The sequence below is a fragment of the Acinonyx jubatus genome, chromosome D1, assembly GCF_027475565.1.
Source record: "Acinonyx jubatus isolate Ajub_Pintada_27869175 chromosome D1, VMU_Ajub_asm_v1.0, whole genome shotgun sequence".
NCBI lineage: Eukaryota > Metazoa > Chordata > Mammalia > Carnivora > Felidae > Acinonyx > Acinonyx jubatus.
The window spans coordinates 30,275,615-30,559,715 of record NC_069390.1 but is presented as its reverse complement, the minus strand read 5'-3'; the positions used below and the strand labels follow the sequence as shown (position 1 = coordinate 30,559,715).

Sequence of the window (284,101 nt, the reverse complement as noted above, 5' to 3'; positions counted from 1 at the left end):
AAGAACAAAAGGGGACCTGGGACTTTTTAGTGGCAAGTAAGCAAGAAAGTCATCCCAGACTTTACTGGGAGTCCTGAGAGAGGACAGAAATGGGTCTTCTCTCAAGACACACCAGTGCAGGGTACAAAGTGGTCCTTAAAGGGTGGGAAGATTTCCAAACCATTCTTATTTTCCAGAACCGAAAGGGCTCAGATAAAGTTCAGCATTATCACATTGTCAGTTTTAGAAAATGTTTACTCATAAGGGGAAAAGTGTCAGCAATTATTGTTGGAGGGCACAGTACACTTGGCAGTGTAATTTACATATTCTGCATAGAGTCAAATACTGACTATCCTTTATTACCTGTAGGACATTGGGGAAATTACATAATTTCTCTGGTTTTTAATTTTCTTATCAGTTTATTGGGCATAGAAAGTAGTGGTCTCTTCGTAAAGCTGTTGCGAAGATCAATTATCACAAAGACGAAAAATTCAAAGACCAGGTTTTCACCACTTGCACTCACAAACAGTGGTTAACTATCATTGTCATCACCACTTAGAACTGAGTGAATGCCATAAAACAAGAGGTTACTTTTTTTTTTCCTAAAATCCACTTGGTGAAGTAAACATTTCTAAAGCATAAGGATTTACTTTTTTATTTTCCCAATTGGCTTGGTAATTTTAACAGAAACTTTGGTACTTCTTAATATAATATTTAAACATTATTGTCACTTCATTAAGATAGAGGGAAATTTTGAATTTATTTCTTTAAAAAATTCTGTTACTGTAGAGGAAGCAGGAGATAAGCTGTTCCCTAAATAATTAACTGAATCTTAACAAATTAAACCAAAATCAAAGTTGGAGAAAACTAAATGACGCTAATGATGTTGTGTTAAAATTCGTAATTCTGCTGTTCTCCAACTGAGCTGATGTAAACTAGAACTGATTGAATGTCGTTTGAGAAAGATAATGTTTAACTTCTTGTCATCTTCTTTTCCTTTTAATGAGTGAAATTAATGGTAAGGAAATTTTGCTAGATCACTGACTATGGAAGGACAAAGGTTTTCCTGTTGAAGAGTAGCAAATAAAAGCAGTCCTACAAATTCTTGAATGACCAGGCAATTCTCTTCCTCTACTTAGAGCTTGGAGAGCTTTGTCACAGGGTTCAGAGTCTGTATCTCTTTCAGTTCTCAGCCTCCTACTGATGCTATTAATGCTACCTAATTTAATGACCTTTACAATATCAAGAAGGAAAATAATTTATGCTGATTTCCTTGACTCCCTACCTGTGATGAGGACAGATTTAAAAGGGGGGGGGAGATGGTGAGATGAGGGAGCATTTTTTTTCTCATTCTGAGCTGAGTCTCTCAAGCACTTTACATCCACATTGCAAAGGACTTTAGAGGTAATACCTGTTTGCTAAGTGGACCAAACTTAGAGCTTTGAGCTAAAGAGCTCTTGAAATCATCCAGTACATTTAGTATATTTAAAAACAAGACAAAAATTTTATTCCAAGAACTGAGCATCATAACAGATGATTATAAGAAAGAAGAGTATGGCCATAAGAAGATTCAAATCTACCTAAATGCTTGAGAAGACAAAGCCAACCTTTACATGACATTGTACTAAATATATAACATAATATATAAGTTTTTCTGGTTTCTGAAGTCCTTTGGTTCAGATTCTGATTCTATCACTGATAGACAATAGACAGTTAACTGTAAACTTCCTTTTCTTCATCTGAAAAGCGAGAATAAAGGAAGTATACACATTGCAGAATTGCTTTGAGGATTAAAGAGAAAATTCAATTGATTAGCTCAGTTCTTGGCCCATGGTAAGTACTCTAAGAAATGTTAGCCACAGTAGTAGTAAAATAGTACATATATATATATATATATATATATATATATATAGAATAAAAAATTTATATATAGACCACATGCATAGTCTACAATTAGCAAATCTGAGAGTATATAATTAAATAATATGTATGGTGGCACACATATAAATGTAATAGCAAGTCAAAGGAAGGAAGAACAGTGGGGATATCCTTTGGAAAATTAATGTTTTTTCTACCATGCCTGGCAACTAGTAAGCTCTTGATAAATGTTAGGTGCTTTTATTATCACTGTTTTTGATTGTGGTAGGCTTTGTAGAGGAGGTTAAGACTGGAGTTGAACCTTAAAGAATGGGTAAGATAAGAGTAGCAAAAAGGACTCTCAAATGAAGATAATTTCAGGACTGAGGTATCTGATGTGGGAATTATCATGACACAGCCTATGAAGATAAGACACTGGTCTGAAGAGAACCAGTGGGGATATCCTCCAATTTATCAATAAGGTGTTTTCATTATTATCTTCATTAATAATCCTTATAGTGTTTGAGTGCCTGTTACTATATGTAGTAAGCTGAACCATAGCCCCTGGTCCTTTGTGTCTTAATCCCCAGATCTGTAAATAGTATCTTATTTGGAAACAAGGTCTTTGCAGATGTAATTAAGTCAAGGATCTCGAGATGAGGAGATCAACCAGATTACCCAGGTGAGCCCTAAATCCAGCAAATATCCCTATAAGAGAAACACAGGAGAGGCCCACAGAGAACAAGATAAGGCAATATAGCCATGAAGCAGAGACTGGAGTAATGCAGTCACAATCTCAGGACTACCAACAACCACCAGAAGCTAAGAGAAGCAAGGAACAAGAACTCCCCTTGAGACACATTGGGTTTGAACTTCTGACCCCCATAACTATGAAAGCATACCTTTCTATTTATTAGTTTGACAAACAAAGCTGTGGTATTAAAAAAAAAAAAAACAAACAAAACCCAGCCACACTGAAAATGAGTACACTAGGCCAAACATTTACTTTATTCAACCTAAGCCTTCTACAATCTTCTAAAATACAACATAAGTGTTATCATCACCAGTTACAGTTGCTATAGAAATATTTAATAGGCACTACAGAGGTATTTAACAGGCACATCTAACCTAGTCTAAAGGAAGGGTCAAGAAAAACTTCTCTTTCTTTAAAATGTTTCTTTATTTATTATGAGAGAGTGTGCATGCTCTGGGGAGAAAAGGGGCAGAGAGAGAGGAGAGAGAGAATCCCAAGCAGGCTCCCCAACACAGGGCTACATCCCACAAACTGTGAGATCATGACGTCAGCCAAAATCAAGAGTTTAATGCTTAACCAACTGAGCCACCTAGGTGCTCCAAGAAAAACTTCTTAAAGGAAGAAATGTCTAAAGTTCAATTAATTATATGGGTAGGAGTTAGCCTATACAAGAACTGAGAGGCATGACAAGCAGGTGGAGGGCCTAGACGAAAGGATGAAGGACTGAACAAAGTTTGGAGAGGTTGGGAAACAGGAGAAAGAGTATCTTGGATGGAGCACTAGGGTTTGACCAAAGGTGGAGGATCTGCCTGAGCCTGGGTGGGCTTCCCGGAAACAGAGGGAGGCAGGCTAGAGGAGAGGCAGAATCTAGGAGATTCTAATAACAAGGAGAGATCAGAATTTCTTTGTTTTATCAGCTAGCCTTTTGATAAATAATAGATAGGCCTGGATTATTTTAAAGCCATGCAGGTGTGGAAGGGGTAGGGGGAGAGAAAGGGGATAAAATACACATGGAAATCGGCATATGCTCTCCAGGGTTTTGCAGAAACCAGTTGGTAGCCCCCAAAGAAAATCAATAACCACTGCTTCTATTTGTGGCTCTGTTTCCACAGAAACGTGTTTGCGGGTGAATTTGGAAGGCAGATTTACAATGCCAAAACCACCAGTCCAAAAAGGAGAAAAATTCAGTTCAAATAAACTTTTCACTATAGTAACAAATGTTTGATTTTACTAACATTTTTCCATTTAATTAACTGAATTTGGAGAGGATTATCAAATAAACTCAGCCATGCTCCTGTAGGCACAATAATAATGAAATCTGGGAGCAATATTAGCTTCAGTATAAGCAGTGTATGCAAAAGCTGGTAGGAAAATGTTTGGCTGGCCTGTCAAGTTGAACCTATTTTCAAAAATAATGAATATAGTCAAACTTTAGGGCACTATGCTAGTGAGGTTAACACTGATTAAAAGAAAAAAAAATCTCACTTGTGCTTTTGTGTCTTCCTAAATTTTTTTTTAATGTTTATTTATTTTTGAGAGAGAGAGACAAAGACAGAGACAGAGACAGAGACAGAGCAGGGAAGGGGCAGATAGAGAGGGAGACACAATCTGAAGCAGGCTTCAGGCTCTGAGCTGTCAGCACAGAGTCCGACGCAGGGCTCAAATTCAGGAACTGCCAGATCATGACCTGAGCCAAAGTCGGACACTTAACTGACTGAGCCACCCAGGTGCCCCATGCCTTCCTAAATCTTTTTTTTCTTTTTATTTCTTTTTATTATTTTTTTAAACGTTTATTATTTTTGAGACAGAGAGAGACAGAGCATGAACGGGGGAGGGTCACAGAGAGAGGGAGACACAGAATCTGAAACAGGGTCCAGGCTCTGAGCTGTCAGCACAGAGCCCGACGCGGGGCTCGAACCCACGGACCGTGAGATCATGACCTGAGCCGAAGTCGGACGCTCAACCGACTGAGCCACCCAGGCGCCCCATGCCTTCCTAAATCTTAAATGCTGTACCATATATGTTATAGACGCATGGTAAAAATGTTCTTGAAATTATCTGCCAGGCGTAATTCATACATGACCTCTTACCTCAGACAAGATAAAGTTCGCCCTATTTGTCCTTTAGTAGAATGAGTACACTTCAGTATTTTTGTTAGTATCAAACCCAAGATATTAAAAGTGGTCATAACTTTTATCATTTAAAAATATACTTATGAAATTCTAGAACCCAGCAGGTTCCCTCATAACATCTCCTGTTCATAGAAGTGGAAATATATTTTCCTCAGCATATGTCTATGAGATTCATTCATGTTGTAAATGCAGTAGTTTTTTTCATTGCTGTGTATTGTTCCACTGTATAGTGATATCACTATTCATTCTACTTTGATGCATTTTTGGGTTATTTTAAGTTTTGGCCTTTAAAAAAAAAAGCGTGGAGCCCAACATGGGACTCAAACTCATGAATATGAGATCAAGACCTGAGCCAAGATAAAGAGTCAGATGCTTAACCAACTGAGCCACCCAGATGCCCCTAAATTTTGGGCTCCAATGGACAAAGCATCTATGAATATTCTTGTAAATATGGTTTATAAGTACTTATTTCTTTGGGGTGTGAACCTATAAATGGAACTGCTGAGTCATAGTGTATACATTTTCCTAAAGTAGTTCAACCAATTTACGCTCCCACTATTATATGAAAGTGTATACAGTTGCCCCACAATATCTTGGAATTTTTAGTACTTTTAATTTTAGTAATTATGGTGGAGTAATGGTGTCTCATTGTGACTTTGATCTGCATTTCCCTAATGATTAATGGTGGTTAATAAAGTTAAACTTCTGTAGTATGCTCAAAAAATGTATATAGTTATGATAGATTATTTTTAATACTTCATTTTTAGAGTAGTTTTAGGTTTGCCACAAAATTGAGAGGGAGGTACAGAGATTTCTCAGATACCTCTACCCCACACATGAATAGCCTCTCTCATCAACATTGCTCACTAGAATGGTACATTTTTTACCAAGGATAAACCTACATTGACACATCATAATCACCCAAAGTCCATAGTTTACCTTAGGGTTCACTCTTGGTGTTGTACATTCTATGGGTTTGGGCAAATGTACAATGACATACATATTATCTATTATTATAATATCATACCAAGGATTGTTGCTATCCTTTAAAACTTCTGTGCTTTGCTTATTAATCTCTCTCTCTCTTTCCACCCCTGGCAACCACTGATCTTTTTATTGTCTTCGTAGTTTTGCCTTTTCCAGAATGTCATATAGTTGGAAGTGTACAGTATGTAGCCTTTTCCAATTGGCTTCTTTTACTTAGAAATCTTCACTTAAGTTTCCTCCATTTCAAGTCCTGAGAGCTCATTTCTTGTTAGCACTAAAGAATATTCCATTTCCTGGATGACAGTTCATTTCTAAACATGGAATTTTCCCAGCTTTTAAAGGAAACATGAGCTTCATTTATTAAAAGTGTGCCTTAGCATTGAGTCTCAGATTGAGACCTCACTAAGTTCTCCTGACTTTCAGGCTGCCTACAAGAGAGGTAAGAGAGAGGATAGGAGGAGGAAGATAATGCCACTGGCCTTAGCTGTGACATCTGTGGGGGATTTGAAGGAAAATGAAATAGGGATCTAGGTAGATTGGGATATTTACAAGGAAATTTCCTTCTTATCATAATAGACAGTAATCTCCATAAATGATATGGAATGAACCAGTTTATTTACCTTCTCACTTCTTAAATCTGATTCTTCTCTTTCTCCCACCATCTCTTATCATAAGTGGACATTGTTAGTTACTTACTGACCATCCTTTAGCATCACAAATTGAAACGGCATTACAAATTGAGTGGCCTTGTACCTGGACACCACCATCCTTATTCTAAAAGCCTCCTCATGTGTCCCCCTGCTTCTACTCTTATTCCCCTAAGTTCTTTCTTCTCATAGCTCTTATCTTTTTAAACTTAAATCAGATCATTTCACTATTCTATTTAACTGACTTTACCAGGTATTGAGAATAATGTCCAAACTCCTTACAAGGACCCACAAGGTTCTAAGGACCAGGCAATGCCTCCATCTCCGACCTTACACCTGCTGCTCTCTTTTAATACATCAAGTCCTTTCCACCCCCAGGGGTTGTAGTAGTTCTGTCCCTTGTAGTTCCTTTTGCCTGGGAGACCTGACCTCAGTTCTATGGGTGATTGACTCCTTCTTATCATTTAGGTCATCAGCTAAACTTCATGGGCCCTTCTTGCCCACAGTCACCATCACAGCGTCTTGTTTTATGATCTCCATGCCATAGATCATTATCTGAAATACTTGTATTTACTTCTTGTTTAATTTTTTAGAATGAAATCTTTTTTAAATTTTATTTTGAGAAAGAGAGAGCACGTGAGCAGGGAGGAGGGGCAGAGAGAGAGAGAGAGAGAGAGAGAGAGAGAGAGAGAAAGAGAATCTTAAGCAGGCTCTATGCTCAGCACAGAGCTCAACGCAGGGCCCAATCCCAGGACTCTGGGATCGTGACCTGAGCCAAAATCAACGGTCTGACGCTCAACCAACTCAGCCCCCCAGGCACTCCAAATGAAAGCTTTATAATGCAGGAAGCTTTTCAGTGTTCTATCCCCAAAGCTTAGTAAGTGTGCAGTAAATGTTAAATAAAAGAAAAGAAGGAAGGAAGGAAAGAAGGAAGAAGCAGGGGAAGGAAGGAAAGGAGGGAAGAAAAGGATCGAATATAATTCTGATTGCACTCAATCTATAAGGAATCAAAATACATTTTTAGACTCACAAGGTACTAGCTGAGAAACATGAATCTAGGTTAGTACCCTAGAAATATGATGAAATAAACACCTGAAATAAATTTTTTAAGACACATGATTTAATAAACTCATGGATGACATAACCTATTTCTAATGGTTGCACTAGCTTCCTATAACATTGTACCTTAGTTGGATAGAATTGTTGGGGCGCCTGGGTGGTGCAGTCGGTTAAGCGTCCGACTTCAGCCAGGTCACGATCTCGCGGTCCGGGAGTTCGAGCCCCGCGTCGGGCTCTGGGCTGATGGCTCAGAGCCTGGAGCCTGTTTCTGATACTGTGTCTCCCTCTCTCTCTGCCCCTCCCCCATTCATGCTCTGTCTCTCTCTGTCCCAAAAATAAAAATAAAACGTTGAAAAAAAATTTAAAAAAATTGTCTATAAGTAATGGGAAACTTTAAAAAGTAGCATCAACTTTTTAGCAGAATGATTGGGCATAGTCTTTGGTGCCAACAGGCCTAGGTTTAAAAAGCAGCTCTGGTATTTACCAAATATAAACCTTGGGCAGTTTGCCTAACTTTTCTGGGCAGTTTTCTCATCTACAAGATGGGACTAATGCTAGCCTCTCCCTCATAGTGCTCTTGCCAGGACTAGACAAGTTTGCATGTCAGGTTGCTTAGCACAGCTCTTCCACAACCTGAGGATCTTTCAAATCTCCACAGTTATTAAAGTGTTTTATATTATACATGTTATCAACAGATTTTCTAAGTGGGCACTTGGCTTTCTGACGTACAGAAAGACCAAACGAATGAGTCACTCAGCATCGGGTCCACAGGCAATACTTGATACTCTATTCTCGGGGCCTTGGCAGTATATTCATTTCTCTTTAATAATGACAGTAACACTTTCTTCAGCTGCCAGCCAGGCATGCCTGCTAGGTCTTTCTTCCCTTTCTATAAAGCTCTATTTTATCACAGCTTCACATATGCATCTGATTTGCTCTCTGCTCTATGTTGCCGCCACTATGTAGAATCTGTTTGATCTTGATGAAACTACAGGGGAAGGGATGGAAATTTAACAGGATCCCACAGACATTCTTTTTCTCCCCTTCCAATTGGGTTGGGTATCTTGAAGATAAAAATAAAGAAGCATTATTTTCAGGCTGATACCTAAAGAAGGTTTCAAGTGAATTCAACAGCCAGTAAAAGGTATACAAAGGGCTACAAAACTTGGCGATTATAAATATGTGTTTAAAAAATGCTTATGAATAAAATGTAACAAAAAGCAGATGCTGACAGAGGCAGAGAATAAATTACCTAATCTCTCCTAAACTCTTAGAGCAAGCCACCCTTATGCACCCCACACTATGGAATTTCCATGGAGAAAAAATATAAAGGCTCCCCTTAAACCAAAGTTCTGAATTGGATTGAACCCTAGTTTTACAATTCCATATTTTCCTGATATTTTTGTGGTTTGTGTTATATGCTCATAACAGCCTATCATGAAATGAAGCATAAGCAAGGGAAAAAATGTTTCCCATGATACACTAAGGCCAAGGCAAGGGGAAAAAAAAGGAATAAGGAAATGAAATTTAGAGGAAAGTTAATTCTCTTGGAACATGAAAAGCATAATTTTTCATGTGATAAATAGCTCTTCCCCAATAAATGTGGTATAATTGTAAATCAGCTGTAGACAAAAGTTACAGATGAATCATGCCATCATAGGGTAGCTCATTTGGCAATTCAGACTTAGATTCAAGGAACATTTACTATATGCCAAGTGCTGTGCTAGACGCTGCCTCATGTTATCTCACTTATTTCTCACAATTACCCTACAGAGAAAGCATAATTGTCAGCTTTTGTTATATGAGGAAACTGATGCTCAGAGAAGTGAGTTCACTTGTGCTTAGTAGCACAGCTTAACATGCCAGCTCTGAGACGCACACCTGAGTCATTGGATTCCAAGTGATTTGACAGACATGCTCAGATCTATCTATGATGGGAGAGAAATGAACACTGGCGAGTTGGAGACCAGAGGGTGTTGAAGAAAAGAGGTTATAGATACAAGTGAGGCTGTGAGGTTTAAAACAAAATTCTCAGAGAAACAGAAGAGGGATTTCTCTGCTGCCTCAATTTATTATCCTCTCCCTAAATGTGGGTGATTCTCAAGGCTCCATCCTCAGTTCCTCTCAACTTCCTTCCTCAGGGACATCATCCACTTTGCATGCCACCTCCATGCAGACAATTCTTAGTTTAGTACTTCTAGTTTTGACCTCTTTCCAGAGCTCCAGACACATCTCTCTTATCACTTCTTATATGTATACCTTTACCTTTTACTATGTTTGGCTAATTTAAACTCTTTCCTGCTGCCTGGGAGAGATTCTTATTGTCTCCTGCTTGTCTAGATATTCAGAATACACTGTCTCTCTTATCCTACCCTTATCTCCAACCATTAAATCCTGCTTGAGACTCAGGATCCAGCTCATGTGCTGCCTCCTTCAGGAAGTCTTCCTAACTAGATTCCCAGTTAGATCTACATTTTTATTCAGTAATACTTATTGTCTGTCCACCTTCCAGCAGCATTTAACAACCCCTCAAGAGTAGGACTGTTCTTATTCATCTGTACACCTACCCTCTTATTTATCGTTCACACACTCAGCTTCCTAAAGCACCGTGTTTGAATGTGATTGGATCGAACTGTGTCTGTGTTCTTCCCTGCAAAATTGTTAGAGATAAGGGTTAAGGTCAGAACTTAAACTTTCTCTTAATCTCTATAAGTCCCTGATCCAAGTTCTTCTATGTAATGCACAATTGATAAATGAAAAAAATAAGCTACTTATAAAATCTTAGCTGAGAAAGGATCAGAGATTTGTTGAAGGGATTTTAAGCTCAGAATTCACAGAAGCAAGGAACTAATTGGTGTTTTCATGTAGTTACAGATGAACAACTTGAGCCTATACTGGATTTCTTCTCTGTATATAAATTGTATAATGGTAATTTTTCACATTCCAAAAGTAAAATGATTTCAATAAAGGTGCATATGAATATAGAAAGAAATAACAGGGCCAGACCACAATCTGAAACCTGAAATCTAAAGAGGAAAATTCCCTTTAAACCCTTAATTGTAAAGTGTAGATCACTAACAGTGGCACCCTTCTACAGGGGAACATCTTAAGTATTTTTTTAGTGAATTAAGACAACACAGACTTATTATCTCACAATTTCTGTGGGCCTAGAATTCAGTGAGCATAATTGAATGTTTTGGCTCTGGGTCTCCCACAGGCTGCAGTTAACTTAAGGCCCAATTAGGGGTGGATCTATTTCCAAGTTGACTCCAGTAGTTGTTGGCAGGATTCATTGTCTCACGCTGGTTTTGAACTGAGTGCCTCAGAAGTTTCTCAAAATCTACTCACTGTGGGCCTCCCTGGAATACTTGCCACATGGGCCTGTCCATACTGGTAGCTGGCTTTGTCAGAGCAAGCAAGAGAGAGGACAAGAAGGAAGATGGAAGTCATAGGAAGTGGTGTCCCACCATTTTTGCTGTATTCCATTCCTTCAAATAAGTCACTAGTTCCAGTCCATACACAAAAGAGTGAGATTACATAAGTGCACGAATACCACACTTCTCCACTGGCCACTTGGCTTCACTAGGACATCTGAGACCATGATTCTCCCACATGGGCTCTTGCAAGGTGCTCTAATGAGAAGGCAGGTGGAGTAGTAATCATAACTTGGAGGTATGTGAGGTAGGTTAGCCAAAGCAAATTCTTCTCAGGGTACCTACACTGGTAGAGTAATGAGAGGGGAAATTCACATCAAATGTAGCCCCAGTATCATTAGTGGAAATTGCTTTAGACAATGAATTGATTCATTTAAGCATTTATATCATCCATATATGGCACAAGGATGATGACGATGATGATATGTTATTATTATATGATAACGTTTACTCTATTATTATATTAAAATTATATTATTATAGTTATTATTACTATTACCAAGATAACATTCTAACCACATCAAAGGAAATATGCTAACCTTTCTACATTTATGCCTTAATGTGGCCACTTAAGTTTTCCGTATTCTTATCTATGTTTTGACCATATGTATACATTTTCTTATATATTATAGTGAAGATGTAATTTTTTGTTCTCCTTTCTTTCATTTAAAATTACATCATATTATAGGAAGTTCTGTGAGAGATGACTTAAATTAGATTTAAATTATATTTAAATTTAAGAGAAACTACCTTTAGCAAATTAAACAAAAACAAGCAAAAAAAGTTAAAATAGCAAAGATATGATAACATTGAAATATTTAGTAGAACAAAGCTCATGCCTCAAACTGAATAGTATCATCTATAACAGAAAAATTTGGACCAAGTTGAAATAAGAACAGGGAATTTATAATGATGAAGGATCCAAACCATGAGCTATAGCTACCATTTATCTATAGGCACCATTTATATATGGTAGACAACTAGTAAATTAGAACATTTCTAAAATTAACAAAATATATTGATAGTGTATTTTGTTTTTATCACATTCTCTCACTCTAGAAGACAATTCAGCAGATAAAAAATAAGTAAATAAATAAAGGAATAACTAATATAGTCAGGATGATCAGTAGGTCTTAAAATGAAGAAAAGCCACCCTTTGCTCAAGTGGCATAAAGAAAACAGTATATTTCCCCAAAGTAGAAATAATACAAATTAGATTTTCTAATCACAAACATTAAGACATTTGAAAGAAAGCAGAAAATTTTAATTATCTACTAACTAAATTCTGTCAAAAGTAAATCAAAAGTAAAAACAGAATAACAAGAAAATGTAACAATAATAGTATATTTTAGATTATGAACTACAGTCAAAGATGTACTCAGAGGACACTTCATAGCAAAAAAGGAAGGAAGGAAGGAAGGAAGGAAGGAAGGAAGGAAGGAAGGAAGGAAGAAAAAAGAAAGGGAAAGAAAAAGAAAGGTTGATTCCCTTTAATTAAAATTGATTTCATTTTGTTATGTTCATTTATTAATTGTGAAAGAGAGTGTGCATGTACATGTGAGCAGGGAGGGAGGGGCAGAGGGAGGAGAAAGAGAATCCCAAGCAGGCTCCAGTGCAGTTAGCCTGGAACCCGGCATGGGACTTGAACATAGGAACTGTGAGAACATGACCTGAGCCGAAATCAAGAGTTTGACACTCAACTGACTGAGCCAGCCAAGCATTCCTAAAACTGATTTTAAAACTAAATTTGAGAATTTAGAGAAAGAACAATATATTAATCCAAATAAATCAAGAGGAGTGAATGAGGATAAAAGCAGAAATAATTTAGAATAAATTAGAGAACAGAAAATTTATCAACAACTCTAAGAACAGGTTACTTGGCAAAAGTGGGTATATGAGGATCAGGCTGGGGAGGTACAGGAGATGAGAGGAGTAAGGGAACAATGAAATAGGTAAATAACTACTTGGCCTAGCTTTTTCTATTTTTTAATGTGGACACAACTAGTATACTAAATTAAGAATGATTAAAGGAAAAAGAACATAGTTTATTTTTAAAATAAGTTAAAATAATTAAAGAATAAGAGAATATTTGCACAATTCTATAAAAGACATGTTTTTTTAAATTTTTTATTAACGTTTATTTATTTTTGAGAGAGAGAAAGAGAGAGAGAAAATTCAAGTGGGGGAGAGGCAGAGAGAAAGGGAGACACAGAATCTGAAACAGGCTCCAGACTCTTGAGCTGTCAGCACAGAGGCCAATGTGGGGCTCAAACCCAGGAACCGTGAGATCATGACCTGAGCTGAAGTCCAATACTTATCCAACTGAGCCATCCAGGTACCCCAAAGACATAAGTACTATTTAAACAAAATTTTTTAAAAATTGACTCAGACAGGGGTGCCAGGGTGGCCTAGTGGGTTGAGCATCCAATTTTTGATTTAGACTCAGTTCATGATCCCAAGGTTGTGAGATCAAGCTCCACATCAGGCTCTGTGGTTAGTTAGCATGGAGCCTGCTTGAGATTCTCTCCCCCCTCTACCACTTGCACTCTCTTTCTCTCCCTAAAATAAAAATATAAATAAATAAATAACTCAAATAGACACACATATCCTAAATGGAACAAAAACAGAAAAGAAATTAGGAACTTTGTTTTTTAAAAAAAATTGCTCTTGGAAAAACTGAACAGCCACATGCAAAAGAATGAAACTTGATTCCTATCTTACACCACACAGAAAAATCAACTTAAAATAGATTGAAAACTTGAATGTAAGACCTGAAACCATAAAATTCCTGGAAGAAAACATAAAGAAAGAAAACATAGCTTAAGCTATTTGATAATCAGTTTTGTAATTATTTTTTTTAATTTGACACCAAAAGCAAAGGTTACAAAAGCAAAAAATAAACAGGTGGGACTACATCAAATTAAAAGTCTTCTGCATAGCAAAGGAAACTGTCAACACAATGAAAAGGCAATCTATGGAGTGGGAGAAATATTTGCAAATCATATATCTGATGTGAGGTTAATGTCCAAAATATCCAAAAAAAATGCAAAAACAAAACAAAACAAAACAAAACTCATACAACTAAATAGAAAAACAATATGATTAAGTTGGGCAGAGAATCTGAATAGCCAGTCTTCAAAGAATACATACAAAGGGTCAACAGGTACATGAAAGGTGCTCAACATCACTAATCATCAGAGAAATGCAAACAAAACCACAGTGAGATGTTATCTCACACCTGTCTGAATGGCTAGTATCAAAAAAGTATCAAAATAAAAAGCTTCTGCTCAGTGAAGGAAACAATCAGCAAAACTAAAAGGCAACTGACAGAATGGGAGAAGATATTTGCAAATGACATATCAGATAAAGGGTTAGTATCCAAAATCTATAAAGAACTTATCAAAGTTAACACCCAAAAAAACAAATAATCCAGTGAAGAAATGGGCAAAAGACATGAACAGACATTTCTCCAAAGAAGACATCAGATGGCCAACCGACACATGAAAAAATCCTCAACATCACTCATCAACATCACAAATCAAAACCACAATGAGGTACCACCTTACACCTGTCAGAATGGCTAAAATTAACAACTCAGGCAACAACAGATGTTAGCAAGGATGCAGAGAAAGAGGATCTCTTTTGCATTGTTGGTGGGAATGCAAGCTGGTGCAGCCACTCTGGAAAATAGTATGGAGGTTCCTCAAAAAACTAAAAAATAGAACTACCCTATGACCCAGCAATTGCACTACTAGGTATTTATCCAAGGGATACAGGTATGCTGTTTCGAAGGGACGCATATACCCCAATGTTTATAGCAGCACTATCAACAATAGCCAAAGTATGGAAAGAGCCCAAATGTCCATTGATGGATGAATGGATAAAGAAGATGTGGTCTATATCTATATCTATCTATCTATCTATCTATCTATCTATCTATCTATCTATAGATATATCCTCCCACACACACACACACACACACACACACACACACACACACACACAATGGAGTATTACTCGGCAATCAAAAAGAATGAAATCTTGCCATTTGCAACTACATGGATGGAACTGGAGGGTATTATGCTAAGCAAAATTAGTCAGTCCAAGAAAGACAAATATATGACTTCACTCATAGGAGGACTTTAAGACAAAGAACAGATGAACATAAGAGAAGGGAAGCAAAAATAATATAAAAACAGGGAGGGAGACAAAACATAAGAGACTCTTAAATATAGAGAACAGAGGGTTATTGGAGGGGTTGTGGGAGAGGGCGATGGGCTAAATGGGTAAGGGGCATTAAGGAATCTACTCCAGAAATCGCTGTTGAACTATATGCTAACTAACTTGAATGTAAATTTAAAAAAATAAAATTAAAAATATAAGAAATAACAAGTGCTGGCGAGGAAGTGGAGAAAAGGGAAACTTTTTGCACTGTCAGTGGGAATGTAAGTTGGTGCACATATGGAGTTTCCTCAAAAACTTAAAAATAGAACTACCATATGATTTTGGAATACCACTTCTGTTATCTGTCCAAAAGAAATGAAATCACTATCTCAAAGACATACCTGCTCCCCAAAATGTTCATTAAAGCATTATTTACAATACCTAAGATATGGAAACAACCTACGTGCCTAGTGATGGATGAACGGATAAAGCGTGAGATAGATATACCCATACAATTTTAAAAAAAGCTTTTAAGAAATGCACTTAGGCAAGATATTTCATGGATGACTTTTTAGAAACTTAATTTTTACACTTTTCCAGTGTTTCCCTAAATCTTATATATGCACACTGATATCAAGAATAAAATACTTAACAAAGGAAAATAAAACTATAATTTCACTCACTTGTGAATAGAACTGTCAATTTGCATATATAGTACCTTAAAAGAATAATACATTATTACCACGTGTGGTTCCTTCCAGAAAACCAAAGATGACCCTATATTAGAAGATTACGACAGAGATGAACAGCTGTCCATTAACAATTCTTGATCCCCTATCCATGTTGTATATTTGCAGGTGGAAATTAGCTGTTTAACTGGAACTATATTCCCCAGCTATCTTTGCAATTAAGTTTGGCTGTGTGATCAAGTTTTAGGCAATGAAATGGGAACAAACGTGGCATGTGCCACTTCAAGGTATCTTATGTGAGGTATTTCTCCATGCTCTTATTCCCAGTTAGACAGTGGGACTAGAAATGATTCTAGAACCTGAGAAGCTATATTTTGAAGATGGTAGAGCATCTGTCAATCTGGCTATCTGAATGATGATGTGGAAGAGGATTGCCTTAACTTATTAATTTCTCCAGTTCTGCCTCATAAAAATAAACTTGTATTTGAATTATTATACTCTGGATGTTCATTGCAGAAGCTAGCCTACTCTAACTAATAATATATCTATTAATGTAAATTGTATAGATAACAAAATAGACACAATTATTAATAAATTCTTATACAGTTTTTTGATAAAATTCAAATTTTCATCATTGATGTCAGCTATTTCTGACGTCCAACAGATTCTCTGACTTTGTTCCAGTTTGGCTGTCCATTCTGATGACCAAACCTCCTGATGACTTTCCACCCTTTTGCTTAAGTGGAATGACCTAGCTTCCATAACTTGATACCATGGCCCAGTTAATACAAAGCTAAAAAAACTAAATGTACTGTTTTCAGGAATAATTTTATTTTCTCCTAGGCAAGCAGAATACTTTCCTCCTTTAATCCAAAAAGAGTACAGAATAAATTCATTAGTATCCTAGCACTAGCAAGAATAAGAGCCTGTTAAGATTCTGCCTTCAAATATAATGTCACCTATTCTATTACCAAGCAGCAAGAAATGGGTTTTGGTGATCAATTGGCATATGTTGTTTTGATACAATCACTCATATAACAAGACCAGTAAATGAAGCAAATACCATCCCCCTCAGGAGAAAGAACCCAGAGCATTGTCAACATCCTTTTGGCAGGTAATAATAGCCCTTCGTTACTGAGGCTTGTGTACGATTACATAATGTTCTGTGACTTAATACACCCATAGCATTTTTAACAACCGTAAACTTCTCCTAGTTATAACCACAAATTGATACATAGCTAGTTTCTTCTATGAAAACCATTATGGGTCCACAGCAGCCTTCTTCATGGAAATAATTCCTACTTCAGAGATTACAAAACCTGCAGAAGAGCAGAGAAATTTCCATTGTGTTCTACAGAATTATCCCTACTGGAAGTCTTTGCAAGCAAAGAAGGTTAGACATGCTACTGAAAAACAGATTTAATGTTTATATTATTTAAAATATGCTATTACCAAAAGGACCAGCCCTTTTGCTACAAATGTTTTGAAATGCTTTCAAGGAATCTTGTTTTCCCTTATAGAATATTGGTTTGTGAGCATAATTCGTTCTGGAAACATGCTTGTAATTCATGTATCAAAGAGAATTTCAAGAGCCTTTGGCTCAGTTGTGATAATTGACATTCAGCATCCTGTACTACTCATATTGCAAGACATAGCTCATTTATCAAGTTAAAATTAATTAGAAATGTTTGCTCATCTTGGAGAACACTCACAGAACAAGTTACTTGCAACCCAAGGTTTTACTGTAGTAATTTCTGACTTGATGTGATTTCTATAATCAGGCACTTTTTAAAATATATATATATGTTTTAGAGAGAGACAGCACATGAGCAGGGGAGGGGCAGAGAGACAGAAAGACAGAGAATCCCAAGCAGACCCCACTCTGAACTCACGAACTGTGAGATTATGACCTGAGCTGAAATCAAGAGTTAGACATTTAACTGACTGAGCCACCCAGGCGCCACCCCCCACTTTTTAAAAATATTTATTTATTTATTTATTTATTTATTTATTTATTTATTTATCTATCTATCTATCTATCTATTTATCTATTTATTTATAAGAGAGAGAGAGTAAGGGAGGGACAGAGAGAGAGGGAAACAGAAGACAGAGTGTATGAATCAGCCACTGTTGAAAACAAGTGAGAGAAGTCCTCTCAAAAAAGTTCAAGAAAAAAATGGAGGGTATAATTTATATTGATAATGTAACTAAGAAGTCCAGCCTAAGCTAGGTTGGATCTAGAGACTCAAATGTTGTCTTTTTTTTAGATAAATTCTCCTCATGTGGTAGCAAAAATGACAACTGTCAATTAATTCTAGTTTTACATAATACTTAAAGCTACAGATCCAACTGTAAAATTCTTTTGAATTTTCCAATTGATGTCATCAGTTTTATAGCCATCCTTGAATCAATCACTATGGTGAGTGGATGCAATGTACTAATTAATTGGTTAGGTCTTATGATTAGCTCTGTGGCCAACCTTCTGCACCAAAATATGTGTAATGGATTCTCCATGAGAAAGAGCACTCTGTCAGCAGAAGGTGGGGGTGATGATGAAGCACAAAACTTTGAGCTGACTAAAACTTTAGCTATCACATTCCACAACAGTTAATTTTATTTTAATTAATATCAAGACTCCTAAGGGGGAAAAGCACCATTATTTCAACTAACATTAAGAAATTGTCATTTCTGAAACTTGATGCTGCTCTCTCTGTAGGGACATTTATTTGTTGCTGGCAAGACTTACACCTCTTTGAGTTATGGTTATTTGTCAAGTTGTCTTCTAAAATTCACTTTGACCAATCAATTCCTATGTGGGGAGTCTGTGAATCCAATAAAAGGACTGTCTGATGGTTGGTTAGTCCTTTTTTCCATTTAAAGCTTTCTGGGCAATAAATGAATAAAATGCGACCACGACTCATTTAACAACATACCCCAATCCACTGAGCTAATCAGTCCAGAAGGTCAGCAATAATTATGATTCAGATGGACTCCAGGAAGATTCCAAGAAAAAAGAAAAGAAGGAAAAAAGAAGGAAGGACAGGAAGGAAGGAGGGGTAAAATCAATGTACAGTTGATCCTGGAACAACACAAATTTGAACCGTCAAGGTCCATTTATATGTGAATTTATTTTTTATAAACACAGTACAGTACTGTAAATGTATTTTCTCTTCCTTACAATTTTCTTAATAATATTTTCTTTAGTTTCCTTTATTGAAAGAATACATTATATCATACACATAATATACAAAATACATGTTAACCAACTGTATATGTTATCAGTAAGGCTTCTAGTCAACAGTAGGCTATTAGTAGTTAGTAGGCTATTAGTAGTTAAGTTTTTGGAGGAGTCAACATTATATAAGAATTTTTGACTCTGTGACGGTCAGTACTCATAACTCCCATGTTGTTCAAGGCTCAACTGTATATCAAGTTATTTGTCAGATTCTCAGCCCATAATGTGAGGTCTGTAAGAAATACCTCATTAAAATGTGTTTTCAGTCAACCAAATATTGACTCTGGTCCCCACTTTAGTAAGCTGAAAGGTCATGTAACCTGGTTTGTTGTTAGATCATTCCCCATGCTCCAGAGTGTGCAAAACACCAGGATCAAAATGACACTAAGACTTCGGGAAGGCCCATCTGGTTTTCAGTCACCCATTCATACCAGTGGCCATACAGGCACCCATGAGGATCCCAATCCATGTAGGCAAGAGAGGTTGCCCTGCTGCTTCCCTGTGAGGCTTCAGTCATATGACTCTTAAGTAAGGCTGGGAGGCCTACAAGGTGGCAGCCATTGTCCTCTGAGATTTCACCATCATCCCCAAAGCAACTGAATCCTTGAGCGTAGGTGCCCTCTTTTCTGGGGAGGCATAAACTTTCCTGTCTTCCCAATTTCTCAGAAGCTCCCCTCCCTGCTCAGTTTATTTCTGACTTATATACCTACTCCTGACTCCCTCTCTAGCAGGACACTAACATCCTATTTATGGCTTTGAGATCATAAAAAATATAGTTTAACAGAACAGAAAAAGCATGATCCAGCTTCTGCTTTCTATAGAATATATTCCAAATGTACCAAAAACAAGAAATTACAAAGCATGGTTACTACCTTAAAATGAGGATGAAGGGGAAAATTAAAGGAAAAAAAAATCACCATTTCCCACTAGGTCATTTGCCCCATTTATTTGAAAGGAAACAGAAAAAGAAGAGAAAGAATGTGAAGTTTGGAAAATTTAAATAAATTGCCAAAACCCATCTGCCAGTAAGTGGTAAAATCTGGGTATTTTGTTTCCAGTACTTTTTTACTAACCTATCCTAAGATGATCCAAGTTGAGACATTTTAAAAATTAGAGTTGAACTCCACAATTAAAATCCTCAATTGATTTTATTACTCTTCGAATTGTTTAATTTTGTCAATTTTGTTGACAACTGCTTTAGAAATATCTTTGGATTTCTTAAAAAAAAGTCTTGGTTTTAAGAACTTAATCATCTATTAGAAAAGTCTTTTAGAACTAAAACTTTCATAAATTACAATGGTATAGCTTAGGATTCAAAATGGTGAGGGTACTAGAATTTTAGGGGGGAAAAACCATCAAAAAAATAAAATCCCTGAACTCCTATTTCTTATAATTCCCTGGTAGCAAAGTGGGATTTGAGAGTCTTCTTTTAGTTGCAGTTGTTCCTAGCTGCCTTACTCATAAGACATCAAATGCTGAAACTAAGTCACGTGGATAAATTTCCTACCATTAAATTTCTAACAGCAAAGAATAGATATGTGAATCCTCTGCTTTTACTATATATGTTCAAAGATCTGGGAAAGTTCCCAGAAAGTATGTGGGTTAGCTGAAGTCCAAATATGTGAGGGAAAACTGTGCTGTGAAGAATTGTTTAGCAACAAAGCTAAGACAAGAGTCATTAGTTCTTTACAATAATGAACCTATTTGATGATCACAGGCTCTGAATCCTAGAACCCTTAGGATTTCTCTGAAATTTAGAGCAGTGGAGATTCTGTTTAAGCAGAGAACAATCCTAGAAGAGAAATTAACGGAGTTCATAGACCACTAGACAATATATTCTCTGCAAAATAAATAATGGCCTTGGTTTTAAGCTGTATTACAGAAATTCAGTAGAGTTGCATGATGCGTGCATTTAATTTACTAGAATTTCATATATAAAACAATTATATTTTTTAAAGAAGCCAGATCCTCCTGGTGATTGATTATAGACAATTTTTCAAAGTCATTTTGACTTTACTCAGTTTTTGCCATAAGTTCTAAATTTTGAATCCGATCCCAACACAAGAGGATGTTGCTGCAGTGTTGTTGACTAAAACTAATGCTGGCTGCGTGACAGGATGCATTTCAAAGACTGCACTTAATCTCAACTTAAGTAAATCTTACTTACCTCATCTGCAAAGTCAGGGTACAATGTCCGTTTTCTTACCATCATAAGTAGCCCTTCTCTAAAAATCATATTACATAATAAATATGAGAGTATTTGATTAATTCTCAAAATACCATTTAAATATGAGCTACCAGTTATTGTTATTTACATGGTAGTTAGTGATATTTTTATTCTTATTATAATCAGGACCCTCCTTTGAAGATTCAACCAAATCTTGCAAGGGTTTGTAAAGTTTAAAACAATTTGCACCAACTGTAGTCTGTTCAAAGGGCCCTTTACAGTCTCTTGGATCTGCACCCTCAATCCAGTTCAGAGGATGAAGTTGCTATTAGTGTCTACTATTTGTTATTTTTGGTATTGCTACCTCTGTTTTCTTTCTTTTTTTTTTTTCTTAATCTTCATTTATTTTTGAGAGAGAGAGCGCAAGCAGGGAAGGGGAAGAGAGAGAGGGAGACAGAGGATCCAAAGCAGGCTCTGCACTGACAGCAGAAAGCCCAACGTGGGGCACGAAATATGAGAACAGTGTCTGGTACATTATAAATGTTCCCCCCAAATTGGGCTAATTAATTAATACATAGAGACCTCCTACTGGCCTCAAGCTTTATCTACTATAATATTTGTATCTCCCAACTTTCCATTTGATAGCACTGGTTTATGTGCTCTCTGTATTTTAAAAATAGAATTCTTTAGGGGCACCTGAGTGGTTTGGTTGGTTAAGCTTCCAACTCTTGATTTTGGCTCAGGTCTTCGTAAGGTTGAGCCCTGTGTGTGAGATCAAGTCCTGTGTCAGGCTCTGCACTGAGAGCATAGAGTCTGCTTGGGATTGTCTCTCTCCCTCTCTCTTTGCCCCTCCCCTCTCATGCTCTCTCTCTCAAAATAAATAAACATTTTTTGAATGTAACTCTTTAATGTATAGATTATCAAATCATAAAATTGATCTCATTAAATTATTGTTCTTCTTCAATTTCCTAATTCTTCTATTTTTTTTTTCTTAAACTTGATAGTTGGCCCCAAATACAGAAAACATGGTTTTATCAATTGACCTATATTGTAATGTATAAAACATGTAATTTCAGGGGCACCTGGGTGGTTCAGTCCGTTGAGCATCCAACTCTTGATTTCGGCTCAAGTCATGGTCTCATGGTTCGTCAGTTCAAGACCTGTATCAGGCTCTGTGCTGACAGCGTGGAGCCCGCATGGGATTCTCTCTGTCTCTGTCTCTCTCTCTCTGCCTCTTCGCTGATCGCACTCTCTCTTTCTCTCAAAATAAATATAAATGATTTTTTTTAAATTAAAACAAGCAATTGTTTGAATCAATCAATCTTAAGATGCATTCCAACATTTGGGCTCATATGATAGAACCCTCCCTTGCCAGGGAAAACACAGCAGACCTCATTTCTGGGAACTGTATTGTTTTCATTTCAGTTGTTGTCTTGGCAGTTGGCCATGGGGGTAACAAAAAAGGAAAATGCAAGCAAACATCAAAGGAGTTCAATGCTTTAGAAGTACCATTGCCATTGCCAATCTCCATCCCACCACTGGTATCTGTTCAGATTTTTAAATAAAGCCATGCTGTTTACTACAAGATGTATTTTAAACTTGAAAGGTGCAATCAATATATAAAACTGCTCTCAAACCATGAAAATGGGCAGTCAACTTCAGGCCTTGCCAAATTTTAATCAGGGCTTCCAAAACTAACTGGCCCTAGCAACTGTTTTTTCCAGACCTCTCTCAAAGTAAGGAGAGAAGCTAAGAGTAAGTGAAAGGGCTTTTGTACATGAGAATCTACAGTGTATTTTTTAAAATTTATTGAGAGAGAGAGAGCAAGAAAGAATGCACACACATGAGTGGGGGAAGGGCAGAAAAAGGGGGAGAGAGAGAATCCTAAGTAGGCTCCGTGCTGTAATCTTGAAGTCTGATGCAGGGCTCCATCTCACAAACTGTGAGATCATGACCTGGGCTAAAATCAAGAGTTAGTCACTTAACCGACTGAGCCACCCAGGTACCCAGAGAATCCACAGTGTATTAATTTCAAAATTCCCTTCTCTGGACCCTTTGGTTCTCCCCACATTGAGGTGAGCACTTCTCTTCCTTTTTCTTGTCCTTTGCGATGGAGTCTACTGCACCAAATCCAGAAGTACAAATGTAATTGTATTTGTGTCTTGTGCTTAAGAGGCAAAAACTTAATCTGCCCTGTTAAATAGAACTTAACTGAAACACTACCATTTGAAACTCATTTTCTTTTGGGTTGTCAAATTTAGTGTTCCTTCTCTCCCCTTTACTCTTACGGGATTATTTAAGATCCTAGGGAAATTACTTGTCATCCTAATATGAGGAAACCGTGGCTCTCCTTGTATCCATGGCTGCTTGGTATGTTGTCCATCCTAATGGACAGAGGCAAAAATTTCACTCAGGAAATTTTCAGTCTCCCCCCCTCATCCTTGCTAACTCGGGCCATGGCTCTGTTCTCATTCCCATTTCTAAGTTCTAAAACCCAACTGTACCCTTCACCCTGGCTATGGCTTGGACTTCTCCCTTTAAACTCTGCTGTGGGGTCTTCTTGACCCATGATATACACATGGCAGGTACCCTGGCTCAATACCTCTGGGTTTTACACCTCACCCAGGCATGTCAAGACTTTTCCTATTTGACCTTCGTTCACTAATAAACTGGATTAATTCTGAATTTATGCTGTTACAATGCTTCCCCAAATAACATTCTGCATTCTCCCCCAATATATACCCTAAAATGCACATATACCCTGTCCATTCTTTGGGATTCATCTGAGTCCAGGATAACTGCTCAGGAAATCTGGTTAAGTAAAGCACAAGTTCCAGTTGTATTTAACTGGTGAAAAAAGCAAGCATCTTTTTCTGTTTGATTTTTTTAAGTTTTTTTCTAGTGTTTTTTTTTTGAGAGAGAGAGAGAGAGAGAGAGAGTGTGTGTGTGTGTGTGTGTGTCTGTGTGTGTGTGTGAGCGGGGGAGGGACAGATAGAGAGGGAGACACAGAATCTGAAGCAGGCTCCAGGCTCTGAGCTGTCAAGCACAGAGCCCGATGTGGGGCTCGAACTCACAAACTACAGGATCATGACCTGAGCCGAAGTTGGATGCTTAACCAACTGAGCCACCCAGGCGCCCCAATTTCTGTCTGATTTTAAATTTTAGTTGTTAAGGGTGGAGGTTCTCTTTGGAGAGGATTTGAAGATGCTGTAAGTGAGCCTATGATATTCTGGTCCTCTAATTAAATGTCTTGCTAATGACAAGATTGTATGTCACCATCTTTTTTTAAACAGATATTTATGTGTTTATTTCATAAACTCACATTGTCTTTTCCCTTGAGCTGGTCTCTGTCAGTGCCATTAAGTAGGGGGTTTGGGCTCAGTTAGTCCTCAGTGTGACAGGGAAAAACTCCAATCCAAAACAAGCCTGTAAGCTTTGTTGTTTCCTCTGAGGAATCAAAAATAGAAATGTACTTGGTGGAAGGCTGACCTGATAGGTGCCTGGGATACCTTTGAGCTTCTGATAAAGCAGAGGGTAGTCATGGACATAATATGCAAAGAATAAATGGGTTTATTTTTCTTGAGAGGAGAGGCAGTTTAAAATAGATTCTTTCTTTACTTACTCTTTGTAACATATTGTATGTTTCTTATGAAAGGATTTCTTTTCCCACATGAAAACTGATATTCTCCTGCTCTGATATTGCAGTTACAGAAATTCTGATATAAGAAAAATATTCCACTTCATTCCAGAATTGAGTTTTCTAAATCATTTGAGTCATCCCACAGTAGCTTGCAATTCTGTGGATGCTAAAAAAAAAATACAACAACAACAAAAAAAACCCCAACTCTTTGTTGAATAATGCTTCTCCTGAAAAAGACCACATAGTAATTATCTTCTCCCTTTTAAAAGTGGAAAACAGTTACCCTTTGTAGATCCATAGCACCTACAGAGTTTAAAATATTCTTCAAGCAACTTGAAAATGTGTTACAATCCTAATCAGAAATAAAATTCAGTACTGTTCCCACTTCATAGGTATTAAAATGAGACATGGGGAAGAGAGTGCAGTCATTCAAATATAATAACTCATATTTATTGAGTCTTTAACATTTGCCAATCACTGTTCTGAATATGTACAAAGCTCACTTAACCCACATCACAATCCTATAAAGTTAGTACTATTATTATCCCCTTTTTACAGATGCACAAGCAGGTGTAAAGCAGTTGGGCAACTCACTTAAGGTCACGTAGACAATACGTGTAGGTTTGAGATTTGAATGTAGGCCTCCTGAGTCCATTGCTAACCTTCTTAATACTATTGTATGTTACCTTTTTTTCTCCATCTTTTTTGAAATATAATTGACAAAATTGTAACATATTTAAAGTGTACAACGTGATTATTTTATATATGTTCACATTGTGAAAGGATTTCCACAATCAAGTTAATTAACACATCCAATACTTCATATAGTTACCTTTTCTTTCTATTTTTTAAAAATTTATGTATGTATTTTGAGAGAGAGCGCCAGCTGCGGAGGGGCAGAGACAGAGGGATAGAAAGAATCCCAGGCAGGCTCCATGCTATCAGCACAGAGCCCGATGTGTGGCTGGATCCCATGAACTGTGAGATCATGACCTGAGCCACCATCTAGAGTCCAACATGTAACCAACTGAGCCACCCAGGTGCCCTCGTATAGTAACCTTTATTACAATGAGAATACGTAAGACCTATTCTCTAAGCCAATTTCAAGTACACAATACAGTATTATTAACTAAAGTCACGCAGCTGAATATTAGATTACCTTATAACTGGAAATGTATATCCTTTGACTTATATCTCACCATTTCCTTCATACCACTCCCTCCCACCCCCCTCCCCCACCCAAGTCCTTGGTTGCTACCATTCTACTCTTTGTTACTATGAGTTTAACGCTTTTTAGGGTTTGGGTGTTTTTGTTGTTTTTTTTTAGGTTCCACATATAAGTGATACCATACAATACTTGTCTTTCTTTCTCTGGTTTATTTCACTTAGCATAATGCCCTCCAATTTCATCCCACAAATGGCAGGATTTCCTTATTCCTTATTTTCTGTGGCTGAATAGTATCCCATTGTGTGTATGTGCACACGTGCACATAGGCACATGCTCACATGCACATGCATGCATGGGTATCATATTTTCTTTACTCATTTATCCATTGATGGACACTTAGGTTGTTTCCATATCTCAGTTATTATGAATAATGCTTAAATGAGCATGGGAATACAGATATTTCTTGGAGATAATGACTTCAGTTCCTTTGGATACATATCCAGAAGTGGGATTACTAGATCAGATGATAATTTTATTCTTAATTTTGTGAGGAACCCCAATACTGTTTTCTATAATGGCTATGACAATTCATAGCCAAGTGCACAAGTCCTTTTCTCCATATCCTTGCCAATATTTGTTATCTCTCACCTTTTTGATAATAGACATTCTAACAAGTGTGAGGAGATATCTCAGTGTGATGTTGACTTGCATGTCTCTGATAGGTAGTGATGTTAAGTATCTTTTCATATATTTGTTAGCTATTTATATGTCTTCTCCGGAAGAACGTCTATTCAGGTCTTTTGCCCATTTTTAAATCAGGTTATTTGTTTTTGTTTTTGTGGTTTTTTTTCTGTTTTTTTTTTTTGGTTTTGTTTTGCTATTGAGATGTAAGAGTTGCTTATATATTTTGGATATTAACGTCTTACTGGACATATAGTTTGAAGATATTTTCTTCCATTCCATAGGTTCCCTTTTCTTTTCTTTTTATTTTTTCATTTGTTTCTTTTGCTGTGCAGAAACTTTTATTTTGATGTAGTGCCACTTATTTTTGCTTTTGTTGCATGTGCTTTGATGACATATCAAACAACCATTGCATTGACCAATGTCAAGAAGCTTTTCTCCTACATTTTCTTTTAGGATTTAATGGTTTCAGGTCCCACCTTTGAGTCTTCAATCTCCATTGTGTTGATTTGTGTGTATGGTACAACAGTGTAATTTTTTAAATGTGGCTCTCCAGTTTTTTCAAGATAATTTTTCAATAAATTATATATTTTGGGCAACGTTGTTGAAAATTAGTTGGCCATATATGTGTGGGTTTTTGTTCTGGCTCTTTATTCTGTTCCACTGATCCGTGTTTGTTTCTATGTCAACACCATACTGTTTTTGATTATTATACTTGGTGATATAGTTTGAAATCAGGAAGTGTGCTACCTCCACCTTTGCTCTTCTTGCTCAAGATTGTTCTAGTTATTTGAGGTCTTTCATAATTCCACACAAATTTTAAGATTCTTTTTTTCTATTTCTGTAAAAAAAATGGCATTGGAGTTTTCATAGGGATTATATTCAATCTGTAAATTGCTTTTAGTATGGATGTTTTAACAGTGTTAATTCTTATAATTCATGAACATGGGATATTTTTTCAATAATTTGTGTCTTCATCAATTTCTTTCATCAATGTTTTATAGTTTTCAGTATACAGTTTCACTTCCTTGGTAAAATTTATTCCGAAGTATTTTATTTTATTTCTGTTGCTATTGTAAATGGAATTTTTTTTTAATTCCAATGCAGGGTTTGAACTCACAAACTGTGAGATTATGACCTGAGCCAAAGTTGGACACTCAACCAACTGAGCCACCAAGGTGCCCTAAAGCCAAACCAATTCTTGAAAAATTTAAACTGCAGGTGGGTCTAGATGTTCAGAAGACAAGTCTAGTGCTTGATGGTACCTGGTTTTAAATATATATATATATATATATATATATATATATATATATACATATATATTTGGTACCTGGTTTTATATATATATGTTTGTGTGTGTGTGTGTATATATATATATATATATATATATATATATATATATATATATGTTTGTGTGTATGTGTGTATATATATATATATATATATATATATATATATATATGTATATTTGAGGCATTAGCAAATGTAGCCAGGCTTGATACTTTCTGGAGATTATCCTCTATAAAAGAAACTCAAGGTTTTGAGTTTGAAATACCATTTATCCACTTTAAGGACCTTTGTCAAGGTAATTAGATGAAATATAAATAAATATAAGAACCTACATTAACTTAATGCTTTACAGTTTACTTAATGTCTTCCTGTAGGCATCATATTTAAGAAAGGGAAGAGATGTATGATTTTTCATTTTTTATAGTTGAGGAAGCAGAGGTCCAGATAGTTTAAAAAGTCTTGTTTAAGGTCTCACAGCTGTGAAGTTACATGATTGCAATACAAATAAATTTCGTTTCTCTTTCAACTATGTATCTGGAATGGTTTAGCACTTGCCATTTATGGAATATTTTCATATTTGCATATTTATTGTATTCTTGCAGTAGCCCCAGAAGGTTATGGTGTGCAGCATTTAAGAATATGGACTTCAACATCAGATTGACTTGGTTCAAATTCTGACTCTGCCCCTTACCATGTGACCGTAGACAAGGTACCTCACCTCTTTGGGTTTCAGTTTCCTTAGCTCTAAAACAGGATTATAATTATATCTATCTCACAGGGAAAAGGGAGGATGTGTTAGTATTAATAAATTAGATACTCTGAGAAAAACACTTGGAACAGTGCATGGTACAAAGTAATATATGTGAGTTTTTACACTCAGTGTATGCTAGTTCTTACATAGAGAAAGGATTATGTCCATTTTACAGATAAAAGGACTGTGGCTTCAAGTGAAATGACTTACCTATTGAGCTGGAATCCAAACTCAGTTCTACTGATTCACAGTCTGTTCCTTACTACACCAGCTTGTGCTATGAAGAAATCTAGGTTTTACTGAATTCTATTCAAGTTGTAGCATTATATATAGACAAGGGTTCTACATCAGGTGTCCATCTGTGAATTTCAGGGTTTCTGAAAACCCTCTAAAATGGTACAGAAAATGTACCTTAGTATATTTTTCTAGAAAAGAATTCATATCTTTCATCAGATTCCTGAGAAAGTCATAAAGGTTAGGGGCTACTGATTGTGCAGTAGTACGGCATAATATTTAGGACTCGGCTTTGGAACTGCTTGAATTCAAATTACAAATATAACACTATAAGCTCTGTGACCATGGACACTTTGGTTCATGGACAATTTCTCTCTAACTTTATTTTCTCATCTTCAAAAGAAGCATGATAATTTGTAAGGATTAAATTAATTAATATGTATACAAACACTTAAAACACTGCTTGGCAATAACAAGCTCCATAGAAAGATTGCTGTTATTATAATTGTTATGATCAGGGGATGTTTAAATCCACCTGTTTGGAACCGTAACCATTCTCTTAATAGCTTTGAAGATGATCCTCAATGACCCCAAACTCCTGACTTAACATCATTGTGTAATCCCCTACTCTTGAGTGGATTTACTGATCAGCTTCTAATGAATCAAATATGGCACAAGTCATGGGATGTCACTTCTGATGTTAGGCTGTAAAAAGACTGCATTTTCTGTTTTAAATGTTCTCTTTCTCTTTCTTTTGGACTGCTCACTTTAGGGAAAGCCACCTGCCATATTACCACGTAGCCCTGTGGAGAGGTCCATATGAAAAGAAACAGAGAGGCTTCTGGCCAACAGTCAGCAAGGAAATGAGGCTCTCAATCTAATAGTCCCAAGGAATAGAAGCCCACATGAGTTAGCTTGAAATCTTTTCTCCAGTCCAGTTTTCAGACAAGACTTCAGACCCAGCCAAAAACTTGGCTGCAATCTCATGAGAGAACTCAAGCCAGAGGCATCTAGCTAAATTTGGCCCAGATTCCTGACCCACAGAAACTGTCATATAATAAATATGTATTATTTTAAGCCACTAAATTTGGTGGTAACTTTTACACAGTTATATTACATATAATAGAAATGCAAAGTACTTTATAGACATTATCTCATTTAGAACTTACAACCAACCTACCATATAGGTATCACTGTACTGATTTATTGAGGAAGCCTGAAGAAATCAAATGACTAACCTGAACTGTTAGTGAATTTTGCCTGACTCCAAAGCCCAAGATCTTTCTTAGCTAGGTTATTAATTTCTTTTGTTGGCTCATTTTTGAGACTACTTCTTATTCTGCATAGGTTTTGTTTTTAATAATTAAAATAAGAACTACTGAAGTTATTCAGGAATGAACTTCAATATACTTTTGAAACTTATTTCTGGTCTTTATTTAACCAGATATCGGAAGCCTGAGTAACTGTCACATAGCATTAGGTTTTCCAACATTTATGTTATTGGAAATAGAATCTAAGATTTTTATAAACATGAAATTATAGACTCTAAGTCTGCACTCTTCACAATAGCCTCTACATTATTATTGTTATTTATTTTTGTGGAACATAGCCATTTTTTTAATGTTTATTTATTTTGAGAGAGAAAGAGTGTGCATGAGTGGGGAGGGGCAGAGATAGAGGGACAGAGAGGATCCTAGGCAGACTCCACATGCTCAGCACAGAGCTCGATGTGGGGCTTGAACTCACAAACTGTGAGATCATGACCTGAGCTAAAATTAAGAGACCGATGTTTAATGGACTGAGCCACCCAGGTGTCCCAAAACATAGCCCTTTAAAAAAGTAACTCATAGGGTGCCTGGGTGGCTCAGGTCATGATCTCATGGCTTGTGAGTTTAAGCCCCCATCTGTCTCTGTGCTGGAGCCTGTCTCAAAGCTTGGAGCCTGCTTCAGATTCTGTGTCTCTCTCTCCACCTCCCTTGCTTGTGCTCTGTTTCTCTCTCAAAAATAAATAAACATTAAAAAAATTCACTCATGTTTAATCAATGACCCTAAGTAAGATGGATAATTATCCATTGTCCATGGACTCCCATTCTCAAACAGAATTTCCCTCAATTAGTCAGTGGTCTCTTGACTCCAGGTCATTTGACTTTCAGTCCAGCAGGCTGTCAGTTCCATCCTTGATTTCCTAGTGCAGGAAATACTTAAAGTTCTGGGACAGTTAATGACCCATGACAATCCATTTTAAAAAGCAATAGAACCCTTTTAAAATTGCAGTCAAATTTGAAGAAGGACTCTAAAGAAGAGGTATTTATGACTTCAGAATATAGCTCAGGCTTCATAAACCAATTCTTGACAAAATCTCTTCTCTCTGCCTTTTTGAAATAATTAGTGACTTTAACTCAATAGAATATTAAAATTTGATCTCTGGTTACTGTAGCAAATTGAGAACAAAATGACAATCATTAATCCCAGAGACAAAGATGTCTTGGATACAGAGACATTCCAGTGGAATATGTTATCAAAATGATTAAGTATATTTTTGTTTCAGACACCAAATTTCCTTCTTTCTGTTCATCTATCTATCCAGCAACTGTGTTAGAATCAGTCGCTCAATATTTAAACTATCCCTAATTTCAAAATAGACATACTTGGAAATAAATGTTTTTTGGGTCACTAGTGCCCAAACTAGTGACATAACCATAGTTTTTTTAGAGGTTGAGTCATTTGAATGTGACATTGTTGAATCTGAACGATATGATGAATATATCATATAAAAAAGTTAGGAATGAAAATCTAGTTTTTGATACTGTATATATTATAAAAGTTTTTTTATTTACCTTTATCATTTTAATAATACCTTTAAGATCCACCCTGGTTGACTTTACTTATAGTTTGTGCTGAAGACTAAAACCAGTTTGTGTGTATGCAGAGAGCATACATCTCTGTTGGGTATGGTGAAATAAAAGATATGTTCATCATAAAAATTAGACTCATAGAAGATCTACCATTGATGCTAGTGAAATTATCAAGATTAACTGTCAATGCTCATTGCTTTTGCTGTGTTGAACTCCTTAATTTTTTTTGAATGTATTCAAACCAGGAATTGGCATAATCATTCATACAATCTCAACATTAAATCCTATGCTGTATGGGGTAGAACAGTAATGAAGAGCTTAGGATCAAGGGATAAGAGATTTAGGCCCTGTTGAGCCACTATGTGATTTATAATGCAACTTTGGGAAAGGTGTCTTTCCCAAAGGTGTGGGAGCAATACAGCTTCAAAGAGTGCACTTGCTTTTCTAGTAAAAAGCAGGATCAATCTTCTTTACCTATAAAAATCGATCTTTAAGATTCCTCCCAATATTAATGTTCCAGACTGAATAATTATGACCCAATCAAAAGTGCCTTAAAATGTTTAAATAACCCAACCTCTAAAAAAATATGGTTAGGTTACTCCTTTATAGCAACCTATAAACATTTACTTCTAAGTACAGTGGATCCTCACTGTTTATAGATTCTGTATTTGTGAATTTGCCTACTCACTAAAATTTATTTGTAATCCCCCAAATCCAATATTCACATTGCTTTTATGGGCATTCATGGATATGAACATTGAGGTAAAAAATTGGAGTCATACAATGTATATGTTTGCAGTTGAGACCAAATAAAGTTCAGGCAAATTTCTTCATTCTTGTTTCAGTTCTCACACTATAAATAAGTGCTTTTTGAAGTCTAGTTGGTGCCACGTTATTTGCATTTTTCTACTTTTTGCTGGTGATTTTGTTATTTAAAATGGCCTTCAGTGGTGTATACACACACACACACACACACATGCACGTGCACAGTGGAATATTATTCAGCCATAAAAAAGAATGAAATCTTGTCATTTGCAATGGTGTGGATGGAGCTACAGAATATATAGCTAAGCGAAATAAGTCAGTCAGAGAAAGTCAAATGCTATATGATTTCATTCACATATTAAATTTAAGAAACAAAACAAATGAACATGTAGGGTGGGGAAAGTGTAGGAAAACTAAGAAACAGACTCTTCACAATAGAGAACAAACTGATGGTTGCTGGAGGGGAGTTACTTGGGGTGTGGGGTGGATGGATAAAATAGGTGATGGGGATTAGAGAGGTCACTTGTGATGAGCACAAAGTTTAGTATGTAAGTATTGAATCACTAAACCCTATACCTGAAAGTAATATTACACTGTATGTTAGTTACTATTTAAATGAAAACTTGGAAGAAAAATAAAATAAAATACTCCTCAAAGTAGTGCTGAGGTTCCTAAGTCCAAGAAGGCATGCGACTCAGGCATGAGTTATAGTGCTGTTGGCCATGAGTTCGATGTTGATAAATCAAAAATATGTATTAAATAAGATGGCTTTAAACAGAAATGAACATAAAACAAGGGTATACGTTGACTGGTTGATGAAAAAGTTGTGACCAGGGAATCGTAGGAACCTAAAAACCAAGTATTTCCCCTAGGAGCTTACAAAAATATCTTTTTTCTAAGAATTATCTCTCTAAATAAATCCTTTAGTAAATGTATAATAGAATTTTATTTTTATACAATGTTTTGGGTGCTCACCACAGTATTCAATGTGACAACTATAATGTAACATATAGCTAAATATTTAGGATTTTGTCTTTTTTTGTCTGTTAATAATGCTCTTGCTATTTCTAAGTTTCATTTTCCAGATTAGTCCCACTTGAGTTGTACCTGAACGGTCCAAGGTTTCATTTGATATTGTAACTCCTCAAAAACATTATTTTACAGGGTCCCTCCCTTCCTATCACTCAGTAACACACTTACCTTCTTCGAGTTCACGTTCAGCCTCCTCAATATTCTATCTCTGGGAATGTAACAACATCATTTCAACAGAAGCATATCTGAACATCTTAATACACGGCAGAACATGCTTAATGAATGGGATACAGGTGTGGGAGCAATACAGCTTCAAAGAGTGCACTTGCTTTTCTAGTAAAAAAAAATTTCTTTTTGAAACCCTGTGATCTGAACCATCTGCAGATAATTTGATAAACAGAGGAAGGGTGAAAACAAAAGGTTGTGTTAACAACAGATTGCTGAATTACTAATTTTGAATTCTGCAAATACTGAAACTCATTTCACACCAATACAGGCAATGAGTTTTATAATAGTTTGAACTGCTAGTTAAATAGGAAGAAATAAGCTCTATTTAACATAGAGCCATCCCTGTGTGGTAGAACAATGTACTGAGATATTAATTTGCATTTTATTCTCACTGCTGTAAATAACTCACACCTCTTTGTTTAAAGAAGGTTGATTTTTTTTGGCTTTGCTTTTCCAAGAAATGGGGGAAAAAGAAAAACATGCCCCCCAAAAATCATTTCCAAACAGGACTTCTTTTTTCCAAAAGTCTAGGCTCATAAGAGAATATGGAACTAGGTTATCTGAGGAGAGATATTTCAGGGATGGGAAAGGTAATGGATTATGCTTGGAGTAGAAAGGTTTTCAGAGAGTTTTTCCAGAGAATGGGGAGTGGATATTTAAAGAGTCCAGAAGCATTGGAGAATGATTGCTGCTCCAGATTCTATAATTGGAGAGATGCAGGTCTCCGAAGAGAATGGCCGCAAGGTGTATCTGAGGATTCAGCAACTAGACACGGCAGTTCTCAATCTGGGCAAAGAACCAAGCACCTCTTTGTTGGAGGCAGAGAAAGTGCATGCACCAGTGATGACCAGTATGTACTGTAGACCAGGCCATTCTTCAAGTATCATGATTCTTGTATGACCCTAGGCTCCCCACAAAAACACGAATTTCGGTTTTTTAACCAGGTAGGCAAGAGTCATGGGCAAACTGATGTGGTTTTTTTTTAATATATAGAAAAATAAGATAATGTTTCTTGCACTGGGTTACAGTCAAAACTGTTACCCATAGATTACCTCATGTAATCTTCCTAACCTGCAGTATTGAAACCCATTTTACGGATGAGAAAAGTGATGTGTAGAAAAGTCAAGCCAGAGAACCAGGAGGTAACAGAGCTGGGATTTGAACCCAAGAAGCCTGGCCAAGAACTTTGTGCCCCTGAATACTCTGCTTTTCTGCTGATCCTGTCATGTGAGTGTCAGGCCACTTAACTCTTTTTAAAAGTGGTCTGCTATAAATAATTATCGAGCACATGTTTTATCTCCTCTCAGCTCCCTGAGGCCTGGCATGCTTCTTATGCTTTATGTTTCTTACAATGCCTTACACTGGCCCTGGAAAAAACATGACACCCTTACATGAATATGTAGAAATCAAACTTGCTCAAAAAACAGATATGAATGTACATGTGTACACACACATGTATATACATAGTCTTCAAAACATAGATGGTCAGGATTGATCAGATGCAGTGCAATAAACAGCTATGTAAAATGTCTCAAGCCATGTTAATCACATGAATTAAATGTATTAAAATACATGTCCACTAGAGAATGCATTGATATTTTTCATTATCTGTTTTACTTCATGACATCAGAGTATACAATAAAAATGGTAATTAGATGCATCTTTTAAAGCAGCTACTAAACTATATCTCTGAAATTTTTTTAATAATTTTTTTTAATGTTTATTCACTTTTGAGAGACAGAGAGAGACAGAGCATGAGCAAGGGAGGGTCAGAGAGAGAGGGAAACACAGAATCCGAAGCAGGCTCCAGGCTCCGAGCTGTCAGCACAGAGCCCAACACGGGGCTCAAACACACAAACCGTGAGATCATGACCTGAGCTGAAGTCACACACTTAACCGACTGAGCCACCCAGATGCCCCTGAAATTTATTTCGAATGGCATTTCAGAACTATTTTGAGTAAGAAATATATGATTTCTAAAGAGTGTGCTGTGGTTAATAGGATGGATTCTGTTTGCACACTCAACTCCCCCTTCAGACTTCAAGAACTTATGCCCCAGATGCTGCAGGCTGCCAGCTGCCAGTCCTCAAAGCTAAGCTCTCACCAGACATTCCCCTCAACTGGGGAGAGCTGCCTCAAGCAATGTTGTTCCTTCCTATATTTCCCAAGAGGGACCCTGCACCCTATCACTGGTCAATGTGGGAATATAATGGTAAGGCCCTCCTTGCAACAGCTTGGGACCACTTTGGCAGGCCATTACCATTCCAGAGCTCCCTGGAGGAGCCAGCTGTGGCCTTCTTTGAAACTCTATCAACTCAGCCAACTTCTACCCTCTGCCCAGTCCCACTTTCTTTCCTTTCCTTCTGCGGGTATGCATCCTGAGAGCCCTCCAAATAAACTTCCTCATGCTAATCTTTGTGTCAGTGTCCGCTTCTTATGGAAATCAAGCCGGGACACCTCATGCATCCAAACAGACGTTGCATGCTAAACTGACATCAGCCTTGTTCCTTTGGAGGCACGTTCAATACATTTTCTTCCAGCTAAGGATGTATGTAATCTAACCTAATGTAAGCAGATAAGCCATGACTCAAAAGAGTCAAGAAGCATATCTGGTCCAGCATGATGCCCAACATTGAAAGAAGAACCCCTTCTAAGCAATTATTAGATCCTCATATGAAGTGTTCATTGATTGCAACTGTGGCTGCTAACACTGAGTGCTTATTAGGTGGCAGGCACTGTGGTGACTGCTTTGCATGGGTTATTTCATTTAGGCCTTATAAACAACCCTCTAAGATAGACACTATTATCAACTCATTTTACTGTAAGGCTTACAGTAGTTAAACAACTTTCTCAAGGTTACATGGTGACATGGCTTTCTCTGCAACCTTAAGAGGCTACTAGATTCCCTCACCTAAATACATAATGACAAAGAGCTGTAAAGAATTCAGTAATGCATTTAAATTACTTTCTATTTTATTCACTGTAAAACAGCACCTGGACTCATTTGAAATATAGTAGTATATAAGCACTATTTTTATTCAGCCTGCAGAAAATTTTTGGAATACATATGCATTTGAAAACCTCTACAATAGCAAAACACAGGAAAAAAAGTGGGAGGGACATTCAAAACTGGCAAATGCTATCAACTTTGAGAAGCAGTAACCGAAGGGACAAAGTAGAAAATTTTAGTAAGACTTGGTGCCGATTTAACATTTACTATCATTATTGTTTCCTGAGAGCCATCTTGGGGAAAGAAGGTAAGCACTCCAGATCTCGAGATTTTCATTATTCTCTTCAGTTTTCAGAGAAGTGGACTAAAGGGATAAGTAGGAATGCAGGAAAAACAGTCAAGGCAAATTCTTAAGAATAAGTGCCACGCTGGATGATGACTGAGCAGGAGCAAGAAATGCCAGTAGGGACATGATTTTCCAAAGCTACATTCTGAATTGAGTGAATTAACTGAAGGCTTAGTATATTCTACCAGAAAAACAGGATACTCCTCCAACCAAGTGAAATAAACCATAGTAATGGATATTTGACAACATCTCAGAAGAGAGGGCAAATCCTAAGGGTTTTAATTTTTTTGTCAAAGCAAACTGCCATGTCAGGAGCTGATGAACTCTTCTCCTTCTCTTGCCTCTGCCCCTACTTTAAGGCAAAAAAAAAAAAAAAAGACATAAACAAAAGAAAAGAGAGAGAGAGAGAGAGAGAGAGACAAAAAGTGAGGAGAGGAAAAGAGAAAGAATCATAAAGCCCACAAAAGGCAGGCAGGCAAGTTTAGAACACTGCTTGGAATCTATAGATTTCAATAAACTTCAGATATTGATCTTTTCACAGAAAACAATGCAAATTTTATCAATTTTGACAAAACAAATATACTAATATAAATAACTATAAGAATATAATACATAAGAATGTGTGGAAAAATGGAAGCAGAAATGCAAATCTAAATCCTATTTTTCACAGCAGGAAGGCATTCAATACCATTTCATCTTGAACTCTAGAGTTCAAAACAGTGACTGGCACATTTTATTTCACAATATGTTTTTATCTACCGTTAGGACAATTTATTAGAAACTAGTATGCATTTGGGGAAGAAATAGTTATTGGATGCTCAGCTCATTTATATTTACTTTCATTTGTTATAATAATTTAATATATTTAATTTAAAATAGAATGCATTTCAGGATGCTGTTTTATGAAAATTGTTTCCATTCATCTATTTACCCACCTAATCTTCTATCTATCCATCTACTTATTTGTCTACTTATCTGCAGACCAAAGAAATATCAGCTATTATGTTCACTGAATGGAGATGGTGGTTATCTTGTTAATGAGATTATTTTTCTTTCCTGTATCACTTAAGCTTTTTAAAAATGATAATGTATCATTTTTTATAAAAATAGTAAAGCTTTTCTTGTATGGAAAATTTATTATTATTATTATTTTTAATATGAAATTTATTGTCAAATTGGTTACCATATAACACCCAGTGCTCATCCCAAAAGGTGCCCTCCTCAATACCCATCACCCACCCACCCCTCCCTCCCACCCCCCATCAACCCTCAGTTTGTTCTCAGTTTTTAAGAGTCTCTTATGCTTTGGCTGTCTCCCTCTCTAACCTCTTTTTTTTTCTTCCCCTCCCCATGGACTTCCGTTAAGTTTCTCAGGATCCACATAAGAGTGAAAACATATGGTATCTGTCTTTCTCTGTATGACTTATTTCACTTAGGATAACACTCTCCAGTTCATCCACGTTGCTACAAAAGGCCATATTTCATTCTTTCTCATTGTTGTATGGAAATTTTAAAACAAGACCACCCAAATGAGAAAAGCAATGTCTGCTTATTCAAACCTCTTGATATTAAGAGTGTTGGCCACCAATCACATGCATTTTGGCAGTTACTCAAAGGCAGGCAGAAGGACAGGAAAGCTTTGTAGTGAAAAGAAGGGAAGGCTTCTTTTCAGTCAGGTGTGCCCTGACTGGGGGCTGTTGGCTTGAGGAAGCTGGAGGTGGGTATTCTATGTGATTGGTTAGGGGTACACATTTGGCTTTCTCTGCTCAGTCCTAAGTTGGAAGCAGAGACGAAAATTAGGAAAGTTGTCAAATTATTAATCAAGTACTTAGCCATTTGGGAGCTGATTGTTCCATGAGTTATTGTTTGGCATCCCGGGCAGATTGCTAGGGATGGTGGTCTGACTTCCTACAAGTCTGCCTTGTGTAGAGTAGGCTGGCTTCTGGGGCTGATCACTATAGATAATGGTTCAGTTGCTGTATATTATGAATCAGAGTTATATATATATTTTACATATCTGGCCATTGTCCATTTGTATGTTTTTTCTCCCACTTAAAACAAACAGATAAATAACAACATTAAGTCAAATTATGTGAACAATTCTTAAACTGTTCTTTGGATTTTATTGAGGGACTTTGGAGAATGAAACAGTAATGGGAGTACCAACTAGTCCCAGCTCATGGTTTTCTTTTCCATTTTATCATTATGTCTCTTTCTAAGCCTTTGGGTTCTTCCTAAAACTTTGATTAAGGAAATATTCTTGGATTGCAAATTTGGATAACATTCGATTAGATGTCCTATTTATCTGAGCTATTCCCAGGAAATACTGACATAAGTTGTGACATAATATGCAACACAGCATAGTGAGAGTGAATTATTGTGTGACTTGGAGAATTGACTAAAGCCTGTTTTCCTCATCTCTCAAATGGGAAAGATTTATTTTTATAAATAATAAATAATGTCAAAAAATTGTATCTTAAATATACTAATGGGCTAATGTCAGGAGAAATTCAAGCTGTTTAACCTAAAAGACACTATGCAAGAAAATGCTTATGTTTTTAATTTAATGTATGTGATGTTGTTTTTCTATTTGTAATTGGAATGATTATGTTGCTATACAAAATATAAGTGATGTGATCTTGGTGCTCTGATTATGTCTATACTCAGTTTATTTTGCATTGGAATTAAAATGATGAGACTATTCCTATTTCTGATTAAAAAGCATGAATTAAAATAGCTTGGATTCTTAACAAAACTGGGTGCTGATCTTGTCAGTAGATAGTTTGTCTTCAGATTGACTGACTTTCCCTATTTTCTTTCACTGTGGTTATCAGTTAGAGCCCATACTACAATGCATCGTCAGTCTGAGAACATGGTTTCTTTCTTGGCTTAATGCTTCCAAACCTGGAAATAGATTCAAATAATTTTTTGTTTGTTTGTTTTAAATATTATCATGCCTGTGGCACCTGGGTGGCTCAGTTGGTTAAGCATCCAACTTTGGCTCAGGTCATGATCTCATGGTTCGAGAGTTTGAGCCTCGCATCGGGCTCTGTGATGACTGCTTAGAGCCTGGAGCCTGCTTTGGATTTTGTGTCTCCCTCAGAGCCTGGAGCCTGCTTTGGATTCTGTGTCTCCCTCTCTCTCTTCCCTTCCCCTCCTCACACTCTGTCTCTGTCTCTCTCTCTCTCAAAAATAATAAAATAAACATTAAAAATTTTTTTAAAATGACCATGGCTGATTATGAATGATTTTATTTTGTTACACAATTATTTATTCTAAATACTATGAAGTGTATATGAATTTTATGTAATGAAATAGCATCAAAGAAAAAAGGGAAAACATCACCACTTTGAGTTTTATGACACAGATATCTTGTATCTAGATGGCTACTCTATTCAAAGTAGACACTTATTATACATACAATGACAGTTCCCCTTTCTCCTGGGAAAGGAAAGTGGAAGAGAGCTGGGCTGAAGCAAATTGCCACAGAATAGTCTTGAGAAAACAGAGATGCAAACAAGCGCTCAGACCATGCAAAGTTATCCAGGAAGCAAAATACCACATCCAGAATCACTTGATTTTGTCTCTCAAAAGCTAATTCAAATATTCTGTCCTTTTTGCGCATTTTTTTTACTGTGGTCATTTTGTAATGAGTATATGACAAAATTATCTGATTGTTATCAATAAGGGAAAATTCATTCTCCATCTATGTGTTTTGCTTATTGAGAACCCCATTAGCCACAGATATTTGACTGGATAACAAAGTTTCATATATTGACAGCCTACTGGCTGCCTTCTTCTATTATTAGCCAATGCAGCACATCCCTTAACATGTAGGTGCTTCCTTTGTAAGTATATCCAGCTGCTGAGTGCACTGAAATGGGCTGAATTAATCAAGTGTGACTGATTGCCTTAATTGATGGGGGAGACGCAGTAACCTTTTTCTCGGAGCAACGACATCATGTAATTACAGAGGAAACAGTATAGCTTTTTCTAGTTGGACTAGACACCTCTAATGACTTTAGCCAAGCAAAGGGTATTATTATCTCCCATTTTAGAGGTTTAAAAAACTGAGACTAATATCAGTTAAGTAGGTAACAATCCTAAGGTCATAGAAAAAAAAATGAGCAAATTCAGAATTCAGGTCTGTTTAACCCTAACATCCATGTATTAAGCAGTACAACCAGAATCTCACAGATTGGGTTACAGCATATGTAAGTCCAAATAAGATATTTCTAGCTAGTCTCAACTCACATTTCTGGGGCTGCATACAAATGCTTCACTTGTCCTGGGTCTTTACTTTCTTGGGATTGTAATATTTGACTAGTACTTCTAGCTTTTCAGAAAACTTCCCTATGGGATGAGTTATAAAAGGATACCTCGGGGTGTTCAGTCGGTTGAGTGTCTGACTCTTGATTTCAGCTCAAGTCACGATCAGGTCATGATCCCTTGCCAGGCTGTCGTGGAGTCTGCTTAAGATTCTCTCTCTCCCTCTTCCTCTGCCCCTTCCCCACTTGTGCATGCAAGTTCTCTCTGTCTCTCTCAAAAACAAACAAACAAACAAAAAACACCTCACACAATTACCTTAAAAATCACCTCTTTTTCTTGACCAGGTGCCCAAGACAAAACTGGGAACTGTGCTTTCATTTTCTCTCAATTTGTGGCAGGTATCCTCCCAATCCAGGATAGCCTTCAGAAAGTTATAGGCTATCACTCTTCTTCATGAGTATTGATTTTCCTAAGAGGAAGCCTACTGGGGCTTTCACATAACTGGCACCCTCATTGACCTGCTTCCTCCCCCAAATACTTATTTCTTAGAGTTCTCAAAGGAACATGCAGAAGCAGCCCACATGGGAGACCCCAGCTACAGGTAAAAGGAAATTTTCATCTGTTTCATTTGGCAATTGTTTACTATCTAAATGTTTCACTTAAACTCCATTCCTCTCTTCCCCCAGTTAAGTCTCATGACTACCTAATGCTTGTCTTCACATGGACAATTCTGAGAGGTAGAAGCTTCCTTGCCTGAATCATTTCCTGCCTCTGGACCTTAGATTTCCCATCTGTAAAATTAGGAGGCTTGACCTTCTATTATCTATAGACTCCCTCTGTTTCATAATTCTAAGAATTTCTTCCTATGAAAGAGAACAATCGAGAAAAGTAATTCACATTCTCTACTTTTAAGGGACATAGAAAAAATATAAATCATGATTTTTAAATATAAAATTACATACACACACACTTTTACTTTTCAGGCTTTATCTTAAAATAGAAAGTTAGTTTTATTTCAGAGAGTAGTGGCACCGTGTGGATAAATGAGGAGGGAGTTTTGATCTTAAAGACTTGGTTTGATAACCAGATGTGATACTTACTCTCCCTGCAACACTGGCCATATTACTTCACCTCCCTTACTTTACATGTCTGTCAAATAGGACAAATGATACCAAGCTTATAGGATCTTATGAAGATTCACAAGATAATATATATAAAGCATCTAGTAGAGGACATGATTGATATTAACACAGATTCTAATGTTAAAATTAATATGACTATTACTTAGAGTTTATGAAAACTCTGAATACCATAATACTTTTTTTCTAAGACCACATAGCATACAGTTGGGCAAATGCTTGCATTGCATTATTAGCAAGATCATTTTAGGCTGCACAATGGATGGAGAGAGAAAGCTGTCCTCCCTAAAAAGCTTTTCCATATCTTTCCCTTCATGTCCATCCTTACATTCAGAAAAAGGAAATGAAAGTGTTGGAGTGTCAAAGAGAAAATAATATATTTTTCTCTTTGTGACTTTACATATGCAGCATTCTTTCACAATTAAAGAGTCAGCATTTCAATATATGTGTTTGATTTCTAATGATCTCATGGCAGAAATAGTGGTCTTTGTTCATGAAGAAAAATGTTTACTCTATAAAGATTATGCTCATCCCTCCAGATCACAGTTTTATATTAAATCTTTATAGCTTTAAATAAAATAAGATTATAATGACCAGGTCTACATTAAAAAATCTATTTCCTTGATGATTTTCATTAACTGGTTATGAACAAAATATTCACTGTTCTAAATATTTAACAGATTGTTATTTGCTTCATGGACAATGAAATTGTTAAAGGTTATTGATTAATTCCCTTGGGATGAACTGTTTTCATTGAAAAAGGAAATGACTCCAGGTCTCATAAACAGAAGGAATTAATTTCAGGAACTGATTACTAGGTAATGAAAGAATTTAAAAATCAATTAAAGGACAGTGAGGCAATCCTCAGGTTCACAACAAGAGGAAGCCACTACCACTGCTAGGGCTGGAGGGACACTGGGAGTAAGTGGACTGCAGGAAGCTGGCCCAACCTTGGAACCAGAACCACAGCAAGGATTGCTGTAAGCTGAAGCCCCAGAGGAGATTCAGTTGCTGCTAAAGATGCCACCATAAGCAGGGATGGCAAAAGCGAGAGTCTCCCCTCTTTTTCTCTCTCTCCAGCCTCCCCCTGGGGTCTTCTTGGCCAAACCAACCATCTTGAGGAAATGCAGCTCTATGAGAAACAGAGGAGGGGAGAGAAAAGGCTATGGATGGATCTGAGAACAAAAAGAGGTTTAGTTGATCAGCCCAAGAACCACATTTCGGTTAAAATTGTAAGCACCTGGAGGACCGGAACCACATCTGAGTCCCCAGTATATATATGACATTAATTCAGCACAGTGTACAACATGTTCAGTACGTATTGACAAAATGAACCCATATGTGTCAGACATCTCATAGGCTCTATTCTGATCCTCAGAGCCATTTGTGTCTGGAGTTCTTTGCTGCCTGTTTTACTCCAGCTCCCACAGCAACCGACCTTGGTGGGCATAACCCAACAATGTGTCTTGACTTCCATCTCCCAATCCAGAGGAGCCTGCTTAGTACCCACATATGCACAACCTAGAGGTTAATACTCCATTGGAGACTGTAACTGGCAGACACATTTGTCTCTCTTCTTCTTCCCACCAATGAACTATCCCGAAGTGCTGTTGTTTATAAAACCTTCTGAGAAAAATGCTCCCATGTTGCCAAGTGGTCAGTTGCCCTAGATACCAAAAGGAAGTGTCCTTGGAAATACACCCTCAAATCGTGCTCCCTCCTTTCATGCCTCCTTCTCTGTTTCTTCTGCTTCCTGAGGATAAAAGCACTCCCTCATGACATATTAGCACCTAAAATTTTGCCTCAGCTTTTGCTTCCTGTGGAACCCAGCTGAGGCACTGGTAAAACTGAGAAGTATCACAGAACTAGAAGTCAAGAGTTATGGGTTCAAGTGTGAGTTCCACATTGAGCTAGCTGCATAACTTTTAGTAAATCTTTTAGCCACTCAAGACCCAAATTTTATTTACTTTTTCATGAACATTTATTGAATAGGTACTCTGAGCAAAGCATGGTACTAAGTGCTAGGATAAAAATTTGAAAAGAACATGGTCTTGGCTCTCAAGGACTTTACATATTAAGAAATAATAGTATCCTCATCTGTGAGATAAGAATGTCCTTTATAGCTCAAGTCAGTGATTCAAAATTCAGACTTAGGACATTCTATAACTATCACAAATATATTGTTACCCTCAAATATCTGCTATTTCCATCCTAAGCCATACAGTGCCTTGTCATTATATAGATCACCTTGAATCCTGAATATCAATTTAATATTGAATTGTTTCTCCTATAGTATTTAAATATATTCTCCTATAGTATTTAAGAATGAGAATTGTAGGGGTGCCTGGGTGGCTCAGTCAGTTAAGCATGCAACTCTGGATTTCGGCTCTGGTCACGATCTTACTGTTCATGGGGTTGAGCCCCAAGTCAGGCTCCGTGCTGACAGAGTGGAGCTTCCTTCAGATTCTCCTTCTGCCCCTCCCCCGCTTGTGTGTGTACACACACCCTCTCTCAAAATAAATAAATAAACTTAAAAAAAATAAAATAAAAATGAGAAATCTTTATTATGTCTAAATTACACTTGGCAATTTATCCAAATGAAATAATCAGGGATGTATACAAAGATACATGGACATGGAATTTCATAACAGCACAGTTTATAAATAAAAGGCACTGGAAACAACATAAATAGCCAACCAATATAGGCTAAATAAATTACATAACATTTCTATGGTGGAATACTAATGACTCTCTAAAATGCATATAGATGTTTACTTATGGCATAGAAATAATGTTGAAGAGGTTCTTAAGTGGGGAAAGTTCATATTTTAAATCAGTAAAGTATCCTATTTCTATAAACAAATTATATATATTCACACACAACTAGAAGGAAACATAAGAAAATGTTAGCATTAGTTATCTTTGGATGCATTAGTTATCTGTATAATTTTTCTACTATAAAGCTATGTACGTTTTTAAAGTTTATTTATTTATTTTGAGAGAGACAGAGAATGCAAGCAGGGGAGGGGCAGAGAGAGAGTGGGAGAGAGAGAATCCTAAGCAGGCTCCACACTGCAAGCACAGAGCTCGATGCAGGGCCCAATCCCATGAACTGTGAGTTCATGAACTGAGCCGAAACCAAAAGTTGGATGCTTAACTGACTGAGCCACCCGAGTGCCCCAAGATATATTTTTAAATATATTAAATATATATATATTTAAATAACTTTAAATAAGGTTATAGGAGTAAGCTAAATCCATTTATTCACTCAAGCACCACTACAAGGGAAGTGACAACTCATTATTTCTTATATCATATCCTTTTTTTCTATTAATGTACTTTAAAATACCAGGGATATTAAACATTTTCTCCATGTTGAAAAAATTAATAAGAGAGAAATTCCCCTCTGTATCATTTTACATTAAACCTCCATTTTTATGAAGGATGTTTACAGCTTAACAATTTTGATGTCCCTTGGAGCTCATTAAATTGAGATTCTTTCTGAATAGTAAATTAACTTTTAGTGAATTATAACCTGGAATAGAGGAAGGGAGCAAACTGGTACAGTACTGAGAACACATTTTGAAATCAGTCTTTGAAACTAGGTTTCAAATCCTGGTTCCTCACCACCCAGCTGTGTGAACTTGCACCTTAGTTTCCTCACATGAAAAAAATGGGAATAATAAAATCTGACAAACAATTTGTGAAGTTGAAATGAGACAAAGTCTAGGAATGGCCCAGCACAAGGCTTGGTGCCAAGACACTCAATCAGCAAAAGCTTTAGTTCCATTCTTTCTTTTATGACCTCAAAGTCTATAAAGAAATAGAAATTAAAGGGAAGTAGAGATTATACATTTGAATGCATCCTACTTTCCTCCTCCTTGGACCTTTTTACTATTTTGAAATATGAGGGAAATAAAAAGAGGGATTTAAAATTTTTAGGGGTGCCTGGATGGCTCAGTCAGTTGAGAATCTGACTTTGGATTGGGTCATGATCTCGCAGTCCATGAGTTCAAGCCCCGTGTCAGGATCTATGCTGACAGCTCAGAGCCTGGAGCCTGCTTCAGATTCTGAGTCTCCTTCTCTTTCTGCCCTTCCTCCGCTAGCATTCTGTCCTTCTGTCTCTCTCTCAAACATAAATAAATATTAAAAAAAATTTTTTTAAGTTAAAATACCAGTGGAAGGCTGAAATGTCATCATACCCACAAATATTGCTATTATCCAAATTTATTTCTGAGTGGTCCCAATTTAAAACAAATACTTGTGTTTTTTTTTTACCTTTGTATAAATTGAAGCAGATTATTCATATATTCTTCATTTAGGGAGGGGAAAATGTTATCTTTTAGAAGAGCAATTTACTGTAATGTACTTTTTTGTGTCAGAAAATTCATTTTTAGAATTCATATTGCTGTTAAAGTATGCAGTTAAATGATTCTCAATATACTATAATGCATCAAATCCTACCAAAATGAATTTCTTCAGTATAAAAATTAAGTCTCTTTCCTGTCATGTTCATACCATCAAACTATGTAAAATATTTAAGAAAGAAGAAAGAAAGAAAGCAAGAAAGCAAGAGAAAGAAAAAAAGAAAGAAAGAAAGAAAGAAAGAAAGAAAGAAAGAAAGAAAGAGGAAGAAGGGAAGAAAGGGGAGGGAGGGAAGGAGAGGGAGGGAGGGAGGAAGGGAGGGAGGAAGGAAGCAAGAAAGAAAGAGAAGGGGAGAAAGGGAGAGAGAGAGAAGGAGGAAAGGAGAAGATAGGGAGGGAGGGAGAGAGGAGAGGGAAGGGAAGGGAAGGGAAGGGAAGGGAAGGGAAGGGAAGGGAAGGGAAGGGAAGGGAAGGGAAGGGAAAAGAATCCATCTTTTAAAAAAGAGAAGGGGAGAAAGGGAGAGAGGAGGGAGGGAGGGAGAAGAGAGGGAGGGAGAAAGAGAGGAGAGAGAAGGGAAGGGAAGAGAAGAGAAAAGAAAATCCATTAAAATTTTTTCAATGTTTATTTTTATTTTTGAGAGAGGGAGAGAGAGAGAGAGGGACAGAGTGTGAGCAGGGAGGGGCAGAGAGAGAGGGAGACACAGAGTCTGACGCAGCCTCCAGGCTCTGAGCTGTCAGCACAGAGTCAGGTGTGGGGCTCAAACCCATGAACTTCGAGATCATGAGCTGAGCCGAATTAGGATGCTAACCCAAGCCATCTAGGCACCCCAAAAGCCATTTTTCAATAAAAGTTCAGGAGTGCCTGGGTGGCTCAGTTGGTTAAGCATCTGACTTTGACTCAGGTCATGATCTCATAGCTCCTGAGTTCGGGCTCTGTGCTGACAGCTCAGAGTCTGGAGCTTGCTTCTGATTCTGTGTCTCCCTCTCTCTGCCCCTCCCCTGCTTGCACTCTCTTTTTCTTTCTAAAAACAAAATAAATAAACATTAAAAAATTAAATTTAAAACAAGTTCAAATTTTCCCAGAGAAATTAATTTGTGCTTATCATAACTTCTTATGTAAATGGACAATATATCCAGAGAAAAATAAGCAATTGGGTGAACCTCAGAAGACATACTGATATGAATAAAGCTATAGATATATCCTAAATTTGCTATCTCAGGAAGTCTTAAAGAATATTTTCCTCTTAAGATGGACAATCTGACTTTCCTCTGGATTTTTTTGTTTCACCCCCTCATCTTTAGAAGGAGCTTTGGTGCCTTCCTCAGAGCAACAAAACAGCTCTTCTTCTTGGCCTAGAACTGTACCCATGGGGAAATTTCACCCCCTGGTTAGAGAGGCAATGTATGAAGAGCTGGGAGTTAGGGGTGAGAGGTATCAACAATGATAAAAGCAAAACAGTGATTATGACAATCTTCAGCTCATCCACCCTATTTCTTTCCAGAAACATAAGACTGCTAATGAAAGAGCAACATGACGCATCATCTCTCTATGAAGTCCGAGTAGACTAAATCCGGGCTATGAAACAGCAAATACAGTGAATGGGGCCCGGTACCAGTCTTGTAAGTCCTTCATGTCCCAGGGTCCCTGCAGAGACACTTCCCAGGGGAAATGTATTATTAGGTCGAGACAAAGAGAATTGGGTATGGTATTGGGTCATGGTCCCTTGGGGTACAGCCTACATATCTCTTTCTTAGCATTTAGGAGAAGCACACATTTAAAAAACATTTTTTTAATGTTTTTATTTCTTTTTTTGAGAGACAGACTGCAAGCAGGGAAGGCGCAGAGAGGGAGACACAGAACCCAAAGCAGCTCCAGGCTCTGAGCTGTGAGCACAGAGCCTGATGTGGGGCTCGAACTGGGAGATCGTGACCTGAGCGGAAGCTGGACGTTTAACTGACTGAGCCATCCAGGTGCCCCTAGAGAAGTACTCATTTTAAAAGTCAATTTCATATTTCCTCATTTTTCTTGTGAGGATTATTTTGGAATGACCAAGCCCCTAATTCATTAATTCTACCTCCATTCTCAATTAGAAGTTTCAAAGCATCTTAAGAAGTAAATTCAATTAGGTCACCTGGGTGGCTCAGTCAGTTGGGCGGCCGGCTTTGGCTCAGGTCATGATCTCGCAGTCCATGAGTTCGAGCCCCGAGTCGGGCTCTGTGCTGACAGTTCAGAGCCTGGAGTCTATTTCAGATTCTGTGTCTCCCTCTCTCTGACCCTCCCCTGTTCATGTTCTGTCTCTCCCTGTCTCAAAAATTAATAAAACGTTTAAAAATTTTTTTTAAAAAAGAAGTAAATTCAATTAGTTAGACTTCTGTCAAATCACAAGGTGACGGAAGGAGAGCTGTATAAGAGTTAAAGCTCTCCAACTTCTCCAGCAGCCTAGCATCTTTATGCTTCTTTTTGGTTTAACTTATTTTTTTAAATTCAAGTCAGTTAATATACAGTGTAGTATTGGTTTCAGGAATAGAACCCAGTGATGTCATCACTTACATATAACACCCAGTGCTCATCCCAACAAGTGTCCTCTTTAATGCCCATCACCCACTTAGCACATCACACCCCTCCCCACCTCCCCTCCATCAACCTTCAGTTTGTTCTCTGTATTTAAGAGTCTCCTATGGTTTGCCTCCTTTTCTGTTTTTATCTTATTTTTCCTTCCCCTCCCCTATGTTCATCTGCTGTGTTTCTAGAATTCCACATGAGTGAAATCACATGATATTTGTCTTTCTCTGACTTATTTCACTTAGCATAATACATTCTAGTTCCATCCACATTGTTGCAAATGGAAAGATTTCATTCTTTTGGATTGCCAAGTAATATTCCACTCTATGTATATATATCACATCTTCTTTATCCATTCATCAGTCAATGGATATTTGGGTTCTTTCCATACTTTGGCAATTGTCCATAGTGCTATAAACATTGGTGCATGTGCCCCTTTGAATCAGCATTTACTTTATCCTTTAGATAAATACCTAGTAGTGCAATTGCTGGGTCATAGAGTAGTTCTATTTTTAATTTTTTGAGGAAGCTCTATACTGTTTTCCATTTTTATGTTTTCTGACTTGGAGAAAACCAAAAACAAGTTCAAGGGAGTAGAAAAGAGAGTGACAGTATTGGCTCCCAGGCACAATTACCCATCACACAAAGCAAGCTGTATGAGAAGGAGGACTAAGGGGTTAAAGAGCAGAGTGAGAAGGAACACGGGTGAGAATACTGAGGAAACAACACTGATGATTTCATCTAGAGAGTGCTGTGGCAAAGCCAGTTTAGCTCCAAAGAAACAGAAAATGAGTACGTTTTCATAGAAGGTGAGTAAGGGCTCAACAGTGACAATACGTGGGCTTAATAAACACTAGGAATACCAGACCCCATTGAGTCACTCAGAGATATCTATATGAAAACAAGGCCAGGCTGGGCAGGTGTGGGGGCCTGGAATTCACATGGGCAGAATGAAAACAAGAAAACAATTGCCATTCATTGGTTGGAGGCACAGGGCAGGGCACCCTATGTTAACTAATGTTTAGAGCAGGGCACCTTCCATTACCTGCAGTAGAAGACAAGGCACCCCTTGGTCACCTGCAGCAGAAGGCAGAGCTCTTCTGGGCTGGCTGAGGAAGGGATAGGGTTTCACCCCAGGTTCCAGTGTCCTGAGGCAAATCAAAGAAGCTCAAGGGATACCAAATGAAGGGAACACAAGAGCCTCTCTCTTTATGAAAAGTCAGCTGTAGTCTTGCTTAGGTATCTCTGAAATTCATTCCACTGAATACCTTACCTTTCCTCCTTTTCTGTAGAAAAGCTACTCTCAAAAAAGAAAAACAAAAGCTACTCTTTCTCTTGCACAGTACCTTAAAATTTCTGCTTTACCCCTTTGGCTCCTGATTCCTATCCCTGGAGCTCTCTGCTTTCTGACAACTCTGTCCCCACCTAGCACTGCCTGTCAAGTGTGGTTTTACCTGTCCAGCCCTGTCTAGCATCCCCCAGTCTCAGGACCTCAGGATTGACTCAGTCCTCCTTGTTCATACATGACACTCTACAAGTCCCAACTATAAGTAGGATTGGCCAGTAGGCAGTCTATGACATCTTTAAAGTGTTTGCATTTTAAACCTTTGAATGAAACAGCCAAGATTAATTTCCAATTAATTTTCCAGTACCCTCCAGCCATCTCATAAATCTGTTCTCCATTCCCCCACCTCATTCTGTAGTTTAAGACCTATAATATTAGTCCAAACAACCACCCCAACTCTTCCTTTCTACAGCTTTTTACAGCACCTGCACAAATGTGTTTTACATAATATGGTGAGATAGTTTTCCTGAAATACAACCTGACCACATCATTGCTCTGTCAAAGATTCATCAGTGACCTCCCTTGCTCTCAGGATAAAGTCCAGATACTTTAACAATGCTTACCCATCCCTTCAGACAGGGATCCGGGCTGTCTATTTCTTTAGCATCTTCTTTCTCTGCTCTTCCTCACCCCAACACTGAGAGCTCCAGCTATTGCAACCCACTGCCAGTGTTCTGGACACACCCAATAGTCTTGCATCTGTACCATTACATATGCTAGACTTTTCTTCCTTGCCCCTTCCCTCTTATTCTCCTACCTTCAGTTGACTAACTTCTGTTTATCCTTCAGTCTTTAGCTCCCTCCAGAGAGCCTTCTCTGCTCCCACAGAGTTAGGTCCAGTGGCCCTTTGTGCCCTGTCACGGCATTTTATTCTTAGATCTCTTATGATACTTAACTACATGATGTATGAATCAGCCACTTATTTTCATAGATCCCCATTAAAGTCAAAGCTCCATGAGGGCTAGACCACCTCTGTCTAGCATAGTGCCAGGTGTATTTTTTTGTGTGTAAAAACAAACAAAACAAAACAAAAAACAAAGAGGAAAGGGGATAGACTTGTCTGGCTGTGTTGATTAAAATCCTGGAAGGGCCTGGGTTCCTTATAAATCACTTGCTTCTCACTATGAAGAACAGGGTTGGGACAGCTGCAGGTCAAGACTGATACAGAGAAGATATGTATCCAGGTCACAGTGGGCAAAATCTTCACAATATCAAATTAGAAAAACCCTGTCATATGTCTGCCTTCACCTAGAGGGATGGCACACAGTGAACTAGGTGTCCCCTAAATGTTACTGCCCCAACTGATATATTTGAGGAAAAAGATGAGGTGGAAGGTATCTGTCAGGTGGGGTGTGTGTTCACCTATTTCCCAGGATTTATCTGACACATGATGAATTGTGACACATGTAACACAACATTAGGAATATGCTTCTGAACACAAACTTTAGATATGTCATTTGGAGATTTCAGTTTCCCCCACAAGAGGATGACTCAGGGAGATGCATAAACAAGAACAGGCAAGAATGCAGGTGCTCAGGTGAATCCCTCAGTCTACTTTCAAACTACAATGGCAGAATCCAGAAAAGGATATCCAGCTCACTGACTTCCATGTGATGAGCTCTGAAAAGTACCTTGGGAAACTGGAGGGGGAAAAAATCCTATCTGTACTTTCCTGCCATGTCACACTCACAGAGTGAATGTCATTTGAACAAAAGCATTATATACTCAGTGATGGTGCCTAGAAACTTTGTATTCTAAGTTGGAAATATTAGCAAGGTTCATTTATTCAACATACAGCAGATTTTTATTGAGTACCAGCCATATGATGGGTATTGTTCTGTGTACTGAAGATACGGCAGTGTGAAGTACATAGCAATGCTTGTCCTCATCCTCATGGAACTCAAATCCTGTACAGTAGCTAGTATTTTAGATGGAGAGAAGTGATATATATCAAGAAAAACAAAGCAGAAAGGAGGATATGAAATATTGGGAGAAATGGAGGTTTTAATTTTTCAAAGGTGGTCTGAGAAGGGCTCCCTGAGAAGGAAATGACTATCTTTTATCATATTGGGGAAAATTTCAGTCACTATTTCTTCAGTATTTTTTTCTGTCCCACTATCTGTCTCCTCCCTTTCTGGGACTCCAATTATACATATGTTACATATGTGAGATATTTTAAAAATTGTTTTCTCTGTTCTTTGGATGAGACAATCTCCATTAATCTTTCTCCTTCTGTTTTTGCCATTCTGCCGTGAAGTACAGCCACTTTTTTAAAAATTTCAGATACTGTACTTCTGCACTCCAGAATTTTGTTTCTTCTTCACAATTTCTATTCCTCTGCAGAAAACAATTTTATTTCTAAACAGAAATTTATCATTTGTTTTCTGTCTTTCCAGCATACATGTGGTTTCCCTTCCAACCTTGAACATATTTATAATAGTCAATTTCAAACCCTTGTCTACCAATTGCAACATCTGGGTCATCTTGGTGTCAGTGTTCTTTGATTTCCTTTTCATTTCAAAATAAGCCACATTTTCCTGAATCTTCATATGTTCAGTAATTCTGGGATATAACCCGGACATTAGGAATGACATGCTGTAGAGATTCTGAAATATTCCTGCATACAGTATTGATTTAAGCAAGGGGTTCACTTGCACAGGGTTGTGTGCAAATGGCAAAGTTCTGTCTCTGCTACAGCTCAAATGTCATTTCAGTTCTTTTAGAGTTAACAGGGCTTCTTGGACTCTGCCTATGTGTACATCTCAGAGGCCAGAGATTTTGACAAAGTTTTTTCACAGAATTTTGAGCTCTCCTTCTCCAGTACAATAGTTTTTGTTCTGTTTTGTTTTTGTTTTTAAGTTTATTTATTTATTTATTTTGACAGAGAGGGAGAGAGAGAGATTCCCAAGGAGGCTCCACACTGTCAGCACAGAGCCTACCTGATGTGGGGCTCAAACCCATGAACCATGAGATCATGACCCAAGCCAAAATCAAGAGTCGGATGCTTAACCTACCGAGCCACCTGGGCAGCCCAGTCTGGCACCATTGTTGATGTTGTTTTTCCTGGGATGTTCCAGAATGATTGTGGTTGCCTCAAACCAGTAAGACTATGGGCTTTATTTCAGAGTTTTAATTACCCTACACAAGGCAGACTGAGGCCTTCTTTGAGATGAAAACTACTAAAAATTAGAAAGTCAATGTTTTCTTCTTTCAAGCATTGTCTCTTTTCAGCATCTACTTGCTTTTGATCACTTTCCTGTTCCTAAAATGTACTAAGTCTTATTTGTTGCCTCCAGTAGGATTTGCCATAAGGAACTACTTCATCATGGATAGAAGCTGAACTTCTGAAAAAGCAATTCTGAACAAATAACTAAAAGATGAGTGGGAGCTAGCCATGTAGATACCTGTGTGAAGAACATTCCAGAAAGAGGGGACTGCATGGGGAAAAGCCCTGATGGAAAGTTTGCCTGATGTGACTGGGGAATGATAAGGAAGTCAGCATGGTTAGAGAAAAGGAAGTGAGGGAGAGAACTAGATGGGGTCAGAGAGATCAGAGAATCCAGCTGTATTGGGCCATGTTGCCACTGTAAGGGTTTCAGCTTATACTTTGAGATGGAAAGCTTGTGAGTGTCTAAATTTTGAAAATCATTGGATATAGGGTTGAAACAGTAAGATCATATGAGAATATGGAGAACACCTGGCACCTATTTACATGCATAAAATGCCCAGAACCATGTAGGCTTGCCATTAATGTTAGGTCCAATTCCCCACCTCTTTAACTTGCTTATTGTGTACCGTCCACCTGCAGTAGGGGGGCCCTCACAAGTAGTGACTAACACTATAGACACTACAGTCACAACATCTGGGTTCATATCCTGGCTCTATTGCTCAATTTGTGACTTTGAACACATGATTTAACAGTATTGGGCCTCAGTTTCCTAACCTTTAAGGCTGGATATAATAATAACAATGCTTGGGCCATCTAGGTGGCTCAGTTGGTTGAGCATCAGGCTCTTGATTTCAGCTCAGATCATGATCCTAGGGTGCTGGTATCTAGCCCTGCATCCAGCTCCACACTGAGTGTGGAGCCTGCTTAAGATTTTCTCTCTTCAACCCACCCCTGCTCTCTCTCTCTCTCTCTCTCTAATAAATAAAAATTTAAATAATAACAATAACTATGTTATAAAGTGTCTTTAATTGAGGTAGAGTTTATCACAGTTTATAAAATATTAAATGGGATAATACATGAGAAGCAATTAGGCAAGATTCTGGTTGAGAGTAAACACTCATTATTTCCTACTAATGTCACTACTCCTAATACCACAGTTACCAAAGGAATATATAAAAAATTCACTCAGAGCAGTCACATGAATCAGTCAAAACATTTGCACAGAATTCACTGACCCTCAAAAACTTAGGGTAGCAATGACTGAACAGGGTATGTCTTAATAAAAATTTTGTGTTATTGCCTTTTTTTTAATTTGTTTTCTCAGCTTCTTCAGAAAATGAGGCTCACTTTACATTTCTTGTGTGTCACTTCAAGAAGTACTGTGCTCTGACTTCAAAGATGTCATTCTATTTCATGATGTGATACATTTTGCTGAACTAAAGCAATCTTGGGTGAGTCACTGCAAATAAAAAAAAAACAAAAAACAGTGCATCATCCAGGCAATTTTATCTTTTTAAGAAAGAGACAGCAGGGCAAAGTGTTTCTTTCTGAGCTCCTCAAGTTGGGCTGAGAATAAAGGCAACTTAAAAACAAAAAACAAAAACACATGCTTCTCTCCGTATCAATTCTTCTCACCCCAGCACAGCTGGAATACCAGGAATGTAGGCTCTGCTATCACACAGACGTGTGTTTAGATCCTGGCCCTGGCCCTTGCTAATTAATCAGTTAATCTACTGAACCACTTTGTGGTGGGACTGGCTGATGCCGCTCTTTCCTTCTCTTCCATATGGCAGAAGTGTGTTGAGAAGCAGTTGCACAGCCAGCAACTTCATTTTCATCCTTTATTAAATGTGGAAAGGGTCATGTGAATGAGTTCTGGTCAAGAGAGCATACTTTCTGTACTGGCCTGTAAACCGCCTCCCCAAGCTGTCTCCTTCCCTATCACTGTTGGCATATCAATGTGCAGGTGACCACAGTATCCAGGTGTTGAGGAGAGTGAAACCTCTATTAGCTTAGATCTCTGAATGACTGTGATGTGCCCCCACCCCTGACCACCACCACCACCACCACCACCACCACCACCACCACCACCACCTTCTTTCTCTGATTTTGAACTTTGTATGAATGACAAATATAATCCTATTGGAAGAAAACATTGAGATTTCAGGGTTTAGCTGTTACAGCATTACCTTATCTAATTCAGACTTTAAGCCTCTAATTCTTCTATAAAGAGGGAATAATAATAATAATAGCTACTCGGAGTTTTTGTGATAAATAAGGCCTGTAAAGCACTTAGCCGAGTGCCTAGAAAAATGTGCTCAAAATATATTAGCCATTATATCCACTAAGATATTTTTCCTTTTACTGCTCCTGAAGTTGGTATATACATCTCCTTTGCCACCAGCCATCACTAGAATAAGCTGTTCTTCAAATGATAGTAAATCTCACCATCAACAGTTTCTGAGCATTGGAAAAAATATACTATTATTGCTATTGCTATCATTATTAATTATCCAAATTTTTACTAAGATCATCATACAAATCATCTCTCTTCTCTTTCTTCCACTATGTCCCTCTGGTACTAATCTGTCTTTGTATATCAATGTTAGCCAATGTCATCTAATCCTTAAGAGGAACTTCTTGTTTGTGAGCCAAGGAAGTGATAAGATACACAAGCCTACTGCTGGCAATATCTCAGACTAGCATACAAGCTTCATCAAGTCCTTCGAGTTATTTAAAACACAATGCCACACAGGAGATGCTACTTGAGATACTGTTCCTCATGACTTATTAAATGACAGCATGTTACAGGGGCTGCCTTACAGCAGGAGAGGGGGTAGGCTAATCGTTCAATTCCTGTCTGCTCAAGGCCTGACTGTGGGTGCTGAAGCCCTACTACAAGCGACCCATGCCTGTCTGTTTCTGAACTGATGAGACTTAGACCTAGTATTATCATAGGAGAGGCTTTACTATGCATGATATAGGGAAATGTAAGGGGAGACTCAATCTGTTGCCCTGAGCTGGGTGTGCAGAGGTTACAATTTGAACACTGGGCTGTCTTTCAGGCTGACCTCCATCCTAAACCCCTCCATGGATGCCCAAATAGAACAGCTGGGTTTATTCATACCCTACTCCAGTGCTATCTCACTTCTATTCCCAGTTTGCACCATGCTTTTCACTAAGAATGGTACACAGCTCTGAATCATAATGATCAACAACATTATCATTATCGTCATCACCTGGTAATAATAACAGCTAGCTTACTGAGCATCTTGTGTGTATCAGGAACTGATTGCTTCATATATATTCATCTCTTTTCAAAATATTCATGACATATCTTCAACATAGACATTCTTATGCCTGTTTTCAAGATATGGAAATTGAGGCTCAAAGTAATTAAATAGCTTACTAATCAAGAGTGGAGCCAGAATCCAAATCCAGCTCTAATTTTAAAATATGTGAGTTTTGTCTTTTAGCTGGTCACCTCTTAGCAGGCTGTGTTCCTGAATCCCTACCTACTTCCTACCTATAAGGGTAGATTTTGTCCCTTTACACAGCCAGTTGGCTTGGTCTTTGCACAAACCCAAATCGGCTGCCTTACCTCCTTGTAATGCAACTTCCCAACAGCTCCAACCTCCTTGATTAGAATCTGTAGATGCTGACCAAAGTCTAAGGACAGCACAGTCAAGCTCCCTTTGAATAAGGAGATTTGGGCACAACTGACCTCTTCTGGAAGAGAAAAGTAAACAACCTAACTGCCATGTTGGTTCCATGAGCCCTGGCCTTATAGGTCCCAACTCTCTTATTGCTCTTTTGCTTCTACCCTATGTTCTCTGCCTCACAAACACTCTTACAAGTGTTACTAAAACCCAATAAACAGAACAGATCCGGGGCCATTATTCCATATTCAAAAGCAATTAATCAGATCCTTCTAAAAATAGAATCCTTTAGGTGTCATTTAAGTGAACCTATTGCAGATCACTAACTCTTAAACCCAGAGGTAGTTTATAGAAGCAGTCTCCTCTTGCTTCTGTCACCTGCTAGCCATGTAACCTTGGGCAGGTTACTTATCCTCCCTCACTACACCTTAGTTTCCTGGACCATAAACTGAGGATCATAATTGTACCTACCTGAAGGAATTATGAGGAATATTGCTTATGACAGAAATTAGCCCACAATAAGCATTCAATAACTGTCAGCTACTATAATAGTCTTCTCTCCCCATATTCTGTTTTGAAACTCACATGATTTCTCCCGGTTTTTGCCTGCTCCACTGCCCATTTATGAGCCTCTAGAGTACCTGTCTCAGTTCTCCACTTCATTTCCCAATTTATTGCCTACGTTTTCTCTCTTTGCTTGACATTTTCTGCTTGTTAACACGTTAAAGGTGATTTGCATCACCTTGGGATTCCTTCTCCTTACCCTCTCTAAATATCGATGGTCTTAACTGTGCACAGCCATACCTGGGGCCTTGTCCAGACAGTAATAGTGATTTCCCCCCAATTCTTTCATATTCCTTACACTTCTAAAGAAGCTCTTTATTTTTTTGCCCTGTGGTTTTCTGTGTCAGGCCATTTTCATTGTTTTATATCTCTTTCTTACTTGCAGTAGGTGATCTAATCAATATTCTCTAACATTTTGTTCTCGAGTACTCCTCTCTTTGCTTATTACTCCCAGAAATCTGGTCTGGTGTTTAAGAGCATCCACTACCAGACCAGTAATGGATGGTTACAGGAGACACTGATCTTTTACTCCATCCACCAGATGAAGTATTTCTATTGGATGATTTCTCTGTAGAAAACTTGCCTCTACTTGTGAACACTTAGGTCTCTTCTATTTTCTGGCCCACGTGAATCCCCATTGTTGGCATCTCACACCTCTCACATCCTGTAACCATGAAATCCACCTAAATGAACATAACTCCCTATTTAAATTTTTGAAGCTGATATGAGACTTAAAACTTCTCAGGCATGGAGTAACAAAATGTGGTGCTATACTGTGTCATCTTGTCTCTACCTAACAACATAACGACTACGCTATTGACTTGCAAAAAAGTCTGCCCTCATTCTCAAGCAGAAAATTGTCTCTGGATTTCCCATATAAAAGATGCTTTGTGTAATTAGAAGAAGGGATGAGAGTGAATAGAAATTCAAAATGCATTCTCTTCTTCTACATATCTTATTTTGTTCAGAGTATAATTAAGGGAAGGACTTGGCACTTATCTTTGAAAGAGGGTATGGAACTCGTCAATGAATTTTGAATATTCATCCATCAAGGTTTCTGTGTCTGAATGAAGAGCCTAGTTGAGATTTTGTTCATGCACACTGAATACAGCCTTAGAAAAAGTCCGATTCACACTTATCACAGTTTATACCCAGTTTATATCTTCCCCTTTCACCCTATGATAGAATGCAAAGACCTTGCCACACCACCCCCAAAAGAAGGAATCCAAAGTATTTGAAGAGAAAAAGGTTGTACTTTTAATTGTTTTAAAATATGAAGTGTTGGGTACAACTGATTTTTTAATGTATTTTTTTTTCCTGGTAAAGCAGTCTGAGAGTGACAAGCTTAGTCTCTGGAATTTCCACTTGATCTTGGACAGAGAGTGTTTAGGACTAAATTAGAAGAGAGGTGCCAGGGTGGCTCAGTTGGTTAAGCGACTGACTTCGGCTGAGGATATTATCTCGCCGTCTGTGAGTGTGAGCCCCACCTCAGACTCTGGGCTGACACCTCAGAGCCTGGAGCCTGCTTCGGATTCTGTGTGTCTCTCCCTCTCTGCCCCTCCCCTACTCACACTCTGTCTCTGTCTCTGTCTCTGTCTTTCTCTCTCTCAAAAATACATAAACATAAAAAAAAATTAAAATAAATTAGAAGAAATGTAGAATCATCTGGCATAGTCTCTGGCACTGAGAAAGCATTCAGTAACTGTTGGATCAGAACCTGAAATTCTCCTTCTAAGTAGTAGAAGATAAGGTTATCCTTCTTTCCATAGTATCCTCCTCACTAATTCAGGAAGACCTAATCAGCAGAGCCCTCAGGACTATCCCATTGGATATCCCATTGGGGCGGGTGAGAGCCCCAGAAATGGTCTGGAAGGGAGTGCCTGGGTGGCTCAGTCAATTAGCATCTGACTTCGGTTCAGGTCACGATATCATGGTTCATGAGTTCGAGCCCTGAATCAGGCTCTTTGCTATCAGTGCAGAGCCCGCTTTGGATCCTCTGTCCCCTCCTCTCTCTCTGCTCCTCCCCCATTTGCTCTCTCTTTCACTCTCTCTCAAAAATAAACATTTTAAAATAAGAAAAGGAGAGGAAAGGAAAGGGAAGGGAAGGGAAGGGAAGGGAAGGGAAGGGAAGGGAAGGGAAGGGAAGGGAAGGGAAGGGAAGAGAAGAGAAGAGAAGAGAAGAGAAGAGAAGAGAAGAGAAGAGAAGAGAAGAGAAGAGAAGAGGAGAAGAAAAGAAAAGGACTGAAACAGTGGTACATGCAGATTCAAAGGGAGAGACAGCTGAGTCTGGAACCAGAATTGAGAGCCCAACCACAGGCATGCTGTCTACCTGGAAGAAACAGGTACTTGAGTGGCAGTTTGTTACCCAAACAGGGTAACAAACAGGACATGATTCTATGACCTTCTGACATTCTTTCCAATTCTGAGATCCTATTAATCCCTTGATCCTGATTTCACAAAGGGGGATAAGACCTTAAACTGTCTGGTGAATTTTAATTTCCCACATCCCTACATTGGCAGATCCTTCAATTATACACAAAGCAAAACCACAGCTGCAATGTCCCCAAATCAACAGGTTCCTCTTATCTGTAGTATCCTGAGAACTTCACAGTCTGTTACTCCAACTATTTAACTTTCTAGCATCTCTTAATTGCTGAGATGCCAAAACCTATCTTGAGACAGAGAAGGGAAAACTGGAGTTCATGAATTTATAAAGCAGATACATGGAATCCTGCCCAGACAATGTCATAGAAAATCCTCTGTCACTGACTCACATTCTGTAGTTGAAACAACCTCCTTCTCCTAAACCAAGTGCTCTATAAATACAAATAGCTTGTACATGGTAGGTGCTCAATAAACATTAATAACTGATTCCCATTTCTTCCTTTTTTTTCTTTTTTATGTATATATATATATTTTTTAATTCAAGTACAATTAACATACAGTGTTATATTACTTTCAGGTGTGCAATGATTCACCAATTCTATACATTTCTCAGTGCTCCTCAAGGTAAGTGTGCTCTAAATCCCCTTTGTCTATTTCACCCATCCACCCACCCACCTCCCCTCTGGCAACTACCAGTTTGATCTCTATATTTAAGCATATGCTTCTTTGTTTCTTTTTTTCTTTGTTCATTTGTTTTGATTCTTAAGTTACATATATGAATAAAATCATGGTATTTGTCTCTCCCTGACTTATTTAATTTAGCAATATAGCTTTTAGGTTCATCCATGTTTTTGCAAATGGCAAGATTTCATTCTTTTTTTATGGCTGAGTAATATTCCATTGTGTGTATACCACATTTTCTTTATCAGATGGCCAAGGGACACATGAAAAGATGCTCAACATCACTTGTCATCAGGGAAATGCAAATTAAAGCCACAGTGCAATATCACTTTACACCTGTGATAATGGCTAAAATAAAAAAACAAGAAATAATAATAATAAATACAGAGAAAAAGGAAAAAGGTATGTTATTGGTAGGGATACAAATTGGTGCAGCCATCATGAGAAACAGTATGAAGATCTCTTAAAAATTTAAAAATAGGGCTGCCTGGGGGACTCGGTCGGTTGAGCGACCGACTTCAGCTCAGGTCATTATCTCACGGTTTGTGAGTTCAAGCCCCATGTCAGGCTCTGTGCTGACAGCTCAGAGCCTGGAGCCTGCTTCTGATTCTGTGTCTCCCTCTCTCTGCCCCTCCCCCACTCATGCTCTCTCTCTGTCTCAGAAATAAACAAACATTAAAAAAAATTTTTAATTAAAAATAGAATTACCATATGATCTAGTAATTCCACTACTAGATACTTACCCAAAGAAAACAAAAACATTAATTTGAAGAGACATATGCACCCCGATGTGTATTGAACCATTTTTTACAATAGCCAAGATATGGAAGCAATCCCTTATGTTCTTCATTAAAGATCTATTGTCTTTATTTTATCTTTACTTTGTCTTGTAGATTGCAACTGGCTACAAATTATTTTCTTCTCTGTATTCATGTCCCTTTGCAGTTGATTTTGCCATTCCTCCCATAAAGAAGTTGGAATTTATTTCTCTACTCCTTAAAAACTAAGAATGGCTATGAAATTTGCTGTGGCTGAAGAGACATTAGCAAATGTGACATAGACAGAGACAAGAAAACTGCTTGTTCAAAGTCACTTATCCTCTCTTACTTCCCTGAGACATCCTCTAAAGAAGCCCAAGCTAGTTTGCTGGAGGATAAGAGATCAAGTATAGGCAAGTCACCAAGCTGAGGCCTACTAGACCAACCAGCCTGACGATTACCAGTCACATGAGGGAGGTCATGGACCATAAGGTCTTAACTGATCCACCATGTCACTGCAAGAAGGTTTGGCTAATACAAGAAATGGCTATTTCTTTTTTACATGGTTCTAAATTTAAGCCACTACGTGTTGCAATGGTTTGTTACACAGCAATAGATAACTAATACACCTTGATTGACAGCCTGGTCTACCATTTCCTTTAAGTTTTACAAGATTTCTTTCTTTTTTATTGTAGTAAACAGTATGAGATCTAATCATTTACTATATTTGTTATTTATTTATTTATTTATTTATTTATTTATTTATTTATTTATTGCCGGCCTCATCTCATAAAGAATTTAACGAAGCTAATAACGAAAATTCAAAAATACAGTAACTATACAATAGAGATAGTTGGATGCAGGTAAACAGTAAAAATAAGAGGAGAAATGTTAAGACAAAGTAGGAACACAAGTATATTGGCCATAAAGGACTTATGCAATAGATAGAATTGCACTTTAACTTTGTCTCTTTCACAGCCAAATGGAAAGCAAAAGTAAGTGTGTATTTTTTCAACATTAGGAAAATGTAAGCATACCTCTTCCTTAGAAGAAACAAAGTATGTCTTGTGTTGGATTTTGAAAGACTTTTTTTTATGTGGATTCCTCTTATAGGAGACAGGAAGTAACATGGCAGATAGCATTTTCCCAAGCCAGTCTAAGAGCTAGCTTTAGTATGTAGCATCCTACAAAAACCAAGAGTATAACATAAAAACACAAGTTCATGAACACAATCCTTTAAGGGGTTACTGAAGTTAACATTTCAGATTTTTCAAGACTCACACACTTTCCCTGGTATAAGGCATGAACAGATTTTGGAATTAGTAATCAAAAGGATCTTGGATTATTCAGTAAAGACTTAAGTTTTCTCTTGTCAGGAATAGTTCAATTTCAGTATTTTTATCAGCACAAACTGTGAGTATTTTGATAATGTGCCCAGTTTGAAAATAGCAAAATTAGGATCTGAACTCAGATCATATTTCTGATTCCAAAGCCTATGGCTTTTTTAAAAAAAAATTTTTTAGCCAATTTCTTACTTGACACATCCCCAAAGGCAAGGGAATTAAAAACAAAAATGAACTACTGGGACCTCATGAAGATAAAAAGCTTCTGCACAGCAAAGGAAACAACCAACAAAACTAAAAGGCAACCAACGGAATGGGAAAAGATACTTGCAAATGACATATCGGACAAAGTGCTAGTATCCAAAATCTATAAAGAGCTCACCAAACTCCACACCCGAAAAACAAATAATCCAGTGAAGAAATGGGCAGGAAACATGAAAAGACACTTCTCTAAAGAAGACATCCGGAAGGCCAACAGGCACATGAAAAGATGCTCAATGTTGCTCCTCATCAGGGAAATACAAATCAAAACCACACTCAGATAGCACCTCACACCAGTCAGAGTGGCCAAAATGAACAAATCAGGAGACTATAGATGCTGGAGAGGCTGTGGAGAAATGGGAACCCTCTTGCACTGTTGGTGGGAATGCAAATTGGTGCAGCCACTCTGGAAAACAGTGTGGAGGTTCCTCAGAAAATTAAAAATAGACCTACCCTATGACCCAGCAGTAGCACTGTTAGGAATTTACCCAAGGGATACAGCAGTGCTGATGCACAGGGGCACTTGTACCCCAATGTTTATAGCAGCACTCTCAACAATAGCCAAATTATGGAAAGAGACTAAATGTCCATCAACTGATGAATGGACAAAAAAAATTGTGCTTTATATACACAATGGAGTACTACATGGCAATGAGAAAGAATGAAATATGGCCCTTTGTAGCAATGTGGATGGAACTGGAGAGTGTTATGCTAAGTGAAATAAGCCATATAGAGAAAGACAGATACCATATGTTTTCATTCTTATGTGGATCCTGAGAAACTTAACAGAAACCCATGCGGGAGGGGAAGGAAAAAAAAAAAGAGGTTAGAGTGGGTGAGAGCCAAAGCATAAGAGACTCTTAAAAACTGAGAACAAACTGAGGGTTGATGGGGGGTGGGAGGGAGGGGAGGGTGGGTGATGGGTATTGAGGAGGGCACCTTTTGGGATGAGCACTGGGTGTTGTATGGAAACCAATTTGACAATAAATTTCAAAACAAAAATTTTTTTTTACATTTATTTATTTTTGAGAGACAAAGACAGAGCACAAGTTGGGGAGGGGCAGAGAGAGAATGAGACACAGAATCTAAGCAGGCTCCAGGCTCTGAGCTGTCAGCACAGAGCCCCACGCAGGGCTCGAACTCACAAACCGCAAAATCATGACCTGAGCCGAACTCAGACACCCAACCGACTGAGCCACCCAGGCACCCCAAAGCCTATGCCTTTAAAAAAAAAAACTAAATTGTGTTATCTGCGATTGGATAATTAATTGGTGATTTTAAAAATACCAGCTTCTTTAAGAAAATATATCTGTATTTCAGTAGGAGATTTCAAAGGTTTGAAGCCAAGGTGTACATAAAGGTAGGAATTTCTTGTGCTTGAGCCAAACTGAGAAGAGTATAGAAGGGAAAGGGAAGAGAACAGGTTGAGGTTTTTACCAAGTTCTTCTGCTAGCCCTCAAATCATAGCATTTGGGTCTATTCAACCAGCATTCAGGGTCTGTTTTACCCAACCCCACTTAACCAGTGAGGCAGGCCCACTCCTTTAAAACAATTGTATGTGTTAGCAAATGCTATGCACCATAAATTGTTAGAATAATGGAGCTTAACATTTGGCCCTCCTTGGATTGCAGATCCTCAAATGTTTAACTTACAAAAAATGAATGGAATGTAAATATTTTGATTTCACTGAAAATATGTTTGTGCAACCTTGTCAAAGAAAACATTCACACTGAAAACATTCTGTTTTGTGCCTTTAGGTAAGAGTAATGTGAATTTACAAAGCCTCTGAGCTCTCTACCTCCGATCTGATTATTTAAGGGCTAATAAATAATTACAAAGTGAGAGCTGAGATTGCAAAGCAGTTGAGGCTTCAGAATCCACCAGCTATTATTCACAGGCAGGCTTCTTCCCATTTAGCCTTTCAGAATGGGCTGCTTGCTCTAAATTTTGTTAATGACTGTGGAAACTAGAGCCCACACATACATTAGGGAAGAGACTTTGATATCTCTCTTCATGTACATTCCACAATGGAGACAAACAAGATGTGGTGCTAATTCTATTTGGAATGTGTTCATCAGTGTTCAGCCATCCATGGAAATATGTCCTGTTGAAAGAAATGTCATTTGAACCAATAATTGACCATTTCAAATATCAGCATGAAAACTGCATATGACACAGTTCAAGCTGGTGACCCTATAAATATCCATCAAGAGGTGGACCATTAATGAATTGTACCTACATTAACTGCCACAGTCCTAATTGGATTGTTTGTTTTTATAACAGATAGCTTCTGTCACCAATGGGGAATTAGCTGACTGTAATATTGGCCTTCCTGCAATGCAATGAAAAGAAAAATAACCATGGGCTATTATTAACTATGGGCTTATTACACGCAAAACACAGTATTAAGTATTTCATATCTTGTAACTCATTTATCAAATATTTATGAAATAAGTGCCCAGCATTTTTCGATGCTCTAAAATAAGGTCATGAACACAATCTTTATCCTTAACGGGTGGAATTTATAGCTACAAATAAAAACAAAGAAATAATTCTTAGCTCGTTTGGTGTTCACAACAAAAAATGCCCATTATCCTAATGTTCACTGAAGAAAGTAATGCTTAGAGAAATTAAATACCTTTTTCAAGGTCAGTGTTGTTAAATGGTCAGGATTTGAACCTACAATCTTCAGACTCTAATGATTCTGCTCTTAACTACATCATTAAATTGTTACCCTTTCTTTACATATTTGTATTATTGACTGGATACCTTATTACTCTGATCCTGTTATAAATTTTCTAACCCCCTTTCCTTTGTTTTCTTAGCACATTCATTTAACCAGCCAACATCAAATATGTGTTGGATACTATTCTACATGCTGGGGATACTAGATCCATTAAAACTATAGTCTATGGTAGACATTGAGCTAGGATTTCTCCTACTTCCTCTGTTGATCTGCCTCTATCTCCAGGACTTGTTTTGCTCCTCCTCTTACATTAAGTGGAATAAAATCTTTCTGTGTCTAAATAATATCCATTTTAGCTTGTATCAACATACCACAATTAACAGATGCTTGTGAATGAACGCTAATGCCATTTAGCAGATGCTTCTAAAAAAGAGTGCTCCCTTGGGGCGCCTGGGTGGCTCAGTCAGTTAAGCAACCCACTTCGGCTCAGGTCATGATCTCTCGAGTTCGTGGGTTTGAGCCCTGTGTCAGGCTCTGTGCTGACAGCTCAGAGCCTGAAGCCTGCTTTGGATTCTGTGTCTCCCTCTCTCTCTGCCCCTCCCCCACCCACACTCTGTCTTTCTCTCTTCCTCAAAACTAAATAGACATTAAAAAAAAAAAAAGAGTGCTCCAAATTTGGTTTTCACCATTGGACAACAGTTCTTAACATGAGAATCTCTCTCTTTAATATAATTTATTGATAAATTGGTTTCCATACAACAGCGAGTGCTTATCCCAACAAGTGTCCTCCTCAATGCCTACATGAGAATCTCTTCTAATCAATACCTGCTTTGAGTCCAGAGTCACTTCAAGTGCCAATGGAGAGGACAAATACTTTAAGATTCTTGGCGATCATCTATTTTATCAGTTCCTGCCTTTTTAGTGTTGACTCAGAGGCAGTTACTTGTTGAGTGAGCTCTCATAGAATTAAAGAGTTAGGTTTCTTAGAGATCATCCATCCTAGAGGTTTCAAAATTCGGCTGTGCATTAGGATCAATTATGAAGCTTATTAAAAAACACTCCCTTGGTTAAAGACCAATGGAACAGAATAGAGAGCCAAGAAGTCCCACACATGTATGGTCTCTTGATTTCCAAAGTAATTGGATAGGGAAAAGGTGGTCTTTGCAACAAATGGTGCTAGAACAACTGAATATCCACTTGAAACAGAAAATAAACTCCACCTTTACCTCACACCATATGCAAAAATTAATTCTCAATAGATTATGAAACTAAAAGGTGGAAGCTAAAACTAAAAGTTTTAGAAAATAACACAAGAGAAAATCTTTACAAATTTGAGGTTTAAAAAGATTCCACAGGTAGAGCACAACAAACACAAACCATATAAAAAGAAAGAAATAAACTGGACTTCATCAAAATTGAAAACATTTATTCTTTGAAAGATATTATGTTAGTTTGCTATGACTGCCATAACAAAATACCACAGACCGGGTGGCTTAAAAAACAGAAGTTTATTTCCCACAGTTCTCGAGGCTAGAAGGCCAAGATCAAGGTGTCAGTAGTTTTGATTTCTTCCGAGACCTCTCTCCTTGGCTTGCAGATGGCTGCCTTCTTGCTGTGTCCTCACATGGTCTTCCCTCTGTATCTGTGCCTTCTAGGTGTCTCCACGTATGTCCAAATTTCCTCTTTTTGTACAGACACCAGTCAAATTGGAATAGGATCTACCCTAATTGTTGCATTTTAATTTAATCACTTCTTTAAAGAGCCTATCTCTAAATATTGTCACATTCTGAGGCACTTGGAGTACACTTCAACATATAAATTTTGGGTGTATTTGATTCAGCCTATAATAAACACTATTAAGAAAATTTTAAAGGGAAGACAGTGACAGGGATAAAATTTTCTAATACTTACATCTGACAAAGGATTTGTACCCAGAATATACGAAGGACTTTTAAAACTTAACAAGAAGACAATTCAATAAATAATGGGCAAAAGATTGAAAGACACATCAGAAAAATGGATATGCAAATGGCTAACAGGCACACAAAAGGATGTTCAACATAATTAGTCATAAGAAAAACAAAAATTAAAACCACAATAAGATTCTACTACATACTTAATTAAATAGATAAAATTAGAAAGAATGACAAGGCCATGTATTGGCAAGAATGTAGAGCAACTGGAAATGCCACATATTATTGGCAGGAATTGTAACTGATACAACTACTTTGGGAAAAAATCTTATAGTTTTTTAAAGCTATATAGATTTTACTATACAATGTAATAATCCTACTCCCAGGTTTTTCACCAAGTGAAATGAAAAGGTCCACACAAAGACATGCATAGAAACGTTAATGGCAATATTATTCATCACAGGCAAAAATTCAAAACAACACATAAACCTATCAATGAATTAATGCATAAATAAATTGTGGAATATCTATGTAATAGAATATTACACAGCAAAAAAAAGAACTACTGATACACCTGGAAATATGAATGAACCTCAAAAACATTGTGCTAAAGGAAAGACGCCAGACACATAAGAGTTCATACTATAGAGGCACTTGGGTAGCTCAGTCGGTTGAGCATCTGACTTCAGCTCAAGGCATGATCTCTCGTGGGTTCGAGCCCTGTGTCAGGCTCTGTGCTGACAGCTCAGAGCCTGGAGCCTGCTTCAGATTCTGTGACTCCCTCTCTCTCTCTCTCTGCCCCTGCCCCACTTGCACTCTGTCTCTCCCTCTTTCTTTTGAAAAAATAAACATTAAAAAAAAAAAAAAAAACAGTTCATCCTATAGATGCCATATATCAAATCTAGACCAGGCAAACTCATTTGTAGTGACAAAAAGCAGATCACTGGAGGCCTGGAACTGGGAAGGGGACAACTGACCACAAAGAATCTAAGGGAAATTTTGGGAGTTATGTAAATGTTCTGTCTTGATTATGATAGGTATGTGCATGCATGTATGTTAAAACTTATCAACCTTTGCACTTTAATGGGTGCATTTTTTGTATGTTAATTAAAACTCAAAGATGTTTAGATACAATTCAAATGTATTAAATCAAAGTTTCTGGGGCATCTGGGTGGCTCAGTTGGTTAAGCGTTGGACTTCAGCTCAGGTCATGATCTCAGGGTTGGTGAGATAGAGCGCTGACCGCACAGAGCCTGCTTGGGATTCTCCCTCCCTCCCTCTCTCTTTGTCCCTCCCTGACTCACACTTTCTCTCTCTCTCAAAATAATAAGAAAAAAATATTTTTTTTCTTCAAAAAAAATCAAAATCTCTAAGTAGAGGGCCTAGGAATGAGGTTTTTTTTAGAAAATCTTATCCACAGTTAATTCTGCTTCAGCCAAGGGTGGGGATGGTGATACAGTCCAGCTCTGACTCTGTGCAGGCATCCCTCTATTGCACTGTCCTCAATGCAACTCATGGTCATGCAGCTTCTGCTTGATGCCACCCTGCCTCCACCTCCACCTCCCTTCTACCCTGCCCACAGCTCACTCTCTTGTATGAGAGCCAGTTCTATTTTAGAATAGCTCTTTTTCTCACTATGGCATGCATCTCTCTCGTTTTGATGGTTGAAGTGACAAAACCCTGTGGTCCTTTGCTTTCCTCTATTGCCTCTGCTCTTGCCATTCAGGATTGCCCTAGGAATATCTAAGAAACAAGGGGTCCAACCAAAGTGAACACATAATTCTCTGATGTTTAAATTAATGTACTGATTTAGCATATACTATTGATTCACCATTTCTTGGTACTGGGCTAGATGCTAGGGTTAGAATAAAGAATATTTATAATGATGGTCCCCATTCAGGTCCTGGCTGGACACTAGACATCTATATTTGAATGTGTGGTGTTAGAGGAAAACAAGTAGATGAAGGTGTGTGGTAGGGTTCCCTTTCTGTCCATGCCCAAAATTAGGGATCCAAGCTCTTTTCATTGATGCCTCAAAAATCTTCACATGCTTTCATTGGCCTATTCCAAAGGCAACACCAACACATTCTGGAATGTAACCAATTATATAGTCTTATTAGTTCTAGTACCTATTTTTTCCCCTCTCTTCTACTATCTCCTGGATGTCCTCAATGGTCCTTGTGGGCCCTGACATGTAGCAGAGTCCAACTTATACCTGCTCCCTCCTCTTGAACCACAGTCTGCATCAGAGTCCTAGGCCCACCAGCTGGTAAGGCAAGACTAATCTAACAACTAGATTGTGAAAGAGTCAAAGTGCTTTTTATGGAGGCAGGAAAAAGTGTTCCAAGAGCATAGCCAGAGTATTTTCATTTACAAAATATTTTTCACATATATTATCTCATTTGAACTGACCTACAACTGAAAATAATAACAGCCACCATTCATGAAGTTCCTACCATGTATAGATACTGTGCTAAGTGTCCTGTACTTTTTAAACCTCATTTGAGTCTTGAAACAATTGTAACAATGTACATACCACGTCACTCTCACTTTACAGATGTGGAAACAGAGGCTGAAATAAAGCAAGTAATCTTTCCAAGGTCACACAAATAGTAACTGACAAAATTCAGATTTGAATCCAGTTATGTGTGACTTCAAAGACCACACTCCTAACTACTATTGTCATTAATTATCTTAGCTTAATAATGCCCTGTTCTAAAAAAAAAATGTTTATACTTTTCTATCTGTATTGATCTTTAAATGTTTTTAGACGTACCTCTATCAAAATTAGTCTCCTGGTCCTGGCTTCTCTCTGCCCACTGCCCACTCTTCTCCTGGAAAGAGTGACTTTTCAGTTTGGAATTGCATCCTATGTGGCTTAGCCTCTTCTAGGATCTTCTTGGTATTGTCTGTCTAGAAAAAACACATATAGTTGACCCTTGAACAACATGAGTTTGAACAGCAAAGTGCACTTACACACAAATTCTTTTCAATAAATACAGTACACTACTGTAAATGTATTTTATCTTCCTTATGATTTTCTTAACATTTTCTTTTACCTAGCTTATTTTATTGTAAGATATTAGAATATCTTACAATATCTTATGTTTATTGTACATATAACATACAAAATATGTGTTAGCTGTTTATGTTATTGGTAAAACTTCCAGTCAACATTAGGCTATGTAAGTTTTTGAAGAGTCAAAAGTTACATGTGGATTTTCTACTGTGTGGAGGGTTGGGTCCCCTAACCCCCAAACTGATCAAAAGTCAACTGTATTTTGATCTGCACTCTGGGCCATGAATAGATGTATTGGGGTATGTCTTGCTCCTATGAACCAGGCCTATAGTCTTCCAGCTCTGTCCATGACTAAGTAGATAAAGTGACTTTTCAGTTGCAATATTAATGAGACCATTTTTGCCATATGCATAAACCATATGTTCCAATCCAGGATATCTGCACCTTATGTAATTTGAAAAAGGTCAGCATCCTCTATGAAGATCAGCTACTACTTTAACTGGTAAATCTTGAAATCAAGGTAGAATCACAGAAAAGCAGTTAATTTCTTGCTCATGTAAACTCTTGTCTGTGCTTGGGAAGGTTTCCTTTAACTCAGTCATTCAGGCTGTGGAAGGCTCTGCTATCTTCAATACTTGGCTTCTAAGATCTACCTGGTCATCAGTGCCTAACTGGAAGACAGAGGAAGACAAAGAATAGCAGATCACAAGGAAGGCTTTTCTGGGACAGGCTTGACAACTGATATGCCTTGCTTCTTCCTACATTCTATTCATCACAAGTCAGGCACAACCTCATCTAACTGAGAAGGAGGATGGGAATAGCTGTATGCCCATATAGCTGTAGCTGTATGCCCATTGTGGAAGAAAAATAGATTTGACCAACAGCTCATTTTTTTCTGCCACATATTAAGAATGAACAAAGAAGTCCTAAAAATAAGTAAGAAAAAATTTTAAAACATCTAAACATGGGCCAAAGATAAAAATGGGCATTTCACATGAAACACAAATAATGGGCAACAGATGTATCCAGAGGGGTCAGTTTCATTAGTAATCAGAGAAATGAGAATAAAACCACCATAAGATATTGTTTTATAGCCAGCGGATTGGCAAGACATTAAAACTCAGATAATGCCAAGTGCTTGCCCGGATGCTTAGTGCAACAGACAATATCAGTGGCTGTCCATCTCCTTTGGCTTCCTCCAGAATCTAGCTGTGGTAGTGAAAGCAGTCCTGTAAGTGCTGGCATGAGACCAAGTATGGGAGTGGCATAATTTTATGTTTTAGAAATACAGATCCTGAGTCAAATAGATTTAGGCTTGAATCCAGCTTAGCTCCTTGATAATTTCTTCTCATTGGATGAATTCTTAGCTTCTCTGAGCTTCACTTTCCTAATCTGTAAAATGCACGAACAATAGCACAATATGGAGACTAACAAACTGATGAGCACAAGTACTTAGCATAGGCCTATATGTTGTACACTCAATAAATGACCATTGTTAAGGAACAGGCTGAGACAATGATGAGGGAGCATTGTCAGAGGGATGAAGAAAGGCCTCAACAATATACACTCAAAGAAACAGTGACTGCTCAAGGCCAAAGGGAATAAAATTGGCTCAACTTTCTGATAATTGGATTTTGGAGTTGCTGAGATTATCGATTTGTTTGAGGGAAATAATTCCTAAGATGCGAAGGTTTTATAAGCCTATAGTTTCTATGACCTCATAAGCAGTCATTGATAATCATTAAAAATTTAGTTTCTAGACTATGTTGTCCTTTGCATGTTAACAATACTACCTTGTGGGTGGTATTTAATTTTTTGTTTTCACTGTTTTTTATTTTTCATTTTCCATTTATTTTTCTCTTTCTACACTGGGTGATTGTTTTTTTCCTTAAAGTTCTCATAATCACTCAATCCTTCATATCACCTGCATCAACCATTTACTATCTACCTGGGTCACAGTAGCTCAGCACCCAAGCTAAATTATGCCCTTTTGTAATCAACTAAGTCAGCCAGTCATTTCAACTGTTCCACACGAAATCAAGTTCCATATACCACAAGTTTCCATTCCCTTCTTTAACTCAGTCAATAATGTGTATTACAAAATAGATGTGAAAATACTTCACTTAAACCCTCTCAAGGGTAAATGTTGAGAGTGTTTGTAGAGTAACATATCAAGCCACATATACCTTGTGGATTCTACAGCCCCACAGAATAAATCTTCATGTATTTTAGAGTCATTGTTACCACTCACTCCTGTTTTTCTTCATGCTAAGAAAGCCTAAGTTTTTCATCCCTCTTTATAGGTCTGGTATCCATTGTTTGAAAAAAACAAAATTCAATCCAATAAATTTGAAGATCTAATTGGCTTTATTAAGCAATCATGATCAGGTAGCATCCCATTCAGCAAAAATAATGAATGAGCTTACAGAGGTGTTTTGAGGAGTTGTACAAAATGGAAAGTTTTTATAGGCAGGACAGCGGGGCAAGGAAGCTATTAATTAGCAAGAGAAAAGAAAAGGGTTGTTCAGGCCAGGACATCTCCTTTTGGAGGGGAAGGACGTGACAGAGGTTTTTGTTTGTTGGTTGATTTGTTTATTTATCACACAGATGACCTCACTATCACAGATCAGGAAATTTCAGAGTGACTTTTAAAAGACCACATACTGGGGTAGGTTGAAATTGTAATTAAATCTTGGCTTGCTGTCTTGAGAGGCAAATGACTCCATCTTGAGCTGGTTTTTTTTTTGTTTGTTTTCTTTCTTTCTTTCTTTCTTTCTTTCTTTCTTTCTTTTTTTCTTTCATTCTTTCTTTCTTTTTTAACACCATCCTCCACTCCAAAGCTTTTTCAAGTTCTTACATCCCATAGCCATATACCCATGCCCAAACCTATACCTACTGTTCTTGGAGGTTCTTGTTTGGTACATTTAGTCATGTGGATTCATCACAACTAACACTACTGTTACTGGAATTAACTTGTTCATACTGGCCACAGTGTTCTCATTCTACATATTGTACTCAGCAAATGCCAGACCTGAACTGGTGAAGAAAATGAATTAAATTCTGATTCTGTCCCCCACACATACCCATACATTTTATCCTCTGTCATTTGATGTCCATTTTCCAAAGTTCTGGTTATCTCTTCTGCTCCTATCTCCTTTGGATACCTACTTCCATCCCGGTTGAAGATGCTTCAAACTAAATTAGCATGTTTCTTCCTTTCTATAATTACATCTTGAGGGCCAACACAAAGGTGGACATGCCACAATTTCTGCCGTATGAGAGTTTACCCTCTGGTAATGTAGACAAGATAACACACAATCAGGACCCTATGCCATAGCATTATATCGCAGAGTTTTGTGGAATAACAATAGGGGAGCAGGGAGGACTTCTCCATGATTATGATGCCCCAAATGTTTCTTGAGTGACAAATGAGCTTACAAAGAGAAGACAGGTCAGTGAGAAAAGCTATGACAGCCCTTCCCTCCTCTACAATGTACCAAGTATGCACTCTCTGGGTGTTACCCTAATTCAGTGCACACTCATACTCAGGGTTTTGTCAACTAGAAACTCAGTTTCTAGGGTGTTGATAAGCTACTAAAAACAGTGAAACACATGCTAAATGTTTTTTTTAAGCTTTACAAAACATTCCAGATGAATTTCTGGTAATCCTGATAGTGATTGCCAATCAGTCCATGAATCATAAACTATTACTTGCTTCTCCTTGGCAGTGAGGATATTGCTGGGCCGGGGTTGAATCAATCTCCTCAGCCCATTTTTATAATGATGGAGGTGAGGGACTTCTGGGGTTCACTAAAATCCCATGAGCATTATGTAAGCTGTTGAAGCTTGAGGATGTCCAAAAAATAGGCCCCTGTGAGTTCAGATGTAATTGAAAGTTAGGAATAGGGGTACAGATGGTAACTAAAATGTTAGCTTCATTGCTATTTAATTTTGGATAGGAACACATGGCTTATGTGTGGCAAAAATGGTCTTATTAATACTGTACCTAAAAAGTCACCTTATGCAGCTAGTCACAGACAGAGATGGGAAATGACATGCCTAGTTCTCAGGGGCAGGATCTATCCCACTAAACCTGGCCCAGACAGCATACCAGAATGCATGCTCTTTCCAGGCAGACAGACACCAAGAAGATCCCAGGGACTCAGCCACACACAAGCAATTCCAGACCAAAAAGTCACCCATCCTCCCAGGGTAAGAATGGGCAGGGAGCAGAGAGAAGCCAGGACCAGGAGGCTAACTCATAAAGTTTAGTTTGTTTCCACATATTTATTTCCTTGTGATAAACATACAGCTCTTAGATAAAGGCACTATGTCTTAACCACCGTTTTATCTCCAGTGCTCTGCTCTATGCCTGATACGTAGTAGACACAAAATACTTGATTGATCAATTAATTAATTTTATAACCTAAATTGTCTAATTCTAGAAATGGCAATATTCTACTACTTACCCAATTACTTTGCCTTGACTCTGCTCTTTTATTTTACTCCCCTTTTCCTCTCCTCTCTCTACCCAGGATTCTGAATCTATCCTTATTAGATCATTTCCCCTTTCACTCTCATATAATTTATAAACTTATTATATGCACTTTAACATTAGAACAACATGAGCCTTAGAAAGTAGTGTTAATGGAAGTCCAACAGGAAAAAATGAAATCAATTGTTGAGATGTCTTGTAGTTTGTATGTATCTCTTTGCTTCTCTCTAAAAAGAAAAGGGAGGGAGGGAGGAAAGGAGGAGAGGGAAGAGGGGCGAAGAAAAGAAAAGGAGACAGAGGAGGAGAGGGAGAAAGAGGAGAGGAATGGAGGGAGAGAGAGAGAGTTATTAAAGTTGGCTCCTTGATGTGTGTGAGGGGATAGGTCCCTTGGAGAGATCAGAATACTATTGCACTAATAAGAGAAATAGCACAGAGTAGTGTTTACATGTGGGACCATACTGCCTGGGTTTAAATTCTGAGTCTGCCGCATACCAATTATGACCTCGACAATTTTCTTAAACTTTCTGTGCCTCAGTTTCCTAACCTTTAAAACAGAGGTGATAAAATACTTCACAGGGTTGTAGTGAAGCGTAAATGTATGTAAAATGTTTACATCATAATAATACATAATAAGCACTATATAGGTGGTAGCTGTCACGATTACTCTGGGAGGTTCCTACTAAGTTTACAGAACTGAATGAAAAATCTGGATATGAAACTAGATGTAGCATGTACTAGAGATCATTTCAAAGAGGGACAAGATGTTCTAGGATGGTGAATACTTGACATCTAAGCTAACACTACCCTTGACCTGTGCTTATGACAGGAATTTCATATCAACCATGAATTCATTTGCTCTGAGCCTGGATGTAGTTTCAGAATTTTTCTCCGAATACCATACCACACAGTCACTCCTAGTCAATTACAGCCAGAAAATAAGGTGAAGCCTATTTGCTAGCCCTATTAGAGGCCCAGTATAAAGTTAGTCACCAGGAAGGTGGCCATGATATAAGTTTGGGCTGCGTCTCTTGGAGGACCGGTACAGACAAAATGAGCCACCTGGTGGAGGGGCCTTTCTGTCTATAACCTAACCCCACTGAAGTTCCTTCTACTGATGAGAAGTCAAATCATATTTCAGAGCAAATAACAAAAGAAACTTCCATAATGACAACATGACAGTGAGACCAAGACCCAAGTGCCTATTCACATGTATGTGAAAAGAAGAAACAGAGTAAGTGTCTCATAGGCTAAGTCACTTGCTTACTTTGTTCATTTTGATATGCTTGGGCCATACCCTCAGTGTTTTCCTTTCAACAATTTTACTTCTCCTCACTAAGCTCATATTTGGTCCTCTCAGAAGTGTGTATTTGGAAAGAAACGGACCCAGAATGGTGACTGAGACTGGCATTAGTCAGAGAATGATACTGATGTTCATTGTAATTACTTGAGCAGACTAAGCTGGGAGCACTGGTAACTGAACCTCTTTTTTCAGGAATGAAGGAATCAAGATTCTTTTTTCCAAGTTGGACAGTTTTATGTATTAAAGTGTTTGTGTGCATATGTCTCCTACATCTAGACCATCATGACAGAAAAAACACATACTGTAACTAAGCCCTAGACCCAAAGGCAAAATTCCATCTTCCTGAAGACTTAATGAAACTCTTTTCCAAAACCTTCACTTAATTCCTATGTCTGGGGTAAATTTTGTATATGGAGGCACTGACACTGGAGGGGGAACCAGACCTTAGAATTGGACAGGGAATGAGCAGTATTTTTTCCTTACATGTTGAAATGGGCATATCAGTCTTGCTTACTTTCAGCCCTACATCTGCTATATCTCCTGCTAACTCATTTGAATCCATGCCCATCAGATACCACTATGGGATTCCCCAAAGTTGTTGGAGATGAGGATTCTGCCTTTAGTAGCATCAATTCTGGTAGCTTCCAATCCCCAGCTCACCTGGTAGATCAACATTTGCAAGTGGACACCTCTAGAGGGAGCTAACTTTACTGGCTTCATTTATAATATAATGGGCAAGGAATTGTAAATATGGGATTTTTTCAGTGTCTCCAGAATTTGAAGACTTTCAGGGGACCCTATAATTATGCCAGAGGGCAGTCATGTGGTAAGGCATAGAATCCATGAAGGAGAAGGAGAAAGAGAAGGAGGAGGAAAAGGAGGAGGAGGAAGAGAAGGCTACTTGCAAAGAAGAGAGATTTATAAGTTCCTAAAAGGCATTTCAAAGGGATACTGTTTTCCTCCCCAAATTTCTATGATTCTTACTTTAATATATCTGATTCCACCTCGATAAAACATTAGCAGTCAATGGTGGCAGAAAAGGGAGACTGTATGAAGAGCAACGAAGAGATGTAGTCTGACTGGAACTTCATACTTTACCAAATGTATAAGATATTTTCAACCTAACGTTCATGTTTCCGATGAGATGCAGGCACTTGGGCTTGTGGGCTCTAACCAATGTGAAGCTGGGAAACAGCTGTGTGGAATCGGCAACTCCTACATATGTTAAGACTTGGCTGATTCCCCACAACATCTCAAAGTTTCCGCATAATACTCAGCTAAACCGAACAGCAAATAATGAGCACTGATACAACCAGACAGAAAAAGTATAGCTTCAGGCTGCCAGCGGACAGACAACCTGCCATTCTCTGCAGGTAAATGGGGCTTCTGAATTAGAGTCTGGAAAGGAGAGAAATAGGAGGGGATTCTGCTAGCCTGCTGCAGCCCTGCGCTCCCAGAGGCATCCAGTTGATACTATACAGCAATGCCAGGAAGAGTGGTTGGGGATGGCAGAGAGGATGCCCAGGACCCAGACCCCCAGTGAAAGGAACCGAGCTCTGTTATACAATTTCCAAGGCAACATAGACACTGGGGCTCAGTCATAATAGAAAATAACTTCCTTTGGTAGTCCCCAAACACTTCCACCTCCAACTACAAAGGGCTTATCAGGCTGAGGATGAGGGGCTCAGCCTATGCTAAAAAGGAGTCTCTTGTGTTCTAATTAGTGACCTGAACAGGCTTAAAGGATGAGTGGGATCAAGGAATTAAAAAAAAAAAAAAAAAAAGAGTGGCTAAGAGACTGTATTTCACTTGCGGTCACCCTAAGGCCAGAGAACATATTAGAAAAAAAAAATTGGAACCAAAGTAGATCCAAAATGGTATGTCTCAGAGAAATATTATCCTTGTGAAAACTGCAGTGACCTCTAAAGAGAAAGTGAAAACTGTGTAAAGTAATAAAACGCTTAGCTGAGACCTTTATGGAGTCATACCTGGATCACAGCCACAGCCTCCCCACCTAGCGTTCTTGCATCTAGTCACTCTTTCCCAGTCCATCTTGCATAATGGCATGAGACATTCATCTTCCCAGAACTTTCCTTCCATCATGTTATCATCCCCTGCTCAGAAAAAGGTCAAGGCATCTTAGCTGCAACTCCCAGAAAGTCAGCTTCATGTATCTAACTGTCCTCACTCGTAACCATAGAAGTCGGCATATTCACTTACTCTTGGACCAACAAGCCATGAGGAAGCCCAGCAAGAGAAGAAAGGACATGTGCTTCAGTGCCCAACAGACTCGCTTTTGATGTCAGTTCCTGTGCTTGACCAGTGGCAGAACTCATTCATGTTATTTGATTTTCTCAGCCCCATCTGTAACACAAGGATAATACCAAACCTCATAGCAGTTGTCATGACAAAATGGCAAACTGTGTCTAAAGTACTCAGTATTACAGAGCCTGCAACCCACTGCAAATTCATAGGTAATACTTTTTGCTTATTAATCATTTCCTGTTTTACAAATTTTCTGTGATATTATCTTAATATTTAAAAATATATAATAAAGAAAGAAGTATAGTATATCACCTTATCAAAACTAGGGAACAATATCTTAGATATTGAGGGAGAACAGAACCTGGAGAAATTTTGAGGGAGGGTAGCAGCTATATTTGCTGCTTGGTCTGCTTCTGTTTGCAAATTCACAAGTTCCTCCTAAGTGTCATCTGCATTTTCCTTGACATCCTAAGCTGTTCTGTGACTTCAAATGACAACAGTAATAGTAGCTCTATAGAAGAGCTCAAATAGAAGACACAAGCATCAACAGACACAGAAACCCTCCCTACAGAAAGTTCCAGCATTTAAATGTCACTGTGTTAGATCCATAGTCCTTGCTTATACAGTTCATGTTTTCTTCAACCTGTTCTACAATGAGAAAAGGCTGACAGTACACAGCTGGTTTTGTACCTTCTAAGTTGTTCATCAGAAGACATATTTTACATGACCACAGCTAAGAGCCGTTTTGTGAAGATAGCAGGTGAGCTGTGCACAAGGCTATTTTGGGAACATACACATGCCAAGTGTGCTACTCTGTGTTCTTACATTCTTTTTCCCCTAGGAGCTGAACTCCCATTTGGCTGTTCTAGTTCCTCCAAGGAACTAAGGTAAGTTTCCATCTTCAAAAAAGTAATTAAAAAAGGAAATGAAGTTGAAAAGAAGATTATATGGTGGTCATCATCTTGCTGCCCAAATTCAAATATTCACTAACCTTCAGGGCATAAAAGACAGGGAAAAAATCTTCAAGGCATAATAAACACAGAAATGATAACATCTAAGGAACAGACAATAAAGAGAGCAAATTTAGGATCAGAACAAGAAATTATATTAAGAAAACAGAAGGTGGCTTATAAGTGGAAATGGTAGATTTGTTCTACTAAAAAAAAAAAAACTAGTATATTTTCGAAGCAATAGGAGAACAAAAAAATTTTAAAAATAAGTTTTTGTTAATATACTTTTTCAGAAGCAGAGCACCAAATCCAAAAAGAACTCTACCCTTTTTTAATTTATTTTTTTAATTGAAGTATAATTAACATACAATGTGATGTTAGTTTCAGGTGTACAACATTTGATTTGACAATTCTATATATTACTCAATGCTTACCATGATAAGTGTAGTTACCATCTGTCACCACACAGCCTTATTACAATATTTTTGACTATACTCCCTATGCCATACTTATCATCTATGTGATTTAGTCATTTTATTATGGGAATTTTGTACCTATTCCCTTTATTTCACCCATCCCCTCACCTACCTCCCTTCAGGCAACCACCAGTTTGTTCTCTGTATTTGTCTGCTTTTTTCATATTAGTTTGGAAGAACTCTACTTTTAATCTCTTATATGACACAGAAAAACGAACAGTTACCACAAAGAAATCAAGAATACAATAATTCACTAAAGTGAACATTTCAGGAGGGAAAAGAGGAAACTTGCACCATTAGGAAACCCAATGTCTGCTTACACGGCTGAAAAGGGGTATCCAAATGGCAAGGGGGAAATGAAAAACAACCTCATTCGACTTTGTACTTACCTTTTTTTGTATGTCACAAACTGATCCAATCAGGAAAAAAAGACTATGGGTGTTTCTGAGGTCAGTTTCCACTGCATTATACACACAGGGTTGTTTTAAACCAACGCTGTGTGGAGCTATTGCCTTAACAGAGTTTGGTGGCCAAGGCCAGAAACCCTGGTGTGACAAAGACTGGGGAGGAAAAAGAGATTCAGAACATAGACAGAGAATTAAAGACAGACTCTGAGAGGTTCAAAATTTTAAAAAGAAATAGCTTCAGTAATCTGAATCATTAGTTTCCTGAAGCCTAAGAGAAGAGGCTTTTAGTAAGTTTCCAAATAAACTTTATAGACCCAAATTAAATAGGCTGTTATTGGAGCCTTGGGAAAGATTCAGAATATCCTAACCTCTCACCGTAGTTCTGCCAACACTTTTTATTTACCTCTTGCTGCTTCTTCAATGCCTCAGGTTTCTCATATCCCCATACTAAGCACTCCTGACCCTCTTCTCTCAGACAAGAAGTGCATCCATTCTTCTAAATACTCATTTTATGTTATGGTTGTTGCATATTGTTTCCTCTCCAATAAATTTTTGCTTTTTCCAAGTCACAAAGGCAGGCTCCTTGTTTGCTTCGAGACGCTTTATAATTTTAGCTTTTACATTTCATGATCCATCTTGAATTAATTTGTGTGTAGAGTGAGAGGTAGGGGTTGATGTTACTTTTTTCCATGTGTTTAGCCCAGTTGTTCAAGCACCACTTGTTGAAAAGATTTTCCTCTCCCCATTGTATTGCCTTGGCACATTTGTTGAAAATCAGTTGACCGTATATGTGCGGTTTAATTTCTGGATTCTATTTTGTTCTGATGTATTTTTCAGTTTTTAAGCCAGCACCACCCTGCTTTGATTATCATAAAATTTATAGTAATCAACTTTCACATTTCATAGATATCATGATGCAGAAGCCTAGGACTTAAGTCCTAAGGCTGACTTTGGCATTATCTAGCTGTGAAATTTTGTACAAGTCATCTGATTTCTCCATGACTTAATTTATTCATCTATAAAATAAGAGGTCATAGATCAGAGCTGCAAATTAAAATAGTTGGCAGATAATTTCAATTAATTAATCTGGAAGTTTCAACACAAATAAGGAGTGGTGGGCAATGTGCCAAAGTTCATGTCCAATCTAAAGAGGAAAGTTACCACACAATTCTAGGTTGCAGGAATGTAAGTTTGCTGTTGCCAAATCTTCTGATTTTTCCAGAGAAGTCAGAAACCTGTATTTTTATGTGAAATCTTCTGACTTTTAAAGCACCATGCAGGCCAAATAAAACACAGATGCTCAGCCCGTGAGCTGCCAGTTTGAGACCCATGAACCAACAAATCTCTCAGAATGTTAATTCTTCTTTTATAGGGTTATTGTGAAGAATAAATGAGGTAACATATGAAAATGCCTAGTACTATGCCCAGTACATAATAAGTATTTAGTAAAAATTCTGTATTTTCTTCCTGATTAAACATTCCATAAGTTGTACCCCAAATTTCTATCACTAAGCCTGTTCTTTTTTTTTAAGTTTATTTATTTATTTTGAGAGACACAAAGACAGTGCAAGTTGGGGAGGGCAGAGAGAGGAAGACAGAGAATCCTAAGAAGGCTCTGCACTCTCAGTGTGGAGCCTGATGTGGGACTCAAACTCATGAAACCATGAGATCATGACCTAGGTTGAAACCAAGAGTCGGATGATTAACCAACTGAGCCATCCAGGCACCCCACTAAGCCTACTCTTCTTATTAGCTGAGAGGTATTTCCAACTATTAGCGCCTTCATCATTTAGTTCACAATCTATCCTACATTAGAAACTTCTGGTTCCCCCTCTGGAACCTTCCTCCATGTTTTACTGTGCCCACATAGGCTGACCTATGTGAACTTCATGAACAGGCATTTTATGGTCAGTGGCCAATGGAGACATCAACAAAAGATTCAAGGGTTGGAGGAGAGTGAGGTTGGAGTGCATAATCCCCCAGCGCCCTACCTATTGAATCATCAGGGATGACTATGGCCTGAAGCCATAGTTCTCTTCAGCCTGCTCTCTCCATACTGCCCACCACCATTCTTGCAATCTACTATTTTCTCCTGCTGACCTTTCAAGACAAGAAGTGGTTAATAGATCTCATGTTCTTTAAACTCTGTCCACTCAAAGTCATTCAATTTGAGTGTACTATATCATCTTATTCATAGATGTTGTCTAATATGCCAACCTCCCACTCCAAACAGAATTCCCTCCTTTGTCCCCTTTCTCAATCAACATTGCCACTATCTTGCCAATTAACCAGCCTTAAGATGATGCTCCTCTCATGGCACCCCTATACCTTATTTATCCCTATGGATGAGCCAGGAAAAAAGGCAAGAAATGACACTCAACAAAAACTAGTGGAATTGGTTACATTCAAGGATGAGTTGGCCACATTTTCTAGGACTGGAGTTTCTAATGAAATAACATTAACTGCTTTTGAGGCTGCAGTTTCTTTTCTTTATTTAACCAGGCCAAAAGGGTGAAGGCTCAGAGCTGTTCTGTGTAACCCTTTTTTCTCTCCTTTGTGAATATTTTTTCATTCATGCCTAGAGCCACCAGCACTTTTTCCCTGGCACTGGGTATGCTCTGAATTGGTCTTTCCATACCATCGGTATAAGACGTCCTATTCATGCTGAACTTAATACACATAGAAACTGTTTGGTCTGCTTTGGATCTAAGCTATACATAGACTGCTTCTGTGCCTTACAAAGTTTTCATGTGGTTCCTCCTAGCTTATTTTGCACTGGAATTCCAAGCTGAAGTCTCTGCTAAGGGCAGTATTACTCTGCTTGTTCTTACTTGCTTTTCTCGTATCTTATTTAGTGGCCTCAGAAGCAGGAGACTTGGATGGATTAAGGCAGAATTTATGGGCTTCTTATTATACTAGCATAAAATTCCAACCCAACCTATAATCAATACAAAATACTTGACATCGATTTTTACTCATGCCGATTCTTCATCACCAGTGTTCACTCTATCACATGCCCTTTGTTTCAAAATGCCATTTGTATCTGCATTCCATTCTGCATTCTTGCCTCCATCCCATTTGTCTTCATCCCTAACCCATCATGTCAATCCAATTATAAGAACCTCTGCCCTTTCATGTCCATTTTGCCCACCTCTGCCAGATTGACCTTTCCTGTAGAATATTTTCACCATGACTCTTTATTACATATTACTTAAAATATAAATTCTATGGCACAGGCTTTAATGTTGCCCATAATATTCACAGCCAATTTCAACTGTCCTGAAGATAAGGGTGAGAGAGAGCAATCTTCTCAGTGATTCTTCTACTTACCATGCTTATTTCTACCTCCAAGCTGTTCCCTTGCCTGATATGCCATATCATCTTCCTTCTTCCTATAACCAAGCCCTGTTACGTCATATCCTACTTTTCCAATTAATCCTTTCCTTCTAAATTTAATCAATAGTTAATTCTTCCTATGAACTCACATGAGAAGTTTAGCCTTTTCTATACAACATAGCCATTAAACACACATTATCTCATGTCATTTTCTAACTGCTTTAAGTATATTTGCATTAAATATATTGCTTAGTGTTAATGTTGGGGTTTTAAAAGATATCATGATTAGGGGACATAGGAGATATTCCCATTTTACTCTTGGTCCAGACATTTGTTCCTCTTCCTCAGGACTCTAAAAGATATATTGCTAACAAGGATGATAACAAATAGATACACATCTTATTTATAGCTGGGCTTGGTTCCTTATACCAAATGTAAACCCATCTAGTAATTGGGCCTTGGCTTGAAACTCAAACCTAAGAGGAAGGCTTCTGAAGAGGAAGCTCTTCTAAAACCAAATTTACTAATAGCTTTCCAAGACTGAGTCAATGAGAGTTTCACATGCATATAAAAGAAGGGAGAGAGAGAGAAAACCAAGCATCCTATCACACAGACTTAACTTTAACTTCTGCTACATATAAATCAAGAGAATGAGAGAGTCACACTTACAAGTTCATGGATTTTTAACCTATACTGAGGCAGTGACAGCACCCATTATTAAATAAAGCCCAATCAGAATCTTAAATTCTGATCGAATCAGATTAGTATTTAAAATAATAGTTAAAAGCCTTGGATTTAGAGTCAGACTGTATGGGTTTGACCCCAGCTAACCACTCTGACCTAAAGCAAGATATTTTAACTTCATTGTGCTACAGTTTTCTCATCTGCAAAATCACAACAGCAACTGTACCTTCCTTACAGGATAATTTTGAGAAAAGATCTGCAGTGAGATTTGAACAGTGTTTACCACTGTTATGGAGGACAGAAGAGGAGAAGAAGGAAAGAAATGTACACATGCCCCCCCGCCACACACACACACACCAAGGGTCACATTGCAATAGTTCTAAGCAATGTGCAACATGTTGCCAAATTCAGAGTCAGCTCTGAATGTATGCTTGGTTATTGAGATGTTTGACAGTACCAGATATCCTGCTATTCCTTTAATTGACAAGGAGACCAGATCTGGAAAGGATGTGGAGAAAAACCCAAATAACTTGATAACTCAACTAAAAGATTCAAGAAATGAGGAGCAGTACCTATTAACTGTTTCAGGGTCCCCTCTCTAGTTTCTGGAGGGCACAGGACTTACTCTGATTAATATGTCTGAAATACCATTTTACATCCTTGTTTATCCCCTTGAGATATCAACTTATTTCTGTAAAATAATTTCTCTCCCAGAGTCACTGGGAGAAAATAAATAAATATCATATTAGATTCTTCAATAGCTACAGCCTGCAAATTGAAGTCAATAGGAATCAAGAGGTTGGTTACCTTCTTTTTTTTAATGTTTATTTATTATAGAGAGACAGAGAGACACAAAGTGTGATCAGGGGAGGGGTAGAGAGAGGGGGAGACACAGAATCTGAAGCAGGCTCCAGGCTCTGAGCTGTCAGCACAGAGCCCGACGCAGGGCTCGAACTCACAAACTGTGCGATCATGACCTGAGCTGAAGTCGGTCACCCAACCAACTGAGCCACCCAGGTGCCCTAAGAGGTTGGTTACCTTCTGATCAAGACCAGCCTCATAGGTAAGCAGATTGGTGCTCCCTAATACTGATTTAAAACTATCTGAGAATATCCAACTTGTCCCAGCTTCCATCTCACTACCTTCCTAGTTTCTACTTAAAATCTCAGTTGTGCCTTCCTACTAATTTTACTCATAAATTCAATTTTTCATTCATTCACTTATTCATTTTAAACACTGAGTACCAACTAAAACACACGCGTACAGGCACACACACAAACACAAACACACACACATGTACAAAATAACTATGACTCCTGTACAAGGCTTAAAGAAGTTTAGAGATGAAAAAAAAAAGATGCCCCTGCCCTTAAGAAGCAAAGATACTAGAAATATTACTGGAAAGATAATAAGTGTTTCTGCCTTATAGGATATTGTGATGATTAAATGAGATAATGAATATAAAGTCATTTCACAATTCCTGGCACATAATCAATAAATATTTCTTGTAATTACTGTCATCAGTATTAATAGAGCTGTAAGGGTTTAGAGAACTTTGAGCCCAAGTGGTTCTCAAACTTTTGCATGCATCAGAATTACTGGAGGGCTGGAAAAAACCTCAAATGCTGGGCCCCACCTCCAGAGTTTCTGATTCAGTAGATCTGTGGTGAGTCTTGAGAATTTGCATTTCTAACAAATTCTCAGATGATGTTAATACTGCTGATCTGGGGTCACACTTTGAGAACCCAGCTGTATTCCAGCCTCCTCATTTTACAAACGAGGAATGAAGCATTAAAAGAGTTAACTGATTAGACCAAACACTCATCAATAATTAGCTCTTCTGACCCCACCTGTCATAACTCTGTTGCCCCTCTCTGATAACTGCATACGTACATTATCAGAGGTTTTCATTTTATTAGCCTTAAAGAAAGCAGTATTATAGGTTCTACAGGTGTCATATATGTTTGTGCATGAATGGGTGAGAGGAGGGGAGATAACTGTGGACAGGGAGCTATACAGGTAAGTTTGAATACCACTTGTATTAGTTACCTGTTGCTGGGTAACAAGTTCTACTCCCTGCACACATTTTTTTTTAATTTTTAAGTCATACTCCCCCAAAAGGAAGAAGGCCTGGGCTGTGGGATGTAGAAGTCTTGAACCTATGAGCTCAAACACTAAACATTTATTATCTCAGTTTCTGTGCATCAGGAATTCGGGCATGGCTTACTTAGATAGTTTTCTTCAATGTCTCTCATAATCCTACAGTGGTCCCATCTGAGGTGGTGCATAAGGCTGAGGTCTCATCTGAAGACTTGCCTAGGCAAGGATCTGATTTCAAGGATCTGGTTACATGGTTTTCAGTAAGATTTATTTACCCGGGGTTTGGGAGTAAGGGCTTCAGTTCCTCACTACCTCTTGGCCAGAGACCTTCTTCAGTTTTTTGCCATGTGGGCCTCTCAAATAGTTTAGCTTGCTTCATCAAAGCCAGGGAGGTAGAGGTAGACAGAGTGTGTTGATCAGACAGAAGTCATAATCGTTGCAGAAGTGATTATGAAGGTGACATCCCATCACTTTTGCCCTATTCTATTGGTTATAAGCAACTCTGTGTATTCAGCCCACTTTCAAGGCAAGAGAATTACACAAGGGTATGAATACCAGCAGTGGAGATAATTAAGGGTCATATCCAAAGCTACCTGCCACACCACTCAGGTAAACCAAATTCCTCATTTCACAGATGATGCTCAGACACTACAGGTGGCTTAAAAAAGATCATGTGAAACAAGGGCCCTGAATGATACATTGGATCAGATGGACTTGACAGATATATTTAGAACTCTGCATCCCAAAGCAACGGAATATACTTTCTTCTCGAGGGCACATGGAACATTCTCCAAGATAGATCACATACTGGGTCACAAAACAGCCCTTAATAAGTATAAAAGAATTGAAATCATACCATGTACACTTTCAGATCACAATGCTATGAAACTTGAAATCAACCACAGGAAAAATTCTAGAAAACCTCCAAAAGCATGGAGGTTAAAGAACATCCTTTAAAAGAATGAATGGGTCAACCAGGCAATTAGAGAAGAAATTTAAAAATATATGGAAACAAATGAAAATGAAAATACAACAATCCAAAAGCTTTGGGATGCAGTGAAGGCAGTCCTGAGAGGAAAATACATTGCAATCAGGCCTATCTCAAGAAACAAGAAAAATCCCAAATACAAAATCTAATAGCGCACCTAAAGAAAATAGAAGCAGAAGAGCAAAGACACCCCAAACCCAGCAGAAGAAAAGAAATAATAAAGACCAAAGCAGAAATAAACAATATAGAATCTAAACAGAACAAAACAAAACAGTAGAGCAGATCAATGAAACCAACAGTTGGTTTTTTGAAAAAATAAACAAAATTGATAAACCTCTAGCCAGGCTTCTCAAAAAGAAAAGGGAGTTGACCCAAATAGATAAAATCATGAATTAAAATGGAATTATTATAACCAATCCCTCAGAAAGACAAGCAATTATCAAGGAATACTATGAAAAATTATATGACAACAAACTGGACAACCTGGAAGAAATGGACAAATTCCTAAACACCCACACACTTCCAAAACTCAAACAGGAAGAAATAGAAAATTTGAACAGATCCATAACCAGCAAAGAAATTGAATCAGTTATCAAAAATCTCTCAACAAATTAGAGTCCAGGACCAGATGGCTTCCCTGGGGAATTCTACATTTAAAGCAGAGATAATACCTATCCTTATGCTGTTCCAAAAAATAGAAAGGGAAGGAAAACTTCCAGACACATTCTATGAAGCCAGAATTACTTTGATTTCCAAACCAGATAGATACCCAGCAAAAAAAGAGAACTACAGGCCAATATCCCTGATGAATATGGATACAAAAATTCTCAACAAGATACTAGCATATCAAATTCAACAGCATATAAAAAGAATTATTCACCATGATCAAGTAGGATTCATTCCTGGGTTGCAGGGCTGGTTCAATATTCACAAATCAATCAATGTGATACATCACATTAATAAAAGAAAAGATAAGAACCATATGATCCTGTCAATTGATGCAGAAAAAGCATTTGACAAAATTCAGCATCTTTTCTTAATAAAAACACTCGAGAAAGTTGGGATAGAAGGAACATACTTAAACATAATAAAAGCCATTTATGAAAAGCCCACAGCTAATATCATCCTCAATGGGGAAAAACTGAGAGCTTTCCCCCTGAGATCAGGAACACCACAGGGATGTCCACTCTCACCGCTGTTGTTTAGCATAGTGTTGGAAGTGCTACCATCAGCAATCAGACAACAAAAGGAAATCAAAGGCATCAAAATTGGCAAACATAAGTCAAGCTTTCACTTTTTGTAGATGACATGACACTGTACATGGAACACCCAATAGACTCCACCAAAAGTCTGCTAGAACTGATACATGAATTCAGCAAAATCGCAGGATACAAAATTAATGAACAAAAATCAGTTGCATTTTTATACACCAAAAAATGATGCGACAGAAAGACAAATAAAGAAACTGATCCCATTCACAATTGCAACAAGAATTATAAAATACCTAGGAATAAACCTAACCAAAGATGTAAAAGATCTGTGTGCTGAAAACTATAGAAAGCTTATGAAGGAAACTGAAGAAGATACAAAGAAATGGAAAAACATTCCGGGCTCATGGATTGGAAGAATATTGTTAAAATGTCAATACTACCCAAAGCAATCTACACATTCCATGCAATCCCAATTAAAATTGCAACAGCATTCGTCTTGAAGCTAGAACAAGCAATCCTAAAATTAGTACGGACCCACAAAAGACCCCGAATAGCCAAAGTAATATTGAACATGAAGACCAAAGCAAGAGGCATCACAATCCCAGACTTTAGCCTCTACTACAAAGCTGTAATCATCAAGACAGTACAGTATTGGCACAAAAACAGACACATAGACCAATGGAATAGAATAAAAGCCCAGAACTAGACCCACAAAAGTATGGCCAACTAATCTTTGACAAAGCAGGAAAGAATATCCAATGGAAAATAGACAGTCTCTTTAACAAATGGTACTGGGAGAACTGGACAGCAACATGCAGAAGGATGAAACTAGACCACTTTCTTACACCATTCACAAAAACAAACTCAAAATAGATAAAGGACCTGAATGTGAGACAGGAAACCATCAAAACCCTAGAGGAGAAAGCAGGAAAAAAACTCTCTGACCTCAGCTGCAGCAATTTATTACTTGACACATCTCCAAAGGCAAGGGAATTAAAATCAAAAGTGAACTTTTGGGACCTCATCAAGATAAAAATCTTCTGCACTGCAAAGGAAACAATCAACAAAACTAAAAGGCAAGTGACAGAATAGGAAAAGATATTTGCAAATGACATATCGGATAAAGGGCTAGTATCCAAAATGTATAAAGAACTCACCAAACTCCACATCCAAAAAACAAATTATCCAGTGAAGAAATGGGCAGAAAACATGAATAGACACTTCTCTAAAGAAGACATCCAGATGGCCAACAGACACATGAAAAGATGCTCAATGTCACTCCTCATCAGGGAAATACAAATCAAAATCACACTCAGATACCACCTCACGCCAGTGAGAGCAGCTAAAATGAACAAATCAGGAGACTATAGATGCTGAAGAGGATGTGGAGAAATGGGAACCCTCTTGCACTGTTCATGGGAATGCAAATTGGTGCAGCCTCTCTGGAAAACAGTGTGGAGGTTCCTCAAAAAATTAAAAATAGATCTACCCTATGACCCAGCAATAGCTCTGCTAGGAATTTACCCAAGGGATACAGGAGTGCTGATGCATAGGGGCACTTGTACCCCAATGTTTATAGCAGCACTCTCAACAATAGCCAAATTATGGAAAGAGCCTAAATGTCCATCAACTGACGAATGGATAAAGAAGATGGGTTTATATATACAATGGAATACTAGTTGGCAATGAGAAAGAATGAAATATGGCCATTTGTAGCAACGTGGATGAACTGGAGAGTATTATGCTAAGTGAAATAAGTTAGGCAGAGAAAGACAGATACCATATGTTTTCACTCATAGGTGGATCTTGAGAAACTTAACAGAAGACCATGGGGGAGGGGAAGGAGGAAAAAAGTTACAGAGAGGGAAGGAGGTAAACCATAAGAGACTCTTAAATACTGAGAACAAAGTGAGGGTTGATGGGGGGTGGGGGAGAGGGGAAAGTAGGTGACGGGCATTGAGGAGGGCACCTGTTGGAATGAGCATAGGGTGTTGTATGGAAACCAATTAGACAATAAATTATAATAATAATAATAAAAAAGATCATGTAGCCAGTCTACATCCCCAAGTAGAACCCTAGTGCTTTTTCTTTTATACACTATGAAATTCTCTCCATTACCCCTATTGCAGACATCACAAACAATACATCAATTAAAAGCAAAAGAACAAAAAGTAGTGGTAGAATAAGGACTTATGAGTTTATCAGACCACAACTATAAATCAAATAGAATTTGGAAGTCATGTCTATAATCAAGAACCCAAGAGATAAAATATAATATAATAGTTCCAACAAGCATTTATTTGATGCTTTCTTCAAATAACACAAAGATTAGCATTTCCTTTTGGATCTCATCCATACAGTCCAGGAGGCAATTCCCCTATGCTATCAGCAAGAGAATGTATGTCTCCTCTTAACCCTGTGACGCTCTCATATCCTTCAAAACTAAATGTACCTTATAAATCTATATTATAGACTTCATCAAGGGATACTTATTCTCCAGGCAGCTGACTAGGAAGAGCTAAAATACACATTCATTTCAGTTTCAGTAAGCATTTATTTATCACCAACTATATGTAAGACAAAAAGATTATGGCACTAATAGTCCTTCAAATCTACTAAGTAAAACAGACATGTTTTAAACATACAGAGAGCTAATTAGTTCCTAGCAGTGCTATTGCTGGGTCATAGGTAGGTCTATTTTTAATTTTTTGAGGAACCTCCACACTGTTTTCCAGAGTGGCTGCACCAATTTGCATTCCCACCAACAGTGTAAGAGGGTTCCTGTTTCAGAGAGCTAATTAGTGTGCAAAATGCTTTGAAGGTAGAATACAGTGTTGTCGAAGAATATAACATTGGTTTCTAACCTAACACAACAGTATAGAAACAAGTGATAATTAGGCTGAGATCTGAACAGGGCACAGAAATTTGCATATTCTGTTCCCTCATTTAGGCAATAGAAAAACAAGAGCATTCCAGGTCTCCAAGGTGAGACAGCTGATTTTATTGGTAAGATCAAATCACAGAATATAGAAAATAAACAAACAATATAAACCATCTTTATACATGATTGGGAACTAGCAAAACAGTTATCATTGATTATATGCATTTGTGGCAACAGTTTTAACTGATGCCTGGGTCTGTCAGACTTGGCAATTTGGTTCCAGAGTTAACCTGACTCCTTGACAAAGGGCATATCTTTGGAGAGTCAAGCCCATGAATCACCCTTTCTTACTAAAAGCAGAGTGGATATCCAGTTACTGTCTTGGGGACAATTTCCCAAATTTCCAAAATGAATCTAGGTCAGGGGGATTCCCCATTGATTAAGAAGGGTTATTCAGGACAGATGGCTACTTTTCATGGGGGATAAACTCCACGAAGGAAGCAAACCTCCCAAGAAGGAGAGATTTTAAAGATTAATCATTGGTAATTTTCATTAATGATGAGTCATTAGTAATAACTCATTCATGATCCCCTTCCCAATAATGATGGTTAAAGGGATGCATCAGAACAAAGAGCTCTGAGTAAAAGGTGGGATGCCAGCCACTCAGGAGAATTGGGCCCCAGGATTCCCTGGTGGGTAACACATTTTCTCAATAGGAAATGCAGCTCTCCCAGAGGAAGCCAAGGCACTTCTCAAAGCATTTTTTACAGTGTCATCTAGTGGAGATTAGAATTACTGCACAACAGTTCCAACTACTGGGTTCTAGTCCTCGCTCTAACACTAGCTCAAGCCAACAAGCTGATTCTATCTCTAAAGTTCCAGAACACTTGTGTTCAGTGACACCAAACATTATTTTTTTTTTTGCCATTACAGTGACCAGTAAGTCTCCTCTATCTATAACATGAAGAGAAACAACAGCTACCTCTCAGGGATGTTATGTAGAAAACAGTATTTTTAAATGCTGGCGTTGGAGTAGATGGTTAATGGAGAATAAAGGCAGAAAAGGAGAGAGATTCTTGAGATGGTAAAAAATAAAGATGGTAAATGGGAAAGATGTGCTGGCAATGAGCTTCCTAAGTTTGCCCCAGTGTAACTGAGAGATGGACTGGTATAGAAGAGAAACCCCAGGCTCCAGAATAAAGGTGGGTCAGAAGCTGGCTCCACTAGTTCATAGTGGTGTGGCAACAGGAAAGAGGCTTACCCTCTCTGAATCTTTTTCCTAATCTATAAAAAGGTGATAGCCATGCCAACCTCACATTGATATTATTAAGATTAAATGGGAAAACAAAGGCAATACTTGCAAATAGAAAATGTGCTTGCATGTCAGTTCTCTTCCCATCTTTTCCATCAAACCCTCGGGTGGTTTTAGGGCTCAAACAGTTAATTCTTTTTTCCTGGATCACTTGAAGGAGGGTTTTAGATCTTCAAAGTCCTCTTAATCCCTTCCCCCTAACTTCCTTTTCTGATATTTCTCCCCAAGGAAGCAAGAACTGGTTCCTTTATTCATCACAAGTCAGATATCTCTGGCTAGTCTTTTCCCACAAGTTGCCGGAAGATTGTTCATGCTTCTATCTGGTCCTTACAGAAAATCTATAGTTATTGTTCCTCCCACGGGTCACCCAACATGGAGAAGAAAGCTACAGCATGCTATAGTGACTCTCTACTCAAGATAATCTGCTCAACTCATACTTTTTCTGCACATTTCTCTCCTATGGTCTCACCTTCAAGGTTTTTTGTTTTTATTCATCAGGATATTAGTCTGTTATCCTCACAGTTTGAAATAGTTTTCTGCTGCTCTATCCTGTATATCTAAGTGAGTACTGCCCTGGAGCTGGGAGAACAATAAAAGATGACACGGTTTGTTTGTTTGTTTGTTTGTTTGTTTGTTTGTTTGTTTTTAAATATTTATTTATTTTTGAGAGACAAAAAGAGACAGAGCATGAGCAGGGGAAGGGTAAAGAGAAAGAGAGACACAGAATCCAAAGCAGGCTCCAGGCTCCAAGATGTCAGCACAGAGCCTGACATGGGGCTCAAACTCACAAACCAAGAGATCATGACCTGAGCCAAAGTTGGACGCTTAACTGACTGAGCCACCCAGGTGCCCTAAGCATGACATGGTTTTAATCCAATGCTGAAAAAGATAAGTATGTGTCCCCTGTTTCTCTATAAAGGCTCATTCTTACTTGGAGGGATGTATCACCACTTTAAAAAGTCCTCCCTCCTCTGATGCTGGTTTGTTCCTCTCAGAAGCAAAAACAACATTTTCCTCAGTAAAGGTGATTTTCCACCCATGAAGCCTGTAGGAAATGGAATTGATTTTTCAGGACAAAACAAAACAATTTTAGAGTCTATTTATCTTCTCAGGATGATCACCTTCACCAAATCATTTTGTCATCTCTTTGCTATGGACTTCTTTAAAAGAGAATATTGTAGGCCTTCATACTTAAAAATAAATGAAAAATAAATTCTATCTGCTGTCTTTGCTGAAAGCATCCCTCACCCATGCCGTTGAAACACAAAACTCTAGATACGGAATATACGATGGCATCCATGTAAAAGTAGGAATTAAGTACTTTATCATTTTTTTAACTGTCTAGTTTTCTCCAGTAGCTCTACAATAACAATTTTATAGGTAAAATTTAGTAAAAATGAGAGGGGTACACTATAAAAAAAAGCTATATTGAAGACTCCATTTTTTCACATTTATGTTTCTTCCCATTAGAATACTGAGAAAGAGGCGTGAATTTTACCTTTTCATTGTAAAATCAATGTATATACAGTTAAAAAAGAAACATAAAAGTATAGAAAAATTTAAGATGAAAGTAAGCCTTCCCCTACCTTTATTCTCAGACACAGTCTATGTAGTTTTAGGTGTATAACTATTTTAAAATATAAACATAAATAAAACCCTTGTTTCTTCCATATAATATACTTTGGAGATCTTTTTATACCAACACTTACAAATATGCCTCACTTTTAAGTGGCCACATATCATGAATATTATGGACAGATCAAAATTTATGTACCCAGACCTTGATTGACTTTTTTTTCCAGAAATGGCAGCAAACAGCAATTACAAACCATGCTTCAAAAAACATCCTTTATGATAAATATCATATGATTTCACTCATATGTGGAATTTAAGAAACAAAACAGATGAACATGGAGGAAGTAAAGGAAAAATAAAATAGACAGGAAGGCAAACCATAAGAGACTCTTAAAGACAGAAAACAAACTGAGGGCTGCTGGAGGGGTACTGGGTGGGGGGATGGGCTAAATGGGTGATGGGCATTAAGGAGGGCATTTGCCGGGGTGAGCATTGGGTGTTATATATAAGTGATGGATCACTAAATTCTACTCCTGAAACCATTACACTATATATTAACTAACTTGGATTTAAATAAAATTTTAAAAAATAGAAAAAAGATATATCTTTGTATTTTTGGATGAGTGAAACTACATGATGTATTTGAGCAATGCAATTGTTAGGTCAAAGGTGTGAGAGAAGCAGGAAAGAGGGTACAGAGCTTTCCAGTTCATATGTCTGCAAGTCAAACTGACAAGTAGATACTGAGTCCTTAATATATCTAGCCTGATCCTTGTAGGAGACTGATGAAAATAAAAGTCAGTACAGGGTAGCATATAATCACATGATGTTGCCATTTTTAAATTCTTTTCCACTTAAAAAAAAAAAACCTCTTTGGGTTTTGTTTTGTTTTGTTTTGTTTTGTTTTGTTTTGAGCTCTGGACATTCTTCACTGACACCTGATAAGGTGTGACTAGCCTATACCAAGTCTTCAGCATTGTGCAGATCCACAGCTGATAAACATGAATTTTACCATTGCCTCCGGTCATGAATTCCCTATACTCTTACAGCCTTCTTTTCTTAACCCCAAATGTATTCAGACCATCTATCCTCTAAAGCAATCCCATACCTCTTGATTAGGCACAAAGTATTTTCTGCATTTCCCAAGTGCCACGCCCAGGCGAGGGACAACTGGGAACATCATCTCAGGCTCATATTTCAACACCATCCTCCTCTAAGGCTGCCTTACAGTTCTGGTACTATTCTGCATATGGCTGGGATGCAGAGCACCAACCTGCATAAGCATAGATCCTCCCTCCACCTGTCTTTGGTTTCCTTAGGGCAAAGATAGGCAGAGTAAGTAGCCATAGAAATTCTATTACCATTCTCAGAGTCTCAGGTTGTATAGGAACTTAATCTAATCTCCTCTGATTTTTTTTTTTTTTCTATTCCTGTCTTCTTTTATTTTATTTCCTTTTCACAGTCAGGAAAGCTGTTGTCATCATACTGCACCTCTACATTATGGCTTTTTGGAAAATTCTGTGCTCTGATCTCCAGCTTAGTTCTTGATATGTAAAGGGAAGCTTTTGGAATTTTGTAAATTCATTATTCTCTTAATAACACCAGTCTTTCAAGACCATTGACTTGCTATGAACTAAACAAAGCCTAATTTGTAGCTCAATAGTTCTTATATTTTAAAGTCCATCTGCCCTATACCAGAAGCAAGGTATATTACTGATTCAGTCACTATTACGACTTGTTGGGAATGAAAATATACAGGGGAAACTTCCACTTCTGATTCAGTTAATAAAGCTCCTATCAGACTGGTCTTCCTGTAGGCAATGACTATAAACTTTCAACAAAGTAACAACAACAAAAGAGAATAAAGGATCGGTAGAATGTATTCTGTAGAGGAGATTATATAGACGAGTCAAAACCCTCACTGCACCTGACTTGAAGAACAAGAAGAGGAAGTTTGGAGAGGCACAAATGCTGGAAACAAAAGGTAAAGAAAAAATATTTACAGCAGTAAGACAAAAAAGATCACATCATATTCAGGGGAACTATTAAAGTTCAATTTACGATTCAAGTTCTAATTTAAAAACAAACAAACAAACATTAAGGCCTGAAGAGAGTGGAGTAAACCTTTAAAGCGTCAAAAAAAAAAAAAAAAAAAAAACAACCAGACCTACCATCTTCAAACAATTAATAACTAATAGAATTAGCGGTATAAGGAATGTTAAAAAAAGTTCTTCAGGTGAAAAGGAAATGATACCAGTTGGAATCTCAGATTTTTAAGAAGGAATGAAGACAGAAGACAGACTTCCTAGGTAGCTGGCAGAGTAGGAGGATCCTGGGCTCATCTCATCCCACAGACACAACTAGATAACACCCACATCAGTATAAATAACCCAGAAAACAACCCAGAGCCTAGCAGAACACTCTCCACAGCTAAATGTAGAGAAGAGGCCACATTGAGGGGGTTAGGAAGGACAGAGGCAAGCTGGGGAGCCAAACAGATCTGCAATACTATCTAGAGGAGGAAGGGATGTCTCAGGTGCAGACAGAGGAGAGGAGCAGATCCCACACTCCAGGCCTGGGAGACCCACACCAGGAAGATGAATCCCCTAACATTTGGCTTCAAAACCCAGAGGAGCCTGGCTTCGTGAGCTCTTACAGTCAGTGGGGCTTAGCACCTGGAACCTTAAAAATCAGCAGGCTCAGCTCTGGAAGAGCTGGAAGGCAATAGGAAACTGAGTCCTGACCCTTAAAGAGACAACACAACAAACAACCCTATTGAGATACAGCACAAAAGCAGCAGTTTGAAAAACACTTGGGGTATATGGAAAGGAGATTTATTTGTTAATCTCATAGTGTGTGCTTGAGGGGAGGGATCTTTGGGAGAATTCTCTGAAAGCAAAAGTGCTAGCAGGCACCATTTCCCTACCCTGTTCCTCAGCCTAAATACACAGACACCTGTGGGAACCAGCATAGCACCAACACTCTCCACCTAGTTTGCCAACAGTGTACCCTGCCCCTGCAAGCTTCTCTGTTTCCACCACCTCCAACCCAGCAGGCCTCAACAGGAGTTTTCCCAGGTAGCTGCAGGTCCTTTCTTGCAGTGAACCTGCATAGACATTGCTGCCATCATGCATCCCACCCCTGATTTCTTCTGTAGCCCCCTGACCTCCAACATACCCTTAGCAGGTGTCCATCCAGACTGGTGCCACAAGCCTGGCAATGTGTAAGCAGCTCTGACAGGGGCCATTGCTGCTCCAAAGTGACTCACTCCCTGGGGAGAGGGAAGGTAACCACACACACCAATTCAATTGCAGCCCCAGCAGTGGGCTGGGGGCAGACATCTGGTCTGACTGCACACCCTGCCCAACAATGAAAGATTCTCAGAGGACAACACAGGGACAGTGCCCTGCAGTTTGGTGCTAGTGCATCTCTGGCAAATGCAGCTCCAGCCTGGCCTGCCAACAACTCAGGGACCCAACCCTGCTCACAGCAGGCAAAGTGAACCATTGCAGACAACTGGACAGAGAGCAAAAGCAGCTCAGCCACAACAATAGGGCACAAGAGGAGACACCCCTGAAGCACCAGGTTCTAGTGAACGGGAGACAGGGCGCTGCAGGGTACTACAGGACCTCTTCTTCATACAGCCACTACTTTCAAGAGCAAGAGATACAGCTGACTTTTCTAACACATGGAAACAGATACAGAGAGTCAGATAAGATGAGGAGACAAAGGAATATATCCCAAATGAAAGAACAGTACAATATCACAGCAAGAGAGCTAAATTAAAAGGAGATAAGTAGTATGACTGATAGACAATTTAAAGTAATGGTCATAAAGATACTCACTGGACTTGAAAAAAGAGGGACAGACTTCAGTGAGACCCTTAACAAAGAGGTGGACAACATTAATTAAAAACCTATCAGAGATGAAGAACTCAATAATTGAAATAAAAATAAATTAAATGGAATAAATAGTAGACTACAGGAAGCAGAAGAATATATCAGTGACCTGAAGGATAGAGTAATGGAAACTTACCAAGCTGAACAGGAGAGAGAAAAAAGAATAATAAAAAATAAAAATAGATTAAGGGAACTCAGCAACACCATCAAGTGTAATACATTCACATTATAGGGATCCCAGAAGAAGAAGTGAAAGAAAAGGGAGTAGAACATTTATTTGAAGAAATAATAGCTAAAAACTTCCCAAATCTGGGGAAGGAAACAGAAATCCAGATCCAGGAGGCACAGAAAGCCCCCATAAAATCAACCCCAGGAGGTCTACATCAAGACACATAATAATTAATGTGGCAAAAAGTAGTCATAGGGCATCTAGGTGGCTCAGTTGGTTGAGCTTCCAGCTTGTGATTTGGGTGTAGGATATGATCTCACAGTTTTTGAGTTTGAGTCCTGCATTGGGCTCTGTGCTGACAGTGCAGAGGTTGCTTGGAATTCTCTCTTTCCCTCTCTCTCTACCCCATCCCTGCTCATGTGCTCTCTCTCTCTCTCTCTCTCTTAAAATAAATAAATCAACTTAAAAAAGTAGTCATAGAGGGGTACCTGGGGTGGCTCAGTCAGTTGAGCATCCGACTTGAGCTCAGGTCATGACATCACAGTTTGTAAGTTCAAGCCCCGTGTCAGTCTCTGTGCTGACAGCTCAGAGCCTGGAGCCTGCTTCAGATCCTGTGTCTTCCTCTCTCTCTGCTTCTCTGCCCCTCCCGTGCTCGTGCTTTGTCTCTCTCTCTCTCTCTCTCTGGCTCAAAAATAAAATTAAAGCAATTTTTTAAAAAAGTAATTATACAGAATTTTTTAAACAGCAAAAGAAAACAGTTACAGACAAGTTAAACTCCATAAGGCTATCAGTTGATATTTTAGCAGAAACTTTGAAGGCCAGAAGGGAGTGGCATGATATATTCAAAATGCTGAAAGAAAAAAACCTGCAACAAAGAATACTCTATCTAGCAAAGCTATCATCCAGAATAGAAGGAGAGATAAAAGTTTTCCAGACAAACAAAAGTTAAAGGAATTCATCAACACTAAACCAGCCTTACAAATGTTAAAGGGGACTCTGAATGGAATGGAGAGACCAAAGTAACAGTAGGAAAAGTAGCAAGGATAAAAACAGTAAAAATTAAGTATGTCTACAAAAACCAGTGAAGGAATTCACACACAAAAAAGCATGTGAAATATGATACTATCTAAAATGTAGGGCCGGGTGGTGAGTTAAAATTTAGTGCTTTTAGAATGGGTTCAAACTTAAGTAGTTATCAACTTAACATAGACTGCTATATGCATAATACGTTATATACAAACCTAATGGTAACCGGACATCAAAAACTAGTAATACATATGCAAAAAATAAAGGGAAAGAAATCCAAGTATATCACTAAAGAAAGCTAGCAAATCATGAGGGAAGAAAGCAAGAGAAGAAAGGAACATAGAAAAACTATAAAAACAATCATAAAACAAGTAACAAAATGGCAGTAAGTACATATCTATCAAGTTACTTTGAATGCAAATGGACTAAATGCTCAATCAAAAGATATAGCATGATATAGAATGGATAAAAAAGCAAGACCCATCTATGTATTGCCTACAGGAGACTCAATTCAGACCTAAGGCACATGCAGATTGAAATTGAAGGGATGAAAAAGCACTTATTATGCAAATAAAAGTAAGTAGAAAGTGGAGGAAGCAAAAGTTGTATCACACAAAATAGACGTTTAGACAAAGACTGTAACGAAAGACAAAGGTCACTACATAATCATAAAGGGAACAATCTAACAACAATATATAACAATTGTAAATATGTACTTAATACAGAAGCACTCATATACAGAGAGCAGCTAATAACAAACATGAAGTAACTGATAGTAAGACAATAATAGTAGGAGACTTTAACACCCTACTTACATCAGTGGATAGATCATCAAAACAGAAAAACAATAAGGAAAGAGTGGCTTTGAATGACACTTTGGACCAGATGTATCTAACATATATTCAGAACATTCCATCCTGAAACAGCAGAATACACATTCTTTTCAAGTGCATATGAAAGATTCTATAGAATAGATCACATGTCAGGCCACAAAACAAGTCTTAGCAAATTCAAGCAGAATGAAGTCATACTATGCATCTTTTCTAACCATAACACTATGAAACTAGAAATCGACTACAAGACAAAGTCTGGAAAGAACACAAATACATGGAGGCTAAATAAAAGGCAACTGAAGAATGAATGGGTCAACCAATAAATCAAAGAGGAAATAAAAAAAAAATACAGCAGTCCAAAATCCTTGGGTTATAGCAAAAGCTGTTCTAAGAGGGAAGTTTATGGCAATATAGGCCTACATCAAAAAGTAAGAAAAAGGGGCGCCTGGGTGGCTCAGTCGGTTGGGCATCCAACTTCGGCTCAGGTCATGATCTCGTGGTCCGTGAGTTTGAGCCCCGCATCAGGCTCTGTGCTGACAGCTCAGAGCCTGGAGCCTGTTTCAGATTCTGTGTCTCCCTCTCTCTCTGACCCTCCCCCGTTCATGCTGTCTCTCCCTGTCTCAAAAATAAATAAATGGTAAAAAAAAATTTTTTTTAAAGTAAGAAAAATTTCAAATACCCAACCTAAACTCACACCAAGGAACTAGAAAAAGAACAAGCAAAACTCCAAACAAGTAAAAGGAAGGAAATAATAGAAATAATAAATATTACAGCAGAAGTAAATGAAATAGAAACTAAACCATAGAACAGATCAATGAAACCAGTAACTGATTCTTTGAAATGATCAACAAAATTGATAAACCCTTAGCCAGATTCAGAGAGAGAGACAGAGAGAGAGAGAGATGACTCAAATAAACAAAATCAGAAAATAATGAGGAGAAACAACAACTGACACCACAGAAATACAAAGGATTGTAAGAGAATATTATGAGAAATTATATGCCAACAACTTGGAAAACCTGAAGAAATGAATAAATTCCTAGAAACATGTAACCTACCAAAACTGAATCAGGAAAAAAAGAGAAAATTTGAACAGACCAATTACCAGCAATGATAATAGTGATAAAGATAGTGATAAAGACACTACCAAAAAAATGTACAGTCCATTATCTCTAATGAATATAGATGCAAAAACCCTAAATATTAGCAAACTAAATCTAACAATATGTTTTAAAAAATCACTTACCATCATCAAGTGGGATTTATTCCTTGAATGCAAAGGTGGTTCAATAGTCACGATTCAATGGATATAATGCATCACACCAACAAAAGAAAGGGTGAAAACCATATCATCATTTCAATAGATGCAGAAAAAGCATTTGACAAAGTACGTCAATGCATGATAAAAAAAAAAAAAAAACCTCAACAAAGTACCTCAACATAATCAAGGCCTTATAAGAAAAACCTACAGCTAACCTTATACTTAATGGTGAAATCCTGAGAGCTTTTCCCTTAAGATCAGGAACAAGACAAGGATGTCCACTCTCGCTGCTTTTATTCAACATAATACTGGAAGTCTTAGCCATAGCAATCAGACAAAAAAATAAAAATAAAAGGCACCCAAATTGGGAAGAAAAGAGTAAAACTTTCAATATTTGAAGATAACATGATACTGTATATAGAAAACTCTAAAGCCTCTGCCAAAAAACTACTAGAACTGATAAATGAATTCAGTAAGGTTGAAGATAAAAAGTCAATACACAGAAATTTATTGCATTCCTCTACCCTAATAATAAGGTAGCAGAATGAGAAATTAAGAGAAACTGCATTTATAAAAATAAACTGCAACTATAAAAATAATAAAATACCTTGGAATAAATTAACCAAGGAGATGAAGGACTTGTACTCTGAAAACTGTAAAACACACCTTAAAATAAACTGAAGATGATGCAACCAAATGAAAATGCATTCCATACCCATGCATTGGGAGAACAAATATTATTAAAATGCCAACACTGCCGAAAGCAATCTACAGATTTAATTCAATCCCTGTAAAAATACCAACAGCATTTTTCACATACTAAAACAAATAATCCAATAATTTGTATGGAACCACAAAAGACCCTGAATATGCAAAGAAATCTTGAAAAAGAATAAAAGAACTGGAGGCATCACAATTCCAGATTTCAAGGTATACTACAAAGCTGTAGTAATCAAAATAGTATGGTGTACTGGAACAAAAACAGACATATATATCAATAGAACCAAATAGAGAACCCAGATATAAACCCACAAGTGTATGTTCCATTTATCTTAAACAAAGGAGGCAAGAATATGCAATGGGAAAAACAGTCTCTCCAACAAATGGTGTTAGGAAAATTGGACAGCTATACACAAAAGAATGAAACTGGATCACTTTTTCATACATAAAAATAAACTCAAAATGGATTAAACACCTAAATGTGAAAATAGAAACCATAAAAAAAAAAAAAAACCTAGAAGAGAGCACAGGAAATGATTTCTCTGATCAGATGCAGCAACATTTTTCTAGATATGTCTCTTCAGGCAAGGAAAACAAAAGCAAAAATAAACTGGGACTGTATCAAATTAAAAGTCTTTGCACAGCAAAGGAAAAAATAAACAACACTAAAGCCAACTTACTGAATGGGAGAAGATATCTGCAAATGACACATGCAATAAAGAGCTAGTATCCAAAATATATAAAGAACTTACACAACTCAACACCAAAATAATAATAATAATAATAATCCAATTAAAAATGGGCAGAAACCATGAACAGACATTTTTCCAATGAAGACATACAGATGGCCAACAGACACATGAAAAGATGCTCAACATCACCAATCATCAGGGAAATGCAAATGAAAACTGTAGTGAGGTATCACCTTAGACCTCTCAGAATGGCAAAAATCAAAAACAGAAGGAATAACAGGTGTTGGTAAGGATGTGGAGAAAAAGAAGCCATCGTGCACTGTTGGCGGGATGCAACCTGGTGAGGCCACTGTGGATAACAGTATGGGGGTTACTCAAAAAATTAAAAATAGAATTACCATGGGGCACCTGGGTAGCTCAGTCGGTTGGGTGTCCGACTTCAGCTCAGGCCATGATCTCGCAGTTCATGAGTTCAAGCCCCACATCAGGCTCTGTGCTGACAGCTCAGAGCCTGGAGCCTGTTTCAGATTCTGTCTGTCTGTCTGTCTGTCTGTCTCTCTCTCTGCCCCTCCCTGGCACACACTGTCTCTCTCTCAAAAATAAATAAACATTAAAAATAAATAAAAAATAGAATTACCATATGATCCAGTAAAAAATGAAAATGAAAACACTAACTGAAAAGATATATGCACCCCTACCTTTATTTCAGCATTATTTGCAGTAGTCACAATATGGAAGCAACCTAAATGCCCATCGATAGATGAATGGATACAGATATAGTACTTATACATACAATGGAATATTACTCAGCCATAAAAAGAATAAAATCTTGCCATTTTCAACAACATGGTTGGACCTAGGGGGTATTATGCTATGTGAAATATGTTGGAGAAAGACAAATACCACATGATTTCACTTAAATGTGAAATCTAAAAAACAAAGGAAACAAATAAAACAAAACAGAAACAGACTCACAGAGACAGGGAACAATCAGGTGGTTGCCAGAAGGAACGGAATAGAATAACTAAGACATGGCAATGCAATGTACAGCACAGGGAATACAGTTAGTAACATTGTACCGATTTTGTATGGTGACAGACGGTAGGAAGATTTATTGTGGTGATCACTTTGTAACACATATAATGTTGAATCACTATGTGCTGTACACCTGAAACAAATGTAGTATTGGATATCAACTATATTTCAAAAACAAAAAAACAAAAACTCAATTACCTTGAATATGGATTAAAAAAAAAAAGGACTCCCATTTCAAATATGAGGTAAACAGTGCTAAGAGAGGTTGTATATCAAAAGCTAGTAAATGAAGAATTTAAAATTCAAATCTGGCCTAGGGGCACCTGGGTGGCTCAGTCAGTTAAGCCTGTGACTCTCGCCTCAGGTCACGATCTCAAAGTTTGTGGCATCTCTAGCACCAGGTGAGGCTCTACACTGACAGTGTGGAGCCTCCTTGGGATTCTCTCTCCCCTTCTCTCTCTGCCCCCCCCCCCTTGCTTGTGCTCTCTGTCTCTCTCAAAATAAATAAATAAACATTAATAAAAATAAAATGAAATTCAAATCTGGCCTAATTCTAGGGCCGAGTTTTCATATTCTACACTTAGAGGACAGAAAATTATTATTATAATTTTGTTATTGTTAATGTTATTAAGGTGGTTCTGTGATTATTGTTGAGATCTTTACTCTTACATCTTCTATCAGCAAGGCAGTCTAAGTTGTCACACATAGAATGAATACTGCTTGTCAAGGAACTGTAGGTTCCAACACCCAGAAAGGACCACAAAGGCAGCCAGATTCCCCAGTCAGTGGGCTCTTTAATGAAGCATCCACAGTTTTGCTTCCCAAAAGGTCCACTACAAACACCTGTTTTATCAATTATCAGGAAGCACATACTCTGGAATATGAAGCAAGACAGGTAGTTATGCAGGGGTCTGAGATATAATCAAATGTCTGTGTTAATAGGAGACTATCATGCGTGCCTCTGGCTTTCCTACCAACACATTTTTTCTTAGTCAAACAGCATGAATGGAACAGTATTTTATGTTGATACTTCTTTTAATTTATAGGCTCCCTTAAGTTCAAGGTGGTTTACAGAGAGGCTTGTTGTAGTTGTATTCTTTAGCCACAGCCAGGCACATGGGGCTGAGAATTGATTACCACTACCACCACCCCATTCTAGAGAAAAAGTAGGCATAGTCCATGGGCCAATCTAGGTCCCTGAATACATATTTCAATAAATTTGAGTTTAAACATTTTTGTATGATAACTCATAATTGCCCAGAAGTGACAGTTACATGGGTAGATGTTAGATAGCCAGGGAAGGGACCAAAAGAAGTCTTTAACAACATCTTTTATTATTTGCATATTATGTTATTATTAAAAACTCTAAGCCTTGTGAAAATAACAGGAGTTCAGAAGGGGTCACAAATGCTAATAAGAATGCAAAAGAACACAAAAAAACCCAAAATGAACCACAACTGCACCTGACTTTCAGAACACTCCTCATTCTGACCTCCCCTGACTCTACTCCCATATCAGCTAATAATATTTTCTCAACAGCAAAAACAGTTCTTTTGCCAGGCTATCTTCATATTATTGTAGCAAGTGAATTGACATCAGGAAATCTCTATCTCAGTAGCTATATGAAAGAGAAAAAAATCACCATGAACTCAAGAATAGAGAACACAAATTTATGTATATTTGAATATGCAGCCCAGATTATACCCTAACACACAGTTCCTGTTTTCTTTCTCTGCCCTTCCCTTCTTCCCATTCCTTTCCTCGCTTCTTTCTCTTTTCCTTCTTTCCTCTCCTTTTCTCTTTCTGTCTCTCATTATCCTGTTCCTTCATTCTATCCTTGTGTTGTCCTTCTTTTTTCCTTCTTTTTATCTTTCCCTTCTTTTGTCATTCAACAAACATCTGAGTGTCTACTATATGGCAGGCACTATGCTTAACACTAGCTATAAGAGAAAACAAGAGGGTAACAGCCCTGCCCTTTCCAAGCTTGTAATCTAGCAGGTGGGGCTCACTGCATATTGATGAATTAAATAAACATTTCCTTCACTTTATGTCTCTTTGTATTCCTAAACAGAATAGATAGAAAAAGGATCAGTGCTAAATGGCTCTAAAGAAGAATACTTCTTGTGCAGTGGCCATCAATTATAAAGTGCTACAGGGCCAGGCAGGTTAAAAAACAAAATTTGAGTTAAGTAGCTCATTCCCCAAAACAAAACAGGGAGGGAATATGGAAAACTGGAAGCATACAGCCCATCTAAATTGGGCAAGTGCTATTCAGCTCTCACCGATTGTTTTCATGCAGCAATGTAGCCCTGTACTACTAAATCTCTTACATTTTCAAGAGAAAGTATAAATCTCAATTGTAGTATAATTGCTTCATTTTAAAAACACCATGTGGCCCAAGCAGGAAATATCTGAAAACTACATGTAGCCAGTGAACTGCCAGTTTGTGGTCATTCTTCAAATTTTTTACTCCTCTCAGCTTGTCTTGGCAGGGAAGTTTTCCTATCAGATACACAGCAAAAGCCACCCTAATAACCCAAATATTAATCATGGCCTTTTAGAGCCCAAGACTGTGGCTTGTATTGGTCTATATAACTTGTAGATGTTTACAGCAAAAACATTGCCCCCCTCCCAAAATTATATAAAACTATATTCTTTTAAGTTTTCTCTTAGGTCTAGTGGGGAAGGTCAAGTGTTGAGAAGTAAATGCCAGGGGTAGTCAGCAGGACTGACTTCTATGGTTAACATTGGAGTCATCATTGAAAGGCTTAGAATTCTTTCCAACCAGTCTAATCCACATTGTATCACGACCATCTGGATCTCCTTTTCAGCCTTTTCATTTGCTTGAGGGTAGTGAATACCTTGGTGATGACTTCATTTGCCAAATTAAATGGAAGCTTGACCAAGCTTCTCGGTCACATCTTAAGAACATACAGTATCTTTAATAGTTTATACCTGTGGTTATCAAACCATTCTTCCAGGTCCATATTTCAGCTAAATATGTGGGTCACAAAAATGTTCCAGCTATTCTCTGGAGCAGCATTTTCTGAAACACATTTTATGGAATTCTAACCCAAAATGCTCTTTGGAAAAAAAGAAAGGGGAGGGCAATCCATATTCATATATTTTTAGGAAATACAGCAAGATGTACTACACACACACACACACACACACACAATTTTTTTGGAAATTTCTCAATAAAATTGGCATATTCAAAGGTCTAAGATACATCAGAATAGAAACTTGGTGAATTTCAATTCAATATTTTCCAAGTTTATACAACCAAAGAATACTTTCTTCTGTAATCTCAATTCACATATCTAAACAAAATGCTTTAGATATTGTTGACTAAAACTAACAATATAGTTTCCCCCCATAACCCCCAAATCAAGTCATATTAATGAAAATAATATACATTTTATGTCAAAATATACTTTGAACAGCTTTTTGTTTCTGTATTTTCTCTATTGAACTTTCTCCATCTTAAGACATAGTCTAGTGTAGGACCTGAGCAATTTATCATCAAACCAACTTATACAGCACTTCACATATTACATAGTATTTTCACAAATATTTCTTCATTTAACCCTTGTGACAAACCTTCCAGGCAAATATTTCCCTGTGCTTTGTTTGCTAATCTCAAAAAGGGTAAAGACAAATGACTCGCCCAAAGTCATCAACTGATGTGAGATTGCAATTCTATTGGCTCCTGAGACACAGATTCTTGAAAACTCTCCTTCAACTCTGTCATTCCTGATGGCTCAGTGTTTCTATAAGAAATAACAAACAAGCAAGAGTATTTCTCTTCCAAAATTGTGGATGACCTTGTGGTCATAAGCAGTCTATGTTGATAGTGACGATAATTAAAGGGATGAGTTAGAAAAGAGGCCCATCAGAAATTTGTGGTAAGTGCAAATTAGAAATACAAAAGCAACATAGGTCACTGTAGAACTCCGTGACTCATTTGTGAAGAGCCAAGCCACCTATCAGTTCAAATATTTGTACATGGAAGTTACTGTGATGGGCAGGTTACGAAGAAGAATGATATATTCCCGATTTTCAAATAATTATAAGAAAAGCAACCAAAAGCTTTAAGACTAGGTACATGATCAACTTCCAAAAGAAGAATTCAAAGGATAGAAAAACCAAGGCACCTCAAGCAAGGAAGCTGAGAACAGAGAAAAAGTCCCTGCATTTCAAACCTGGAGATGATCTTACTAGTGATTCTTGGAGAGAGCAGATCGCTGTGGATGTAGATCACAAAGCATTAATATATAAGTGGTTATACCTGAAAACATGCACCTCCAGTCAAACCTAAGTTTAGAATTTGTTCCCAGAGATCACAGAGCTCTCAATGAACTTCATGAGCAAAACACTGCCTTGTGCTGAAAATTGCTTTCATACATTATTCTTTTCAACCCTGTAGAGAACAGCTAAATGCTATATTTTACCACACGCATGTATGAGTTTATCTCTGCCTCTTTCAAGAAGGAAATGAAGGATGCTCTCCAATGCTTCATCTTTACCCTAAGGCTTCCTGTAGCTGATCATAAAGAGCATTTGCACAGCCTGGCTCTGTATGTTAACCAGGCCAGCCTGAAGGGAAGTCCCACAGATCCTTAGCACCGATATTCTCTATCTGGCCTGACAGCTGGAACAGTGTACAGCTCTGATGCACTGGGACCAGGAAGCTCCAAGGGCAGCCTTGAGGGATCCAGGGAAGGCTGTGAATCTAGTACTCTCTACACTTGTTCTGTCTTTGATCCAGTACTCTGCACTGCTGGCCTTAGATGTCCTCACCAAGGGAAATAGCAAAAATAGCAGCAACAGACTGTGTTTTCCATACACTAGACATGGCTTAAATGTCTTACTATTACATCTGGGTATATGACTATTCACCCAACCCCCATAAACTATTCATGGGCTCCCTGAAATTCTCTATCTCCTAGTCCCTTCCTACTCACCCCTTGAGGTCCTCGTCCTCCTCCTCATCTTCCTCCTCCTCAACCTCCTCGTCCTCGTCCTCCTCCTCCTTCTAAAATTAAATTAGTCCTTTTGTTTTGGGAAGTTTTCTTGACAATTGCATCCCACAAACTTTCTCAGTTTCACAGTACCATGACTATTTTCCAAATATTTCATGATCTTTGCCTTCCCATTAAAACCCAAGCTCCCTGAAAAAAATGGGATAGCCACATACTCAATGGCTTATATGACAAGCACTATACCAAGTTCTTATAACTACTTTATGTAACTGAAATTATTCTGTTTTGTAGGTGAAGAAACTAATGCTCAGAGGTTCCCTAAGTTACACATCAAGAAAATTATAAGGCCAGAACTTGATGCTAACTGTGTCTGGCCATGAATCCCTTGCTTTACCACAATGCCCCTCGGTCTTTCACATTGGATGTTACAGACCATATTATATGCTAAGGCTTTTTGTTTCTCAGGCATAGATATAGTATCCCATTCTGCAAAGGTTAGAGAGTAAAAATACTTTGTCAACCAGGAAAATAAAGTATCATCTGTTGAACCATGAAGGAGAAACTGCAGCAAATAAAAAATTTTTGGAGAATAAAGCCATCTAACAAAAATGTCTGATCAAGAAGGGCAAGGGTTGTACATGCTAATGAAATTAAGGACTATATAAAAAGTGAGCTCTTCTTTGTTCTATGCCACCTCCTCAGCATCAGAGAGTATCAAAGTGACATAGCGCATTTCAGGTGCATCAAACTTAAAACTCATGGCTTGCTAAAACATCTCTACTATTCCTAGACCTTGGAGCCATCTTGACACTTCATTTCTACTTTCTCTGACTTTGTATTGTCTACTACATTCCAGATACTGTCAAGCAAAGGGGATGCTGTGTAGTCCTTGTCCTTAAAGTGTACACTAACAGGGGAGATATTTTAGGAACATTTGCATTAGAATAGGGCTAGTATATCAGATATATAATAAAGAACACTGATGACACAAAGGAGGGAGTATTCAACTCTGCTTAAGTGAGTCAAAAAAGGCATTTGATAGAGTTACTTGAGTTGAGCTTTAAAGAATCAAAGGACCACCAGAAGTTTCTAAGAATATTCAAGACAAGAACAATATTACAAAGATATCATAGCATGAAAAATCAGGGCATTTCTTTCATCTATAAGAGACATGAAGTAGGATGCTAGGGAATGTGACAAAGACGTTAAAAGAGTGATGCTGGCTTCCATAAGGCTCCTAGGAAACACTTAACCTTACTTGAAAAAATTAATTGAAGAACTAAAAAGAGGTTTGCTTGCTACTATAACATACTTTTCAGGAAGACTATATATTGAAAAGGTTCATGTAGAAACACAGATTACTCAATTAGATGTGCTTAAGAGAGAGGCCAGCCTCAGATGTTCTTGAAACACAGGAGTAAGTATATATTTGGGCAAGAGAATATGAAGAATAGAAGGAACTAAAGATGCTACCACCCTGTGATATGAACATGACTCTACAGGGTTAGGAACAGAAACTGAACCTTGAGTTTGCAATTGCTGGCTACAGGTCCAACCAAGCAGCTGAACATCTCACATTCTTTCATTAATTCAATAAATATTCATTGAGCTCCCACCATGAGCCAGGCCCTGTTTAAATGCTGGGAATAAAGTGAACAGAACGATCTCCTTGCTTCATAGAGCACTCATTCTAGTGGAAAGAGACAAAACAATATTCAGAGAAGCAAGTATATCAGAAGATGACAAGTGCTATGAAGAAAATAAAGCAGGTTAAGGAGGAGAGGACATGTGGGAGTGGGAGGAAGAGGGAACACCATTTTATATTGAATGCTCAGAAAAGGCACGTCTAATAAGGTGATGTTTGCAAGAATACCTGATGGAAGAAAGGGAATGAACTGTGAGGCTGTATGGAAGAAAAGCATCATATTGGTGTTAAGGAATCAGTTAGGAGGCTCCTTGCGACCCAAGGGGATGGGTGGAGATGGAGAAAATGATAAAGGTAAGATCGAAAGGTAACAGGAAAGCACAGGTAGGATCACAAAAGCAGGGTGACTAGATACCTGGAAGTTTACATTCATGGCTGTTGTCTGGACAGAATTACTAATAGCACCTTCTTTTGCCCCCAAATAGTTCCACTTTGGATAATAAATTATAGTATCACCCTACTTAATAGACTTTAAGAGCTTCGGATTTGACTCTTATTAAAATGGGAAGACCATAAAAGACTTTAAGCAGAGGTATAACGTGACCTAATGTACCTTTAATAGAATCGCACGAGGATAGATACAAGAGTAAAGCAAGGAGACCGGGTGGGGGTGGGGAGCTATTGAAATACCCTGGAAAGAGAGGAGATGGCTTGAAGCAGGGTGTTAGTGGTAAAGACAGTAAGGAATAGCACATTCTGGTTATATTTTATTTTGCCAAGTGAACTGATAGGATTTGCTGATGGACTACATGTAGGATATGAAATAATGAGAGAAACTCAACTATGTTCTGAGTGTCTCTATGTTTTTGGTGCTTATGTCTGGCCTCTTTGCCTCAGGAAACAGATTTGTTCGATTTTTGGTATTTAAGTATTTTCAAATTTATAGAAAAATTGCAAGGTTAGTACAAAGAGCATCTATAAATCCTTCACCCTTTTTTCCCCGAGAATGGCTCCAAGGTTTGGGGCCTGAGTACTTGGAAGTAAGAAATCTATTTCTCTTGCTGAAGTGGATAGTCCTTAATACCTAGAGGAAAAGTCTTCCCAAGTTTTAAAGTTCACATAAAAAAAGCAAGCAATACTTTTTGATTCCCTTGTTCCACACCTAAGAATTTATCTTAAACACAGAATGGTTTAATACAAGTGAAACATAGATTTGTGAGAATACCAACAGCATTATCTATAAGAGGAGAAAATGTAAATGATGGAAATGTTAACCCTTGGAAAGAGTTTATAAATCAGGGCATAGTGGGGCGCCTGGGTTGCGCAGTCGGTTAAGCGTCCGACTTCAGCCAGGTCACGATCTCGCGGTCCGTGAGTTCGAGCCCCGCTTCAGGCTCTGGGCTGATGGCTCAGAGCCTGGAGCCTGTTTCCGATTCTGTGTCTCCCTCTCTCTCTGCCCCTCCTCCGTTCATGCTCTGTCTCTCTCTGTCCCCCCCCCCAAAAAAAATAAATAAATAAACGTTGAAAAAAAAATTAAAAAAAAAAATCAGGGCATAGTAACAAAAAAAAGAAAGCAGGGCTTCAAAACTAAAATTATATAGAAATATGGACAATTATATATGTGTGTGTGTATGCATGTGTATATACACATATATTTGATAGGTTAAAATAGCATATTACAGAGTAAAATATATATTAATTTCAGTCTTATAAAAACATCTATGCATGATAACTAATATAAAAAAGCAAAATATTCACTGTGTTAATATGGTAGATTGGTGTGTTACCTAATTTTTAGAAAAAAAATGCTGCCAATTCTTGTTTTATTCTTTTCAATAACAACAGAAAGAGGAAGTGTTTGACTCAAGAACCACTGATTCTTTCTTTAAAATGTCTCTTGGGGCACCTGGGTGGCTCAGTTGGTTAAGCCTGCAACTTCAGCTCAGGTCATGATCTCATGGCTTGCGGGTTCAAGCCCCACAACAGGCTCTGTGCTGACAATTCAATGCCCGAAGCCTGCTTCGGATTCTGTGTCTCCTTCTCTCTCTGCTCCTCCCCAACTCACACTCTGTGTCTCTCTCAAAAATGAATAAACAGTTTAAAAATAAATAAAAACTAAACTAAACTAAAATACAATAAGATAAAATAAAAGTAAAATAAAATATCTCTTACACATTCAACCAGGCACACATTCGTTCCCATTCCATTCTGCCAGCCCCTGGACTATGATAAAGCCACCTACTAAGTCTGTTGCTTCTACTTGTGTGACTACCTGCCCACAATCTTTTCACAGCACACCAACCAAACTAATTTTTTAAAATGTATGTCCGATTCTGTCTCCACTCTTGTCTTAACTCCTCCTACTCCTTAGCAGGTCAAGAACAGCAGTTCTCTGGCTGCCCCGGACACCATTTCAGGTGAATTCATGAGGTCAAAACTATTTTCATAATAGCAGTAAGATGTTATTTGCCTTTTTCACACTTGTTTTCTCATGAATATACCAACTGAATGCATAGGACAGAAGAATCCAGCCGCCTTCTATGAAGCCTGGCATTAAAGAGACTTGCAATTCTACACCCGCCTGTAATAGTTCCCTATTTCCTATCACAACAAATTCAGAATGTTGGGCACAATCTGACTCACTCTTCTTGTCCAACTACATTTCCTCCTACTCCTCACACATACCTGTTCCTCTATTCAGGTCAGCACCTTCAATCTCCCTGAAACAGCTATTCTCATTGCTGTGTATACACTTTAGTTCCTAACATACTCTTCCCCAAGGTTACCCTCCTCTTACCCAAAATGTACTCATCCTTTAAAACCCGGCTCATGGCATCTCTTACGTTGGGCCACACAGGGTATCCCAAGCATTACTAATGTCCCTTCACTCTGTGCCATACACCTTGGCACGAGGATTGGAACTCAGTTTCATCTCATGCACTAACTCCAATCATTTGTTAGGGTTTAGCTGAAAAGTGGTGTTGAGAAAGATTCTGAGCCTCAGAGGGGAAAAGAGTGCCATGATTGAGTACCTGCCAGTAGACCCAGGAAGTAGAAGTTACGTAGAACTTACTAATGGGTTTCTGGCCATCGGTTCCATATAACCCCTGTGTGTGGCTCATATATGCCATTTCTATCACTCACTCCTGTCTTAGTAAAGAAATATGGAGTAACTTGAAGATAGAAAAAGCTCTGATTAGCTCCTTCAGCCCCCCTCCTAACTTCAAGTCAGATCCCAGCAGAACCTTCTGACCTGGCTTTATCCAGCTGCTTTTCAGCTCTCTACCCCCTGACGAAGAGAGAAACAGATCTAGGTACCAGGTGCTGGTTGTCTCATTTTTCTTTATCGTCAAGGCTGTACTGTAGAAATCCTGCTTCCAACTCTCTTAGCAATTTTAATTGCCCTTTTTATCTTACCCATTAAAAATGTCCACTTTTTAATTTATTTTTTAATTTTTTTAGTTTATTTATTTTGAGAGAGAGCTAGTGAGCATGGGGGAGGGGCAGAGAGAGAGAGAGGGAAAGAGAGACTTTCAAGCAGGCTCTACACTGTTAGTGCAGAGCCTGACACAGGGCTCGAACTCACAAACTGTGAAATCATGACCTGAGCCAAAACCAAGAGTCAGATGTTCAACCGACTGAGCCACCCAGATGCCCCACAAATGTTCATTTTTGTCTACTCATTACCAAAATTATCTAAATGGTACATTTCCTAAGACTAGAGTGCATCTCTAAGCTCTGCCTCCAACACTTTGTACCCAGTATGGAACTGAGGTCAAAGCAGGAGCTTAGTCTGGGTTGAAAGAAAAAGAGGGGAAGCATGCTACTATCTTATGATTTTGAAGCTTATGGAGCATGTTGGCATGACACAAAGGAGAGCACAGTGATGCTAGGATATTCCATGATCCACAGTTAGTTCCACTTGCCATGTTTACAAACACTCTCCTCTCCTCACTTTTAATGAGATGCCATCCAGATTTCTAATAGCAACAATCACTTTAGTATGAAGATTTCATTAGAGGTAAAAGCAAGAAAAATAAATATTTGTCAAGGGACAAAATATCAGGAAAAGTTCTATATACTATCAGTGGACAGTGCAGTTAAAGCTGAAGCTCAGTATCAACCTACTTGTTCTTTGCTTTTATCAAGAACAATGGAATATTTTGGTTTAACTACTATAACTTAGTTTTGTGATGCTAGGCACTCACTTATCCTTTTTGGATTCCAGTTCCCTCATCTGTAAATGCAAGGAGTGGAGGGAATGATGCATTTACTATTTTTTCCAGCTTTAAAGACTATGATCCATCATCAAATTGATATTTTAAGTATTGAATCTGCAAAATGAAATTAATTTGATCAATATTTAATACAGAGAGTGTTCTGTGATAAAGGACCTGCTTGGATTTTAAACATTGGAGGAAGCATTTGGCTCTTTCAGAGTATGTACTTTAATCAGCCTACCTACACTTTTGGAAAACAGTTTATAATTGGAGAAGTGGGGAGATTAGATTTGATCACATTCCCAACTGCCACTCAGTATATTCTTTGCCAGTGCAGAGTGGCTTTCTTACAATTTTACTGTATCCTCGTTCCAAATGCAATTTCAAAACCAGCAAAGTCAGAGCTGCCACTGCAGTTGGAGATTTTCTTTATCAAATTACTTAACCTTAAATGTCCCTCTGAGTCCTTCATTTGCTTGTGTCATTACCCTTACTTTCGGCCTCTGCCTCCTTCAACTGCTTGTAATCAAACCAGCCTGTGTGACTGCCCCATTTTCTGTCTTAATATTTCTCCATGTGATAGCTTTTCCTAAGCACTCAGGACTCATGACCTCTCCCTACTGCAACAGGCTACCTCCCTTAATGAAATAAAACTGGGAGGCTCCAGCTTTCACTTTGGAAAGATAAGCCATTCTTATTACACTCTTGAATGCATCCCATCTTCGTCCTCTGGCAGTTTCTTCTGCCTGAAACAACTGTTCCCCCAACTTTTGGCATAGCTAAATTATTCTCATCCTTCACATTTCAACCCACATATTACTATCTTCACAAGGCCTTTGCTGATCTCCACCCCTCCAACAACTGCCATCTTCCAGTATCTCCTTGGATGCTTCCAAAATAGCTTTAATAATTATATCAAGCTTGAAATTACTTTCTTCAATCTCTATAATCTACCCTAGTATATAGCTGTAGGAGGTCAGGGACTGTGTTCATCTTGTTCACCAGCTCATCAGCACCCTGAGAATCTAGAACTATGCCAGGAATGGTCTAGAATGAGTGGAAGGCAGGAAGGAGAGAAAGAGCGTAGAAGAGATAGAAAATGAGTGGGCCTGGCTCTGTCTTAGGCTATTACCCTCCCCTCGAGTTCTCTGGCTTTGATCCCTACTGTTTCCACCACTATGGTGCTCTTAGCAATGGGAGACAGAATGGTATTCTGTGGCAAGACCTAGGTTTACATTCAAGTTCAGCTATTTAATAACTCAAGGATTTGAGCAAGCTACCTAGCCTGGCTGACCATGATTACTTAGAATATACTCTGCAAGGTTACTGTGAGGATAAAATGAGATCATACCTAAAAAAGTACATGATGGTTGCTCAACAAATATTAATTACTTTCCATCTCCACTCTCTCACAGCCCCCACCCCAAGTGTGCCACTGTTCCTTTAACACTTTGGCTCAAGTGTGGACAAAAAACATCTTCTCTTGGTTCTGCTTAGCACATCTGAGACAGACTGGCACTTTACTAATTGCTAAGGAAAAACAAACAAAAAAAATAATAATTAAATCTAGAGAGAAGCAACAATAAGGCAGTTTGACTTCTCCAGAATATATAGTTACTTGTTTTTCAGACTCAAAGTCCCCACTGTATTCTGAGTGGGATCTTAAGGAGAATCCTATGGAACAAACTCTTTTCTTTTATTCATCCACTCATCCATTCATTCATTCACTCAGTAAATATTGCTTGTGTCCTAATTAGCAGGAAACTGGTGTTGACCACCTAGCCTGCAGTCTACACAGCATTACAGACAAAGGGAAAAGACCTTGTCCCAGACAGAGAAAAAGAATAGCATGCACTAATAGGAATACAAAGAAATGAAGGTAAAATTGTTGTCCTCAGGGTAGGAAGGTAGAGTTGCTAGATTTTAAGGGGGAGGGGTGCAATCAGGATATCTAGTGTGATTTGAAAAATAGCCCATCGTATTTCTGCAATTTTTTTGAAAAAAGTTGAGATCAGGTACTTAGAATGTTCTGACAAAGTCATCATGGAATGCAAGTTACAATCATTAAATACAGAATATGTGCTATCTATACAGGATGCCTGGCAAGCCAATCCTAAGGGAAGGGGCCCATGATTAAAAGCCAAGTTCTATTAATAAGGCCAAGACAATTAACATGAGTCTTGAGAGAAGCTTGGATCAAGGGAGGAGATTTCAACCATTGGCAGATAAGCCATATGTGGCGGTCACCAGGAGCAGGCTGGACAAAGGACTGGAGGATGGTGACTACAGAGAGTGGTACCAGGTTTCAGACGTGGAGGTGGCAGGGTAAAAACAGAACACTGGCAGGCTGGGAAAGAAGGAAAATCTGTAAGACCAAAAAGGAGTTCAGGGAGCAGCTTGGTTGCTCCCTGCAAAGGGGTGGTGCTCAAAATATTTAGGAGCTGGCAAGCAAACATGGGAGCAAGCAAAATGGGGATAGTCCTGGAGGCCCTTTGCCAAGCCAGGCATTAACTCTTCAGCTGCTGGGCCATGGGAGGTCCAGGAGGTCCTAGAGAGGGTCCACGGTGGCCAGGGTACCTGTGGGTGAGGGGGTTATTCAGGGAGCTAAGGGCAGAAGTATCTGCCCTGGAGAAAAAGTGTTTCAGTATTTTAAGACCTAGTATGGCTGTTTCACTGTGAACCAGAGAAGATCAGGCCTCCCTCAGTCAGTTCTCAGAAGGAACAATGTGCCCACAAGGGTCAGGAATAGGCTCTGGCACTTATTCTAACCCTTGCTGGTTGCAGCCTGGTCCTCCTAACTATTAAACATCTGTGGAAGATGGCTGAGCTAACTTTGTGACAAGCATCTAGTATCTGCTGGAGCTAGGGGTGGAGCTAGGGGCCAGACCAAGCCACACATCACACCTGTATCACTTCTCTCACACCTCCATTTGGTGAGGACGAAATCAATGTCTCCTAGACTGGAAGCTCCAGGAAGAAAGAGATTGAGATAAGTAAACACAACTGTAATATATAGGTAAATATGGGAAATAACATCAGAACAGAAGGGTTCAAACAGTACTGAAGGTCATTTGTTTATTCCACATACACTCCCTTTCAGCACTTACTATGTTACAGGCAATGTGCTTTGCCCTGGGTTAATAATAATTAAAAATATCTTACTTAAAAAATAGTTATAAAATAGACACAGACATTTTTAATCATATTCAAAATGTTGATTATAAAAATATGTTTTAGTATATATATATAAACACACACACATACACACACACACACACACACACACACATATATATAATGTATATAAAACCAAATACTTTATAAGATTCCAAAGTGAACCATATTCATTTTCTTTGGGAAGTACTTTATATTGCCTTGCTTGGCAATAAAAAGAGGAGACATGATAGTCATCTATCTGCAGTTATGTAAGTATAATCTTTCCTAGGAGCAGGAAGACAGACAAAATTAATTCCCTTTGATTACTGTGATGTTGAATCTGACTTGTTCTCTGTATAAGAATGAGAATTCCATGGCATAGTACTTAAATGAGTAAAGCGTTGCTACCTGTTTTTTATACTTAGCTTGCCACACTCTAGATTTGTACATAGGTACAATTTTCTGGGTATGGAAGGTATTTACTGGGAGTCTGGCCACCAAAACAAGCCACCATATAAGTCTTCACCTCAAATTAGGAATAAAACATGTATGGACAAAAATTCAGTCAGCCAAATAAATTAACTTCAAGGAGATCATTTATCTGAGTAGGTATTAAAATGTTTATTTATTGTCTGTACATTTAGACATATGCTTTTCTTGGACAGTAACAATGTCTATTTCTTTTATTTTTTAATGTTTCTTTATTATTTGAGAAAGAGAGAGACAGAGCACAAGCAGAGGAAAGGCAGAGAGAGAGGGAGACACAGAATCTAAAGGAGGCTCCAGGCTCTGAGCTGTCAGCACAGAGCCCAAGGCAGGCTCCAACTCATGAATCACTAGATCATGACCTGAGCTGAAGCCAGATGCTTAACTGACTGAGCCACCCAGGTGCCCCATGATGTCTATTTCTTTAACAGATTATGTCAAAAAGGGAAACCACATAACTTGCGATTCAACTGAGGACAGTCTGGAGAGTGAAAGGGAAACTTTTATTAATTATGCCAGGATGACAACAACAAGAACAATAAAGTAAATGAGAGCTTGCATTCACGGAGTGCTTCTTTTCTACAATTCAATGCTGTGCATTTGACACATGGGTCTTTACTTAATATTCAAAAATTCTCTGTGAAGGATATTATTATACCCATTTTACAGACTAGCTAGCTGAGATTTTAGACAGTTTAACTAACTTGCACCCAAAATGCACTGCTGATAAGTGGCAGAATCAGGACTTGAATCCATCTGACTCTAAAAACCTTACCTTAAAGGAACCTACTTTTGGGGCTCCTGGGTGGCTCAGTTGGTTAAGCTTCTGACTTCAGCTCAGGTCATGATCTCGTGGTTCATGAGTTCGAGCCCTGTGTTAGGCTCTGTGCTGACAGCTCAGAGTCTGAAGCCTGCTTCACATTCTCTCTCTCTCTGCCCCTTGTCCAGTCACTCTCTCTCCCTCTCTCTCTCTCTGTCTCTCAAAGATAAATAAACATTTAAAAAAAAGGAACTCACTCTCTAACAAAGAGGAAAAACTCATAAACAGTAACAGTGCAAAGCAATAAGGGCTCTGATAGAGGGAAATGCAAGGTACATAGGAACCCAAAGGTGAGCCCTGGTCCAGTCTGGGGATATCAAGAACAGCTTCTCAATACATCCAAAGAAAGTGGCATTTATGCTGGGACTTACTTCGAAATGATTCTCAAATCATTCCAAAATAACAATCAGCAACTACATACACACACCAATTTCCTTAAATATACGAAAGGCAAAGCACCTAAGGAATGGTTATATCACTGGAGAATTTCAACAAATTGCCAACAAGACAGGGTAACAGGAAAAATGAAAATCTCAGTGAACAACTTAAAAGTGTAATGGGGTGCATGGTAAGTGTCCCAATTATTATTATATATCCTGTCACAGTGATCGATGCTACAGAATATTATTCTGCTGGAATACTATCTGTCTTGTCAAAAAGACAAGTTGTAGCTGCCATAAGGTAGCAGCAGTGTGCTACCTGACCTGGCATCCTAAAAAAAGGGAGTATATGCTAATTCTTTGCAACAATACAAATGTTATAAGCTACTGAGAAATAAAGTTACTAAGTGAAGGGCTCACCTTATAGTGCTATTCTTGGATTCAGACTTTTTCCTATCCACTGCCAGAGGACAGCCTTAAAAACAGTGTAAGTGGTGAAAGTGGTTGATTGCTGTCTATAAGTGCCTGGTAAGGAGACAACAGGACGGAGCAGAGTGAGCACCAGCAGAAGTCTCCCTTCTCAGAGACCTCACTTCTCTTCCTAGCTCTCCTGTTTCAAAGCAGTGTGATCTTGGGCAAGTTCCATAACCTCTGGATCTGTTCCTCCTCTGTAAAAAAGAATTCAGTACCAGGATTTCATCAACTTTGACATTCTTTCCATCACCAAACCATGAGCGACTCACCAGGTCAAATTCAGCATTAGTATTAGAACAGCCATTCACCTAAGAAAGAAACTAGAAAAAAAACTCTCGGTTCTGTGCCTGAGATGGTCCACTCAAGGTTATCATACTCTTTATGAGACTATGTTTAATGAAAAAGGATTAGCTTTCCATACTTTTCTCACAAGCCATAAAAGACTTGCCAAGGCAAAGTGACATCTTTTCTGATTTTTCACTAGGCTCCACATCCTTTTCTATATTAAATGAAATTATGTGACTAACATGCACACCACAGGGATCAGGGATTTAATAAATGGCTAAACATAAATATTACTTCTTCCTGCTTTCTCTAAGGATCTTGGGTGTCTAATATTCAATTTTTTTGTTGGACTTATTCTAAATAGAAATTCTCTAATCCCTGATTGAAATTATAACTGGAGATACACGGAAATTCTTCCAGATCAGATGATCTCAATTCAGTTAAAGAGAATTTCCTTAAATATACCAAAGGCAGAACACCTAAGGAATGATTACACCATTGGAGAATTTCAGCAAACTGCTCACAAGACAACTCTGTTGATGAGTCTCAGAGGCTGGCCAACTTTATCTCCTACAAGACCCAAATAAATAGTGCTCTACATCCCTGCCTGAGCCCTCAAAATGTTGAGAAATAGAACCAAGAGTATATCAGAAGGAATCCCACATATCCCCCTTATTCCTGATAGAAATTAAACTGGACATAGAGTGTTGTGAAAAGCAATGTTGGCCTACTAACTCCACCCCAAAATAAGATGAACACCTACTGAGACAGAGGCTGACCTTCTTCTAGAAAAGAAAAGGAAGATGTGAGACATGTTCTCTGTAGGTAAGTCTGTCTCAGAGAAAGAAAGGCAGAGAAAGGCCAAGCAAACCCTCATTTGTTTCCACGTTTACAATCAGGTAAAACCCTCCATCACTGTAAGGGTGGAGCAGTAAAGACTTTGACATATGCTAGGATGGCTTCTAAGGACTATCCCTCCATCCAAAAACCAGGAATGAAAAGGCAGGGGGGAGTGGCATTCTTCACATTCATGAAAGACAGTCTATCCAGAAAATCGTGGAAAAAATAAATGAACAAATGAAAAACCAGTTTCAGTTACACTAATGAGAAGCAGGTCCAGGCGACTGAAGCTCTAACCTGACCACACAGAAGTAGTCAAGATAATCAGATCTCTCTTTCAAACCCTCTGAATTTCTAAATGTATCCCCTTTACATCCTAAGAGAAGAGACGCTCAGGTTAAAGTCTGACCATTTTCAGAAGCCAAGATGGGACTAATTTGCTATGGCCAGTGAAATGGAGGGAGTTGTATTAAGGGAAATGATGTCCTCTGGGATGATCACTCAGCTGAAAAATTACTTGACCAAATGCAAGCAGGGTGATAGTTCCACTGCCCAGAAGGGTACCAGCTGCTAATTACAATGGCTCTCTGGAGAAGTGCTTCCAACAGTATTTCTGAGTTATTAGTTGATTAGTTTTCAGTCAAATCGATAAAGCCTTCAAGGTTAACTATCTACATGATATTTCTCTACAATTATAATGCACAAAAAGTGTTTATTATCAACTTTCTCTTGCTTTGGCTTAATTACTTAAGCACTTGGAATTCAGTAGTTATCTTCCTGCCCCTCTAGAAAACAACCTGAGAGGGAAACTGGAAAAAATTTCACAGAGGCCAGATCTATTTCTAATGGACAAGAGAATCAAATGAAAAATAAACCCATTTCTCAATTATATTCAGGAGCACAACATATTCAATCAATCAATAAACAGCATAAAACAGTAAGACACACCATGTATTAAGTGCTTACTACATGTCAAGTTCGAGCTAAGTGCATTGCCAACGCTTTATCATTTAATCTTTACAATTTCCCTGCAAGTAAATCACCATTATCCCCATTTTCACATGTGAAAACATGTTACATCAGTAAGAGAAAAAGACAGAATTCAAATTCAGGTCTATAAGTGCTGTGGGTTGAATTGTGTCCCCCCAAAATTCATATATTGAAGTCTGACCCCTTGTGCATCAAAATGTGACCTTATTTGGTAATGGAGTCATTGGAGATATAATTAGTGAAGTTAAGATGACAGCATAGTGGAGTAGGGGGCATCCCTAATCAGATATGACTAATATCCTTATAAAAAGGAGGATTTGGACACAGACATGCACACAGGAAGAATGCTACATGACGGTGAAAGCAGGGATCATGGTGATAGTCTACAAACCAAGGAACTCCAAAGATTGCCAGAAAACTGCCAGAAACTATGGGGGAAAGCATGGGATAGATTCTTGCTCGTAGTTCTCAGAAGGAACCAACTCATTGACACCTTAATTTTGGACTTCTAGCCTCCAGAACTGTCAGACAATACATTTCTGTTGTTTAAGTTGTTCAGTTTGTGGTATTTTGTTATGGCAGCCCTAGCAAACTAATATAGTTGAGTTCCAAAAATCTGTGCCTTTCTGTTGGGTCATGCAGCCCAGGTGGGCAGTTTCTTGCTGCTCTTATGCCACACATCTAGTTAGACATCTTTACTGGAGTTTGGACTGAGATACAGAGATATCTCTGAACATATGTCTAGTGGCTTGTTTCCCTGAAATCTCACCTTCCTCTGGCATGACTACCTCCCCATCCATTTTAGTGTTTCTGAGAAATTCATATTGTCTCACTCTTTGAGTGAAAAGCCATGTGTTATTCATTCATTCACTAAACAAAAACAACCAAAATGTACTGAGTGTCTTCTTTGTTCCTACTGGCTTCTCATGGAGTTCACAGTATAGTAGAGGAGCATGACATTAAGAAAATTATTACATCTAGAATTATGGCAATATATTACAAATGCTCATCTTAGACCCTATTAAAATGGAGATTGATCTCTGTTCTAAGCCTTACTTTGATTCTTTTTAAAATAAATAATAACATATTTTAGAACACCAAGAGACAGAAGCCAAAGAATAATTGAATTGTTTACTTTGTACTCAAGGCAATGATAAGTAATATTTGGAATTATCTGTACATTTTTCTCAAATTTAATGAAAACTATAAACTTGTACATCCAAGAAACTCACGTGGAAATCAGTGATAAAAATAAAATCTTAAAAGCAGTCAGAGTACACAAAACACATTACAGAGAGGGGGAAGAATTCTCATCAGAAACAATGCAAACAAAGAATACGAAGTGCTAAAACAAAACAGCCAACCAACAAACTTACATAGGATTCTATAACCAGCAAAGATATCCTTCAAACATTAAACTGGATTAGGATATTTTTAGTAAAGTTAAGATTGGTAGAATGTACTGTCAGAAAATGTGCATGACAAAGAATTTTAAAGGATGTTCATTAGACAGAAGGAAAATATATGAGATCTGTTGAAGAGGTAATATGGGTAAGTATAAAAGACTTTTTCTCATTTTCTAAGTTTTTAAAAAATATAATTGACTATTTAAGAACACATTGAGGGATTAGGAAGATGTCAAAGGAAAATAAAGGACAATTGCACAAAGGATGATGGTGGAAAAAATTGAAGTGTAATGTTATAAGATACTTTCATTATGTGTGAAGTGGAATAATATTATTTGAGGTAAAGATATGCATTTTAAACTTGAGAGTGAGTAAATAAGTAAATAAATAAAGCTGATAAGCCAATAGTGGAGATAAAATAAATACTAAAAATTAATTCAAAAGAAGACAAGAAAAATAGGAAAATGAAGAATAGATGAGACAAATAACAATATGATTAAAATAAACCCAAGAGTATACAAATTATGTTAAATGTTAAGATTACGAGCACCACAATGAAAAGGCAAAGATCACCTGATCAGATTATTTTTTAAAAAGGAAGAGTCAACTATATGCTACCCAAATGAAATGCCCTTTCAATATTAAGGCACAGGATGGAAAATGATATATCTTGCAAACACTAATAACATAGTTGGAGTGACCATATTAATACCACAGGAAGTAGAGCTCAGGAGAAGGAACACTACCAGGCATAAAGAGGAACTTTTCATAAAATAAAATGGTCAATTCATAAAAAATATGGAAAAATCTGGGGCACCTGGGTGGCTCAGTCAATTAAGAGTCTGACTTCAGCTCAGGTCATGAGCTGGTGAGTTCAAGTCCCACACTGGGCTCTATGCTGACAGCTCAGAGCCTGGAGTCTGCTTTGGATTCTGTGTCTCCCTCTTTCTCTGTCCCTTCCCTGTTCATGTGCTGTCTTTCTCTGTCTCAAAAATAAATAAATATTTAAAAAAAAAGGAAAAATCTAAAATGTGCCATGCACTTAATAACAGAGTTTCAAAATACAGGAACAAAAACTGATCAATTTAAAAGCTAAATAGATAAAACTATAGTAGGAAATCTCAACATTCCTCTCAATAATCAATAGAACAAGTGGACAGAAAATAAGAACATATATGAAGAGTCAAACAACACTATCAAGTCAATAAACATCTGTAGAACGCTCCACCCCAAAACTGCAGCATGCACATTCTTTACAAATACATACAAATGTTTTCAAAATAATTCATAGGCTGGGCTATAAAATATATCTCAAAAATTTTTAAATAATAGAAATTATATAAAGTATGCTTTCTAAACACAATGAATTAATCAATAAATAATCAGAAAAAAATCTTAAAAAATCACCTAAATTTAGAAATTCAGCAACATGATTTTAAATGACCCATGGATCAAAGGATAAAACAAGAGAGGAGAATTATAAAATACTTTTAACTGAATGATAACGACAACTCAACATGAATTAAGATTTGGAGATGAATCTAAAGCAACACTTAAAGGGAATTTTGTAGTTTTAAATGCTTATGTTATCAAAGTAAGTAGGTGTAAAAGAAATTATCTAAGCTTCCACCTTAAGAACCTGGAAAAAAGAAGAGTAAATTAAACCCAGTATAATTGAATTTTAAAAAGGTATAAAATTATACTAGTGTATTTAGTAATATATGTCCATATATGTCCACTTCTAGTGGTATATTAAATACTTGCAGTTTAACTTTCATTTAACTAACATTGATCATGTGTTAAATGATATGCACAGCCTTTGCCAAAGGCTAAGAAAATATGCATGAATAAGTATCAACCCTTGCCTTTAAATACATTATTTGAAGACACACACACACTCCACAGAGACAGACAAGGAAACAATTCACAACAGGAGTATGGCTAGATGCCAAGGCAGTCAGAGAAGAGGATGATAAAAGTTCTAATTTACCTCATTCCTTTGCTTCAGTTAGAGTTACAGGTAGAACAGCACCTGATATGGGTCATAAAGAATGAAGAATCTGTGCACACTGTTCCTTCTCATTAGATTTGGCACCAGGGGCGCCTGGGTGGCTCAGCTGGTTAAGCATCCGACTTTGGCTCAGGTCATTATCTCACAGTCTGTGAGTTCGAGCCCTGCGTCAGGCTCTGTGCCAACAGTTCAGAGCCTGGAGCCTGATTCAGAGCCTGTGTCTCCCTCTCTCTCTGCCCCTCCCCCACTCGCACCTGTCTCTCTCTCAAAAATAAAATAAAAACATAAAAAAATTTAAAAAAAAAAGAAGATTTGGGTCCATAGTAGATTTGAGGAGAAAAGGATCAACAGCGCATTTTGGGAATTAAAAATAGAATAGTGATGTTGCTAAATTGGTGAGTGGGATTTGGGGATTAGGCAGACCACTGGGGACAAGAGTCTAAGGAAGGAGTTAAAAGGCCAGTGATGGAGGTCATATAATTTCAATATACTTTTCAGAAATGTATTATTTATTTCTCTGACCCACCATTCTCATCATAGCCAAAACCAAAACTTGGAGATTCTGAATTCATGAAATTAAAGATGCCAAAGAAAAATCTATAGTCATGTATAAACCAACAAAATAAAGGAGTAGATATGCTATTATATTGAACTTAGTTCTGAAAAAGTAATCTATTTTAGCATTCTTTTCCCTAAAATATTGTTTGGACAGTTTTAACAATATTTGATCATTCTATCTATTGAAATACTTCTTCAATTTAAGCGCTAGTCAAGCCCTGAAACATTTTAATACCCAAGAAATTGACCACGTTAGTAGGTACACATGCTATTGTATAAATGGTAGACTTGAGATTTGCCTCTGTCTATGGCATTCCTCATCCAAGACAACAGACTACAGGTTTCTGCTCCTGTAGTTATCAATTGGGGATAGTTATTTTTTAAATTATTGATTCTCAGGATCTAAAAAACAAATTGAGACTCAGGAAAGAACTTTTTATTACTGTCTTGTAGGAAGTCCAGACATGCCAGTTTAATTTCTCAAAATTTATGTATCTATTACAAACAGGGATAGCAACTAACTAATTTTATAGACCTATTAACTTGACCTTTGAAATATTTTCCTACTAATCAAATGTGAACAAAATTATATGCCTTTATTTAGTTAATTCAAAAATCAAAAAATGAATTCTCAGGCACAAAATTTTCTTTATTAAAATCAAAATGGTCATTAAAACTGAGACTGAAAGGGCCATTTAACAATGACAATTGCCTGGTTCCAGGCAATCATTTTCATTTTAAGATAATCCCCTGAAGCATTTTAATCCCTAAAAAAAAAAAATACACCTCCACTTAAAGAATTTTATGAGGAGTTCTCATCTGTAACATGTTTCTCTTTTGTCAAAATATGCTTGTTAAAGCTGAATGTGACTGTGGAGTTTGGGGAGCAGGTTTATTTCCATTCAGTCTGACTGGGTCAAAGTTCATGATGGTGAAAATACCTTGAGTTTCTAATTGTTTGCTTCCTAGTCCAGGATGAAGTCAGTCCAGTTTTGCTTTCTCTTCTATTGCTGGAGAGCAATCTGCTGCATGAGCTATGAGCTGACGAACATCACCATCACAGAGGAGAAAGGAATACCCCTTCTGCATAAGCACCAATGCCACTTGGTGTGTGGGCTACTGCTACACCTGGGCAGGAACTCACTCCTGCTGGAAGTGAGGGTACTGAGGATCTGTACAAGGCAGGCTTCATTAATTCCCAATTTATCAATATTTTGTCTCTCCTCAACAATAGCCATGAATCGCTTAGCCAACTTCTCTACATTGTGATTAAGGTTAATTACCATGATATCATTTCAATGTCTAGGTTTGGATTTAATTTAGGTAAAACAAATTTGGGACAGCTCATATTGATGTAAATGAATGCTTCAGTAATGCGCCAATTCTGCATTTTAAAAGAGTATTTTTCTGCTAGCTTTACCTATTGAGAGATAAACATGGGCATGAATACATATCTATATTTGATCATGGAATATGATCAATACTCTCAAACAGCCAAACGCAATAATAAAAGGCATACCTTTGTAACAGGTATAGTACCAAAATGCCTTTAAAGCCAAATAAAAACACAAGCAGCCAATTAGAAGATTCATTTTATTGGTCTACCTTTAACACAAATGCCAGCAAGCAGCCTGAAAACAATCAATCCCTGTAGATTAGAACCAAAAGGAATCAGCAAACCTACTCCCTTTATGCTGGTGAGGAAATCAAGGCATAAGGGCATTAGACCATTTGTCTACATTCTCTACAGCTTCTTCACAATTGGCCAGTTTTCAGTGAACGTGTTTCTTCTTTGCCATTTTTCTGTTGCATCTGGCTGTGCAGGGGTTCAATAAACTGAAATTTAAGGTGGCTGCATTTTAATGAATATACTTTATGTATAGTAAAAATCTGATCAATGAAATTTAACTCACTGCACTTTAGGTGGGATAGAGACCTTATGGCCAGCCTGGGAAAGGAATTAACCAGCAACCTCTTCTCTCCCTTAAAGCCAATTATTTTCTCATTGGGCAAGTAGAAGAGTGAAACATACTTGGCTTGAGTTAAATGTATTGATATTGAAACTATGTCATTTACTTTTGGATTAAGAACCATGCAAATACAAAGAATTTAAGGCAGTGGCAAGGAAAAGCTTAAAAAGTAATAGAAGGTCCAATATGAGACTTCACTCATATTTCAGGCAAGCATGAATAATTCAGCATATGACTCTTATTCCTCTTTTAAATATACATAGAAAAGAGTGATGGAAATGTCTTTATAAGCAATTAAACTGAAGTGTTATATGTTTTTATCTGTCATTAACATAGCTTCAGATTACTAAGTACAAAAAGAAAAAAATCTTTATATTCCAAGGTCATATTTCTTTATTCCTTTATCTCTATATGCTTTTATGCCATACAAATTTAAAGTTTTATAGAACTTTACAAATATTAAACATGCGGGTATTATCATGGAAGGGAGGAAGGAAACAGTCATATTTTCTATAACATTTCCAGGACAGTTTAGAAAAGTGGTATAACATGCATTTTTTAAAATAAGGTCATGTTTCCTGTGCTTAAGGATCCTACAACCTGGTCTTCAGAGGACAAATATTAGAATAAGCAGTATTAAATCCCTCTTTTTGAGAGAGAGAGAGAGAGAGGGAGAGAGAGAGAGAGAGAGAGAGGGAGAGAGAACCCCAAGCAGGCTCCACACTCAGTGTGGAGGCAGATGCAGGGCTTAGTCCCATGACCCTGGGATCATGACCTGAGCCAAAATCAAGAGTTAAATGCTCAACTGACTGAGTTACCTAGGCACCCCAAAATCCTGTCTCATTTTGACTAAGCCAAAAGGAAACTTCCAGAATTATAATCTAACTCTCTCCTTCCTAAACTCCTCAGGCTCTAGTGTACAAGAACCCAGGCAGGCCCAACATTCAGAAAGTATGTACCTCCAAGGAGCTGATGTATGACATGGTTAGAGTGCCTAGCTGTGCTCGCCATGTAGACGCCCTGTGTATGTACCCAGTAGCCACTGCATATCACTGTGGCAAGTGAGACACCAACACTGACTATACCGTGTGAAACCTGGGGCCCAACTACTGCTCCTTCAGTGAAATGAAAGAATAAAGAGCAGTAGACATTTGGGACAGCCTACCCTTGTCCTAAAGGACCAAGATATCCCAAACTCTGTGTATGTCCATGTGCCCAGGCTAAAAAACCACTGCAGGCCAAGGGATCATCAGGCCCCTGATCCCTGTTGTCCAGGCAGAGGAGGAGCTCCAGGATTGGAGAGTGCCTGGCACCACTCATCCCTGTATTCTTAGGTGTGGGCTCAGTCAGTTTCATTCCACTTGAATTCTGGGGCGTTAAGTTGTTTCCCATATTCAACGGATTTAGAGGTCCCTAGAGAAACTCTATGATTTTATAAATGAGAAAACCTAGACTTGGAAGAAAGAGCTCTCAAGATGACTGGGTAGGAAAACTAAATCTCGTATGAGATGTACGGCGTGCAAGGGCAGGGCCAGTATTGTTTTAGTGTCCTAAAGCCAGTACCTAACCATTTAAATATTAAGGGGAGAGTCAGGAAGACAGGGAGACTGAGCCAAGACTGCCCACTTCATCGCTGGTCCTTGGAGGTGGTAACATCAGTTCCACTTTGCTTGCGTTTTTCTGGCAAAGAAGTTTTTGCTGATCTGTGAGGGTAGGAGAAGAGTAGAGGGAGGTAGTGCTGGGAAACAGGCCACGCATTCAGAATGTGAAGCCTAAAAAACCACATCTTAACAATTTTTTTAAGTTTATTTATTTATTTTGAGAGACACAAAGACAGAGCAAAGTGGGGAGGGCAGAGAGAGGAGGGAGAATCAAAAGCAGGCTCTGCACTGTCAGCACAGAGCCCGACGCAGGGCTCAAACCCATGAACCATGGGATTATGACTTGAGCCTAAACCAACAGTCGGACACTTAACTGAGCCACCCAGGCACCCCAAAAATCTTTATTTCCAATTTGAATTACTAACCCAGACCAAGAACTATTAGTTTGGGTCTGTAGAAATTCAATTACAAAACCAATGAATATATTTTCCTGAGTTGATCCCCTAAACGTGTTTTACCACTTAAAAAAAAATTTGATTGAGAACTTCCAGCCTCCTGCAAAACTGCCTCTCAGGCAATAAGACGCATACCTGTTGCTTGTTGCTGTGTCATCTGGATCAGAATCCTCCTCCTTGGTGGGATGGGAACCCTGAAGTACATGTGATAGCACTTTAGGCAACTTGACAGTTTTTGTTTCAAATTTTTATTTAAATTCCAGTTAGCTAACATATAGTGTAACATTAGTTTCAGGAGTAGAAATTAGTGATTCATCACTTACATACAATACCCAGTGCTCATCCCAACAAGTGCCCTCCTTAATACCCATCATCCATTTAGCCCATCCCCCACCCACCTCCCTCTATCAAACCTCAGTTTGTTCTCTACCATTAAGAGTCTGTTTCATGGTTTGCCTCTCTCTTTTTTCTCCACTATGTTCATCTATTTTATTTATTAAATTCCACATTTGAGTGAAATATGCATTTGTCTTTCTCTGACTTATTTCACTTAGCACAATACACTCTAGTTCTATACATGTCATTGCAAATGGCAAGATTTCATTCTTTTTGGTGACTAATATTCCATTGTGTGTGTGTGTGTGTGTGTGTGTGTATACACATATATACATATGTATATATACATACATATATACATATATATACATATGTATGTATATATGTGTATGTATGTATACACGCCACTTCTTTTTCCATTTATCGGTAGATGGACATTTGTGCTCTTTCCATAATTTGGGTATTAATGATAATGAAGCTATAAACAACAGGGTACATATGCCCCTTTGAATCAGTATTTTTATAACCTTTGGGTAAATACCTAGAAGTGCAAATGCTGTATCATAGGATAGTTCTATTTTTAACTTTTTGAGGAACCTCCATACTGTCTTCCAGAGTGGCTGCACTAGTTTGCATTTCCACCAAGAGTGTAAAAGGGTTCTCCTTTCTCCACATCTTTGCCAACATCTGCTGTTTCCTGTGTTGTTAATTTTAGCCATTCTGACAGGTGTGAGGTGGTATCTCGTTGTGCTTTTGATTTGTATTTCCTTGGTGATGAGTGATGTTGAGCATCTTTTCATGTATCTGTTGGCCATCTGGATGTCTTCTTTGGAAAATGTCTATTCATGTCTTCTGCCCATTTCTTAACTGGATTATTTGTTTTTTAGGTGGTGAGTTTGTTAAGTTCTTTATAAATTTTGGATACTAACCCTTTATCAGATACAGCATTTGCAAATATCTTCTCCCATCCCAAAAGGTTACCATTTGGTTTTGTTGATTATTTCCTTTGCTGTGCAGAAGGTTTTTATTTTGATGAAGTCCCAATAGTTCATTTTAGCTTTTGTTTCCCTTGCCTCCAGAGACATGTCTAGTAAGAAGTTGCTATGGTCAAGGTCAAAGAGATTGCTGACAGGCTAGTAACTTATTTGCCAATTATCTGTTCAGAGAAATAGTTCCCTTCAAAAGAGTTGGGAGTCCACAGAGATTAGCTATATTTTCTGGGCTCTCTACATTTGCTTTATCACTTGACTACCTGTTCTCCCAAATCTATGATCTTTCAAAAGGGTACACGCTGAAAATGCTTCATGACTTAAATTACTTTAAAAAATATTAACTTTTATTAGCTGAATGTTAAAACATACAGAAAAAATTTTAAAATGTTATCTACCAAAGGTACAACTTTAGATTTTTTGACATTCTTGAGCCACTTATTCATGACACATTCATGTAGAGTTTCATAATACTAGTGGGAATATTATTAGGAATCAAATGTGTCTATAAATATAACCTGAACTCATTGCTCCCTTGGAAATATCAATAACAATTTTGCTGGATTTTTGTGGTCTTTTTTCCCTAAAATATATCTACCAAAATTGCTTCAATGAAACTTTTTTAAGAAATAAGTCATCATTTTCTTAAAATATCTCTGTTGCTTCTCACCCCCTGTCTACATTAAAACGGACTTATTCTCAGAAAGCCCTTAACTTATTTTTATTCAGCTCAGGCTCAGTGGAAGTCTTCCTTATAACCTTTGGAATCTAGTTAAGTACTAGTACTCATAACCTGGAACTAATATAACACTGTGTATCAACTATACTTCAATTTAAAATAATAATAATAATAATAATAATAATAATAATAAAGTACTAGAGCTAATATATTTTTCAGCACATGGATATCAAGGATTATTTTTCACAGTAGATGCAGAAAAAACATTGACAAAACTCAACAACCTTTCATGATAAAAACTCTCAATGAATTGGTATAGAAGGAATTTACATTAACATAATAAGGGTCATATGACAAGTCCACAGTTTACATCATATTCAGTGAGAAAGACTTAAAGCTCTTTTTCTAATATCAGGAACAAGGCAAGGATGCATACTTTCATGATTTCCATTAAACATAGTACTAGAAGCACTGGCCAGAAAAATCAGGCAAGAAAAAAAATTTTAAATCATCCAAATCAAATGCTAATTACACTGGTATCTAAAATTTAAAAAAAAAAACACATATAAATCAGAATAAAGAAGTAAAACTGTCTCTCTTTGCAGATGTCATGATCTTTTATATAGAAATTCCTAAAGACTCCATCCTAAAACTGTTAGAATAAACAAATTTAGTAAAATTTCATAATATAAAATCAATATACAAAAATCAATTGCATTTCTATATACTAAAAACAAACTATCTGAAAAAGAAACAAAGAAAACAATCTCATTCACAATAGCATCAAAAATGATAAAATACTTATGAATAAATTTAACCAAGGAAATGAAACACCTGTACAATGAAAACTATAAGATATTGATGAAAGAAATTAACGACACAAATAAATGGAAAGATACCCAATGTTCATGGATCAGAAAAATTAATGTTAAAATGTCCATGCTATTCAAAGTCATATACAGATTCAATGTAACTCCTATCAAAATTCAATGGCATTTTTTTATAAAAATAAGGAAAAAACTCTGAAATTCATATGGAACCACAAAAGATCCCAAACAGCCAAAGAAATCTAGGGAAAGAAAATTAAAGCTAGACACATCATACTTCCTGATTTCAACTATACCACAAAAGCTATAGTAATTAAAATAGTATGATACTAGCATAAAAACAGATAGAGAATCAAGAGCCCAGAAATAAACCTATGCATATATAGTCAAGGACAAGGGAGACAAGAATATTAATGGGGATATTCGCATGCAGAAGAATGAAAATGGACTTGTATTTTGAACCATTCATAAGAATTAACACAAAATGAATTAAAGGCTTAAATGTAAGACCTGAATCCTAAAATTCCTAGAAGAAAAAATATGGGGTCTGGTCCTTGACACTGGTCTTGACAATTATTTTTTTAATATAACACCTAAAGTACAAGCAACAAAATTAAAAAAAATAAATAAATAAGTAGGGCTACACCAAGCAAAAAAGCTGCACAGCAAAAGAATGATCAACAGAATACAGAGGTAACCTATGGGAGAAGAGAAGATATTTGCCAACCAATATCTGATAAGGGCTTAATATCCAAAATATACTCATAACAACTCAACAGCAAAACCAAAAAAAAAAAACCAAAAAACAAAAAACAAACCCTCACAAATTATCTGATTGAAAATGGGCAAAGGACCTACATAGACATTTTTCTAAACAAGACATACAAATGTCTAACTGGCATAAAATGATGAAACTCACTAATCATCAGAGAAATGCAAATCAAAACTACAGTGAGATATCTCCTCACACCTTTTAGAATGGCTAGTATCAAAAAGATAACAGGTAAGTGCCAGCAAGGATGTATGGAAAAGGGAACCCTTGTGTTCTGCTGGTAGGAAGACAAACTAGTGCAACCACTACAGAAAATAGTATAAAAATTCCTCAAGAATATAAAATTGAACTACCATGTGATCTAGCAATCTCATTTCTGAGTATATATGGGAAGGAAATAAAATCAACATCTTGAAGATGTGTTTATGTTCATGATGTGTTCAATGTTCATTGTAGCATTACTTACAATAGCCAAGATACAGAAACAATGTGTCTGTCAATGGACTAATGGATAAAGAAAATGTGGTATATTTATACAATGAAATATTCAGCCATTTAAAATAAAGGAAATCCTGCCATTTATGACAACAAAGATCAATCTTGATCAACCAAAATGAGTCAGACAGTGAAAGGCAAATACTGTATGATCCTATTTGTGGAATCTAAAAATAACAAACAAACTTAAAAACAAAAATGAACTCATAGAAACAGAGAACAGTTTGGCTGTTACCAAAGGTCAGGGGTGAGGGGGGGAAATGAGTGAAGCTGGTCAAAGGGTACAAACTTTCAGTTACAAGATGAATAAGTTCTGGGATCTAATGTACATCATGGTTACTACAGCTAACAATACTGTATCACATACTTGAAAGTTGCTAAGAGAAATCTTAAGAGTTGTCACCACAAAAAAATAAATAAAAAGGTAACTATGTGAAGTAGTGGACATGCTGACTAACCTTATTGCAATAACCATTTCATAATATACATATATATCAAATAATCACATTTTACACCTTAAAAATGCTGTATGTCAATTATACCTTTAATAAAGCTAGAAAACATTAAAATTAAATTCCTAAAGAAAAAAATGAATGATTTTTTCCAAACGACTTTTTTCTTCCAGTTCGAAATTCTCATACGGAATACATATTAAATCTGTGGGCCTCTCATAATAATTATCTGCCTAGTTCGAGAATAGATGTGATAATATTTTTTGACTGTACAAAGATATAAGGACAAAATGAAAGTTGAATAGAATTATGGAATGGACAGAGGATTGAAGGCCATCTAGTTCAATGTTGCCATTTACTGGATGTTAACACTGAGGCCTGAGACCACATAGGCCATGATAGGATCAGAATTAGAACCCCAATTCCTTATTTTTAGTGTCTCTTTGGAGTATCTCCACTATGCCATGAAAACACTTTGCCAACCAAAATAGCTAATTCAAATATGGCTATCTGTAAAGTGTAGACCACCACATACTTCAATATTTTCTACCATATTTTTAATGCCCAAAGTAGACTGAAACTCTGGTGACCAAAATAACAATAATTTAGTGACTCTGCTGATGCAGGGATTCTGCCTGCCTCACTCACTTCTGAGTAAACCCTTAGCGCTTAGTAGGTACCATTAGTGGTTTAATTGGATTGATTCAAACTGAACTGAGAATTTCTTTTTCTGCAATTTCCATCTAGTTTTGTCTTCTGGAACCATCCAAAACAAGATTAATCTATTTTCTGCTTGAACACATTCAAGTAAGGAGAATAATTAGGTTCTCACTTCCAGCCTGAAGATGATCAGTTCATTTAGCTATTCTTTGAATAATCCAGAGCTCAAACATGCCTTCCCACAATCCTGATCAATATTCCTCTGTGTGTTAAGGGCTCATAGAAAGTACGGAGATTCAAAAAGGGCAGAATGGACCCAGACTGAGGGCTTTAAATAACTGCAGACATCAGATTCACACAAAAGGTCTTTGACGACAATGAATGCATTATAATTATGTTCAGAGCACCCAGCCTAGTGCCTTACACACACCAGGCTCTAGTGGCAATGTCTAAATGACTTGATCAGAGCACTGTCTTCCTGCTCTCTAAGCACCACTGACCTATGTGTTAAGCCTGTGGTCAAATCCCATTTCTTTTCAATTTCAATTATTTTTACTTAGTGAAGTCTGAAACCATTAAGACAAAGCTTTTTCCCACTTCAAAGATAAGTATTCTTTTTTACACTCAGTGTTACTACTACAAATGTCATTCAGTCCACTTACTGAGTTTGGATTTTACATCATTTATTCTTTCTATTTCTTTTCACAAAGAAAAACAGGAAAAATATTCAAGGCAAGAACTTGAAAGGAATTCGTGTAAGATCTAAGATCTATACAAATACTGACATTTTATCAACATGAACACCACAACTTTGTTTACATGCCAAAGGCTGCCCAGAGAAGTGGCTAAGGAATACTGGTGTGAAAAAAACCTATTTGCTAAAAGGTAATATAATAGATGATTGAGAGAAAAGATGTGAGTCCAAACCCCAGCTAGCCTCCTTTCTGTGTGCTGCTGGTTAAGCTATGTAATCTCACTGAGCTTGTGTCCTCAATTTCAAAATAAGGGTAATATTTATAACCATGTCACAATAAGAGCTAACATTTATATGGCAGCTACTATGAGCCAGGTACTATTTATTAACTCATCTAATCCTCATATAGTCCTTTGAGGTGGGAACTATTACTAGCAGCATTTTAGAGAAGAAGGAACAGGTTCAGAAAGATTAAAAATTTTAAACAAGTCACACAACTATTAGGTGGTGGACTTGGAATTTAAACCCAGGCAATCAGCTTCAGAGTGTCTGCTTACAGCCATTGTACCATACTGCCTATAGTATCATAAGTATGAACTCCAGAATATTCTCTTCCTATGGCCATCATTTCCCTTAGCAGTGTGAAAGAAAAGAACATTAGGCTAGATGTCAGGAGGCCTGGGTTTTACAAACAGCTCCTCCCTGAGTAGTTCTGTGACCCTGTGCAAGTCTCTCTCTCTCTCTCTCTCTCTCTCTCTCTCTCTCTCTCTCTCTCTCTCGGCCTCAGAATCCTCATTGGTAATATAAAAATGTCAGGAGTCATGAATTCATGCTTAGAGATGCCCAAAGAGTAACTCGGTGAATGATACTTTTCCCTAGAGGGACACTTTGCTTGCATATATAAATTACATGAGCACACAGAAAGCACTCAATACTACTGCAGATATCATTATCATTTACTCTCCCTTTCTGCTTCTGTCCTCACACCTCCAGAGTCTTTAACCTTAGTTAAAGGGTAGGAAAGCTACATGTCTCAGTTACCCCAACCACTTCAGATCCCAGAGAAAGTTACTAGCATGGAAATAGCCTTGCAGAGATAAGGCCCCAGGAAGGCCAGGGACTTTCCCATTTCCAAGCCTGTTTAGTCTTCAAGTAGCTGACCTTGACCTTCTGGCTAGCTCTGAATCAGTCACACCAAAGGCTCTTTAGAACCAAGGTTGTGAACACATGGTGCTCTAGCAGTAGTCATAACTTCCCAAATCCACTTAATCCCTTAATCCCCACCTCCTAACAGAGCTGGACCCCACACAGAATGCCTGTCTCAGCCTCTACCCAACAACATCAGCAAAGACCTGAGCTCACTCTGCTCTGATCAAGAGGCCTCTGCTCCGACCTTCTCAAACCCTGAGTTTCCTTCTTTCAGAGGAAACATTCTCATGCATAGCTGGCGTTTGCTAATACGTAAGTGATGAAATCCAAAGTACATTTGGTATTTGGACAAATGTCAAATGTTTTCCCTATGCACCACATATAAAATATAAATGAGGGAAGTTAAAAAAAAAGGCAAGAGACAAGCAAGTAGGCTGTTCTGAGTATGAGGCTGCTTCTTTGCTCCAACAGAGGATTCTAGATAGGTAAGTGAGATTCCCACTGTATGCTAGAGTGTTAATGTTACTCCCCACAATAGTAGGTAAAAAAAAAAACAAAAAAAAAAACGAGAACACTGGACTAGAAGATAGTCAGGAGGCCTGAGTTCCAACCACAGCTCCTCCTAGACTAGCTCTGTGACCCTGGGCAAGTTACTTTATTTCTCTGGGCCTCAGATTCTAATCTATAAAATGGAAATGTCTGCATATCACAAATGCAAGCTCAGAAAGGCCCCGAGCATAAGGCAATGATGAAACAGATGAAGGATTCATCTCACAACAGAGAAACTCTTCACCTGTATGTGTAATGCATAATATTCTCCACTTTTCTAAAGAAATATGCCAATTCCATTTAGGAAACTTTTAATTTTAGAATTGTTTAAGATTTATAGAAAAATTTATAGACAGTAGAGTCCCGATATATTCCATACTCAGTTTCCCTTTTTGTTAGCATCTCATATTAGTATCATACATTTATCACAACTACTTTTTCTAAACACACAGCCCTCTCAGCCTATCTACAGAAATGAGTACATAGAGATATTTCTCTACTAAAGAAGAACAAAATGCAATCTTATCTTGATAATTCTGCCTCAGTAAGAGATACAGTAGGGATGGAGGAGACTAGAGTTAACATGTACAAATCCCAGGCAGGAGCTGCAGGGCAGATTCAGGGGGACAGCTGCTATACAGGGATACAGAACCTGTATTTCTAAACCTCTGGGTTTTGTTTTTGTTTTTGTCTTTGCATTTCAGATAAACTAGAAATCCAGATTTTTACATAAAACACACCAATTTTTAAATACTGCCTTGTTTCTTTTCCTTTCTTAAAATATTACTCTGGCCAAATAAAACAGATATCCTAACTGGAGTTGGCCTGTGTCTTTCAGTTTGGGATCCTTAGTTATATTAGTTCCACCGGGCAAAGTCAAGGTGTCGGCAGGCCTGGTTCCCTCTGGAGGCCCTGAGAAGAGAGTGCATTTCCTCTCCCCTTTCAGTGTCCAGTGGCCACTTGCTTTCCTTGGCCTGTGGACCCTTGTTCCAGCTCCAAACTGCACCTCTCCAACTCTGCTTCTGTCACCACATGGCCTTCTCTTCTGCCTCTGACTGCTCCTGTATTTCTCCCTCTTATAAGAACTATTATGATTACCTCAGCCCCACACAGCTAATCCAGGATAATCTATCTCAAGACCCTTAACTTAATCACATCTGAAAATTCCCTTTTGCCATACAAAGGTAACACTCACAGTGCCACAAGATTAAGATGTGGACCTATGTGGGATCAATAACCAGCCTGCTACATTAGTTTAGAAATGAATTTCTGTTCCAGCTTTTGTATTTAAGGATTCTCTCTCTGATCACTTTCATATGATTCCATCACCTTGGCCTCCTATCAGAGAAGCCACTTTAGCAGATATTTGTGGGGCAGCTATCATGTACCCAGCCATGTGCTAGGAACAGAGGGGAGGAATAAATATACAAGAACAAATATTCTCTTCTGTATCAAAGATTTATGATATATTTGGCAAAAGACAAGAATTTATAGAAGGTGTAATACTCTGAGAACTCATTTCATTAGAAAGATTTTCATTAGATCTAGGGGAAAATTGAAAACACAGGCCTAGGATGAAGAATATGAAGAAGGACACATTTCTGAGATGAAATTCTTGGAGGTGACATGGCCAGGACCACTTTATTCTCCTAAACCAAGCTTTATACTCAAATACTATTTGCCCATAAACTATTAGGCAGGAAGGGCATCCTTTCATTGGAACCCTGAAGTAGACATCTTTTGGAGTGTCTGTCTTACACATTAAGTCAATGACCCTACTCCCTTTCTCTGAGAAATGAGTCCCCTTCTAACTCACTGAAGTGCCTTCTTGGAGTATCTTCATAATCGTTGACTTCATTTAACTGAGCCAGTAGGCATTTGATAGCTAAAGTTCCATCCTGGACATTTGGAATTAAAATAATTAAAAATTGTAGTTAGTTGAGGCCTCTAATGTAGAAATTTGGAAAATAAAGCATGACCATCTTTCTCTTTCTTACATCTGGAGATGTAGAAAAAATCACACTACACAAAGAGAGAACAGGCAAGGCATGAAACAGTGACACACAGACCAAAGTGACATCCAGAGAAGCCTCATGGCTTTTACACTTCTGCTTCTAGTCACTTCCTGAGGTTTGGCTGCATTTTTGCCTTTGAGTTCCAAGAGAAAACCCTGTTTCTTTAAAATAAATTCCCTGTCTTTCCTTAGGTGCAACCAAGTTGGTTTCTGTTACTTGAAACTGAAAAAGCATTATAGTCCCCTGAGATCTCTCAAAGAGCTACCCCTGAAGGCTCCCACCCACTGCTGTCTCTACTAAAAATGTTTTCTACTATTACTGTGTTTGGATTCCTGTCTTTTAGGAACCATTTCAGAAGAATTTGGCACCTGGCATCTACAAGACTTGGGAACAGAGGACACCTTAGGCAACACAATTCACACATCAGTTTTGCAAAAGTGAAATGTTTGGCCTAATTTCTCAAAATAAAGTCATTTTTATGGATGGTTAAATTTCTCATGTCCCAGTTGCGGAATGGTTTCATGTAAACCTGTAAGTCTATAGGGATTTAATCCTCATCTCAGGGGCTGCCCAAATTTTATGCAACGAAGTGTGGCTTGAGAGACAACTGTTTGGTGCTTTCACTTTTTAAATAAGTATTGAAAGCACGTAAAGACATGTTACTCAATATTTTGCCAATGACAGAACGTTTTCATTCACAGTGCCTCATTCAATCCTCACAATTGTGTGGTGGGAAAAGACAGGGTAGGATCCTGCATTCCATTTTATGGATTTCAAAGGTGTTGAATAATTTGACTTAGGTTAGGAAAATGGCTCAGGATTTTGGGCCCCTGAAGGGTAAGTGGTAAGCACTAAGTCTAATCATAATATGCTTATCACCTTGCACAGTAACTGACACACGGTGTTTCAGGAGTGACAAATCATTTCATCTCACACAGCAATTCTAATCCACTGACAGTGGCTACCTGCAACGCTGTGTTTAGAAGGATTCAAGAGTATATCTGAACTCTGTACGAAGAAATGTTGTGATTGAATAGTGTTGCCTGCTGACTGATAGGTAAGAGAGAGGAGAGTGGCAGTGCAATTCTCAGTATTTCTATGCCTACAACAAATGCTCTGTAATGTTCACTGAGTTAACTAAAACTGGCAGAGCCAGGACCGAAAACCAAGTCACTTGGCTCTGTTTGCTCATGTACTTTCCATTACACCAGAAAGCATCTCCCATCACACCTCTAATATCCTAAAACCAGGAGTCAGAAAACTATAGCCCAAAGACCAAATCTGGCCTGCTGTCTGTCTTTGTAAATAAAGTCTTACTGGAATACAGTTATGCTCACTTGTTTATGTATGGTCTACACATGCTTCTGTGCAAAAATGACAGAAGAAAATACTTGCAACAGAGACCAGGTTGTCCACAAAGACGAAAATATTTACTATCTGTTCCTTTATAGAATTCTGGCCAAACCCATTCCTAAACCAAACCAAAGAAGTTCAGAGTAGCTCCAAAAAGATAACTGCAATCCCATCTTTTCTTCTCCATAGAATAAAGTTTCCCAACTTTGTGCTTTGCTGACCAGATTAAAATGCACCTTGCCATCACTCAAGATTATAAGATAAAGCAGGCAGGTGTATACTTATTCTGATATTCATAGATTGGCATTTAGAAAAGAAGAAGTTCTAATATGAATTAAAGACTCAAAGTATGTGTACCTGAGGTAATGAATTCACTGAAGGGTAAAAGAAAAATATAATAAATATGTAAATAAAATATAATAAATATAGTAAATATAAGATAGGAATGCAATAAATATACAATAAAAATAAAATGGCAATAATAGAATAAAAAAATACTGTAAACTCCCATTCACCCAGTATCCAACCAACCAGAAAGTCATAACTTATTTTATTTTCCTTTTTGTGGAGAAATACTTTACAAAGATTAAATAAATTGATGAGTGAATCAGTTTTCAAAATATCCTTCTGAATTAAAAGTAACTGATTTTCATGGTTATAACACTAGAGCCTTATGAGTCATATAAAGAAGCTTTAGCAATCTTTGTGAGACTAACAGGGCAATAATAAGTCAGCCAGCCTTAATGAGCCAAGCTGCCCAAGTTCTGAACTTACAGGAGAATAGTATGTTGGTTTATCTTTAAACTTTTGTCTTTTATACAGTATTATAGGAGTTAAGCCAAGGAATAGAAAGAAAAAAAAAAGGAAACTACATTGAGTTTTTCACCAACAGACTGCGGATTGTCATACTACACAATTAAATGCTCACATGGGTGATCATTAAAACTTGTGAGTGATAAGGCGATTTATATGTGGCTACCAGATGCAGTGGAAGATGTCAAGAAAGCATTAAACACATAAACATGCAACATAATATCAGATATTATGGGGGGAAAAGCCTTGATAAAAAGACTATACTGGGTTGATTGAAAATGTAGTGGCTAATAATCCCTCACATCCAAGTATATGCATATTGCTCCCCTGAACAAGAAGTGAATCTATTTTCTTCTCCCTTGAATCTGGACAGGACTTAACTTTGGCCAAGAGAATGCAGCAGACATGGCATTCTAAGATTTTCCAGCCAGGTCTTAACAGAATCATGTCTCTCTCTTGGAATCCAGCTGCCAGGCTGTTAAGAAACTCAGACCAAATTCCAGAGTGAGAGATGCCACATGGAGGGAGGCCCTGCTAAACAAGAGGTCATCTGAGACATCCATGCTCCGAGCAGTTCTCACTGAATGAAGAGAAGCACCACTCAGCTGAGTCCAGTAACACATATAATAAAGTGTTGTTTTAGACTATTACATTTTAGTGTGAGTGGTTATACAGAAGTAGATGGCTAAAACAGAGACAGATTTTGTGGGAGAGATCATTTAAACTGATGTTCAGGGAAAGTCTTAGGAGAAGGTGTTTGCAATGAGTGAAAAGACAGAACTAGCCATGGGACTCTGGCGGCAGAGCATTCCAGGCAGAAGAAATAGCAACTGCAAATCCCTGAGACAGGAATAAGCTTGGTGGGCTTGAGAAACCATGAGAAGCCTGATATGGCTACAATGTAATGAGATAAAATGAGTCAGAGAGGAAGAGAGAAGCTAGATCCTGGAGGGATTCCTAAACCATGTAAGGAGTTTAGACTGACTCTTAAATCAATGACAAACCACTAGAGTTTTTTAAGCAAAGGACTGATACAAACCAATCTATATTAAAAAAAAAAAAATACCATTCTGGTTGCTGTGTATGCTGTGTAAAGGACAGACCGGAGCAGTGCAAGAGTACAACTGGGTAAACGAATCCTAGCACATTCTGGACAGGGAACACCAAAATACCATTAAAAACAAAAATAAGGGGCGCCTGGGTGGCGCAGTCGGTTAAGCGTCCGACTTCAGCCAGGTCACGATCTCGCAGTCCGTGAGTTCGAGCCCCGCGTCGGGCTCTGTGCTGATGGCTCGGAGCCTGGAGCCTGTTTCCGATTCTGTGTCTCCCTCTCTCTCTGCCCCTCCCCCGTTCATGCTCTGTCTCTCTCTGTCCCAAAAATAAATAAAAAACGTTGAAAAAAAAATTTTAAAAAAAATAAATAAAAACATTATTGAGGATACCATAAAACCCACCCATTTTAGATGAACAGTTGAGTGATTTCTGTTTGGTAAGTTTATGTAGTCACACAACCCATACCACAATAGAATTGTAGCATACTCATATCACTCCATAAAGTTCATTATCTAATTCCCGTTTTCAGTCAAACTCCACTTCCACTCCCAGCCCAAAGCAATCACTGTAACTCTTGTTTCCATGAAAGTTCATGTAACTATAGCTTTGCCTTTCCTAGCAATTTCACATAAAAGCAGTCATACACAGTGCAGTCTTTTGTCTGGCTTCCTTCACTTAAGCATGATGTTTTTGAGATTCATGCAAACTATTGTGTGTACCACTAGTTTATTCCTTTGATACCTAGATAGTGTTCCATTATATGTGTAGTCCCATTTTGTTTATCCATTGACCAGCTGATGGGCATTTGGAGTGTTTCCAGCTTGGTGCTAATCCTGGTAATCCTGCAACAAATATCTGCATACAAGCCATTGTGTGGATATATATTTTGATTTCTCCTTGGTAAATATCCACATGAGCATATACTTATGTTTGTGTATGCTTTTAACCTTTTTTTAAAAAGTTTATTTGTTTTTGAAAGAGAGAAAGAGAGCAAGTGTGGGAGGGGCAGAGAGAGGGAGAGAGAGAAAGAATCCCAAGCATGCTCCACACTGCCAGTATAGCACCTGATGCAGGGCTCAAACCCAAGAACCATGAGATCATGACCAGAGCCGAACTCAAGAGTCAGACGCTCAAATGACTGAGCCACCCAAGGGCCTCTGTTTTTAACTTTTTAAGAAACTATCAGACTGTTTCCCAAAGTGACTATACATTTTTACATTCTTAGCAGCAGTAAATGAGAGCTCCAGCTTCTCTACATTCTCACCAACACTTAGTATTGTCTGTTTTTTCATTTTAGCCATTCCAAGTAGGCATGCAGTGGTATTTCATTGTGGCTATAAATTGCATTTCCTATTTACTAATGATGTAGATCCTAATTTGCTTTAATGTGCTTCTTGGAAGAAGCAGTTATTCAAATCTTTTGCCCATTTTTTATTATTATGAAGTTATAAGAATTCAATTTGTTCATTATCAAATAATGTTTTGAAAATATTTTCTCCCAGTCTGTGGCTTGCCTTTTTTTTTTTTAATTTTCTTAAGGGAATCCTTTGAAGAACAAACTTTTTTTAAAGTGTTTATTTATTAACAAGAGAGAGAGAAAGAGAGAGAATGTGCACAGTAGCAGGGGAGGGGCAGAGAGAGAATCCCAAACAGGCTCCTCGCCATTAGTGCAGAGCCCAGTGTGGGGCTCGAACCCATGAGCCATGAGATCGTGTCCTGAGCTGAAACCAAGAACCAGATGCTTAACTGACTGAGCCACCCAGGCACCCACAACATATTTAATTTTGATGAAATCTAATTTCCTAATCTTTTTTAAACTGGCTTGCTTCTGTGCCCTATCTTTGCTTAACTCAAGGTCACAAAAGTTTTCCTCTATACTTTCTTCTAGAAATTTCATAGTTATAGCTATTATATTTGGGTCTCTTATCCATTTCTTTGGCAGAGTTTTATGTACTGCCAGATCACATTTTGGGGTTATCTCTTATTTAAAAAAAATTTTTTAATGTGTATTTATTTTTTAGAGAGAGAGACAGAAAGACAGAGAGACAGAGTGAAAGCAGGGGAGAGGCAAAGAGAGGGGGAGACACAGAATCCGAAGCAGGCTCCAGACTCTGAGCTGTCAGCACAGAGTCCGATGTGGGGCTCGAACCCACGAACTGTGAGATCATGACCTGAGCTGAAGTCAGATGCTTAACCGACTGAACTGAGCCACTCAGGCTCCCCTATCTCTGCTTATTTTAAGGAGCAGGTTAAAATATATAATTCAAACAAATAATAGATAATCTTTGGGAAAGAAGGGAATCTACTAATTTTTCAGTAATTGTATTTGGCTAAAACTGTGTTGTTCCTTGGTCATGGCCTCATTTTGTGAAATACATCTTGAAACTTTCTCACACCCTCCACCCTAAATCTTCTTGATATTTCCTTTTTTTTGGTGGGGGGGGGACAGAATGTTCTTCCCACTCCTGATATTTCTGTGCATTTCCACTAGTTTAACATCTCTGAACTCCTTTTGCCCCATCACTTGTCCCCCAGAGAAGAAGAGAGAGGTATCTATTTGTACATTTGTATTGTTGCCCCTTGTCTCTTCCTTTACTTGGGAGGTGGCCCATATGCAGAGAACGTGTGTTCCCTACTGCCCTTAGCCCTACAGTGACCAGGGTTGTAACGTCCCCACCCCTGAGGGATTCCTCATCCCCATGCTGCTATTTTAGAGTTAGAAAACTCATTAGCACACCTAAGTTCCTGAGAAGTCTTACAATAGAGAAACATGTTGACTTTAACCAAACATTTTTCAAAATTATTTGATACAGGCATTTTTCGCTGAATAGTCCTTCCTGTAGAACAGACTTTGGGCAATGCTGCGCTCCTATCAGAACAGTCGTTAAAGACACTCATTTCACATCAGTTTGTGAAATGAGCCATTACCTGCACTTTTCCTCAGAAGCATCTATTAAGCCTCATCCCCTCACCCCTGTCTTGTGCTTGTATTGATTTGTTGAAACTTTTGGCAGAACTTTACATTTTTTCTAATCAGTTTTATCTTATCTTGTTAACTTAGTCTTTTATTCTAGCTTAACAAGATCTGGAGAGGATATTATGATCGAGTATGCATTCCAAGGTTGTTTCCCAGAAAATTTATTAGCTTGATTTTATTGTCTTTCACTAAGTATTTGGCAAAAATATCAAGGAAAATAGGTTCAGGCATAGGACAAGTTTTATATGAATTGTTTTCTATTTGTTAGTGATATCTATCAATGCTGAAAATAATTCTCACTAATGTGTTGGTGGAAACAAATATTAAAATAAAATATTCTTCCAAGTATTTTGATAGAAGCCTGTGAAGACATTACCTTTGATGGGATGGAAAACTGGTTTTATTGTAAGTACATAATGATCTATTAGTAGCTGCAAGGGGCATACTTTAAGAAAGATTTGGAGCCGCCTCTGAGATCCAAATGGTATCTGCCATGGAATAGGAAGGGAAGAGTTGTAATTATGTCACATACTTGCCAATCCAACCTCATCCCAAACCAGAGACAAATTCTTTTCCACCTGATCCAGAGGCAAACCTTGCAGACATTTGGAGCCAAAAATAATTTTGTAATCTCTTAGGTTTGCTGCCACCTAATCAACTCATCCATAGCATTAGCCCTGTGGTATTTCATTGGTCAGTTAGGATAGAAATTTCTTTAACAAAGCACAAATTATGTTAACAAAGAAAAGGCAATAGTTTAATAAATTTGTTTTAAAACCAAAGCAATGTAATGAAAGTCGTCAGAACCTAGAATCAAAATAAATAATCACAACAAGAAATACAGGTGTTTTGTTTTGCTTTGCTTTTGCAGAGGACAATAGGGTTCTATTAAAATAAGTTAAGGTTCACGTTCAAGTCTATTAAGGTTAAGATTATGCCAAGGTACCTTCTAAATAATATTATCATATTTTAAGAGCTATATTAAAAGTATGTTTTAAAAAGAATATTGAGAAAATAAAGTGCCTTTGCAGTACATGAGGAATTGGTGGGGGGGGGGGGGCGCAGGGGGCAGTTAGACAAGTGTCTTAAAACATTTAATTAATTAGATATGCTTCATTACAACTCTTCTGGCATTCAATAATCATCACCAATCCTTAATCAAGCCAAGACCTTGCTCCTGTGTTCCAGACTCATATTCCCAACAAACTATTAAAACTTATCTCTGCAGAATTACAGAAACACCTAAAAATTCACATGTCCAAAACTAGACTCATTATTGATCTCCTCAAACTGACTTCTCCTTTGTTTGCCTATGCTGAGAAATGGCTCCAACTGTTCCTGGTTAGCAAATCAGGAGTGTAGTGGTGTCATCTTAGACACTTTCTTTTCCTCATCCCTACAATTGGTGCCTCAGAAAATCCAGTTCTTACAAAAACACTAATAATAGCAGCTTGTGCTTTTTGAGTGCTTCTATGTACTAGCCCTCGCCGTGAGTGCTTTATATACATTAAATTATACATGGTCTTAAATATTATTTAAATTCTTTCCTTCCACTCCATTGTTACTGCCAGATTCCTAATGAAGGGGCTCATTTCTCCTCTGGATCACCGCTCCCTCCTCATCAAGAGTCTCTCGCTCTGGCCACCCAAGGCTTCTGGTCCATCCTCCACATAAAGGACCTTTCTAATACAGAAACCTGATCTTGTCACTTCTCTGTTCAAAATATTTGCATGGTTTTCTGTGGGCTAAGGATAAAATTCAAATTCCTTAGTGGGATAATGGATGAGCACACTTCAGTTATTCCTTTTACTCTGTGCCTCAGACTTTCTTTATATATAAATCACTTCGATTTTCTGAAATACAGCACGCCGATTCCCTCTCTGCCCCCTGCCTTCACACAGTCTCTGCAGACTGGAATGCCTTTTCCTGCTCCTGCTGCCTCTTGAACTACTTTTATTTTTCAAATCCCAGTTCATACTTCACAATGTCTTTGAAATCTTCTTTGCCCAACTACAAAGTATTATCTCTGTACCTGTATTTATTTTCTTTACAAATCTGCTTTCCCTGATAGACTGTGAGCTCCTTAAAAACAAGTTTAAAACTTTATATATTTTGATATCCTCAGGTCCTTATTGCACAGCCTCCTTTCAAAAATTAAAGTTCTACCCCATGGAGAGTGGGACTATATAACCTCCCTTCTAGTTCTAATATTCTTTAAGATAATATCCTTCAAGAAATAACTACATATAGAGAATGTTTGATATTATGGAGATATGAATCCCAGTCATCAATGGCTTTCTGAAGATAAAGTGTTCTGTGTCTGGCCATATATTCCAAAAGTTTCACAACATTATCTCCTATCCCCCACAGTCTTCTTGCAGTGAGACATTGACTCTTTGTCCACTGGAAGTGAGACATGTTCCTTCCTCTTGAATATGGGTGGGCTTGTGACTTTGAAGAAAGTGCCACTATATGATTTCCAAAACAAGACCATAGAAGGTGATACAACTTCTTCCTGGGACTTTTGGGATGCTCAGTCGTGGAACATGGCCACCATGCTGTGAGGAAACCCAGCAACCACAGGGAGCCATGTACAAGTGTTCCTGCCAGTAGCTGTAGCAGAAGTCCCAGTCCCTCGAGACATGTTAAAAGAGGCTGCAAATGATTCCAGCCTTCAAGTTACCCTGAGCATTGTGGTCTTCCCAGCTGAGCATTCAGACATCCCTTCCTATCCCTACTGTGCCTTTTACAAATTCCTGATCCACAGAATCTTGAGTGTAATATAATTAATTGTTCTTTATTCCATTAAGTTTGGGTGGTTTCATTATGTAGCAATAAAAGAATGATACAGTAAGCAACAGCTGGGCAAATATTTCTCATACCACTCTAACAGAGATCCTAATACCTTGGAGGTATCACTAAGTTTTCTGAGAAAAAAATTAAGGTGGGAGAGGAAATGGTAGTTCTGTGGTCACTCATACTATATCTCTTCTTAAAGATTCCCATTGCATACAAGAAAACAAATGATTTTAATAAGTCCAGAAACAACAACACAAACCACCTACTATTGTCAATAGAACATTCCTCAGATATATTTGACATTGGGCTCCTTTTGTCATTACACCCAAAACATCCTCCCCCCTCCAACTACTATTTGTAGAAGAGTCTGAAACACGGGGTTACATTAATTTAAACTCACCAAATTAAGCAATCCCAAATACTGGCCAATTGGAAGAGAGTCTTATTTTGTTAAAGTTTTATATTCAGGAGGTGTGGCCTTAGGCAAGAAATAGAAATAGTCCGGTTGCGGTTGGAAGGTTCAGCTAGCACACTGTACCTTCCCTTGGAGTTTCTATAGGAAATTAGTTCCAGAGAGAGGGGAGGGGAAGGCATTTGACAAGACTCCATACATGTGTAGTCTGCATAGAGCATGCAGGCCCTTGCTTCTGCTGTATTAACATGAACACAGCTGTCCCTGGCAAAGAATGACAGGTCTGAATGCATTCAAAGATGGGAAAAGAGGGAGACACCTGCTCAAAGGTAGACTATGTTCCCAAATGGCAAAAAAAAAACCCTTGTTTTTCTGCATGGCTTCTTTCTATTCCAAAATAAAAAATATTCACAAGCCAGAGTGGAAAACTGACCCTCAGATAGCCCAGAACAGTTAATCTTAGTTGTTCATATGTGGTAAGAGCCTTGTAATCAGTGAGTCTGTCTCATACCTGGGGCTTGAGGCTTAAGGTGGCATTTTCAGTTCTCGGGTTTTCCATCCATTTATGTTATTAATGTTCTGCATCAAAATACCAGAGCCTTGCTCTTTCGGTGTGATTTGATGCTGATGAGAGAAAGGCAAGGTGGACCACAAGGTTATCCATCACCTCCAACCAAGTGGCTGGCTCTCAGCACGATTACTTGAGCTGTGGGTGTGCGCCACTGCCACCTAGTGGCTACCCACCTAAAGCACACTCTCCTTCCTCAACATTTTAGTGGAGTCCAGATAGCTGTAACTATTAATGAAATTCTCTAGGTCAAGAAAGACAAAGTAAAATATCTTATCTTCATCTTTATTTCAAAGATATCCATCAGTTAGCACATTGAGATTATCTCCCATTTGGAAATCAAGAAGAAACAACCATATAGCAGAAATCTCCTGGACTTTATCTAAACAGAACTAGATCAGCAGTTTAAAGGTAAGTGATTATGAGTAAATCACCGTATCTCTCAGAGGCTCTATTTATTCATTTAAAATTTAGGAGATATTATTTACTATAGGGATATTATAAATATTGGTAATATATATTATGTATATATATAAACATATATGTGTAAAATATATATGTGAAACACACATACATTTTATTGTCACTTTCACAGCCAATAAATAAATGGAGATTTGCAGCATATCTATAATGTATCAAGGACAAGGGGGGAAAAAACCACCTTTTTTTTAAATATGTGCTTTTCAGTCTACTGTGTGGACCATGGGTAATGAAGAACTGGGCTAAGTATTAATTCACCACCTTCTTTAGTTCCTGCTATAGATCTATGACTTAGATAATATTTCTCCCCATTTTAGGGACAAAGGAATCAGAGCTCACTGATTCTTGTGCACGATTTATAGTCAGTAAATGATGGATGATTCTAAATTTGTTTGGATTCAAAAGTTGGCTCCTGAAAACACAACCTTCAAAAGAGGATGCCATATAAACTTCATTGTAGTATCCTGGGCAGTAAAAGAAGGTCAAAACTGGTGAGAATTCAAAACCCTACTAGCACAGGATTTGCAGTATGGGTTCCATAAAGGAGATTCACTTGTTCTTGTCATCTTACTGCTGTCATTGTCTGTATCAATTATTTACTACCACAATAATGCTGAGTAACAAATAATCACAAAGCACTACTAGAATACGAAGTAAGCATTTGTTGATCACGTGTCTCAAATAAACTGGCTTTTCGCTAGGAAGTCTACTGATCTTGGCTGGGCTCAGTCACATGTTTGAAAAAGGTATGACTGCCATCTAGGATGACCAGGCAACTGCATTCTACTCCATGTTCCCTTATTCTCCAGCAGGCTAGCTCGGGCACATGTTTAAGCAAGAAAAGCAGCACAAATGCAAAGGCAAAGTCCAATTACACACAAGTACTTTTTCCAAGCCTCTGCTTGCATCACATCTGCCAACATTTGGTTGGCCTAAGCAAATCATATGGCTCAGTCCAGTGTCAGAGTAGGAGAGCACTGCAAAGTTTCATGGTTGTATTAGATTCCTAGGGTTGCTGTAACAAGTACCATAAACTGAATAGCTTAAAACAACACAAATTTATTCTATCACAGTTCTGGAGACTATGCCTTGATATTAAGGTATCAGCAAGGTTGGTTCTTTCTGGGTACTCTGAAGGAGAACCTGTTCCATGTCTCTCTCCTAGCTTACGGTGGTTTCTGCAATCCTTGATGTTCCTCAGCTTGTGGAGATACTACTCCAATTCCTGTCTCCATTGCCACATGGTATTCTCCCTGTGTGTGTCTATTCTGTTTTCTCTTCTTGTAAGGATACCAGTCATTGGTTTAGGGTCCACTCTAATCCATTATGACCTCATTTTAACTAACTACATTGGCAAAGATGCTATTTCCAAATAAGGTTACCTACAGAGCTTCAGGTAGACATGAATTTTGGGGGGACACTATTCAACCCAGTGCAATGGGAAAGAATGTGGATACAGGGAAGGATGAGGAATCGAGCCCTTTTTGCATAAATTGTACTATCACTGAAGTCATGAAAATTTGTATTTTTTATTTTATTTAAAAGGAAGTTGCTACTAAAAAATAGAGATAAAAAATTGCTGGTCTAGGACAATTTTTTTTCCTTTAAGAGATGAAGAAAGTGAAACCCAGAAAGCAGGTGGCTCAGGCTAGTGGTGCAAGCAGGAACAGGACTCAACTCAGCCATCTCTTCTTCCACTACCCTGCAACACCACAGAAGGCAGCAGGTGCATTGTTGTTGCTGCTGCTGCTGCTGTCATTGTTGAAAAACAGAGTACCATGTCGGACACTGTGGCCGGCAGAATAATACTCCTCTCCCCCAAAGATTTTCACATTTTAATCTCTGAAAACTGAATAAGTTATGTTCTACATCAAAGGGGAATTAAGGTTGCAGTTGGAATTAGAATTGCAAATCAATTGACCATGAGGTGGAGGATTATCCTAGATTATCCAAGTGAGTCAAATGTAATCACAGAATCATTAAAAGTAGAAGAGAGTCAGTCATAGGAAGATGTCACCACAAAAGAAAGGCACAGAGAGATGAAATGTTGCTGACTTATTGAAGATGGAGGAAGGGCACCACTAGTCAAGGGATGTGAGTGGCTTCTGGAAGCAAGAGAAAACAAGGAAGTATTTTTCCCTAGATCCAGAAAGGAACACAACCCTGCCAACACGTTGTTTTTAGTCCAGAGACTGACTTCCACAACAGTAAGATAATACGTTTGTGTTGCATAAGCCTCTAAGATTTTGTTATAGCAACAATAGAAAACTGATATGGGCACTGTGGGGAATAATCTCTACTCTAAACCTTTATTTCGGGTAAGAATACTTTTAGCTACAAATTAAAAGAATGGATTCAATAAATAAGGGCTTGTAGTTCTCAATAACAATAAGTTTGGAGTTAGCAGGGCCAGGGTAGTTCATTTGCTCCGTGAGATCATGAAGGAATCAGTTTCCCTCTCATCAGAGGCACCCCTCTATCAACCAGTCTTTACTGTATGTATGTCTTATCAGCCTAAACTGGATTACATAACTATACCTAGTTGCTAGGAAAAGTGTAAAATCTAGTATCTGGAAAAGAATAAGAGCATTGTCAGACTAGATCAACCAAGTCGTGATTCAATGCTTGGGGCTGGGCATATTGCTGTCCTGAAACAAGCTGGCCAGGATGCAGGAATTGTAAAAGCTTACAATTCACAGGGTGTTGGGACAACTACTGATTTCTATAAGCCCTAAGAACCCAAATAAGGCACTTATAACCAGATACACCTAATCGAGGCATACAACGTGCAAAGGGAAGACACGAGAGTACACAAATTATGCATAAGAATTAATACTCTCAAGGGGGCACACAGGGTGAAAGTCATTCTTCTCACTTAAGAGTAAGGAAACTATCTCTTGGGCTAAAAGAGGTTAAGTGGTGTGCCTAAACTCACTTGGTGAACAAAGGTCCCAGTTCAGATTCTCATTCTGCTTTTCCCTGATTAAAAGAGTAAAAGAGGAGTGACTGGTGTTAGTTAGATGCTGGTCATTAGGAACTTCCCAGATCTATCTAGAGGGGCATCTGAAGAAGGATAGCCAAGCTATTGTTACTATGAGGTCACCTGATAAGGCCAGTTTTGAGGAACAAGGAAGGAACACATGGAAACAGGCATAGGGGTTTTTGCTTACTCACTTCTGAAACTCTATTATTTCTTCTGCTACAAGAAATTAAATTTCACATAATTTCGAACTCTTCAGAAATTGAGGGCTACTTATAAGTCTTACTTACTAAAAAAGAAAAAGCATTCCCTTGACCTGTCACCAAAGACTAATTTCATAATAGTGGTTACCTCTGAAAAGGAAAGGGAAAGGGATTAAAAGAGGTATACACTCTTACAGACACTATAAGCAAGACCCACAAAGTCACTGCCCTCAGGGAGGTGAAATTCTAGACAAGGTAGACAATAATCAGACAAGGCCATTTCAGAGAGTGTTAAGTGTACCGAAGGAATAAAACGGAGGAATGTGATAAACAGTGGCCCAGAAGATGTTGTTTCTCATTCGGGTAGACAGGAAGAGGAACATCAGTGAGGAGGTGACTTTCAGTCTGAGAAATGAATTATAAAAAGTCAATGAAAGAATAAGGAGAAGAGTGCTCCACAAAGAGCAATCAGAAAATGCAAAACACCCCTCATTTCCCCCACCCCGCCCAAAGCAAAGGCTCTGAAGCCTTACAACACTCTGAAAACCAAGAGCAGCCCAGTGTTGTTAAGGCACAGCAAGCCACGCTGTGAGAGATGTGGTCAAAATGGTGGGCATGAGGGCACTACAGTCATGGCAAGAAGTATACATTTTATTAAAGTGCAATGGGCAGCCAATGGATGGAAGGTTGAGGGAGAGGGTTGAGGGAAGGAAGCAAGATAATCTAGTACATTATTATATTATTATCATTTAAAAATAGTACTCTGCTAAATGGGCAATGATGCAAGAAAGCAAGAAAAAAATAGAAAATTTTGCTAATAGCCTACAGAAATAATTCAAGCAAGAATACTGGCTTGGAGATAAATCCTATATATCAAAAAAAATTTAAGTAAAAAAATATTTAAAAACAACATGATAACAACATATCCCAGTTTACCCAAAAAATGCATATTATTCACAGGCAGAAAGTTGGGGAACATTTATATGAATATGGTGGGATTTTATGTGGTGACTATTTTTTCTAGTTGCTTATCTATATATTCTCACTTTTCTTTCATTGCCCAGACATTAATCCTGACTTCCAATCCAGTACTATTTCCAGGGAATCATAAATGCCCTTCCTATATCTGGCTGTCCCAGTAAATGTGTTAGGAAGAGTTCCACTGGCTCTCAGACTAACTTTGGATTTCATCCCCTGTAAGTGTCTGGTTTTCAATGCCTGGGAGGGAAAGAATGGTAAGGGTTTGTTTGTTTGTTTATTTTCATTTTTTTAAATGTTTATTCATTTTTGAGAGAGAGAGAGAGAGAGAGAGAGAGAGAGAGAGAGCGAGCATGAGAGGGTAGAGGCAGAGAGGGAGACATGGAATCCACAGCAGGCTCCAGGCTCTGAGCTGTCAGCCCAGAGCCTGATGCAGGGCTCAAACTCATGAACCAAGAGATCATGACCTGAGTCAAGCTGAAGTTGGACATTTAACCAACTGACCCACTCAGGCACCCCAGGTAAGTTCTCATTTTAAATATGTCAAGTGTGAGATATCTGTATTAGTTAGGACAGCCATAGCAAAGTACCACAGACTGAGTGGCTTAAGCAACAAAAATTAATTTTCTCACAATTTTGGAGGCTAAAAGCCCAAAATCAAGATGTCAGCAGGGTTAGATCCTTCTAGGCCTCGCTTCTTGGCTTGTAAATCACCATCTTCTCTTGTATCTTCACAAGGTATTCCCTCTGTTGTCAATACTCTACCCTAATCTCTTCTTACAAAAACACCAGACATCTTGAATTAAGACCACCTTAGTAAACCCATTTTAACTTAATTACCTCTTTAAAGACTGTGTCTCCAAATATATAGTCACATTCAGAGGTACTGGAGGTTATGACTCCAACATCTGAATTTGGGGGGATATTGAGGAAGTGACACAATTCAGCCCATTATATATCCATCCAGGGGAAGATTTTCAGAGGATGCTAGAAACATGGCTCTGTAGCTGAGCATAGCACACTGGCCTGGAGGTAAAGACTTGGGAATCTTTCACGTATAACTATAAATGAGCTCACCCTAGGAGAACCAGTAACATGAGGAGTCAACGACAGAGGGAGGCAGAAAGAAGGCATGACCCAAGAAGTAGGACAATTAGAAGAGAATGAGGATATGTGAGTGGTCAACAATGTCCCTTTCGTGCTCTTCAAAACCCTTCAGAATTAGCAGCACAGAACTGTTCTTACATGCTTGCCCAAAGTTCTGTGACTGGATCTGTCCCTTGGTACATGTTACCTCCTTACACAGGAATGCCCTTTCCATTCACTGTCCTTATTCTGAACCTACCATCTTTCGAGGGCAATGCCGTCCTTAACAATTTCTCTGTATGAAGTTGATTTCTATGTCTGTTTGTTGAACTGGGCTGTGGACTCCTTAGGGAAAATCTCTATTTTTTATGTCTGGCACCCTTTGAAGCCTGCCATGGTGCCTAGTATATAGCAGGTACTCTAAAAATGGCTTTTTGAATAAATGAACTAATGTTGTTTTGTACCAAGAAGATTAAAATAAGAATTTAGCAGCTGGCATTTGAAAATGTCGATGCTACTGTCTCACCTGTTTGGGGGAAGGGATGAGTTTTAACAACAGTGACTTTCACATCTGTCCGATATGCCTTATCCTTCTTTAATGTGGTCACTTTTTACAAGGAGAGACAGTTACTCAGGATTCAGGTATTTTCATACAGTCGGATTATTATGTCTGGAATTTAATATTGCTCTGTCCTTTGATATTTATTTCAGGGTCAGTAGAAACATAACCATCCTCTCTATTTGTGTTCAATCTAACCACTTAGCAGGAGGGTTACACTGAGCACACACTGGTTTTTGAAGCTTCAGGAATGAATTTAAAAAATTTTGCTGCTATAAATACTTTCCAAGTGTATTAATATGTGATAATTATTACTTAGTACTTGAATCTTAACATGCTATTAGCCTCTGAGTATAATATAGATAATATATGTTAGGTTATAGGTGTGTACAGTATACAAAAATTTTTCTACAGTGTTTTATTGTAAATAAATGTACAGATAATGTAGGGTACTGCTTCCTTCAAGACCTTCACCAAAGTCAAATTGGAATTTTACTGTGAAGTAAGGATGTAAAAGCATTCATTACTGTAATATAGTAATGTAACATATGATGCTTTTCAAAACTTTTCCATATGTATAAACTCATGTAACAGAGCTTTAGGATAGTTTAGCTAATGTTATTATGACCATTTTATGCATTAAAAGACTCAGACACAAAGAGATTATTTAAGAAGATATATAACAAGTTGTCAGATCTGCAACAGGAACAGGTCTTCTTTCCCTAATGTGGCGAACTTGCAAAGACCTTAACTAAATAAATCTCATTCCACAAATAATTAGTGACTGGATTAAATGACCTTTAATATGTCTTCTAATTCTGAGAGCTAGGAGTCCACAGGCAATTATATTCTTTACAATAGACCTTCTATATCAACCTCTATTTTTTTATTAGCTGTAGCGCTTAATGGTTAAGAAGCTGTGATCTGAAGTGAATCAGAATCACAGTATTCTAAGTAGGTCAATTATAATATAGCTTTAGGCAAGTTATATAATTTTACTGAATTTCAGTTTTTTCATCTGTAATTTGGGGATAATAATAGTAATAGTAATAAATACGTATATATAAAGTTCTTACCAAAATACCTAGGGCATATTAAGCACTCAATAAAAATTAGACGCTATAATTAATGTTGCTGTGCTACTGTTATCATTGTTATTACATTCTAGGATATATTTGTACTTTTAGAACTATGTTCTATGAGTATTAAAAATAAACTAGTTAAATGTCTTCCCTATATGAATTTTATATAAACCAGGATCATGAAATATAGTTAGCCAATTGACCATTCATGCTGTAGCAGACAGAGCATTTATATGCTCTGGAATAGGAATTCAAACATGAATTAAAATATCTAGTCTGCTCACTGTAATAAAGACAAAATCTCTAGTGGAAATGGTTTACCAAGGATTTATTAAAACTTTCTTGCACGAGAAAAATATTCAGTGGATTTCAGTATATTTTAAGAGGGAAATATGCAGAATCAGAACTTAAACCTCAAGGCTTTGATCTTTCTTTATAAAATTCAATACAAGTCCTTTCAAAAAATATAATCCATTTAAATATTTACCAAACCTTATGCTAAGGTGAAACTGCTGTCAAATCTCAAATTAGAAAGTCTCCTTTTTAGTTAACCCCCATTATATTTGGTTGCAGCATTTTCTGTTATTTGCATTGTAAGGAGAAGAGCATTTGCACAAAAGCTTCAATATCATTGATGGAAACTGGCAACCCAATGGAAATGAAAACACAACAGCCAAAGACAGAATGGATTTCTTGTGTGCTCTGTAAAAGGGAAAACCACTTCTTTGGTTATTAAGAATGCAATTAAAGAAAAGTTTTAAGGTAATATTTTCTATCAAAGATTAAATAGATGAATATTAAATCCCTATTATGAGGCAAGTATATAAGTATATCCTATCAATTACTCTTTCTACAACTTTATAACAAAAAAGTATTATTCTTTATCAACCTAAAATGGTGCAGAGACTCTTAAAGGGGGTTGAATTTCAAAGATGCACCAATGACACCATACAGATTTATAAGCATGCAAACTATGAGCACATCATCGTTTAACTTCACTAGCAGGGCCCCAGTGATCCAATCCCTAAGCATACATCCAGAGTTGATCTCTAGGGATGTTCCTGAATCTTAACCAGTCCTTCCTGAGTTCCTAATCTAGTATGAACTTTCAGCCTGAGGATGAGAAGAATAATGAGAAAGAAGGTAGATGACTCCACACAACATATTGAAGCACAAAATCAACTTCCCTTCAGAAATACTTGTTAGCTTTCAAAAAAGAAAAGAGAGGGGCACCTGGGTAGCTCAGTCCGTTAAACGTCCAACTTCAGCTCAGGTTATGATCTCATGGTTTGTGAGTTTAAGCCCCACATCGAGCTCTGTGCTGACAGCTCGGATCCTGGAGACTGCTTCCGATTCTGTTTCCATCTTTCTCTGCCCCTTCCCCACTCATGCTCTCTCTCTCTCTCTCTCAAATATAAATAAAATGTTAAAAAATTAAAAAAAAAAGAGAAAGAAATACTTTTTACCTTTCAATATCTCAATTAAAATTTAAAGGACACTGTTCTGTTTTGGTTAAAGGAAAGTACAGATTCACATGATAAGGGCAAGTATTTCAGAGTTAACTGCTTTATGCTCTCTCCCACATTAGCACACCAGCCACACTAATGGGGGCTAAAGCTATGTTGAAACTAGAGTGAGCTCAAAATTATAAAAGCTCACACATAGTTTTCACAACCCACAAATTCTCTCCTTCCATGACACAGCCTTTCCATACACTGCCGTTATCTCCTCCCCATAGTAATCACTATCTTTTGTGCCATGTTCCTTTACCTAACCGGGATGTTAGGATGTTCAGTTCCCCCTTTGTTCACTCATCATCAAAACTTCACTGTGATTCTTTTATGTGTCAGGCAACATACTATGGGCTGGAAATATCAGAATGAAGGGACCCGTCTCCTCCCACATACATACCAACTAACAGTCTACCACCTGAGCAAATCTTCCTGCTTACATGGTGGTAGTAAAAGATGGCTAAAGTGCTTCCACTAGCCCAGGACTGTCAAATATGGAGAACAAGGAGAACAATTAGGTGCACTAGTGTCAGCCTGTTGATACTCAAATCCTCGAGATGGCCTGGTTATTTGACCTTGGGCAAGTAATTTATGTCTTCGGTGCCACAGTTTCTCCATCTTAAAAATAAAGATAATAATAGCTTCTAGCACATAAGATGATGTGAAGATTTAAAAAGAGAGGATGTGAATGTTTAAAAAGAGAGTACATATTGATTATCTAGAACAATTCCTGACACATGATACGTGCTCAATAAGTGTTAGTGTGTGTCTTTTCTTGCAAAGCTGGCTAGTAGTTATGCTGGCTGGGATTATTTGGATGCAGATGTGATACAGGGATGCAAAAGGTTTATTAAGAAGTAATATCTGTGAAAGGAAATAGAGAAGTAGGATTGAACAAAAGGAGCTATCTCTGCCAGCTAGCCATGGTAGCTATAGCTGCCATCTAACAGTTCTGGAACACAGACTGACCCTTAAAGTCGTCTCAGATTGGGCAGAAATGGCCAGGCCCTTATGCCCACAACTCTGCTCAGGGCTTGAAAAGCAGCCACCCAGAGAAGAGTACAATCTAAGCTCAAAAGCAGAGAGACCCCGAAGTATCATACTCTTGGCAGCTGGGCAGCAATTCTTTTCCTAATAGGAAATGTGAGGAGCACGTAGGTGGCTCAGTCAGTTAAGCATCAGACTTTTGATTTCAGCTCAGGTCATGATCCCACAGTTCGTGGGTTAGAGCCCCGCATTGGGCTCTGTGCTGAACCTGCTTGGGATTCTCTCTCTTCCTCTCTCTCTCTGCCCTCCCCTGCTCGCTCTCTCTCTCTCTCTCTCTCTCAAAATAAACTTTTTAAAAATATTTAAAAATAATAGACTTGAGCAGACATCTCCATGTTGGTCATAACAGCCTGTATGAGGTTCTGGCTCAGAAGGATTATGAGGAAGTGCTGGAACTCAATGAGCAAAGGCAAGTGGAGACATCAAGATTAAAATGCAAGCCATGGTTCTTGAACAAAGAGAGTCCCCACCTGCCAAAAATATGCCCTACCCAAGTAGACTGTTTCAAAAGGCTCCTCCACCTCTGAAAAACTCAGTTCTTTACTCCTTCTGCAGTAGTTTCTCTGAGACCCCAAGACTGGCAGGAAATAATGCCAGAACACCGCTGCCCCCCAAATACTGCAGTATATACCATGCTCTTCTAAGAAAGGGGTAAGCTGCCAACTGTCCAGAACTCCAGATTTATAGAATCATTGATCATTGCTCAAGGCCTGACCACCAGCTTTGGTACTGTGAGTCCTTCTTAGAACCTCATCTAAGGCCCAGAGTTTTTCAGTTGCATTCAGACTGTCAGGCCAGCTCTGGAAGAATGACAGCTTGAGTTAGAGCACCACTAATTATTTACACCCAACCTTATTTCAAAATATAAGTATTCAAAACAGTATAACTTCAAAAACAGTATAACTAGGCTAGTTCATCTTACAAAGACTTTTATCTAAATTAATGATGTGCTAGTGCAAGAAACTAACAAAATATAGACAGAGTACAACTGCAGGGAAAGTTTCTGCAGAAGAGAGACTTTGGATAAGAGGAAAATGCTATCAGGGAACAAAATCAGAGTTATCAGCTCAAACAGGTAATGGATCATTTAGCACTTAAGTATTTTCTTGTTGTTTTGCAACTGTGCTTTCAGCAGGAGGGATCTGTGATTTAGTGATAGGGCTCATTTTTGCTGTCCACCGTATTTCATTTATAGGTAAGCACAGTGAGAATCCGGGCTATGGTGGGTGTGTGTTCAGCTGCACCTGCCAGAGAGCAGGAAGGCTGAACAGCTGATGGCAAAATCTAGTTCCAGGTCTCACCTGGTGGCAACCACCTGCAGTGAGGTAAATCTCCTAGGAAGAAACTAGAAGTCTCAATTGCAATTTTAAAGTCTTAAACCTCCAAACTCCAACTGTACAAAGGAACTAAAACAACCCCTAATGTTAATACCTGAATTTAAAGTTCCAAATATGTTTAAATTTTTAAAAGATATGTCTTTATGAAGCATTTTGGTGGTCATGAACAGTGCTAGAATGGAGCTGGCTTCTCAGTTTCATAACTGCTTGCTGACTCTGCAAGAAATAACAAGATAAAGTTGTCCTCTATCCTTGAAGTTCATGAAGCAGATTTACTAAGTTTAAAACCAACACCTCTTGGGATGCCTGGGTGGCTCAGTTGGTTGAGTGTCCAACTTCGACTCAGGTCATGATCTCACAGTCTGTGAGTTCGAGCCCCGCATCGGGCTCTGGTGCTGATGGCTCAGAGCGTGGAGCCTGCTTCCGATTCTGTGTCTCCCTCTCTCTCTGCCCCTTCCCTGCTCATGCTCTGTCTTTCTCTGTCTCAAAAATAAATAAAAACATTAAGAAAAAAAATAAAAAAAAAAACAACACCTCTCATCCACTACCTGTTGACCCTAACGTCTTCTCTAGGGTTCCAAATCATGGAATCATCACTCTTCTCCCACTTACTCCCCCACCCTCAATTCCCTACATGTCATCAACGTCTTGTTGCTTCTTGAGCCCTTTAGGACACTTGCCCCTGACCTTTGCTCCCAACACCCTATAAAAACAGCTGAGCTCAACAAGGACACCCATCAAAATCCCTGGTTTGAGCTTCCCAAGGCTTACCTCAGAAATTTAGACTGCAACTCATTCTTAAGGTCGAGAATGTAAAGGATCAAGAGGTGAACCTTGGGAGAGCTCCAACTAGACTTCTAATGGGATTCTTCCAAAATGCCACAGCCATAGCTTGGGCACCTTTCCCACTTCCAGGCAAAAAGCACCAGGGAATACTCTGTGACTCATCCTCAGCAGCTGGTTTGAGGGCACCTGAGCTCCACAGGCTGAACAGGTGGGGGTTGTCTTCTCTCATTTATTTGACAGAGTTTTCTAAATAGGCAAGTACTAGGAGAAATGAAAACTGCAGTCACGGCTCTTAACCTTCTAAAGATACACAAGGTTAGCTTTGGGCAAATTTTGATCTTGGGACATTGGGCTTTTAAGGCTTTCCAACTTCATTTTTTGACATCCTTTTTACTCTATGATGCTTCTGAGTATTGCTCCAACTCTCCCCGACATACACTCCCATATCAGAAAATATCTATGAACATCTGAGAAGGTTTCTCTGACCCCAATGGGGACTAGTTGTTCCCCTCTATGTAATGTTATTGGAACATACTGTAGCCCAACTTATATTGCATTATTGCTGGTTATCCATATATTTGTCCACCTTGATAGACTGTAAGATCCCTAAACGCAGGGACCAAGTACTACCCATCTTAACACAGCACATAGTAAACTAGCTGAAATGTAACTGATTTGCACTGAAGCGTTAGAAGGAAATTATGAAGGAAAATATTGGTATGTTTGGCTATACTAAATTTAAAGATTTATAAAAATAAAGATATCCTTTTACTCATTTAACAAATGAGTAAATTAGATGAAACCAACAATTCACCAAATGCAAATAAACAAATAAAAATATTCAACCTTACCAGTAGTTAAGAAAATAGTTATAATTTTTTGAGTTACTGCCAAACACACGCACGCACACATGTACGCATACCCTTTTTTAAGAATTTCAATGTACTGCCAGCAGTTTAAGGAGAGTAAGGAGAGGCCTTGTTACCATAGTGTGTGTGTGTGTGTGTGTGTGTGTGTGTGTGTGTGTGTATTTTGCCCATGTGTGAGAATATTGGCCCTTTAATTTTCATTTAAAATCAGTTTCTTTAAATATTTTGGTTACAAGGTCTCAATAGGGAAGTCATAGTAGATGCTGCAGGCACTCAGTATTGGTGTCCATTCCTTCCCCCTGATACACCCCCAGACCTTGCCGCTTCACTTAAGATACAGATGAGCACTCTGCACTAAATAAATGGCCTCTAAGTCAAGTGTCAGCAGCCTCAGGCCTGGATGAAAGTTGGATACAAAGATAGGAAGCCCAACAGTTTTTATGACAAGATGGATGCATTTAACCATGCTCCAAGGAATCCCAATAATTAATCACAGACATAATTGGCAGTACCACAGAGGTGACATCAGCCATTTCCCCACTGTACTAATAACATGGGGCTGGTTTCCACTATAGCTCATCTGCACCCAAACCTGTGTTCTGCAGAAGAAGAGTCAAGGCCTCACTCCCTAAGGAGTGATAATGCAGGCCCTCCCTAAGGGCCATAATGCAGGAAAGAACAGAACTGTCTCTTCAAGCCATGTGCTTACAGCAATGGAATTTAGAATTTCAAGTCAATCTGAGCCAGTCCACAGAAAGCCTCCCTCACCACAACTCCAACACACACACACACACACACACACACACACACACACACACACACACGTAGAGAGAAAGAGAGAAAGGGAGAGAGACAGAGAGCATGAGAGAGACAGAGAGGTAGAGATACAGTAATAATCCTGCATCTAAGAATCTGATCTAAGGAAAAATCAGACATTCAGAATTACAAATAATATGCTTGCAATGTTCTTTGCAATAGTTGGGGGGGGGTGTTGAAAACAGCTTGTCTAACCATTGGGAAGTGGTTAGATTAACCAACGTTCATTCAACAACTGAAAATGAGTTTTATAAGAATATTTAGTGACATGAATGAAAGCTCATGATAAAAATGTTAAGTGGAAAAATACCAATATTTTTTTAAAGAGGAAAATAGTAAAAATGTTATACAAACCTCATGTAAGACAAAGTTTAAAAAGGGAATAGCGTATCAATTTGGCAGTTTAGGAAGTCAAACTTACCCTCACAAAAGTATTTTTTCTTGAGTGGGGGAGTGGGAGCAGAGGAGAACCCTAGGCTCACTCATCCCACAAATACAACTAGATAACTATTAAATGTCCTAAATACCCCAGAAATCAACCTGAAGTCTGGCAGCACAAACTCAACAACTAATGGTATAGAAGAGGCCACATTGAAGAAGGTAGGTAGTTCAAAGATGTGCTTTGGGAGAGAAATGAATGGTGGCCATTGTGGTGGGAAGGGAGCCATGGTCATGGAGAAGGGTAAGAGATAGACACATAGGGAGTGCATGGGGAAAACAAGTCCCCATAGCAATTGGCTTGGAAAGCAAGAGGGACCAAATTTCATGAGTTCTTGCAATCAATGGGGCTTAAAGCCTGGTGTTCTAAAGATCAGCAGGCTTGGCTCAGGGAGAGCCCAAAGGCATTAGGGCTGCTCTTGGCAAGAAGGAAGGACAAATGGCAATCTAAAGAGCACCTGGGACACACAGAAGGGAGGTTATTCATGCATCCCAGAGAGACAGCATTCTTGGAGAGACCCCTCTGGGAACAAAAGAACTGGAAGATACCATTTCCCTCACCTGTCCCTCAGCATAAACACAGGACCACCTGTGGGAACCAGCAGAGGACTGACAAATGCTCCCTAATTTGTTACACCGCCCCTACAACCTTGTGCTCCAGTGGAATCACCCTTCCTAGTCATGCTTGCCTCAGTCCCAGCGCAGAGGGCCCTATACCCCAGAAGAATAGCTTAAATCCCTGTCAACACCACATCTACTGACTCAGGAGTCTGTGGAGCCTTGGTTCCAGCAGCAGAGGCAACAGGCCTTATTTCACAAGCACATCAAAGAACACCTAGTCAAAACATGTCACATTCAAGCCAGGGACCAAACACTGCCACAACAGGCAGAAAGAGCGTCTGTAGACGACTGACCTGAAGGATAAAGTGGCCAGGACACAACACCAGAGCACATGAAGAACACAATGGAGACATTCTCGGAAGCACCAGGCCCTGGGAACAGGGGACACTACACTGCAGGGCACTACAGAACCTCTTCTTCATAAGGCCATTACCCTCAAGAACAGAAGATGTAGCTGATTTTCCTAACACAGAGAAACAGGCAAAACACTTAGACAAAGTGAGAAGACAGAGAAATTTTTCCCAAATGAAGAGGCTGGAAAAGTAACAGCCAGAGATCTAAGCAAAATAGACATAAGTAATATGCCTGATGTAGTATTTAAAACAGTGATCATACAGATACTCACTGGACTTGAGAAAAGAGTGAAAGACATTAGTGACACAGACATAGAGCACAGACATAAAAAAGAACCAATCACAGATAAAGAATACAATAAACGATATTAAAAACATGCCTGATGCTATGAAGCAGAGGAATGAATTAATGACCTAGAAGACAGAGTAATGGAAAGTAATCAAGAAGAACAAAAGAGAGAAAAGAGAATTATGTAAAATGATAATAGACTTAGGGAACTCAGTGACTCCACTAAATTTAAGAACATTCCCATTATAGGAGTCCCAGAAGAGGAGAGATAAAAGGGGGCAGAGAATCTATTTGAAGAGAAAATAACTGAAACCTTCCCTAATCTAGGGAAGGAAACAGATATCCAGATTCTGGAGGCACAGAGAACCCCCAATAAAATCAACAAAAGCAGTTCCACACCAAGACATACTATAATGAAAATGGCAAACTATAGTGATAAAGAAAAGAATTTTAAGCACCAAGACAAAGGAAGACAAAGAAGATAGTTACATACAAGAGGAAATCCCATAAAGTTATCAGGGGATTTTTCAACAGAAATTTTCTAAGCCAGAAGACAGTGGAATGATATATTCAAAGTACTAAATAGGAAAAATTTGCAGCCAAGAATATTCTATCCAGCAAAGCTATCATTCAGAATAGGAGAAAGTTTCCCAAACCCAGCAAGGCTATCATTCAGAATAGAAGGAGACAGAGTTTCCCAAACAAACAAAAACTAGAGGAGTTCATGACCACTAAAGCAGATCTGCAAGAAATATTATAGGGGCCTCTTTGAATGGGAAGGAAAGACCAAAGTTACAGTATGAATGTAGGAAATATAAAAGCAATAAAAATGAATATTTTTGTAAAATATCAGTCAGGGAACTCACAAAATAAAAAGGATGTAAAATATGATACTATACCTAAAACATGGAGAGGAAAGGAGTAAGTGATGGGTTAAAATATAAACAACCATCAAATTAAAATAGACTGCTATGTGCAGAAGATGTTATATACAAACCTAATGGTAACCACAAATAAAAAACCACTAATAAATACGTAAAGAATAAAGAAATCCAAATATATCACCAAAAAACCCCAGCAAATTATGAAACAGAGAAAGGCAAGAAAAAAATCAGAGAAAATCTTCAGAAACAGCCACAAAACTAGTAAAATGGCAATAAATATATATCAATAATCACTTTGAATGTAAATGGACTAAATAGTCCAATCAAAAGGCAAAGGAAGACAGAATGGATTAAACAACAAAAACAACAACAACAACTAGACCTAGCTAATTGCTGCTACAAGAGGTTCATTTTAGACCTAAAGACACCTGCAGATTGAAAGTGAGGGGATGGAAAATATTTATCAGGCAAATGAATGTCCAAAGTTGAAGCAGCAAAATTTATATCAGACAAAATAGACTTTAAAACAAAGACTGTAACAAGAGACAAAGAAGGAAACAACATAATAAGAAAGGAGACAATCCAACAAGAAGATATAGCAATTGTAAATATTTATGCACCCAACCAACATGGGAGTACCCAAATACATAAAACAGTTAATAATAAATATAAAGGAACTGTCCACAATAATACAATAATGGTAGAGGACCTTAACACCTCACTTACATCAATAGACAGATCTAACCAGGAAATCAACAGGAAACAATGGTTTTGAACCATACATTGGACCAGATGGATTTAACAATATATTCAGAACATTCCATTCTAAAACAGCAAAATACACATTCTTTTCAAGTGCACATGGAACATTCTCCAGAATAGATCACATATTAGGCCATAAAACAAGGCTTAGCCAATTAAAAAAGATTGTATTCATGCCATGTATCTTTTCTCACCACAACACTATAAAACTAGAAGTCAACCACAAGAAAAAAATCTGGAAAGACCACAAATACATGGAGGTTAAATTACATGCTAAACAATGAATGGGTCAACAGCAAATCAAAGACAAAATAAAAAAGTACATGGAAACAAATGAAAATGAAAACACAAGAGTCCAAAACCTCTGGGATGCATCAAAAGTGGTTCTGAGAGGGAAGTTTATAGTAATAGAGGCCTACCTCAAGAAGGAAAGAAAAAATCTCAAATAAATGACTTAACCTTACACCTAACAGAGCTAAAAAACAAACAAACAACAACAACAACAACAAAACAATAAATGAAGCCTAAAACCAGAAAAATAAAGGAATTAATAAGATTAGAGCATAAATAAATGATATAGAAACTCATGAAATAATAAAACATATCAATGAAAACAGGAACTCAATCTATTTTTGTTAAGGTTTATTTATTTTTGAGAGAGAGAGTGTGAGTAGGGGAGGGGTGGAGAGGGAGGGAGACAGATGATCCCAAGTAGGCTGGCTCTACGCTGACAGTGGCAAGGCCAATGTGGGGCTAGAACTCACAAACTGGGAGAGCACAACCTGAGCCAAAGTCTGACACTCAACCAACTGAGCCACCCAGGTGCCCCAAGGAGCTCATTCTTTGAAAAAGAAATCAATAAAACTGATAAACCTCTAACCAGACATATATAAAAAAAGAGGAAGGAATAAAATAAATAAAATCACAAATGACAGAGGATAAATAACAGCCAACACCATAGAAATACAATTTTAAGAGAATATTATGAAAAACTATATGCCAAAAAACTGGACAACCTAGAAGAAATGGATAAATTCCTAGAAACATAAACTACCAAAACTAAATCAGGAAAAAAGAGAACACTTGAACAGACTGATAACCAGCAAAGAAATTGAATGAGTAATTAAAAACTTCCCAACACACAAAAGTCCAGGACTAGATGTCTTCACAGGCAAATTCTACAAAACATTTAAAGAAGAATCAATACCTATTCTTCTCAAACTATTCCAAAAAACAAAAACAAAAAACAAAACAGAAAAGGAAGGAAAACTTCTAAATTCATTCTATGAGGCCAGCATTACCCTGATACCAAAACCAGATAAAGACATCACACAAAAAAGAGAACTACAGGCTAGTGTCCCTGATGAACATAGATGCAAAAATCCTCAACAAAGTACTAGCAAACCAAATCCAACAATAAATTTTTTAAAACTCATTCACTACTATCACAGGAGATTTATTTCTAAGTTGCAAGGGTAGGTCAATATTCTCTAATCAATCAGCATGATATATCACATCAGTAAGAGAAAGGATAAGAACTATATGATCATTTCAATAGATACAGAAAAAGTATTGGACAAAGTATAACATCCATTCATGAGAAAAACCCGCAACAAAGTAGGTTTAGAAGGAAAACACCTCAACATAATAAAGGCCACTTATGAAAAAACACAGCTAACATCATACATAATGGAGAAAAACTGAGAAATTTTCCCTTAAGGTCAGGAACAGGACAAGGATGTCCACTCTCACCACTTTTATTCAACATAGTACTGAAAGTCCTAGCCACAGCAATCAGACAACAAAAAGAAATAGAAGGCATCCAAATTATAAGGAAGAAGTAAAAATCACTATTTGCAGAGGACATGATACTTTATATATGAAACCTTAAAGACTCCACCAAAAAATTGTTAGAACTGATAAATGAACTTAGTAAATTTGCAGGATACAAAATCAATGTACAGAAATCTGTTGCATTTCTATACACCAATAATGAAGCAGCAAAAAGAGAAATTAAGAAAACAATCCAACTTACGATGGCACCAAAAAAAAATAACTGGGAATAAACCTAACCAAAGAGGTCCATACTACCCAAAGAAATCTACAGATTCAATATAATCCCTATCAAAATACCAAAAGCATTTTTCACAAAGCTAGAACAAGAATCCTAAAATTTGTATGGAACAACAAAATATTCTGAATAGCCAAAGCAATCTTCAAAAAGAAAAGCAAAGCTTGGGGGCCGCCTGGATGGTGCAGTCGGTTAAGTGTTGGACTTCAGCTCAGGTAATGATCTCACAGTTTGTGGGTTTGAGCCCCACGTCAGGCTCTGTGCTGACAGCTCAGAGCCTGGAGCCTGCTTCAGATTCTGTGTCTCCCTCTCTGTCTGCCCCTCCCCCTCTTGTGTGCTCACACACGCGCGCTCTCTCTCTCTCTCGCTCTCTCTCAAAATTAAACATTAAAAAAATTTTTTAAACAGAAAAGAAAAGCTGGAGGCATCACAATTCCAGACTTCAAGTTATATTACAAAGCTGAAGTAATCAAAACAGGATGGCACTGGCACAAAAACAGACACACAGATCAATGAAACAGAATAGAAAATCCAGAATAAACCCTTAATTATATGTTCAATTAATCTTCAACAGAGCAGGAAAGAATATGCAATGGGAAAAAGTCTCTTCAACAAATGGTATTGGGAAAACTGGTCAGCAACATGGAAGGAAAGAGAGAGAGAGAGAGGGAGGAAGGAAGAAAAGAAGGAAGGAAAAAAAGGGAGGAAGGGAGCAGGGAAGGAGGAAACTGGACACTTCCTTATACCATACACAAAATTAAACTCAAAATGGATTAAAGACCTAAATGTGAAATCTGAAAACATAAAAATCCTAGAAAAGAGCACAGGCAGTAATTTCTCTGACATTGGCCACAGCAACTTTTTCTAGATACATCCCCTGATGCAAGGGAAACAAAAGCAAAAATAAACTACTGGGACTACATCAAAATAAAACCTGCACAGTGAGGGAAACAATAAAAATAAACTTGAAAGGCAATCTATGGAATGAGAGAAGATATTTGCAAATGACATATCTGATAAAGGATTAGTATCCAAAATAAATAAAGAACTTTTAAAACTCAACGCCCAAAACCAAATAGTCCAATTAAAAAATGGGCAAAAGACATGAACAGATATTTCTCCAAAGACATACACATGGTCAACAGACACATGAAAAGATGCTCATTATCACTCATCTTCAGGGAAATACAATGTGATATCATCTCAAACCTGTAAGAATGGCTAAAATCAACAACCTAATTAATAACAAATGTTGGTGAAGATGCAGAGAAAAAGTAACCCTCTTGCATTGTTGGTGGGAATGCAAACTGGTGCAGCCACTGTGGAAAACAGTATGGAGTTTCCTTAAAAAGTCAAAAATAGAATTACCTTATGATCCAGCGATCAGACTACTGGGTATTCACCCAAAGAATACAAAAAAAACCCCACTAATTCAAAGGGATACTTGCACCCCTGTTTATAGCAGCATCATTTAGAATGGCCAAGATATGGAAGCAGCTCAGTGTCCATAGATCAATGAATCGATAAAGAGGAAGTGATACACACATACACACTGGAATATTATTCAGCCATTAAAAAGAATGAAATCTTTCCATTTACAAAAACATGGATGCTTAGCATTATGGATGTTAAGCAAAATAAGTCAGGGAAAGACAGATACCATATGATTTCACTAAATGTGGAATTTAAGAAACAAAACAAAGGAGCAAAGGGGGAAAAGAGAGAGAGAGAGAGAAACCAAAAACAGACTCTTAATTATAGACAACAAACTGATGGTTACCAGAAGAGTGGTGGGTGGGGGGATGGGTTAAATAGGTGATGGGAATTAAGGAATGTACTTGTTGTGATGAGCACCAGGTGGTGTACAAAAGTGTTGAATCACTATATTGTACACCTAAAACTAATAAACACTGTATGTTAACTAACTGGAATTTAAATAAAAACTAAAAAATTAAAAATCAATAAAATAGATATTATCCAGTTATTCTCTTAAAAAAAAAAAGGAAGCCTATCCTGTCACATGCTACAACATGAACGTTGAAGACATTATGCAAAATGAAATAAGTCAGTCACAAAAAGACAAATACCTTATGATACTTCTTATAGGAAGTATCTAAAATAATAAAATTCACAGAGAGAAAATAGAATGGTGGTTTTTGGGGGGCTGAAGGGAGGAGACATGGGGAGTTAATGGGTATTTGGTACAAAGTTTCAGTTTTACAAGATGAAAAAGTTCTGGAGACCTGTTGCACACTACTGAACTGTAAGCCTAAAAATGGATAAGATGGTAAATTTTATGTTATGAGTTTTTTCCCACAGCAAAAATAAAGTGTTAAAAAACAATAAAAATGGGGGCGCCTGAGTGGCGCAGTCGGTTAAGCGTCCGACTTCAGCCAGGTCACGATCTCGCAGTCCGTAAGTTTGAGCCCCGCGTCAGGCTCTGGGCTGATGGCTCAGAACCTGGAGCCTGTTTCCAATTCTGTGTCTCCCTCTCTCTCTGTCCCTCCCCCGTTCATGCTCTGTCTCTCTCTGTCCCAAAAACAAATAAACGTTGAAAAAAAAAATTTAAAAAAAAAAACAAGAAAAATGCAGTTTTTCTTTGCCTATACCTTCAAAAACAGCCATTTGCTTTTCTGAGTGTTTAACCAACTTCTGGGTTCTCTGAGAGCTAGATGCAGAGGAAAGTACTCCAGTAGGGTATGGGTTTAAGTCTTACTTCCAAAACACATTACCTATGAGACTTTGGAGATATTACTTCAGCTTTGAGCCTCATTTTTCTCACTATAAAATTAGCATAATAGTTGTAAAGAGTCTAATACAGTAACTAGTAAATACAAATGATATTTTTTTCCTTTTCTTGCATATACGATTAAATATATTTATAATTACCTGTCCCACTCTCAGCTCCTGCTAATTAGACATTAACTAAATCAATCTAATCCTTGAACATAGTTGATGGGACCAGGTCAACTGACCTTAAAGGAGGTGCATCCATAAACTGATTTAATTCAATTCAAACATTTATTACCTGAAAATCTAAATAATAAGAGGGCAAAATTCCAGTAAAAGAAAGAAGGTGGAGCTAAAAGATCAGCATATAGAGTTAAACTGATAGCTACACAGTCATAGATAGAATAAATAACAAAAGCCCATTAAAAGAGAAGAGGAAAAAGATTGAAAAGAAAGGAATCAGTAGACTAATTGTATCTGTTTGTTGTAGCTGCTGTAACAAATTACCACAAGCTTCTCAGGTGCATCAACCCAGGACCAGGCTAGAGGCTTCTGTAGAGCTATCCTCCCCTGTGGGCCCACTGGCCCCTCAAGCCTGTAGAACCCCCACCCTGGGGTACTGCTTGCCAATCTCTCCCAGGAAGACTCAACCCTTTCTTTTGTCCTGGGGATGCTGGCTAGGCCATCCTTGCTGACACAGGCATCCCAATCAGGTGCCACCCCACTCTCCTTCTCCATTCAGCCGCTGGCCTTGGTAACTTCTGCCCCTGCATCCACTCTCTAACTCAGCTTTGCATTATCCACCAATCCAGGCAGACAGTGGGTAGAGACAATAGCCTCTGGCTGCCCTGGCTCTGTGAAGGCAGAACTCCAACTTGACCATAAGTACGGTCTCTGTGGCACTTGCCACCAATAAAGGCAAATTCAACCTTATCAAAAAAAGTATTGTAAGTTCAGTGACTTAAAGCAACACAGATTGATTTATCTTACAATACTATTTAGTATTTTATCATTCTAGAGGTCAGAAGTCCAAAATGGGTCTCACTGTGTTGAAATCATGGTGTTGGTAGAGCTGCATTCCTTCTGGAAGCTGGAAGCTTCCTTTTCCAGATTCTTTGAGGCCACCTGCATTCCTTGGCTTGTGGCCCCCTTCCAGGTATAGGATCACTCCAACCTCTGCTTCCATCACCATAATTTCTCTTCTTCTGTTGTCACATGGTCTCCCCTATTATGTCCCTATTATGACCCTCATGCATCTCCCTTTTGTAAGGACCCAGATGATTACATTGGACCTATCCAGATCATACAGGATAGTCTTCCCATCTCAAGATCCTCAATCAAATGTCCAGAGTCCTTTCTCATGTAAGGGAATGTAGCTGACTAAGAGAATTAAGATGTGGACAATTGGGGTGGGTGGGGTGGCCTGTTAGCCTACCATGGTAACCATTCAGCCTTAAAGATCATTTCCAACCCTGACTTCATACTGCTGCTTACTGCAGTTTCATGGGACAAAAATAATGCCTCTTCCTGGGCACATAGTTTCTCAATCTCTTTGCAGTTGGGTTGGGGTCAAGAGAAGGACTCAGACTAACAGGATGTATTTAGAAGGGAAGTAAGCACTATTTTCTCAACGTGTGGTCTGCAAGACAGCAGCAGCAGCATCACACTGAAGCTTGTTAGAAATGCAGAACTCCAGGCTCCACCTGCAACCTCCTGAGTCAGAATCCTCCTTTTAGCAAGATCCTGGATGATTCTACTGCACATTAAAGTTCAGGAAGAACTCATCAGACCACACCCAATCCTCCAGCTGTCTCTTCCTCTACTGCAGTTACCTCAGGGACCAAGAACTCCAGGTAGCAAAGCCACAACACAGAGGCCACCCAACCCACAAGAGACTGTGACACAAGCAAAAAATACATTTCTGAGTCAAGGCACCAAGACTTTGGAAATTGCTTGTTGTAGCAGCTACTGTTAATTACTCTGGTTTTCAGTAAGACATTTATCTGAGTTAGCTTGTGCAGATTCCCGTTTCTCTTGATCAAAAAAGCTTTGCCCACGATGGCGATTCTCAAGCAAGTGTGTATCAGGATCACCTGGAGGACTTCTGAAAATACATACTGCTTGGCCTCATCTCCTACAGGTCCTGATTTAGTAGCTCAAGGGTGAGGCACAACAATTTGTCTTTCTAACAAGTTCCCAGATGAGACTGATGCTGCTGGCCCTGAGACCACATTTTGAAAACTGTTGGTTTAGAATTTCACTGTTAGTTGCTCTCTATCACTATACAACTCAACTCAGAAAACACAGACCAGGAGTCTGCACACTATAGGCAACAAGCCAAATCTGACCCACTGCTGGTTTTCACACATAAAGTTTTATTGGAAATTGGGAACCTAACTACACCTATTTATTTATGTACCATCTGTGGCTGTTTCCTCACTACAAAGGCAGAGTTGAATCACTGCAGAAGATATGCCCTAGTGCTATGGACTGAATGTTTGTGGATTAGTTTACGGCTTACCCACTGGTGAGCTGGCACATATTAGTCCCTATATAAATTCATTTGGTGAAACCTAAACCCCAAAATGATGATATTAGGAGGCAGAGCATTTGCTTAGTGCTCAGATCATGAGGGTGGGATTATGAATGTTATTAGCGCTTTTACAAAAGGGACCCCAAAGAGCTCCCTTACCTTGTCTGCCATGTGAAGATGCAACGAGAAGATGGCCATCCATGAACCAAGAAGCAAGTTCTCAACAGAAACTGAAGCTATAAAGTTAATTTATTTATTGTGTGTGTGTGTGAGAGAGAGAGAGAGAGAGAGAGAAAGAGAGAGGGAGGGAGGGATCAAGCAGGGGGAGGAGCAGAGAACAAGAATCCCAAGCAGGCTCTGCACTGTCAGCACAGAGCCTGACGCGAGGCTCCCACTCACAAACTGTGAGATCATGACCTGAGCAGAAGCTAAGAGCCAGTTGCTTAACTGACTGAGTCTCCCAGGCATCCCAACAACGACTCAATCTTCCAAAGCCTTGGTCGTAGGCTTCTAGCCTGCGGAACTTTGAGAAATAAATTTCTGTTGTTTATAAGCTAGTCTGTCATAGTTTGTTACAGCAGCACAAATGTACTAAGATATACACGAAACCGAAAGTATTTACTATCTGGCTATTTACAAAAAAATGTGCCAACCCTGATAGAGACTACAATAAAGTTTTCCTTATAATACCCTACAAAACACTGAATAGAGAATACAGAATACTGACCTGCTTGAGGATATTCATTGATTATTCTCTATTTCCACTATGCCCTTTTCCACTTTGGCAACAGCACAAGAAAATTCTTTGAGAACTGGTATTTACTATTACTATTATGTCCCTAGTAAGAGCCACTTGTTATCAAGCACAAATCTCTCCAGTATGGAACTGGAAATATTCTGGGGAAGCAATAAAGATTTTCAAAGAACTTCATGTGTGAAAGCTGGGGTTGTGTTAGCATACCTGATTACAAAGGCAGAAGGGAACAAAAAGCAGGCAGTTTCCAATGCTATGAACACACTCTTAATGACCTTATGACCTTTCTGCTTATGTTACAAATCCAAATGGGCTTTTATGACTTTCATCATGCTAGGGTCAACTTATTTTATTAAAATTAAGCTGCCTGTCATCTTCCAGAATGGTACACAAGACTATAATATATGCTCTCCATCCACTTCAAAAGCCCTATGACCCATTTTTTTTTATCCTTAAATATGCCAACCCACACAAAAGCACTGTCTTTTTTTTTAAACTACTCTTTCAGGTTGTGCCTTTTAAAACAGTAGTGTCTGCAGAAATGTCACATCAAAAGAAATTGCTCAGAGGAAGAAGTACTTAACTGAAACTGCTTTTATTAGTATATTGGAGGAAATTTGCTGGTCTGAGAAAGGAAAGAAGGACTGATACTGAATAAAAACACAGTGTTCCCAAAAAGGGAGATTTTTTTCTATAAAAAACTCACCTTATATTTTAAAATCTAAATAAGAATATTCTCTATGGACCGTAGCTAGTTTTTTTTTTAATAATAACCCTTTCCTAGTCTCCCCAGAATTCTGATGCATAAACAAAGCTTAGGGCTAATCCATTAGGCTGGTAGGCTGGCACATCCACTGGTCTCCATAGGAAGTCACAGTCTCTGCTGCACAGTTGTCAACTATGTCAAGCCTCCACATGACCTGGTGGAGCTACTCACACCAGAGCTCTTAGTAGGCACCGAGCTCTCAATTTTCTCTGGGCTTTGCACACTCATCCTTTTGAAAAATGTTAAGTCCTCTGTTTTGATGAATCCTCATTCAACCACTTATGATTCACCATATGCTCAGATTTTGATGGCCATTACCCCCTTCCCCTTCCAACCATCTCAAGGAGAACCCTAACTCCCACAAGTGCCCCTAATTCTTTAGGAGGTTTGCAAGAAGATGCTTCCGTGCCCATAAACCAGTTATCCAACCCCATTCTTTACCCAGGGTCTGCCCTGTTTCCTCTCATGCTGTGGCTTTCCCTGTCTAGGATTTGAGAGTAGTCCCCACTGCAGATGAATGCCAGTCATGATGCCAAAGTTCATGCCATGGATGTTGCTGAAAGTGCTAAAATGGGGAAGAGGGATACTGGCTTTTCTGTTGAGGTAGGAGAATGTTCTTCTTCTCTAACCCTATGCCATACTTTGTCACTTGGGCTCCAAAGAAAACATTTCTTTCATCTTCCCAGAGCAAGTCCCCAAAGAAGAATCCATACATCTTTCTCTGACAACATGCAACAGTTCTCCCTCAGGTTAATCTAAATCTAGTCAATTGAAAATATATTTCCCCCAAGTTCACATTTAACCAACAGGGCATTTTCCTTCCAATCAGTGCCCCAGTAATGCCTCCACAAACATGTCCATCTTATTAGAGATGTTTAGATTTATATAACCCCTTCTCCTATCACCTACAGCACTGGGCAGACATAAAGGTGAGTAAATATATTAGAAAACATCTCGGGGCGCCTGGGTGGCTCAGTCGGTTGAGCGTCCGACTTCAGCTCAGGTCACGATCTCGTGGTCCGTGAGTTCGAGCCCCGCATCGGGCTCTGGGCTGATGGCTCAGAGCCTGGAGCCTGCTTCCGATTCTGTGTCTCCCTCTCTCTCTGCCCCTCCCCCGTTCATGCTCTGTCTCTCTCTGTCTCAAAAATAAATAAATGTTAAAAAAAATTAAAAAAAAGAAAACATCTTATTAGTCTCTTAGGAATACCCACAGAGAGACACCTAAGTATCTCTCCACTTTTCCTGATCACTTTCATCCATACTGAATCAGCCTCAGATGGACACCTGGGCATCTTCTCTCTCCTGATTTCCCTCTAGTTTCTCTTTTCTACCCTCTTGCTCCTGGCCAGCTGGTGTCCATGTTCTCTCCTAGATCAAGGCCATGCACACCTTTATTTCTCACTCCTCTATAGTTGTAGCTTGGTTTTTCAAATATTTCACAGCTGACCATCTGTAGTCAAAAATCCCTTCCTCATCTCTAGTAACATCACGTCAATGCACTGTATCAAAATATCCCCCTTACTACCAGTGCAGAAAATGAAAAAAACAGAGTAAAGGAAACACAAATCCGTCACATCACATGCATTTTTGTCTAACTAAAAGTTTCCCCACCAAAGATGATTAAAATCTTCATATTTTAGAAGACAAAAACAAGCAGTTTTTTAAATGGCAATTTCCCCATTTTGATGTTCCAAGGTATTAGAGCCAAGAATCATTCTTGGGGTCATCTCAAGGTATCATAGGCTTTCCCTACTCTCCAGACTCTATAAAACCTAGTTATCCTATGTATTTGACCTAAGAATTGGAGCTCTACCCTGAGATAATGGCTGTGAGACTATACATATTAGTTCAATTCATTCAGCTTCAAGTAATAGAGACCCAAAATAAGAGTGACCTAAACAACATAGAAATTGTTTTCCTCTTCACGCAAAATTCTAAAATTATGCAGATTGAGTCTGGACTGGAAGTTCTACTCTGAAAAGTCCTCCGCACCTCATGTGCTCCCCAGGTCACTGTACCACCAGCTCTACAGTGTAGCCTTCACCCTCCTAGCCCAAAATGACATATCCATGTTACAAGGAACAGGATGAAGGAAGAATGAAAAAGAAGAAAAAGGGGCATAAAGTTGCTTGCTACCTGTCTCCTGAAGTTCCTGAAAGCTGTCACACAACATTTTAATCACATCTTTTCAAACATAACCATTCCTGGCTGCAAGGGAGGTGGGTACATTTTACTCTTTCTTCCAGGCAACCATATGCCCACCTGAAAAATCTACTGCTATGGGAGAATGGAGAAAGAATGGATATCAGGAAACAACTAGCAATGTCTGTCACTCGGGCTCCTCAACTCACTATCTTTTTCTGGGCTAAAAATAAATTCTGGAGTCACCTAAAATAGAATGCTTTAAATTCCATATTCTTATAAAAAGTTGAAGTAGAAGTCAAAATTCTGGCATTTGATGTAACTGTCGGGAAGTCACTCAGTGGTTTAACTCTCTGCCTTACTCGATTTGGAATACACTGAGATGATAAAGGTGAAAGAAATTTTTGAAATATGACATAAATAACTCTTGAAGCAAAATAGAATTAGAGCAATAAATTCTCTTTTTCTCCTTTAAACATATGTCTCTCATTCAAATTATCTCCATTATCCTTTTAGGTCTCTTAATAAAATGTGGCAGATTTATTTGCATACAGCAAAAGACCAGAAACAAAGTTATGTGGTCTGATACTAGGTGATTCGGATAGGGTCACTGGTCTATCAGAGAAAGAAAAGGAAATTCTCTAGAAATTGCCAAGATTTATGAAGTATCACACTATCAACATGGTCTCTCCAACCTACTTCCTATATTTAATTATTATTAGATATAGGATTAGATCTTCATAACAGAAGTTATTGTTTTTCAAGCAAAATTCTAATAATTACAGTTCTAGCAACTGTGTTTTGCAGAGAAAGCTATCCTGGCCATTTAGGGCAAGCAGAACAGCTAAAAAACCAGCTTTTATAACTTTCTGGAGTGTTTAGTTTTGCTACCACTATTATTGCTTCTTCTGTGGTTTGTTGAAAAGCACTAGAAAGATGGAATGATTGGAAATCACCTAGTGATTCTAAACTGCTTTAAGGGAGGGAATGAATCAAAGGGAGTCTTGGTAAAAGTAACTTGTATTGATGCTATGTTTTGCCATGCTCTGCTGGAGGAAGAAAGAGAACACAGAGTGAGCAAAAGGTGTGGTGAGGATTGAAAGCTTTGGAAACACAGAGGGTGATTCTGAAAATCATATTAGAACAGATTCCAGGCTTTGAATGTATTTTTCTTCCTCTCCTTATGGTTTGGAATCCTATAGTGTCAAGCAGACTACTAACATGCCCTCCAGGGAACCTGGTAGAGGCCTCTTAGTCAGAATAGGCTGGGTAATGGTGCAGTAACAAAAGAACCTCAAATTCGCAATGACTTAACACAATAAAGGTTAACTGCTTTCCTATACTACATATCTAACATGAGTCACAGGCGACTGTGCTCTACACATTCACCCAAGGACACAGGCTGTCAGAGTCTCTCCTAACTTACAGCTGCACCACCTGGAAGATGAAGACTCTGCAGTACCCACAGAAAGAAGAGAGCATCAGAAGTCATGCAAGAGATTTCTACTGGCTCAGCCCAAAAGAATAGCAGGGACTCTGGAGTCTTCTTGCATGGTCTGGAGTTGAAGCTCTGCCACTTACTTACTGTGACATTGGGCATCCTAATGCACTGCTCTGACCCTCATTTCTTTATTTGCAGATATTAGTAATATGTACTTCAGAAGGCTTTTGGGAACATTCAATGGTTCCATGCATGTAAGTATTTACCACAGTGACTAGTACAGAGTAAGTGTTCAGTAAATGTTTGTATTCTGTAAGATGAGGACCATAATACTACTCTCAAAAGATACACATGAACTTAAGGAAGCTGTGAAAGCACCGTAAATGGTTATGTCAGCATTGTCTACATGTGTATGTGTGTGCATACATATATATGAGATGCTCCCTCCGAAAACAAAAGATGTACAAACAACTGGAATCTGCATTTCATGATGGGGTAACTGCCACTCCAACATTTGATTATTATCTTTTCACATTATTTTCAGTATAGGCCACATCAAGAATCAATATATTGTTAGCGCTTAGATGTCCATTCTATTCTTAGTGCTTCATTCTTTAGTTTCTAGAAATTTGCCAACTAGCATCAAAACAAAAATCAAATCCATAAGTATTTACTGAATGCTTACTCTATGCAAAATACAATTGCTATAAAGCTTAGGAAATATTTTTAGCTTCATGCATTATCAGTTGACTGATACCAAATGTACTGCCTTCTTACTGGAACACTATCATGGAATATTCTGAGTGCCATTACTGCTTTTAAAAGAGTTTCTATCAGGAGAGCTCTATGCTACTATATTCCATCTTGCTCTGAGGAAAAGAAAATGCAATAAAGATGAGCATTAGATTTCATTTCGTTGTTCACAGTATGCTACTGTCTCAAAGAATGAAATAAATTAAAGTTCCATCTGACTGCCCCAGTGGATAAGAACAAGAAGTTTACCTGCTAACATGAAGACTGACCCTCCTGACCCCATCACTGAAAAATATAAAGTGCATTATTGTATCTTCATATTAATAAACATCTCAACCAATAGACTTTTCACTTCATTATTTTTTAGTTCTATCAGTTGACCTAGACTGGCAATGTGTAATACACAGAGCCAGACATTAGACCAGTAAACAGGTCTTATAACTTCTGAAAATTTACTCATTAGCCAACATGTTCTATACTTGTGCTGTCCAATAAAAATATAGCATGAGCCACTTATGTGATTTAAAATATTCTAGTAACCACATTTTAAAGTAATTTTAGAGTAAAAGGAATAAGTGAGATTGACTTAGTAGTATTTTATTTAGCCTAATATATCCAAAATAATGTCATTTCAATGTAACCAATAGAAAAATCATTGAGATAATTTATATGCTTTCTTTGAAACCCAGTGGGTATTTTATACTTACAGTACATCTTAGTTTGGACTAGCTGCGTTTCAAGTGTTTAATAGCCACAAGTGGGTGGTGCCTACCATACTGGACAGTACAACAGCTCCATACTATTGTTGGGTAATTCGGTAGGGTAAAATATAAAAATTTAGTACTTAATATGGAAATATCCCATAATATGTATTATATATTACTGTGTAATTTAAATAAAGGAAATATTTTTTTTTATTTTGTTAACATTTTTTTTGAGACAAAGAGAGAGACAGAGGGTGAAAGCAGGGGAGGGGCAGAGAGAGAGGGAGAAAGAGAATCTGAAGCAGACTCCAGTCTCTGAACTGTTAGCATGGAGCCTGACATGGAGCGTGAACCCACGAACCATGAGATCATGACCTGAGCCAAAGTCGGATACTTAACTGACTGAGCCACCCAGGCGCCCCTAAAGGAAATAAATTTAAATAACTAAGACTAATTTGAGTAACTAAAAATGACACGTTTGAATTAGAAATTATTTAAAATACATTAAGCATTTTTAAAAATCTACATAATGAAACATAATTCACATAGGCAAAGAAAAGGAGAAAAAGGATACCATAGAAGGAAAAAGTAGTTTATAAAAATACAAGCATGAGTACTTAATTTCCTATTTTTTAAACTCAAACATTTAAAAATGACTTTACAAGTTCTTTTTTTATAATTAAAAAAAATTTATTTTTGAGAGAGAGAGAGAGAGAGAGTGCAAGTGGGGGAGGAGTAGAGAGACAGGGAGACACAGAATCCAAAGCAGGCTCCAGTCTCTGAGCTGTCAGCACATAGCCTAATGAGGGGCTTAAACCCATGAACTATAAGATCATGACCTGAGCTGAAGTCAGACACTTAAGCAACTGAGCCACCCAGGTACCTCTAAAAAGTCTTTATAAATTAAAGAAGAATGTGAGTCATTGAGCATATGTACAGGTAGAAATTCTAGGAATATTACACAGTTGAGGTCATTGGTTCACCAGAATTCACAAGATAAGTCTGTTTCACATTTAAATTATAATGTGATAAGGGGTGGCTCAGTCATTGAGTGTCCAACTCTTGATTTTGGCTCAGATCACGATCCTAGGGTTGTGGAATCAAGTCCTGTATTGGGCTCTGCGCTAGTCTCCCCCACTCGTACGCTCTCTCTAAAATATATATATATATATACACACACATATATATTTTTTATTATGTAAATATACATATTTATTTTAAATATATATCTAAAATATATATATTTAAAATAACTATATATACACACACATACATACATACACACAAATAAACACATACACATAGAATATGATGAGTGTTAACATTGAGATAAGTCCTGGGAACTAATGAAACAAAACAGAAAGCACTGGACTGAGAATAATGACTACTGTGTAAGGTGGAGTGAATGCACACTAAAGAAGCTACATCTAAATGAAGTCTTATAGTAGTGCTTGTAGGAGTAGCTTAGGTGAAAAGGAGATCTAGCCTAAGGAACAGAACCTTTTGTCCTTCAAGGAAGAGGGAAAAAATACATGGTATATTGGGAAGTGGGGAGGTGCTTCAATAAAGTAAGAATTTGACATAGGGTCTCCCTGAATAATGTTCAATATTTCATCAAATATGGAATTAATAAAAACAATACAGAGCTAGAAATAAAGGCGGGTGTTATCAGCTTCCAACCAGGAAAAGAGCAATGACCCCTAATACAAAAAACAGAAATTTTAAACAGGAATTTAATCCAGAGAGTTGACTACCAAGTGTTAGACTTGCTAAGAACCCAGACAGGGAAAATGAGGCAACCCAAAAATCAGCACAGCACAGGAAGTCCGCTTACCCTCAGGACTGGAAGACACAAGTGGGGTTTCCATAGCCAAAATGTAAAACCACCCAGCAGAAGCTCAAGCCATAAGAGGAGTTTCCTCACAGAAGCCGGAAACACTGAGGGAGGAGCTGTCTGATATGACCTGGACCCAGAGAGAAAATGCAGCTACTGCCAAGAAAAGAAGAATGTAAAGGAGAGAAATACTCTGACTTCTTTCTTTTCACTCTCCAGTCTCCCTCCACAGAGGTGAATCCTGCTGACAATGGAGCTTGGAAAGACAGCCTGCGGAGGTCTTCCCCAAATATTTTCCTCTCTCTACAAAACCCTCAGCAATTCCTCTACCATCCTTATTCTCAGATGATGATCTTACTTCATACTTTACTAAGAAAATGAATTAATCACAGGAGACCTTGCACAGAGCCGTTCGCCACACCTACCACTCCCCATCTTCTGCATCCACCACATCTCTGCACCCACCAGCACCTGCCCTCACAAGCTCTGCCTCCTGCCTGATACTGGAACAATCTCTCCATCCTCCTGTCTAAAGCCAGTCCCTCCACTTAGGCTTTAAAGTCAGTTTCTCCTTACCTACTCAAGAACACTCCAGAAATTCTCCTCTCTTCTTCCAACATAGTCATTTCTCTCTTTCTACTCAATCATTTGTATCATGATGCAAACACACAGTCATTCCTTCCATCTTTAAACAAAGATATCAAAAGAAAATTATCTTTACGCTATTTCCACTTTACCAAATCACCTACTTCTTTGGTCATCATTGTATCAAAACTCCTGGAAAAAGTTGTCTATATTCAACTTTTTTTTTCTCTTGTCAATAACTAAAATACACATCAATCAGGGTTTTATCCCCCTCACTCCAGAGAAAGTTATCTAGCCAAGGACACTAGTGACCTTAACATTGCCACATGTACTGTACAATTCACAGTCCTCATCTTAACCTGACAACAGCATTTATCACAGCTGTCACTCATTCCTTGATACACTTCCTTAGCTTCTGGGACACCACATTCTCTCCATTCCTGTCTTTCCTCAACAGGCCTTCTCAGTTTCCTTTAGAAAAAAAAGCAGCAAAGGGGCACCTGGGCGGCTCAGTCGGCTAAGCGTCTAACTTCAGCTAAGGTCATGATCTCACGGTCCATGAGTTCAAGCCCCATGTCAGGCTCTGGGCTGATGGCTCAGAGCCTGGAGCCTCCTTTGGATTCTGTGTCTCCCTCTCTCTCTGTACCTTCCCCACTAGCTGTCTCTCTCTCTCTCTCTCTCAAAATGAAATAAACATTAAAAAAAAAAAAAAGAAAAAGGCAGCAAAAAACACCTTCATCTTATCCCTGACCTCTTAACGTTGGAGTATACCAGGCTCAACTATTGGTCTTTCTTTTTTCTCTATTGTACCCACTCCCTTGGTAATCTTTTTCTAGGCTCACTTCGACAACTCCCAAATGTATACCTTCAGCCAATATATGCCTCCCAAAATCTAGATTCAGCATTCTATTTAGATGTTTTCAAGACATCTCAAGCTTAACATGTCCATATGGAACTCTATACCTTTGCTAAAAACTTACTACATTGACAGCCTTCCCATTTCAGTTGATAGCAAGTTTATCCTTAAAGTTGATCAGGCCAGAATCTCTAGTCATCCTTGACTCTTTTCTTTCTCTCACACTCAACATTCATCTGTCAGAAAATTCTGTTGGTTCTACTTTCAACATATATCCAGAATCAGATTATGTCTCATTACCTTCATTGCCACCACACTACTGTGAACAAATATTTCTCACCTGGGTTGCTGCAATAGCGTCTAATAGGCCTTCCTGTTTCTACCTTTCTTCCCCTACCTTAGCAAGGGATCCTTTTAGAACAAAATCAGAACATGTCACTCCTCTACTCAAAATCCTACAATTGATCCCCTCTCACAGACGGTAAAAACCAAGGTTCTACATGATTTGACTTCTGTTATATCTTTGAAATCATACCCTAATATTTCTACCATTGTTCTTTTGTTCCAGCCACACTGTTTAAATAATAGATATTTGTTAAACAAATCAATCCCAGTCTCCAAGGAGCTCATATTCTACTGGGAGAAACAGAGAGATATTAATGATTCCAAAACAGAAGGTGGTGATTAAAGTTCTCCTCCATTTCCCATCCTAAATTCTGGCAGGTGAGTGTGGAAGGTTGAGAAATTTACCAGGGATGGGAATGATGTTGGAGAACACAGGTAGGAAGCAAAGACATTTCAGGCAGGACAAACACGGCACATGTAAAGATCTGGAGAAATGAATCAGCACAACATTTAGAGAATTATAAGTAAAGCATAAATTAAAGAATAACATTTGAGATTAGAGGATCTGGACGTGGGAGGTAAGACAAATACAATTTATACTTTAGATAGGAGTCAGATCATGAAAGACTTTCCATTTGTTTGTTTCTTCCCTTACAGCTTTCAAGCTGCTCTCAGAGTAATTTATTAATCATATCTTTTTGATGCACCCTCTCAACAGGGCTAAAACAATACTTGGAAAGGATTCTGATTTCCCTGAGTTAAAGATACAAAAGAAAAACCTAGAGTCACATTTAATTTGACAAGGTAAAGGAGTGGGTGTGCTACTGTATCAAATTTAATTTGTACAAAATCATAATCTCTGGTAACATTATTTTTCCTGATCTACTGCGTTTAGACTACTTTAGTAAGGCTTGATCTCCCTGTCTACCTAAACACTGATTCACTTACAGCAAGCTTCAGGGTAACATTGGTCTTATTAATACCCAACAAATCCGCAAGGTGTTAGTTGCACATGATTTTGTATAAAAGGTGAACTCAGATGACTCAGTCTACAGCTTTCACCAGACTAGGCAGCCAACCAAAGGTGAGTCTTGACATCTATAGTTATCAAGTGGTGATGGTTACTTTTAAAATTATAGGTTTTCCAGGATCTGGAGAACAAATCAAGACCTTTTCAACTACTGTTGTGTAGACAATTTGTGCTTGTCAACTTGATTTTTAAATATGGTTAATATGCTGTAGTCACTCTTAGCAAGCAATTGAACTTTACATAGACCAATTCACCTGGCTTCTTAAAATAGTCTTATTTTAAACAAAGGTGAGCAAAAGCAAATGATGATATTTATGAGATGCTAAAAATGATGAGCTAATTTTATAGTATAGAATTTCTTTTTTCTTTTTAAACAAAAATAGTCTTTAAAATGGTAATGAATGGATAAATATGACAATCACAAATTACCATCCTCAGAATAATCACTTAAATACTCTAATCTTTATATTATTGCTCTGCTTAAATCATTATATTGGAGTTTTCACCTGCAATATGGGTTTACTTTGGCAAAAAAAAAGAAAAAAAAACAAGAAGGAGTATAAGAGGAAATGTTTGTTCAAGAAACAAAGAAGGAAAGAAAAAGGAAGGAAAAAAAATTGCTGAAGCAAAATGTGACTGGGAAGGATGGGAAGATCAATTATTTTTGGTTTGGCCAACTTACATAATGATTATAATTATTTGTTTTTTTGTTTCTCATAGTCTTAATCGTTTGCTTTACAGGCCAGGATGAAGTCAGTCCAGTTTTGCTTCCTTTTCTGTTGCTGGAGAGTAATCTGCTGCAAGAGCTGTGAGCTGACAAACATTACCATCACAGTGGAGAAAGAGGAATGTCGCTTCTGCATAAGCATCAATGCCACTTGGTGTGCAGGCTACTGCTACACCCGGGTAGGAACTTTGCTTTGCTGGAAGTGAGGGTGGTAAGGGTCTATACAAGGCTGGCTTCATTAATTCTCACTTTATGAATATTTTAGCTTTTCAAAATAATAGCCATGAGTCCTTTAGCCAATACTGCCTGTGTTATGATTGCGGTTAATTGCCATGATATCAGTTAGATGTTTGGGATTGGATTTGATTAGGATAAATCTAGGGAAGCCTCAGATTTGATCTGACCAACTTGGAAATATGCCAATTCTTCATTTCCAAAAAAAAAAAAGTAGTGCTATGGTAGATTTTACATATAGAGAGATAAACACGTAAACATACGTATATTTAATAACAGATCTAAAATATTCCCCAAAAGCCATTTTCTGTAATTGAAGCCATATCTTTGCAACAGAGATAGTATCAAAATATGTTTCTATACCACATAAAAAACATAAACAGCCATATTTTTTACAGTTATTTATTTATTTGAGAAAGAGAGAGAGAGATACAGCATGACTGGGGGAGGGACAGACAAGAGGGAGAGAGAATGTCAAGCAGGCTCTGCACTGTCAGCATGGAGCCCAACACGGGGCTTGAACTGGTGAACCATGAGAACATGACCTGATCAAGAACTGACTGAGGCACCCAGGTGCCCCACAAACAGCCATATTATAAAAACTGCCTTATTGGTCTACCTGATTAGAAATGGCAACAAGTTGCCTGAGAACACAGTCAATGCATACAGACTATTAGAACCAAAATGAATCAGCAGTCCTACTCACTTCTTCATGTCTTTGAGAAAAACAAAGCACAGAAGCATTAAAGCACTAGTTTGTATTCACTCAGCTTCTTTGCATTAACTCAAGTAAAGAGTTTCTACTTTGTTTACTTTGTTCTCCTATAATACCTGGTTATCTATGCAAAATTCCATTCTATAGACTGAAACTGAAAATAACTTTTTAATGAAATATATTTATTGGGCAGTAAATGAGTTTGATCAATAGACCTGGTAGCATGATATTGAAACAAATTAAGCAGCACTGCAAATTTCCTCTCGTGATGCGAACAATTTTTCTAAAAACTATTAGAACAAACCTATTCTGCCTGGATTAAAAGTTCTCATATGCAGGGGCAACTGGGTGGTTCAGTCGGCTGAGCATCTGACTCATGATCTTGGTTCAGGTCATGATCTCACTTTAGGATCAAGCCCCACCTTGGGCTGGGCTCTGTGCTGACAGGGCGAAACCTGCTTGGGATTCTCTCTCTACCTCTCCCCCATTTCATAGTCTGTTTCTCTCTCTCTCAAATTAATAAACTTTAAAAAATGTTTTCATATGCAAACTGTGTATGTTTTGAAACTGAAAGCCCTGAAAAATATACAACATTTAAGGGAGGGAAATGTCTACAAAACAGTAAAATATTTAAAATTTTCCATGAGCTTTCATAGTCATGTTAAGCTAAGCATTAACATTTCCTATTATGTCTTTTTGGCCTTTTGTAAACACCAAGGGACAATGTATTTGGAAACATTTTCTGAGAAATTAAACTTCAGTATTTTATGGCTCAAGTTGTCATTAATACAGCTTTTGACTAAGTACAAAAATCAACTTAAAATTTCTGTTATATTTCACTTTTCATCTTTTTCTATATTGAAATTTAAAATTTCTCTACAGTTTGAGAAATATTTAAGATTTGATATTGACATAAGGAGTAGGAAAAGGAATGACTTATCTTTTCTGTACGATTTCCAGAACCAGGAAATAGGATATTTATAAGATCATATTTCCTTGGTTAGGAATTCCTTAAGTGAGCTTTAATGGGTAAATGTTAGAACAAGCAATATTAAGTTTCCATCTCATTTTGATTATGCTACATAGAAACTTCCAGCATATTTTAATCTAATCCTCTCCTTTCTAAACTCCTCAGGATCTAGTGTACAAGGACCCAGCCAGGCCCAACAACCAGAAAACATGTACCTTCAAAGAGCTGGTGTACGAGACAGTGAAAGTGCCCGGCTGTGCTCACCAGGCAGATTCCCTGTATACATATCCAGTAGCCACTGAATGTCACTGTGGCAAGTGTGACAGTGACAGTACTGACTGCACCGTACAAGGCCTGGGGCCCAGCTACTGCTCCTTCAGTGAAATGAAAGAATAAAGAGCAATGGACATTTCAGGTGACCTATCCTTGTCCTAAAGGACCAAAATATCCAAGAAGTCTGTGTGTGTCCATATGCCCAGGCTGCAAACCACTGTGGACCAGGGGATCATTAGACCCCTGATCCCTGTTCTCCAGGCAGAGGAGGTCCAGGAATTAAGAATGCTGGGGCCAGGAGCCTGTCACCACTCAACCCTGTATACCTGGTTCCATAAATTTTATTCAGTCTTACTTAACTTATAGACATGTGGGTGCTTTCCTATTTAATAGCCTTAGAAATCCTCTCAGGCAACCCCTTTCCTTAAAAGGAAGGGATTTTAGGCCCAAAGGGCAGAAATAAGATGGGAATGGATCAGACTACTAAAGGCGGCCTTCTAGACATTTGAGCCCTCAAAAGCAGGGCCAGCATCTTCATGATTATAGTCTCAATGCCTAGCACCATGCCTGAAATTTACTAAGAAATTCAACAATGGCTTCCTTAAGGAAAGTAAGATCTGAAAGGTAGGGATAGGAAACACTAAAAGAGCATGTTTGACTCTGGCTGATGAGATTGCCTTCAGCAATGCCAATCAGTCCATGAAAGTGGGGGCATTAACCCCACCTCACCGCTCCTTCTCTGTCACATGAAGTACTGAGATATGATGCATCTTGCATGAATTGCTTAGTGTATATGGGGGTTACCAGAGCTCAGGATTTCTAACTATTACTACCAAACCCTTCAGTTAAAGGGCAAAAGCAAGAAATGTTAATGAGGGCCTGGGAAAATTAGCCCGTATCTATTTCATCATTTAAACAAATTGAACAAATATTGTCAGGCTCCTGCAAAATTCCCTTTGAGAAGTAGAAAAAAAACTACATCACCCTGCTCTCCAGGCTAGGATCCACTCCTTTGAAGAGAGGTGGATTTGAAAGTAGATTGGAAAGCAATTTTGTCAACTTAGTAAGTACATTTATCCTATCTACAAACACATTTGTGTAAAAAAATATCTTTTTTTAGAAAGAGTTAGCTAGAGGAAAAAGAAAAACTACCTGTTTTCTAGAATCCTCTGTATGTCAATCTTTTCTTTTGTCTATCCATGTTCTCCCATATCTGTTTCTTTCAAGAGGATAAATATTAAAACTATTTCATGAGTTGATTTCTTTTCAAGGTGTTACCTCTCTTACTCATGGAGTTATTTCATACTTATATTGTTTAATTTATTTAAATCTTATTTTTTTAATAAAGATGCTAGCCACAGAGTCTTAGATTTAGATTTTTTCATGTATAAGCAAATGACTAAAATATGTCTTATCTTTATAATATTAGTAGAAAGAATATTAAAAAATAATTCCTAGTTCTTCTGTAATATTTAATTGTCCTCACCTTTGAAAACATTAAAATTAATTTTGTTGCATTTCTAGAAGTGTTTACTTAAATTTCCTATCATTTTTTGAACTCAGTTTCTGATGGAGTGGGGGGGGGCGGGCAGTGGGAGACAAAGAATCACAGAGTGGGTGGGGACATTAGAGATTTTCTAGTTCATTTTTGAATTTTTGAAATGGAAAAACTAAAGTCTAAGGATATTAATTGACCCACCCCAGATCACAAAGACAGTTCATGGCAGAACCAGGATTAGAACTCTGGCATCTTAGGGGCCTGGGTGGCTCTGCTGGTTGAATATCCAATTCTTGATTTTGGCTCATGTCATGATCTCAGGGTTGCAGGATCAAGCTCCACATCAGGCTCGACACTGAGCATGGATCCTGCCTGAGATTCTCTCTGATTCTCCCTCTCTCTCTCTCTCTCTCTCTCTCTCTCTCCCTCTCTCTCTCTCTCTCCCCCCCCACACACACACCTCCCCACCTTGCACATGCACACTGTCTCTATGTCTCTAAAACAAAAATTAAAAAGAAAAAAAAAGGAACCCTGGCCTCCTAGCTCTTAGCCAGCTCTCCTATGACTACTCCACCATATTAAGAAGTCAGTTTGACAAAGATTGAAGCAAAATTGTATGTATTGATAATCAAGCTATGCCCATTCAAATCTGGTACTGATCATGGCTTATTTATATTCTCTACAATATTGTGACACACTGAAATTAGGGCTTATTAAGCAAAGTTGAATAAGAGCTTTAAATTATAACAACGTTTTCCTTCTCGCTATACTTTTAGAAATCAAAATAATTGCCTTCCTGTTAGAGACAGTACAGGGCAATGGCTCCAGAGTTAACTTGTCTTAATCACCTTGTCCAGATGTAGCATCTTAAACAAGTTACTTAAATTCTCTGGATCTCTTTTTCCTCAGCTGTAAAATGAGGATAATAATATTTACCTCAGAGGGTTATACAGATGATTAAATGGGAAAACACATGTAAAGGGCTTAGAACAGTGCCTGGCACACAGCATTGCTCAATAAATACCAGATGTTATGCTTTAAAAGAGATGATGTGTCAAGATGGTAAGTCAGACCTAAGTAAAGCAACATAGCTTAGGTTCTTTCTAGTAATATTAGGCAAGCTATTTAACTACTCCGGGCATCACTTTCCTCACTTTTAAAATGGAGTAAAGATGGTAACTATGCCACAGGGTTGCTGTAAAGATTAAAAAAGATAATGAATGTGAGGTGCTTTAGGAGTCCAGCAGAAGGACTATAATCTTGATGTAGAGAGATCTCTACAACTTAGCTTAGAACATCAAGGTCAAAATGCTAGGAAGGAGCAACATTTTCCACCTGAGACACCCCCATGCCAAACTGAAATACAATCCTTTATGAAGCAGCAAGAAAGAACATTTGTGAGCTCTCCAAGTGCTTGAGAGCCTAACCCCATGGACCACTATTTTAGTTGAAGCCATATTATCTCTCCTTAGCATTATAGCAAGGGTCTTTCTACCTCTGAGAAGTCCTCATGGCTCAACTCCTCACAAATCACAACTTTGATCATGTCTAATAATGAATGGGATTCCTCTTTCTTTTCAAAATAAAATCTTAATATTTAGCTGACACATGAGGCTCATCATGGTCTGACCTATGACTATCTCTCAACTTCCTATCTCCCCATTCCCTCATTCCCAAGAAGCTGCTATACCTGAGACCATCTACGAGGGTTGAGGGATGATTTTGTATCTTCCACCGTGGAATGCTTTAACCAGAATAACATGCCTTTCCTCCCATGAGAGATTTTGCCAACTATCGTAGAATTCAGTAGTGCTGACTTACTGACCAGTTTAAGTGATTAAAAATGTGGTATCAGTATACAAGATTAATAAATACTAAGTTCACAATAGCGAGGAAGGATAAAGATGAATGAAACTGGAGGAAAGTACTTAAGGAACCTCAAACTAGATTTACAATGTTTATATCTTAACATAAATCAAAGTCACAAATATGGTATAATGTTAACATATATATAATCTGGGGAAGAGCTATCCAGGTACTCATTATATTCTTTCATACATACAAAGTGTTTGCTAGTTAACAAGTGACAAAGCATCTTTATATGCTTTATACATTTAATCCTGAATTTATGCCCATTATAAGAAAGTTGAGATGGGCCCTGAGCCTAAAGTCACACAGCTAGTGTGCAAGGCTCAGTCATTAATATTCATTTAGGAATTGAGGCAGAATTTAGGATGTTCACCAAGATTTGTGCTTACTTCTTCCTGGCTATAAAGCTGAACTCCATTTCCTAGCCTTCCTTGCAATCAAGTTATATCCGTGTTCCAGTCAATAGAATGTGAGTGGAAGTACTAGGAGATATTCCATATCTGTCCCCTGAAATCCTCTCATAAGCAATCATCCATTCTCTTCCTATATCAGCTAGATGTCAACACCCAGGATGACCTTGAAAGCTTTGTGTTGATGATAACAGAGCCACTGTCATCCTGGATTCCTGAATGCTTGTATGGAGTAGTATGCCCCAACATCAACAATCCTTACAGCAGACTGGATGGACTTTAGATCAATGAAGAAATTTTCTATTGGGTTAAACTACTGGCATTTGTGGGTTTATCAATTAAGAAAAATTGCATTATTTTAAGTAATATATAAATTGGCACTGGAAGTAGAGTGCTGCATTAACAAAAAAATTAGCAGATGTGGCATTAGCTTAGTGGTTGTACAATAGGATAAAAAAAAAAGTGATAATCAGAGTAAAACTTTCCGCTGTAAAAACGTGAAGGCCAATCACATGTTTACTGAGCCTTTAGCAAATTTATCGCCTATGGCCCAAATCTGGCCCATCAACTTTTTTAAAAAATAAAGTTTATTGGTACATAGCCAGTTATCTATGGCTGTTTTTGCACTACAACAGAATTCAATAGTTGTGACAAAAACTGTTTATGGTCCACAAAGTCTAAAATAATTTACAATTTAGACCTTTACAGAAAAAGTTTGCCAAAAGGTTTACAAAGAGTTCAAATGTTAACAGAATTGGCTTTTACCCTCTAGTTATTAAAGCTATGGTTTGTTTTCAAATAGACATAAAAGGGAACGGAAAAAGTCTAGGATTTGAAGACTTGAGGTTTATAATAAAAGGTTATTGCTTCTAGACCCCAAATAGTAAGAGATAAAATGGATTTGAGGAACAAAGATCTATTAGGATTCAGTCCTGAGGTAGACAGATTTAAGGTGTGGCCTTATCACCTAGGTCTTTTATCTCAGATAGTATCCACAATAGAACCACTAAGCTGTAAGGAAGCAAAAAAAAAAAAAAAAAAAAAAATCAGGATTTAGGATTATGTTTAGGAAAAGAACTTTAGATATTTTTGTAGGGGCCAGGAACAAAATGCAAGTATTTAAGAGAGTTGTCAACAAAACCAAAAGATTAGACTAAAAATGCCTTTGATTATTCAAACAACCTTTGAGTCCTAAAAGTTGGTGAGCAGAAAGTACTCTACTAAACTTGTACAACTCCAAGAGGGCCACTTTCCATACCTACTTCAAATGTGATGATAGAGCCAGAAGCTATGGAGAACAAGGACATGGAAAAAAAAAAAGTTCCTCTAGAGAGAAGAATCAGCATCTAATTAAGGAATTTCGCCAACTGCCAAGGCAGAAGGATTTCATAAAGCTTGTCCAGTAGGATTTGATCCTTGATTCCATGAGCTGTGTCTCCTAGTCTTCCCTTTTATGAATGGGAATGTTATTGTGATTACTATTATGGTGTAGAAGTGCCACTACTTCATCACTGAATACTAGGTGGAGAGGGAAAAGGAAGATAACTTGTCTTTTTAGTTCATGGGTTGCTAGCACATAAGAAGCCACTTGTGGAATGATGGTGAGAACTTTATCATCTGGAAAGTAGTGACCTGGAACTGGACTCAAGTATGGATGAGCTCTTTGGAGAGGCAAGGAGGTAGTTTGACATGAGGGAGAAGGATGAAACTTGTATTGTTCTTAGATATTTGGACTGTGACAGAGATTGTTATATGCTCACCAGAACCCTTTTTCTTTTCTTCTTGGGACCATAACTAGTCTACCTTTCTCAGTCTTACCTGTAGAAAGGTCTGATAATGTGACTGAGTTCTACCAATGGAAGGTTATCATAAATGATGTGTGCTAATTCTAGGTCTGGCTCATAAATCCTTCCCATAAATGAATAATACTTCCTCTCTTTTCTGGCTGAGTTTTATGCTTAAATCAATCTTGGAAGTCATGTATAGAAGATGGCAGAACATCCATCAGCCTGTCTCTGAATGACCAGAGGATCCATATAACCCTACACACCTGTTCCCTCTGAGAGGACTTAGTGTCAAGAATAAACTTCTCTTGTGTTAAGTCACTGAAACTTGAGGGTTTACAACAGGTAATGCTACCTTAACTAATCTAGGGATCCACAGTTCTCAAGAAACTTAATGTTTCATACCAATCCACATGTACCAAATACAAAGTCAGTTATCTAATATTGTTCACATATATGCCCATAGATTACTAGCTTCTAATGAAAAACTTGTCAATTAGTATTTTAACTTTGAGCCTGGATGTGTGTGTGTGTGTGTGTGTGTGTGTGCGCGCGTGCGCGTGTACACATGCGTGCACAATTTCCCTAAATGAAACTTCCTTCGTCTTTCAGTCTGAAAGTAGATTCAGGGAATGACACTGAAGAGCCCTGATGACCAGTAAAAAGACCTCCCCAAAAAAGGCAAGCTAGTGCCTCCTTCCTGTTTCCCTGGTAAAGTCTCTTTCCTAAGGCATTACGATCATAGAGATATTAAGTGGGGAATCCAAGAGTCAGGAAGTTCCCATGATTTCCATGCCTGTGTGTACACAGTAATGCTCCACTGTTTCTCCACAGGCTTCATTGTGAGGGTAATTTGAGGGTCCACTTAGAGGTAGACCACCTGGCAACATTTGAGTAGGCCTTAAAATTCAACCTCAGGTCACTGATAAATTTTAATGAAGCCAGGAATTCATATCACACTAAGATATGATGCTGTCTATTGAATATAATTATTTCAAAACCTCACCTCACCTGGGAAAAGAGAGGGTGACCCTGAGGGAGAGGTAATAATGATTACACCAAATGCTAGAGATTAAGTCCAGTGAGAGTGATAAAGTACAGAGGAACTAGGCAAAGAATTTCAGTTATTAAGCAATAAGTCCTCAAAGGCTCCCATATGTGGAATACATTTATTTCCATCTAGAGCAAGATAGTCTATTCCTTTAGCATTTTTTTCTCAAGCTCCAATACAGATCCTGAAAAGATCACCAAATAACATCAATAATAACAAAACAATCTGAGCCACTTTGAAGCAATATACATAATGATCATATTAAAAGTCCATACATAGAATATGGTCTGTTGGCCCATGTGATGACATGGATATACAGACAATCAGCTCACACTAAACAATGAAAATAATAAATATCCACTCAGAACCAACTGAAATAATAGATGTTACATTCAGGAAGTCAGCTGTCCTTAAAATAAGCAGGAAAACAAAAGTCCATCATATAGCAGCTCAGACAGGTGAGCCCTGAAGATGTGGCTATGTTAATTGTGCAATGAAATTGGTGCCAGTTTACCACATTCCTCCAGACAGGGCCTTTTTTGGTGTCAAAGGACAGACACCCATCACGTTTCTTTATAGTAAAGAATGATTTTACTTTAAGAATGCTCATGGAATTGGAATTAAAACTAAAACACTTAAAAGGATCAAGACAGCATCCTTGTTCAGGGGTTCCCAAGGCTCATTTCTAACATGTCTCTCTCCCTGCACAATAGCTCCAATTATCTTCAGTATGGATGTGGCTGTTAATTAGAGACCCCTTTCAGCACAGCACCCAAAATCCATCACAACTTCTCTTTAAGTCTCTTAGCTTAAATCCCCAAGAGAGAAGATTTGATTGACTCAAATGGTATCATCTCTACTTGGGCAGAGTTCTTCACACAGGCCATGATGAAGGTCACTAGATGCCCCAACAGTGGGCTTCTGAGTTACCTAAAAGCAGGCTGCCTTTGAAGGCAAAATATAACCTTTGTCCCTTCAGTAACTTCCCATAAGCAAAGAGCAGCCTGATGTTGTTTTCTTGAGCAAGGCAGAGGTAAAAAGCCAGTTTAATCTCAAAAGGGAAGTTGAACATGGCAGGCAGATTGACTGCCAGATCTCAAATAGATATTGCTGAAATCATACCCAACAATTTTAATGGACTTGAAAAGCCTAAGTAATTGTTCTGCACTTGAAAAAAGAGGTGATCAATCGAGTTCAAGATAGGCATATTGATCTGATTTCAGGCTACTTTCTATACATTGGCCCCAACATATAAATATTATATGCTATTGTCATCAGTACACTGAAAAAGTAGGATTCGTGGAGTGTGATCCTAAAAGCAATTTTATTTGTTCTCCCACTGTCCCTTTGAATTTGTTCAGAGGCAGCTGTCCCTTCCCTGCCACTGCATAAAAATTTATCAGGTTACATGGCATCACAGGTCACTCTTGGGTAATAAAAAATCTTCATTATCATTTCACAAACACAATAGCAACCCCAAAACTCCAGTCCCGGCTAACAACAAAAACTTCAAACAGGAGCTGTTATTAAACTTTTTCCATCCTTGCTGGAGTGGGTAGTTGATCCTTAACTCTCCCTCTCCATATAGATTTCCTGCAGGTTGCTGGCACCCCTGGATGGGAATACAGAGTAGGGAAAAGAAGGACAAAAAAGATAATTGCATGCTTTTAGGACCTGGCAACTGTTTGAAGTCGACTCTCTCCGAGCATATGTCTGTGTTCTCCAGAGGCGACACTGCTGGGACTCTCCAACTGCAATTCCCTGACATCGGTAGTGCATCACCATAGGCATGCCTGTCCTGAGCCCCTTACCGTCTTTATCCAACACTGTATCTCCAGCCTCTGACACAACCTCTTGAGCAGTATCCTTTATTAGACAGAGATTCCTCAAGTGGCCTTCCCATACAGACCCAGAATTTTTGAGTCACTAGTCCGATATCGGAGAGGAGAGAAGTTACTTTCCAGATCCTGACCTTCTACTCTGAAGTCACAGGAAGCTTTAGCCAGTTTCTTAATGTTTAGTTTTCTCAGGCATGACTCAGGTGTCAGTCACACAGTATATGCATCAACTCTAGAGAATGTATATTAAGCTGTCTAAGGGGTCACATTGAAGCCTCCCATCCTTGAAGTAGAAATGAGGAGAGAGTACCTTTGTACTTTGCAACAGGGAATACAGTGGGAATTTCATACAAGCTCCTCCAAAGCACTCATCTTCATAAGACCCTCTCATTTCCAACCATCAACATTTAGTTAATTCCTTAATGAGAGTGATGCTCTCTAAAATTTTTTTGGATGTCTGCTCTGAAATTCCTAGAGGATGGTCAGTTCATTTTAATATCTGAAACCTATTATATCTCAATGTCTTGAAACCTTCATTTTAACATCCTGTTATACTGCCTAATACATTGTGAGAAATCAATTGATCAAAAAGAAACATTATGCTCATGGTTTTTATTTTTCCCTATCTTCAGTCTGATGCAGGAACCCAGCCTTAGCTATGCACTTACCTTCAAATCATTCTTAAGTAATTTATTCTTGATGATACCAAAAGAAATGCAGTAGGGAGTGCTAGTACTGATACATGGAGGAAACGGAAATGGAAATGATCTCTAGATAGACACAGGCACTGTGAGATAACTACATCTCCACTCAAATGCAATTTTACCATCTCCTAAATTCCATTTTCCCCTCGAGTTCAGTTAATATGCACCTGCAGAATGCTGTCTCAAAATTTAATTTTCTTCTGGGTAAAATTCTCATCCAGCCTTGAACATGTTTTATGTCCTTCTGTACTTTCTTAAATAAAAGTTGTAACAAAGACAAATGGGCAGAAGTTGGAAGGGGACACATGGGCCAATGAAAGAAAAAGAAAGAGGGGAAAAAGCAGTCTCAGGAATTGTCTTAGTCAGTTCAGGCTGCCATAACAAAATACCACAGACTGGATGACTTAAATGACAGAAATTCTGGAGGTTAGAAATCCTATATCAAGGTGCCAGCCAATTCAGTTCCTAGTAAGAGCATTCTTTCTGGCTTATGGAAGGTCACCTTCTCACTGCATCCTCACGTGGTGGAGGAAAAGGGGAGGAAAGGGAACAAGTGAAGAAAGAAGGAAAGTGAGGAAAGGAGGAAAAAGAAGTGGGCAAGGGGGAAGAGAGAGGAGGAGAGGAGGGGAAGAGAGGGGGAGAGAGGGAGGAGGGGAGGAGACAGGCAAGAGGAAGAGAGCATTTTTTGTGTCTGTTCTTCTGTTTTTTAAGTTATTTGAGTATGGCTGCCACATAATCTTACATTAGTTTCAGGTGTGCAACATAGTGATTTCATAATGAGTCTATATGTTATGTTCACAACTGTAGCTATCATCTGCCACCATAAATCTCTATTACAATATCAATGACTATTCTTATGCTGTGCCTTTTATTCCGATGGTTTATTCGTTTCATAACTGGAGGTGTGTATCTCTCACCCCCCATCACCCATTTTTCTCATTCTCCCACTCCCCTCCCTTCTGGCAACCACAAGTTTATTCTCTGTAATGGCCAGCCTGATTTGCTTTTTTAAAATTTACTCATTTGTTTATTTTTTAGATTCACATATGAATAAAATCATATGGTATTTATCTTTCTTGGTCTTACTTCCTTTAGCATAATACCCTCTAGGTCCATCCATGTTGTCTCAAATAGCAAGATATACTTTTTATGGCTGCATAGTATTCGTGTGTGTGTGTGTGTGTGTGTGTGTGTGTGTGTGTGTGTGTGTGTACACCACATATTTCTTATCCATTTGTCTACTGAGGGACACTTAGGTTGCTTCCATATCTTGGCTATTATAAATAATGCTGCAATACATATAGGGGTTCATATATCATTTCAAATTCATGTTTTCATTTTTGGGGGGTAAAATGCCCAATAGTGAAGTTACTGATTCATATGGTATTGCTATTTTTAATATTTTTAGGAACCTCCATAATGTTTTTTCTACAGTAACTGCACCAATTTACATTTCCACCAACAAGTTCCATTTCCCCCATATCTTTACTAACACTTGTTATTTCTTGTCTTTTTGATTATAGCCATTCTGAGAGGTCTAAGATGGTATCTCCTTGTGGTTTGGATTTGCATTTCCCTGATGATTAGTGACGTCGAGCATCTTTTCATGTGTCTTTTGGTCATCTTATGTCTTCTTTGGAAAAATGGCTATTTAGTTCCTTTCCCATTTTTTAATCATATTGTTGTTTGTTTTTCAGTGTTGAGTTGTAGAAGTTCTTTATATATTTTGGATAGGTAACCCCTTATTGGATATATCATTTGTAAATATCTTCTCCCATTTACTAGTTTATCTTTTTGTTTTGTTGATGGTTTCCTTTGCCATGAGAAAGTTTTTTCTTTTGATGCAGTCCCAATAATTTATTTTTGCTTTTGTTTCCTTTGCCTGAGGAGACATGTCTAGAAAAATGTTTCTGTGGCCAAAGTCAGAAAAATTACTGCTTATTTTCTCTTCTTGGATGTTCATGTTTCAGGTCTCACATTAGGTCTTGATTCCATTTTGAGCTTTTTTTTGTATATGGTGTTAGAAAGTGGTCCAGTTTCACTCTTTTTTACATGTTGCTGTCCAGTTTTCCCAATACCATTTATTGAAGAGATTACCTTTTCCCCATTATGTATTTTTGCCTCCTTTGTCATAGATTAAATAACCATATAAGTGTGGGTTTATTTCTGGGCTCTCTATTCTGTTCTATTGATCTATGTTTCTATTTTTGTGCCAGTACCATACTGTTTTGGTTACTACAACTTTCTATATAACTTGAAATCTGGAATTGTGATAACTCCAGGTTTGTTTTTCTTTCTCAAGCTTGCTTTGGCAATCTTTGGCAATTCAGGGTCTTTTGTGATTTCATACAAATTTTAGTATTATTTGTTCCAGTTATGTGAAAAATGCTATTGGTATTTTGACAGGGATTGCTATGAATCTGTAAGTTGCTTTGGGTAATATGTACACTTTAATAATATTAATTCTTCTAACCCATGAGCAAGGAGTATCCTTCCATTTATTTATGTCATCAACAACTTCTTTCATTAATGTTTCATAGGTTTCAGATTACAAGTCTTACACCTCTTTGGTTAAGTTTATTCCTATGTATCTTCTTCACTTTAGAGCAGTTGTAAATGGAGTTGTTTCCTTAATTTTTCTTTCTGATACTTCATTATTATTGTGTAGGAATACTAATGATTTCTATGTATTAATTTTGTATCCTGCAACTTTAGTGAAACAACTTATTACTTCCACTAGTTTTCTAATGGAGTCTTTAAGACGTTCTATGTATGTCATATGCAAATAGTGAAAAGTTTAACTTTCTTTACCAATATAGATGTCTCCTATTTCTTTTTTATTTAATGTTTATTTTTGAGAGACAGGGAACAACCAGGGGAGGGTAGAGAGAGAGGGAGACACAGGATCCAAAACAGGCTCCAGGCTCTGAGCTGTCAGCACAGAGCCCAATGAGAACTGCGAACCCACAAACTGTGAGATCATGACCAGAGCTCAACCAACTGAGCCACCCAGGCACCTTGCCTCTTATTTCTTTTTCCTGTCTGACTTCTACGGCTAGGACTTCCAGTACTATACTGAATACAAGTGGTGAGAGTGCACGTCCTTGTCTTATTTCTGACCTTAGAGGAAAAACTTTCACTTTCAGTTTTTTACCATTGAGTATGATGTCAGTTGTGGGCTTTTCATATAAGGCTAAGCCCACTTTGATGAGAGTTTTTAACATGACTGGATATTGTACTTTGTCAAATGCTTTTTCTGCATCTATTGAGGTGATAATATGATTTTTAACTTTCATTTTGTTGATGTGGTATATCAATTTGATTGATTTACAACTATTGAGCCATCTTTGCATCACGAGAATAAATCCCCAATCATGGTGAATGATCTTTTAATGTACTATTGTATGCTATTTGCTATTATTTTGTTGAGAATTTTTGCACCGATGTTAATAAGGATATTGGTCTGTAGATTTCTGGGGGTCTCTTTGGTTACGGTATCAGGCCTCATAAGATGTATCTGTAAGCTTTCCTTCCTCTTCTGTTTTTTGGAATAGTTTGAGGAGAATAGTATTAACTCTTCTTTAAATGTTTGGTAGAATTCACCTGTGAATCCATCTGGTAGTTTTACTTTTTGGTACTTTTTGATTACCAATTCAATTTTTGTTAGTTATAATAATTCTGTTCAATCTTCTAGTTCTTCCTGGTTCACATTTGGAAGACTGTATGTTTCTAGATATTTACCCATTTCTTCTGGATTGTCCAATTTGTTGACATATAATTTTTCACAGTATTTTCTTATAATCCTTTGTATTTTTTTTTAGTTTATTTTTATTTATTTTTGAGAGAGAAAGAGAGAGCACGCAAGCCAGGGAGCAGCAGAGAGAGAGGAAAAGAGAAAATCCCAAGCAGGCTTTGCATTAACAGCTCAGAGCATGACACGGGATTTGATCTCATGAACCACGAGATCATGACCTGAACCAAGATCAAGAGCTGAATGATTAACAAACTGAGCCATCCAGGTACCCCTAATCCTTTGTATTTCTATGGTTCCAGTTGTTAGTTCTCCCTTGTTTCTGATTTTATTTGGGTACTTTCTCTTTTTTTCTTGATGAATCTACAACCAGGTCTCGGTTTAATTTATATATATTTGTGTGTGTGTGTGTGTGTGTGTGTGTGCGTGTGATCTCTGTGTCATGTACTTATGCTCTGATCTTTATTATTTCCTTCCTTCGACTCACCGTGGGCTTTCTTCTTTTTCTAGTTCCTTAAGTGTAAGGTTAGATTGTTTATTTGAGCTTTCCCTTGTTTCCTGATGTGGCCTATATTGCTGTATATTTCTCTTGTAGAACTGCTTTTGCTAAATCCCAATGATTTTAGTCCATTGTGTTTTTATTTTCACTTGTCTTCACGTATTTTTTTTATTTCTTCTGTGACTACTTCATTCACCCATTGGTTATTTAGTATCATGCTGTTTAGCCTCCACATGGTTGTGTTTTTTCCAGCTGTTTTCTTGTCATTTATTCCTAGTTTCATAACACTGTGGTCAGAAAAGATACATAGTACAATTTCAGTCATCTTAAATTCATCAAGGCTTTTCTTGTGGCCTAATATATAATCTATTCTGGATAATGTTTCACATGTACTTGAAAAGAATGTGTATTCTGTTGGTTTGGGATGGACTGCTCTATATATATCTGTTATATCCATCTGGTCCAATGTGTCATTCATAGATACTATTTCCTCATTGATGTAAGTAGGGGATTAAAGTCCCCTATTATTGTATTGCCATCAATTTCTCTCTTTGCTTTATATATTTGCTTTATGTATTTAGGTGCTTAACAATGGGTGCATATATATTTACAATTGTTATATCCTCATGCTGAATTGTTCCCTTTATCATTATATAATATCCTTATTTGTCTCTTGTTACAGTCTTTGTTTTAAAGTCCATTTTGTCTGGGGCTCCTGTGTGGCTCAGTCAGTTAGGTGTCCAACTCTTGATCTCAGCTCAGGTTATGATCTCAACCTCAGGGTTGTGAGTTCAAGCCCCATATTGGGCATCATGCTGGGCATGAAGCCTAAATAAATAAATAAATAAATAAATAAATAAAGTCTATTTTCCCTGATATAAGTATTACTATCCTGACTTTTTTTTCTTCCATTTGCATAGTAAATGTTATTCCATCCCTTCACTTCAGTCTGCATATATCTTTAGGTCTGAGGTGAGCCTCTTATAGGCAGCATATTGATGGGTCTTAATTTTTTTATCCATTCTGCCACTTTATGTTTTGATTGGAGCATTTAGGCCATTTAAATTCCAAGAATTATTGATAGATATGTACTTATTGCATTTTGTTATTTGTTTTCTGATTATTTCTATAGTTCTCTATTCTTTTCTTCTCCTCTTTGGTTTTTTTGTTTGTTTGTTTTTTGTTTTTTTTTTAAACGTTTATTTATTTTTGAGACAGAGAGAGACAGAGCATGAGCAGGGGAGGGGCAGAGAGAGAGGGAGACACAGAACCTGAAGCAGGCTCCAGGCTCCGAGCAGTCGGCACAGAGCCCGATGCGGGGCTCGAACTCACAGACCGTGAGATCATGACCTGAGCTGAAGTTGGACGCTTAACCGACTGAGCCACCCAGGCGCCCCTCTCTTGTTCTCTTTGTGATTGACAAATCACTGTAGTGTTATGTTTGGCTTTCTTTCTCTTTATTATTTGTGTATCTGTTATAGGTTTGAAGTTTGTAGTTACCATGAAGTTGATACATTCATAATATATACAAGTAATTAGGAGTCTATATTAATTTGGTAGACATTTAAGTTCAAACACATTCTACTAAAAATGGAGAGGGAAACTTTCTTTTATTTTTTTCCTTTCTCTTCTTTCTTTTCTTCTTTCTTCCCTTCCTCCCATTTTCGCTCCCTCCCTTTCTTTTCTTTCTCACTCCTCTGTTTTATGTATGTCCTGGATGTTCTTATACAAACACTAATCCTATCACTATTACATCAGGGCTCAGACCTTATGATTTCATTTAATCTTAATTACATGCATAAAGGCCCTATCTCCAAATATAGTCACACCGTGGTTTGAGGTTCAATATATGGATTTTGGGAAGACAAGTCTATAATATTATTCCATATCTGGCAGACCAAAATTCATGCCCTTCTTATATGCAAAACACATTCATTCCACCCAATAGCCCTCAAAGTGTTAACTCATTCTAGCATCAACTCTAAAGACCAAAATCTCATCCAAATATCATCTAAGTCAGATATGGGTGAGACTCAAGGTATGATTCATCTTGAGTCAAAATTCCTCTCCAGCTGTGATCCTGTAAAACTAGTTATGTGCTTCCAAAATAAGACAGTAAGGCAGGCAGAGGATAAACATTCCCATCCAAAAGGGAGAAATAGGAAAGAAAAAAGTAGTGATGAGACGCAGACAAGTCCCAAACCTAGCAAGATAAATTCCAGTAGGTCTTAAGGCTTGAAACTACTCTCCTTTGCCTCTATATCCTGTCTTCCAAGTCACTGGGGTGGCAGCATCACCCCCCACAGCTCTGTAGTGACCTTCTCCCCCTCCCCATTAAGCTCCTTGCCCCTTTAGCCCTTGCTCACATGGCTGTCTGCAGAGGCTCTGCACTCTGAAACCAGGGAGGAGAAAATAGCCTGGCTACCTGGGCCCCTGGTGAAAGTGGCAGCCCTGATGATCTCTGAATAGCCTCTGGGTCATTGTTCCCCTTCCCTGAAGAATAGCACATGTTCACAGGCAAACAGCTCTGTGCTCTGGTCCTACAGAATCCAACAAGTCAGACAGCCTTAATTCATTCCACCCACTTTCTCTGCCAGTTTATTTCTTTTTTTTTAATTTTTTCTTTTTTTTTTATAATTTATTGTCAAATTGGTTTCCATACAACACCCAGTGCTCATCCCAACAAGTGCCCTCCTCAACGCCCATCACCCACTTTCCCTCTCTACTAAAAATCAACCCTCAGTTTGTTCTCAGTATTTGAGAGTCTCTTATGGTTTGCCTCCTTCCCTCTCTGTAACTTTTGCCCCCTTTCCCTCCCCCATGGTCTTCTGTTAAGTTTCTCAGGATCAACATATGAGTGAAAACATATGGTATCTGTCTTTCTCTGCCTAACTTATTTCACTTAGCATAATACTATCCAGTTCCATCCATAGCATAATACTCTCCAGTTCCATCCACATTGCTACAAATGGCCAGATTTAATTCTTCCTCATTGCCAAGTAGTATTTCATTGTATATATAAACCACATCTTCTTTATCCAGTTGTCAGTTGATGGACATTTAGGCTCTTTCCTTAATTTGGCTATTGTTGAAAGTGCTGCTATAAACATTGGGGTACAAGTGCCCCTATGCATCAGCACTCCTGTATCCCATGGGTAAATTTCTAGCAGTGCTATTGCTGGGTCATAGGGTAGATCTATTTTTAATTCTTTGAGGAACCTCCACACTGTGTTCCAGAGCGGCTGCACCAGTATGCATTCCCACCAACAGTGCAAGAGGGTTCCCGTTTCTCCACATCCTCACCAGCATCTATAGTCTCCTGATTTATCCATTTTAGCCACTCTGACCGGCATGAGGTGGTATCTCAGTGTGGTTTTGATTTGTATTTCCCTGATTAGGAGTGACGTTGAGCATCTTTTCATGTGTCTGTTGGCCATCTGGATGTCTTCTTTAGAAAATTGTCTATTCACCTTTTAGTTTTGTTGATTGTTTCCTTTGCAGTGCAGAAGCTTTTTATCTTGATGAGGTCCCAATAGTTCATTTTTGTTTTTCATTCCCTTGCCTTTGGAGATGTGTCAAGTAAGAAACTGCTGCAGCTGGGGACAGAGAGGTTTTTTTCCTGCTTTCTCCTCTAGGGTTTTGATGGTTTCCTGTCTCACATTCAAGTCTTTCATCCATTTTGAGTTTATTTTTGTGAATGGTATAAGAAGGTGGTCTAGTTTCATTCTTCTGCATGTTGCTTTCCCAGCAGCATTTGTTACAGACTGTCTTTTTTTGGATATCATTGGATATTCTTTCCTGCTTTGTCAAAGATTAGTTGGTCATAGATTTGTGGGTCCAATTCTGGAGTCTCTATTCTATTCCATTGGTCTATGTGTCTGTTTTTGTGCCAATACCATAAAGTGTACTAGAACTGATACATGAATTCATGAACGTCGCAGGATACAAATTAATGTACAGAAATCAGTGGCATTTTTATACACCAATAATGAAGCAACATAAAGAGAAATAATGAAACTTATCCCATTCACAATTGTACCAAGAACCATAAAATACCTAGGAATAAATCTAACCAAAGATGTAAATGATCTGTCTGCTGAAAACTATAGAAAGCTTATGAAGGAAATTGAAGAAGATACAAAGAAATGGAAAAACATTCCATGCTCATGGATTGGAAGAATAAATATTGTTAAAACATCAACACTGCCCAAAGCAGTCTACACATTCAGTGCAATACCAATCAAAATTGCACCAGCATTCTTCTCAAAGCTAGAACAAGCAATTCTAAAATTTGTATGGAACCACAAAAGACCTCAAATAGCCAAAGTAATATTGAAGAAGAAAACCAAAGCAGGAGGCATCACAATCCCAGACTTTAGCCTCTACTACAAAGTAATCATCTGCCAGTTTATTTCAAACTGGCAGTGCCTTTGATGGTATTATCTCATCTTTATTCCTGTTTTCTGCTGAGAGGGTTGATTAAATCTATGAATTGTATCCATAATCTCTTTATCAAATGTTCGTTCAGCCACACATTTAATATTCTCTTAAGAACAAGCCTTCTCATTTTTGCATTATGAATAGGCTGAGAATTGTCCAAATCTTCAAGTTCCAGTTCCTTTTTGCTTCACAATTCTTTCTTCAATTCATCTCTTTCCTCTAGCATTTTACTATAAGCAGTAAAGAGGACCCAATCTGTACCTTCAATACTTTGCTTATAAATCTCCTCTGCTAAATATTCAGTTACACAGTTTGCAGATTATTTCTACCAACATTCTGCTGATGATTATTCACATATTCTCTAATAAAATGGAAGCTTTCTCTCCAGCACTCCTTTCTTTCTGAGCTCTCACCAGAATCACCTTTAACATCCATAATCCTACCAACAAGTCACTTCACGACAACTTGACTTTTTCTAGCATGTACCTCAAAACTCCTTCAGCCTCTACATATCACTCAGTTCCAAAGTTATTTCCACATTTTTAGTTATTTATTAAAGCAGAACTCCACTTCTTGGTACCAAAATCTGTCTTAGTCACTCAGGCTACCATAACACAAAACCACAGAGTGGGTAGCTTAAACAACAGAAGTTTATTTTCTCCCAGTTCTGAAGGCCAGAAATCCCAGATCAAGGTACCAGCCAATTCAGTTCCTGGCAAGGACTCTCTTCCTGGCTCTTTTCTTTTCTTTTCTTTTCTTTTCTTTTCTTTTCTTTTCTTTTCTTTCTTTCTTTCTCTTTCTTTCTTTCTTTCTTTCTCTTTCTTTCTTTCTTTCTTTCTTTCTTTCTTTCTTTCTTTCTTTCTTTCTTGAGAGAAAGAGAGAGAGAGCAAGAGAGAGAGTACAGGAGGGGCAGAGAGAGGGAGAGAGAATCCCAAGAAGGTTCTGCACTATCAGTAGTGCAGAGCTTGTTATGGGGCTCCAACTCAAGAACAATGAGATCATGATATGAGCCAAGATCGAGAATCAGATGCTTAACCAGTTAAGCCACCCAGTTTCCCTTTCCTGGCTTGTTAATGGCTATCTTCTTGCTGTATCCTCATGTAGAATACAGAGAGGGGTGGAGAGAGAGAACATGCAAGTTCTCATATCTCTTCTCAAAAGGACACTAATCCTATTGATCAGGACCCCACCCTTGTGGCCTAATTTAATTACCCATTTCCAAATACAGGCACATTGAGGGTTGGGACTTCAACATATGAATGTGGCAGAAACACAAATATTCAGTCCAAAACAAAAATGATTATATCTTCAGCCAATTTAACATTATTTTGCCCCATGCTGTAAAGAGACCAGCAACCTCTACAGTTGGAATGGCTAAATATGAAGGCTACAAGGTGATGAATTTCTTTTAGTGAATCACAGGCCACATTAGAATGCTCTAAGCTTATAAAACCTACTGTGGTAGGCCAAATGTCCATGTGCCTTAAATATTTGAACCTGCAAATATTATGTTACACAGGAAAAGGGACTTTACACATGTGATTAAGAAACTTGAGATGGAGTGATTACCCTGGATTATCCAAGTGACTTCAATGTCATTACAAGGGTTCTTAAAAATGGAAGAGGAAGGCAGAAGAGGAAAGTCATGGAGAAACGTGACTATGGAAGGTCAGAATGATGCAATGCAAGGACTTGACCTGCCATGGCTGGCTTTGGAGGTGGAAGAAGGAGACCATAAACTAAGGAATGTGGGATGGCCTCAAGAAGCTGGAAAAGGCAAGGAAATAGATTCTCCTTTAAAGCTTCAAGAAAAGCACAGTCTAGCTGACACCTTGAGTTTAGCCCAGTGAGACCTATGTTGGACCTATAATCTACACAACTATAAAGTAATAAATTTGTGTTATTTTAAGCCATCAAGTTCGTGATTATTTGTTATGGCAGCAATAGAAAACTAATATAGCTGTAAAAAGCTCTCATCCACCTCCCAAAAAAGTGAGTCAAGCTCTTCCAGTCAAGATCCATAGCCGAAATCTGTTACAGGTGCAATGTGCCTCCAGCTACACTCTGGGTGGATTGGCTAGACACATGGGGCCTCAACCGGAACAGTTTATCAGATGTCTACACAATTTCATAATAGCTTATAAAGCAAACAGGCTGGTGGAGGTAAAGACTAAAGTCAGGATCCTTTGAGGAGATAACTTAATGTCTATTTCTGATGCTAAATCCTCTAGATTATAAGCACTCCTTGAGGGTAGGAACTACCTCTTCCTCTCAATTCAGTCTTCAGAACCTAGAACCTCAGTGTTTGACATATGATAGGCACTGAATAATTATTTGTTGACTATTAAAGTAACCATCACAGACTCTGATTGAAATTTTAGGAGGAAGGTGAAGCCTGAAGATACTTTATGAAGTGCCTGATGGCTCAGTCGATTGAGCATCTGGCTCTTGATTTTGGCTCAGATCATGATCTCATGGTCATGGGATTGAGCCCCACGTTGGGCTCAGCGCTGGCAGCATGGAAGCTGCTTGGGATTTTCTATCTCCATCTCTCTACCCCTCCCCCCATCTCTTGCTCTTGCTCTTGCTCTCTCTCTCTCTCTCAAATAAACATTAAAAAAAAGATACTTATGGGGCGCCTGGGTGGCGCAGTCGGTTAAGCGTCCGACTTCAGCCAGGTCACGATCTTGCAGTCCGTGAGTTCAAGCCCCGCGTCAGGCTCTGGCCTGATGGCTCAGAGCCTGGAGCCTGTTTCCAATTCTGTGTCTCCCTCTCTCTCTGCCCCTCCCCCGTTCATGCTCTGTCTCTCTCTGTCCCAAAAATAAATAAACGTTGAAAATTTAAAAAAAAAAAAAAGATACTTTATGATTTTTCATTCTCAATTTTATTGTAAATAAATCTATTATATTTGTCAGGGATTTTTTTTCCCTTAGTGTATAAGAACTAGAAACCCAAGCAAATGAGGGAGTTTGTAATAATATGATTAAGAATAGCCACCATAGTTCCAGTTTCATGTAGTGCTAAGTCCAGGGTAGTTCTCACACTAAGTCCTCAGGATCCTCTCTGTTGTTTGAAAACTTATTCCATTACTAAAATTGAAAATTAAAAATATAGATCATTAAACTAAATAGCCCGATGATTCCTTTCTTTTCTGACAGCTTATTGTTTCATAAGAGAATGTCACTTGCTTACCCAGGAAAAAACAGGATTAAAATGTATTTGCAGTTATATATCTGAAATAGCTCTCAAATAAACATGAACAAAACAGATTTTATCATATCCACTTTTAGAGATATTCATTTCCCACACCTAAAGTCAGCAGATATGACCATTATTTTTTAAGATAAATCATTATAATATGGATTTAAATATTTTATGAGTGAAATTATCTCTCTTCTTCTCTCTCCCCTAGGTTTTAGTTTTAGCAACAATTGAACCTGTGATAAATATAATCTGATATTCTGTCCTCTAATATATTATAATCTAACCAGGGACTAAACTAGCACTATAGATAAGATGAATTTATTTTCTGAACCAAAAATTGGTCTGAAACACATCCCTCTAGCCATTGCCTTCAATATCAATATGACTATCTATTGCTAGCTCTGGAATTAGAGCAGAAATCACATATCCTTGCAAATATTAAGAGAGTTCATCTTGCCAAAGAATTACGGTATTACTTCAATTATGAGACCTAGTTTGTTGGCTCTGATTTATACATTGTAGTCATAGAATTGTGGCTAATGTTGATGGTTTATCCCATTTTGTAAAGATTTTGAGATCATGGCCTGAGCCAAGGTAAAAGACTTTAAACTAAGACTGGTCACAAAGTCTTAAATAGAAGATCATCTAATCAAAAGAAAAAGTTGAAAGGACCCAGGAGAAAGCAGATAAATTATGAGACTTCATTCTGATCCATAAGCAGCTTATATATAGTGGAAAAGTAAAATAATGTAAACCAGAGGAAAAAACAAACACTAGAAAACAAAATACAGTCAAAGTGCTAGGATACATAATACAGAAGATGAAAGTTACAAAAGAAAAGAGAAATAGCTATCCACTTCAGATATTTTGCATTCACTTCTTGAATTTCAAGTGATTGTATGTATTTTCTCTCTTCACAGTCACTTATCTCAGCTTAGTAACTGGGATTTTTATTAAGCAAAAACCTAGCCCCTAGTCCCCTTTCCAAATGACAGCCCATGAGAATAAACCTTTTATCCTACTCACTTGGAACAGAGCCAGCCTCTCAATGACTTCAGCAGATCAAAAAATTAAACCTTTTAGAGGAAATATATTTGTGAAAGAAATGTGCTAACTGGAATATATAGCCACTGATCATGTATTATATAATAGCTACCAGGATGGCATTGTGGAAGAGAATTTTGGCCCACTTAAAAAATAAATTGAAGGCTCAAAGTTCTCTGAAACATGACAGACAAATAAACAACTGAAATTGTTATGGGAAAGATAATTATATGTAACACTATATAATGTGTACGGTAAGACCAGAAAAACAAACCAGTATATCTCAACTCTAGCAGAGATCAAGTCAAGTGAATTCAACAATGTTAAAGCAAGCCACATGGCTAATCTACTTTTAGTTGAAAACAGTGTTTTTAAAAACCAATCTCTCATGTTCTACTTACAAAATCTCTAGATCTTTCCCTCTATCTTCTTGCAGCTGACTTTTAAATAAATATTTTGTCTATTTCAGAATGTAAAATTTAGTTTATCAGGGTCCCTTTCTCATATTAATAGTTTACTTTTATGATCTTTAATTTTTACAGATTCTGGGTTACAAGATCTGTAAGTAACCTAAAAAATCCTTTCAAGTTGAAGGTCCTACAACCAACATAGAGAAATCTTGAAAGAAGCGCAGGACAAGCAATGTTGCAATGATGGTGGCAACCACTTCAAACTTTGCCAAAATGATGTAAAAGTATCCATTTAATAACAAGATTACTATTCAATCTGAAAACAATTATAAATGGGCATTTAAATCCATAGTTATTTGGTCTAGAAATAGCTAAAAGTTCATAATTGTAAACATTCCCACTAAAAATTGCAAATATTTATTGAAAAGATATAATATACTAGAAACTGTAGTAGGGACTATGAAAGACACCAAGTATAAGGCAGATCTTTCATTCAGTAACTCTATATAATCTAGTAAGGTAACATACGAAATATAATGACTTTTGGTGGGGACGAGATGGTGTAGACCTATTTCTCCCTGCTCTTCCTTCCTGCTAAGCATAACTATGAATCCTGGAAATAACATAAAACACAAACAAAGGAGAATTCTGAAAGGTGTTCAGAAGAAAGTGAACTTATGTAGGATCCCATTTAGAGGGACAACTGCAGCAGGGCATCTTATATCCTTCCAACTAAGAGAAGAAGGCAACCCAGATCTATTTACTAACCCCCAACCTCATTCCTCTCCATGATCCAGCTAGGGCCCCTTAGACAACAACAGGCAAACCCAACCCAACCACCGGGTTGACCAGAAGGTCTGACAACAAAAAGGGGCCAGAAAAGCACTTATCTCTACTTTCTACCAACCCCTCACACCCTCTTCAAGAATGTGTTTAAAAAGACCCAACTACATCCTACTCACAAGAAACTCATTTTAAATTCAACATAGGTAGTTTTAAAGTATAAGGATGCTAAATAGTATGCCATGGAAACGTCAATTAATTTTTTAAAGCAGGAGTGTCTATGTTAATATGTAATAAAATAGATTCAGAGCAAAGAAAATTACTTAGAGACAAAGAGGACGGTGGCATAATGACAAATCCACAATTAGAGCTGAATACTTCAATAACTCGTCTCAGCATCTGACAGAAGTACTAGAGAGAAAAGCATCAAGGATTTAAGAAGTCTGAACAACACAATCATTCCATCACCAATAACAGAATACACCTTTTTTCTCAAATGCTTGTGGAACATTCACCAAGAAAGACCATATCCTGAGCCATAAAGAAAACCTCAGCAAATTTAAAATAATTGAAATCACACAGACTGTGTTCTCTAAACATAAAGGAATAAAACCAGAAATCATTTTTTTTAAAAATACAAGAAAATCTCTTATATGAAACTTAAACAGAAAACTTCCAAATAATCAATGGATCAAAGGAGAAGTCCCAAGAAAAATTAAAAATTCATTGGACTGAATGAAAATGAAAAAGTAGAACATATCAAAACTTGTGGAATACAACTAAGGCAGTGCTATTTTTATCACTAATGCTTACATTAGAAATGGCAAAATTCTTAAATCACTAATCTAAATTTTTTATCTCAAAAGAGGATAGCAAATAATCTGAAATTAAAGACAACAAAGGAAATAATAAATATCAGAGTAAAAATCAATACATTAAAAATAGGAAAATAGAGAAAATCAATGAAACAAAAAACTAGTTCTTAAGAAATTTTCAGTAAATTAACTTCTACCAAGTCTAAAAAAAAAGACACAAATAACCAATATTAGGAATTAAACAGAGGTTATCACTATACATTCAGCAGAGATTAAAAAGATAAGGTAATACAACAGCTTTATGCTCAGACATTCAACAAATTAAAAGATACTGACCAATTCCTTGAAAGCCACAAACTACCAAAACTCAACCAAGATGGAATATGCATCATGAATACCTCATAACCATAAACAACTGAATTTGTAATTTAAAAGCTCCCAAGAAAACAAATCTCCAGGCCCAGATGATTTCACTGGATAATTCTAGCAAAAATTTAAAGGATTAACACCAATTTTACACAATATATTCCAGAAACGGAGGAAGAGAGAATATTTACCAAACCTCTGGCTGAGAATACCTAAACCTATGCATTTAATAAAACTGCAGAGAATTAAATACACATTCACAAATACATGAGTTCAAGTGAAAATGGGAAATCTGAATAAAATAGGCAAATTGTATCAATGTCAGTATCCTGGTTGTGATATTATACCATAGTTTTGTAAAATGTTAGCATTCAGGGAATCTGGGTAAAGTGCACCCAAGAGCGCTCTGTATTATTTCTTACACCTGCATGTGATTCTACAATTATCTCAATAAGAATTCCCCCAAAGATATTATCAGTCATTGCTGCAAAGCACAAGTTTGTTCTCCAGGCAAGTGTTTGTCATTTGTCATAACCATTCTCAATGCACTTTAGAAAACTAAACTCCCAGAAATTACAGGGCCTTTATAGATTGCATTCAGTTTTACCAATATCTAATTTCCCTTCTTGAAGTCACATCTGGCCTTAGCCCTAGATTTGATCTAGGAGCACCTGAGTGGCTCAGTCAGGTAAGCATCTGATTCTTGATCTCAGCTCAGGTCACTGTTCATAAGTGTGAGCCCCGTGTTGGGCTCTGCGCTGACAGTGTGGAACCTGCTGGATCCTCTCCCTATTTCTCTGCCCCTCCCCTGCTCCTGCTCTCTTTCTCTCTCTCTCAAAATAAATAAACTTAAAAAAAAAAAAAAGCTAGATTTAGTCAACATAATATGTAAAAAAGTGACACGTGTCACTTGTGGGCAGAAGTTTTAAGAGCCAATACATGCCCAAATTTGCCATGTTTTTTTTCCCTCTGTCATGGCCATACCAGTGTTTCAGGCAGTGGCTGCTCTGTCAGCCTGAGCCCCCAAGTGAGAATGATAATGACTTGGGAGCAGAGATCCCAGTCAACTCATGATGGTTATATATAGTGGGAGCAAGATATAAATTCTGATTGTTTCAAGCCCTGTGATGTGGGTGCTCTTTATTACTGTGGCATAACTTAGCATACCTTGCCTGATACACAGTCCAACATGTCTCATGTTACAGCTAATAAAACTAAGAGCCAAGGGGCTAGAGCCCAGGTACCTAGGAAGTTAGTGATAGAGATAATACTATCACCTGGATAGCGACAGTCCCAGACTGGTGCCCTTTCCAATACAAATTTTATCAGTAAGCCTCAGGTTATTTTGTTCATAAAAATAAAATTAAAATACAAATAAAAGCTCGGCACCAAATTGAATAATCAAATTAGTTGCAGTTAATAAGCCCAAAGTGAAAGAACATATTTTTAAAAGTAGACTGAATGAAATGCTAGCATTTCAAATTTTATCATGTATTTATGAATCAGTAGCCCGTCATTCAGAGGGAGAGAAAAAAGAACTTGACTCAAATGAGTCACGTCAGAGAAATCCTTGATATTTTGAAAATTCAAATGTCAACAAGCCACATAATATGAAACATGGGAGTCATTGGCTCCAACCTTTTGAGCAATATCTACAAAATGAATCAAAATCAAATATCAAGACTAGAGGTTTATTAACCTACACAAAGATGTCTGGGTAATTCTGCAAAGAGATGCTTCCATAGTGGTCATGACCATTTGTAAAATTAAAAGAGAATATGTGAGGGGCACCTGGGTGGCTCAATTGGTTGAGCGTCCAACTTTGGCTCAGGTCATGATCTCATGGTTCATGAGTTCAAGCCCCGTGTCAGGTTCTGTGCTGACAACTCAGAGCCTGGAACCTTCTTTGGATTCTGTGCCTCCCTCTCTCTCTGCCCCTCTCCTGCTTGTGTTCTGTCTCTCTCTCTGTCTCTCTCTCTCAAAAATAAACAAACATTAAAAAAAGAGAGAGAGAGAATTTGTGAAAGTATGGAGCATGTTTTCTTCTAAGGAAGGGAATGTTTTATTCAGCCATTTTTTGTGAATCTGCTTAAGACCCAAGAGACTTCTTGTGGTATGCATTAACATTTGAAATTTGATTAAAAAAATCTTAAGAGATAAATCTATTCCAGAATCATTTAAGAAAATATTTACTCCATCCTCATTTGCTGCATATCACATAGGAAAAAAAATTACTTCTCTATACAAAAGAACCTCCTAAAAATTGCCAGTCACCAAGTCAGTCAGGCATTAAGGCTTTATTGCAAATATTCTACTATAAAACAGCAAGCAGTTCATGAAGAGAAAAAGATGTAGCTGAAATGTTCTTTAGGGAAAAAAAAACACTTCACCTTGTCTTTATTTAGCTATTCTATTTATAGATCACTTCTTAAAACCAAGAATTTTTTCTCTTCAATTTTAATTCTGATGATAAACATAACAGGGTCATTAAAGAAAATTTGGGAAGGGCGCCTGGGTGGCTCAGTCAGTTGAGTGTCCAACTTCGGCTCAGGTCATGATCTCACAGTTTGTGAGTTCAAGCCCCATGTCGGGCTCTGTGCTGAGAGCTCAGAGCCTGGAGCCTCATTCGGATTCTGTATCTCCCTCTCTCTGCCCCTTCCCCACTCATTCTCTGTCTCTTAAAAATGAATAAACAAATTTTTTTAAATAAAGGAAATTTGGGAAGTTTAAACAAGATAAAATGAAAAAAAAGGTTTCCTACAATCGTTCCACCTCGAGCAAATAGTAGCATAATTTTAGAAAATTTCCTTTGACCTTTTTTCTGTATACTTTTCAAATATAGTTGAGTTGACAGTTTATAATTCTGAATATTTCTGTGTTCCAGTCATCACTATGTCAAAAATATTCTCTCATATTAAAAACTCATGAGTAAGCTCATGTCATTAGATGCACAAAATTCTATTGTCATTATACACTGTTACTTATTTATTCAGTCCTGAAACACAGGACATCTGAGTAATTTCTTCTCTTTCATCATCATAAAGTATCTGAGTTAATTCAACTTTATTTCACTTTTATTCAGTATTGTTTTTATTTATCCTGAGTTTTAAAAAAATTATATAATATAGACCTTTCATTTCCATGCTGCCCTGCTTCCTTCCCCCTTAAGCTGCTGCTTCTGTAGATTGTCCTAAGAATCTTGAACAATCTTCTCTCCACAGATATAGTTAAACCTTGCATTGCAGCAAGGTTGAAAAAAAAGCATTTGATTTTTGGTGTTCTCACTAGTACTGAGAGAGAGAGAGGAGAATACCTCACATTTGAAAAATAAATAAATCCATCAGTAATTGCCTAAATAAAATAATCCTTTATGTCTGTTCCTTTTTGGAGGTAAATATAATGTGATGAAAATGGAAAAGCATTGGATTAAAGTCAGATTCTTTTTTTATTGAAGTACAGTTGATACACAATGTTACACTAGTTTCAAGCATACAACATAGTGATTCCACAAGTCTATAGTTCCTGCTACACAAGCATGGCTACCATCTGTCACCATACAACACTAGTACAATACCACTGACCATAGTCCATATGCTGTTACCTTTTATTACTGTGACTTATTCATTCCATAGCTGGAGGCCTGTATATCCCACTTTCCTTTACTCATTTTGCCCATCCTAACACCCCCTCCCCTCTGGCAACCATCAATTTGTTCTCTGTATTATGGGTCAGTTTCTGATTTTTGTTTATTCATTTGTTTTGATTCTTAGGCTCACACATGAGTGAAATCATATGGTATTTGTCTTTCTCAGTTTGACTAACTTAGCATAATACCCTCTAAGTCCATCCAACTTGCCTCCAATGGCAAAGTCTCATCCTTTTTAATGGCCTCATAATATTGCATTGTGTGTGTGTGTGTGTGTGTGTGTGTGTGTGTGTATGTGTGGGTGTGTGGGTGTGTGTGTGTATACCCCCACATATTTCTAATCCATTTGTCTATTGATGGACATTTAGGTTGCTTCCATATCTTGGCTATTGGAAATAATGTTGCAGTAAACATAGGGGTGCGTATATATTTTCAAATTAATCTTTCCCTACCTAAGTGACCCTTAATCTTAGCAATTTGATTATGATGTATCTTGTAAAAGGAGATTTCAAAATGGAGCAAGCTAGCCTAGATAAGAGAGTCCCTTTTAAAATAGGGTTGAGGGGCCAGAAGGGAAGAGAAATGTATGCATGTACTAATAGAAGAAATACAAACATTTTGCCAGGAACAGATCCTCAGCCTGGACTTAACTACCTCCTCACCATGACACCTGAATCACTGGCTTTCTTCACTTCCAAAGGAGTCTATGCAATTTAACAAATTTTAATCTCTCATTTGCATATTAACGCAATCAATCTCAGCTAACCTAGTTTCAATCCCTGTTTTGCATAAAGTACCTTAAAGAACTGCACTCATGAACTTTTGTCTTCATAACTCTGCCCCCTCTTTGTCTTCCTCAGAGCACAGGTCAAGTTTCTACCTGAATCTATGTCTCCCAAATTGCTACTCTAATTGCCCAAATAAATGCCTGTTTGCTTAAATTTTCAGTGAATTCTTTCTTGGTGGACAACTTCCATATGGTTTTGAGTCTAACCTACTTGGGGTTCACTGAACTTCTTGGGACTGGGTTTTAGAATTTTCATCAAGTTTGAATTTGAATATTTTCCAGCCACTATTTCTTCATGTATTTTCCTGTCCTATAATCTTTTTTCTGGGGACTCCAAATAAATTGATATTTTCTACAGGTTACTGAGGCTCTGTTGATTTTTTTCAGACTTTCTTCTCTGAGTTTCAGTTTGGATAGACTCTATTTCATATATATTAAAGTTCACTGATGTTTTTATTTTATACTATCTAATCTGCTATTAATCTCATCCAGTTAATGTATTAGGTATTGTATTATTCTGCTCCAAAAGTTCCATTTGGTTCTTTTTTATAGTTTATGATTCTCTTATCATTATTTTCATGTTTTCAGTACCTTTAAAGATATGAATGATAGCTGTTTTAAAGTTCTTTACTGCTTTAATATCTTTTATCGGATGTCAGTCATTGTTAATTTTATATTCTCGAACACTAGATTTGTTTCAGCTTTTAAATAGTGTTGCACATTGTTCTGCCAGGCAGTTAATTTACTTGCAATAATGTTGATCTTTTCAAAGTTTCCTTTTCGGCTTTGTTATGAAAAGTCTAGAGTAGCTTATGTTAGGGCCAGTTTTGCCATACTTCTAAACTATGACCTTTCTGGGGTTTCTATGGAAATGTCCTAGGTTTTAAATGAGGACTCTCCACTCTATCTGGTCAGAATTTTAACATCTCCGAGCCCTGTGTGAACTATGGGAATTCTCAGCTAATATCTTTCCCTGGCATCACTGTTTTCTATCTACAAATCTCTAGATTTGTATTCGGCATCAGACCCCAGGGACTCATGTGCGGATTTCTGGAGCTCTCTGCCTAGCTTTCTCACCTCTCCTGTACTCTGGCCTGCAAATCCCAGCTATCTTATCTCTTTTCCACACTGGGATCTCTCTCCTGAAATCAAGGAGTTCATTCTGCTCATCCTGGGACTCCCATCCCTGTTCCTCTGGCAGGAAACCAAAGTGATTTTAGGACTCACCTTATTTGTTTCCCTTCTCAGGGATCAGAGTTGTGGGATTGCCTGTTATCTAGTGTTCTTACAAGATATCATTCTATATATTTTGTCCAGTTTTCTATTTGTTTAAAGTTAGAAGGCTCAGCTGGTCCCAACTTCTCCATCAAGCCCAGACGTCAAAAGCCAACTCATTTTCTTTTTATACTGCAAAAAGTAGAGCTTCCAACCATCAACAGCCTCAAAGAAAACTTCTTACAAAAGGTGTACGTGAATTGTATCTCTAGCACATGAATTTCAGGAACTGACACACTATACAATCATGAGACAATTTTTCACAGAAAGTTCAGGAGAAGAGTAGCTATTTTGGAGTTCTTTGCTGCCAGCAGGGAATCACAAATGATTTTTTTTTCCTGCCTGTAACTATTTTTGGCTTAGGTCACTGAATTCAGGCCCTTTTTTGTCAGAACTCTTTCTTCAGCTAGTGGAGCAAGTATATTCCATAGTTTGGCAGTTGGATAAGCTGCTGACAGGTACTGTCATTTGGTTTGCAACTTTGGTGATGGTGCAAGGGAAAAATGCCTCATCCAGGGTAACCAGATGGAATACCCAAAGGCGGGAGAAACAGAGAAGACATAATGAATGAAAGATGAATTTATTCCCTCATTGTTTCTGTCTTAGGGAAGAAATGCCATGGGAGGTGTTGGCAGAAGTTTGACATAAAAGAGTGGAGTATAATCATTTCGCTCCTCTTGGCAAAGGGTAGAGCAGTTGGCTTCTCTAAGAAAATAGAGAGAAGTTTCAGGGGAAAGCAACAAAAATATTCAGGCAATGAAAAAAAAAAGAATCCGTGGGGAAAAAGGTTTATGAATTGACGTTGTTTATACTATGAAAAACTACTAAAGTGACTTCACATGTAGATTAGATTGCATTTATGCAACACTTTAAAACCCTTTCACAAAACACTGCTAGATTATCTGATGTTATCTTCGTAATAACCTGTGAGTGCAGGATCTTATTTCTATTTGTAGAGACATAGACTAAGGAGCAGAATTTAAGGGATTTGGCTCAAATCACAGAGCCAGTTGATTACAGAGACAAAACCAAATAATCAAACAACAACAACAAAACAGTTCAGTTCATTCCACAAGAGTATTTTGGCTACTCATTCTTCATCTCCATAAAGGATGCCACAAGGGAGATTCATTTTAATAAATAAAATCAGAAGCACAACATCACAACAGACTCCAGAAAGAGTATCTTGACATTTTCTGGACTTCTGGGTAAAGTTGGAAGACTGAATACACATACCAACTTCCACTACCTATCAAATATCCACTAAAATAGTAAAGGGATTTTTTTAAAGGTACAAATCCACAAAAACATGGATAACATAAAACAAAAACAAATTGGGGGAGAATACAAAGACAAAGAAAAAGAAAGAAAGAACTTAGCTGCCCTAAGAAAACTGAACCCTCAGCTGGTGGCAAAAGACTCAGAAATTGTCAGTATCAGGCATTTCTGAAACTGGATAAAGGAATAAGGGCTTTAAAAAGGGAAATTATCTGAAAGTCTAGTAGGCCTCAAATCCCCAACCTACTATGAATAGTCAGGAAACTAGCAATGCTCTGTTCCAGGAAAGATTGGAGGTTCTGGCTTTAATGTAAGATACAAATAAAAAAAAAAAAAAAGTAAGATAGAGGCACCTCCCTTCTGGACTGATGTCACTGACAACAGTGACATCAGCTGACCTTAAGAGACACCTTACTAAAAATAGAGGAGATCTCTACCCCACTGGGCTCACATCATGCTGTCAGCTAGCCTTCACCACCCAGGAAGGGGACTGAAGATTCTCTGAAAAATCTCACCAGCCCTGGAGGATATAAATGTCAGAGGTTCCCATTCAGAGGCCTTGACAGAACAGCCTGCAAGGGAGCTCAGTCAACAAGCCATATTCATGTTTTCATATTTTCAGTTAGCTTCTTAGTTCCCTCTTAAAACTACACAGAAAGCCACAGAGCAACACACATGTAAGGAAAGCTTCTTCCAATGGTGTGGTTTTTTTCCAACACCACCGAGCAATTCTCCAGTTCTTATGAAACAGTCACTGGGTATCCTACAATTTAACTCAATTTTGATACTTTCTACCTGGAGATAGCATCAGATCCCACAGGTTAAGGATTCAGTCCTAGAAGACTTACCCCGCTCTACTCCAATCCCAAGTCCAGGCTATGCTTCTAACCAACTGGCTATAAATCAGAGGTTCCCACAACTCCCTGGTTGGATTCAATTAATTTGCAAAAACTGCTCAGAGAAACATTTTGCAGAACTCAGAGAAACATTTGCTTATGTTTACTGGCTTTTTTTTTTTAATTTATTTATTTTGAGAGAGAGAGAGAGAGAGAAAGAGAGAGAGAGAGAACATAAACAGGGAAGGGGCAGAGACAGAGGGGGAGAGAGAGAATTCCAAGGAGGCTCTGTGCCTTCAATGCAGAGCCAGACATGGGGCTCAAACCTACAAACCACGAGATCATGACCTGAGCTGAAATCAAGAGTCAGATGCTTAACTCACTGAACCACCCTGGCACCCCATGTTTACCAGCTTCTTATAAAGGGTATTATAAAGGATATAGACGAACAGCCAGATGAAGAAGTACATAGGGTGAGGTCCAGAAGAGTGTCTAGAGCAAGAGTTTCTGTCCCAGTGGAACTGGAGTGTACCACCCTCCCAGTATATAGAAAGTTTATCAATTTAGAAGCTTATCAAATCTTACTGTTGGAAAGGTTTTATACAGTTTAATCTGTAGCCTTCCTCAACCCTGGCCTAGAGGTCGGTGGGTGGGGCTGAGAGTTCCAACCCTCTACTTACTTAGTCTTTCTGGTGACCAGCCCATCCTGAGACTGACTAGTGGCACCATCCTAAGTCACCTCATTAAAGCTCAGATGTGCTCAAAAGGGGCTCCTTATGAATGACAAATGACACTCCTATCATTCAGGAAATTCCAAGGGTTTGAGGAGCTTTGAATCAGAATCTGGGAAAAAGACCAAATATATTTCTTGTACCAGAAATCGGAAAAAAGAACAAATGTATTTCTTATACCATACTTCTAAACTAAAGATGCAGGAGGAGGGGAGGAAGGGAGAGGAAGGAATGAAAGAGAGAGACTATGTAGCAGAAGAATCACCCCAGTCCTTACCAAAACAAACAAAGAAAAGAAAAACTACTGGGCATTTTTTGATCACTGGGAACAAAGAGAATATCCGTCAACCTACTAGAAAGGAAAAATGGGATTCAAAGTGGCTTAACCTTAATACTGTAAGTGAGATGAAAATGGTGAATTCTTTCAAAATTCTGATGAAAAATTATTTTCAACTTAGAATTCATTATCAAGCCAAACTACCACTTAAAAATAAAGGAAAAAATATATTTTCAAACATGAAAAAATTTCAAAACAATTATTTTCTATAAGAATTAAATAAGAAAGACAAGAAAAATCAGAAATAGGCTACAAAACAGAAAGAAGAGGTAAAGAATACCTCAGGATGATTATGAAAGAAGGTCCCAAGAAGGTGATCAAATATATATCAGAGAGGGAGTCAATTCAGACAGGTACAGCTAAGAGCAGTACAAGAGAGACTTCTTCAGGAAGACAAAATAGAAACCTGAATGTGAATGAATGCATTCAGAGGCATTCCAGACAGTTGTAGAAGAGTCTGAGGCTAGATTAATAACAGGTACTTAAAAATTAAGCAAATAAACAAAAGGGGACAAATATTAAAATTTTGTAGTAGAGAAAAGGTAATGATATGTCTATACAGGGCTCAGCTGTGATTATGGAATACAGTCCTAATATAAGAATAGTGAATATATTAAACCAAAATTAGATCATCACTGTATTGAGAATGAGATAAAAAGGTCACATGTATTTAGTGGGGCAAAGAGAGGAAAGGATTATATGATTATTTTTCAAAGAGAGAAATCAACAGCTTGGAAAAATGAAAAAGTATCAATGAAACAATGTTATTTAGAGACACTAGAATAAATGTGGAACCAGGTAGGTTGTATGTCTTGCTTTGCTGGGAAATACTGGGCCTACTAAATCCATATAATATCAAAAAGGCAACACAGCGTGATTCTGAAAGGCATATTTGAGAATTGAACACACCTGGATTCTAGTCCTGACTCCACCATCTATTGGCTGTGATATCATGGGCATGGGAAGTTGAGGCTTCCTCATTCATAAAATAAAAATAATAATAATAGTTCTATTAAATAAATATTTTTATTATTTTATCTAAAACATTATCAGGCATATAGTTGGCACTCAATATACATTTATTTAATGAATATTGGTGAAGAAATAGTGCATGTAATATGTTTAGCCTGATACATAATAAATATTCAGTAAAAATTAATATTGTGTTTACTAGCTGGTCTGTTTATAAGCATGTTCTAAATGTAAGCTCTTCCACTTCTCATCAAATTAGTGAGAGAGAATTAGTTATTATACTGACTTTATTCTCAGAAACTTTGGAGGCATATTTAACTCCTGACTTTCTTGGCCAACCTTTCACAATAATCACTACACTCTATTAATTCACAATATTAACCACTTTATATTATCTACCACAACATCTCCTTCCTCTTCTGAACTACCCTTATCTTCTCCTATTTGCCTTTGGCAAAAGTTTCCTAAATGGTTTCACTGCTTCAAATCTCTTACTTCTCAACTATATCTTCCACCTTGCTGCTACAGTTACCTTTCTAAAAATATATATCTCATCATGTCACTTCTACACTAATACTTTCTAGATCCCCTCATTACTTGTGGCAGGGCACCCCTGCTCTTCATAGTATGCCCACTAAGCCACTATATAATCTCATCCAAACTCACCTTTTGTCTCCTGGTATTTCCCAATCCTCCTCTTTCCAATTAGCTTTCCTCCCCTATATTGCTTAAACACATTCCTTCCACAGTGCCTGCAATGCCATGTTCTTTCTCAGATCTGGGGCTTTGGACATACGGTTCTCTCTGCCTGGAAAGCTTTCCCTTCTTTCCCTTTTCCACTTGGCAAACACATTACAAATTAATTGCTTGTTGGTCTCTCCAGCTACACCATAGATTCCTTGAAGTTTGCACTATCTTACTTCTATGTGGCCCACTATTAGGTGCTAAATAATTGTTGACTAAAGGACTACAGCCCTATAATGACTAGTCATCCATTTTAGGGCTTTTGCTTACTAATAATTAAGGTGGTTGATTATTCCACATTACAAAAATTATATTCCACTTTTAAACAGTCAGATTTCCAGTTTTCCTTATATAATATTCAATATTTAACTTGGTTAAGTATAGAGAAATCTAATATGCTCACTCCTCTGTAAATGAAGACAAGCTTTCCACTGTACCTTACTTCTATCCCCTCTAAGAAAACAAAATCAACTGATATGCACATGCCCATTTTAATAAACGCAATACCTGCATTTTGGTGACTATTAACTTTCTTTCAATTTTTTTATTGGCTTAATTCCCACCTACCTCACTTCCTGGGAAACCCTTGTTAACAACCAGTATGTTTGCATGTATATCTTTAAGTATTGAGATATGTAGATATACACACTCAACGCATCTATATGCACAACAATCCTCTATTCTACATCTTGCTTTTCTCATTCAGTGGAATCTATGGAAAGTCTTCTAAGTATATTAATTCATGTTGCATTGGCTGCATAATAATCCATTGTATACTTCGATTTTTATGAAAGCTCTGCATTATCTTCTGGCCTTAGTTCGGGCTGATAAAAGAATATCATAGCCTGGGTGGCTTATAAACCACAGAAATTTATTTCTCACAATTCTGGGGGCTATCAACACATCAGTAGCTTTGTTTTCTGGTGAGAACCCCTTCTTGTTTCATTGACAACAGTCTTTTTGCTGTCTTCAGAAGGTGAAAGGGGAGGGGAAGGTTTCTCTGGAGTCTCTTTTATCAAAGCACTAATCCATTCATGATGGCTTTGCCCACTTACCTAATCACTTTCCAAAGTCCCCACTCCAAATACTGGCACATTGGTGATCAGGTTTCAACTATGAATTTGGGGAGTCACAAACATTCACTCTATAGCATGGCCAGTGAGAATAAAGCATTAGAACCTTCCTTGCCAACCAAATAAAAGAAAACCTATAGCTCCAAATGTTTGGCAGAGCACTTGAGTGGCTCAGTTGGTTAAGCATCCAACTCTTGATTTCAGCTCAGGTCATGATTTCATGGTTCCTGAGATCAAGCCCTACATGCATCAGGCTTTAGGCTGACAGCACAGAGCTTGCTTGGGATTCTCTCTCCCTCTCTCTCTGCCCCTCCCCACTGACACATGTGTTCTCTCTCTCTCTGTCAAAATAAATAAATAAACTTAAAAAAATTAAAAAACAAAATGGTTGGCAATTTCAGATTTCTGTCAGAATCGAGAAGATGTAAACAAACAAAATCTTAGCTGAATGTAATCAACTATGAAAGTTGGGTTAATGATTTATATACATATGTTGCTAGAAACATTTTCAAACTGTCTCAGGAATTTGCATTTGATTCATTTATATTCACTACAACAAAAACAGTACTGCAATTTATATGGTACCTCCAGGCATTTCATTTGTTAGACTGATTTACAGTAAATTGGTTTATTTCAGCATAATAAAGAATACTCTTTGCTATATGCCACTAAAATAAATTAATCAAGCAATTTAAAATTGAATTTTCACACCACAATCTTGTTTTGTTTTCTCACATATCTAAAATAACAGCATCTATCATCATTTAAAACCAATAATGTGATTTGTGTTTTGCAGAAACCAACAAATTAAAGACCAAACCTTTGCATTAGTAGCAACAGAAACAGCCAACAACGTTTGAGAAATGAGTCTGATTTTTCCTTCACTGTTACTATAGCACTTGAAATCTGGGAGCAAATGGAGCCTAGTACAATTTTGTGATTGGTTTAAAAGGACAATGCAAATAGGTTCTCACATTAAAAAGACATTAAATCGCTCAGCAATTTAGAAGAAAAGGCATACAACTGCTCTTGAATTTTAAAATGTATTTCTGTGAAAAATTACCTCTGAGTTGTAGGAGACCCTGAGGCTATTGTGATGTACCCCTTCATGTGTGCTGTAAGTGATGGTAGCCTTCCCCAGGCTTTCCAGGGTTGAGAAAGGCAGCAGTCCTGTTGTTCAAAATATCTAAAGTGAGTGATTAATCATGAGCTCTATCATAAGCACATAAAGTGACGAAGATGGAAACACTGAAAAGCCAAGAGGCTTTGTGGAGGAGGTATAATCAACCCTCAATTAATTCTGCTAATGGAAAGAAGTGTTACGGATAACACAAACATCATTAAATGCCAAATGACAACCAGCCTGACTTTGTCCCAATGATATAATGTTGAAACACATTTTCCTCCCATGGAACTATTACCAATGGGGATAGGTCTAAAATTTAACACAAACATTATCTTCAAAAGAATAATGCTTTGCAGTGTTAAAGGAGTTAGAGTGACAACATCTGACAAAGAGAAATACATTCCAGATACACCCCTTTCTAGAATAAGCACAGGTTTCTATGTACAGCCCCCATTCCTATATTCCTCAACCTTAACACAGATGGACTAAAAACTGTAAAGGTGAAACTGTTGGAAAATTAAAATTCTGCTGGAGTTTCCAAAAGTCACTGAGGATAGATGGGTCTGATAAAAACAGATGAAAGTAATCCAGGCTTATTAAAGTTTTTTTCTTTTACAGGTATACAAACAGGGCTATACCCACATACACACTCATCAACATAGGGAGAACAGCCCCCTATTCATCAGTCATTTTTATCCAGACTTGCATAATGAATGTTCATTCAAGCTTCCAAAAATTAATATTCAGCAGGCATTAAGTCCTAGACAGTGTGCTAGATACTAAGGATGGACTGATCAACAAAACAAACTTGGTCACTGCCCTCATGGAGTAAAACACCCAACAGCTCTTAGCATATAAGTTCACAGTAAATATAACTATTGTTTTCCATTCCCCTTAGCTTCTTTAGCTTGTTTACTCTTTTGTTAAATGGGAATAATGATATATACCTTAGAGCATTACTAAGATTAAGAGTTCTAATAAAATTCCAAAAACTGTTGATTGATTCGGAAATCTCCCTGGGCTGAGCAGCCAGCTGCTAAAATATCAACTTATATTAAAAAGGGGGTGGGTATAAGGATTTAGGGCAACATGCTGGCTGTCACTTCCTCTACAATGGCAAGTGCAAATAAGAAAAGAAATCAAATCTAATATAAAATCCATGGGGAAAGATGGGATCTTAGGAGTTTAACTAATGGTTGTCAATATTTAAGAACATGAAAGAAGTGAACTGAAAGGGCATCAGATTCCCAAGGAGATTGTTCTAAGTTTAGTGCCAACACAGAAAAGACCAAAAAAAGGTTGGTAAAATGTCAAAAAAAAAAAAAACATACAAAATTAAAAATGATACTTGATTACACCAAGTGAACTTTGAGAGTTGGGGAAGAAGGTAGGAAAATGCCTAGTCAATAAATCAAAGATTATTCTTAAATATTTTTACTGGATTCCTTATTATTCATATTTATTGGTTGGTTTTATCACTGTAGAAAGAAGAATCACAAGATTTTGACAACCTACACACAAACATCCAAGCCTCTAGAATTCTACCTGGAAGATTTCGTTATTTCTCATTTAGGGCCATATATATGGAAAATGAATTGTCCAGATTTCCACCATATGTTTGAGTTTACAAATCAGTTACTCTCAATGATCTAGTACCCAGCTGAAATAAATACACATATAGCTATGTTCATGTGTAAAGAAACACAGGTGAGAACAAGATTTCTTTAGCCTCCTCTCTGTATAGATGAATTAAAATCCAACTGGAAAAAGGAACATATACTAAAAGCCAGAAATATTCTGAAAAAGAAAATGAGAAAGGATAGCTCATCCTGATAATTAGACATGGTAAAAAGCTAAATTAGTTTGGTACTGAAGAAAAAGCATATAGATCAATAGAATGGAAGAGATAATTCAAAATCGATGTAAATCCATTTGATAAATGAGTATTTCAAATAAATTGTCAAAAAGAATAGATTATTCAATAAATCATGTTGAGGCAACTAGGTAACCAATTAAGAAAGTAAGGAGAGATTTGTATCTAGTTTGTAGCAATTAAATAATTTCCAGAAAAGTATAAGATTTAAACACTTAAAAATAAACCCATGTAGCCCCAATAGTTTATTTTTACTTTTGTTCCCCTTGCCTGAGGAATATATCTAGAAATACGTTGGCATGGCTGATGTCAGAGAAATTACTGTGCATGCTCTCTTCTAGGATTTTTATGGTTTCAGGTCTCACATTTAGATCTTTAATCCATTTTGAACTTATTTTGGTGTAAGTAAGTGGTCCAGTTTTCCCAACACCTTTGTTGAAGAGAGTGTCTTTTTCCCATTGCATATCCTTTCCTGCTCTATTGAAGATTAATTGGCCATACAATTGTCGGTTTATTTCTGGGCTCTCTATTCTATTCTATTCTATTCTATTCTATTCTATTCTATTGATCTATGTGTCTATTTTTGTGCCAGTACCATACTGTTTTGATTACTACAGCTTTGTAATATAACTTAAGTCTGGAATTGTGATACCTCCAGTTTCGTTTTTCTTTTTCAATATTGCTTTGTCTACAGGGTCTTTTGTGGTTCCATACAAATTTTAGTATTATTTGTTCTAGTTCTATGAAAAACAATCTTGGTATTTTGATAGAGATTGCCATTAATGAATCTGTAGATTAATTTGGGAAGTATAGACATTTTAACAATATTTGTTCTTCCAATCCATGAGCATAGAATGTCTTTCCATTTGTTTGTGTTGTCTTCAATGTATTTTATCAATGTTTTATAGTTTTCTGAGTATAGGTCTTTCAAAGTACAGCCTTTTCAAAATAAAAGCTTCTGCATAGCAAAGGAAACAGCCAACAAAACTAAAAGACAACCTACTGAATGGGAGAAGTTACCTGCAAATGACATATCTGATAAAGGCTAAGTATCCAAAATATATGAAGAACTCATACAGCTCAATACCCAAAAAACAAATAATGCAATTAAAAATGGGCAGAACACACGAACAGATATTTCTCCAAAGAAGACATCAAGATGGCCAACAGACCCATGAAAAGATGCTCAATGTCACTCATCATCCGGGAAATGCAAATCAAAGCTACATTGAGATATCTATCACCTCATGCCTCTCAGAATGGCGAAGATCAAAAACACAAGAAACAACAAGTGATGGCAAGGATGCGGGGAAAAGGAACACTTGTGCACTTTTGGTGGGAACTTAAGCTGGTGCAGCCCCTGTGGAAAACCGTATGGAGGTTCCTCAAAAAAACTGAAAAGAGAATTACCCTGTGGTACCTGGGTGGCTCAATCAGTTGAGCATCCAACTATTGATTTCGGCTCAGGTCATGATCTCATGGTCCGTGAGTTAAAGCCCCACATCAGGCTCTGCGCTGACAGTATGGAACCTGCTTGGTATTCTCTCTCTCTCTCTCTCTCTCTCTCTCTCTCACTCTCTCTCTGTTCTTCCCTGCTTGCACGTTCATGCGCTCCCTCTCTCTCACACAATAAATAAATAAACTTAAAAAGAATAGAACTACTCTATGATCCAGTAATCACACTACTGGATATTTACCCAAAGAATACAAAAACATTAATTTGAAGGGATATATGCACCCCTATATTTATAGCAGCATTATTTACCATAGCCAAATTATGGAAGCAGCTCATTCATCAACAGATGAATGGATAAAGAAGGGGTTGTATATATACATACATATATATGTGTATGTATGTATATAGATATTCAGCCATAAAAAAGAATGAAATCTTGCCATTTGCAACAACATGGATGGATCTAGAGAGTATTATGCTAAGCGAAATAAGCCAGTCAGAGAAAGACAAATATCATATGATTTCACTTATATGTGAAATTAAGAAAAAAAACAAAGGGAAAAAAGAGAGAGAGAGAAAGAGAGACAAACCAAATAACAGACTCTTAACTATACAGAACAAACAGATGGCTACCAGAGGGGAGATGGGTGGGGGGAATGGGTGAAATAGGTGAAGGGGATTAAAAGTACACTTATCTTAATGAGCACTGAGTAATACCAGGACTTGTTGAATCACTATATTATAAACCTGAAACTAATATAATACTGTATTGTTAACTACACTGGAATAAAAATAAAAAATATAAATAAACCCATGAGTGTTCTAGAAGAAGGAATCAATAAATGCAGGCCTTTCTAAACAAGATACAATTTAGAAGTCATAAGACTACATTAAAAAATTATTCATCAAAAAAATTTTAAAAATAATACTCAAGACTGGGGAAAATCTTTATAATACATATATGAAAGGAATAATTTCCTTAACAAAGAAGTTATAGGAATCAAGATTAAGATAAGTAATCTAATAAAAAATAAACAAAGAATATGAACATATAATTTAAAAATAAAAACAAATGGTCAATAGGCATGGAAAAAATTCATAATTCAAGAAATGCAAACCAAAACAAGATGTTATTTCCACCCATAAGATGAGCAAAAAATTTTAAAGTTTAACCATGACCAATACTGACACTGTTGGTAGAAGTGTAAATTTATGCAACATTTTGAAGGCAATTTGACAACACCTTCTAAAATTTAAAGTGTATGTACTCTTGGACCTAGCAAGCCATTGGAATTTATCTACAGCCACCCTTGCAAAAGCCAACCAAGATATATATGTATATATATATATATATGTGTGTGTGTGTGTGTGTGTGTGTGTGTGTGTATATGTATATGTGTATATATATGTGTATATGTGTATATATGTAGTTTATATGTATATATAAATACACTCATATATATACAAGATATATACATATATATACAAACACTATTAACTGTAGCTGAAAATGGAAACACGTTTCAGCATTATAGTTCTTACTAAATAAAATATGACATACCCAGATTATGAAACACCATGCAGCCCATGACACAGGATAGAAATCTATATTAGCTGGTAATGGAAAGATAGCTAAGCCATATTGTTGAGTTATGAAAGTGCAGAATAGTATATAAAGCATGATCCCTTTGTGCGTAAAAACACAGAAAAATTTCTATATGCTGGTAAATGCATGGATGAAGGACTAGAAGTTATTTAGAATCTTTCTATACTATCTGGGTTTACTATAAGCAGGTTAAACCTTATTTTTTATGTCATAGCAATACAGGCAATTTCCTAAAATATATTTTACCATATGTTTAAAAATGAACAATTTCAGTTAATATTAAAATATTGTATCAGTTATTTGGAACTCAATTAATCATCCACTGAGCAACATAAGGCTAAGAAACCTCCATCTAGTCACACATGCGACCGTATGTTCCAGTCCCTATGTTCCTCTGACCATGAGGAATAAAGGAACAGAGATAGGATTTTTTCCTTAATAAGGAAACTAGTAATTAACCCTCTGCTAATTAGGATATCTGAAAAATATAATCATATACCTAGGAGTTTGCCTAGATAATTTCCTTAATAAAAAATCCTACTGAGACCTAAGCAAGTCCTAACCCTAGAGTCTAAAAAGATCTCTGCACAAAGGCAGTTGTGTGAGTTATGTTTAGGCTGAAAAGTCTTGCAAGACAGGAAGAGTGAACAATAAGTACTTGAAGTCGAGTGGAGCAAAAATTAAAAAAATAAATAAAATGGCATTTTCTTTAACAAATGAATTGCAACAAGGAAAATAGAGATGGAGGGGAAAACAATAGATTAAAAGAGACTTAAATGATGTATTCACTGCAACAGATTAAGAAAAGGTGTCCCCTTCTTCAGTCTACCCTATGCAATTTAAGTTTGTAGTGCTTTCCAATCTGACACTAACTTGGCAATGTTACTTGCTTTGGCCAAAAGAATGAGATAGAAGTGATGTTGTGCCACATCTAAGCCCAAACTAGCATGCTATTACTGTCTCACTCCTTTGCCACTGCTATGAGAACATGCCTGGAATAGTTTACTGCATGGTGACAGACATATGGATTAGGGCCAAATCATGCAAATCACCCCAGGTATGGCCCATCCACATAGCCAATAGCCAGCCAAACCCAGATATTCAAATGAACCAAGATCAACAGAGTTGCCAAACTGACCCAGCTACACTGTGTTAAAAAGAAACAGACCCAAGGGGCACCTGAGTGGCTCAGTCAGTTAAGAGTCGAACTCTTGATTTCTGCTCGGGTCATGATCTCGCACTTCACAAGATTGAGCCCCACATAGGCTCTGCTCTGACAGAGTGGAGTGTGCTTGGGATTCTCTCTCCTCTCTCTCTGCCCCTTCACCACTTGTTCGTTCATTCCCTCTCTCTCTCTCTCAAAATAAATAAACTTGAAAGAAAGAAAGAAAGAAAGAAAGAAAGAAAGAAAGAAAGAAAGAAAGAAAGAAAGAAAGAAAAAAGAAAGAAAAAGAAACAGATCCCAAAAAGAAACAGACACTTTTGCTAAGGCCCACCAAGATTTAATACCTGAATTAACTGCAGTTTCAGCCTCCCCCAGTAGTGAAATTTTAAACCAATCAGTCTGGTATTTCTTGATTAGCACTAATGAGTTAATATGCATGATAAGATCCCCCGACTTCCCCTAGGAAAGGAAACCTTGCCTGAAATAATCCACTCTTCTAACTTCCTTGTTCCAATGCTCCTTTTGCCCATAAAATCCTTCAATTTTGTACCGCTCAGATCTTCTCTTTGCTAGATGAGATGCTGCCTGACTCATGAATCGAATAAAGCCAATAAGATCTTTACATTTACTCTGTTGCATTTTTTTTTCTAACAATTAGCAATAACTTCTTGTTTGTTTTTACCTCAGAAGTATCGTGGGGTTTGTTACAAAGCATTACTGAAGGAATAAATGATACATCCACCAAATTGCAATATAGAGATCTTACTTTTTTTTTTTTTCAACGTTTTTTATTTATTTTTGGGACAGAGAGAGACAGAGCATGAACGGGGGAGGGGCAGAGAGAGAGAGGGAGACACAGAATCGGAAACAGGCTCCAGGCTCTGAACCATCAGCCCAGAGCCCAACGCGGGGCTCGAACTCCCGGACCGCGAGATCGTGACCTGGCTGAAGTCGGACGCTTAACCGACTACGCCACCCAGGCGCCCTAAGAGATCTTACGTTTTGATTTGAGCAAACTGTTAAAATAAATATGTCAACTGAGAAACCTAACAGTATTTGCTGACATTATGGAAATATTCCCCTTTTTTCTCTCCCATGCTGACACTGAGTTGTAATTCACTTTCTTTGCAGTCTGATGATAGTAATGTAACTGTATACCTTAAGAGTCCTACTCTCTTAAAGACATACTAAAATGATAACATACCTTGGATTTACTTGAAAATAATTTGTGAACCAGGGTGGGGAAATGATAAGTCAGGTAATTTGATAATCATTGAAGATGGGTGATGGTTATTTGGGGCTTAATACCATTCTCTCTACTTTGATATGCTTGCAATTTTCCATAATTGAGAAGTCATGCCTGGGGGATAAAACAGGTTTATATCAGGAGCAAACAATTAAAACAGCAGTATATCAGGAGAAAAAAATACATAGGTTAGTTGAAATCAAACTGGCTTGTATTAAATATATCACTTATTCATTAAAAAAATAATAATATATGTGTGCCTAGTATTTGTCAAGGACTGGGAATAGAAGAGTGAACAAAACAGACAAAAGTACTTGCCCATAAAGGAACTTACATTCTAGTGGGAAACAGATACTAAACAAGTACAAAATTATATATCAGACAGTGATCAGTGCTGTGGAGAAAAATAAAGTAGGGAAGTGGGATTGGGGATACGAGGAGCCAGGAGAAAGTAGTTTTCTGTTTTAAAGAGGGTGGCAAGGAAGGGCTGGCCAATAATGTAGCATTTGAGCAAAGGGGAGCAGGAAATTAAATGCCTGATAATTTACAGAATAGAAAGATACTAAATTTCCCAGACACTTAGAAACATGCATTGGCCTCTCATACTGCAATGCAGCCTTCAGAGATTTTCACACGTCAGTCTGAGCAATGCGAATTTTTTTTTTTTTTGCTTCATTCTCAAAGACCAAACATTTACTAGCCATATTTCAAATTCCTCAGGAAACCTTGCTATAGTTCTTTATGTTCTGTATTCGTGTATATAGATATTTGAATAAGCTTAATAAGTTATACTTCATAGAGAACGCAAACCTAAACATGAACTGCATACTCTGTCTATATCAAGAATGTGATTAGTATCCCTCATTTCAACTGCTACTACAGGAGCCCAAATTACCATCCACACCGAATTGCTACAACAGCTTCCCAACAAGTCACGTGCTTCCACCCTTTCCTACGGTCTATTCCTAAGACAACAGCCAGAATGAACTTTCTGAAATAAAAGTCAAGTTAATCACTCTTCTTTTCAGAACTCTCTGACTCCCTATTTTACTCATAGAAACATCCAGACTTCTAACATGGCCTAAGAGGCACTAATGCTGCATCCTGATCATTCACTTCCAGCCAGTTCTTACTACCCTTATCCTCATCCACTCTGTTCCAGATGCACTGACATCCCTGACGTTCCTCACTTGTCCCAGACATGCCTCCAACTTGGGTATCTGTACTGACTGCTCCATCTGCCTGGAGAACTTTTCACCAGATAGCTACATGGCTAACTTCCTCACCTCCTTCAATCCTTTGATCAAGTGATAACTTCTCAGTGAAACAATACCCTTTCTCCTCTTCTACAGATTTGCCCTTGGGTTAACATTTTAGCACTGTCCCCTAGAAATCTGATAAAGGTGGAAGAACAGCTATAGTACTAAGAACTGTGATTATTGTAAAAACAACTCCTGATTGCTAAGTAGCATCTGCACTGAAAGTTATGTGTATGAACCATAAATTCAGGTTGGATGTCCCTGAAAGTGTTAACTCTTGTAAGTAAACACGTCCCTTGAAGGAACATGTTCCCATTTCTGAGACTATGAGATACCAGGTCATATTTGGAACATGAGGCTTCTAAGCCTTGAGTGGATAATGTACTTACCCAATTAAATCTCCTCTCCTCACACCTGAGCTAAAACTTGGGTGCAGGTGCAAAAAAGACTGGCTCCTGGATGACAATGCAGATGGTTTCCAGAACTACTTACTCCCACTGAAGAGAAACATCTGACTGCTTTGCTGGCATGCTATTTTTCCTGACCACTATCCCCATAAGTGAAGCTTATTTTAAGTCTGGCCTATGGTAATTTAGCTGAACCTAAGAAAACTTCCAGGTGGTAATCATACCCAGAGCTGAAGAGTAAACTGGCTGGAAATCAGCCATGAGGCAGGCAGACAGGAATGTGGGAGAACTAAAAAGGCCCTGAAAGAGATACATGGGCATGTGGACAGTCCAGGAATGCAAGACTAAAAGGTCAGGAGCTGAAGTCTGCAGGCACTAAAAGGAGAAACTGTGAGTAAGCTCATCTACATAGCTACCCTGCTGTTACCCACCCACATCTAGGATGTCTGCAACCTGCTTCCTGGCCTTTGGATGAATCCTGTGCAGCAAACTCTTAAACTCCCTATATTGCTTCTTGCACCTGCTGGTGGAACTCAAAATCGTCTGCACCTGGCTGGAGTGGAGGCCACAGCCAATCAGCAGCAATTTCCGGAAAGGCCATCCTGAACAAGTACAGTGGCTGAGTCAGAGCCTTAAACCAAGCCAGAGCACCTCATACCAAGGCAGCTCTGGCAACAGCTGGAACATGTGAGAAACTATGGCTCTAGGTCCAGAATGTTGGGTCCAGGGACTCAAGATCTAGCTCTCAGACTTCCTCCTCCTCCGCCCCTGTTTACTGCTCTGGCCAGATTCCTCATCACCCACCCTCAGTCCAGATATTCTCTGGCTACCACAAAGCAGGTGCCATGTTCTAATATCTTCTTGGCCTAATCTCTCAATGTATATAAAGGAGATTTTTGAAATTGCCTGAAAAAAAATGCTTTTGAGTTGTATTTTGAAGACAATGACAAAAGCTAACCCATAAAATCTCTCTGGCATTAGCTCCTGGGGAGAAGTTTATAATCTCTATTCAGAATGTTCTGTAGGGCTTGGTTTCCTAATCAGCAAGTGGGCCATGTCAACAAAGGAATATCCCATTTCCAGAGACCCTTCACAGTGTGACTCCTATCAGCTTCTCTAGTTTCATCTACCTCCACTCCAGACCTTTCCTGTCCTGCCTACTCCTGACATGCTGCACATTCTCACCATGTTCATTTCTACACATTAGGCCTTTTCACACCTCTCTGCTTTGTTAAATATTATTTTCTCTGCCTGGCATAGACTTTTCCAACTCACTTTCTCCATTTAACTTGGAAAAGGTCCCTGTAGGCTAGCTGAGTCTCTTGACCTATAGTCACCTTTGCTGTAGGTGGCCCTCTCTCTAGCAAGTGCTTCTTCCCTTTTACCTTCAGACCTGCCCATATCTTCATTAAATTTTTCTCAAGTTATTCCATTTTTGTGTGTTCCAACTCCTTCCTACTGGGACTCTAACTACATTTACAAAAATGTGTTCAGCTTTTTTACAGGTCAGTTTTTTAATGAAGATTACACTTGCCTCAAAAGCGAAGACTCAATTATTTTATCTATTTGTTCAGTAGCTTAACAAGTATTTACAAGTTCCTCCACTATTTCAGGGATTGTGCTAGATCCCAGGGATAAAATGACAAGCAATAAAGGCCATGCCCTCGTGGAATTTACTGTCTACTAACAGTCATTAAAAGACTTCCTTGGGAATTCTTAATTTGGAAGGCCACATCACACATCATATCAAACATTTTTAAACCTGCCAGTAAGAGTTATGAAAGTAGTCTTACAAATTTGTGTTAACATTATTGGACACAAGTAGTACATGTAACTCATAAATTATTATGATTTTATGGCAATTATACTTATTGAGGACTTTTTTAAAGATATAATTTATTGTCAAATTGGCTAACATACAGTGTGTAAAGTGTGCCCTTGGTTTTTGCAGTAGATTCCTGTGGTCCATTGCTTATATACAACATCCAGTGCTCATCCCAACAAGTGCCCTTCTCAATGCCCATCACCCATTTTCCCTTCTCCCACACACCCCTATCAGCCTTGGTTTGTTCTCTGTATTTAAGAGTCTGTTATAGTTTGCCTCCCTCCCTCTCTGTAACTTCCCCCCCTTCTCTTCCCCCATGGTCTTAAGTTTCTCAAGTTCCATGTATGAGTGAAAACATATAATATTCTGTCTCTGACTTATTTCATTTAGCATAATACCTTCCAGTTCCATCCACGTTGCTGCAAATGACATGATTTCATTCTTTCTCATTGCCAAGTAGTATCCCATTGTATATATAAACCACATCTTCTTTAACCATTCATCAGTTGATGGGCATTTAGGCTCTTTCCATAATTGGGCTATCATTGAAAGCTCTGCTATAAACATTGGGGTACATGCACCCCCTATGACTCACCACTTCTGTATCCTTTGGATAAATTCCTAGGAGTGCTATTGCTGGGTCGTAGGGTAGTTCTATTTTTAATTTTTTGAGGAACTTCCACACTGTTTTCCAGAGAGGCTGCACCAGTTTGCATTCCTACCAGCAATGCAAGAGGGTTCCTGTTTCTCCACATCCTCATCAGCATCTGTTGTTTCCTGAGTTGTTAATTTTAGCCACACTGACCAGTGTGAGGTGGTAACTCAGTGTGGTTTTGATTTGTATTTCCCTGATGATGAGTGACATTGAGCATCTTTTTTCTTTTTAATTTTATTTTTTTTAATTTACATCAAAATTAGTTAGCATATAGTGCAACAGTGATTTCAGGAGTAGATTCCTTAGTGCCCCTTACCCATTTAGCCCATCCCCCCTCCCACAACTCCTCCAGTAACCCTAAATTTGTTCTCCATATTTATGAGTCTCTTCTGTTTTGTCCCCCTCCCTGTTTTTATATTATTTTTTTCCCTTCCCTTATGTTCATCTGTTTTGTCTCTTAAAGTCCTCATATGAGTGAAGTCATATGATTTTTGTCTTTCTCTGACTAATTTCACTTAGCATAATACCCTCCAGTTCCATCCACGTAGTTGCAAATGGCAAGATTTCATTCTTTTTGATTGCCAAGTAATATATACATTGTATATATATATTCCATATGTTCTTTACCCATTCATCCATCGATGGACATTTGGGATCTTTCCATACTTTGGCTATTGATGACAGTGCTGCTATAAACATGGGGGTGCATGTGTCCCTTCGAAACAGCACACCTGTATCCCTTGGATAAATGCCTAGTAGTGCAATTGCTGGGTCAAAGGGTAGTTCTATTTTTAGTTTTTTGAGGAACCTCCATACTGTTTTCCAGAGTGGCTGCACCAGGGGCTTGCATTCCCACCAACAATGCAAAAGAGATTCTCTTTCTCCACATCTTCGCCAACATCTGTTGTTGCCTGAGTTGTTAATGTTAGCCTTGCTGACAGGTTTGAGGTGGTTTTGACTTGTGTTTTCCTGATGATGAGTGATGTTGAGCATTTTTTTATGTGTCGGTTGGCCATCTGGATGTCTTCTTTGGAGAAGTGTCTATTCATGTCTTGTGCCCATTTCTTCACTGGATTATTTGTTTTTTGGGTGTTGAGTTGGATAAGTTCTTTACAGATTTTGAATACTAAGCCTTTATCTGATATGTCATTTGCAAATATCTTCTCCCATTCTGTCAGTTGCCTTTTAGTTTTGCTGATTGTTTCCTTTGCTGTGCAGGAGCTTTTTATTTTGATGAGGTCCCAATAGTTCATTTTTGCTTTTGTTTCCCTTGCCTCCGGAGATGTGTTGACTAAGAAGTTGCTGTGGCCAAGACAAAGAGGTTTTCGCCTGCTTTCTCCTCGAGGATTTTGATGGCTTCCTGTCTTACATTTAGGTCTTTGATCCATTTTGAATTTATTTTTGTGTATGGTGTAAGAAAGTGGTCCAGGTGCATTCTTCTGCATGTTGCTGTCCAGTTTTCCCAGCACCACCTACTGAAGAGACTGTCTTTATTCCATTGGATATTCTTTCCTGCTTTGTCAAAGATTAGTTGGCCATATGTTTGTGGGTCCACTCCTGGGTTCTCTATTCTGTTCCATTGATCTGAGTGTCTGTTCTTGTGCCAGTACTATACTGTATTGATAATTACAGCTTTGTAATACATCTTGAAGTCCAGAAATCTGATGCCTCCTGCTTTGGTTTTCTTTTTCAAGATTGCTTTGGCTATTCGGGGTCTTTTCTGGTTCCATACAAATTTTAGGATTATTTGTTCTAGCTCTGTGAAGAATGCTGGTGTTATTTTGATAGGGATTGCGTTGAATATGTAGATTTCTTTGGGTAGTATCGACATTTTAACAATATTTGTTCTTCTTATCCAGGAGCATGGAATCTTTTTCCATTTTTTTGTGTCTTCTTCAATTTCTTTCATAAGCTTTCTATAGTTTTCAGTGTATAGATTTTTCACCTCCTTGGTTAGATTTATTCCTAGGTATTTTATGGTTTTTGGTGCAATGAGCATCTTTTTAGTTGTCTGTTGGCCATCTGGATGTCTTCTTTGGAAAAGTGTCTGTTCATGTCTTCTACCCATTTCTTCACTGGATTATTTGTTTTTTGGGTGTTCAGCTTGGTAAGTTCTTTATAGATTCTGGATACTAACCCTTTATCCAGTATGAAATTTGCAAATATCTTTGAGGACTTTGAAATTAAGAAACAAACTTCTCAAATGCAATGAAATGTTTGTGAATAGCCAACTCAATAATGGAGTCAACATTTAATTATTTATTAATTTGGATTTTCTTTCTTTTTTAATTTTGGATTTTTTATTAATTTGAATTTATAAATTTAGATTTTTCAGTTTTATTTTCCCATTTTTGAATTTGGTAGACACAAGAATAGTATTCACCAATATCTGGCTCTCCTCTCTTCTGGATAAATAGAAAGCTATACTTCTCATTCCCTACAGTTGAGCAAAGCCACGTAATTAGTCCTGCCCAATGGAAGGTGAGTGACGAGGCAGAGAAAAGCCTGTGCTGAGCTCTTCAGGCGCTCTCTTATTCTACCTTGACAATCATGAAGGCTGTGTTTTCTACATAATGCAATTTAAGAGATGGTGAAAGTTCTATCAGCCTCAGTTCTTCAGGGACTTTGGGAAGCCCAGAATGCCCTTTTTCTCTCTCTCTTTTTTTTAATGTTTATTTATTTGAGAGAGAGAGAAAGACCTCGAGCAGGGGAAGGGCAGAGAGAAAGGGAGAGAAAGAAAGAATCCCAAAGGCTCTGCACTGCCAGCACCGAGCCTAATACAAGGCTCAAACTCACAAATCTATGAGATCATGACCTGAGCTGAAATCAAGAGTCAGATGCTTACCTGACTTAGTCACCCAGGTGCCCCCAAAATGCCCTTTCTCTTGTCATTAACATGTAACTAACATGTAACATAAACTAGAAATAAAGTCCTCTGCATTAATACACTAAGACCTGGGAAATAATTGTTAACGCAGTGCAATCTAACCAATGCTGACTAGTACAAAGCCCCATTTTGTTTTTTGCAGGTCTTTTACATTTTCCGAGGCCCAGCTTTCAGGCTTTAGACATTATGCCATCACCACCTAGTAAAGGAAACAATCCTAAGTCTAGTAGAGGAAATAGATCAAATGAGAAGTTAAAACTGAATAAATGCAATTCATTCAACAAAGAGTTATTGAGCTCATACTATATGGAAAGAAGATCAGGTCAACTTCCCCTAAATTTCCTAGCTAGCATGAGAGAATAGTGGATACTGGGGCCGATTTATAGTCTACAATTCAGACTTGGAGAAAGAAGAATGGATGCTCTATAGACAGTGTCTGCTACAGGTCCAAAGCTATAATGGCTTCTTTTACCAATGGCCCCAAACAAATAAAGGATAAGACATTTCTGATACTAAGGAAATGATTATTTCTCTAGAAAGATAAACTAAGACACTGCATTATGTTGTTTTAGTCTGCAGGCTATTAACAGAGGCTAAAGAGGATGGTCTCCTATAAGGAAAATGGCCATTCCATTAAAGAGATGAAAGCACTTTCTCTTCAAGTGGGGTTTGAGAGAGAAAGAACCTGGCTACCTAAGAGATGACACTAACCAGGAAAAAGAAAAAGAAAAAGAAAGAAAGAAAGAAAGAAAGAAAGAAAGAAAGAAAGAAGGAAGGAAGGAAGGAAGGAAGGAAGGAAGGAAGGAAGGAAGGAAGGAAAGAAAGAAAGAAAGAAAGAAAGAAAGAAAGAAAGAAAGAAAGAAAGAAAGAAAGAAAGAAAGAAAGAAAACAAGAGAAAAGTTCTTAAGGCTTCTGGCCTAGGAAGTACTCCAATCTCTTTTTGGCTTGCTAGTGATTCTATAGTTAAAACATCACCTTGCATAATGCTCCCTAGGAAGCCAAAGCAGGGAGGCATACGCCATGCAAAGAAAGCTAGCCTACAAAACTGGGAGACAAAAAGCCGAATTTGTGAGGCAGAGAACCACAGAGAAGAGAATAGAACTAAACAGAGAAAAAAATGCCAGAAATCTGCATTAGGATCTCAAGTCTTGGCTGATTCTAAGATCCCATACAGCTGGTCAAAGAGCAACTACAATGAAAAGAGCAAGTATCAGGTTGCTATAAACTGACTTGTCTACCGGTAACACTGAGTTATGACCAAACACAGTAGAAACTTCATGAACACCTGAGACATTCGATAGAGACACCAGAAAGGCCACACCTTAGTCTATTTTTCTTAGGTTCCCTAAAGAGCCTTCCAACTTGATTATAGCAGGATATGTCTTACTTTTTCCTCCCAGAGAAATAGGCAACTTTCTTCAGCATCAAAATTGTTTCATCTACCCTTAGATAACATGAATAAATTATTTGAATGGCAACAAATTCCAAAACCAACAGAGAAAGGAAAAGAAATCTTAAATAGACTGATATCAATTAACAAAATTTCAATTGTAATTAGAAACCTTCCTAGACAGAAAATGGAAGTCCATTTCTGCTTCACTCAGATGGAGAATTCCATTAAACATTTAAGAAAGATGCAACACCAATCTTACAAACTCTCCTAGAAAATAGGAAAAGACAGAACACTTCCCAAGTCATCTCATGAGACCAATACAACCCTAAAACCAAAACCTGCCAAAGATATTACAAGAGAAGAAAAGTACAGGATAATAACCCTCAAAAATATAGATGCAAAAGTCGTTAACAAAATATTAACAAACTGAATAACCTCAACATAGGAAAAGTTAAGTTACAGATAAGGTTTACCCCAGGAATGGAAAGTTGGTTTAACATTTTTAAATCAATCAATATAATTCACCATATTAACATAATTAGAATATTCATACGATCATCTCAATAAATGCATACAATAATTAAATGAACTCAATACTGAATAAAAATTAATATCCATTCATAATAAAAACTCCCAGAAGACTAGAAATAGAAAGAAACCCATCCTGATAAAGCATATTTACTCCCCCGCCAAAAAAAAAGCCCTACTGCTACATAATTCTTAATAGAGAATAAATAAACATGATGCCACTAAAATCAGGAAACAAATGAGGTCAACATTGTAACAACAAATGTTCTAGCCAGGACAATTAATCAAGAAAACAATTTCAATGAAAGAAATATATAGTTTTTAGTTACAGATGACAATATTATGTAAAGAGAAAATTGCACACTTTTACTTCTTCATTCCCCTAGTGGTGACCACTTCGGTTGCCTCTGAATGACAACAGTGATAAATTTCCTTACATGCACATGTAGAAAAATTTCCGTGTGATATAGGGGTGCCTAGGTGGCTCAGTTGGCTAAGGCTCCAACTCTTGGTTTCAGCTCAAGTCATGATCTCCCAGTTTGTGAGATTGTGCCTCCTGTTGCTTTCTGTGCTGACAGCGTGGATCCTGCTTGGTATTCTCCCTCTCCCTCACTCTCTCTCTGCCCCTCCCCCCTCCCTCTCTCACAATAAATAAACATTAAAAAAAAGAAAAAGAAAAATTTCTGTGTGACACATACCCAGAAATGGGATTGCTGATTCTTAGGGTACAACCACACTATTAATTTAATTTCCAGAAATACTAAACCAGTGCCCATTCCAACCAGCAGTGAATCATGTATTTTGAACTTAAACTTATTTAAAATGTATTCTGCCATTTAAAGTGGCAGAATAATCTATTGAAATAATTTTGTTTTGTTGCTGGCTACTCTATAGCTACACTCATTAGGAAGAAAGGAAGGATGTCATTTCCACATCCAGTCAGGGGGTCAGGCCTTGATTTCTCAGGACTGGGCTAGATCTAAAGAAGAATAAACAATCACATTGTGTGTCAGAGCTCTAACGAGGAGTTACCATACAGGAATCCACTACCAAGAAGATAGCCCCTAAAAAGGGCTTTATGCTACAAAGGTCTGGGTCCATTCAGAGAATGAAAGAAGCTTTGGAAAGTAGAACAGAATAGAGGTTTTATGGAGTACTATCTGGCAGGCTGATAGTTGTTGATTCTCTAGGATTGCCAATTTGCCATAGATGGGTATCAGGACTGATCTGCCTAAAATGCCTGTACAGTAAAAGAACAATAGAAGGCTCTGATTAGGTAAGAATTGTTAACACTCCTGGGAGTCTAAGTGAGAGTCGCTCTGGTTAAACTTGGTGCCGTGGAAAAGAAGCACCCACTGGAGCATTAACCTTCAGTAGAATGTTATGCTGGCCTTTAAGGACCTTGTGAGTCCCCAGCGTTCTTGCAAAAGTCAAGCAAGGGAAAGAAATCTGTGAAATAAAATGCCTGATAATGAACTTTCAAGCAATCTTCACAGATGGAACCAGAGTTAGCCTCATTTTGACCCCCATCTCCCAAAAAAGTAAGTCCACCAAGGCATAGTCTAAGAATCATTTTTCTTATCCCTGTACCTTCTTTCCCTTGTTTATCTCTTAGATTTCTACAGCTTTAAATGCCATCTATATGCTGATGACTTCTATTTCTATATCCAATTAGGAAATGCACACACTTATACTGAACATAGTCCCTATAACCATATCCCCTACTTTTTCTTCTTTGAACTTCCCATTGTTTGTTTGTTCTAACATGTTTGCTCTCTATCTTCTCAACTAGGTTGTATGCTAAGCAAGGCAGGAACCACATATTTTTTATTTACCAAATACATACCATTTTGTCTCTAGTCCCTCATACAGAGCACATGATTAATAAACACAATAAATGGATGTGTCGTTTCCCTAGAGTTATACAGCAATCCATCTTTGTTACATTTAAAAAAAGAACACTCCTTAAAATCTTCTCCCATTTGTCATACCACATGTACTTTCTTTAATAATCCTGGAGCATAGGGGCCTCTGTGAACTTGACCCCATCACTTTCCACTCTCATCCCTGATGCACAGAGGAGGACCCCCTCCCATAAAAATGAATGTTAATGCTCTATGACTGACTTATTATTCAAAAAAAATGTTTGTTTGCTTTATAGGCGGTCCATTTAAGGAAATAAAAGTTCACCACTGATATTCAAATATGGAGTCTGAAATAGGTTTCCTGGGGAAGCAAAATACACCAGAGCCCAGCAGATAATAAAGGAGAAAGGAGAGAACAGACATAATAAAAGGACAGAGGTCAAGACACTGAAAAAGAAGATATTTCTTCGTGCTTATCTGACGATTATTCTGTTTAGACTGAAAGGTAACCCAATGGCAACAGGAAAGAAATGTTTTACATCATTCTCTGAACTATGAATATGTTTGCAATAACCATTTGTAAGATTAGATTCTTTTTTGTAATATCTAGACTCATCCATTTCCAATACAGAGTTACAGTCTAAAAGAAGCCCTCTGGTTCTCAATGAATTAGAATCATTCCTCAACTATCACATTGCTAACATCTGAGTTAGGAACTATAGACCATAAATTAATTTCCCATCATTCTATTTCAGAGTAGAATAAAACATTACAAAGAATAGGATTAATAAGAGTACTGTAGAAGGAGGCTAGAGAGTAAGAAGACAAGTGATGAGTAGTTTGGAATCTGCACTTCAGCAAGGATCTGGGGAGAAGAGTTTTCAGGTCCTGTTTTTCAGGGTCATGGAACTTTTCTCCAAGCCAGCAGGTAAAACAAAAGTTAATCCCCAGCATCCTCTACTTGGCTCTCCATGGTACTCCCAGTTTAAAATAGCTACAATAGATAATAAATGCCATGGCATTGCTAATTTATTTAGATAAAAAGGGTCCTCATCTGTGACTTTCCCATCTATGTCCAGCCAACTAAACTTTGCCTGAAGCAGAGAACATGCTGGTGGTTACTAGACCATTACTAATCTTTGTAGGTTTAGCTCATTAAAAATGATTTTGGAGCCTCTCAGTACAGTAAGTATGACCTGTTGTCACTATTTTTATTTCTTTGGGATATCACCTAGAAAGGCTGAATTAAATAATAGCAAGTGACTGTAGCAAAGTGTGAGGAAATGTGAAGAACAGAGTCTTCCTAGGTTTTTGCTACATTCTCAAGAATAGGTGGGAAATGACACTGGGGACTTTAAAGTCAGACCTGGATTTGCCAAGGGGAAGTTATTTAACCATTCTAAGCCCTGGTTCTCGTATCAGTAAAGGTATAACAATAATATATATGTTGCAGAATTGTTGTTAATAATTAGAAGAAACAGGGGCGCCTGGGTGGCTCAGTTGGTTAAGCATCTGACTTAAGCTCAGATCATGATCTCACCATTCATGAGTTCAAGCCCCACATCAGACTCCATGCTGTCAGCACAGAGCCCATTTCTGACCCTGTCTGCCTCTCTTTCTGCCCCTCCCTTCTCGCACACTCTATCGCTCAAAACTAAATAAACATTAAAAAAATAAGTAGAAGAAACATGTATCTAACACACAAGGCATTTGATAGGGGGTTGATAAATGGCACTTGTTATAGCTCTCAGAAGCTTGCCAAAAAAATTAAATCCTCATTAAATCATATGAGTTTTTCCAATACATCCCCAAATTTTCATTAGCAGCTTACAGATACAAGCACAGTAGCAGTCATTTTGATGCCATAGAAAGAGACATAACTATATGGAAAAATTGTAATAATAAAGTAACTCTCCTGTCAGTATCAGTAAAGCTTATATCAGACTCAGTCATGACTGCAAGCAAAGTGAGAGGGATTCTATTTCCAGCTATAGTAGCGCAGCTTGTAGCAAAGCAATGCATCCCCACATCAAGAAAAACTAAGAAAAAATAAATCTCTGTTTGAAAGCACTGAGGACTGCTGAGGCAACCAGGAGTTAAAAGGGCAAGATCCTAAAGAAAGGTGAAGCAGAGAGAGGTTAATGGGTAAGTTTCTCTTGGGGAATTTCCTAATTCTTAGTGCTGGATGCAAGGCTAAGAATCTGGTCAGGGAGCGGTTGCTAAGAGGCAGAGTAGCTGAAGAAATTTTTGGTAGTGTCACAGGACAGAAAAGACAAAAAAATAGGGCCAGAGTCACCGACATAGCAAAAATAGGGGGAAGCACACAGCAAGCATGACCCACAGTCAATTTTTTAAAGATAAACACAGCAAAAGGTCTAGAACCTAAGTAGAATGCCACTTAAAAGTATGGTATTTTCAATAGTCTGACAGTGCCATGGAGACAAAAGACCACATGACTCATCAAAAAGAAGGAGTCCTATTGAACACCCCAACCTCTCAGTTAAAATCCTTCGAGGGCTATATCCCCAAGAGTGGTAACAAGCCAAGTGTATATTAGTCTTAATTAAAATTGCAATATAGACGATTTATAGCAACTCAGTTGTTGATCAAATTAAGATGACCTGACCCCCACCCTAGCTTCCTAACAGACAAGAGAGTGAAACCTTTCTAAGAGAAGATAAAAGCATCTGGAACTTCTGCAATTTTTCATATATAATGGAAACCATTTAATGGAAGATGATAAGACATACCAACAAATAAACAGAAAACCCAGATGATATAAACAGACCTTTGGATTATCTAGATCAGTGCTATCCAACACAGCTTTCTGCAATGATGGACACATATAACTACTGGGTGCCTTACCTGAAGAACTGAAATTTTAAAATTTTATTTTCCCTATTTATATTCATATTCATTCTTTTTTTTTAAAGAGAGAGTATGAGCAGGGGGGAGAGGGGCAGAGGGAGTGAAAGAGAGAATCGCAAGCAGGCTACATGCCCAGCATGGAGCCAAATATGGGGCTTGATCCCATGACCCTGGGATCACGTCCTGAGCCGAAATCAAGAGTCAGATGCTCAACCGACTGAGCCACCCAGGCACCCCTACATTCCCATTCAAATTTAAACAGATATATGTATCTAATGATTACTCTATTGGACAGCACAACTTTAACCACTAATATAATAATTCTAATGTTGATAAAGAGAAAGGATAATCAAAATATTTGATTAATCCAACAAAGGAGGAAAAACATCAACATAGAACAAATGAGACAGAGAGTATAGCAGTCAGCATATACTCAAATATATCAATAACTATTACAAAAAGTATCTATACATTAATAGAAAAATAAAGACTGTCACACAGAAAAAAAGATTACTATACGCTTTTACAACCATCACATTCAATTACGGGAAGTTCTTTAAATGCCACCTCTCTCTACTCCTTCTTTTCCTCTAGAACTCTCATTTTGCTAAACATATGCTCACCCCATCAGTTTATCCTCTATGTCTTAATGTGTCTTTTCCCTAGTTTTCATTTTATTTATCTTTGCTGCATTTTGGTTTTCTCAACTCTTTCTTCCAGGTCAGTAATTCTCATTTTTACTATGACCTATCGTTTAACCCTTCCATAAAATTCTTAATTTAAATGATTTCATGTCTAAGAGTTCTTTTCAATTATTTTTCCGATTCACACATTCTCATATCACAATATCCTATTCTTTCCTTTTGATTTTTACTACTCCTTTTGTCAACTTAATAGTGTTAAGCATAGTTACTGTACAGGACCTTTCAGATTTTTGTATTTTTTCTCAAGTTCTTAAAGATCTAATCTTCTTCACCATGTCTAACTATTCTCACATGTGAATTATTTTCTTCTATGATTTATAAGTTTTAGTCACTAACTCTTCTTGAGAGTCTCTTATTGCCCTGGACTGTTGGAAGTATTGCTACAGAGAGCTTTACTGCTGCTGGACATCCTAGGGTTTAGTGGTGTGAAAGATGAGTGTTCACATTAAAATCCTAGGAAGAATGTCAAATGAGACTTCACATCTGTATATGGAAAAATCTTGGAGCTTTGATTTATCAGGGGAACTTCTGTTAGTTTTTAGTTTTAGTGTTTAGTTGTTCTAATTCCCTTTTCACTGAGAAAGAGTGGTCTAAGGTCCTTTCAGGAAGGGACCTCAGTTCTAACTTTCTGCCTCAGACAAACCAAAGCTTTGTTTTCTGTCCCCAGGAAATCTTTGATACTACAGCCTTTAGCTCCTGGGTGTTATATTCAATCAACAGCCTCCCTCCCCTAAGACACCATAGCATCATTTGGTTAGTTTATTGCTCTAGCTTTAACTTTCCTTTTCTTGAACCCAGTGACATCAGATTACAAAAAGTTTGGTTTTTTGGTTTTTTTTTTTTTTTTTAATCCACAATTTCTTCTTGGTTAATGGAAATAAGTAACTCTGCTTTGACTCAGCCCAGAACAACCTGCATGATTTCTACACTATGCTTTCTCCTCTCTCTGCTTCTACTCCTAAATTTGTTCAGGTTAGCTTGTTCCTGTGCCCCCTCAGATCTAGAAGCTTCATTAGCTTACACAAAATTTCTATTCATACCAATCATATCTACATTTTTATAAATTGCCTAAGGAAGAAAGAGAACCTCATTATAGTATGCACTCCTATCTAGTTTTTTGTTTTTGTTTTTGTTTGTTTTGGTTCCCAGTAATTCTTTCCTAGTGTATAGAAATGCAATTAACTTTCTATATTGACCCTTTGAGCCTTTGTTCAACTTACTAATTCTTGTAGTGATTTTATAGTATCTATAGGATTTTCTACATAGACAAACATATGGCCTGAAAATAAAGTTTAACTTCTTCCTTTCCAATCTGTATGTCTTTTTATTTTTCTCCATTATTGCAGTGGTTAGAACCTCCAATACAGTGATGAATAGAAAAGGTAAGTACTCTGCCACCAAAGTAGCTTATCAGCTTGATTCATGCCTTCTTATGCCTTCTAGATTTTCAAAGAAGAAGTCAAGCATTAGTTCACTATTTACTCTGTTAAGCTTTCTAAATAATCTTTTGAGAGCACACTCACCCACATAGGTTTCCAGTGCAGAGCAAAGAATCACCTACCTCTCCACCTTGTAAATATAAGGGAGCAGAGAAGCAGCTTTCTCCAAAAAAATTCCTTCACTAATTCTCACAAGTTTATTTTGATCCTCTTATATCTGTAAGTGAGGGTTTCTTCTTTTCTTATTAATAGCCATGAAACTAATTTTTGGTTTTTCTTTTGAGAATCTGAATATGGTTATCAGATAGCTATATCTGATAGCTATATCTAACAGCTATATCTTTACACTTTAATCCAAACTTGTGAAGTAATATCCTTTAAAGTGTTGTTACATCAGCATTCTTCATTCTTTTGTACAACTGTCCCTCAACTGCAATTGACCCAGTAAAATTTAAACTGGATCAATGTGATGGTCTGTCTTCACTCCTTAGCCAACTAGAAAGCTGAACACTGAGAAGAATACCTCAAAACCATACTAATTGTTACCCTGATCAAATGTGATCTCTCACCTTGGCTGAACTCTCATTTAGAGTTTCAGTCCTTTACTCATCCTCAGTCACTCCACAATCCCATATCCAATAATGACTACTCTACACTTTCTTCTAAAGTTCCTACTCAAAGCTTCCTGTTAAATCAAGAGAATCAAGTTCATCAAGCATGATGTCTCTCAATATTCTGCTTCCATACACACATTCACATACATCTCTTACTTTCTTTTAAGCTCAGAATTTCAGTGTCCCAACTCCTGAAGGTGAACTCCTCAATCTGTAAGCTTCATCTTATTCCCTCCCTCCTTTGTGAGTTCTTTTCTCCAATATCCTCTCCTGGATACCTTCAATCTTTCCACTGTCTTCTTTCCCATAGCTGGTAAACATATTCAATTATCTTTCTCTTCCTAAAAATACGAAAAAATCTCTTTTCTGCTAGAATCTTCATCTAACTAATGTTGGACCTCTTTCTTCTCCTCACTGAAAACATCTGAAGGTATCATTTATTCTTCTTGGTTGTACTTTCCAATTCAATTGTACTTTCATTTTTCAACCACTGCAGTCTGGCTTCTACCCAACCATTTTACTAATACTGTTTTTATTTAGATTAAAAAAAAAACAGACATTTTTCAGGATATATTTTAAGGAATTTTCTGCTGCAAATCACATTGTAGATCATTTCTTCCTTACTATTTCCTTCTCCTTAAATACCCTATTTCCTTTTCCTCCCATGGCACTGTACTCTCTAGTTCTCCTATGTAATATTTCCCAAGGTGCTGGCACCCAGCCAGTACTCCTCTCAAACAGCATACTTTCCTTGTTAGACCTCAGTTACTACCTTTATTTAATTGAAACTTAATGACCCATGAATCCAATTATTCAACAACAGTTTTAAAACTCATATTAAGTTGCAGCCAGACATTGTCCTGTGGTCATCCCACAGGCCTCATTCTCTATATATCCCAAATCAAATTCATCATCTCCACCGGAAGAAGTACCCTGCTCTGTATTCTCTGCTTCAATTGGAGGCACCATCATTCACCTATGATAGAAAGCTGGGAATCATTCTTGACTCCCCCCTCTCCTCCACCCTGCACATCCATGTACAGTATAACTTGGTGATTGAGAAACTAGCACCAAACAGGTCTCTGTACATAATGCCTTACTTATATTGCAAGTTTTTAGATGGCAATGTTATATGGTTCAATCTAGTCCTCAGTCTCTTTAAGCTTTTTTTTCCTCCATCTGTAAAATGGGGGAAGTATCATACATATTACACAGAGAATTGTTGTGAAGATTAAAGAAGGTAATGCATGCAAAACATTCATTCTCCTGCTTAATATGTAAGTGCTCAATATATATAGCTAGTTTTATCAAACTCATCAAGCCCTATTTCCAAAATATATCATGAATTTATTCCCTCTATCTCATCACTATTTATTTACTCACTCATTTATTGATATAGCAAATTTTTATCGTATAACCATGTGTTCCAGGTACGAAGGCATGGGAATTACCTCATTTAACTACCTTGGAGATTCACGATGAACAAAGTAGACATGCCCCTGCTCTAGTGGCACTTTCAGAATGAAGGGGAAGATAGGCTGTTAGAAAGTAATCAAATGAAGTCATAAAAAGTCAAGACCCTAGGATTTGTTTTGGTTAGGGACAGAACACATTTTCCATATCCCATTCCCTTACCCCAGGGTCCTAAGTGATGGAACAACATATTATAAACCCAGAGATGCAAGAAATGTTGAAGAAACTCCTGCCAGAGTAAGCCATCTAAACCACAAATCTATATCAGTGTGCCAACTATTCTATGGCTCTTCATTGCCTTCAGAGTAAAGTTAAACTCCATAGAATGATAAATTTCTCACCTCATTTGTTAGCACTCTTTCTCTCTCTTATTTTATGTTTTAACAAAATAGTTAGTTAGAATAGTTTTAACTATTTCTATTTCTCCTACAGGCCATGCTTTTTAATGTTTCTAGGTCTTTGCTCCTGTAGTCCCCAAAATGCCCTTCACCCTCTCTCTCTGCCTCAGTAACTCTTTATACCAGCTGGGATTCTTGTGGCTGCAAAGGAAAGAAAGCCTACTCATACCAGTTTGAGAAAAAAAGAGACTTATAAGGATACTGGGCTGTCTCATGAAACCAAAGAACAGGGAAGTGGCTGCACATATACTATGGGTGACAAAAGAACCAGAGGCTTGAATGCTGGGAGGATGCATTCTCTACAGTTTGTGCTTCAATTTGTGTGTGTCAATGTAACTCAGGTTATTATTGCTGTTTTCCTCTGACAAAAGGCAGAAAACAAAGCAGTTAACAGTTCTCCAGTTTCACTGGGTCCCATATTGAAAAATCCTAGTAAGGAACACTGATTGACCCAGCAGGTTTCCTTTTTCATATTATTTAAAAATGTTTATTTATTCGGGGGGCGGGGGTAGGGGTAGAGAGAGAGGGAGACAGAATCCCAAGAAGGCTCCATGCTGTCAACACACAGCCCCATGCTGGGCTTGAACTCACGAGCCGTGAGATCATGACCTGAGCCAAAACCAAGAGTCAGACGCTTAACCAACTGAGCCACCCAGGTGCCCTACCCAGCATATTTCAGATGTCCACTTGTGGATCAAAAATTTGTAGCTTAGGAATGCGGTATAATAGTGTACTGAATGGCCACTCTCAACATAACCATGTGAATAGGGGAGGGAAGATTAAAGAATACATTGAATAGAATACATTCCTACTCCTTTATGACTTAGCTCTGATGGCCCTCCTCCAGAAATCACTCCAGATCCCCTTATTGGGTTGAATGCTTGTGTTCCATGCACTCTTACTGCCCCAACCCATACGCCTAATTGTCTAATACTGCCATTAGATTTTTCAGTGATCTGTTTCTGTGTCAATCTCTCATGAACTCTTTGAGGATAAGTGTGTATCACATTATACCCCAAACTCTGAAGATACAAACACAAAGCAATAATGAATGTTTAAACACCAAAGATTTCTGGAAAAATGAGATGATTACTTCAACTGATATGTGGATTTTATTTCTAAAACTCTTTGTATCAAAAGTCATCATTTTAAACTTTCTCTGGATTCAGTATATATTCATCCTCTTACGTAGCAAAATCAAGTGACTAATGAGATAATTCCAAATCTTACTACATTGTTAGTTTCTCTCTGAAGTAGTTATTAAAAGATAATATATATATTTGATTACATATATTTAAAATCACTTAAGTTGCCCAACATTATGGGGAAAAGCATGTGAAAGCCACACAAATTCCTAATATGCTTAAAGACTTTCAAAACCCAGTTCATTTGACAGTCTATTGACCAATAAGTTCAGTAGAATTCCAATTCATTGGTAGAAGCATTCTCTATCCTGCCCCAAAAAGCAGGAAAAGGTAATATTTTTCTCACCACTGCCAAGGAATAGATCAAATATGTGTAAAAAAAATTAATAAGAGGTAAAACAGTAAGGAGAAACTTGGTGAAAATTGGCAAAACAATGTTCTGCTCTCCCTCTGCTGGCTCCTAGGCAGTATTGCTGTACAAAGATCCACCCGAAGGCCTAAGGAGGGTTCTCTCATGCAATCCCTGAAAATATTTAGAACTGTTCATATTGTTCACCTAAATAAGCCCTATGGCACACCAAAACATCCCCATCAAAACCAACAGTACCTACTCCCGTCACTAATAATGATTAATATAGAAAAGCCAAAACATGTAGACTCTAATAACTTGGCTCCTAATTTTCCAAGAGAGTAATTCAAAGGAGAGTTATATGTAATATTATATTTTCTGGTTTTCTAAGAATATGATCCTTACTCATAGATTGTGTTGTAGGCCGGTAAAGTACAAAAAACAGTGAATTTTGAGTTAGATGATATGGGTATGAGTCTTTTTTCCCCCTATTACTTACTGGTTGTGTAACCTTTACTAATTGTCACTTATATATTGGTTGTATAATATTACTATTTCTGGAGCTGAGTTTTATCAATCTCTAAATGAAGAAGCTGTGCAACAGAATTGTTGGATCCTTTTCCAGTTGTAATATTTTATGATTCTGAGTGCTGTTGAATTACAAAATTTTAATGATTTATTTCTGCTTTTTCTTTATACCAGTTGGGTCATTTTCAGACATAAGCAAAATGGTCTAAACCAATTCTGTGATCATCAGCTTCCCTCCTTGATGTAGTGCCAAATACTGTGGACATGCAAACGAATCTTAATTGATACAATAATGATTATGATGGCAATGAAGAGCCCAGGGATTTTAATTTGAGCCAAATTCTCTACTGGTTATATGGCTAGTATTTTGAGTAGCAGCTGTGAACAGATCTGCATTTCCTTCCCCACGCCACCCCCACAACAGTCTGAAATCTTTGCTTCAAATGAGAAAAATCAGAAGACGCTAAAAATGCAACTTCAATCTGTCCTACTGGACAGTAATTAAATTCCCTATATCACATTTCTTTACATCAATCAACTCTTAAATATTGTTGTAAGGAAGGAGGGTACAAAGTGGTGAGAGGGAAGTCAAGAGATACAGGTTCAAATACTTCTCAGGTTAATATCCATCTTTCAAGATTAGAACATAGCATGCCATGAATGACAGAACATATGTGAGCTGATCATTCCAGTGTTTCCAGATACATTTGGAGGTTCGTAAATAGTAACAAGAATAATTATAGCTACCAGTTATTGAGAGCTTACTGTGTGCTAGGCACTTTCTATATATATATGAATGAGATATTACATATGTATGTGAAGGGTATTGTGATATTGTAATCCATAACAAGAAATTTATATTTGGTCTTGGTCTCCTTTCCTGGCAGGAATTTAAAACTCTTGTAATTTCCTAAGTGGTAAGTGTGATTAAAGTGTCTTTTGTGATTCATAACAAGCCCCTTATAACCACACCATAGTTTATGTTAACAAAGGGACTATTGAAAAGCCACAAAGGTTGGGGAGGGGGGCTGGTTACTCTCTCTACCTCTGGGAGGGAAATGGAACTGGAGATTAAGTTTAATCATCACTGGCCAATGATTTAATCAATCATGCCTACTTAATGATGCCTCCATAAAAACCCGAAAGCATGAGGTTCAGAAAATCTCCCAGGCTGGTAAACACTTGTAAGGTTCTAAGAAAGTGGTGTGCCCCAGAGAGGGCATAGAAGTTCTCTGTGTCTCTTCCCACATTTGTCCTATGCATCTCTTAGACTGGTGGTTCCTGTTACACCATTTTCTTTAAAAAAAAAAAAATTTTTTTTAATACTTATTTTTGAGAGAGAGAGAGAGAGAGAGAGAGAGAGAGAGAGAGAGACTGAGCATGAGCAGAGGAAGGGCAGAGGGACAGGGAGACACAGAATCTGAAGGAGGCTCCAGGCTCTGAACTGTCAGCACAGAGCCCAACACAGGGCTCAAACTCATGAACCGCTAGATCATGACCTTAGCCAAAGTTGGACACCTAACCAACTGAGCCCCCCAGGCACCCCTACACCATTTTCTAATAAACTGATAAACTGATAATCTATTAAGTAAAATGTTTTCCTGAGTTGTGAGCTATTCTAGCAAATTAATTGACCTGAGAAGAGAATGATGGGAACCTCTGATTTATAGCCAGTGGGTTAGAAGCACAGCTAACAAGCTGGATTTATAATTAGCATCTGAAGTAGGCAAGGGGCGGTCTTTTAGGACCGAACCCTTAACCTGTGGGGGACCCCACACAATCTCCCAGCTGGTGTCACAGAATTTGTGTATCTGTTAGTACTGCTGCAGCATTAATTGTGTCTCCATTACCTAAAACTTAGTCACCAAAAAAATCACAGATTTTTTGTATCAAATTAAAGTTGTTACAGATATCTCAAAATATCATTTATATTCATCACTACTTTGAAATTATGGTAGTTATTAGATTTGGTCCTAGACTATGCCATCTTTTGCATTCTTTTAAACATATCTGCAAATTTTTTTATATTCCTCCCATCAAGAGGTGTAAGCCATGCTCCCACCTCTTGAATCTGGACCAAGTTCAATGACTTGCACATAACCAACAGAATGAGGTAGAAGTGACAATATGTGATCCTAGGGGATAAGTCATAAAAGGCAAAGCAATTTTCACCTTGCTTGCTGCAACACAAGCACCAGGAGCTCTGAACCACCATGTAATAAATCCAGCCACCCTATGGCTACTATGCTGTGAAGAAAACCAAACCAGCCTAAGCAGAGACCACATGGAGAGACCTGAAAGACAGAGAAAGTGAGCAAGCTGGCCAGGATCCACCTGGTCTTATTTCAATTGGTAGAAACAACTGGTATTACAATTGGTGTTACAAGGTTTCTCTACTATGGTTGATGGAACACAAACTATTCCCAGCCCCGTGTAAGCATCAGAAATTGTTGGGCCTGTGGCTTTTCGTGGTCCTTTCCCAAGTCTCATGAAGTTTCAGTCTTCCATTGTGCAGATCAATACTCAGCCAAAGAACAAGGGGAAATCACACCTGACCAGACAGACCTCCAAGACTCTCTCTCTGTGTCTCTTACTCTTCTATCTTCCCATTGGCTTCCTTCAATTTCCATCTCTGTCTCTTTCACTCATGAAACCACTGGTTTCTGTTTAGGTTCCTCCCTGCTCTGTATCCTGAACACTGCCTCCAGGCAGCAAGCTGGAGTCATTGTAGGACTTCCCTTATTTCTCTTCTCTCAGGGATCACAATTCTGTATTGCCTGTTGTCCAATGTCTGACAACAGTGACTTCATATATTATGCCCAATTTTCTAATTGTTTTGCAGGGAGGACAATTCTGCAAATGCAGAAATTCAAATATAACTGTTAAAATTTACATAAAAAGCTGAATTATGCTGTCTGATCTTAAATTCATACTCAAAAGTACAAAGCCCCTCATACTATATTATTAATTGCAAAAAATTTTGAAAATGTTCTCAGTGGTAGCTGTTATCTCTAACTTTCCACTGTTTAGCTAGGCATATTTTGGCTTCTTCACTGAAAGAGCTCTCATCACATGATCTATGACCACCCTTATTACTATAGCTAAAGCTTATACTTTAGTTCTTTTCTTACTTGACCTTCTACAGCTGTGAGATACAATATGGTAGCCACTAGCCACATGTAGCTCCTGAGTACTGGAATTGTGGCTAGTTCAAATTAAAGGTGCTGGAGGTATAAAATGAATACCAGATTTCTAGGACTTTGCATGAAAAAAAAGGATGCAACATGGCTCATTAATTTTATATTAATTACATGTTAAAATGTTTTAGATATAATGGATTAAACAAAATATACTTCTAAAATTAATTTCACCTATTTCTTTTTACCTGTTCACTACTGCAACAACAACAAAAAATTATTACCTACGTGATTTGCATTATACTTCTAATGGCCAGTACTGCTTTATAGCAACCTCTTGTACTAATAACACCCCTGCTTGCAATTCTCTCCTTCCATGGTTTTTGGGACTCTGCTCTTCCCTACTTTTCCTGAGACCAAAAACTATCATTCTCAAATTCTGGCATGCTGCAAGATCACCTAATTGCTTGCCAGAAATGCAGATTCTTAGAGTTTACCTGCAGACTCTAATTTAATCTGGTACAAACATTTCTTATTAAGATAAGAAAATTCTGGGGCACCCAGATGGCTCAGTTGGTTAAGTGTCTGACTTTGGCTCAGGTCATGATCTCATGAGTTTGAGCCCTGTATCAGGCTCCCTGCTGTCAACACAGTACCCACTTCAGATCCTCTGTTCCCCTCGCTCTCTGCACCTCCCCACTCATTCATTTTCTCTCTCTCTCTCTCTCTCTCCCTCTCCCTCTCTGTCAAAAATAAACATTTAAAAAATTAGGAAATTCTTATCTTCCAGCTCAAATTCTTCTCATCTCCTCTCCTTTTTCCACCTGCTTACTGTACATTTTGGGGATGTCTCAAACTTAACATATCCAATGTTTAATTCTTTATCTCCATTTTCCCTAACCTATTTTTCCCTTTGTCCTCCTCAGTTTGTCCTCCTTTGTCCTCCTCAGTAACCCAAGCTCAGTTACTCCTAGTTACCAAGTTACTCATTCTCTTTCTTCCTCACATCTATATATAATCAGTTATAAAATCCAACTAAATTGAATTGCTTAACCTCTATCCTCTCTATGCTTCCTTACATCCCTTACTTGAGGGGGATCCCTTACTTCTCCGTCTTGGGACTACTGATATTTTAAGCCAGACAGTTCTCTGTTGTGAACAACGCTTGGCTTGGGGCAGCCAAGCGACTGTGGCCTTCATCTGAAGTCGAACAGCTGCACCCAAAGTACTGAAGTATAAATCGATGTGACGGACGGAGACTGTGTCTGAGATTTGCTGCAAAGTGGAAAGAGTGCGGTGCGCCTGAGGACATTTTCCAAAGGCAGCCGCAGCCCCATCTCTGCCTCCCGTTCTCCCATGTGACCTTGATGCCCCTCCCACCTGGGCGGGGCCTGTAGCCTCTCCTTAAATCTCTACCAGCTTGACATTTTCTTGTAACCAATAGAAGGTGGAGAAAAGTGGTTTGTGAGGCTGGGCCGGGAAAGGCGATGCTGTCCCGCCTTGCTCTCGGGAACGCAGACCGTCTTGTGCATTGTAGGATGTTTATAAGTTTCCCTGTCCTGGGGCACCCGGGTGGCTCAGTTGGTTAGGCTTCCAACTTCGGCTCAGGTCATGATCTCCTGGTGCATGAGTTTGAGCCCCACATTGGGCTCTGTGCTGACAGCTCAAAGCCTGGATCCTGCTTCGGATTCTGTGTCTCCCTCTCTCTGACCCTCCCCTGCTTGTGCTCTCGCTTGCTCTAAGAATAAATACTTTTTAAAAATAAAAAAAAATAAAAAAAAAAAGAAGTTTCCCTGTCCTCACCCCAGTATTTATCAGTAGAAACCCCTAGTTTGAACAATGAAAAATGTGTCCAAATATTACCAAATGTATTTGGGGGCAGGGGGATCACCTCTAACTCCATAGAACCACTGCCTTGGTTGATTGAGGCCCTCATTATTGATCAGCTGCATTAGGGCAAGAGATTCCACCTGGCCCTCCTGCCCAGGCCTGTACCTCTTCCCTATTTTCCACTCTCCTTATAGTTTTACACTTTTCTTCAGTATAAAATGTAGTATCTTTAATATGTCATAAAAAGTGTACCATCTGTCCTCTACTTACCTCTCCAGCTTCTCACTCCAACTATACTGAATTCCTTGCAGTTTCCTTAAGGATGGAAGAAAGTCATAAGAAGTGTTAGTCACAAGAAGTGTTAAGTACACTAGTAGCTTATGAGACAAATGCAAACCTCCTAGGATGTTTTATATATAGAATATGAGTAACTATGTACTTTCTGAAACACAGGCAGAATTGTGTTAAATATACATAGTAAGTTAGTAAACTATAAGGCATGCCAAAGCTAAATAAAAAATATGATGGAAGAGGGTCATTTATAGTCAAACAGGGATGGAAAAACTAAGGTATGAATAACTCTGCCATCTCTGGGACGAAAGCTTCGTCAGCCCTAAATTAGCTACCCACAAGTGACACCTAGTATAGTCTCATATGTGCTCTATCCAAGAAATGCAAATAAAACCAGCGCCTGTTCATCAAGCTAATTAGTAGGCTCTGGCTGTGGCCAGGCCTGTTTCCTTATATCTATCCAACAGAGTAGATGTGTGTCATTGGCCCAAAGCACTTTCTGCCTGTAGGCCTTCTTGCTATAACCCCATCTCTAGTTCTCATAAGCGTATCATCAGTGGAAAAGGCAGATGTGGCAGATAGAACATACGAACATCGCATAACTCAAGATTCAGGTGATGTCATCCTTCTACATGTTTACACCCCATCCTAAGTGTGTCAACTCCAACTCTTTCCCCTGCCTGGGTATTTAAGTTAATTTAATAAACCATGTTTTTCAAGTATCTTAATGTGGTCTGTGAGCCTTCTGTTTCATTACCATTAGGATGGCTTAATTAGTAGTGTACTTGGAGGTCACGAGTGCATCAAGTTAGTTTTCTACACAACAGCTCAATTCAAGCATTAATCTCTACTGAATGCCCCTGCTTTCATGTATCTCATTATATCCTGTTCATATCCTTGTGTTTCTATCATGGTGTTTATCACACCACACTGTGATTAACTGTTTACTCCTCTGTCACTAGGCTGTGAGTTCTTTTAAAGTAGAGATAAATTTTATTCTTTTTGTCTCATTATTCCTTAGCAAAGCACCAAAGTAACAAAAGAACTATTGAATGCGACCTCTTGCAGACACAGCTGAGGGGATTATCTCTTGCTTTTTGCCTTTCTCCCATTCCCTAGTTCTAAGATTGACCCAGCCTGGTTGCAGAGCAGGCAAAAAAAAAAAAAAAAAAAAAAAAAAAAGTGGTAGGAAGGGCCATAGGCTCACTGCAAAAAACAATTTACAGTAGGTGTGTTTTGTATCACAAACAAGCTGGGGCCTTGGTGGACCTTATCTTCTTTCCCGGTCTCACATTTTTCACTTGGGTGGTCAAAAAAACAATAGTTTGGGTGCTTTCCTTCCTCCTATCCCCACCTGAAAATGGTTGAAGGCTGAGTCTTCAGTCTAAGGGATCACAATCTCTCAAAGATTCTAGATGAATAATACCCACTCCAAAAACTGAGCGCCTAAACTGTGGCAAACAATAGGGATACAAGAAATAAACTGTTTTCTTCCCTCAGAAAATTTACAAGCATCTTCCTGGAGACTACATTTTACTCCAAGTAATAAACATAGCTATTTCTATTGTTTGTAATTTAAAAAGATGCATTTTGCAATATATTTCGTTTGAACAAAAATCACACAAAACGTGAGACTATAAATAAAGGGTCTGTTCGTGACGTTCTTGTAACTCATTCACTTCTCCAGGGATTAAGAGGAATGGGGTGCAAAAATTTGGCCTCACGCACAGGCATAGAATTTGCGAACACAATCCAAGTCAGCGGAACCTGTATCTCCCAAGAAATAGCCCCAGGGAGCTCCCAATTCCCTAACCTCACAAAACAAACGCAAAACCGAGACGACTCCTGAAGCAACCATCGCCTCACCTTGCATATTCCGCCAATTAACACCGCCCAGCCCATTCCGCGCGGGAGGCGGGCCAGGCTCGGATCCGCTCTAGGCTTCTATCGGGCGTCGCTTTATGGTAGCGCTGAGCCTCTCTAGCCCTTGCCAGCCGTCCTCTCAGTGGTAGGACGGGGAAGAGAGGAAGAGCTGGCCGCCAAGTCGGCTCTACGTGAAAGCGGGTGCAGCACAACCTCGGCCGGGGAGAGCTCGAGCTAAGGTGGAAGGGGCCCGGGGGAGGCTCTGGGAAGGGCGGGAGTGAGGGGACGGGTCCTTGGGTGGGAGGGGGGCCCGGGCCGGTTCACGGAAGTCCCTAAGGAGAGGTGGGAGAGGAGGCCCCGACACATGAAAGGGATTTCAGCTTCCGGCTTGGGCCTCCTGCAGCAGGCTACGCTGCTGTGGCTCCGACTCCCCCAGTTCTTCTGCGGCCCCTTGTGTCAGGGCCCAGCATAGTTTCCGGCGCATCTGTCTCCTCCGCGGGTTGTCGCCCCTTTTCGGGAGACCTGGAGCCCTCAAAGCTATGATTTAGGCTTATACTATGTACATGAGGGATATTATGGCCCTGAATCTCGTCCACATCCTGTATCGCTGCCTGTTCGTTTTCATTTTTTAATGAGCATCCTCCCAGCCCTAGCTGATTGAGGCTGGAGGCCGATCAGTATTCATTTTTCCATCCCAGTAGCATGAACTTAGGAAGTGTTCATTGGATGTATTTGGTAGCTTGACACATGATGTGACTGTCACCTAGGGGCGTTATGCATGTGACCATCATGCTGTTGGAGTGGGAATAATTGCAGCATCCTGGGGACCTAGTCACCCTGATTTGGAGAGATCCATCCTTCTTGATGTGACATGTGACAGTTTCTGAACATGGAACATGTATTCAAAAGACGTTAAGTGATTACTTAGTGCCAGTATTATGCTAAAGAAGCTACAACTGTAAACAGGAACTGGTTCATTCCTTGTCCTCACAGATCTAATATATTATTGAAAAACTAACAACAACAACATAAAAAAAAAAAAAAAAAAAAAACCCTGTGATTGCTATGAAAAGGGAAGTCCCTGATGTTCCTCTTTTGCCTTTGGGTGATGCAGAAAATAAAAACATAATGCTCCTGCCTTCCAACAGCTGAGAATAGAGAAAAAGTTTTATTGCACCATGAGATTGCTCTGCAGACACAGAGGAAGAAGGACCTATAATAATAGTACTTGGGTAAGGCACACCAGATAGGTTTAGACACTGGTACTGCCCTGAAGGATAAGTTAGCATTGCCTGGCACAGAAAGGGCCATTGGCTTTCCAAGCAGGAGTCATAAAGTGTAAAAGAACTTTGCAGGCAGTGTCATTTGGCCTGGAGTATGTGGCATTTGAACAAGTCATGCCATGGTAGAGAGTCCAGACTCTTATCTTCTAGGAAGAGATGAAAGTATTTTCAACAGAATGATTCAGAGTTCAGTTTCACAATCACCTACTCAACAACTGGAGTGTTAAGTATTTTTTGACAATTTGGGCCACATCCAGAATCAGGTAGAACCAAGAGCTTTATTTACTCTTCTTGGTCTAGAAGCAGTCTCTCCATTGCTGAAATCCCACTTCAGTTTTCTTTGGCCTTTAAGGGCTAGAAGACTAGAGACAAATTGCGAATGGGATTTGGAAGCCTGAAGGTTTGCTAAATTGTTCCAAAAATGATCTGAAACTATACTAGACAAAGCAATAAGAAAATCTGAGGGGAAAATGTTAGATAAACCTAGAATAAATCATTAGGACCTAATTAAGAGATTCTTCATATAAAAGTAAAATTAATTTTTGTGGGGTTTTTTTGGTTTTATTCATTCAGCAAGAACTTGAATGTTATTACAGGCTCTGTGCTAGGCTTGGTAACTGGAGCTCTAAGCCTCAGTTTCTTCACCTGTAAATGGGGATGATAGTATTTATCTCACTGTTGTAAAGATTAACAAGATGATGTTTGTGCTTGGTGCTATACCTCACACTTAGTAACTACAGGCACCAAATATTTTAAGTGATACTTTGACTATATTTTGGTTTTAACTTCTCTTTATCTTTTTTTTTATTGGGCCTGAGTCTTAAGACTCAGGAAAGCTTGCTGGAGTCATTTCCTTGTGTGAGCTCACTCAGCTGTATTTAACCTGCCTATTGTAGAGATTTGTAATGGATAGCAAGTGATAATGCTTAAAAGCTTATTCCATAGAATCTAAATATATATATATGTATAAATTTTAAATAAATCTTTTTTAAAAATCAACTCATAGATAAACAGAATAGATTAGTGGTTGCCAGAGGTAGGGGGTTGGCAAAATGGGAGAAGGGGGTCAAAAGGTACAAACTTCCAGGTATAAAATAAATAAATAAGTAATGGGGATTGATGTACGGCATGGTGACTATAGTTAACAACACTGTATTGCATATTGGAAAGTTGCTTAGGAAGTAAATCTTAAAAGTACTCACAAGAAAAAAAGTGTAACTGTGTGGTGATAGATGTTAACTAGACTTACTGTGGTGGTCTTTCACAATATGTGCAAAATATCAGACCTTTACCTTGTACACCTGAAACCAATAATGTTATATGTAAATTATACCTCAATTTAAGAAAAAAAAACTTGTTTTTTGAGCTTGCAGTGTTCAAATCATATGATCATACAAGGAGAAAATAATTTTGTTTACTACCTAAGGTGGTAGAAGGGGTCTAATCTGTTCTACACTTATTTCATTGTTTCTTGACTCTTCTAGTATTGCTGTTAAGAATATTAAATGTTAATTTTAGAATCACAAAACATACTATATTTAGGCACTGAATAAAGTGTTGGCAACCCTAAAGCAACAGAAAGTCCAAAATGCAGAAAGTTTTTGGGGATTTTTCAAATAAAAAAAAAATCCAGAGTTAGTAAAGAGAGACTTTATTTGAAAGGTATGACAATAGGGGAAAAGGAACTATTGCAGTAGAGAGAATTCTCCAACCAAAAGATCTACCAGCATCTCCAGGGAGGAGTAAGCTGATGCTACAACAGATCTCCTTGATCCAAAGTTCAGGGACCTGGGGGAAGAAGAGAAACTTAAAATATGACTAACAAACATTTTTGTTCTGACTGGTCAGTTTTAACATGCAGTTAAGATTCACAGATTTGTAAATGAGGCAAAGATTGGGAGTTTGGACGACCTTTGTCCTAGTCTCAGGTAGACAAGGGGGTATCCTCAGAGTCTTATAGAAGCCATAAAGAGAGTAGTGGGAGGATTTCCTTAACCATGACTCTTGAAGAACCAGAAACACAGGCCTCAGGTAAAATTCAACTTCTCAAAAGGCTATTTGAAATGGAAAATGAGTGTACAAATAAAATTCATCCAAACCTCTCTACAGGAAGGCCTTAGGAGACCCATTGATCCTTCAGGAATTAACTGTTAGTATTTGTAAATCCTACATCACAAAGTACAGTTTAAAAATATTTGAAGACCTGGATCTCATTTGTATCAGAGTGAAATCTTACCAAAAGGTAGGGGAAAAGAACTGAATTAATCAGGCCTAAATGAACACATTTAGGGTTTTTTGTTTGTTTTTGGTTTTCATCTTATCCGATTAAAAACAGGACTTTTTCGGGCACCTAGGTGGCTCAGTCAGTTAAGCATCGGACTCTTGATTTCAGCTCAGGTCATGATCTCACCGTTCATGGGTTTGAGCCCCGCACTGGGCTCTGCGCTAATGGTGAGGAGCCTACTTGGAATTCTGTCTCTCCCTCTCTCTGCCCCTCCCCCAGTTGTGTTCTCTCTCTCTCTCTCTCTCTCTCTCTCTCTCTCTCTCTCAAAATAAAGTTTAAAAAAATTAAAGTGAAAAATAAAAGCAAGACTTTTTTTTTCCTTTCAAGAGGCATAGTAGGTATACTGTTTAAAATGATTGACTGGAGGTAATTAATCTCTCACTACGTTTAAAAGAATTTTCCACCAAAAAAGGAGGTGGAAGTAAAATCATGACTGTTACACAGATATAAAATTATAAACACATGATTTTTGTTTACATTATTAATGAGGGAACTATGTTGTAACCAATTCACATGACAAAAGAACAGACATATTTATTGATCAGGACTATTGAAATGAGCAAATGGAGGCAAACGGTCTTCCACAGTGGGCCAAGCAGTCCATTGAGCCACCATTAGACAGAATTTACAAGACTATAGACAAGAATTGGATTTGCATTGCTATCCATTATCCATTATCTACAGTTGTCAGTTGAAAAATAGCTGAAAGGCAGTGGAAGACACAGAATGTGAAAACCCAGATCTCTGTGCTTTCAATAATGCATATATTTCTCATATATATATCGGTTTTATCAAATTTATGACTCAACTCCCCTCATAGTCTTCCTTAAATGTTAGACTTCCTGAAAGATAAGTTCATGTTTGGGTGTGTATCTTCCTTTTTTTTTTTTTTTTTAATATGCTTTATAAATATGGAAGATGCTTGGTTAATATTCTTTTAATTGAATTACCTGAAGCAGTGGATCTGGATCTCAAAGTAGTATGCTTACATGTCACCTGGGGGTCTTTTGGTGTTTTGTTTGTTTGTTTGTTTTAGTATAGATTCTGATTCAGTAGGTCTAGGGTCCTTACTGAGATTCCTCTTTTCTAATTCGTTCCCAGCTGATGCCAGTACCGGTTCGGAGACAGTAAATAATAGTGCATTTCTGACTATGTTAATTAAGGAAGGTGTTCGATTAATCGTTACTGGAGAACATTACATCATGCTGTAGGTAAAGGGAGCAACATGGAGCTACTGGACTGTCACTGGAAGAAAAGAATAAATATGATTTGTGGGCCACATTGCCAGAACATAGACCAAAACGAGCAAAAGAAACAGTTGCTGGGAAATAGATGAAAGAGCTGTACAGCAGAACTTTAGCTTAGGGAGGAAAGACAGAAATAAAGACATTGGGTACTACAACAGGGGAGGACCAGCTAGAGGCTGTAATTTTTAGAAGACAGGCAATAACCACTTAAGGTCACGGCCGAAATTTTGTGCTCCTTGAGTTAGCCTGACTTTTCTTTAGCAATACATGAAAAAACTGCCTAATTGTAGATCAGGAAGGTAACTTATGTAAGACTTCAAGCAGTAAAACTTTACTGACACAGGTGTATACACTTTTACCTTGACAGTTTTCATTTTTTTTTTTTAATGTTTATTTTTTTGAGAGAGAGAGAGACAGCATGAGCAGGGGAGGGGCAGAGAGAGAGGGAGATACAGAATCCAAAGCAGCCTCCAGACTCTGAGCTGTCAGCACAGAGCCCAACATGGGGCTCAAACTCTTGAACCATGAGATCATGACCTGAGCCAAAGTTGGACACCTAACCAACTGAGTCATCCAGGTGCCCCTACCATGACAGTTTTAAATGAGTGGTACAGTTGTGCCATTGAGTTTTAATCAGTGTATAAAATTTATTTTTTTACCGTGACTTGCAGTTTATCTTCTATCTGATAGGCCGTTTTAATTTTAAACTGAGCATGTCCTATAATTTGTTCATGGGAAGTTCATCTTTCTTTTAGCAACAAGTGAGAAATGGTGCATAATGTGAAGCTGGTACCAAAGAAACATTTCTACTTCCAGGAAGATGCAAAAAATGAGGTTGCCAAATTTAACAAATAAAAATACAGCATGCCCAGTTAAATTTGAATTTCAGACAAACACCAAATTACTTTTTAGCGATATTTGGGATATACTTAAAATATATGTACGTTATCTAGAATTCATGTTTAATTGGCCAGTCTAATAGTACATATACCCTAACAGTGACACCAGAGGGATAGCTGCTTAGAAAATGGTATTGCACAGCAGTGTAATTCCTGCAAGTGTTCCTCCAAAAATTATAGTACTCAAAAGTGTGCCAAAAGCTCAAAATAGTTGGAAGCACCTGTTTACCAGTAGAGGATGTTTTCAGGGACTGAGAGGGTCATGGCTACATTGAATTAAAAACACATTTAAGTCTGTGCTTTCCAACTAAGAGTTCAGGTTCATAGTAGTTTAAGATTAATAAAAGAATTTATGGTATTGTGGAATTTCCAAGCAAATACTTAGAAAAAGGTGGGGCTGCCTGGGTGACTCGGTGGGTTAAGCATCCTACTTTGTTTGGCTCAGGTCATGATCTCATGGTTGGTGACTTTGAGCCCCATGTCAGGCTCTGCGCTGATAGCATGGAGCCTGCTTCAGATTTCCCCCCCACCTTTCTCTCTCTCTCTCTCTCTGCTCCTGCCCTGCTTGTGCATTTTCTGTCTCTCTCTCAAAATGAATAATAAACATTAAAAAGTGGTTTAATATGAGTTAATCATATTTCCAAGTTTCCGAGAGAGATCATTTAGAAATAAGTACGCTGGCACAACTAGCAGTCCTGCTAATAAAGTCTAGGGAACCATGTTGTAATTTAGAAAAGATAAAAGGAAAGTAAAGGAACAGATGCCCCAGTAGCCAAGGAAAAGAATTCCCTAGTGGGCAAAAATGTATTAATTCTGTAGACAGAATTTCCAAAATGAATTTTCTAAGTCACAGGATGGTTTTCCTGTCAAATACGGTTAGGGTGAGGCAAGTGTTTGCTAAGAAATAATTTTATGTTCGAAAAATCACCGATTAGTGGCTACAGATTGGGTATAGTACCTACAAATATAAAGAATCGAGCATTAATAAGACATTAAACAATAGCAGTTTCCATAATGTGTGGGTCAAGTTTTTTTCTTTGTTTTGACTGTTAAGAAAGTTCAGAGCCAGATTTGTGTCCCATATCTCTTAAAGTACAGTACAGCATAGTTTGTAGTTTTATAATCATAGCTCTGGCTTCCTCTTTTCCACTCCTTAATTTATTTTAATCCACATTTCTGTTAAAAGAAATCTGCTTGTATAATACAAGTCATTTTGTCTGATATAATTGGTACCATTACTTGGAAGTTAAATTTTAAAAGTTGGTTAAAATAGGATAAAAAATATATAAACATGCTCCACCTTAACTAGCTTTTAAAAACATAAGTTAAAATGTTCAGTGACATTTTGAACTGTAAATTGTATTCTATTTTTTAACTTTTTAAATTTAGTATTTTAACTGAAAACAGATGCATAGTCACCATTTTTTGTTAACATGAGACCAGAGTCCTCTTTGTATATGGTGTTTTCTTTGCATATGGTTTCTTTGTATATGGTTTTTCTCTACAGAAAACATGGCAAAGTAAGCTTTCTAACGATTTTTTTTTTTTTTTTGGAGCAAAATTTATAAAAGCACTTGCAAAACTGCAGGATCCTAGATTTTTCAGCACTCTGCCACCATCCAGATTTCAGTGATTCACATAAATGTTTTTTAATGTTTTTACTTTTTTAAATATTATTTATTTTTGAGAGAGAAAAAGAGTGCACAAGCTGGAGAGGGGCAGAGAGAGAGGGAAAGAGAGGATCCGAAGCAGTCTCCACTGTCAGCACAGATCCCAATGCAGGACTCCAACTCACCAACTCTGAGATCATGACCCAGGCTGAAGTCAGATGCCCCATTGACTAAGCCACCCAGGCGCCCCTCACATATATTTTTCCTAGTGACTTGTATTTGTTGAATTTTTTCTTAAGAATTCAACTAAGGTTTTGTATTTGCTTTGAAAAATATTTATGAAATTTTCAAATAGTACAGAAAATGAAGCATGTGTGTAAATGCCACCAAGTTTTATATTCCATAAATACCTTTAAAAAAGTTCCTTCCTCCTTAGAAGTATGTATACCACAAATTTGTATTTCTTTTTGTTTTTTTTTAATTCTTTATACTTAGAGAAAGCCCGCACATTTGGACGTGTGCCCAGGGGAAGGGTAGAGAGAGAGAGGAGGAGGGAGAATCCCAAGCAGGCTCTGCCCTATCAGCACAGAGCCCAATGTGGGGCTCCATCTCATGAACTTTGGATCAAGACCTGAGCTGAAATCAAGAGTCGCAGATTGTTTAACCCACTGAGCCACCAAAGTGCCCCAAATTTGGCATTTCTTAATCTGATATATATATTTTATCATGATTCATATTTTATCTATAAACCATGTACACTCTTTTTTGTGTGTTTAAAATTTTAAATAAATGGTATGTGTTCTTTTACAACTTTTTCACCTAAGATTGTCCTTGAGATTTATCTATGTTGATTCATAGAATTCCTGTAGGTTAGTCATCTTACCTGACCTGTAGGAGTCCCTGTTGAGTAACTCACGGTGTCTCATTCTTAAAATTAGGTTCTTTCCAACTTTTCACTGTCAAAGACAATAAATGCTCAAAGTCCTTGTGCTCATGTGGGACATAGATTTTTCTGGCATGGACATCTAGAGCTGAAAGTGCAAGGTCCTGGGATGTGGACTTCTTTAATTTTGCCAGAAATCGCCAAAAATGCTCTAAAGCCATTGCAGTTTACATTTCTACCAGTGTATAAGGAGCATGTAAGAGTTGGCCACAATTTAACCAGCACCAGGTTATCAGATTTTAAAATTTTGCCATGCAAATGTTTGAGACATGGTATGTAATTTGCTTTTTTTTTTTTTTTTGACAGCAGTAAAGGCTGTACATCTTTGCATGCATTTCTTGGCTATTTTGTTCTCTTCCTCTGTGAATTGCCTATCTGTATTTTTTTAGTTTTCTAATGGGTTCCTTGTCATTTTCTAATTGATTTATAGAAGTCAGGATATGTTGTTGTTTTTTTGTATATTTGGGATAATAATCCTAACCATACCTTTCAAGTGTGGCTGTTTTTCCTCCTTTAGAGTTATAAGGAAATGTTTAATTTTGATGTATAATCAGATATATCCATCTTTTCCTTTGGTATGTGCTTTCTTGTTTGAGAAATTCTTCTCCCAATGTCACAAAGTCTTCTATGCTTGCTTGCTTGCTTGCTTTAAATGTTTACTTATTTATTTTTGAGAGAGACAGGGAACGTGAGGGGGGGAGGGGAGGGGAAAGACAGAGGGAGAGGGAGAATCCCAAGATTGTGAAAGCATTACCTGAGCCAAAACCAAGAGCTGGACACTTAACCCACTGAGCCATCCGGGCACCCCGTCTATGTTTTCTTTTAAACATTTGTATAGTTTTTCTTTTCTTGTTTGATTATTTAATCCATCAGGAATTGATTTTTGTTTGTGAGAAAGAGATCTTAGTCTATTTCCATGTGGTTATCTGGTTATCCCTAATATTTTAATATTTTCCCCATTAAGGTGTAATACCCTATAACACTGATTATATAAAATCATGTGTCATATGTCACACCAAACCCTTATCGTTTCATGGATCTATTTGTCTATACTGTACTGCTACCACAGATTTAATTATAATAGCTTTATAGCAAATAAATATGCCACTTTGTTTTCCTTCAAGACTATCTTGACTGTCTTGGATTTTTAGTCTTCCAAATAAACCAAATGCTAAATTCCAAGGTGGAATGAGTGGAATACCTACTGGGATTTTTATTGGAATAGTATTGAATTTATAGATAAATTCCTGGAGAATTTATATACTTTGGTCAGAGTTCCCATGATTAATTTCTACATTCATTTAGGATAACTTTTTTGTCTGTTTCATAACTTTCTCCATAAAAGTCCTGCATATCTGATGTTTATTGTAGGCTTTTGGTAAATGCCATTCTATTCCTCACTTATGAAGAGTTTCTTTCTTTTAAATAGGTGTTGAATTTCAGCAAATGCTTTTTCAGTTTCCCAGATAAAAAGTTTGCAGCACAAATCTGACTCTTCAATTTTTTCTCTAGGGCAATCAGCACATGACCTACTTGAGAGAGATCTGTAGACAAAATCTAACAAGGGAAATTTGCTAGAATCAAGAGTGATGGATCCATGTTCAGTTGGAGTCCAACTCCGTACCACGAATGAGTGCCATAAAACCTACTATACTCGTCACACGGGTTTCAAGACTTTGCAAGAACTGTCATCAAATGATATGCTTTTACTTCAACTTAGAACTGGAATGACACTTTCTGGGAACAATACCATTTGCTTCCATCATGCGAAAATTTACATTGACAGATTTGAGGATTTGCAGAAGTCATGTTGTGACCCATTTAACATACACAAAAAACTAGCCAAAAAAAATTTGCATGTAATTGACTTAGATGATGCCACTTTTCTGAGTGCAAAATTTGGAAGACAGCTTGTACCTGGGTGGAAGCTTTGTCCAAAATGTACACAGATAATCAATGGAAGTGTGGATGTTGATTCTGAAGATCGGCAGAGAAGAAAACCTGATTCAGATGTGTGTATGGCAGCCATTTTTGTCTCCTGTGTTACTTCTACAGTGTGGGGTTTTGTTGAACTATAAAGAAATCATTTATATTATTATGATTCTAATTGTAAATTAAAGTTGGGGAGGTGAAAGTAAATGATTTTCTAAATATTCCCATGTACCTAGACTGGATGATAAACCAGGCTTGAGAAAGGAATAACATACTATGCCCAAGACTCAAGCTGTAACTCCTAGGGCTAAGATGTCAGGAGTGGCTTTTAGAACATTCTGGTAAAGCCAGGATCTAGTTATTATCTTAGCTTCTTTACCAATACCAAAATAACTCAATGGGACATGCCAACCAGTGAGGATCTGTATAGCACAATGAATTCCCCTTGAAAATTACTGCTTTAAAACGAACACCAGAAAAATCACTTCCAATAATTGTTTCTTCAACCTTTCTTTCTTCTTTGGCGTTAATACTGTTCTTTGGATTTCTTTTGCTTTTAGCTCTGAATTCTTATTTGATATGATCAGGCTAATTTTAGTGCTCCCTATGGTCAAAAAGCATACATTTTTACATTGTAAATACTAAATATTTATAACTCTCCCTTATTCATATGCCTACATTCAGATTATTTAACTACATCAGAAAAAAAACCAAGATTTCATAAAGCTATCTTTGGGTGTAGAACAAAGACAAGTATATCAAAGGAGCACTTCTCAAAATTTCTATTTATAACCAATTTATAATTCTTGCTGCTGGGATATTTTTCTCAATTTCCTCCTTTTCATTATATTAATAAACCGAATTAAAAGATAATTAAAATTTTAAATTATATGTAGTACTTCCCTTTTGTTCTCCCCTCAAAGGCATATCTCCAGGACCCAGTGTTACCTTGCAGTTCATACTAGGTACTTGCACCTGTCACTATAGATGTCTTCTCCATTCCATTTATTTGTTGCTCTGTGTAATATATCACATAAACTGCTTTTTCCCCAGATAACAAACTTAAATCCTTAACCATCAAAATTTTGTTTTACCAATGCTTTTTAAAAAGATGATAATACTGTTTCAGGACTTGAAACCATTATTATCTCTCTGCTTTTAACTATGTATACAATAATAGAATCTTTTCTTAAGGACTCAAGATGATATTAGGAGCCTCAGTTTTTGTTTTTCTTTTTTGTTACATTTTTAAAGTAATCTCTACACCCAGTGTGGGCTTGAACCCACAACCTGAAATCAATAGTTGCTCGCTCCACCAACCAAGCCAGCCAGGCGCCCAGGAAACTCAGTTTTATCCCATTGGGTCGTACAGCAGGGTTTTTTTTTTTTTTTGCCTTTTCTCCCATATTGACAGAAGCCATAGCAGTTTTCAGCAGGCCTATTGCCCCTTCTAATAGGCCAGAGACTAAAATTAGGTAATGGAAATATTACAAATAAGTTAACCAGAGTTAAACTTTGAATATTGTCTAGGGCTGTGTAAATTTCATTGCACTTGGGTTCTAAAACCTTTTTCTTCTTTTTTGTGAATTCCAGACTGTCCTTCAGGTTAAGGAATAATCAGGGTTAACATTAAGTTAAATATTAATGTATTCATGGTCTGTTGTCAAGATTTGAGTTGATAATTTGTTTACCTTTATTCAGGGAAGAACTGCTAAAGCTTTGAGGTCATTGCAATTTGCAAACCCAGGAAAACAAACTGAATTTGCTCCAGAAACTGGTAAAAGAGAAAAAAGAAGGCTCACAAAAAATGCAACCGCTGGTTCTGACAGGTAGGCTGTGTGTTCCCTGAAGACCTTTGTTAGCTTGCTGCGTCTGTCTGTTATTGTTTCACATCTTTCTCTGGAGTTTTGAATTTTTTGGGTAGATATTTTAAACTGGATAATCTGCAATTAGTAGGAATCTCCAAGGGCTGCATATAAAATGAAGGCGTCCCTTTCAGCTCTAAAAATTTATTTCTAAGGAAGTGTCAATGAAGTAAACAGGTTAACATTTTTGGCATGAGAACTAAAATTCAAACATATTTAAAACAGTTTTTTGAAAAGTATTGGTATTATGTAATTGGTATATCACCCTTCTATGGGTGGCAGCTAAAAAGTAAATCTTATGAAAATTCAAGGTTGCTTTTTATTTTTTACATGTCTAAAATAGAAACAGTTATGGTATAGTCAACAGAACGAATGAGAAAAGTAAATTGTTTAGAATATGACTTTTTAAACTGAACATTTCTAAAACACAGGTTGACAAAGAAATGTTAGTGTAATCATTCAGAATTATTTTCTACATATGCCATTTATTCCATCTGTTAAGATTTTCCAATGAGTCATTTAAGTGTTTTTAGGCCAGATTTGCTCGAGTCCGTTAAAGAACAAGAAACAGATTAATTGCAGTATAAAAACCAATAGGGTAATAGAGATTGGTAACCAACAAAATGTACCATTATTAAGCAGCCATTCTTCTTTTTTGTTGTTGTTGTTGTTGTTGTTGTTGTTGTTGTTAAGGGAAGGGGAAAATATTTTCACAGAAATAATATTTTTTTGGAAATAGTTCTGGTCCATTCCTTTACTGAGTTGACTTTTAAATGGACTTCTAGAGGCATTTTCAGGCTCTTTGGATTTGTCTCAACACTTTAGAATGAGGTCTCTTCTCACACACAGTTCATTACTAGTAATTATAGAGTAGGCTTGAGTCTGGTAAGTTATGTACCAGTTTTGCAGGACTTCATCCCTAATTCAAAATATTTTACTTGCTTCCATTTTTTTTTTTACCTTTTTTTCATTTATTTAAAAATAATGTCTTTGTGAAGTGTCATTCATCTTGTGTTTTCTTTTACAGACAAGTGATACCAGCAAAGAGTAAGGTCTATGATAGCCAGGGCCTGCTGATTTTCAGTGGAATGGACCTCTGTGACTGCCTCGATGAAGACTGTTTAGGATGTTTCTATGCTTGTCCTGCCTGTGGTTCCACCAAATGCGGAGCTGAATGCCGCTGTGACCGCAAGTGGCTATATGAGCAAATCGAAATCGAAGGAGGGGAAATCATTCATAACAAACATGCTGGATAATTTGTGGTATCAAATTATGGGAAAAGATCCCATCTCTATTTCTAAAACTCTGTCACTCTCAGATGCATTCTAAAGTTGACTGCCAAATGATGACAATTTGAAAACCACCTCAGCATGCACTCATTATGCATTAGTTTTGCAGTTAGGGTGCTTTAAGATTTATTATTTGATGTCAGTTTATATGGGCTTTTACTCAGCAGTCAGCTTTAAGCCTGCCCAGGCCAATGTCAACAAGTAGGTAAAGGCAGTCCTCCATTAGCACAGTTCACATTTCAGTTCCATGGTATATACCGTGGGTAGTTACATGAAGTACAAACTTCCCTGCTGGCTCTTTGTCCCTAAGTCATTATGTAACAGATGTGCCTCCTCATCAGTGACCAGTCCATCCGTAACCTTCACTCAGACCCCTCTAGTGGTTGGTTACCGCACATCTGTCATTCAGTCCACTCCTAGACAGCAAAGCATGTGGTTGTGCTGTCTCCTTGTCACCCATGTGACATTTTCCAAAAGTGGATCATCAAAATAACTGTCCACCAAAGATAAAAGAGCAGTGAAGAAATGAAAAATGATCATGCTAGATGTGAGATATGCATTGAACGTAGATGGAGTTGTAGAAGAAATCACTTATGGGAAGGTTGATGCTGCTGTTTCTCTAGAGCCTCAGTATGCAGCTAGAGGAAGCTCGCGGGGGGGCTGCTGGGGGGAGCAATGTAAATAGGGAAATAGGCTGTGATGAAAAGCTTGAATATATCCCAGAGGAAGTGATAGTAAAAAACTTCACGTTAAAGAAAATTACAGTGATTTTACAACATTGAAAGCACAAATGAGAAAATGGTAGAAGCAGATCCAAACTTCAGTATCTGCAATGGTATAGCCTACTTTGTATCTTAAGTTAGCAAAAAAGCAGGCACTGTTCAAACCACTCTTGATTAGTTTTTTGCAATGGAATAATGCTTTAATTCTCAGTGTTTCCAATGTTTTTCAATTACAGTGTACTAAAATACCTTTTTTTTACAGTGTTTTCATTTTCCTTTACATTTCTAACAAGAGTTTTTAATATTTTGATGGGTTTTTGGAGGTCACAGAACATTTTCCCCATTGATTATTAAGGTTGCTACGAATGGTCATTTTTATGGTCCAGCACTACTGTGCAAGCCAAGGACTGTAGCTGAGAACAGTGCCTACTTCAGGAAAAATTAATTTCAATAAAACTAGGTGGTTGAGTGTTAAAACTATTTTGGAAATAATCTACATATCTAAGTGCTAAAATTCTTCTCACTACTTACCCTTAAAAAGTTTTAGCATTGTAAACCTTTCATTGTTTAGCCATACATTCTTGGTGAAAATTTGTTCCTGGTGGCAAAGATCTTACTATGTATAAAGCATGGATATTCATACAATACAGAAACAGGGATACATGGTGTCTATGTTATTAAAGTTTTATAAGGTGGTGATTAGGATCAAAAGGGCTAAAAAAAAAAAAAAGGCTTTAAGGCAGTTAGTAATGAAAAGGAAAAAAAAGTGGACAAACAGTGGTAGAGACAATATAAATTAAAGTGGAAATTGCTTGAATCTTGATGTACTGGTTCTGTATGGAATTCGTATGGGTGCTCTTTGGAGAATGAGAGTGGATGATAACTTCTCTGCTTCCTTTTTCAAGCAGCTCCCTGTCTAAAATGTTTTATCAGCTAGGGCATTGCCACTAAACTAGGTTTTTGCTTTGTTTTCCCTAAGTTGTAGTACTTTAGTTTAACCAGATAAGCTTTTAGTAGTTTCAGATACATTTTAAGTCATTTAAGTGAAATTTATGCAGCCAATTTGATTGGATTGACCAGTGGAGGTTTATTTTTATTTCTGTATACTTTGGTATCTGTTTAACAGGTTTTACTTTGATGGAATGCCATTTTGAACCATGGTATTGTCATTAAGTGATAATTGTCCACTGACCTAGTTATCAGAAGTATAATCAGTATCAAGTCTTTAATTCAGATTTCAACAGAGCACTGGCAAAAAGAATATTTTGGCTTTAAATTAGATGCTAGTTTTTTGGGTGTTTTTCTGAATTAAGGAAATATTTTGTTATAGAGGATACAGAGACTTCTAATTTTATCTGAACTTCTGGGTTCATTAGACCTTAGTTGCATTGCTACCAATGTTTTGTTTTTTTGTTTGTTGGGTTTCTTTGTTTTGTTTTGGATTGGTTTTTTTTTGGTTCTAAGTAAGTATGATTTACTATATTGCTTAAGCTTTTCAGGGGCGCCTGGGTGGCTCAGTCGGTTAAGCATCAGACTTCAGCTCAGGTCATTTGTGGGTTCCAGCCCCACCTGGAGCCTGCTTCAGATTCTGTCTCCTTTTCCCTCTGCTCCTCCCCTACTTGTGCTCTGTCTCTCTCTCAAAAAATAAACAAACATTAATAAATAAATAAATCTTAGATTTTTTTTTTGTTTAAAACAGGAATATATTTTCAACAGAATAAATGACTTTAAAATTCAAACTGTTTATATTTCAACAGTCCTTAGACTATTTCTGTGTTATTTTTCAAAAATGGTAATATTTAACTTGTTTCAGGGATAAATTTCTATAATAATTTTGCTTATATTTGTTCATTATGCCTATGTAGAAGACCAGACTTTTAGTGAGCATGCAAAATGTTTACAGAGAGAGAGGTATATCTAATTTAGTCTGCTACAATAAAAGCTGTGTTTTGGGAAAATTACGTCATGAGTTCACTTACTATTTTTTACTGTAGAATTACAGAAATACAGAATACAATGAAATAATCTGAATTCTTTTTATATTTTCCATAAGTATGGTTCATGGTGGCTAAAATTATTTTAGAATACTATTAGTCTAAAAGGCAAAAATAAAAGTGATAAGAACACTTCTGCTGTATATGGGTCCTGCTTAAGAAGTTGATGTAAGGCTATAAACATTGGTCTTACACAGTGTTGGTCACAAATGTTAAAAAGTGCATTTATATATTTGAAATAAATGGCATCCCATGTAATCTTTTTTCTATTTCTTTTATAAGCATAAGAAAATAGTTACCTTTGAAATATTATTCATGAGATTCTTATATTTTTTTAATATTATATCTATGTCTGTATAACAAGCTGTTCTACCATCTGACAGAATTCTCCAGAGAAATGCATTTGTGTCCTCTCAAGTACTCCCACGTTCAGAACCCCTGAATCTGTATCAGAGAACCTAGGTAATATGAGTGTTCCGTAAACCAAAACATGTTTTCTTTTTTTTTTTTTTTTTTTAAATGGGGATGGCTGTCTGAAGCATGGTTTAGTTTGCTATACAGTGTTATAGGTTGGTTTTGTTGGACAAAATCTGAGCAGTCAGTTCTTTGAAAGAGCTGTTGCTGCCCTGAAAAGGCAGATTCTGCTGCGGCCTCTCAGCCCCACCCCTCCTGGGTCACGTAACACTGTATGAAACCAAGGGGTCTTAAATGGACTGCACTTTGGTAATTAGAGATTTTCTGTCGACATTAGGAATACCCTTGTACAAAGTCATATGGCACTGCCTTAGTTTTTGCTGACATCTGCTGGTATCTTGATGTAAATAAACTCTGCTGCTACTAAATGCTTAATCTCTTCACTTTTAAATTAAACTGTGAACACTGGTAGTTACACTAAAGTGGAATATTTTAACCCTGGGAGTAGAATGGTTTCTCTTTGTAGCATTCTTAGGTCTCACCCAATAGTAGTCCACCAGATTTCTTTTTTCAGGAATATGAGTCAGGATATGAAAATATGCATAGGCACTTCTGGGTTTCATTTATTTATTTAAGGTTTATTTAAGTAATCTCTACACCCAGTATGGGCCTCAAACTCACTACCCTGAGATCAAGAGTTACAATGCTCTTCCGACTGAGCCAGCCAGGCACCCCTCACTTATTTTTATAAAGTGGAGAGACTTGGGGAAATAATGGTTTTTATTTACTGAAAAACCATCAAATGCTTCACTGAACACTTAGTTTGAAAAGCATAATAAACTCCTATAGAATATATACCCCAATTTATAGATTATTTGCAATGGCACAGTTGTGAGGATTGACTAATTTTACCAAGATATTCTAACTTCTAGGAGATAAAGGAGATTTACCCGGTAAAACATTATTAACTGAGTTGGATTAGTAATACTGCATCTTTAAGTGCAATTTAAAAGTATTTAATTACAGTCCTATCAGTGGCACAACTAGCCATATTAAATTTTTTCCCCTTGAAACCATGAGGGATAAATGTCTTTGTGAAACAATGATTTAAAAACTTCAATTTTCTCATTTCGTATTAATCTACAAGCAAACAAATGTTTTATTAAGGAGTTGCTATAATCTTCATCTGTGTTTTTTTTTTTTTTTTTAATGTTTATTTTTGAGAGAGAGAGATGGAGATAGAGCGTGAACAGCAGAGGGGCAGAGAGAGAGGGAGACACAGAATCCGAAGCAGGCTCCAGGCTCTGAGCTGTCAGCACAGAGCCAGATGCGGGGCTCGAACTCACAAACCATGAGATCATGACCTGAGCTGAAGTTGGTCACTTAACCGACTGAGCCACCCAGGCTCCCCCATCTGTAATTTTGAAATAAATGGACATACTGAAAGTATACTGCTTACAAACATTGCTAGGATATCCAAAACCTTCCAATAGTCCCAACTTCAACAGATAATGCATGAAAACACAAAAGTTTGGCTCATGATTTTCATTGTAAACGTGGATGATACTTTTCAAAGACACATTTTGAGGTGAGGGCACATTTTTCTTAAATAGTGTAAAAACTAGACACAGGTCAAATTGCAGGATCTTTGTCCTTTTGAGAGAACTTCATGAAGAGTATGGCCTGTAAAAGGAGACCTGAAACAATCAAAACAGAAATACTATCTCTGTTAAGTATCCCTTTGTTACCAATAATCAGTTACCAATCAGTTTGATCAACCCAAATTAAACTTTAGTTTTAATTCTGGTAGCCCAAGTTTATGATCTGGACTTCAAAGTAGTGTTTACTTACAGTTACTTTTAAAATTGAATTTGTGGGGCGCCTGGTGGCTCAGTCGGTTAAGCATCGGACTTTGGCTTAGGTCATGATCTCATGGTTCATTGAGTTTGATCCCTGCGTCAGGCTCTGTGCTAACAGCTCAGAGCCTGGAGCCTGCTTCAGATTCTGTGTCTCCCTCCCTCTCTGCTCCTCCCCTGCTCATGCTCTGTTGTGCTCTCTTAAAAACTAAACATTACAATTTTTTAATTCAATTTGTTATTTGGTGGCATAAGCTAAAGTAATAGTGGCAATCCCAGTACCATATAAATGGGTTCTACAAAGATCTGGGTGAAGTACAAATTTAATTTTGGCATTAAGAGGTAAAATGATTCAGAGACATTCAGTGAACTGTGGCATCATTAAGGTTTGTAAATAACAAACTCATGTCTACCCCAAAGGGGAAGCCTTTCGTTTTGGATTGGACTTTCCTGTATTTCAGTTCAGCTTAGTATAGAGAAATCAGATCAGTTATTAAAAGAGAACCTGGAGGGCCAATCTGATGTGCTGGAGAAAACTATCACTTGAGCTTTTTTTTTTTTTTCCTTTTTGGTAAATAAGGTTTTAGAAAATACCAATAAACTTTAGTCGTTTATGCCTTAGTGAAGGAGACTGCAAAGAGCATTTCTGCATAAAATATAGGCCCTACAAACTGGTGCGTGCAAATAAGATTATTTTCCAAAATACTACGGCTCATGGCATTTCTAAATTTGGTCACAAAAAGACTTCCCTATAGCAAATATTGAAAGGAAAACATTCCCTAAGTTTGTCAGTAAAAGTTTCCAACTCATCTCCAAAGAGTTATAGTTGAATGCTTACTTTGTCCTTGATACCTTTTTTTGTCAAAGAACTACACATAGATTTAAGAGAGAACAGCTAAACATCCCTGACAGACCAAGCTTTCCACTGTGTGACATAACCCACAAACTCATGTTAGGAGGATCCTCAGACCTTTTAAGAGAAATGGCCCTAGGAGATTCTTACTCCGCATTTTGCTTTCCCCTGTTCCCAACTGGTTGGGCTTCGTAAGAGACCTGACCCAAGGAAAGCCAGTTAGGCTAGCAAAGCTTACGCGTTGGGCAAATATTAAAGGAAACATCACCAAGTGATGAAAGAGATTAACTGAGCCTATCAGATTATTTCAGAAATAAAATTTGTTTTAATGTTTATTTACTTTTGAGAGAAAGAGTGTGAGCAGGGGAGGAGCAAAGGGAGAGGGAGACACAATCTGAAACAGGCTCCAGGCTCTAAACTGCCAGCACAGACCCTGACGCGGGGCTCAAACCCACAAACTACAAGATCACGACCTGAGCCAAAACAGACGCTTAACTGACTGAGCCACCCCAGCGCTCCTATTTCAGAAATTTAGACAAGATACAGGAGAAAGAATTCAGAGGTTTGTAGAAAGAGAGATGAAATGGCAGAATAGCTAAGGCACGTTAGGGTTCTAGACCTACACACTTGGGAGGCAAGAGCTCTTGAATCTGTCAGAGTCTCCAGAGCTGCTGTCAGATTAGTACATCTGTTGTATCTTGAAATTACCCACTATCAATGAAACCTGGCCACACAGTTGATTCCTTTATATTCATACAGATCCTTGCAAAAAATACTCTTATTACTTAAGCAAACCTTAATGAGCCTTAATGAGTTCTTTCACCCAAAGAGGCTTACTAACAGACCTGCCCTGCTAACTAAGAAAAAAGAGAGTGAAGGTATAGTGTTAGGGTCCTGTGCTTGTTAGCATTGTGTTGTGGAACTCTAGACCAGTGCAAATTTGATCACGCATCAGGATCACCTGGAGGGCTTGTTAAACCACAGTCTGCAGGCCCAGGGTGGAACCAACAGTTTATGATTTAGTAGGTCTGGAGTAGGGACAACAAATTCGCATTTCTATCAAGTTTGCAGATGAGGTTGAAATGGCTAGTCTGGAAGCCATGCTTGGAGAATCACTGCTTTACAGGGCATGGTCCTGAACCTTGGTTGCACATGGAAACAACCTGTGGAACATCAGAAAAAAATACTTTACCTGGCCTCAGCCCCAAGTATTTTGATTTAATTGGTCTGGGGTTTGGCCTGAGCCATTGGGAGGCCAACTCCCTTCTGGCTCAATATGGAGATCATTCAGAATTCAAATGGGTGACTGGGATGTTTGATTTTCTGTGTCAACTTGGTCAGGCAAGGGTATCCAGTTTTTGGTGAAACATTAGATACTGAGAAGGTGTTTTTTAGGTGTGATTAACATATACATCAGTAGACTTTTAATTAAGCAGATGACCTTCCATAATGTGAGTGGGCATCATCCAGTCAATTGAAGGCCTTAAAAAGATTGATGAACCCCAAAGAAGAACAAATTCTGCCTCTGGACTGCCTTCAGACTTGAGCTGCATCATCATGTCTTCTCTAGGTGCCCAGATCACCTACAGATTTTGGGTTTACCAGCCCAGCAATCATGTGAGCCAATTCCTTAAAAAATCTGTGTGTGTGTGTGTGTGTGTGTGTGTGTGTGTGTCTGTCTCTATACACACACCCTCTTTTATTTCTCTGGAGAACCCTGGCTAATACAATAACCTAGTAAGTCTATTCCAAATTGTTTCCCAGAAAGGCCCTGACTCTAAATCAGAATATGATCCCTTCATTAGATTTTTTTTTTTTTTTCCTGTATCCTACCTTAGGTAAGTCCATGAATATATGGCACATTTTTTACCCCTTTCTTCTATTCATATTGTCAAAACCATTTGGTTCCTCCTTGGAACATTCTTGAATCTGCTTTGATTTTTTTTTTTTTTTTCCTGTTCATTTTTATTTTGTCTTCACCACCCTGGTTAAAGCTCAATAGTGTTTTGCATGCTTAGTATCAATTCCCCCTTTTGGTGTTGGTACTGAAATTTGTCTTTGAATAACCGCCTTTATACTCTCAGCCCATGTTGTTTAGGTGGCATTGACCTCACTTGGTGGTTCCAGGGGTGGGCACATCACCAAGTCCTGGCCTTTGAGAGTGAAGCATCTCCCCAAATTTAGTGACTGTTTCAGTTAGTGACTAACTGAGCCAATCAAAGCCAATAAACATCGGCTTTGCTGGGACTAGAGAACAAGAGATACGCATTTTTCAATGACAGTTTCTAATCTTACAGATTTAGGACTGGACCTATTGGTAGTTAATCTGGACACCACTCAAGAAGAATCTGACTTAGAATGAAAGCAGCATAGGTAAAAGCAGAAGCCACAGACCAAGACAGACAGACAGGATTTGGGTACCTGGATCCAGTTACATCTGAAGTCAATCCTGTACTTTTCAGTTAACATGAGCCCGTCATTTACACTTTTTCCCCACGATTGGCTATTAAGTGAATACAAGGAATTGACCAGATGAAGAGTTAACTCTATTCTTCCGAGGGTAAAAACCACCAGAGTTCAAAGGTAAAATGGCCTGTTTAAAAATCATGCCCTTGAAACATAGATATATTTTTTAACATTTTTTTTTAATGTTTATTTTAGAGACACAGAGCATGAGCAGGGGAGGGGCAGAAAGAGAGGGAGACACAGAATACAAAGGAGGCTCCAGGCTCTGACCTGTCAGCACAGAGCCCAATATGCGGGGCTTGAACCCAATGAACCATGAGATTATGACCTCAGCCAAAGTGGGACACTTCACCAACAGCCACCCGGGCGCCCCTGAACACATATACATTTTAAAGAAGGAGCACAAGCAGCTGTGACCTATAGTCACATACTTCTTCCTCCTCCAAATTCTTGCAGAAGCTTCTCTATAGTTCTCATGGACCTTAACTCAACCTACTTTAAAGGATGAATGCAGCACAGACTGTGGTACTTTGCCACCAGGGTTTGAAATTCTATAATACAAAGAATAGACTTACAATTAAAATATCACTGTTTGGTGTTTTGGTTGGTATTACTTGCTTTTAAAGGCCTTAGAATGTTTTAAAATTTTTTGTTTGAATACCTAATGCATTTTCTCTGTAACCCTATATCTAATAGTTAGAACTCATTCCTAGGTTAAATGATCTGAAATTTTTAATAGCTGAATCTGAATTAATTAACTTGTCAGGCAATTAAAGGTATATCATTGCCTTAAATTAGTGATTTATAATACATTGCTAGCAAAGTGAATTTTAAGCATTAACAGCTCTGGTTCTTCTTCCCTTCTGCCCTTAACAGGACATTTAATTCTGTATGGTTGAAGTAGAAAGTGTGAGACAAGGTTCCTACCAGAAAAGGAGAACCAGGAACACACAGTTCAACATTTTCTGTATGTCACTTCCGATGCCAATAGTGCCAAAAAACTAGAAGTACAGTGACTCTGATACTTGATGGTACTTTAGAAAGCTGGATATTATTTTTTTTATTTTTTTTTAACATGTATTCATTTTTGAGAGACAGAGAGAGACAGGGTATGAGTGGGGGAGGGGCAGATAGAGAGCAAAACACAGAATCTGAAGCAGGCTCCGGACTCTGAGTT

The 284,101-nt window shown here is 37.8% G+C and overlaps 2 protein-coding genes and 2 long non-coding RNA genes across 6 annotated transcripts; 3 read left to right on the top strand and 1 right to left on the bottom strand.

Moving 5' to 3' along the window:
• The first annotated feature begins 34,846 nt into the window (after positions 1–34,846).
• Positions 34,847–37,439, top strand: LOC106970282 (uncharacterized). The gene is made up of 2 exons (XR_001429477.2): positions 34,847–34,975; positions 35,918–37,439. It is a non-coding gene; the product is annotated as an uncharacterized LOC106970282 (long non-coding RNA).
• Positions 37,440–67,639: 30,200 nt separating this feature from the next.
• On the bottom strand, positions 67,640–261,409 carry LOC113603426 (uncharacterized). 3 transcript variants are annotated; one of them, XR_003425009.2, is made up of 5 exons: positions 261,271–261,409; positions 259,384–259,428; positions 79,178–79,321; positions 70,920–71,056; positions 67,640–70,231 (listed from the first exon to the last, which is right to left on the bottom strand). It is a non-coding gene; the product is annotated as an uncharacterized LOC113603426 (long non-coding RNA). The 3 variants fall into 3 exon arrangements; XR_008290414.1 differs by having other exon boundaries at positions 67,640–71,056; XR_008290415.1 differs by lacking the exons at positions 259,384–259,428; positions 261,271–261,409 and adding an exon at positions 173,576–174,322 and having other exon boundaries at positions 67,640–71,056.
• Positions 186,821–189,315, top strand: FSHB (follicle stimulating hormone subunit beta). Its single transcript, XM_015066885.3, has 2 exons — positions 186,821–187,179; positions 189,085–189,315. Exons 1-2 carry the CDS (start codon positions 187,021–187,023, stop codon positions 189,313–189,315), a joined length of 390 nt encoding a protein of 129 aa, XP_014922371.1. The 5' UTR covers positions 186,821–187,020.
• On the top strand, positions 261,367–276,976 carry ARL14EP (ADP ribosylation factor like GTPase 14 effector protein). Its single transcript, XM_015066896.3, has 4 exons — positions 261,367–261,506; positions 271,046–271,545; positions 273,167–273,294; positions 274,358–276,976. The coding sequence occupies exons 2-4, from the start codon at positions 271,123–271,125 to the stop codon at positions 274,584–274,586; spliced, it is 780 nt and encodes a 259-aa protein (XP_014922382.1). The 5' UTR covers positions 261,367–261,506; positions 271,046–271,122; the 3' UTR covers positions 274,587–276,976.
• The last annotated feature ends 7,125 nt before the right edge of the window (positions 276,977–284,101 follow it).

Excerpts from the sequence above, each read along its gene's own strand:
- FSHB (XM_015066885.3), top strand. The coding sequence starts at position 187,021 with ATGAAGTCAGTCCAGTTTTGCTTCCTTTTCTGTTGCTGGAGAGTAATC. Across the intron at positions 187,180-189,084 it reads CAGGCTACTGCTACACCCGG|GATCTAGTGTACAAGGACCC; the intron begins GTAGGAACTTTG and ends TAAACTCCTCAG.
- ARL14EP (XM_015066896.3), top strand. The coding sequence starts at position 271,123 with ATGGATCCATGTTCAGTTGGAGTCCAACTCCGTACCACGAATGAGTGC. Across the intron at positions 271,546-273,166 it reads GAAGAAAACCTGATTCAGAT|GGAAGAACTGCTAAAGCTTT; the intron begins GTGTGTATGGCA and ends ACCTTTATTCAG. Across the intron at positions 273,295-274,357 it reads GCAACCGCTGGTTCTGACAG|ACAAGTGATACCAGCAAAGA; the intron begins GTAGGCTGTGTG and ends TTTCTTTTACAG.